Below are 269,302 nucleotides of genomic sequence, written 5' to 3' on the forward strand. Positions count from 1 at the left end.
AAATACAGTGTGTTGAGTGAGGATGGGGGATGTAGAGAGGAAGCTCTTTGGCTACTGAGCTGGGCACAAACAGTTTTTCTCTTCTCCTCCGGAGGGAAGGGACTCACGGCCCCGATTCCCCCCTCCCCTTCCTGAGATCAACAGCAACATTCCTGGGACATCACACAAGCCGTAACCTGATGGGAAACTTACCAACAAATGGAAACAGGAAACATCTGAGGATTATATGCCTTTTTTTTCAACACCTCAAGCTAATCGGTGGAAATAACAGGGTATTTTTGGACCCTTGTGCATTAATGTTGCACAACAGACTTGCACATGACAACACCAAGGCAGAAAGATTTACCATTTATTTCAAAATAACTAGAGTTTTATGATTTAGCATGTCTGGAGGTAGCTGCAAAAATTCCTTGGTTTTTTCTCCAAATTCTTTACAGTCTCAGTCTCAGTTTATACTGGACGTTTTTCCAGTAAAAGCCCTTGAAATTAAAAGTAAATTTGTTTCCCAACAGATTTTTGTCTTCAGCTTGCTCAGACACGATCCAAGAAGAGAGTGGTAAAGAATAGTATTAAAATAAAAGTGGCATTTTAGTATCAGAAGAAAAAATACAAGAGTTTGAACTGATTGTCAACACAGCACATTTCCAGGTCATTTCTTCCTTGTTTTTAAAAACTATTGACAGATAAAGAAAATGCATCTCATTCAGATTAGCTGCAAACTTCCTGAGAATAAATCTGTTGAAAATCAAGTACATCTCAGGGCAAATATTTCCCCATTACCTATCAGTGGATACGAATGCTTTACAATACGTTTTGACACATATTTTCAGATCATGACATCAAGGAGTCAACCAGCTCCTTATCTCTCTTGGCAGGACACAAGCTCTAAAGCAGGCATGTCAAACGGGCAGCCTACAGGCTGGATGCGTCACCCCAGCTCTGCAAAGGGGAAAAACATCACCATACGTGATGTGACGGAAACGTGATGCTGCATGTTTGGCACCCGTGCTCTAAAGTTACCTGAACAATTTGGACAAATTACTTCACGATCTCATTCATGAAGAACTGGAGCAAAAAAAGCACTATCTGGTTTCAGGATCTGTCCTGCTTTATCTGCTATGATCAGAAACCGTCTGTCAAGAAGTTCCAATCTTTCAGGTTATCTTCTGTGATCTTTTGTGGCTCCCACTAATAGAATGCTATGAAATTGGAGCCCTTCCCTGTGGGAGCAGAAGGTGCTCGGTCGCTCCACCTGCCACCTCCTCTTCCACAAGGGTTCTCCTTCCCCACCTGAGATGGCGGGACTGAACCAGCAAGCAGGCTGGCCAGGGGCTCCACTTGGGTCTTCTGCCAAGGAAAAAGCCGCTTCTTCTTGGCTCAGCAAGCTAGCAGAACTTTGCTTTTTTCAAGTCTCACGGCAACAGAAAGAGCCACGTGGCCACCAGAGACAGCAGCAGTCAACTGCCACCAAAATCAGCAGCCCTCCTTCCGTGAACGGGTCAGCTGGACACGAGGACGTCCTGCCTCTGCACTTGAGGCACACGCCCGCGCAGACATGCTCACAAAGCCCAGATCCAAATCCTGGGCTTCCCTCTTCCCGTTCCCTTCCTCAGTCTATGGTCTCTGCTCCTACTATGCGGCCCGTGGGATTTGTGGGTGGGAGGGAAGCCCGATGACATGACGTGTCCCATGGAGTGAATTGGCTCTAAGGCCCAAAGGATGTTGTGGAGCCAAAGCAGACCCTCCTTAAGGTTCCACTCGCAAACCCACAGAGTCCAGATGGCAAAGCTTTTCGGGAGCCTTATTTTCCCTCTCTCAAGGGACGGTGCAGCTTCCAGCATTTGTTTATGCTGGAATTTAACATCCTCAATGTGGACTCGGAAAAAAGACATCGGAGGCTAACCGGTTTCGAACTGAACTCTTTGACAAAGTTGTAGAAGAGAACAGTTGCCCAGGGCTGCTAATACTATTATTTCCTCATTAAAGGTTGTCCTAACAGAGCAAAGATTTGGTGGAAAGATAAAAACGCAGATCATAATAGAAACGTTTGCAAACACTCGTAAGTTCTCCCAGGGCATTCAAATGCCCCTTACAGGCAGCTACCATTAAAACTGGAGGACAAGAAAACAGAAATGCTTTTTCTGATGTGCTTCTCAGCCCTTTATAACCCACCAGAGGAGCAGTTATTGCCATCCGGGAAGAGCCAAGCAACTGTTCCCGCTCCAAACCCAAAGGCAGCCGTGGCTCCAGCAGGCCAGGCCAGCCCCGCTTCTCCTCTGCACCCGGGGCTGCTCCAGGTCGGAGCAAAAGTGTCTTTCCGGAAGGGTGGCAAGATCAGGAGCCAGCCGTCTCCCATCGACTGGATCCCTGGAAGCCAGAGCAAGGAAGCCGAGGCGGGGAACAGGGAACAGTTTTTCTGAGCGGAAATGGCTCCTGGTGTCCTGTTTTTTCCACCTTCCCAAGGCCACGCTGCTTTCCTTCAGCTCGTAAACACGTTTGTTTGCTGAACAAATGGAGTTTACTGCAACAGGGTTTTAAGGCTTATGCACTGTTGATGTGCGCTACAGAAGCATGGAACTACACAAAAACGTTGCAAGAGTTGCAAACAATCATGATTCAAAAATATGTACATTATTCTCACCTCCCGCTCTGTATATTCCTTCCTCTGACCTAGTAACAAACACTCTCCCTCCCCTCCTCTGAAACGGCTTCCAAGGGGAAGACCTCCAGTTGGGGGCAGTCTGGGGCCAGCCAGGTGCTCAGAGCTAGAAGCCTCCCTGAAGGTGTGAACTGGAAGGCCTTTCTGTTCACAAGAGTTTCTTTCTGAAATACACCTGAACACTTAGGCACATTTAAGAAAAAGGAGCCACGGTCACCTGACGCTACGATTCCTGCAGCCGGTGGCGCCTGGATTCCGCGGAGCCTTGACTGCCGGCCATTAAGGCTGGTTGGCATCCTTCCTGGCTTGGCCGTCGCTGTGCTTGAAGGGCTTCAACCCCAAGGGGGCATCGAGAAGGCTCTCCCCATCAGTGCTGAAGTCATCGTCCTCATAGTCCAAGTCGCTCAGCAGCTTACTGGAACTCTTCTGGCGTCTGCGGAAGGAAAGGTTCCCCCCCGACTGAGACGCGGCCGGCGACCTTCTGGGCCACGCGGGGAGTTTGGTCTAATTGGCAAAGCGGCTGCGGCCAAAGGGTGTGGTGTCTTTCAAGGCCCCGCAGAGCACACCTGCTGTGGGGCAGGTGTCTTTTCTCCTAGGGAAGAAGACGGTCCTGGCAGCCCAGCCCCATTTCTGGGCACTCAAGTGCAAACTGGCCCGCGTGTTGGGAGAATCCAGGCCGAGGGGCTCAGGGGGAGGCCGGCTGCCCAGGCAACACACTCCTTTTCAGGAGAGGAAGGCGAAGAAGAAGGGAGCAAGGGTCAGGTGGCAGCTCTCGAGGCTGCCCAGGGCTGGCCGGGCCTCCTTTCCCACCTGAGGTCCTGCCGGATGGTGGCCAGTTGTCCTTGCAGCTGGTCGTTGAGGTCCACTTGGTCTTCCAGCTCCCTCTGAAGCTTCTTCTTGGTGTTCTCCAGCCTGTCTATTTCTTCCTCTGCTTCCTCCACCTGCCGCTTCATGGCCTTCAGGCGCAGGCTGAGCTGTGGAGCGAGGAGAGGGCCCTCCTGGGATCAGGCAGAGGCTCCTTGGGGCCCCTAAGAAGCGATGCGTCCCCCGGGGCCCTTCCCTGCTTACCTGGTCCTTCTGGTCAGTCAGGGAGAGGTGCTCATCGTCCACCTGCATCAGGAGCTCCTTCACAGTCCTCTCCAGTCGGCGGTTGGTCAACTGGAGGTGAGCTCGGTCCCTAGGAAGGGGCACCAGGTGAAGACCCCTCTGGGCCCCCAGGGGCTTCCCGGCCCTCCCCCCCAAAATGGCCGCTAGCTCTCTTTGGACATGGGGGCCTCAGCACGGGGGGAAAGGAGGTTGCAGCCAAGCTGGCTGGGCTGGCTGGGAAGGGAAGGGGGAGGGGCTCAGGGTTCCATACCGCCCCGCTCACCCAGCCCCCTCCTGGCTGGGCTTTGGGGAGAGATGCTGTGACTGAACAGGGGCTGATGGGGGCAGCCACAGGCCCTCCAGGTGGCCTTTCTCACTTCCACCCGTCTCCCTCCTGAGCACTGCTGGTCATTTTTCTCAATTTAACTTGATCTCATTTAAGGGGCCCATTCCTAAAGCTCTGTTTGGCTAATGAAGCTATTTCCTGGAAGGGGGGCGGGGCGGGGGGCAAGGAAACCCCCGCATCAGCCTCCCGCCTGTGGGCAGGAATCCCGGAGTCGCCCACGGAGCAAAGCGGCAGGGCTGGATTCCAAGCCCGGGGGGTGTCATTGGGAGGGGCCTCCTCGTACCTCTCCTCACTCTCCAGCTGCTCCTCCAGCTCCAGGAGGCGGGCTTCCATCTGGGCCACAAGGCCTTCCTTGCTGGGCTTGTGAGCGGCTTCCAGGTGCAGGATCTGGCCTCTCAGCTCTTTGTTCTGGAGGAGGAATCGCCCCCGTCCGTCAGCAGAGGCACCTGGCCCCCCAGGAGGTCGGAAAACTGGCCAGCCCCACGCAGGGACCCTTGCCCCAAGCTGTGAGATGGGGTCGGAGGGCAGAGGAGCCGCCTTTCCAGTTCAGCCCGGAGGAGGAGCGGCTGCCCCAGAAGGGAGGGGAAGCCGGCTCCCTCCATGGGCAGATTCGTCCTCGGGAAGGCCTGGAGGAGGAAGGGGTGGGTGCTGGGGTGCAGGCAGCCCGCCTGGGCACAAACCCCAGGGAAACCCTCAGCGTGCTGGACTCTGGGACAGGGGACTCGGGACAAGGCTGGCCCTGGACACGGAGGGTGCTGGGCGAGGCTCGGGGCTGGGGCTGGAAGGGTGTTGCGGTCTCAGGGCAGAGCAAAGGAAAGATCAGGCTGCCTTCTGACCTGCCTTTCCAGGGTGGTCTTGTCGCCCTCCAGCTCTTGCCTGGCTGTCCTTTCCTGGAGGAGTTTGCTCCTCATTTGCTCCATCTGCAAGGGAAGAGGAAGAGAGGAGGGAGAGGGCAGAAACAGCCACCGTAAGCGAATAGTAAATCGAACCAGGGAAGAAACACGGCCACCTGCAGTCCAGGCTGAGGACCCAGGCGGTAAAATGGCACTTGGGAAGGCAAGAGAGGCAGCCTAGGCCAGGCTGCACCTGTGGCAACACCTGCAGTTACGTGAGATGGGACAAGCCTTGGGCTCCCTTCCCTGCAGCAGCCCATCCAGGCCCTGAGGGAAGCTGGGCCGGGCCGCCCTCCTTGTTCCTGGCGGGTTGGCAGCTTATTCAGCAGCGACAGTGACCAATAACAGAGCTATTATTCCACTGTGATGCGTCTTCAGGAAGCCCTGCATCCAAGCCCGGACCCAGGACAAGCCAGGCTTTGTCCCGTGTGTAGGAAATTGGGAGTGCCGGAGCCTCGGAAAGGCAGGCGTGTTTTGCCTAATGGAGGCAATTGGCTGGTTAGTCAGCTGAGGTTTATGGCGTTTCCAGCCTCCAAAGGAAGCCTCTGCCAGCCCTTGCCAGGAAGAGAAGGTCCCAGCGGGTCGCACACAGGCTGCGGGGGGGAGAGAGAGAAAGGGGCCATCTTAAGCCACAAGGGCCACTGCGGGGGCCGGACCACCTCCAGGAACCCACCTGGGCTGGCTGCTGGGGTGTGTGTGTGTGCGCGCACGAAGGCCCTGACTGTGAGGAGGGCCAAGCCTGCTTCCCAGTGCTGCTCCTGAGGCGGCCGCTGGAGGCAGATCGGGCCCGGCTGGGGCTTCCTGCTCCTTCCTTCCCCAGTCTTGCACCCGCCCCCTTAGCGAAGCCAAGGCCTACCTGCTCTCTGTCCCTGCCAATCCTCCCAGACAGGATATCGGAATTGTTCCGTTCTTCTTCCAGCTCCAGCTGCAGCTGGGATATCTTGTCCTGAGGAGAAAAACAATGTCCCCCTGCAACATCCGTGGCACGTACAGCGCAAGGAGGACCCCCTGAAGTGGGACCCGGCCGAAGGGAAGGGAGGAGAGAAGAGGAGCAGCGGCTCAGCCCGGCAGCCCCAAAGGCAGCTCGGAGCCCCCGGGAAGAGGCGCTCTCCACCTGAAACAGCCCAAGCAGCCGTCTCAGCACCCCCACTAGAGTCCCCTTCACCTAAAGGGCCGTGTGAAACCACACCTTCCACAGGTGAGCACATGGGCTCCTTTGTGTGCCAGCTGCAGACGGAGAGGGGGAGGCCTCGGTTGGCTCAGAGCCCCCCAAGCTTCATCTGCAAGCACACCGGGGGCAGCTTAGTGGCTTTTACTTCAAGGATCTTGCAAGACGAGGACCTGCCTTGCAGCCCCCAGCCACGTCGGCTGGCCGTCTGACGTGGGATCCAGGGGGGGCCCCAGAGACCAAGGAATGCTGCCCCAGGCAGGGAAATAAGCTACTCAGAAGAAGAGGCGCCTGCCTCAGAGGCCCTTCAGGATTTCGCAGGTGAAACGCTGAGTGGACGGACATCTTTGCACAGCAAAAGACGATTAATTTCTCCGCCTCCCCAAACACGGTTCATTTCTACCTCCAGTATCTTGGCCTGTCTTGCCCGATCTTCTTTCCAGTGGCTTTTAGTTTCCAGTTCATATTCCAAGTTCTTCACCGTGTCTTCCAGAAGCCGAGTCTTTGTGAGGATTTCTTTTTGGGCTTTTTTGTGACCCTGTAATTCTTCCTCCATAAAACGTACCTGAAAGTCAAAGGAATGTGTCCCATAAACCTCTCACCTGTATGCTCTGTAGACACCTGCTTGGCAGATGGATCTAGAGGCAAGGAGACATTTCTGCATTTTGCAGGCCCAGATCCTACGTTTCTTCCATCTCAGCTAGCCTCAAGGCTGTGAAGGTGCACAGGTGCCACAGGAAGCCAACACTTAATTCTGTATGCAGACTGGCTCGCTAGCCCCGACCTTAACTTTAACCCCAACCCATTTCCTGAAAGAGAAGCAAGCGATCAACGGAAACATCTCATGCCCACAGCGCAAAAGACTTTGAGGGTTCTGCAATCCTTCCCCATAGAAACACCAGGGAGACAGTCCCTTTTGCTGGCTGGGCCTGTCCAGATCCCATTCCAGATCTGCTCCAGAAAGGGTGCAACAGCTGGCAGACTGTGCAGCACATTCACTCAGTCTTCACGTGCCCCGAGATGCGGTGCTGGTTCCCAGCTTGGCTGGTTTAAAGAACGGGTTGACCCATCTAGGACAGTCCTGGGGATCGAGGGCTCTTAGCCGGGATGGCAGCATGGCTGCCTCCACAGGGCAACAGCTGGCAGACTGGGGTCTTCTGTGGGCTGTTGGTGGCCATCCTGAGGACAGACGCCTGGGCCACAAGGCCCAGAGGCCTCCTCCAGCCGGTCAGCCCATTCCTCAGAGCGCAAGTTCATTTGGGAGCACTGAACTTTGGGAGAGCACGTGTGTGCAATCTTCTTCCGGCCACAAGGGGGCAGCCATGCACCGCGAGGCTGCCGGAATCAGGATAAAGGGGCCTGAACATGGTCCTTGGCCCCTCACCCAGCTGGTGGCCAGAGGGAAGGCAGAGCCTCCTAAGAAATGGCCCCACTTTATTTGCTTTGCATAATCTGCTTCCTGATGTTTCCATTTTCAGCTGACATTTCTTAAGAGCCGCCTGTTTGCTTTAATAGCCGGCCCCTCCCTCCTCCTGGCTTGTTCCAGGCTTAGTCCCAGTGCCCGGAGAAGCTTCCTTTGCTTCTCCTGGCACTGGGAATGCAACCCAGACAGACTGTTCCCAAGCAGTGGCTGGGCTGACCTCCGGCAAGGACAGCTGGACCTTAGGCTCACAGCCCCTGGTGTGGCTTGTGCCGGTACCCTGAGCCAGGTATTGGGGCAGCCCCGACTTGGTCAAGGGTGTCCCCTCAGTGGGACAAGTGGGGCGAGGAATACTTGCTGATGTTGTAGCAACACAATTGGGAGTCAGCCTCACTTGGGTATTATTAGCTGTTTATCATCTGTTTGACCCACAACTAGTTTCTGCTGGGCTTGTTCCAGTCCCTTCTAGTTTGGGTGGAGTTTAATTGATGCTTTTGGTTCCTTGGTCCGATTGATGCTTTTGGCGGCAGGCAGGAAGGGAGGCTGTCGGTACCTGCGCTTGCATTCTGAGGATGGTCTGGGAGGCCCTTTCCAGCTCCAGGGTTTTGTCCCGCAGCTGCTGCTGCGAATCTCTCAACTGCTGCTGGTTCTTCTCCTTGTACTCCTCAAGCTGCTTCTGGAGTTTCTGGGTCGATTCCTGGGACACTTTAACGATTTCCGCCATCTACTCAAGAGAAAAGCACTGCTATGGGGGAGGATAAAAGCTTTCCAAGGAGGGAAGGGGGTCTCAACTGCCAAGTGGACTCCCACGCCTGCGGGGCAAAGGCGGGTGCCCCCAACCCCCTGGAAAACCCTCTTCCTGCGAGGTTGGGCTGCCAAGGTCTTAATGAAAAGGAACCATGGTATTTGGATCCTGCCCTGGTTCTTTCCCCTCAGGCTCTACGGACCTTGATGGGGAAGGACGTGGATCCAACAGAAAGCTTTTTTGCTGCGGAAATGCCGCACCTGGAGAGCCAGAGAGCTCACTCCGCCATTCGTCTTTTGTAAACACCTGTAAGGGATTCCTAGGCACTTCTGCAGAGACTCTGGTTGACCATTATTTGAAAAAGAGGAGAGGCTGCTTCCTTGAGATCTGGTCACCAGCTGTTTTTCTGTGCTGCCTCCTCTGAAATTTTGGTGGCTGGCAGTTGAGATGTAGGGATGCTAATCTCCCCCCAAAGCCCCAGACCCTCCGGCCAAATGGGCCATTTACCTCCTTCTGCAGCGTTTCAACAGTTCCGTCCAGCTGCTGCCGCTCTTTCTCCAGTTCGCGCTTCATCTTCTGTAGCTGATCTTTTTGGGAAGCTTCGTCTTCCAGGCAGCCCATCAGCTGCTGCTGCTCCTGGCTCAGCCGACTGATCTTCCGCTGCGGAGGGAGGGAGGGAGACGTGGCTGCGTGGGCCCCCGAGAACCCCAATGGCCAGGGGCAGAGCAGCCTCCCAGGCAGGGTCGAGGCTCAGTCCCGGGCTCTCCCCACTTAACCAGGGCACAGATCTGCCCTAGCTGTCTCCTCTCTCCGCTCTGTTCCAACTTTTGCCTTCAGCTGACAGCCCCTCTCAACACAGGGCGAGACCCCCTCAGGCCTCTCGAGGCCGTGAAATGCTACCTGCAGAGCCAGTGCAGCCTAGTGATGGAGGCCTTAGGCTAGAGACCATGAGTTCAAGTCCCAACTGGGTGACTTTGAGTCAGTCCCTCCTCCCCCTCAGCCCAGCCCATATCACAGGGGAAGAAGGGCTGCTGCTGTGGGGAAAATAGGAGCAGGAAGGGGTGCTGGAGAGATTCACGGCCGCCTTTGTAGAAATAACGAAGGAGGGAAATAAATGAGCCCAGATGTTCCACATGCATCATAAACCAAATTGCCCCAATCAGAAGAACTAAAAAAATCCACACATCTTTGAAATGAAAAGTGAGATCCAAATTCTGCAGCAGCCACCGGACGTTTGCTAGCAGGGGGAAGGCCAAAGCCCTGGGAAGCAGAATGCACTTGGGCTGCCCACCGTGGCTCCAACCGCCATGGGAGGAACCAGGAGGCAAAGGCCCAAGGAAGCGGGGAAAGAAGGGCAGGCAAGCCTCTTGGCCTCTGCTGCAGCCTACAGGAATTGAGAGGAAGAGGAGGACACTCCAGTATGCAGACCCAGCAACAATGGCCACCATCTAGAAAACTCCCCGGCATTAAAAGCTGTCGAGGTGACATGGTGCACAGCTGCTACTTCTTGTTCATACTCTCTGCTCCGTACAACTCTGGGACGCCGTTTTTATCACCCCCACCCTGCCCCTTTAAATGTTGCTTCTTTCTCACCTGGGCGTCCTCCAGCTGGGCTTCCAGGGACACCTTGGCCGAGGCCAGCTGGCGGGCTTCCTCCTTGACATGGCTCAAGGACTGCATCTCTCTCTGCCAGGATGAGAGATTGACTCATTGGCCTGCACATCTTAAGCAAATCTGGGCAGCTCACAATAACAATGAAACCAATACAGTGTCAAACAATCAAACAAAAACTCTGACTTGGCTCTGTTTGAACCTCAGCAGCTGCCGCCGCCTGCACCCACCGAACCGCACCTGTGTTTCGAGACGTCGAGCCCCCATGAAGCCCCAGCCATGGGCCCGATTTACAAAGGTTAAGAGCTGCGAAGCTGCCCAGAGGAGGCCCACCGACCCCAGGCCCTCCTCCAAGGCCCACAACGAATGCCAGGAGAAGGCGGCCCTGGAGGGTCCCTTTCAGGAATGGGCACTGGTGGGATTGGGACACTTGGCAGGTGCCTGACCTCTCTAGGAGGGAGGCGGCGGAGGAGGCAGCTCTGCCTTCTGCTGGTGACGCCTCCCAACAGGCAAAGGGACTTTTTCACTGGTTCCTGCAGTTTTCAGGTGACCCACCATCGTCGCTTGGCTAACAGTGATGCCATGAAGGCCAGGACAGCCAAGCCTCCATCCTGCCCTGCTCCCGGCTCGCCCTGAGACTCACCATGCAGCTTCTCAGCCTTTCCTCGGCTTCCTCCTTGCCTCCCCTCAAGTCCTCCAGTTCCAGCTGCAGGTCTTGCTGCTGCTTCTCCTGCTGCCCCAGGGCCCTCCTCAGCCGGCCGTTTTCCTCGGCCATCCCAGCCAGTCGGCCTTCTTGGCTCCTTTGCGCCTTCTCAGCTTCAGCCTTTGCACTGGACAGGGCACCGATTTCCTAGGGAGACAAGCCATCGTCACTCGGATCAGAGGGGGGCAGTGCTGAGACCGGTTGAGCCTCCTCCTTCCTCGCCCTGGAAGGCCAGCAAGGCTGGGGAGGGAGCAGTCCAGGGAGCCCGGTCTGCATCCCTGCCTGGGCAGCCTGTGCCTGTCAGAGGAGCCTGGAAAGACCTTCTCTGACTGCGAAGAAAGAGGCCTCTCGCCTGGAAGGGGATGGCCGCTTAAAAGCCAGTGTGGGGTCTGGAGGAGGAGGAGAGGCAGAGAGGAGGGAACCGTCCCCTCTCTCAGCTGCCTGCTTCCAGTCACCCACAAGCCTTCGGAGAAGGTCTTGCCCTTCCGTTTGAGCAGGAAGGTTTAAATCTGGTCTGCAGGCACAAGAACGGAGCAATGAAGCTAAACAGAAGCAACACCTTTTCTGGCTAGCAATAAAGCGCTCGCTGAAAATGAGAGAAGGTAGACCTGGAATTCATGAGCAAGTAATAGGGCCTTTTTCACGTGTTAATTAAGGGCTGCAGTTCTCACTGCTAAAGCACAGCAGGGCAGTTTCCCCAACCCAGGAAGCAGCCCTGGCCAGAGGGCACCAATGTCCTGGGCACATTGAAAGGCGGAGCAGAATCCAGCCGTTTTATGCACTTGTTTTCATTGAACTTGCTCACGGCAGTGCAGTTCCCTGCGACTCTTCCAAGGGTTAAGCTGCGATTCGTGTTGTCAACACACAGCCCTGCATCACAGCCACCTAACTGGCTGGGTGAGATTCCTACAAACCAAGGCCAGGATCACCTGTTCCCAGAGCCAGATATGCACAGAGAATATCAGGAACCCAGAAGACGCAAACAAGGCGCTTTGAGAGCCAGTCCAACTGGCCTTGAACTTCAGGAGTTGTGCCTCAGAGTGATTCCTTGCAAGGCTGTGCAATGAGGACAAATGGTCCTCTCAGCCTTGGCGGGGGGACGGACGGGGGACGGACAGGGACAACTAGCGCTCTTTTGTGACGACTGCTGCTGCTGCTCTAGAGTTGTGACATCTCCAACGTCAGGGAACGGGAGGTCTGGCTGAATCCCAAGAGGTCGAAATTTGGGGAAGCTTAGGAGTGAATTCCCCGCCCAAAGCCATTCACCAGGACAAGGAGCATGGTGGGCAAATCCCAGCTGCCCATTAACAGGAAAGAGCTAGTGACATTGCCCGGGTTCAAGGCCACAGCCTTGGTTCTGTGGAGCTGACAGGGCTTGCTCCTTCAGTGAGGGACCATCTGCCCCCTTTCAAACTGCCAATGCCGAAACCAAAAAATTTCCAAGCACTTTGCTGGCCCAGGAGGTACCTCCTGCATTGCTTAATCTTGAAGTTTTTTTAAAGACCTGCTTGCATGTTTATACCCTGATGATGCCTGTTTCTGAATTGTTATTTCCTGTGGCATTCTAGATTAGGACGCAGCTCCAGTGCTTTTCATGGAAAACCTAGTTGTGAACATTTAAATAAAGGATAGAAGAAAGAGCATCACACGGGAGAGACGTAGGCCCTGCTCAGAAGGCAGGCTGTTCCGGCTCCCCTTCTTCGGTGTCCAGGCAGGAAAGGGGCACTCGGGACGGCCAGCCCCCCGGGGAAAGAGCCTCCCCCCCCCTCCTCCTCCTCTTGTCCTGGCTCTCAGGTGGGCAGGAGCAGAGCTGAGCTGCTTCAACTCCTCCTTCCCCACAAGGCCAATCCCCCTCCTGCTCCCCATGGTGAATGGGCTGCATCAGTAGCAGCGGCTGCCACCTTTTCATTTTCTCCCTGTAAAGTGCCACTCAGGCAGGGGCAGGTTGGCAGCCTCTCCCTCCTTGCAGTGGAATTCCTGAAGGGAGTTCGATTTCTACCCCCGCCTCCTACTCGAGGGAGCACCACAAACAGATTTAGTGCCAGGAGAGAGAAATCGAGCTTTGCTTGCTGGCCAGAAGAGCCAAGCTCTCCAAGGAAATCTGACACCCAACCAAGTGACCGGTGGCCCTGGAAAACAGCAGCACCCCAAAACAGAGCTGCAAGAGGCGGGAGGGCCTAGCAGCTGGCTGACCTGGTGGGCGTCTCACCGCTCTTTGGGGCAACCAAGGTCAGCTGTCGGGCACCCATTAACTGCCGTTCCCAGCGAGGGCCAGGCGAATTCCCTGCCCCAGGGCCTTGGTCCGAGAGGCCTCTCAGGCCCAGTCTCCGGTGACACATTTCCTCTTCAGCTGCAGAAAGCCAAACCCAGGCGGCCCAGAACCAGAGCAAAATGTAGCAGACCTGGGGTGGGTGGCCCGGTGGAGGGGTGGGGCGTACAGGCCAAGTCCATCAGAAACTGGGCCCCAGGGCCTTTTTCTGCCTGGTCCGCTGCAACCCGACCCTCGCCAAGCGGTCTGCAAAAGGTCCCCAGATGAGGGGAGGTGAGGAGGCGCAGCCTGGTGGGCCGGCCCGACTCTCTCCCTTGCCTGGCCCCCAAGACTGGGGGGGTGGGGGGCACTGTTCCTGCTTGTACTGTGGGGCAGAGCGAGGAGACAGGAAGGCGGGCGTCCTGGGCGGGGGTCCCTGCCTTGACTGTTGACTGGCTGAAGTCAAGCGCACGTGCAACGGAGCGGATCCGAAGGAGCAACTTCAACGGTTCAGAGTGAGGATTTTTAAAAATAACAACAGGCAATTATATTTTTTTAAAGCATAACTCACCCAATTAAAAGCAATTAACAGATTGTCTCAAGGTTTACCTTCCAAACAAGCCAAAAACGGGCGGGAGAGTAACAGAGCGAGTGATGAAGAGCCCTCCTTTTATTTCCGATGGGCAACCTGAACGCGGAGCCCTCTCGGTGCCAGGACTGAGAGGGTGGCAGGAATCACCCCGGCACCAGAGAGTCTGTCTGTGCAGGAGGAGGTTCAGGCGGAGGGCGAGGGCTGGGGGAGGGGCTGGCGGGTACCAGGGCCGAGCTGCACTGCTGCTCTGAGAAGCCGCGGACTCTGCTGGGTGCCTCACTGACCTCTGTGGCTTTGGCCAGGCTGTCGCTCAGGCGCTGGAGCTCCCGGACGTGCTGCTCCTTGAGGTGGCCCATCTCCCGGTCCTGGCTGGCCATCTCTTCCTTCAAGACGCCCTTCAGGGCCGTCAGCTCCCGCTCCCGTTTCTTCAGGGTCTTTTCTTGCTGGTCGTGGAGCACCAGCAGCTCCTGCAGCTCCTGCTTCATTTGCATCAGCTCCTAAACTCAGGAACGGAGAAGGAGAAAGCGGGGCGGCCCTGTTCAGAAGGCCCCCAACTCCTGGCTTCCTGCCTGCCACGTTTCCCTGCTCCAGCTCAGGGTCCCCTCACCTCCATGAGTTGCTCCTTCTCGCTGCCCTCCGCGTGCTTCGTGCTGTCCAGTTCATCGTGCATCTCGGAGAGTTGATCCTGCAAGTCTCGGATCTCCCTCTGGTGCTGCTCCCGTTCCATTTTCATTTGGAAAAGCCTCAAAGGGGAGGGAGAAAACAGCGTTTTTGAGAGGCCTTCTTTGGCCTGCCAGCTGGAACCCAGGCCAGTCCTCAAAAGCCCTCAAAAACTTCAGGAAAGCCCAGTTGGGTGGCAAGAGCTAACAGTGGCCAAAAGGGTAAAAGGTGACTTGCAAGGGAAGTGAATGAGTGGAAAGAAAAAATAAACGGTGCAAGGTAAAAGAAAAGAGAGAAGAAAGAAAAAAAATTCAAATATAATAAAGAAAGAAAGAAAGATATACAAAGAAATAACTTTCATCACAAGTATAAACAAATTTAGTCACTCTCCAAGGTTACAAACTTCTCTCTCTTCTTCCTATCCCTGGTCCCATCTCCAGGGACAAATCCATAAATCCTCAACTTTTCAGTCCTGGAGTCAGCAGAAAGTCTTATCATGGGCTGCCAGAAATAGCAACGTATTTTAATTTTGATCAAATAAACCAATTTTTATATTCCTTCCTTTTACTTGCAACAGTCACAATCTTTAGTTCAGGGGTCCCCAACCTGCAGTCCGTGGATCAGGACCGCCTACGAGCAATCGATCTGCGCAAAGAAGTGAGGGAAGGAGGCAGCCTGTGGAACCAGGCCCCTCCGGTCCATGGAAAAAAAACCTCTACCCAAAACCGGTCCCTGGTGCCCCAAAGGTTGGGGAGGGGGTGCGGCTTTAGTTCATTCCAATATTGTTGTAGGAAGAACAATATACTTTTTTCTTTCTCTTTACTTTGTATTGGATTTGATGACTATAGTCAACACTCCTAGCGAAACTCACTCCTCCAGGTTTTCTCTCAGGTCGCTCTCACTTTCCTTCAGCTGCCTTCGGAGGGTGTCTTTCTCCTCCCTGTTTTCTTCAAGCTGTTGTCGAAGCTTCTGAAGCTCTGCTTCCATTGTCTGCCTTTCAGCTTTGAAGTTTTGCTGACTCTAAAGTAGCACATTTTGGAAAAGATAAAAGGAATCGATTAAATCTCTTTGCACCTTTCTAAAGACTCCAGTACTTCTGAGAACTGACAAATGGGCCACGCGTCTATGCAAGAGAACTCCCTTTGTTCCTTCTGAAGGCTGCAGGGTGAAGCAAAGACTAGGGAGCGCCTGGGGTGAGGAGCACAGCCCATCTTCAGCATGCAGTGGGCCTGGATCTGTCGACTGGCCCCAGCGCAACCGGCTCTAAGGGCCAGCAGTCCTCTGGAAGCTGAATTGTGCTCCTGCACCTGTGTGGCTGAGCCGCTCTTAAAAGACCCCCACTCTCTGTTCACATGTGCAGGATCAGTGACCGACAGGAAGTTGGGGGAGGGGCTACCTTGAATTCCAAGTCCAGCTTCCTCTGTAGCTCAGAAACCTCTTTTGTCAATCGCTTCTTCTCTTCCACCAACAGGTCGACTTCCACGGAAGCACCACCAGGCGTCTACAGTAAGACAAGATTCCTTTGTTCTAAACCTCTGAACTTCCTCCTAAGGCCTCCACCAGGGACCTTGGGGGACTTTTCAAAAGATAGCAGCAAAAGGGAGTTGTGTGAGAGAAGCCACAAAACACCTTTGTTGCTCGAGGGGAAGAGACTTCTGGCAAAAACAGTCCTGCCTCACACAATGGCAAAGGCACTTTGCCAGCTGTGGGCCAGGGCTGCCCTCCCAGAACGGGCAGCCACGGGAGACCGAAGGCCCTTTCCTTGGTGCCATTCACCTGGGGACTGCCAGCTGCTCTGGACTTCAGCGTCTGGATTTTCTCAAATACCAAGTTGACTTTCCTCTTGGTAGCGTCCTCGTTTTCACGAGTACTAAAATGTGAAAAGAGACCCAAAGTTTGTTCAAATGGTCAGAAAGCAAAGACCCTGGAGCCTCCAGCCACCTGCAGGATCTACCTGCCTGCAGAGGGGCATTTGCTGTAGGGAGTTCTTGGGCGAATTCATCAGAGTGGAACTTCACCCAGAAACAGAGACCCCAAGCAAGACTAGGTACAGAATACCATGCCACAGGCAAGGTGTTACGCAAGCCCACTGACCCTTCTTTGAGATAGTTGTAGAGAATCTGCTTGGCCGTCTCTTCATTGCTTTGTTGGGCAAGGTCTTGCTGGCCCTTGAGCAGGTCAGGTGTTACCTGAAACACAAAACTCAGGATGAAAAGGATGCCTCAGAAGGAAAGACTCTCGTTTCCAATTGGGCCGACACAAGTTGTGCTGCCCTTCAGTTCGGCAGTTGCTGCAAGCAGCTCTGAAGGGTCAGAAAGGCCTGGAAACTGACCCTCAAATGCAGGAGGCAACCCTGCCCCTTTGAGGCAAAAACCTGAATGGGACTACCTCCCACTTTTTGAGCTATTTCTGAGAAAACAGGCCAGGTAGTAGTTGAGAGAATGCTACCCCGTGTGAAGATCGGGGACAAAAATGATCTATTTTTAAAATTTGCAACATGGAGCTGTTCATTCCAAAATACCCAACTGCCTCAAAGGCAGAAGCCTTTCCACTCAGTCCTGCCCATTTCTCCACCCAGCAGCCACCCTTCCTCAGGCATCGCTGTCCCCTTCCGCCCCAAATGGCCTCTGACTGGCCCACACTGAAGCAGCCTCGGTTGCCAGAAGTTACCTGAGCACTTTTTGAACCAGAAGCAAACGTTTCCATCTTGGAGTGAGTCTGACTCCCGGTGCTTTCTGGGAGCAAGAGAGTGGAGGCCAGAGTTTTAGGGTCTCTTTTTTTATGCTGCCTTGGAAGAGTAGAAGACTTCAAAGGCCAACTCTCTGGGTTCATTTGATCTTGTCTCAGATACTGCAAGGAACCGAAGTGGCTGCTGGGAGACGCTCTCATTTCTGGGGTTGTCTGGAGCTTGCCTGCTGCCGGAGGGGCCACCTGCTTTCCAAGGGGGGCTGCCTTCTTCTCTGGAGACAGTGGCTTCTGCAGGCAAACTTGAGAGGACTGGACCAAATGCTCCGACGATCTTCCTAGGCTTCTGGTGAAGTCACCGATGCGCCCAGAATGCGGCCCGTGAGACCAGGCGCTGTCTACACTCTTGGATCGCTTAGGGTTCTCAGGGAGTGTTCGAGTCCTAAACCCTAACCTTCCTCTCCTTTGGGGACAAACTTTCCTGTCAAACTTTTCAATCAGCTCTTCAACTGCAGGAGTGGAGCCAGTGTCAATGTCACGACCAGTTCCAGGCAAAAATGGGATATAACGCCGGTTTTCATGCCGGTTGACGTGGTCGGCATAGATGGCGTATTCTTGGTCATCTAGGAAAAACCTGGACACAGAGGCGGCAGACGTTGGAGTAGTGGATGGAGAGAAAGATTTCTGGGAACCATTCAGGGCTGCTCCTGCTGAGTCCGGCTGGCGCAAAGGGAGGAGGTCCGGCCTGCATCTCCTAGGATCCGGGCAGGCAGAGGAACCTGCAGCAGGTGAAGGTCCTGCCCCAGAAGTGAGCCATTCAGGCCTTCCGCCAGGATGGCCAGCCTCACTGGGTCTTCCCTGCTGCTGCTGCTGCTGCTGCTGCTGCTGGTGGTTTTGGTAGGGCCTGGTCAAGTCCACCGTTTTTGGTTTTGATTTAGCCAGTTCTGCAAACTGGGGGGTGGAGTCACCTAATGCTGCCCCCCTCAAAGACTGGTTCCAGGGCCTGGAATCCGATTTCCCTTCATCCTCAAGAGACTGGGATTTGCTCAGCAGGCGAGGCTGAAGGTCCTTCAGATTCAAGATACTGTTTGCAGGATTATAGGGTTGAAGCAGCTCTGGATATTTCTGGAAGTTCAGCAAATTAGAGGCCTGGGAAATCTCAGCTTGGGAAGGAGAGGTGGCTTCCTTTCCCTCCGCCCTGCTGACTTGCTTCAGGCTTTTGATCCCACTGGGTGGCACATTATCCCAAAGCCTGCCAAAGGGCCTCCCTTCGTGGCTTTTCCGGAGGAGTTCAAGGGCAGGAAGAGCAGAATCTGGCGCCGGCTGATCAGCTGCAACCTGTTGGCCATTTTCAGGCCCCAAGAGATTTGCTGACAAGCCTCCCTCGGTGTTGTTGAGCACGAGATATGGATGGCCATCGATCCCCTGGACCCGGATGGTGACGCCGTAAGACCCGGCCTTGGCATTCGGAGGGCTCTCCCGTGTTGCCAACTCAGGGGCGCTCACACGGTCCTGCGGCCGGAAACCATTGGGAGAGGACTTCATCATCCACCCAGAGCAAAGCTGCAAAGAAAGCAGAGAAGGAGAAGTGAGGCGGAGATCTTGCCCAGGGAGAAGGAAGACTTCCTGAACTTCCTAGCTGTCCGAGGGCGCCCTGACGAATCGCCCTGCGATGCAAGTGGAGCTCAGTGGGGCCCCAGCTTTGTCAGGCCCCGTCTCCCTATAGGCCCTGGCAGCAGCGCCCTCCCTCTAGCCGGGGGCTCTCTGCTTCCTGACCCTCCGGCTACAGGAAGCCCTGGAGGAGGAGGGGCGGCCTGCTCAGCAGCCGCCCCGCTCTGGAATGCTCTCCTACAGGGTGCCTGGCTGGTACAGCCGCCTCCGCTGCCTAAGTGCTGTTTGTGCCAGCCGAGCACCAGGCAAAGCCCAGGATGTGCTGCGCTTCCTACTCTCTTCAGCTCTGGACCTGTTTTTCATGGTGTTTTGCATCAGTTACTCCACCACCTTTCATTAACATTTCAGTTCATCAGTTGGCAGTAAATACTTTGCTTTGGACGGGTCTCCCGTTGGAAGAGGCGGCAACCTTCCGGAAGCCCCCATTTTGACGAATACAATTGGTTCCTAAGTGCAGACAAACATCAGTCTGGCCTTCTTTCTGCTGTCTCAGCTTCTGGCTCAGAGCCAGGAAACTTCCCTTTGGCTCCCTTGATTTCCCAAAGGCACCCAGGTCCTAAAGCCGAAATTTGGCACCTCTAACATGCCTTTTCTGGAGAACCACTCTGGGGTGTCAGGCTGGGCCTGCCGGCCTTGCAGAAAACAGGCAAGAGATCCAGCCTAGGTCCCAGCGTTGACAGCCTGCCATTCCCTCCCAGGCCGTAAGCAGCCCAAAGAGCTAGGCCGCCTGCCCCATGCCCCTTCCCCAGCTGCTGCCTCCTTGCTAATAAACCCAGGTCAGGAATTCGGCTTTTCTGCCACACCTCAATTCCCAACAAGCAGCTCTGTTTCCTGCCCCCGTTTCCCAACCCCAAAGCCTGGTCCCCCTCCTGGAGGGCCCTGGACTGGCTGCTTCCAAGGCCAGCAATGGGCAAACCTGCCTCTGCTCAGTTTGGGGCAGAGCCCAGCTCCACTCCCCATTTCGGGGGCTTGTCACTGGGAATCCTCTCCCGCTTGTGGGGACCCCGAGCTTCAGCTGGACGAGGGAGGAGGCGGCGGCCCCGGTGGGCCCTCAGCAGGAAAGGAGGCCTTCTGGCTTGTCTCAGCCCTACGCTTCCTCCCGGACCTCCAAGCCACTCTCAGATGAATCCCCCTGGTTTATTCCACCTATTCCCACCTCACTTCAGCTTCCACAGCCAGGAAACAAGGCCTGCATCTACTCACACCAGAGCACGTCTCACACCCTCTGGAACACACAGAGGTGACACACTAAAGGTGACCGGAACAGATTTTAAAACTGGTTTGTAAGAAACAGACCGTACCTGTGACTGATGTGGACAGAGTCTAGCAAAGAGGCTGGTGGACTCACCACACAATGTGGGCCTGTAATTTAGGGATGACCATCTAAATGCAGGTTGAACAGTCTACTAATAATATCAGATGATTTAATATGTTATCATTTTTCACTGATTTGGGGGGCTTAATGCTGTTTTGATTCTAGGCTGTAATTGACATGTCCTTAAAACGGTAACAGTTCTAGCAAAACAACATCATCATATAAACCCAAATCCTTAACTCCATGTCCTGGCTGGGACACCTGGATCATTCAGGGGCAGCCTGTGACTCAACACCCCGCAAGCTCTTTACACAAGCCGGGTTTTCTCTTCCTTCAGCAACAAGGGTGCCCATCCTGCTTCTGCAGGGTGGGAAGCTTCTCCCAGGCGGGTTAGGAATCTCGCATCCCAGCCTCACGGTATTCGGTGCCCAGCTGGAAGTTACTTAGGATCACATTTTTACTGACCTGGAGCTCCTCCTATTTGGTCCCCCTAGCCAGGCCACTTTGTGGTGTCCCTAAAAAGAGGAAAGGTGCCGATTCCAGAGACCTTCCCCGCTTTCTCCCTGCAAGCTGCTGCCCTCCTAAAGAAAGCTGGGGATCGAGGAGGCGTTTCACCAAAGACACACTCCAGTTCTGAGAGTGTTTCCAAGCTCAGTGGTACTTGATCCAAGTATGTCGCTTTGAACCCTGTTCCCTAGAGGCTCAAGGCTGCTTTACAGGCTCTTCAGACGCCCGTTTGGAGCCAAAACTCAGAGCAGGATCCTCCCTTGGCCTCTCCGGTCGGCTCCGCTGCCCTCTCTGGGGCTGCTTTGCATGCCGGAGTGCGGCTACCTTGCAAAACAGAGCTGGGGCTGCAGAGGCATCCCGCTGCCGCCAGCCCTCGCCTTCCCTGGAGCAACTGGGGGTTCAGCTCTCACCCAGGAAGGAAAAAGGCACCCGCACTCCGGAGCCTCAGCCTGCCTTGCGGGGCAGCCTCCTGCGCTTGAGCCGAGCCCCGGGCATGCCAATAAGAGGCTGGAGGCAACGCTCATTCGGTGCCCGCGAGTCCCGAGGGCAACTCCTCAGTGGCCTTCCGCGTTGTCATTGGGCTGCCTCACTAGCTCTGCCGCCCGGCCGCCCAATGGCATTGCTGGGGCTGAAGCGTCTCCCCGGCTGAACCAGCGTGGCCAGCGGCCAGGCCGCCTGCTCCATTTGCCTCCAAGCTTGGACAATCGCCCTCTTTATCCTCCCTTGTGGGAAGAGACGCTCCGGACAGGCAGGCCTTGGCAGGCAGCCACCCACAAGAGGGGACAGTCGCCCGGGGGTGGGGGGGTGGGGGCAGACTGGAAGGGAAACCAAAGCAGGGGATTCTTCCTCATTCCCCTCCCGGCATTTCTTACACCCCCCCCTCCCCCGAACAGCCCTCCCATCAGCAGGGGTAAAGCTGAGAGGGCAGAGGATTCCCATTGGCTGCCAAAGGGGGGACTGGTTTTGTGAAAGAGGAGTTGGGAAATGGAAGCCCCCAATGCAAGGGGCAAAGGGCGCCGGGGCAGGGGGGCGCTTAGTGCCAAGGCTGGGCTGGGCTGGCTGGTGAGCCTCCCAGGCTGAAGCCCAGGGCAGCTTCCCTAGCACAGCCATGGGGGTGGGGGGTGGGGCTGTCCTGGGGCTGGACACGCCAGAGCCAAGGCCTGCTGGGCACAAACCTGCCTGGTCTGGGGTGGCGCTGCAGGAGCTCGATCCACCTTCTCCCAAAGAAGGGCTGGTCACAGGCTGGCCTTGTGCCGCCTGCGCAAAAGCAGCAAGCCAGAACAACTGCCCAGGCAGGGCCAGTTCTCCTCCAGGCCCCCTCGGGAGCCGGCCGTTCCAGCCCTTCCCTAAAGGAGTCCAGGAGGCAGAGGAGCTGGAGATGAAATTCACCACAAAGGGGGACCTGGACTCCTCCTCCGCTGTGGAACGGCAGGCGATGGTTTGCAGAGCTTCCTGGGCTTTGGGCCCAGCATGGAAGCTCCACCTCAGTCCAAGGCCCCACAAGCTTCACGCAGAATTCACAGCTGCATCTTCTCTTAAAGGTTTCCCCTTTAAGTCGGCTGCAAATGTGCCGAAGAGCCTCCAAACCAAACCAGTTCCCAATCCAAGTTGAACTCCTCCCCAAACCAGGAAAAGCAGGCCAGCAGCCTTCGAGAGGAGCAGTGAGCTGCAACTGGGAGCCACACAGAAATCTCCACTGGCAGCTTCGGTTTTCAAAGACAATCACTGGTTTGTGTCCAAGCCTGTGAGCTGAGCCAAGCCAAGCCTTCCTCGGCAGGGGCTCCTTTCAGCCCAGGCCCTGTTTTGCAGAGTGCCTGAAATGGATCCCTTGCAGAGAAGCTCTCCTCCGGCAGGGGAAAGGTGACCTGGCCTTCCGGGGGCTTCGGGTGCCCTTCTCCCTTGCAGCTCCTCCTGCACAGGCCTCTAGCCTGACCCCAGCTGTCGTTCCTCTTTCCTCTGCTGTTTCTCTCTCCTCTCCTCTCCTCTCCTCTCGCTGCCTCTGCACAGCTCCTGGCATTACAAAAGCCCTTCCTTCCTTCCTTCCGTTATCCTTCTGTTCTCTTGGAAGAATGAGGCAGACCTCTGTCTTTTCCCCAGCCCCTTGCTCTGGCAGTGCCCAGAGAGCCCCCCCGTTCCCCCACTTTGTGCCCTCGCAAACCAGTCTCTTCAGATGAAGTCGACCCAGAGCAAGTTCTCTTCTTTTCCTTCCCTTTCTACACTTTCCCCAATTCCCCTCAGTCTCCATCTCCTGTTCTGTCATTTCCTTCCACTGCTCTCTGGGCTGCCTTTAGGCCAGGGCCCACAGCCTGTTTCCCCACATTTATTCCACTTTCCATTTTTGCTGTCATCCTCTGTTTTATATCTTTGGAGATCCTGTTGTCTTTTCTGAATTTTATTCATACAAGTGTATATCCCCCGTAACCCTGGTTTCTGGATAGTCCCACCACAGTTCTACTCGCAGCTGGATTTGCAGGGGAAACAGACTTGCTTGTAAAGAGAGATTAGCCTGCCAGGAAATGAGTGGTGGACACTGGCCGCAGCCCCGTGCTCCACAAAGTCCACTCTGGGGATTCCATAAATGATTACCTTTTGGAATCTAACCTCCTTTTCTGAGACCGAGCAAATACTTTTCTCCAGCAGAGGCTTTTCTCGGGGTCAGAATATCTCGTCTTTTCAGACCTGGTGACAACTCGACTGGTTTCCTCAGCTGACCCTGATTCTCAGTGCCATTTTGCAGGCCTCTCTGAAGCCCATTTGCAGGCATTTTAAAAGGAGGACCCTGCCTCTGGTGGGAATGTGAGGGGCATGCCGGACTGATGTGAACAGGGGTGCCAGAAAGCGAGGACTTGGGAAGTTCAGCGCTTCCTTTGCGATTCTTCTCTCCTTGCAAGCAAATGATCTGTCGTGCGCTCCTTTTCCTTTCACACAGGCGGCTCCTCCCCTTAAAATCCCTTCCTTTCCCACCTCCCTAGCAGCAGCTCCGGGTTCTCTCCTCAATGTGCACCTCCTTTTCTGACTCCGCCGCCTGCCAGGCCTTGTCAGCTGCTTCTGCTTTTTGGTCAGCTTGCACCCTGTGGTTGCTTCTATGGATCCAGGCGTGGCCCCATCCACGCTCCTGGCAGGGAGGGCCCCTCGGACCCTTCTCTGCACTTTCACTGCCCATGCACCTAGGTCACCTGGCCTTTGGAGGAGGGCCTCCTGGGAAGGTGCCAGCACCACCTTGGATTACCTTTGGCCTCACTTTCACAAAAGGTGTGAGAAGAAAGTTCCACGAGGGACAGGGGAGACCGAGGGAACCCCAAGGCCTGCCTCCCCCTGCAGCAGCTCAGCCGCTTCCAGAAATCTCATGGCGGTGCTGGAGGTGTGCCAAAACCTACACTGGATTGGCACCCGAGGCGGAAAAGTGCTGGGATTTATAACAAAGACTTAAAACCAAAATTAAACCGGTTGATTCTCCCTTCCTACCATGGTACAGCAAACAATCCCAAACAAGTATTTCCTCCCCGAGAAATTTCTTGCTGCAGCATGCGAACCGAGCCAGCTTTGGCCTCCCTTATATTTTTGCCACACAAGATTTGGGGCCTTTAGTGCAGCAATCCCATCAAAAGCAACACCCCCATGGGCCGATGCGCCGCATGCATAGTTGGTGCTGTTGAGCCACCCGGCCCCAGAGGGCCCTTTGCCACCCCCAAAGAGGGCGGTGCTGGGCCACAAAGGAGAGAACTGGGTGGTGCAGACCCCGGGCACAGCTGGGCCTGCACTCCCAAACCCATCAATTCCAGGGCAGGTGGGACAGGAGGAGGGAAGCGGCCGGGTCGGATCCGAGGTGGCTTCCCCTACCCAGCCTGGCAGCAGAGCAGCCCTCCCTGCTGAAGGAGAAGCCCCCCCACCCCCCTTTGCCCCAGGTGGAGAGCAGAGGGCCAGGGGCTTCCCTGCTCCCACCCGGGGTATTATTGCCCCAAAAGGTGCCCAAGGCTTCTCCGGTCCATTACAGCCTGGACGGCCTTTCCCTTCCAAGGGCAGAGGGAGGAAAGGCCGCAGCCACGCAGGGCCGGCCAGGGCTCTTCCCTGCAACCGGGCCCCGCCAGAGACACTCGGCTTCCCGGCCATCGTTGGAAGGTAAAGCCGATTCTCGTCCAAACGACGCCCTACTCCGGCCAAGCCTCCCCCGCCCGAGAGGGCTGCCCAGCCCCACGTGGGGAGGCGAATCTCCCGGGGCCGCAGCGCAGGACCGGCCCACCCCGGGAGAAGCGCCCAGCCGCTGACGGACGAGCCCTCCTGCCCGGCGGCGGAGCTCCGGCCAAGGCAGCGGGCGCCTCCCCGCCGGGCCCTCCCCTCCCCTCGCCAGGGCCGCGCCCGCGGAGCCGGGTGGGCTGGGCAGAGCCGGGGCAGCGGGGCGAGAGCCGGCCCGATCCGAGCTTGGCTTTCCGAGTCCCTCCAGCCCGAGCCCGAAGGGGCCACCGCGAGAGGCCGGCCGAGGCAGCGATAGCGCCCGCCCGGCCGCCCGCCCTTTCCGCCCCTCGCCCAGCGCGTCCCTGTCCCCGCGCACCTCCGTCCGGCCCGCGCCGCGTCCTCCGCCCCGCCGAGCGAGCGCCTCTGCCCGCCGCCCGGACCGCCCGCCTCTTCCAGGCCGCCGAGGGAGGGACCTGCGGCGGGCAGCCCGACGGGCGGGGCGAACACGCCCGCCCTCTGCACGCGCTCAGGAGCCGCCGGCTTCTGCCTGACGAGGAGCCCGCACAGCCGGGAATCGGGACCGGCCCGCCTCGCCCGGCTCCCCCGCCGCCGCAACGGGGCGGCCCCGAGAGGCGTCTTGTGGGAGCAGCGATTCCTCTCCCTGGGTTTGCCCCGTTGTTGGGAACCGTGGCCCGAAGGCTCTGCCCCCCCGCCCCGTCTTCCTCTGTCCAAGGCCGGATTGCAGCGCCTGCTTCCAAGGGCCCCTCCCGCCCATTCGTGTCCCCGGGAAGGAAGCCTCCCCCCCCGCAAATCCAGGGGCTCCTCCCGCTCGGCCTCCCTTGGGCCCCACGGAGCTCTGGAGCTTAGCCAAGAGCGCCACCTGCTGGAGGAACCCAGGGCGTCTCTTGAACGAGGAGGAGGGGGGGGGGGCTCCCTTTTCTTGGCAAGGCTTCAGAAGTGGGCGGCCCCTGCCGCCGCCGCCTCCTTCCAGGGACCCCCCCCAGGCATTGTGCCTAAGGGAGGGGGGGTCCTCTCTAGCCTGCTGCCTTAACCACTCACTCAAGGGGCCACTTCTCCATTTAATCTACCGGGGCCCCACAGCTTTAGCTTCCAGGCATCTGCCTCAGTTTGAAATATTCAAAACAGAAAACCTGAGCCCAAGAGGGGAGCTCTGGGCTGGACTCTGGAATCCACCTGCTCCAGGGGAGAAGCGAACTGAAGGCTCCTGACACACCCCTGGGGCTGCTTCCCTAGGAGAGGCCCTACTGGGACCCTCCTCCTGGGATGACAGGAGACCTGGGTCTTTCAGGGCAACCTTGGGTCGTTGCTGGCTGGCATGCGCCACCCTAGGCGAGGCTCTATTTATTCCACCAATTTAACCGCTCAGGGACCCCCATTCACTGCGGCAAATGATGAAACAGACCCGTCCACCGCTTTGCAGTCTTCAAAGCAGCCCTTCCCAACCTAATTTGATGGGGGGGGGCAGCTCTTGGGGAGGAACGGAAGCAGGAGGCAGAATGGTGCCAAGCAAGGTCTGGATTATCTCAACATCGCAAAACTACTTTTGTCTTTTTAAAACTCACCTAGCTGGAGCATAAGGATTGCCGAAGCTTTAGTTGCGTGGCCCCTATGGTGTTAAGGGCTGGACAGCGTAATGAAGGCCCCATAGTAAGACAGAAAAGGGTGCTCAGTTTCACCAAATGGCATCCTTCACACAATTTGGCTCAGGGACAACCTCCTGTGGTCCTTGCTCACTGACTGACAGCAAAGACAGACATCACGGCAGCTTCTAAGCCATCGTTTGGATTCCGATGTTGCTAGGAAGAGCTCTACAATTCTATTTCAAGCTAGCTTTTTCAGTTGTGACTCGATCGGGATTCTCAGCAATTTGCTTATGTGATCAACAAACCAAGATGACAGCCAATTTTACCTTCTGTGGGAGTAACCATAAGCCCACCCCCCACCCCCGCCCCCCTGGGTGATCCATCACAAGCAGGGCATGAAGGGCGGGGTCGTTCTGAATGGGGCTCCCTGCAACTCGGGGAGATTCCATGCGGCAGCCTAAGGGCCCTGGGTAGTGGTCCGCCTACTGCAAATCTCAAGCATCCTTAGTTTGTAATATCTCCAACCTCTGTAATGCGCAGGGGTGGATCTGCCTTCATCTCTTCCAGGTCAGCCAAGGGTTGGGATGCACCTGCAAAGATGTCCAAGAGTTGCTTCCAGAACTTTGAGCTTTCTGCCACAAGGAGTCTGTGTGGCGTTGGTGCTACGTAAATATACCCCTGCTAGTAATAATTAGTGGGTGGTGCCCCTAGGAAGCCCTTGAGGGCAAGTCCCACTTCCGGAGAGGCAGGCTGGATCCCACAGCCATTGTGGCTCGCCTCCTTTGCAAATGTCTTCTGCCTCCTCCTGTAAGTTCTTTCCGTTATTTTTGTAATCTTATTTTTGAAGAATTTGTATCTTATATGGATATTGAATATATGGAGTTTTTTGGCTGCTATATACACTTATTTTTTTATATTATGTTTTATGATTGTTTGCACCTAGAAACACCTGCCTGATATGAGTGGCCATATACATTGAGTTGGGTGTGATGCCCTTGTGGCCAACCTCCCTGGTCCTTCCCATTCCTGGCCCTTCGAGTCCCTTTGCGAACGTTTCCTCTGGTCTCGGCCTGTGTATTTGTCTGAACCGGGCCGGTGCCCTGGGCATGTTCCAGATGGTTTAAATCAGCACACAGAGGAACAGTGTAAGTCTAGAGAAACAAATTCAGCCTCCTTGTTAATCTTAATTTAAATGGGGAATAGCTTTGCTTCACTTTTTAAAGACTAAAATCAATATGGCTTTAAATTACTTAGCATGTCCATTTAAACTTCATCCTTTCTATTCATGTGCAGATAAGGATTGGGCCAAAATAGACAAGAGCATAAAAACGGTTAAAGATTGCCTGAAACAATAATTACAAAAGGATGGCACATTTATTGCTACATAAATGTTATATACATAGTGTTTTCTGACAAAACAGAAAAGGTGTTGAATTTGTTGCTGGTCAAAAAGATGCATCTGTAATATCTTGAAATTTGACACAAGGTACAAATTTGCAATAAACCAACATCTGGGAATTGAGTAATAAGATGAGAAGCAATTCATCTTGGACAAATAGCTCTTACAATACTCCATAAGGTACTACACAGGATGCTAGAACCCTACTCTTACAATGTTATTGTCAATTTCTGATATTAATGAACAGGTTATGATAAACAACCCTACATTTCTTTCTACCTAATATAGTAAAATAAAGTAAGAAATTTTTACTGAAAACTTTTGATTTCAAAAATCTAGAAAGAGTAATATTTAGAATTCAAGAAACTTCTTACAAGATAATTGTATAAAAGTCTAGCTATAGTGAAAAATAAGCCAAGTGTTTTCTCTCTTGGTTTCCCAAAGGGAAACTGGGGCACACAGCACACACCCTGCACAGCCCAACGGAGCCAGGAGCCAAAGTCCACTGGCTGGGAATCCCAAGAATGGGGCAAAAAAAATCCACAGGGGCTTGCTCAGGGTCACTTTAGGACAGCCACTTAACAAACCAGCATGTGCCAAGGACCCTCAGAAAGGCACGTCCCCTTTTGCAGAAAAAGGAAGCCACTTAGAGCCACAACACTCAAAGCTGGAGGAGCAATTCAAGTCTTGTGCGAGACAGGGGTTTGCCCAGGGTGGGAGGGCCGGGCCATGGCGGGCCTTTCTCTGGGCCGCTACAATGGAAGACAGCATTCACAGTGGAAGCTCAGAGGGGGAGCAACTGCCCAGGTTGCGGAGGCCCTCAGCAAAGGCTACTGACCAGGAAGGGGGGGCAGCCAGGCACCAGGGCACCCCAGGTCGTCCCCCTGCACTGCTCCCACCCCAGGCTGTGCCGGGCTTGTTCTTACGGCTCCAGGGCAATTGTGGCCGGGCTTCCTCCTCTCAGTCCCATTACAAGGCTCCGAAGGGAGGCAGCCGCTTGAGAAGGCAAAAAAGGCAGAGGGCGGCTCAGCTCAAGGAATGCGATGGCTCTACGTGGCTTGTGCCTGTGATGCAAGAGGCCGAGGGCTGGGAGTCAGAGGGCTGCCCGCAGGCCGCTGCTTCTCAAGGTGAAGGTACCTACCCAGGAAATACATGTCCGATGGCCAGAGGAAGGGGAGTTGGGGCACACGCAGGGTGGGAATGTGAGGCCCCATGGTGGCCTTGTAGCTTCCTTCCCGGAATGCACTTCTCAAAACCAGTATCTCAACCAAGCTCTAAGCGGATCAATGTTTCCCTTCATACGGTGGACCTGGGCAGTTCCATTACAAATAAATAATGTGTTCTAGTTACAATGCATCTGCCAATTCGGTTTAGGCACAAGGCAGTTTCCCCATCGAGTGGAGAGGAGAGGCGCCACCATCTCTGGGGCAGAAGTCCTGCTGGAAGAAGAGCCTGCTGCTCTCTCGCTCTCGCAGGGGTCGGGGGTTCTCACAGGGCCACTTCTGGGTGGGTTGTTTCTCTGGTGAGATGGTCCTGCTTAATGCTATGTTGAGGGTCCGTGTGAAGAAACGATTCCCCTTCTTGGTCTCTTCCACATGGGGGTCCGGATTCCGATCTGGACACTGAAAGGCCATTGTTGAAGCGCCAACAGTTGCAGAGCACCGTGGGAAAGGGTTAGGGTTAGGGTTGGGAAAGGCCAAGCGGCCTGGCCTCTGGCCTGCTTCCGGTGGAGCCAGTTCTTAGGCGGGGGCACCAGAGCTGCGCAGCCTCACCCACCCCCAACAAAAGCCACACACTTTGTTGAGCGCGACTGTTGCTTTTCATCCATCACGCTGGTGATCTTGCAAAGGATTCCAACACACAGCCTGGGCTCTGCTATGCCGCAGTTCAACTTAACAAAGTTTAACTGACAAGTTTTTGGGTCTTGTCATACCCCACCAACCCCTGTGTCATTCCCCACCACCACCACCCAATCGCAGCAGACATAAAACAGGTCACCTCGTTGACGTTCACATGTGTCCCATTGGATTGGCCGTTTCACTAAGTGCTGGATGGCTTCCTGGATGGGGGGCTGGGGGCTCTGCTGACACAACAGACCCCTTTCCCTCTTCCCTCTGCTTAAGACAAGCTGCTTTGGGGTTCAGGTTCCTCTCTAGAAGCAATGACAGAAAGAAACAGGAAACATCTCTTTAAGCTGCAAGCACTGAGGCCCGACTGACGCCCAGCCTCCGCCTGGGAGCAGGATGGGCAGGAAAGCCCTGGCATGTTATGCCTCCCTGCCGGCGCTCTTCCCGACTGCTCCCCCACGCAGAGCTCTGTGGAGCTCCTGGCTTCCGCTCCTTGGAGTCTCTAGTGAGGTCCAACCGACTCTGGTAGTAAAAAACAAGGAGCCTCCAGGCTGGCTTAAATGCTCCTTAACAGTCCCGTGAGGGAGTCAAGCCAGGGAAGGTGATGGGTGCAAAGTCACCCAGACAGCCTCAGACTAAGCAAGGATTTGAGGGTTCAGACAGAAGCCATCACACCCAATCTGCCAAGAGAAAGGATCTGAAAAACAGGGACAATTCCCAATTCTTACGTCTTTACAAAACCTGAGGCATGCAAAGAGGGGAAAAAAAATAGGTCCATGCTGCTAGCAGGAAGGACGGAGCGTCAGTGCCTCAGACCCTTGACTACAGGTGAAACTCAAAAAATTAGAATATTGTGCAAAAGTTCATTTATTTCAGTAATGCAACTTAAAAGGTGAAACTAATATATGAAATAAGCTCATTACACGCAAAGCAAGATAGTTCAAGCCGTGATTTGTCATAATTGTGATGATTATGGCTTACAGCTCATGAAAACCCCAAAACCACAATCTCAGAAGATTAGAATATTACATGCAATCAATAAAACAAGGATTGTACATAGAACAATATCCGACCTCTGAAAAATATAAGCATGCATATGTGCTCAGTACTTGGTTTGGGCCCCTTTTGCAGCCATTACTGCCTCAATGCGGCGTGGCATGGAAGCTATCAGCCTGTGGTGCTGCTGAGGTGTTATGGAAGACCAGGATGCTTCAATAGCGGCCTTCAGCTCTTCTGCATTGTTCGGTCTCATGTCTCTCATCTTTCTCCTGGCAATGCCCCATAGATTCTCTATGGGGTTCAGGTCAGGTGAGTTTTCTGGCCAATCAAGCACAGTAATCCCATGGTCATTGAACCAGGTTTTGGTGCTTTTGGCAGTGTGGGCAGGTGCCAAGTCCTGCTGGAAAATGAAGTCAGCATCCCCATAAAGCTCCTCTGCGGAAGGAAGCATGAAGTGCTCCAAAATCTCCCGGTAGACGGTTGTGGTGAAGCACAGTGGACCAACACCAGCAGACGACATGGCTCCCCAAATCAACACAGACTGTGGAAACTTCACACTGGACGTCAAGCATCTTGCAGTGTGGGCCTCTCCATTCTTCCTCCAGACTCTGGGTCCTTGGTTTCCAAATGAGATGCAAAAGTTGCTCTCATCAGAAAAGAGGACTTTGGACCACTGAGCAACAGACCAGTTCTGTTTTTCTTTAGCTCAGGTAAGACGCTTCTGACGTTGTTTGTTGTTCAGGAGCGGCTTGACAAGAGGAATATGACATTTGAAGCCCATGTCCAGGATCCGTCTGTGTGTGGTGGCTCTTGATGCACTGACTCCAGCCTCAGTCCACTCCTTGTGAAAGTCCCCAACACTTTTGAATGGCCTTTTCCTGACAATCCTCTCCCGGCTGCGGTCATCCCTGCTGCTTGTGCACCTTCTTCTTCCACACTTTTCCCTTCCACATAACTTTCTATTAATGTGCTTTGATACAGCACTTTGGGAACATCCAACTTCGTTTGTAATTACCTTTTGAGGCTTTCCCTCCTTATGGAGGGCGTCAGTGATGGTTTTCTGCACAACTGTCAGGTCAGCGGTCTTTCCCCTGATTGTGATTCCTACTGAACCAGACTGAGAGACCATTTAAAGGCTCAGGAACCCTTTGTAGGTGTTATGGCTTCATTAGCTGATTGGAGTGGGACACTTTGAGCCTAGAATATTGAACCTTTTCCCAATATTCTATTTTTCTGAGATTGTGGATTTGGGGTTTTCATGAGCTGTCAGCCATACTCAGAGGCTGACTCTGCAAACTGCTTGGAGGGGGCTGTGAAGCAGCGTATAAGTGCTATTGCTAGAGGAAGATGGCTCTGGTTGAGCAAAGTCCTCTTTTCCTGACCACAGGCATTACTCCCAGCCTGCCTCCTCCTCCCCCCTTCAGCCTGCAAGGGAGAGCAGGCCGTGCTTGCCTCCCGGGGCAAAGGAAGCCTCCACACACACCCCCCACCCCGTGCTCCCTGCCCCAGCTTACCTCGGACCTGCTGCTCCAGACTGAGGATGACCGCCACAGCCTGGTGAAGGATCAGCAGCTTGGTCTGGGGCTTTTCGGTCTTCAGGTGCAGCTGGCACATCCGGCCCAGTTCCTTGAAGGCTTCGTTGATGTCCCGGACACGCAAGCGCTCCCGGGCATTGTTGGCCATCCGCCGCTCCCGCTCCCGCTCCAGCTTCTGCTCCGGGTTCAGCTCCTCATCTTCGTTTGTGCTACTTTTGGAACAAAAACAGGAAAGGTGTGGAGAGACTTTTATTCTTCCGCACTTGTACTGAGCATTGCCTTGCCTATAATCAGCCAGAGATCTTAAAGCAATGCCGACAGCAGGAATTCCATGCTTCGGTCTGCGGAAAAGCCACTGGGGGGGTACATTTTCTGTCACAAACACTCCCAGGGAAGAGTGGGCACAAAGCCGCGGCCTGTGTGGTTATAAGGGGCAGACAGAGGGGCGAGTTCACTGCCAAGAGGACCCTTCCTCTTTCCCCTTGCTACTTGTCCACCGTGGCAGGCAACCTTTTAAGATTTAGCCATATGCTGCTTTGTTCGAACAGCAAGTGCAGCCGGAAGCCCTTGTGACTTGGGTCAGGCGGACCAGGAGCGTTCAGAAGTGACAACAGACCGGGCAGGCCTCAGCTTCCATCGACTCAATCAGTCATGGTTCCAAGTTACAGTGGCACTAAGACAATGGATGTGCAAGCAGCCCTTGGAAGTTCTGGCCATCACAGACGTGACTGTGACCTGGGCCCTCCGTTTGCAATGCTGAAGGGAGCGGATCACCTATTACCAGCTTCCCTGCCCATTTTCTGCAAGCAAGGCAGGGAAAGTGGCAAGTAGCTCTGTGAATCTCTCCTGCTTCCCCACCCCCCGCCTTGCTCGCTACTGGAGACTCCTGCCTTTGCGCTTTTAACAACGGACACAACTTGGGGTTACAACAGTGATGCGGTCACATAAGATTAAGAAGGAAACCTGGCTGTCCAAGACATCCCCACCCCAGCCTGAGGCCCAGGCCAAGGGAACCCCGGCTGTCTCTTGTCCCAAAGGTGCTTTTTTCAGGAGGCAGCTTTTCTTTTGAAGGTGCTTTGCTTCTCATCCAAGAAGCTTCTTCAGCTCTGACAGGATAATGGGGAAGCCGAAGAAGCTTACTGGATGAGAAGTGAAATGTCTTCAAAAGAAAAAACAAGTCCAGTTGCCTCCTGAAAAAGCACCTTGGGGGCAAAGCCTGACCTGGATGACTGAGCACCTGCCTCTTCTGTTCACAGGAGGCCATGGCCAGCCCTCCACACCTGGAAACGGAGAGGATTCCTTACCAGATTCTTTCCTATTGCATGTTCTGGGAATTCAACGGGTCCTTGCAATTGGCACCTACCGAGAAACTAGTTTTATTACCCTGGAGGGATCCACTTGATTTCTGGGATAGCAGGGAAGAAGCCAACATACCTCGTCCTGCCTCCAGAGGAGATTTTGATATCTTTCTGGGAGGACTCGTCATCAGATTTCATGTCATCGGAGGACGCAGGTTCCTGTGTGTTCTCATCTTTCTCCTTGTGCTCCGATTTGATTTCTAGCGGGCCCAGAGCGGGCCCAGAGGAGGTGGGTAGCCCAGTGGGCAGCACTGCAAGGAAAGCCAATAAAGTGCAACGTGGCCTATTTTATGTGTTGGCTTGTAAGGTTTATATGGCTGCCCAGTCACTCTCAGTGACTCTGGGCCGCTTACGAACAATAAAAATACCAACATCGAAGAATAAAGAACAGTAACCCCCAGGCCCCCTTGAGGAAAGAGAAGCTGTGACCAATCCTCTTAATGGGTGGCAGGCAAAATCTAGAGCAATTCCTATGAAATAGGAATTGATCGTTCCTATGATAGTGCTAGGACGAGTTTGGAGAGTTACAATTTGAAACTCGTTGAAGAAAAAAGCAGATTATTAGAGGTGGGTGCACGCTTTCTGTGGAGCGTCCAGATGGGTGTGATTTGATGAGAAACTTCTGGAAAGCCCCCGAGGGTTCTCTAGGCACACTCCGTGCTAGGACTAAGTCGGGAAGGGGCTGGAGATAGAGATGCCCGTGCGGCAGCATCCTGCCCTCTCTTGCGCTTCTTTGCACCGCTCTGGTCTAAACACCACAGAAAAAGAACGTCACGGTGGCACAAACAGCAACCCAAACAGCTGCTGGCTACAAGACCTCTTCCACGAGGAAGATAGATTAGAAGACCAGATGGTGTGCGTGCGTGCACATGCGTGTGTTGGGGAGGCATGTAGCCGAGGAATCTGAAGTAATGCATGGTAAGTTCTTAACTCATAAGCAAGCAAAATCCATCTTTGCGGTCAAGGGGAGGAATCCTGCCGATCCATGAAAAGGGCTCACGTTCGTTACTCATTTCACAAGGATTCCCATTTAGTTTCCTGACTGAAGAAATTGAAATGTGACTCACCTCTATAGTTTTCTTGGGTTTTATGGCTTAGTTCTGTATTCTGAGCAGTACCAGCGTTGCACAGCTCTGAATGATTGCTATGGAGGCCGACGCCATCTTCCCGATGCGTGTTGACCTAGGACAAAGGCAGCACAGACACAGATCACCATTCAGCTTGGCGTGAGGTCAGCAACATCCAATCATCCTGACTCTTTTTGCAATTGTTCTGACTGCAGCCCTACAGCAGAAATAGCAAGGGTATGCCAGCCGAGAAAGTTGTGGGAACTCGGTGGGCCAGCCGAGGGGTCTTCTGAGGGTCTCTACGCCATCACACTTTCTGCAGAAGCGTCCCTCCCAGCAGAAGGAAGGCCCTGTGGCTGACTTTTGGGAAGGAAGAGAAGACAAGGCTGGTGGCAGCAGCTTGTCAGGCAGTGGAATCACAGGCTGCACCTGGAATGAGCTGGAGTGCCCTTCCTGGACGCTCGGCATGGGATGTTCTGTGGACTAGGATACCAATCTCACAACATTTATACTTCAGTGGTTGTAGAAGGCAAGCTCTTCCATTTTAGCCCTCTGAATCCATTCGTGTGTCTTTGACTGATAAGCCTCCACTTTGTTTCCTGCCTTGTGTGCATTCTTTAAGGATGGTCCTATGTGCTATCTAAGAGCTGCAGAGGTTCTGCGGTTAAGGATGTGAGTGTGTGTGTGTGTGTGTGTGTGTGTGTGAGAGAGAGAGAGAGAGAGAGATGACAGTATGAAGAACGGAGCAGGGCATGAGAAGATGTAAGAACCAAGCGGAGGTCCTAACAGTGCTTTTTCAAGAGGACTTTCTTGTTTTTCTTTGAAGACGTTTTGCTTCTCATCCAAGAAGCTTCTTCTTCTTGGATGAGAAGTGAAACATCTTCCAAAAAACAGTCCAGCTCCCTCTTGAAGAAGGCACAACCATGGGACAACCATGATCTGGACGACCAAGAATCTCCAGAGATAACCAAGTAGAGGGACCAGTCCTCTTCCAGGCGTCTCATGGGGCCCAGAGGGCCATCTGGACCAAAACCCGGGAAGAGAGGTAGGGTGTTCAGTCACAAGGCTCTGCCTAATCAAGAAAGATCAGAAGCTCACCATCCAGGCTTGTCTACTGGTTATGACCAGGCCAGGCGTGCCACAAGTGGCATTCAAAGTGCTAACCGGCCCACTGTGGGATGGCCGCAACAAGCCCTCCATCTCTCCGTGGGCCCCGGCCAGGCTCGTCGAAGGCCCCACGGCGTGGCTTCTCAGCACATTGATGGCGTCATCAAGTCTGTCCAGGCGATCTTCCATCCGGGACTGCTGTTGGGATGGAGAGGGGCAGGAAGGTCATTTATGGCACACAGCGGTTTATTCCATTCAAGTCCCAGGCGTTCTACAATGGGAAACGGGAAAGGCAGCCAGGGAACGCGGTGGTATCAAAAGGACTTCAAAAACAGCCAGAATGCAACCAGCAACTGTGTGAGAGGGTAACAACACTTCTGGCTCCAAAACAAAAGGTGAGAGGTGAACTACAAAACGAATCTTGTTTGGTGTTCTGGAATAAAGCTTAAAAGAAAGAAGCAAAACTCTAAATGGGGATTAAAAAGGAAAAATGATATTGTCATTTGACTTTGACAAGGTGACTGTTTTCCAGGCAACAAATGACACAAGCAGAAATAGCCAGTGGAGATTAGTACTAAAATCAGGTTCCAAGTTCCATCCTCACACCCTGCAAACTCTTCCTTTTTCCCTTGTCCAGTCCCAGGAGTCGGGCAGAGCCTCTGCGGCCCTGATCTGCTCCCAGCTGAAAGACACGGTGGCTGTGAACGAGCAGCCGGATCCGGTCCTTCTCTTCCCAAAGAGCTTCAATTTGACCATTATTGCCAGGATGGCAAAAGGCAGGAAAGGGGGGTTGAGAGAGTAGTTTGCTTTCAGGTTTGAACTCTCAAATCAGATTTTCCTGGTTTCATGGCCAGCATTTGTCTTGTCATATATTCACTGATTGTTCAAATAAAGTATGCAAAAGAGCATTCAAACATAAAAAGCCTGTTTGCAGTTTAAAGTTGAAGACTGATGGAAGGAAGAGATGCATCAGCTGGGCCACAGTAAATAGGGCGGGCTGTTACTTTTAAAAATCTGTAAGTAAAATTAACCACCACCACCCTAAAAACCCCCAAAAGGTACCCTCTGAAGAGAAACAGTACCTCACAGACATCTTTTAAGAAGGACATAGCATCTTGCAAATGCTCGTGAAGTTGTTGCTCCACTCGATTTTTCTGGCAAAGTCAAGACAGAACAAGAAACAAAGCACAAGTTAAGTAAGGATAAAGAGCTGAGGTAAATAGCTGGTGTGCAGGTCAGCCTCAGTGGTTCGTTAAGTTAATTCCACAAAGATTGAATGAAAATGGAAACTAAGGGGATTAAAAAAAGACTGCTTATGTACATTCGCAATGGAAGGCAACGGGCAAATTACTGTATTTGTATTACCTTGAGAGATCTTAAAATGCTTCCTCAATATTGTACACGTTTTTCTCTTCTGCTTCTGAGGCAGGACTGAGAGTTTTTGCACTAATTCCTATCACCGCCTCCCCTCCACAGAGGCCCCCAAGGGATTTAGTGGGGGGCTCCTGCCTCTTCCGCAGAACCCAGAGGCAGCGGCCAGGAGCCACCGCTCTGGATTCATACCCCAAAACGCCTTCCAAGGCCGATGGTCCCACGTCTGGATCTCATTTCACTCCACACACACTGAGGGTTTTTATCCTTAATTTTTCTGTGCCGAAGAGCCCAATGCAATATACCCCCTTTCTCGTTATACCAATTGCCTTTTGGCATATTTTCAAATTCTGCAATATCCTTTGAGACCAATGGTCCATGAACAAGAGTGATGCTGATGTAATAATGTAAGTGGCAAGCAGAATTACACTATTTTCAACTCAATGTAAGAATCTCCCAAAGATAAAACTTATTTTGATGTTAGTTTTAATTATTGCTGAATTTGCTCTAAAAAAAGGAAACATGATTTTAATGCACTGTACATTTCCCCAAGAAAATGATTTTGAAAGGCAACCTACAATAAAATAAGTATCTTGGTTCTGTTAAGAGGAAATAAACATATAAGTAAGATTTGTATCAATAAAAACAGAAAGCCATTTCTCGACCCGTCACCCAGCAATTCTTACCAATGAATGTAAAGAGTTTTCATAGCTTGGAGACGAAGGGGCTTGTCCTCCAGTTCTTGACCATTGACCAGCACCTGTCAAAATCAACACTGAAGCGTGGCACGTGCAGGAGAAACATATCCTGCTGCTGCCAACATCTTCTGATTTATAAAGAGCTTTCTATTATTTTTATACGCAATTTGGAATGGTTTTCTCTGTGGAGCCCAGCAAGGACGAAGCACAGTATGCTGACTGAAAGCTGGGGGTGGAGATCACCATCCCAGGAAAGTAGTGACTGATTCCCAAACTCCTGAATGGGAGCACCTTACATAACACATTTTGGCCAAAGGGGCATTCACAGGCTGCCTGCACATGTTCAGGAGCTCTTTGATGTTTACTGGAGAGCAGAGAGCCAACAAAACAGCAGCACAATTGTCAGAGTGCATCTCTATGATAGAAAACCAGGTCTTACAAGATTTCAAAAGAGGAGGAGGAGGAGATGGGTACTACCTGTGAGAGAGGATGGTGATCCAACAGGTGTTGAAGGATTTGAAGGGAAGCTACTACTAGTCTGGTCAGGAGAATAAATCTAGGGAAAAAAGAAATATCACAACCATTTGAACTATTTGATATACTAGAACCTACACATTAAAAAATTCAGCTGAACAACAATTGAAGAAAATGAAATGTCTAGAAATGTTCAACCTGGTAACTGAGAGCAAACCACACTTAGGACTGATGATATTAGCTAGTTTGGTATTTAAATGCCTGCAAGAAAACAGCCAGGGTCAGAGAGCACCAAGGACCCCAGGGACAAATATTCCCTTCCATCAATAACTGTAATTCCTTGCAATTCTCTCCCCAATGCAGTTCCTATAGTTCTTATATAATAGGTCCCAATGCTACTGTTTACCTTAAAGGCACATCTGACTAGGAACAAAATACGAGGAATTTAAACTCCATCAGGATTGCCAAAGGCCAAGTCACCAAGGCTGCAGCTGCAGGCTCTGAGTGGTTAACAGAGGGACTTGAAATGCCCGTGTCCTCATCCTGCTGGGCCTCAAGCAATACAAGCCATTCAAGGATCGCTTGGAAAAATCAACGTCCCAATGTTTCCCTCTCCTTGTTCAGGGACTGTGAAGCCCTGGGCTACCCAAGCTGCACAAAGGCTGCTCTCTCTGAACTGGACGTAGGAAGCAAAATGTAGATTTGGACAAAGGGGTTTGATATAACCAACAACATTAAAGAAGAACCTCTGATTTGATCTTCTTTAAATGAAAAACCAAGTGTTTTACTTTTCCATTAAACATTGACATAAGCCAGATGCTTCTCTCGCCATGTAACTCCCTATGGGCACTATCTGTGGAATTATTGTTTGGCAAATATTCAGGGAGGCACATTAGATATGGTAGACATGCCCAGTTTTTCTTTGCTTTCTATCCACACGTTCGTTATCCAAGCCCAAGTGTAATCCATTGGGCTTTCAGAGCTTTGGGTAAATACTTTCATGTACAATTCTCTTTCTTTCCAGCTTTAAGACTAAGACTGCAATTATCCAGGCTTAAATCTAAAATAAAAGGACCTTTGCAAATGTATTAACTAACCTTTCTTTTTTAACCATGGAGTATTTTGAAAGGAATTTGGTATTTAGATTTAGAAACAAATAATGTTGCATCCTGTTATTTTTTTTAAAAAGCACCACATCAGACGCAATCTTATTTCTACTATTAATGGCAACATTTAAAAAGGAGAGAAAGGCAGGAGCTTTACAATTTCAGGATGGTTTATTTATTGCTTCATCGGACAGGTTTAAAGCCGATGGACAAAGTATAGGGGTTCCTTCACCCACACACCTCCTTTCTCAAGAGTAGCAGAGGGCAATGAACACGCATCTCCGGGTGAGGGAAAACCCAGGTCTGCTCTGCTGTGCAGGCCGAGAGGCGGACAATTGGCCCCGATCTGTGAACTGATTTGCTAGCTCACGTCAAGCAGCACCAAGAAGGCGAAGGGCTTCCTTACCTTCCAATTATGCAAACTGCTTGTTTCCCTGCACACACTAAACTCCTCTCTTCTGCCTCCAACAGAACCCGTTCATACTAGGCCTTTAATAAACTGTGGCTGCATCCAATATTACTATCTCCCTCCCATTTCTAACGGAACTGACTCCTCCTCTGTGGAGGGAGCCAACCCCAGGAGGAAACTCTAGGGCAAAACTGCTCCAGGCAAGGTAGCTGCAACACGGAACCACTGCCTGTGCCATGCCGTTAATTGGAGAATGGACTTCTCACGATGAATGGACTTCTTAACCTCTGGACTATCAACAGCTTTCCTGTGTGCTATGCTATGCTACTCCATTTTATTAGCCGCCCCTGTTGTAAATCTGTAGAGGAGTATTTCAAGGGTCACAGCTTAAAATATAAATGGCATTAAAGAAACAATTCTGTCTAGGAGAGCTCTTCAGAAAGTCTTGGGAAATATAAAGCCTTCAGCAACGCAGTTTTACAGCACATAATTCTTTAATCACTTTGTCTTCTGCTTTAGGTTTTGCACGCTCCCCTCTGCCTGCCTATTGGGTGTGCGCTTGTGTGTGTGTGTGTGTGTGTGTGTGTGTGTGTGTGTGTTAGAGTTTGCTGCCATGCCTGCAGGTAATATGTGCCCGAAAGGAACTTTAGGTGTAAACGAATTTTAGAACACCAATCACAGATTCATGGGAATGCCACTCTCAAATCCAAGCCACCCTGGGATTGCCTGGCCATTGACACCTCCAGATGCATCCTGTGTTTGCTCACTGAGATCTACTTGAGGCAATCTGAAGGGCAAGAATTTGTATATGGAGTTTGGGTCCTTCACGGAATTGCTCCACATACAATTACTTACAGAGGCCAAAGCTTTTCCAAGGGCATCCCCAGTCTGTGAACTTCCAGCAGGATTCCCTCTATCAACTGTAAAGAGAAAGGCAACACAACATTTATGTGGTGCAGAGGGTGAGAACCCCTGGACTGGACTTAAGAGAGCAAAACGGGGGAAGAGGAAGGGAGAGATCAAGAAGGGAGACCGGGAATTACCTCTGAGCTGCTGTTCTCCAAGGGGAAAGCACATCCTCTTAACTACAGGCAAGCGGAGTTTGCAAAGAAGCTAAGAGAAAGACGGGGCTTCCTTCCAAGAGTGCCGGAAAGCAAACTTTCCCAACCTACAGTCAACCGCAGAGCCCCAAAGCACCCCCTGAATCGCTTCTCCCACCCCCTGGAATTCCAGAACTTGCAGCAAGGAGAGGCAATCGCCTCCCTTTGGAGCTGTGCCATGGATCATTCTCCACTTTAGGGACCTAGGTAAACGGGCTGCCCTATCCTGGTCTTATTATGGTCAAGAATTAAAACGCAAATCCAAGCATTTTTTTCCATCCGTGGTACAAAGGTAAGAAAATATTCACACTTGGCATTTAAAATACACGTCCGTACAGAATAGGCCTTACTCGTGCTCACCTGCAACCTTTTCAAAGGTAGCATTATTATGCTTTAAAAATGTATGTCAATGTGCCAAGGCCTTACCCAGCCCATTGACTGCAATACCCAATCAACGCAGGATTTCCCTGACAGAGTAACTGAGACGGTTACATGCTCTGCGGGATGGACTTGGATATCCTTTAGAGAAGGCCTTACCCCTGGCCCGGAAGGGGTAAGACCTTGAGGCCTTCTCCCTCTGAGCCCCCTGGCAATGGCAGCAGCAGAAACTCTGACCTCGGTGAGGACATCAAACTTTGCAGTTTCTCTGTGAACCTTAGTTCTGCCTGTAAAGAAGCCGAGGGCCCTTCAAACGTTGTACCCTTCAGGTGAGGGAGATTAGAAGAAGGGTAGTGGCATGCCCCAAATCTATGGAAAACAGAAGTAACTTTAGGTCTGAATGCCAGATCCAGCTGCAGCATTTCATCTTCATGAAAGAGAAGGTGGCTGATTCCCTTAGGCAAATTCAGGATCCTTCCTAACAAATGGCCACTGTGGGAGGAGAATGCTAAGCTAGGCAACTATGTTCCTATTTTCAAAAGTCTTCAGGCGAAACGTCTTGGTCTTCTAAATTGTCCGTTCAGCCACTTGGACGTAGGGATCCAATGACAAGAGACTCGTTCCACCTTGATTGCTGATGTCTTATTGAGAGAAGGTGAGCCACCACTTTCATGCTTCCTTGTGTACGTGAATTTATACTTCTCTGTCTACGGACCCAGTTTTGCTGCCTGCTAGCCTGTCAGCACCAGTCAGAATGAAAATGAAGCTGCTGGGGCGATCTGATCCTCAAGGAGTCTTGTTCAAGCTAGGAAAACTCATCTGCCTAACCAACTATTTAGTCCTGGATTACTACATTGGTCCCATCATGTTGGATAAGCATCATACAGCTTTTCAGGTTCACATCTGCACAAATAAATAATTTAGTGGTTTGGAACGCTTCAGTTAAATAGCCCCAAACACACTGCTTAAGACTGAATCCTCGTCTTCTTTTTTAAATTCATATCTTTATAAGAAATCACAGAAAGGACTTTAGAATCACCAATCAGAGTGCACAAAACACACCAAATGTATGAATAAGCTGAAATGTCACCTCAATAAGATCTATAAATCTGGGATTTGGGGGAAAACTGAAGCTCATTCGTTAGGTAAATATATGTTCTTCCTGAATAGAAGTTATAATCATATTTCAACTACCATCAAAGATAAATGATTCCTGGTCCAACCACCCTTTCAAAACAATTGCCTGTCACACATTTTGGAGCAGTGCACAAATAATACCCAGACTGACATACAATGCCATCTAAGATCCATCACACCAGCTTGGTGAATAGATCCACAAGTATGAAAAATGTTTTCTAGGCTGTGCTCTCAGAGCGGAGATCAAATGAAGAGAGATGTGAATATATTCCAACCCTGGAAATATCAACATTGTAAGTCTTGCCAGCTGACAAACCTTTTTTACAGTTTTAGCAGATAATTATACTATCAGGACTTAACTTATAACTAAATCAGCTATAATTTTTATGGATAATTTTAAGACCCAGAGATCTTACCAAGCAGACTGGTCTCTGATCTGTTGACTGGTGGAGTATGAGAGGCGGCGGCAGCATACAATGAGTTACTGCTACTGCCCCGGTGGAAGCTGGACATTGGTGGAAGGCTTCCATCTGTTGGTGAGGCTGAATGAGGAGGAAAACTCTAGGAAAAAGCAGAAAGGGAATCCCAGGGCAAGGAGGGAACAAGAGTGGCAATTATTCACTTTTTGATGTAAGCATACTGCAGATATTATGAGGCAGATTATATATATATACTGTTTTATGTTCAATCCTCGACAGTGCATTGCCTTGTAAATAATATGGAATATTGTTCAGTGTGATAAAAAGGAGTTCCTTTTTAAAATCTATTTGAATTGTGCAACTGCAGGACAATTTTTTTTCATTCTTGTGGCTATCGTGTTTCTGCAAAAATTGTTTCTGCTGCTGATTCACAATTTTAGAAAGCTCCTTATGATTGCTGTTGTTGGTCAGCTTGACTGGCATGGAAAATATAAATAGTATCAAACACCATATATACAATACATTCTAACCAGTCCATACGTTATTAAACTGACGTGCCCAGAGGCCCCATGTGTAGAGACGACAATTTTCTCCCTACAAATCTGAATTGCTGCACAGCCTGATCAGGCCGCTGCAAGGATGAGACCTGGGCCATGCCTGAAGCCCAGGGGCTCTTCCGGTTTGGAAGACGGACTTCCTGAAAACCCCCAACCTTTCCGGAGACCAGGAGTGAGTTTGCTCAGATCCAGAGTTTACTGATTTTCCCACGGCCTCTACTTTAGCTGATTATGCAGGGACACTTGGCACCCTCTTACCTGGCGCTCGTGGGGATGTTGGCTGCCGTAACTACCGGAGGGCGACAGGTGAGAAGGACTTTCCAGCATTCCAGCATGACCTGACTGTCTCACTCCATGGGAGGGGCTCCAAAGTTCAGGAGCGGCACGGGTCCCATCTTTATTGTTGGATGAAAATCAGGCACGGTTATCAATTTCTACCCTTCCGAAACTCAGCCCTGCATTTAGGAACAGGCGAAGAGCGGGGCCTGCACAGGCTTGAGAATTGGGGGGGTGGGCTCAGAAAGGACGAGCATGCAGGTGCCCCACGGATCGAGCCTTTCCTCCCGTCCTTTCAACTCAGTTAGAGATGTCTAACCATCCGAAGTTTGACTTGTTTTATAACTTTACTCCCTCGGTTTCTGAGTCTTGCCCAGCAAAATAGCATTTCCCAGAGAAAGTCAAACAGAAATCAGAAGAACAAGTATTTTCAGCGAATGGCCTATTCACTAGCCAAGGACAACGCAATCCTAAGCGCACAAAAGCTGTGCAGAACAGCAGCATATTAACTGTGAGAACCTAGTCTCTTAAAAGAGACACTGACATGTGTCCTGGCAAACATATTTTCAGAATCTTGGATTGGCCTTTTCAGCTTGGTCTGCATTGACAAACATATTTTGCATAATTAAATAACCTCCCTGCTTTAAGGTGTATAGTAGTGACCATTTTACTGCAGTAAAAGAAGCAACTGCCATTAGATCCTTTTTCTAGAGGATATGCAACTGGCACAAGAAGTCTACTTGAATCAAGGAGAACCAAGGAACCACTGTAAACCTCGTTGGTACAGATGCAATTGTTGCTTGCCAGTTTTGTTTTACCTAACAATCTCCTGTATTTTATGCTCGCCTCCTTGGGAACCTTGTGACTAAGAAGCAGGCTAAACATCTAAGAATCCAGAAAAAGTCAAGACTGCTAAGATTACCTCCTTTAGCCCCTGGGAACAATGATGCTGTTGCAGTTATTCTATAAGGGACAGAGATGTCATAAAATGAAAGCCCAACTGTCTATTTTAAATGCCCAAACCATAAGAAAAAAAATGCTAATTAGATCTACTTTAAGATATGCCCTTAAACTGCTATATTACCAATCCACATCCTATGAATATCATGATTCTCTTGACTTCAGACAGCATAAACATAATAAATTGTACTCTCATTTATTTGGTTACTAAATGCTATTTATTCCTTTTCTCTTGTATCTACTTTGAAAATGTCAGCAAAAACTTTCTTACCTTGTAACAAGAAAGTGCTAGCAAACATACTGCTAGGCGGTTTAGGAGATGAGTAACTTGGAGATTCTCTATTAAAGTCATCTGAATCGGGAGAAGGTGCATAGACCTAAATCCGTGAAGTGAAAGGGAGAAAAGGAGAAACCTACAGCAGCAGAAAAGGTCCAGTCATAATCAGGCAGAGAGCACAGTCTGAGTATGAGGCCTCAGGTCTCCAAGGGCCCTTAAGGGCTTTGCGGGGAGTTCACATCTAGTACAGATGGTTGGCTTACAACCACACCTGAGCCCAAAGCTTCTGTTGTTAAGCAAGACATTGAAATGAATTTCGCCCAGTTTTACTTTCTGGCCACAGTTACTGACTCACCGCAGGGGTTAAATAAGTAACACGGTTATTAAGTGAATCTGGCTTCCCCATTGACTTTGTCTGACAGGAGACCACAAAAGGGGATCACAAGACCATCAGTTCGAGCCAGTCGCCCAGGGTCCAAATTTTGATCACCATCATGGGGATGCTGCAACAGCCGTAAACGTGAACAAGGGTCATAAGCCGCTCTTTTCAGTGCGGTGGTATCCTCAAATGGTCACTAAATGAATGGTTCTAAGTCAAGAGCTGCCTGTGCCCACACACAGTATATCCCACTTGAGGTTTTAGCTGAAAGAAACATCCCTTCTAGTCATGGCCTGCCACTGAACGGCATAGCGGGAGAAATGGGGAGAGGGAGGGGAAGGGAGAAAGAGAGAGGACGATTCACTATTCTTAGAAATAAACCTGAGATTCCTTTGCTATGTTTTGAACAAGGAAGAGGGGAAAACTCTGCACAACAAAATTCTGACAGCTCCATGTTTTTACAGATAGAAAAGAGCAGCAGACGAGGCTCCGGTGGAACATAGAAGTTGAGAGCTGCGCCTTGTTTTTAAGCAGTTTCCAACCCTCCCCCCTCAAGCAGCAATATCAAACTGTACTTTTTTCAGTCTGGATTTTGATCAAAGAATTTTTGTAGCAAAACACAACTGATGTGGTCTCAGACTTCATTCAGTCCAGATGTTGGGAAACAGTCTGCCAATTCTAAAACAAAAAGCAAGTTTCATTTCTTACAGTGAGAACCACACAGAAATTAAAACCAGTTCTCTCAAGTCACCTGCAGACGATTGTCATTTTTTCCTCCTGCCCTGGTTAATCACAGGTTTTATTCTATTGTGTTCTTACACACAAAAATGTAAAAGAAGAAAAGGCTGACTGAGACGGTAAGATTAAGCAGTCTGTAAGCAGCCAGTTCTACGCTTAGTGCCACAAGTTGACCAAGACATTATTTTGGATTTTCAGCATGGAGATATTTGCCGGCACATTTCAGACCCAGGCTGAGCAGAAACCCAAATCCAGTACAAAGCAACCTTCCTTCTCCTCCTTACTAAACACCGAGGAATGCAACTGCCTGCTTGGTTTAGCCAGAATCTTTCAAGGAGGCCTGCAGAAAATTCCTTGGGCATCCAGATGCCATACCATTATAGACAGGCAAACACACCAGGGAAATCATGCCCTTGGTAAATGTAATGTGTTTCTACATGCATTTGTGTGTGTATCCTGCGTTCAGCAATTTAAAAAAAACCCCGATGCATATTTCTTTTCATACCTGGAACAATTCAGAGGTGTGAAGAGGTGAAGATCTGCTGGAAGAATGGGCAGGGGTGGGTCCTTTTCTGGCCTCCCCAACCCCACCAGGCTCCACATCACCCACCCGGCCCAGCTCTTCTCAGACACAGAGAGCTGTGTCCCCTTTAGCTACTGAGGGTAAAGATGAAGTCAAGGCGGGACCTCAAGCAACTGAGCCATCGCCCGGAAAATGGGCTTCTAACCAGGGGTGGGATGCTACCGGTTCTGCTCGGCTCTATAGAACCGGTAGCTCTGAAGAGCAGCAGACACCGAACCGGTTCTGTGCTTGCTGCTGTTTGGCCCACCCGCCTGACCGGACTCTTACCTGTCCTTTATTTCCTGCTTTTTCAACCTCAGCTGCTTTGCACGACACAGCTGAGGTTGAAAAGGCAGGAAAATAGAGGCAAAACGTAGTCACCGAACCGGTAATAACACCATTTTTGCTCTGTGTTGTTTAAACTTGGTAAGAAATACTTGAATTCTTATAGTTGTAGCTCTGACTTTATCTAGTTGCTCACCATATGGTCGGTTTAATTGAGATGCCATGCAATTTCTGCTACCTAGGAAACGTGGTTCTTTTTCTTTCCAAGAGGCCTGCTGTGGTGATGCTGAGCCGAAGAGCTTAAAGCCGTTACATACTTAGTTCAAAATGCATGTTACCAAGAGCCACACTTTTAAAAGGCACCATTGCGCTGTCTTGGGCTCAGCCCAGCTGGGCAGCCGGTCCCAAAGCTTCCAACCTCAGTGAGGGAGCTGCCCTGAACTGAGCCAGGAACAGGCTGCAGGGCTCTGGTATCAGTCCAAAGGATGGCAGGAAGGAAACCATCGCCCAAGGAGGCACCGAGTGATGCACTGGATGTCTGTTTACCTGAATGCCACAAAAGTGCAAGGCTTTTGACCTATTGTGCCATACACTTTAAAGACAGAAGTTTTATGAGTATGCACCCTTTAGTAAAATGTACAATACTGTTTGCATGGCGTTTAATGAAATGGGGACTTCTCATTCCATTTTCTTCCAGTTCACAAGTCACTCTTGAAAAGCAACAAGCAGATGCTTTGAAGTCTCCAGCCCTGACAGGCTTTAGGATCACTTCCCTCCTCCGCCACATGCCTGGAAATACTGAACAACAGCAAAGCCTTCCCTTCCGCCCAGAACAAAGGGGAACGGCCTGGGCTCAAGGAAGAGTAAAATCCATACTTCACTCAAGCTGTTATGTTACGACTGAGAGAAGTAAGCGTGACTACCCAGCTCAGCTTCCAAAGGATTGTAGCAGGAGGGAAGGAAACCAAATCACAACTACAGGAGTTCGCTTTTGCACTGGAGAAACCACTAAAAAGAACAAGCAATTTCTATCCAGTCCTGACACCAACCTGCATTTCTTAGTCTGAGCTGTCAGATTATTTGTCAATCCAGAACTATTCAGTGTTTGCTAAAATGGCTTCAAATAAAAAGTTAGTCACCCAACGCCAGTATCCAAGGAGATTTCACAATCCCCATCAATGAGTAGAAAAGATTCGACAATAACTATAGATTATTTGCACCGTGGATGTAACTGAGCCTCAACATAATTTATCAGGGCAGAAAGATTAAAATGTTTGTTTTATTATATGATATGCAATAATCATGCATGCAATTTACATCATACTAACTAACAAGAAATCCCTATTTTAAAGTCTTAGGTTTAATGGATAATTTTTGATATAAATGCTAACTCAAATTTTTGAACAATATTACATATTACTAACCCTCCCCCCAAATCCTTTGGTAGCCAATCCTGAGAATATCTGAAACCCCAGATTGGAAAAAGCATCTCAGCAGTCTTAGAAATCATTCAGAGGCAACTCTGACTACACTGCTCACCTCTTGAAGCTCGCAGTATTGAACTGGCCCAGAATGGCACCTCGGAATCAACGACAGACCTGTCAGAAAATCCACCCTACCCTCGAGAACAGGGCCGAAAGGGCTCCAGTTCACACCAGCAGATGCACCGCCTGGCTGGCTGAGGCGACCTTCTGAGTGACCGGGGAGACCGCGGAGACTCTCTGATCAAAAGAAAGAAAACCTCACTCTTTTACCAGAGTAGTTGTACATCCAAGTGGTGCTGCTCATTCCAGGGACTGGGTGTGCGCAGTACATGCCTGCCTGGGAAAGGGCACTGCTACAGTCCCAGGCCTGGTGCCCATCCGGGATGTCAAGTGCACCCGATGAAATACAGCGGCTCTCGGGGCCGGGGGGGGGAGGGAGGGGAGAGCAGCGAGGGAAGCACATATGGATGCACTTTGGAACAAATGTATGCAAAGCAGGACTGAACCATCTCAGGCAGCAAAACAGGGTGAGTGCATATTAAGACAGCCAGGCTCCTCTGAAATGGCCTTTCAGATTTACCCCAGGGTGGTTTTGTCATGATAACACAACAAGGAATTCATTTAAAAGGACATTAGGCTCCAGCCATTCCAATCCCCGCTGTTTTGGGGGGTTGGGTGGGGTTGGGTGTTGAACTCCAAAGCACCTCGGACACCCCTGAGCCAGCTAATCCTTTTGCTTCAATAAAAGGAGACAAGAGACCTGCTGGCTGGCTGCACTTCTCCCACCGGCTCGGCTCTCCCTATCTTGTATATGCTCATATATGTGCAGTCACACTTATCCTTGTGTGCTTGTGTACATACGTTTTGTTGTGTTTTCCAGTGACATATTCATAGATGCCTTGCCTATTTGCATACATATATTTATATTTTACTTTTGTTTTGCACTTCTGGTTGGATGCAAACTGCATTTCATTGCCTGTATCCATGGCAATGACAATAAAGTTGAATCTGATCTAATCTAATCTAAAGCTGCTGCAGCTTTTCCCAATCGGGTCCCTTTGTCCAAGACTGAATTGAGGGAGGGAGGGAGGGAGGGAGGGAGGAAGGACCGACCCAGACAGCAAGAAACGTACTCAGTTTTCTTATTTAAACTAGTCAAATATTTGAGTATTTTAAAATTCATTTAAACTCTGTTTTATACATAGTACTAATACTCTATTTACTCATGTTGGAAGGAAAATGCCTCTTGATGAGGATTCTTCCAGCCAGGAAACAACCCTTTGAAGACTAAATGGACTAGCGAAGCAGAGCTGCCGGAAAGAGGTCTTTTAATGGCAAGAAACCAAGAGGAGGGACGTTCAGCAAAGTTTCTTGGCTAGCTAGAAAGACTGATATTCAAACATGATTGTTATATACCCTTTGACTTTTTTCTAAAACTGTTCTTTGTGACATTTAATCCTGTGTTTATTGATGGGATAATTTTCCCTATTCCACTTGTCTGGAAAGGAGGAAGGTAAATCTCTGTTCCTGAAAGGAAGCTAGGTTGAGAAATTTAATTCCTGTGTCTATTTGTTCTGATAATTGGTCTAACAAGCAACAGCTACTATGTTTGCTCTTTTGCTACATTCTAGTGCTAATTGTGTTTTTTGTAGTTAGGTTTATTTCAAGTATTTAAACTTGAGCTTGCCTGGTTTCTTCTTCTATCTGGGGGGCTTCCTTCACTAATAATAAAGTCAACTTTTGAAAATCACCTCTCACTGTATATTCAGAGCATAATACTTTATTTCGTTTATAGGTTGCAGCTCAATATAAAATTCAAGAAGTTACCAGAAAGTTTTTTTTTTAATTTAACCAATGGTTTTATTTTTTATTTGTTACTTGCAACATGAACTTTCCAAAATGAAACTCTGGACATGAGGGATGCAGGGAGGCCCGGTGCTTCTGATGCCAAGCCAGGAGCGGGAGGCCCGGGCCTCAGCCTCCCCTTGACCATGGAAGACCCAGGAAGACTTTGAGCCACTCACACCCGTTCAGCCCAGCCCAGCCATTTTTTGTTTGGGAGAAAAATGGGAGGAAGAAGACAATGTTCACAGGAGGACAAGTGGAGTACAGATAAAATGAAAATGATCAGTGCCATAGAATTATGCATTCTGAACAGCTTCCTAGCAGCTAGAATCCTTAGCCACCCCCATGTTCCTGGGGGATTTTGTTGGCCCACAAAAAGAGCAGACTTAGGTGAGGGAATAGAAGGGGAACTTACCAAATTTGAAGATGATACTAAGCTGGCAGGAATAGCTAACACCCAAGAAGATAGGCTCAAGATCCAGAGGGATCTTGACAGACTAGAACCCTGGGCCGTATCTAATACAATGAAATTTAATATAGAGAAAAGTCAAGTCCTACACTTAGGCAAGAAAAACCAAAAGGACGCATATAGACTGGGTGAAACCAGGCCCAATAGCAGTAACTGTGAGAGGGATCTTGGAGTCTTAGTGGACAACCAGATAAATAGGAGCCAGCCGTGTGCAGCAGCAGCCCAAAAAGCTAATGCAATCCTAAATTGTATTAACAGAGGGATACAATCAAGATCAAGGGAAGTACTAATACCACTCTATAAAGCCTTAGTAAGACCACACCTAGAGTACTGCATCCAGTTTTGTTCACCACATTATAAAAGAGATGTTGAGACTCTAGAAAAAGTACAGAGAAGAGCAACCAGGGTGATTAGGGGACTGGAGGCTAAAACATACAACGAACGGTTGCAGGAACTGGGCTTGGCTAGTCTAGCAAAGATAAGGACCAGGGGAGACATGATAGCGGTCTTCCAATATTTGAGGGGCTGCCACAGGGAGGAGAAGGGGTCAAGCTATTTTCTAAAGCTCCTGTAGGCCAGACAAGGAATAATGGATGGAAACTGAACAAGGAGAGATTTAACCTGGAAATAAGGAGAAGCTTTCTGACAATGAGAACAATCAACCCATGGAACAGACGTTGCCCTCGGAAATTGTGGGAGCGCCATCACTTGAGACTTTCAAGAAGTGATTGGACTGCCATTTGTCAGAAATGGTGTAGGGTCTCCCGCTTGGGCGGGGGGTTGGACTAGATGGCCTACAAGGTCCCTTCCAACTCTGATTATCTGTTAAATCTGACTGCTCTGTCAAACAAGGAGAAGCTGGGCTGAGGGTAGGAAAAAGGTGAAGAAACTCCATCCTTTGTTTGTCTCCAGTGCTGCTGAAAAGAGGATGACAGAATTCTAGACCAGATTCTGCTCCGTGCAGGCATCCAAACATCCTGGAAGGTATCCATCCACCCAGGTGGAAGTACATGTCTCAAACTGCCCACTAGCAAAGTTTTCTACAGGTTGAGAAAGGGTAGCTTATGGGAAATAAACACATTCCTAAGTACAGAAGGTCTTTGAAGCCAGTGTAAGTTTTTTGTCTACTCTGTCCCGAGAAGAGCTCAAAATGTCGGGTTCACACATGCTGGAACTCCTACGGAGTATATACATACATGCTCCCCACAGATCTATTCCAATGTGCAACAGCAATTATACTCTGTCCCACAAATGTGTTGCACACCAGTAGAGGGCCATGGTTAAAGTGGGAAAGCGGACCATCGGCTAAGCAAGTTCATAGCTTTGAGCCGGTCCTTGTCACAAGAGGGTTCCAGCAATGTTGGCTCTGCAGCTCAATTCCTTTAACAAGTATTTCACCAATTCAGATTGAATTACAACTTGGCCTATCATAGGCAGATGCAGTTTTGACCGATTCCCGTAGATGGCTGTATAATCTAAACCTATTCTCTTGTGAGAATCTGTTAATGCCTAATGAAAATGTGCATGAGCAACTAGAAGCAAATTGCCACCTTCTAAGGCTAACTTCTAGGGCAAAGGGGTCTTGGCATACAGTAATACCTGAACGAATGTTAAAAAGAGTTCCTAACTACAAAGACATCTGGCAATGGAACCAATCCTGCCAAGAGAGCAGGGCTAGCTTGCTTGGATGCCTTCAAGTAGACGTTGGAACTGCCATCCGGCAGGGATCCAACTCCACCTGCTCAATGGCCCCCACCCAGCTGGATTCTCCGTTAGACACATGCCCTGCACGGAGCTTTACAGCAGGCAATGTGGACAGCCACAAATACAACTGGCTTAACTGAAGATCTCAAAAACAATAGCACCATTAACACGAATGCTTCTTAGGATTAAAGCCACCTTTAATAGATCAGCACAGAAAGTGATTCGAGGAACTGATTAAATGTCCCATAATCTATTGGATTTTCATTTATATGTCCTGGAATAAGGACATATATATATACATTGCTGCAAAACCAAGGAACCAAATGATTACTCTTATATTTTAGCACCACTTATAACAGAATAAGAACATTTGTACAGTATGAAAAGAAAGCAATCAAGCAAAATCTTTAAGAACCTCCCTTTCATCCCTATTAGCTGAATGAACTGATAAAACGCCCTAGTTCTTTTCTGAACAGTTAAGTGTTTCTCCAGTAAGGAAAGGAAAAAAGCTCCATTCGCGTTTACGCATTCGTGCAGGCACAAGCCAGCCTCTGACAAAGCAGTGAGAAGTGAGACAGCACCATTTCTCTTAACCAGCTCAGCCTCTCTGGATGATCCTGGGTCTCGCATTCTGAATGGGAACGGCGAATTCTTTCTAAGATATATATGCAGATTATTCCCCCTATCCCCGCTTGAATATCTCAGATTCACTCTTCTTGCAGCTTATCAAAAAACCCTGCATAGAATATACAGCCACAAAGCAAATATGGCCAGTTTTGGCTTTTTATTCAGTCTCCTGTGTTCTTTCAAGCACAGACTAACTACTCGGCGGAAAAGAGAACGCACAGCCTCCCTGCACTGGATAAAAAAACCCTTTCCAACAGGTAGTTCGGCAAAGGAGCAGAACACCTTTGGATGGAGCTCCAACTGCCCACCTTCCTCTACCTGCCCCTTCGCCAATCACAGGCAGGAGAGCTTGGTCCAACCAAGACATCCACATTCAACATTTCATAAAGAAGTGGGGATTATTTCCTCCAAGCTATGGAGGATGGAACTTGAAACACTTCTGCCCTGGGTTCAAATGTGCTTATGCATTAGTTTCACGTGAGCCTGAATGATTCAGAAATGGACATAGCAATAGCCCTTAGACTACTATTATACCACTTTATAATGCTTTACAGCCCTCTCAAGGTTTTTTACAGAGTCAGCCTCTTGCCCCCAAGAATTTGGGTCCTCATTTTACCCACCTCGGAAGGCTGAGTGAACCTGAGTGAGCCTGGTGGCAAATCAATCTGCCAAGTAGCTTGCAGTACCGCAGTCTAACCACTGCGCCGCCGAGGCTCCTTATGCAACAGCTTAGCATTATCTGTTGATGCAGAGATGGCCCTTACTATCTTTGTGTACATGACTATTAGTTCAGGTGTTAACTATCTATGGTAGACTTTCTTTTCCAAGTTACTACACGGTGTGTGTCATTCAAATGTAGTCGTTAAAAATATCATAAAAGTAGCTTTAAACTTCTCTTGGGAACAGAAGAGGAGGGGAAGATTCCTATATTTAGGAATAATGGCTTTGGCTCTCTGCTCCTGAGTTTATCAGGATGCTTGTCATGCCAGGTGCTTATACAGAGGAAGCTTTTCTGGCTTCCAGGTTAATTTCAGCAACTTGCATCTGGGAGGAGGAGCAGCTGATGAGGAAAAGCAGAAGGAAACTGCAGCTCCACCTTCCACTCTGGGGAGGCCCCACTGCCTTTGTTCCTGCCCTCAGCAGCAGCAGCAGCAGCAGCAGCAGCAGCAGCAGCAGCGCATCCAATTCACCCTGCACAACTCCTGAGCTGTAACACATCCAAGCACACCTGAGCCATGTGCCAAGTGCTGCTGAATAAAAGCCCAACACCTCCATTTGCACAACAAAGAAGTGACTTCTTGTGTGTTCTGAAAAGGAGGGAGGATGAAGGACCCTGCTTTTATCTGATATGGATTTTAAATGCAGATTCATTTAACAAGTTTCTTACTTTATTGAATGAAACATGGTTATTATTTCAAACTCCCAAAGCATAAGATTATCATAGTTGATAATGATTTTTCTACCAAGCCCCTCCAAACCTTTTTTCATCCGTCTTTTATTCTCAAAGGATTAAAAAACATTGTGCAAGAGGATCAACAAATCGGCTGCTTGAAAGCCTTCCTGATGCTCAGCTCAAGTTAGAAAAGGCTTAATGAAGGCTTGGAAATCCACCAGGGCTTCACAATAAGCATCAGGCTTGGTGATTTATGCATATTAATAACCTCAGTCCTATTGAAGCAAGCTGAGTGGTACGTGTCCTACCAATCAAATCTTAAGGTCTTCAAGACAACTGGGATCATCAGCAATGTACATTTTACCATTCTCTGCTATTAATCTCTGTCCTCCTGTTCAGCAACATAATGACTAATTAAACATCAACAGATGTGTGTTCCTGAGATAGATCCTGTGACACTCCTTTCCCCTTGGATTACAGGAATTAACCAGTTAAAACTGACTCCACAAATTGCTGCTGGCCACAGATTTAATGGGAGGACCAGACCAGGGATCTGCCCTCTGCTCTGTCTCAGTGTTGCCACCGCAGAACCTTTTGTTCTTAATGCGGAGTAAACTCATTGTACGTGCCCCACCCGCTCCTCTGCATACTCCAAGGTCTCTCTGGAATCCTCTTTATCTGCTCAAATCTAAGGCAAGGTATGCACAACCCTTTTTCCTTCTGCATAAAACGGCCACAAGTTTGTATTCCAATTTTATTTTTTAATTTGTCTCCTTCCTCAGTAACAAGCTTGAATCTTTATGACTAAGAAAGTTAACGAATAGCTAGATACAACAGTGTGTGCTTCTAATTAAAAGGTTAAAAACCTCCAGGACTTACAGAAGATGGCAAACCAGGAGGCACCTTCCTTACTTTTTTTGTCTGCAGAGAATCTGCACAGAAAAAAAAAACATGCTTTAATTAACAGGAAAATGTAGCGGTAAAATGAAATGAAATTCATCAAATGAAATTGAAGTAAAATGACACAACACAGCGCAAAAGGAACTCAGAAGATCAGAAGCTTATACAGTTCAACTTCTATTTGAAGCCACTGGGGGAGGTCTTTCAATAGCTATCATCAGAATAGTCCTGGATTTGTAATATGAAGGACATTCCAACTGTGCTTTCTCATTATAAATTACAACAAATTCCTTTCTTCAAAAAATAACATTGAATTATTAGATAATTAAATTGAAAAGTTAAATCTGATGAGGAAATAAGCAATTTACACTATTATCTAGACTAGAAAATACATCTGTCTCTTTTACACACACACACACACACACACACACACACACACACACAATATTCTGTGGGGGGAGGCAATGTGGGGAGGGGGCAAAGGGGGAAACTTGGAGCAATTATCACTGAATTCTACCCTCCAGGCTATTAAAGTGCAGTTCCCTTCTGCAGCCTCTTTCTCTCCCTTGCTCCCATTTCTAAGTCAAGGATTTTGTGAAATGCATCTTATCCAAGAAAGGAAGCCAATAATCCAATGTGTTCCTTGGGGGGAAAGGGGCACAACACGACTGACTCACCAAGGGCAGATGAATCACGAAGGGGCCGTCTTCGTGGATTTGCAGAGGAAAATGCATAATACGGTGTTCCAGTTTTTTCTGAGAAAGCCAGGGGGCCTGGGCTTCCAACACCCACGTTAGGCCGAAGCAGACTTGTCTGTAAACGAAACAAGTAATACCGGACTCTATTTATATAATGGGAGGTGATTATCACCATCAGTGGAAACCTAGCTGTGCACGTTGGCAGAGTTTGCCCATCTTAAGACAAAAGAAAAAAATCCTTACCAAAATTGAGAAGACTTTTTGGAAAACAAAGGTTTAATGCAAGGCACTAATCTGTAAACTATGTTTTGTAACTCATGATGGCTAAGTTCACAGAATAAAAAAGCATATGATGATTTAATGTGCTGCATTAAACCAGTTTTAGATAACTTTCTAATTTTGTAACAATAAGGAATGGTCTGGTGGTGCAAAGGTTAGAATGCAGAATTATTGCAGGCTGACTCTGCCAACTGCCAGCAGTTTGATCTTGACCAATTCACGGTTGACTCAACCTTCCATCCTTCTGAGGCCAGTAAAATGAGGACCCAGATTGTTGGGGCAAGATGCTGACTCTGAAAACTGCTTAGAGTGCTGTAGAACACTGTAGAGCAATATATAAGTCTAATTGCTCTTTCTAAAAAGGACTTTACTCAAAGAAATAAGGTTTCTTTTCTACTCCTGCTGATTCCTGGGGGGAAAAAACACCAAGTTTATATGAATTACTACTGGTTGCCAAATTTAAAATCAATATAGATGTAATTAACTCATCTTGCTTTTACTGTCTTGCAAAAAATAAAAGCAATATTAAGATCAATTCCACCTGGAGGTTATATATTCAGACAGAATACATTCCTCCTAAGAGTAGTACTGATATCAGTATAAGAAGCCTGGTGTTATCAAGATCTCACTTCCTCTTGGTCACTTGTAATTGCTGCAGCTCTCCCCATGAAGTTTGGTTCAGTGAGATGTTGTGCAGACCCACAGAAGTCCTCCAGCCAACTGAAACTCCGTTTTCCGTACTTACAACCAAATCTTGAGGGGGGAGGGGGAGGGTCCCCTTCAGAAGTTAAAAGGAGGTATTTCGCATATGCTGCTCTTCATTCCAAAGCACTTCAGGCGCTACTTCCAGCCTAGTTACCTGATGCTCCTCACAGGCCCACTTGGTCTCCAAGGCCCTCCTCCGCCCTCTTCCATGAAGCTGGGCTGGTAGGGCACGGTCAGAGGGTGGAGGGTGGTCTTCAAAGGCAAAGCCTGAGTCCAGGGTTAAGTTCTACCAGTACTGGGGGCCTCCTGATCTTTTGCTTCGGTGCATTATACACGTCCTCCTTAGGTTTCCAAGCAAGGTTCACTCTTTTTCTCTCCCTCCTCAGGAGCTTCTCCTCCTTTGCTCAAGAATTTCTGATCTTTCCCAAAGGAGCAGAAATTCTCCGATCAACCCTTTCACCGCCCTCTCCCTCCAAAGAGGATCAGAGAAGATGACTTTACTGCTCGGTCAAATGCAGGTTAGCACAAGACGCCTTCATTCTACATGCCGCTTGAAATTTCCCTCCATGTTTCCTGACAGGTTCCCATGCAATCCCTGTTCAAGCGATTACTGAGTTTTATATTTTGTTTTATAGGAAAAAAAATTGACCAAAACATAGCAGCTTCTTAATAGACTAAATTATGCAATCAATGGCAACTAAATAGTGAAATGCTGACATTTGTTGATACTTTTCTGTTTTATTTCTTTGAAAGTTGGGTAAAAAGAAGCCTAATAATCTTTGAGTAAAAACATATATCATAATATTGGGGATCTCTGGTTCCTCTGCCTCGAAAGCAGATCACAGCTACTGAGGAAAAGTAGTTTGCCTGAGGGGAGGCTCAGGTTCTGGTCATTTTCCTTCAGAGCAATCTGTTCCACAAAATCATATCTGTGAGCAAAAGCGGGAGTGCCATGTACGCGGTCTGGAGCTTCTGGAGGAAGGATAAAGCAGAAACCTAATAAATAATACAGAAAACTTTGTTCTGCCACAACTTCAACAGCCTTGAAATATAAAGATAACGTGTTAATATATAACTACTATATTATAAAAGTGTAGGAGTTTGTGTGTATGTAATTTGTATTAAGACTTTCAAAGAGGAAAAAAAAAACAACTAACGGCAAATCTTTAAATGGCAGATCTACCTGACAGCCTGAGAGCCCGGCATCTCGACCAAACATTGGAAACTGACTCCTCTCAGAGGCTTTTCCTAGAAAGCAAACAAACTTAAAAATGAATGTCCATTATAGACATACTGAGAACTTCCTAATGACAGCATTTTACATTTTAAAAAGGAATATAAATAAAAACCAACACTATGTTTCTTTTAACAAAAGCAGTAAATAATTTGGAGGAAGACAAAAGACTTAAGAATACTTCCAACTGTTTGACACACCTTGATAGCATACAAAGCACAACATGCTGAGACTTCTCAGGATTAAGGGTCTTTTCCTGTGTGAAGCAAATTCCATTTGCCTGTTGCCCCCTCCCTACATATTCAGAATGGACTGAGATTAGTGTACGTATATATATGTGTGTGTGTGTGTACACCCACACCCACACACTTTTGAGAGCAGGCATCAGAATTTCATTTTTCATGGATGCCATGTACATACACAAAGTGGTGATGAAGGTTATCTTATCTACCTTACACTTTATCATGCCATCACCTTTTACAATAATAAACAAACGGGTGCTTCCCCCCCACCCCCCAGGTACGGGGTTGGGTCTTGGTCTCACAACCCCCTGCGTCCTTTGCAACACACAATCCAAATATCTCCTGATGAGGTTCATCGAACACACTGAACGAACTGCCTTGCCAACAAAAATGTTTGTGAAGCTGCAAATTGAGGAGCCCTCAATTTCTATCATGGGTTTTGGATGCAACTAACCCAATTTCTAGCTCTACTTTCCTCATAAGAGTAAATTCATATCCCTACTTAAGAACAAACTCAGCAACAGTCGCCCAGTCAAGTAATGAAGTCCTCCAAAAACTGCCAGACACCAACCAAGGAAAATAATAGCCAGCAGGCCCTTTTTTCTCAAGCAATATTAATCCTGCTAATCCCGGTTCATGTTAACCGGTCTGAGCATTTTCTGTCCCATTAATCGAAAAGCCTGCATCAACTGATAAACAACCCTTAAGTTATGTCATATTTTAGGCAGGGTTTAAAATAACATTTTAGCAAAATAGCAAAATACTAATATTGGAAAAGTAACTGTGAGGCAGCAGGAAAACTTTAAATCTGCCTTATTGAGCTCCTGTGGGACGGGGCATGGATCCCTTTAAGAGCACTCAACAGAACCGCTGGCTGTCAATCATCTCCGCTGAGGGCCAGCAGTCAGCCTACCTACATTGACTGCAAGTCTACAATAGATCCCCTCCCGCATGGGACAGGGCTGTTGTAAAATAGGCAGGCTAGAAACCATAAAGGCTAAAATATTTTAATCAATTTTTATTTTTTATAGTTAAAATTTCAATTTTAAAAATGGTGATAAAAATATATTAATCTGCGTACTTTAAGTAAGTTTAGCTAGTTGGGGAGGGGAGAGATATCATTTCATGCCCAGCAGCTACAGAGAAACAGAAAAAAACTGACCTTTTGGGGAAGGTTGATGATTTACTTATGCCAGCAATTTTCTTACCGCAGGGAGCACAGAGATGCTTGCTCCATTAATGAAAAACAATGATTCAGATTTTTTTTTAACAAGGTACAGCCTCTCTCAAGTCAAGCTAGATTCCCAGCAGTTCACAAACTCTGCTTGGCAGTAGGGATAGGAAGGAGTTTGCCACTTAAAGCCCCACCAGGGCCTTTTTCAAAGTTAACTGAGGTTCTAGATCTGCCATCAATTAAAGAAAAATCCACAGCACAGGTGAACATATCATTAAATGTGTATTCATTACAAATAATGCTCAAGGCCCAAAAATGAAAGATAACACTGACAAAGCAAATCCATTTAGATCACTAAAAATCAATCAGTTGTTAGAAAAACAACTGCATAATTACAATTAGACTATTAGCCATCCTGGTGGCACCTCAGAGAAGCAACTCTGGCAAAGCCAAGAAGCTGATTTGGTGGTGAGATCACCACCATATTCCTCCCCACTGCCTTCGGCCAAAGGAGCACTGAATTAGTCTTGCTGGGAATGAACAACAGGGAAAACTACAAAATATTTTGCTAAACAGAAACAGTGATTTAAACAAGGAACTGTACATGCCCTAAACAGTTTAATTAGTGCATTATTTATTTCATTAATATGTTTAATTGAATTGATTTTTAATAGCAGAGATCAGTATATTTTATCTTTCCTGAAAAATTAGTCCTTGATAAACAGATCTTTGGAGTGCTGCAGCTTCTTCTGTATAAAATGCACAAAATCATGCAAATCGAATTGTATCTAAAATAAGGCAACAAATAAGCTTCACTGCCTTTTAATTTTTCACATATTACTTTACAGGATTACGTGTACTCCTTTGCCATTAACCCCTTCTGACACCATAGTTGGCAAGCGTGGATGGCTAGCTCACACCCCAAGCACCTGGGGGCGGGGGGCTAATAGTGGGGTTCCCTGAACTCCAGGCAGAAAAGCCACCCCGGCTGAACGTTCATCAAATCACTGCAATGGCACTTCTAGTCCTGCCCTTCGGATAACGTGGAATGAACTGTATTCTCACTCCCAGCTGTAACTCCTATGCAACCAAGGTAAGGTGATTAAAAACAGAAACCAAAACCAGGTTCTGCACAAATCTGAGTATTTCGTTTAGTTTTAACTGCTGGAAATCAGGCAAGGGGCACCCAAAGAACCTCATTTCTAGCTAAGCTAGACAAGAGGCTGTGCCAATGAAGCTCCACCAACTACAGTAGAGGAGCCGATCAGAAGGCAACTGTTTATTAGAGAAACACCATTCAGAATGACAGAGTTGGAAAGGACTCAGTTCCATTTACCACAAATAAAACGGATTGAGTAAAGCAATTGCTCCATGGAAGAATATTTCAAGAAACGTATCGTGCTGTTTACACTTTGAGGCTTCGGCTAACAGATATCCTTCCCTTGGGTGAGATGAGCCAAAACCGCACTTCGGGTGGCCTACTATCAGTTTAATTACATTCTCCTCCCAGGCGGTCTTCATCCTGGATTGCCAGAGTTTAGAAGCAGTTACTAAGAACACAGAGAATGTTGACTCACAACTAAGGTATAATTATTTTTCATAGTTTAATAAAAATAATTAAGCACATTGTTACTTCAATAGCCTCTTTTTGCTGACCTTTTGAGTTGCCTGCTGGTTACTTTAAAATTGATGAGTGTACAAAAGTGGAGAACTAGCATTTCACTTTGTTTACAGTTTAGAAGTCCAAATTTCACTTCCTCTTTGTATGCAGACAAACCAAGCAAATTTGCCACAAATAATTTACTGAAACAACTGAGGGGTTGTGTGTGTGTGTGTGTGTGTGTGTGTGTGTGTGTGTGTTTGTACTTGGCATTTATACAATGCTCCAGTGTGTTCTTCATTCAATTTATACAGCTGCCCACTTACCATGTGATTTGGGCACGATAGCAAAAACTCACCAAAACAAAAATGAAAGATACATCACTCACAGAGTATAGAAAAAAAAACCCAGCTCCTTGGGGCCGCTAAGGGGCCACAGGAGAGGTGCAGAGGGGCACTTCTGGGTCCCACCAGCTAATGTTGTTTTAACCAAAGGGATGTGGAACATGCCCACCCTTGCATGTGGGATCTTGTGGAAAGTGGAAGTAGCTGGAGACAGACAGCCCCACAAATAACTCAGCCTTCTGTCTTAAATTGCTTTCAAGGTGATAACCAGTATCTGAAACGGGACCTTAAATAACCATACATAAACATTTTTGAGAGAAAGCAGGGAATAGGACAGATGGAAGTAGCTCGTGAACCGGGATATTTTGCAGAAAATAGAAGAGACAGGCGCTAGTCTTGCTTTCTCCAAAGTCTATCACAGAACTTAAAGCGTGGGGAGGTTCAGGACTGGTTAATGGAAGGGCTTCTTGCGCAAGAGAGAAGAGTCAGGATGGTTTTAAGAAGTTGTTCAAGGGGCCCACAGAGATGGATGCCAGGGCAGCTCATTCCGACGCTCGTTCCCCACCACCAGGGCCAGAAAGCCCTGGATCTAAGAGACCCATGAGTGACAGGGAAAAGGGGCCACTGCTTGCTTGCCCAGGTTCCACTCTGAGTTTCCACCCAGCATGTTGTGCTCGAGGGGCCGCTACCTTCTATCAGTGCTCTTTATTATGACCTTGTGTTGTGAACTGATTACACTTTTCATAAAAATATTCACTCAAAATAAACTGAAAGCACCAATACTGATTTCTCTCTCTCTCTCTCCCCCTCCCTCACACACACACACACACACACACACACACACACACAACTTCTCTACAGCTTGATGGAGTGCTTGAAAATAAAACCGCTACATTACTGTAATGTGATTCACAGAAGAACGCTGATAAAAATGAATATTCTTCTATTCTCATATTCATGTCTTTAATATAGGTGTTGCATAACTCAGAAATACAACAGTGTATCATTAGAGTTAAATTTATTTAAGGCAAGTATTTTTATAGGCCTATTTGGGAAGTCACATATAAACCTTCCAAGCCTCCAGTTCTTGGCATGACCTGGTGACCCAGGCAGAGAAGATGCTCAAAGAGCAGAACTCCAATTCTGGCCTCCAGAGGAACAACAATAAATCGCTAAGAAAATACACCATCAAATCCTAAACATAGCATCAGTTTCGTTTAATTACAGCCTTGTCACCGATGCAATTATTCAAACAGCTCATGCAAATGTTAATGAGTCTTATTTGCATATTTATTTTTTTGCTTTGTTGAAATGTCATTATTACATTCTACAGTGATGAATAGTGCTGATGAAGTAGCCTGATATGTAATTAGTCATAAGGTGGAATGAATGGGTCAATTATGGAAAAAATGAGATTAAGAAATAATCAAACAAGAACACTCAATTTAAAAAATTAAAATGTCCAGATAATGATTTATCATTTTGATTTCAAAACTCGTTCACAATAAAGCACTTTTTAAATAAGTGTGATTGTAAGAATAATCAGCTATCCAAAACAATAAATATGTTCTGCAAAAGCAGAGCTGGATCAATATTTTTCAGACATTACCAAAAGTCTATTTCACAGAGATTTTCATGAAGGATTTGTCATCGTTCTATAGTTGAAACATGCGCATTTTTAGCTTTGTAAAACATATGGAAATGGGGGAAAGCATGGCTTAAAATACTGCTTTATTTTTGAAAGGAACATTTACTTTAGTCTTTTCTATTGCTTGTTTGTTATTTGCTGGGGAACACCTTACTGAAGACCAGGTGGGGACATTCCACACGACCAAACCAATCCATCAACGCTGTGGGGCGCAGGTGCAACACAGCCGTGCAGCAACACCCCATTTCACAGTCTATCGGACACAAACACATGATCGCCAATCAATGGCACCCCAAGGACTTCAGGTGGGGGAAGGCTCTCCCGAGTCTTCCTGGTCCCCGCCTGATGACTTCATAATCACACATCATTACATTCACTGGAGGATACAAGCTTGCGTTTTAATAACCTCCACCGGAAGTGCTTCACAGCTACTTGTTAATAAGAGCATTCTTTGCAACAAAGCCGCTGATTTGAAGTGGCATAAGGCTGAATTATACAAAGTTGGAAACTTCTATCTTAAAAGTGTTTCTGTTCAGCCCAAGAGACCTAAAACTCCATTCATTTTGACTAAAAGACTACATATTTAACCTTCACAGAGAAATAATGATGTATCAAGCTAACATAGGTAGAAATTTTAAATAATGTAAACATTTGCTACAGAAAACTACACTGCAGTCAATAGGGTCCCTTCACATTTTATTCAGAACTATTTTCTGAGGTGATGGCTATTTAATATAATCGTTAGCCTGTCCATTTCAGCGCATTCGAGAATTTTTTTTTTATTATTGCTGTCTCGGAGGGGATAGTGTCCTTTTTCTAATTTTGAGCAAATGAGATTCTGGCAGCAGTTACTATATGGAGTATAATATATTGGAAGTTCCTACTAACTTTTGATCCTATTATACCTAATAAAAACAATCCAGGTCTTAATTCAATTCTTTGTCTTGTTATTTCTTCCAACCCTGTTTAAATTTTGAGCCAATACTTCTGGGCTTGGGGACAGGTCCCCCACATTTGAATAGACGTTCCTTGGCTGTAACTACACCTCCAACACTCTGCTGATACATTGGGAAACCTCTTGGATTTAGCACCTGCTTTCTAAAGCCCAAGAAGAGAATGTGTGGCAGAAGCAAGAGCAACACCTGGGTTGGTAGAGCTTTCTGTCGTGGTTGAAGGTTTCTGAAGGGGCCAGCAAATTCAAAAGCAGAGGAAATGGACAGGAAACCCCCCCCCCCCGTGCTCCGTGACTTGGGACGGCCCCTGTTCCCAGCTTCAGGACCTCTGTGTCTGGACCACATCAACCAGGACCCGTAAGGTCTCCGTTAAACTATTCAATATTTCCCTTTGTGAAGCAGGAGTTCACACTCACTTTCTTTTATTTCCTAAAGCCTGAGCATAACTGTACGGACAGTAAACTTTATGAATCAACATTACTCCTGATTGTTCACTGACTGGTTTCATGGACCAAATATAATTTCTTCCTCAGTTATTTCTCCTCTGCATAAACCCTAATTTGAAAACCTGCATAATTAAAATAAAATAAAAACTGCAGAAAGCTGCACATATTATTAGTATCTAAAAATGCCTGGACAAAGTGAATTGTTTCTGAAACCATCATCTATATTTCACATGATTCTGAAAAAGAAAGTAAGCCAAAAGCAAATTTTTACTTGTAACTTAAATCATTAATATAAAAATATCTTCAAGGCACAGTAATTAGAACACTTAGAGAGGATAATTTGCTTCCCCAGAGAGAGAGGCACATATACAACACCTCTTTTAAGTTGCATCATGAACGCATTAACCAAGAAGCATTCTGTATTTTCCTTCTTTCCTCAATTTATTTATAATTGAAATCTATGAATATTGATAGTTACTATTGTTCCATTGCAACTATGTACCACATTAACAATATACAGCCAGAAAATGCAGATACACATGAATGATTCAGACTTTTCTTTAATAACCAGTTACAGTTACTGTCAAAGTAAAATGTATAATTCTTTACATGTTGTCTTCCTAACAAAATTAGAATTAGGAAGAAACAAATCAGTTCAACATAATAATTTCCTCTGTCAAAAAACACTATAGAATGTCTAAGCCAATTTTAAAATTCATCATCTAAAGCATAATGTTCATTGCTGAATAATTATCCTTTCCTATTCTTCAGCATTTTTGGCTCCTGTAATGTAGTATTGTAGAAGATCATTAAGGTGTTTAAAACCTCCATTGGTCAAGCCACTAGCAATTAATATTTCACTATCTTTCCTGGCAAACATGCCTGTGACTGAACATAATTTAATATAAAATAATAAAATAAAATACCATTCTGCCGACAAATAACTATTTTTAATGATGCATTGACAGGACTTTTGAAAAGCTTATGAAATTACACCGTTTTAAATACTCTGAAGATTAATCTGCTAGACAACCAACAGGGGAAGCTTGAGTAAGCCAGTCTGAAGCAGGTACACAGGGGTCAGCTTCTCCCTCTCTCAAAAAGCGACACACCTTGGTAAAGAAACACACTGAGTTTCAAAATCTGCTTTTATGAATGACATCCGACATCACCCAAGGCCTAATGGGGTTTAACACATGTTGTTAAATCAGTCACTGTAGTTTGTAAGTCACAAGTTGTATTGCCAACTGTGGCTTCCTCAAAAACCTAACTGGTTAAATAAGCCATGTTGAGGTAACGTAAAGCACAACTCCCTGCAACCTGCGGCCGTCTCCTATGGCCTCAAGGCACACAACACTGTTGCTGAAAGAGAGCTAATATACACTTACACAGGCAGCTGCAGACTCAAAGAATTAAGAAATTAGCATGAAATTTGATATCACTGTAGTGGCAGTCCGTCTCTTCCATGGAATTGCAAGCACCCATCATGGCAGTGATTTTTTTCCAAATATACTTGAGTAAAATACTGCAACCTCTGTCTTTATTTAGCAAGTCCAAACACTGAAAACTAAAACCAGACATTAAAGCAACCAAAAGCCAATGGTGGCGGTCCTTGCAGACCCCTCCTTTGCCTTGCCAGCAGCACTGACCCAAACCACAGCCCCACAACTCCTCTATTCTGTGGATCTATTCTATTCTGCTTTCCTTGGTTCTCTGCTATCCCCAATCATTGAATTATTCACAAAACTTCTCGATTTGGACCTCACTTCCTTCTTTATTGTCATTTGACAGCTCCTCGCCCTCCCCCCCACCTGCTTCCCTTTTCTCTGGTGACTCCCACATTGAATGGCTTCTGCCAAAAATAACAGAATAAGACAATAACAGGATTGGAAGGGACCGTGGAGGTCTTCTAGTCCAACCCTCTTCTCTTGTACTTTTTCTAGAGTCTCAACAACTTTTTTATATCGTGGATGCAAAATTCCAAGGGTGGCCTTATACCAAGGCCTTATAAAGTGATTCTAACATTCGTGATTCGATCCCTCTGCTAATGCAGCCTGGAACTGTGTTGGCTTTGGGGGCAACATAATCAAGCGATTGTCCATTACGACTCCAAGATCCCTCTTGGAAACCCAAGAAATAGATGCTTAGGGTCCTGGTACAGATCAACTTCTAATGCCCCTGTCTTGGCACTGACTGCTTGCTCTTGCCTGATCATACCAATGGCATTAATCTAGAAAAAAGGGAGAAAAAAACCATTTTGTAGGGAGCCACACAGAAATCAATATCAACTTACCTATCAGATTTGAATTCAGGAAAGGAGCTGGAGATAATCTTTCACTGGGTCCTAATCGTTCATCACTCAACTGATCACCATAGGAAGGAATATCTATAAAACCCTGTGCATAAAGAACAGTATTTAAGGAGTTATTATTTTGCAGCTCCACTTACTAAGTTCAAGTAAACTGAAAACATGGATGTACAGTGGGTCATTTTTCATGAAACTGGATTTTAAATGTTGGTGTCACATAATATATGTAAGCTGACCATTTTAAAACTTCCATCATACTATAAATACTATACTACCTTTCTCATAAATGAATATCAAGAGATGAGACTTCAATATCAATATGATTTTTAATTACACCATTGAGAATTTGCCGCCCCTTATGCTGAATGTCAATTCTTGGGGGTGGAGTCTAGATTGGTGGAAGCATACATGCAGAAGCAGTTCAAAGATTTCTGGTTATGGCCACAATGATACTAAGCTACAGTGTATAACATCCTCCCCAGTCCTTCTAACAGCAATTCCAGGAAGACAATAGCACTTTGACACAATCGAAGCCTTTGTCACAATATATGTAACCTATTTTTCACAATCATTTGTTAACTATACCCTTCTTTTATTCTTTCCCCTTCCAATACAGCAAAAACCCACATACACAATCCAATATGTTCCATGCAATGATGCCTGGGAACCCAGGAGCCTTTGACTAAGACTCTGTGGTCCACCATAGTTTATGAAATTAGGGCTCCCTGCTGTAAAACTGGGTCACAAGGTCATTTGTTGGTTCTTGTCCACTTGAGACAGACTCAAGCAATATGTCTGAGAAATGTTTAATTAAAGGTTCTTGTGACTATGGTGACAATATTTTTAAAAATCGTTTTAGTTTGCTGTGAGTTCTCACTGGAATACCAGCAAGTAAGGATAAATGCCCATGAACAAGTGCACAACTTCCTTCTTCATTTACCTTTTCGGGGGCATGAAGATTCTTCCATTTTTTCACTTCAAAATCATCAATATACACATGACAGGCACTCAGGAATAATCTTAATGACACTGATAACTTGCTTAGGATCATATGGGTGTCCTCTAGCGACTCTGACCTGTTCTCATTTGACAGGCAGCATGGAGTAACAGCTGCCCCAAAAATATGATGTTGCTAACCAAGATCAAAATAGTCTCTTTTATATTCAAACCCAACATAAGGTTTTAAGAAAATATTTTGCACAGAACACATCTATAATTTGCAGTCTTTCAGCGGCTTCCTATAATGTGGCAGTTTTGAGTAACAGAGCACATCCCTGATTGGATGATAGATTTTGGAGGTTTGGTAGTATTATGTTACCACTTTTATTAGTAGTAATCCTTAGTTAGTAACATTATCAGTAATTAATAGCACTAGAAGTATGCATGCTTATGTAAATTGGTTAAGTTTACTCCATCTGATATCTATACTGCATTTTTATGTTGGAAGTTTGTAGAGATTCTCAGTCATCCAGGTCCTGGCTGTCCCAAAGGTGCTTTTTCAGGAGGCAACTGGACTTTCTTATTTTTTCTTTTGAAGACATTTTGCTTCTCATCCAAGAAGCTTCTTCAGCTCTGACCATTCCCCACCATCCTGTCAGAGCTGAAGAAGCTTCTTGGGTAATTAGGATTGTCCCATCTCTAAAAGCAGACATTTCTGGAATCTGACTGTTACCTCTTCCCTCCTCAGCCAGCAAGATTTCCCCAGATTTATGTTGGTCACCCAAATACTGCAAGGCCAGATGGTCTGCATGCCAAGTGAATGCACCACTTCTGAATTGTAGCCTTTCCCCTGTGTTTACCCTATCTGAGTCTATCCATCCCTTGACATAGTTTTCTCTGTAATCTGGTCCAGCTGGTCAATGGAAGGCAGAAAGGGAAGTCAGGGCTGTGGCCACAATGTGTTTCTTTTCTGCCAGGGTTAGTTCCCCCCCACCCCGCAAAAACCACCATGATTCCCTCACATGCAGACTATTCCTGGAATGTTATTTCTTCATTCTGTGATTTATTGGGCAAACTGTAGAATCAGGAAAGTTTCCTGTTTGGCATTGCAGGGAGACTGTGTGTAAAAATCTAAGAGATAAAAAGAGAAATTCTACAAAGAGTGTCAATACATACAAGAAGTGAATCCTACCTCCTCATGTTTCAGCTTCTCCAGAGCTGTTGAAATATCTGAGCTTTTTCCAAGAAGGCTGCCATTTTCCTATAAGAGAAAAAAACATTTAGCATAATCTACCAAACTTTTCTAAATAAACAAACTATAATCATAAGAAAACTTATGATTTCAGTATTGATGAAATTGATGAGGCTGATCAGTGGTCTATTTGGACAATAGTTTATATCATGATTAGTAACCTGAAGCACACATGCCACATAAAAACCATGCTGTCTTGGTATACTTATAGTTCCTTATAGAACTAAGGAGATGGTCACATGCTTATAACCCACTTATCTCCAAGAGCACTTGCCAACCTTTAGGAAAAGAGTTTATGAATTCTCATAAAAAATAAAAGAGCTATAATCAGGGTTTGATGCTGTAGTGTTGGCCACAATGACCTAAGTGCTACTGGGATTGTGTTAGCTAGCTAGGGAGACATTACAATTCTAGTTATCAAACTACTCTTCAAGTAACTTATGGTTGTTGTTTTTTGCTGGAACATTCTATATTCTACTAGAGGGGTGAACCTCTAGTCCAAAACATGTCATTAAATTAAATAATATTCATGGTAATTACTGTAATCAAAACAATCGAACTGACTGGGGATTGTAATTAAACAACATCTGGAGGCAAACAGATTTTTTTTTTTTAAATCCCACCTTTATTATTTTATAAGTAACTCAAGGTGGAAAACATACACAATACTCCTTCTTTCCCTCAACAATCATCTTGTGAGGTGGGTTTAGGCTGAATGTGACTGACTGGCCCAAAGTCACCCAGCCGGCTTTCAGACCTAAGCAAGATTAGAACTTGAGTCTTCTGGTTTCTAGGCCATAGGCTGGTGCTTCAACTAACAATTTAAAACCATTGAATTCTAGTAGTAAAAAATATTTTCTTCAAGATGACCCAAACTATTTCAAACAAGCATACTATATTACCAATTCTATAGGTAAGAATTACTTCAATTGCTTTACTAGACATGCATCAATAGAACAAATTTATAATGAAACCTAACATCCACATTTTGGCTAGGGGTACCAATGTTTGCTGGAAGGCTTTCATGAGAAAACTGCAGTCAGGAAAACTGTGGGAAACATGAGGCCCTCTCCGGACAGTAATGAACTTGATTCAAATCTCGCGCGCCCAAACCTGGACAGCTGCTGTAACACGTGTTCAGATATGTTCACAATTCTCCCTAGCTTGCATCTCATCTTTTGACTAGTTATTTGTGTTGGGAAATAATTCAGAGTTGCTCATTAAAAGCACCCCAAGGCAAATACATGTTCAGGAAAGTGCTCAGATATTGGATATTTCTGTCATCAGCTTTAACTACAGTTAAGTTATACTCTTACCTTTGTAGGTTCGTAGGAAGGACTTGACTGACCACTTGCTTCCCAAGGTATCGTCCCTGCTTGTTCCTCCATACCTACCAATAGAAAGAAAATGCATGCTTTGTAATAAACTGCAAAGACTCAGAGAAATCATGAGTTTAAATTATGCTCAACTTTCAATCTCCTGAAAGCATTCGCCCCAGGGTAGCCTTCTCCTGATTCCTCACACCCAAATTAGATGACAGCTTATGTTAAGTGAAGATATATTCTGAAAAATGCTTTAAGCTTAGTTACACTGAATCACATTTTCCTGTTGAAGATAATTAAGGCAATTCAGGAAAGTCTTTGATTTCCTTTCAATCTTTTTGCCACGTAATATTAATCTATGACCTTACATACTGCAGAGTCAAGCTTGACTGCAAGTCATTCAAAAAAGTTATGAAACTAGGTGTTTCCTTGCTCTCTTCTCTACCAAATGCTTTTTGGAAATTCACAAAGTTTGGCAAGGGAAACAGTTTAACGGTGTGACCCCGCTGATTCGTCTCTAGCTGGTTGTTTTGCGTGCCTCCTGGGGCTCTGGATCAACGCTGAACTCAATTCCAAAGGGATGGGACTGACGGTCCTCCAGTTGGGGTATTCTTTCTAGGATGCCAGGCAGTTGCAGAAACCTGGGAAAAGGCGTGGTTTCTTTCAAAAGCTGGAGGCAAGGGCTCTATTGTGAGCTCGGATGCACCATCCCGCAAAAATACCCCAAGTGCCACCTAGTTCTACAAGATGCCAAGAAGAAAAGCATCAAGACAGTAATTCTCTGGATCTACACCCATAATTTATTTTAAATCCGTGTTGAATTGTTTTACTTTTAAGCTCCATAAAGGAGGTTGCTTTTACTACTGGTAGTAAATTTTAATAACTTTTATTTTTCCTCTTAACTTCTTGGGTACACAATTGAAGACTTGTGAGTAAAAAGGATGTAACTACTGTGCTAAACTTAATGCAAAATGGCACAAAATCTTACATGAATACATTGCATGGACAAATGATTTGTTTTTGAGAATAATCTTTAAAACAGCAATGCTATTTGAGGACTAACCCAAAAAGCACAAAGAAATAACATTTGTTAAATGTTAAAACTTACAAAAGCAATAAATCTCATCATGATAGGTACATTATCATTATACAATGGTAATTTTCTAGAGCATTTCCCAGAGCAACAGCCCACTATGTCTTTGCCACATTTTACAGCTGACAATGATGTAATAAATTTTACAGTACTTGGTCCAAGGACTGAGGAAGTGTGGTGGCTGGCACCAACAAAGGCAGAAATCACCCTTGGCATATCATTTGTTTCTCCATAAGAGAAGGCAAAATGACCACCACAGCAAATGGAAACATAAAGATCTTTCGTATTCCGATGCAAAAAAAGAAAAAAATATGGAGATTCTCAGTCAGCCAAGACACGGTTGTCCCAAAGGTGCTTTTTTAGGAGAAAACACCTTTGGGGCAAAGAACACAATACATTTAAAAAACTTGCAAAATCTACAGTACACGTAGACTCAAATATACTGTATACAGCTTACATAGATGCAACTAAGATTCCACTCCCATTAAAAATTCTGTCAAACTCGCTTCTAATATCAAATTAGTAGGACTGTCTTTCTTCCTCTTGTGATCAAAATGCCAAACAGAAAATACCAAGTTCTTGGATAGGGAGATCACCAGAGAAAAAGATTTATAAGGACAGCAATCAGATAGTCAGATGTTCCCTGGTTTACTTAACAACTTTCACAAACAGGAGGAAATAAGCCAAAGAAATCAGTTCACACTCACACAATTCTCATAATCACATTTAAAGATTCAAACGGGGTCAGTAAATACTGTAGTTTTCTCCCTAAACCCAATAGCTGGTTTATTAAGTGATCATCACTTAATATCAGACTATGGAAAACATCACTTAAACATCAAACTATGGAAAAATGAAAAACACTGTCTATACATTTTTGTTGCAAAGAATGAAACATTATTTTACTGTAAAAATTTTCAGGTGATTTGTTCTTTTTTATATCTTTAAATATATTATGATTATGCAATCTGTTGAGAATAATTTGAAACTAGTTTTTCAGTATCATGCAAATGATGATAATGTCAAAGTAACACTTTTATTGAGTTGTTTTCTTATTGTATAGCAAACCAGGCTCAAGGTGTAATGCCAAAAAAGTCCCTGGCTTGGCTATCCAATCAACTGCACTGGACTTAATGCTTCCCAAAGAACATTCCATCAAGACCCCCAAAGATTTTCTAGGAAAGCTATGAAATCCCACTGACTTCCTTATTATTTTGCATTTTCATTGGACTGTTCCTGGGTTTTGTCTTTACAATAAATCAGATTTACTCCTGCAAGCTACCTAGGTTTTTTTTTTTTTTGCCTTTGTAAGCAAGCCAGGGGTCGTCAACCTTTTGAATCTCAGGGACCACCAAACTCCTAATTTTAAATCCCGCAGACCACTAATATGATTTTTGACTGACGGTGGCTTGCTGACGTTTTCCCAGGGTCTTAGCAGAAAGCAGCAGAGACCCTGGAAAAATCCCCCAAAAAGTCTGCAGGTAAAGTCTCCACCCCGTTCTCCTACCGATCAATTATTCTGTATTTGGGATCACAGGATACCATCTCCAGCTCCGTTCTCAGAGGAGGAGAGAGAGAGAGAGACTTTTGGCTTCATGCAAGGAAAGCAGCAGAAGTCTTTCTTTCTCTCCCCCAAACTCCGCCAGAAATGAGTCTTTGTGAGACTTGTTGTGTGGGCACAGCCTCTTGGAGCAGGATGCCTTGCAGGATCCGAAAGACTCATTTCTGGTGGAGTTTGGGGGAGAAAAAGAAATCCTTTTGCTGCTTTCCTTGCATGCAGCCTAAAGCAGAAGAAGCAGAAGAAGCAGAAGAAGCAGAAGCAGAAGCAGAAGCAGAAGCAGAAGCAGAAGCAGAAGCAGAAGAAGAAGAAGAAGAAGAAGAAGAAGAAGAAGAAGAAGAAGAAGAAGAAAGAAGCAGCCCGGTGGCCAGGCAAGGCATTTGGGATGAGTAGGGCAAGTTCCCCCACTCCGCCCTTTCCCCCTCCCCTCACAACCTTGTAGTGTTCACATTGCAAGCGATGCACGCCTTGTGTTCCCGTGCAGCCTGGATTAATTGCTTGGGGTGACATTTCTCTGCGGACCACCAAAATTTTCTCATGGACCACCAATGGTCCCCGGCCCACTGGTTGGTGAGCACTGCCTTAAATGGAAGCTTGTAACAGAAAATGGGAAAAAAGGCTATGCAAAATTATTTCATAAACAAAACATTCCCCAAAACTGACCCAAAGGCTCACATCCTCGTTCCTGGGCCACCCACTCCAAACAAGACTCCAGCCAGTGACAACGACCGCCTATCAGGAATCCTCTGCTGCAAGTCAGGTACAGATTTATCCATCCAATGTTCATTGCTTTATCAACCCTATGAATGAAACTCTTCGGTCTTCAAGGGTTTTCAATGTTAAGGATGTAATATTTGAACTTCTTTATTCCCAACCTTCAATTCAAAATCTTTTTAGCAATTCTTTTGAGTTTTAGCTCAAAATACAATAACACCAAGTTAGGATTGTAATGCCTGGACTTTATTTTTATTGAACATTCTTTGAAGTGTCAGATATACCCAAAACAGAATTTTCCATTGTACTGATTATAAAATCAAAAATTTCTATTGTTCAAGGCCGACCAACTTCCATTGCTTTACAAAAGCACAACATCCATGCTCATCATCCCAAAGCTTATATGAAATTCATGTTAATTATGTTATCAACTTTCTTCAATTTCTTATAAAAATAATTTGCATAGGAGTGTCAATTATTTCAAAGCTTTTAGCAACTGCAGAATTTCAAAATAGCAATTGAACTGATTCCTAATCACCAAATAGTCCAAAGAAGCTGAATGAACTGCTGAAATAATAAACCAAAGCCATTAAAAAAAAGCAACCCTTCACATGAATTTTATCTGAAGTAATGTAAAACATTTAGCAGCAATTTAATTTTCCCATTGGTTCTATGTGGCTAAAATGGTCAACATTCTACCTGCAACCTATTATTGTCCAGATGATCTTGCCAAATTAATTCCAGTCCAAGTTAAGGGAAATGTGCAGGGGTTGAGACCAGCATTCCTTGTTTGATCCCAAGATCTTAATGAAGCATCTGAGTTCCTATGGAGGAAATCCTCAACTTATGAACATGAGTCTGGAATTTTGGTCATACATTGTTGCAGTAAGTTGAGTCATGTGACTGGACTCGATGTTACAAATGTTTACATGACAATCACTAAGTAAGTCACCATGATTAAGTGAATCACCTGGTTTTTAAGTCTGAATCCAGGTTCTCCAATGGGCATTTTTGGCTGGAAAACGGCAAAAAGCCTTGCAAAATGTGATCTTGTGGCCACAGGACCTCTGCAACCGACTGTAAATGCGAGCCATTTGCCAAGTGCCCAAAATGCCATTGCAGGACTGTAGAAGTAGTGAGGCAGATGTATCATCAAGGATGAATCGTGATTTTTTTTTGAGTCCTTCCTAACTGAATGGTTAACTAACGTTTGCAAGTCTAGGACTAATTGTATGTTACAAGTGTTTTATAGATGCCATTACCCACCATGCTGACAGGCTTCCTTGAAGAATGTAAAACTATCTCACACCAAGGTAGAGCCAGGAGACAAACACATACAGTAGAAATACAAAAGACTGTGATTTGAGCAAAAGTCAAAACATTTTTAATTTTCTTTTTCTTGCTAGTCATCGGACTTTGTTTTTTGACATTCTCTCCAATTTCAAATGTAGTTTGTTACATTCGAGGGCGAGAAGGTAACGAAACTAAGGCCACAGGTAGTTTCCCTTGCCTTTGATTTTTTTAATCCGGATCTTACTCCCAACACTAATGAAACATTTTAAGATCATAAGATCCAATGTTAAATTTTCTATTCTTTTTCACAAGTCTATCTCCTTAGAAGCCATTCTGCACTTTCCAGTTCTACTGCTTCTATATTAGAGGTGAGGTGGGTTATATCTTACTTGCTTATTCTGTTTCATGGAGTTCTTCTATATCCTCCAAGACGCTTGGGTACAGTTGTTCCCTGCAAGCAGATGGAGACAGCAACAAATACAATTTTTTAATGGCAACATCCCCACATGAGGGGAATTTACAGGCTCAAAATCCTAAATCTTCCAAGAAAAGCAAACAAACCCACTATCAGACATGATGTTAGCTGTTAAGAGCTTAAATCTCAGGTGATATCAAAATAATTGGGTTGATGTTAAAATTACAATTTAGGTCAGCCCTACACTAGATCATATATTCATTACTAAATGTATACGAACCTCTGAAGGAAGGAGGGAGCACTGGGCAATTCTCACAAAACTCAGCTCAAAGGACTCTTTCTCCACAACCTGTTTCCCAACAGGTCTTAAGCTTCCTAGGCAGTCTGGCTAAAAAGCCCAGCAGGTGAGAATCAAGGAAAGACCACTCCCAAATATCCAATGAGCGCCAGGCCAGGGAAGGCTGCATTAAAGTCCCCTCTCAGAAAACAATACACCTTGGCAACCACACTTAATTCCATATGAAATACTCAGAGCAAATAATGGGGCTCGGGTTATATTCTTAAATAAAGTTCCTTTTAAGCAACTGGTTTCCACCTGGTATGTTAATTACTGTTAGTCTTAAGCATGTTAATGTCTGTGTTTCTTTGGAATACAGTATTTCCGTTCTAGTGTAAATGAGAGAAGCAGCCATCAGTTAATTACAGTGTACTTCCAATATTAAAAGTGCCACCAAAATCAATACCGTAAGATATTCTCAACGCACTCTTTGTCAAATAGTCAAAGACTACTGTGATTGTTTTAAAAACTAAAATTATACCCATATCATCCACTCACACTGAATCTCACGTTAAAATCTGAATGACAGAAAACAAGGAATTAACTTTGGTTGCTAATGAATCCACACTTGCCTTTATTTGGAGGTTTGTAATAGAAAAAGCAGAACACTGTTCTTACAAGGGCAGGCCTATGCCAGATCTTTAGCATCACTAAACAAAAAAGGCTGTAAGCATGCTCTATTTATAGCAACTTTTCCAATTTAATATAATATCCAATCAAAGTTCAATGGATTCAACACAACTACATCAGTTATATCTCAAGGCAATACATTTACAAGAGAAACTCAGAAGCTGCCTGGTGGATCATTACTCATTAGCAACTATGCTGGCTGCAGAAGTGGATTTACTATCAATTCTGCTTTCATCTACCCAACAAGTTATCCAGACAGATTGATCCTTGCTATCAGTTCAGACAAGACTGATCAACGGCTTTATCCAAAACTGCTTCAATGTGCATCATTGAATTTTAACAGATCAACCTGAACAGTCAAACTTCAACGTTCAGTAAAATCCCATAGTACCATCAAAGCTAACACAAATTTTGTATACCATAATTTACTTTGGTAAGTATTTATTTGCAGATGTAAAACTAATTAAAAATGTTTTCATATTTTAATAGTTGGAATTTGCAGCAAACACTGATAAATCTGACTTAGTTCTCAGTTATCAAGATACCTGAAAATGTTTTCTTTCATTTCATTTTAATGTCAAAACTTTTAAAGCAAAGGAACATTTCCCCTTTTAATTGCTTTTTTAATTAAATATTTTCCAATAACAAAAACTGGGATATACACACATATCTTTCCTATCTTGATGTAGAAAAGATCTCCACTTATGTACACTAAATTTAACTAAATTTTTTTTTCTAAAATTAGCAGCATCAAATAACTAGATAACCAACTATGTAGCATCATAAAGTAGTTCTGCTAAGGAAAATTCCTAGGGGAACAAAAAACAATCAAGAAGCTTAAAATAAAGTAAATTTGGTTCACTTAGTCATTTTTCAGTCTGGTTTAGCTGGGATGGCTGACAAGGTCACAATTCAAATAAATAAAAAATTATCCTGAGAAAAAATTCATTAAGCATTTGTTCGTTGCAGGTACTGCTGCTAGAGAAAAAAAATCATACTGTTTTTTTCTGTGTTTTTTATAGTTAAAAAAAAACCTGCCAGCAGCAACTAACATGGCCTTCCTCACATCCCTGTTGAGAAGCAGGTTATTCCCCAGCCCACCAAGTTTATTATTTTTATTGCGTAAATATGCTAGATTTGTTTTAAAATGGTGCATAACATTTTGAGGGACAATACCTAATTTTATGATGTAAGTTATATGCAAACATAATATAAATCATAGCAAGATTATATACACACACATACACACACACGTACTTGTGCCTTAATTTCTTTGGCTTATCATATCTTGCTCCCTTTTTGCACTTTAAATGATATATATCTATATACGAGGGCAATGCTAATACTTCATTTTTAGTTTCTTATTTCATTGTTCATCAGAGTAAAACTGTTTTTTCAGGAAACTATAATCCATTGCTTGAAGTGGCATTTCTGGCTTCCACAATAATATATTCAAAAATTTCATTTAATTTTTTTAAAAAGTCTGCTAACTTACGTGAAAAAAAATACATTGCACAATGGGAAGATAATTCTTTGATCACCATTTCACTGCATGAGAAACCAAGTCATACACATAAGGCTGAAAACTATCTAAATGCAACAAGCCATATATAGAAACCATATACAAAATTTCTGAATTATTTTTAGTCACTCTATGAGTAGGAAAACCAGGAATGTTAAGTGTTATACAACACTACACAGACAAATATATTACAGTTTTAATAACATGGAAGGAATTAATCTAGAAGTCTAAGAATCCTAATTTGAAATTTTACCAGTATAATTCAACATGTAGCCTTCACGATTTTGTTTACCCAACTGCAATACAGGGGTGATTGGTAATATTTTCAAGGAAGGATTGAAAATTGATGCAATTTTTCCCAAGGAATTGCTGACAAATACATCTTACATAATTGATATGAGCAGCTTTAGTATAGAAATTAGCATCATAAGGTACAAAGAGCTAACAGATCTCTGAGCCTGGATTCCTTGAAAGAGGGCAGGAGTGTTCACTGGATTAAATACACATAGTCTAAGACCTAACTAACCTTATTATCCTTCCCTTTTCACTCCTACTAGCTCATATCATCATCTTCTTGCCTTCTCTTTATCCAGGTTTGTCCATCATCTCACTAGTTGCAACAGCTTCCATTTCTTGAAAGTGGCTGATTTGTTTTTGAAAGAGGCTGACTGAAACTTGCAGATGGGGGTCAACTGATTTTGTAGACGGGTATGCTTTGAGAGGCAAATCATTTTATTTAATTGGTTATTATTAATTGATAGCATTTCAAGTGAAATACAAGTGAAATAACATACTAAGCATATTATATGTGGAAATAAAAATCCACTGTTCATTTTATTTTCAAGCTTTTTAAAAAACATATTTCCCCACAATATCACAGTCAGTAGGCAAATACTAGTGATTATTTTGCTATGTTTAATTGAAAGGAATTAAGCCATTAAGAAAACAATTTCACAAATCTATGGCTGCTTAAATTTTTGACACAGTAACTTCTGTGAACATAACTTTAGTATTTAGCGAACTAAAACACTGCTTATGCTGTAAATGTAGCTTTAATAAATCCAATTTCCCCATCTTCAGATGATCAAACTTTCTGCATTTTTCCACAATTACAATCAAAGAAAAAAACATGGAAGTCAGTAGCTGTTGTCATCAAATTTTCAGAGGCACTTGCCTTTTTGTTTTAAAATTAAAAGTTGAAGTTAAAATTACAAAGATTCTGCAAGGGAGTGGATCAGTAGTGGGATTCAAAAAAATTTTACTACCTGTTTTATGGCATGGCATTGGTGGGTGTGGCATGGCAGGGGAAGGATACTGTAAAATCTCTATTCCCTCCTCACTCCTAGGGGAGGGTTATTGCAAAATCCCATTCCCTCCCCACCCCACTAACCTCCTTTCCAGCTCCGTTCTCCTCTGCAGGGCAACCAAAGAAGACCCAGCCAATCAGCTGGGACTCAATGGGAGGCGGAGAAGAGATGGGGTTGGCGGGGCCAGTCAGAGGTGGAATTTGCCAGTTCTCCGAACTACTCAAAATTTCTGCTACTGGTTCTCCTGAACCAGTCAGAACCTGCTGAATCCCACCTCTGGAGTGGATATGACAAAATACAAGTAAAGTTCTCAGGGAGATTAAGGGTATCCAACTTTATCCAGGACCACACCACTATCCTACAGTGCTCTCCATTGTAAGAAATCGGGAGAGGATCGAAAGTGCCTGTCATAGGTAACAGAAAGCTAATGTGGTTAATTCTATTGGATAAGAAATAAAAACTGCAGGGTTCTGTAACAAAACATAACACATGCAAAACATAACACTTGCTTAAGAACAGACTCATCCAACTCTTTTAAAATTTCAATTATCTGTTCTTCTCTGGGAACATTTTCATCTCCTCAAGTTCTGATTTGTTAAAATGCACTTCATACACTAACTTTAGAAGATTAATTCCAGACAGAACTGTTTTTCACATAAAATTGATTTGGGAATATTTTCCCCATCTGACAGAAGTAGTTTGTTGTACCTACTTAGTCGCAAAGAATTTAACATGTCAAATACAGGTGGCTCCATTTTGGCTGTTATCTTCTTAGGGTAAGTGAAGCAAGAATGCCCCACACAAATGAATTGGTCCAGCGATTGTGGTAAATGAATGCAGCTACTGTATATTGGACAGACTCCACAATCTAAACCAGGGGTCTTCAAACTTGACAGCTTTAAAACTTGTGGACTTCAACTCCCAGAATTCCTCCTCCAGTCATGTTAGCTCTGGAATTCTGGGAGTTGAAGTCCACAAGTCTTAAGCTTGCCAAGTTTGAAGACCCTTGGTCTAAACACTTCCAACAGACCCAAGGGATTGTTATTTATAACTTCATTATCTACGGGTTTACACTGGCACAGCACTCCTGCAACTAATGCTGCTGGTAGTGAAATGAGTTTATAAGCTCTAATTGAGACTTTACTTTTGGGATGTTATAGCCTGATAAGAATTTCTCTGGACATAAGAATTATGTGTAAGACTACTTAATTGCTTTTCTGATCTGTTTTCTAGTGCAAACTGACTATAGTTCTTGACTTACAACAGTTTGTTTAGTGACCATCTGAAATTTCCATGGCACTGAAAAAAGTATGACTTTTTCACACTTACGACCATTGCAGGATATGCCCAACACAGACTGAATACTCTGCAGAGTTAAATGTAAATCTATGGTAAGATGGGTGGCCAATTAATTTTACAAATAAAAATTATTGCACTGTCTAGGGGAGATCGGATATAGGCCAATCAATTTCCAACACACTATTGAGGCCTTCTTGTCCATTCAATTTTATCTGAAGGGGCAAAAAAAAAAAAGAAATACAGTCCAAGAAATACAGATTATAGTATGAAAGTATAAGAAATTTTGAAGTTTTCTCCAAGGAATGTCTTTCGGAATCTGTTTTACGCTCCCCACTTATGAGGAAAAGATAGCTCATCGTATAGACTGAGTGATACAGGATGCGTGTTAATATTAAGCGTAATATAATAAAAATGTAGACATTAAATTAAGTATCACTTAACACTCAAATTGTAATAAGACTAATAATATTGAAACCATTAAGAGATAAACACATTTTATGTCAAAGCTGGCAAATCCCAAACACAAGATATTCAAATCATACCTAAAAATGCAATTGCAAAGTGCTGTCAGAACCATAATATGTTAAAAGGAAACAATTTGGCCAGCCAAATTTGCAATATCCTTTATAGAATATCTCCCTTAAAAATTGGCCATGAAGCACCTGCCACAAAAAACTGAAGCATGCTCTTCAATGAGCAGAAAACTCACTTTTCTAATTTTGCTAAATAACAAAGACATCCTAATATTACAAAGATAAGAAACAGAGAAACAACTTGATTCAGCAAAAATACATCTTCTCCCTTCAGAAGCAAAGAATCTTTGAACTACAAATCAGTTGGCAATTAATTACCTGACATAAACTAGATTTCAGGACCCAAACTAAGCCAATTGAGTTCTATAGCTATATACCCAATTGCAAATAAAATTATTTAATTTTCAGGAAATAATTACAATAATTCATTCATGATATCAAAGACGCTGGAGACAATGACCTGAAAAAATAAAGATAAGAGGGATAGAAAAAAGTTGTGCTATAATTTTAAAATTACACAAATACAATTAAAAGCTTAATGGGGCAAATTACACTGTATAGATGCACTGCATAGCATAGCAAGTTAAAGTGCTGAATTTTTTTCGTTTAAAAATAGAAATGAGTTTTTGATTCCATGTAAGCATTGTATTAATATTTAACATGTGCTCCTAAAACTGAGTACTGATATTTGATTTTGTCAAGTACAGTTTTCAGATTATAAAATTTTTGAAGTCACAAAATCCATCAATTATCCAAAATGTTAAAAAGAATTTGTATGTAGTAGGGCAGGAAAAATTGACATGCAACTTTTAAAGTTAATATTCAGCATACAAAACATATGTGCAAAGTTTACCATAAGAAAAATTAAGATTTGGCAAGGAAGTCACTAAATCAACTCCAACAAGGTATGCTGTATTACAATTAGATCAGAAACGTAATTTCTTGAAATAAAGTCCCTCCTATAGTTATATAAAAGGATGATTATGAACTTTAATAAATTAAATGTTAAAATTTATGCACATATTGATTTAACAGAAGCATTTGCTCTTTTATAGAAAGTAAATGGAAGGATTGAAAGAGAAAACTAAGGATATCACTCAACCAACACATGCAAGTTTGCAGCTTTGTTAATTTTCACTGCAATTTCTAGACAGATAATTCTTTCTGTGTCAAGAAAAACCGAAAACCCTAATTATCAATTATTTCTGCTTCTGACGCTAACGATTAAATTTACCTCAACATATCACCAAGTAGATAAAGCAGCAGCACATTTAGCAACCATCACTTGACTTGGGCTAAGATGGTGAGCTTTACTAAGGCTACAATGCGAAGACCGTTTGTGCACCCCAGGACCAACCTTTTCCGCTTCGTTTGTCCTGGGCTGCACACCTAGGCAGGGTCCCCTCCCTCCCCGCTGGGTCCCCAGCAAGTGGGGGGAGGGCCCCCCTTCGAGAGAGAGAGAGAGAGGGAGAGAGGGAGGCGCTGGGCTGGGCTGCCCCTGCGGCCCGCGTGCCGAGGGAGCAAGTGCCGACAGCAGCACCGCCGGCCCTCCCTCGGCTTACGGCTCTCCTTCTGCCGGCAGTTCCACGTCCCGCGCTCGCTCGCTCGCTCTCTGCTGGCCCAGCCCAAGCGGCGCTTTTCTCCTTGGGAAAGCGCCCGGAAGCCTTCCCGCCATCTCGGGGGTTGTGCTACTGCCAAGCCGGGGAGTCCTGGGCTAAGCCCCCGGGCCGCCGCATCCTTGCAGCGCCGGAAAGCGAAGGCCGCCTCGGGAAGGCCGCCGCACGCCCAGCGCCTCGCGGGGCCGTGAGGAGGAGCGGAGCGCTGAGAAGGCTCTCCCCGAGGCCGACGGCCAGGAGGCAGCTGGGAAGCTCCGCTCAGCCGTTGAACCGCCTGTTGGTGGAATCGGGGCCCCAGAAGACGGTCGCCCGAAGGCAAGGCCCGGCGGAAAACCCGAGCGGAGCCACCGGAGCAGCTCTCCGAAAAGACGCGCCGAGGCTCTTCCCGCCCCGCTCGCCTCCTGTGCCCGCACCCCCGGGGCCTCGGCGCAGAGCCGCCCTGGCCCCTCCGCCAACGCCCCACCCTCCGCCCGCAGGCGCCTTCCCGCACGGCCTCACCTGCCCCGCCGAACCGGCTGCTCCCCAGCGTGGTGGGCCGGGCCTTCCCGCTGTTCACGGGGGGCGAGAACATCTGCAGGGGAGACAGAGAGAGAGGGAGAGAGAGAGAGACGCGGCTCCTCAGCGGGGGCGCGGCGGGCTTCGAGGGGAGCCGCCCCCGCCGCCCGCGCCGGGCCTACCGCGCTGAAGTCCAGCAGGTCGCTCAGCTCCTTGTCGGTGCCGATGGCGGCCAGGCGCTGCTGCTGCTGCGGGTTCATCTTGGCCTCCGCCACCTGCGGGACGGGTACCGGCCGTCAGCGGAGAGGCCGCCCTCGCCCCGCCGCCCGCTCCGAGGGCCCCGGCGGCCGCGAGAGGCCGGCGACGTGGCCTGTCTCTCCCAACCGGGCCGCCGCCCCCCCCCGGTGGAAAGCGCCGCCTCCCCCGGGCGAGTTCTGGGGAGCCGCAGCACGTCGCGCCGCCTTCCCGGGATCCCTCCGCACGGGGTGGGGTTTGGCCTTGCCCCGCCCACCCGAACCCGGCCCGCCGCGGCAACAGCGCCGGAGAAAGGCCCGAGGGCCGCTGCCCGGGTGGAGGCGTAGACGCCGCGGCCGAAAGGCGGCGCCACCACCGAGGTCGTGGTGGGCGGGGACCCATTCGGCCGGAGCCGAGGTCACACCTTCGGACGCTTCGGCGGTGCAGCCGTGACCACCCACGCTCTCCCCCTCCTCCCCCACAGGCCACCCGGCACCCGGCTCGCATTACGCTCTGATCCCGGCGCTGAGTGACGGGGGCCGTCGGACGGGACGGACGTCTTGGGCGCCCGATAGAGGCCCCGCCCCCTCCCTGACGCGCCTGCGTCGCCCGCCCCGAGCGTCACGGCGCTGATTGCGGACAGCGTCTCGCAGGCCAAGCCAGCCGGGGGACGGAGGGGGGGCGGCGCTGTTTCCAGGGATGCCCCGCGACCGCGCGCGGGAAACAAAGGGCGGCGCACAGCGGTTCCCCTCCGGACCTCCTGGGAGCCTCGCGGGTTTGACGCGCGGGGAGTTGCCGGCCGCGTCGCTTTTCCCCGCCGGACCGGCTGGCGTCTCCGCCGCGATCTAACGCGGGACGGGCGGGCAGAGCGGCCGGGCGCCGCTACCGCCGGCCACGTGGGGCGCTCGAGGGGAGGGGCCTCCGCGCGTCCCGCCCCCCCCACCGCGCGTGGACCGGCCGCCGCCCTCGCTCCACCGCCCGACCGCCGTCCCCGCCACCCCCCGGTAAGCCCGCCGCCGCCCGGCGTAGTCCGGCAGGGGAGGCGCCCGGCGGCCCCGCCATCTTGGATGGAGCGCGGCCTTCGAGCGGGCCTGGCGGGCGGGGGCGGTGAGGGTCGGGCGGGGGAGGCGGGAGGCCCGGGGAGTGGCGGTGGGGGCGAGAACTTTTCCCCGGCGGGCTCGCTGCCGGCGTAGACGGGCCTGGGGCGGGAGATCGGCGGGCTCCCGAGGCGGGGAAAGCGAGGGTGGCGGGAGGGTCGCCAGGCGGGTCACGCGGGGCCCGGCGGCTCCGTCTCGTCCAGGCCGGAGTCTGGCTGGGAAGCCCCAGAGAGGGAAGCGGAGAGCGGGGACCTCGGGCGGGCGGGAAGGGCTCGCTAGGCCGTGGAGGCCCCTCTGCGCGTGGCTCTCCCAGGAGATGCTGGGCCAAAGGAGCAGGAAAGGCCGAGGCTTCGGGACCCGGAGGCCGAATCGGGAGCCCCCCACCTGCTTCGCCTTCCCGGAAGGGCTTTCCTGGGAGAGGCTTTTGCCCTGGACGTGCTCCGCGCTGCCTCTCCTAGTCCGAAAGCCGCCGGTGCCGGTGCCGCCTTTCGCCTTGCCGAGGGTGGCGTTATCCAAGGCCGCCTTCTGGGAAGGAGGTTCCCGGCGGGACCGCAGAGCTGCCTGAGTTCTAGGCAATTCTTTGTGCGGGGCCGGCCTGAGATACCGAGGAAAGCCGCGTTTGCCCCCGACTTCCCTTCAGGGGAAGCTTTGTTCGGCTGCCGGGCGAGAGGGGCTGGGCTGGGCCCGGGGAGAAGGCGGGGGCTGCCTCAAGTGTCGACGTGGGGTGGTCAGCCTGCCTTAATAAATGAAGCTCGGTGTAAGCCCTGGCTGGCTTTCATGATTCGGAGGAACCTCTGAAGCTGCCCCGTCTGCTGGGTGGAAGGAGAGAAAATGGCCCGGGGGGGTCAGGGCTCCTGAGGCCTCGCTGGGCCGGCCCTGCAGCTGGGCCAAGCGCGGCTTTAAAGCAAGGAGCGCAGCCATGTCAGAACCAGGCCGCTTTCCAGACTAGAAGAGCTGGGCACCCGTAACAGCCGCCTGTTCCACCTGCTGCTGTTTTCACCCTCCAGTTCCACAATGGCGGAGCTTTTCATGGAATGCGAGGAGGAAGAGCTTGAACCCTGGCAACAGAAAGCGAAGCCCATTGTTGTTGATGACGACGACGACGAGGATGACGATGACGAGCCTATCTTTGTTGGGGAGTTCTTGAGCTCCAAACCAACCAATACCTGTAAGGGGCTGTTTTGAATGGGGTGCACAAAAGGGAAAGAAGAACAAAAGTTTAGTTGCCGCAGCCCACCAGGCAGTTGCTGATAGGCTAGTCGAGGTTAACTTGCATGTCTGTCCCAGGTGGGTTCACTTAAAAACCTTCTTGAACTGGTAGGAATCATAGCATAAATGTAGTTTAATTAAACTGGGATAATTGATTATGATGCTCTTGGATCCATTCTTGGAACAATTGCAACTTCTTTCAGGAATGAGGAGACTGTAAACACTTTAAGAATTAGTGCAACTTCACAGTGAGATGTTACTTTCCTTCTTTAGGTACATACTGATAAATTCCCTTGAGCATATTTTCTTTCTCCTTTGTTTTCTGAAAGCAGTAATGATCATTTTTAACAGATATATTGAACAGAGTTAATCCGAATTCAACACGAATTGGAGTGCAGAATGGTGCCCCCAAAAGAGGTATGATGTCCTCCAGCGATGCCAAACGTTGAAGTCCCCGAATGCCTCTGAGTCTAACAGTGTGTCATCTTCTGTTTCCTGGTTCTCATGGCAGGTGCTGTGGCTGTTTCGCCGGGGTTTCTCTCTTCGGGCAGACCTGCAACAAGCACCCTAGCTGTTCAGCCACAGCCACGCGTCAGCAGCATCTCAGGATCATCTCAGGTCTTGCAGAAGCCACTTTCAGGATGTTCGTCACCGCAGGAAGGAGCTAAGTCTAGTGCTGGGATCTCCCAGCCCGTCAGTATATCTGCCCCTCCCCAGTCCTTGTCACGGAATCTCCATATTCCTGCGTCAACCCAGTCTACGTCCAGGCCAGTGGCCACCGTAACGGCACAGCCTGTTGCACTGAACCGGGTAGGTTTGGAGTTTCCCCACAATGCCAGCAGCGAGAGTCCCCTGAGCAGTGAGGGCTGCTGCTTACCATGTCGTGGAAATAATCATGTTCTGAGCACATGGGGCAGTTGACAGAGGGGGGCAGCAGCACTGAGGACCCTGGGCCAGTCGGAGCTTTGGAAATGGGGAAGGGCCTGGCAGAAAGTGCCTCTTGCCAGAATGGAACCCTTAAAAGGGTAAACCTGGGGGCTCTGTGTGGATCTTTTGAGAGTCCCGTGGCTGAGCTATTGAACACATCCTTCGCAGGTGACCCCAGATAGAACTTCAGGCCTGACCTTTGGCGTAAGGCAGAATTCAGGAGGGTCCCAATACCAGAGCGGATCACCCATGAACACTGCAGGTATGCCTAAGTCAGGTTTTTCCTTTAGCATTTTGATTTATGCAAAAACGGGGTTTATAAAAAGGGGTGGCCAGGCTCATAATATTTAGTTGGGGATTGAGGGGTCCCTGCTGTTTTCTGAGCATCGTGTTTTCTTGGAGATGTTTCCTTACACAACTAGGTAACTTCCACACATGGGGTTTACTCACAGTCAGGGACCATCAAATATTGTGCAAACTTCTGAGGAAAGCTGAGGGTGTACCTCAGGAATGCTCTTCTTTGATATCAATAACTTTGAAATCAGGCATGGAGGGCCTTCCTAGCATGGCAGTCCTGCTGAACAAGGTAATAGGTGTGGCTTCTGAGAAAAATGACTTTGATTGCAGTGTGAGCTGTGTCTGGACTAATTTTATGCCTTTAGGGTCACCTGGCCTGCAATTTGAGAGACTGAGGAGTAATTGGCTATGAAAAGCTACCTAAATTTAAATTTTAAAACATTTCTAGGGTTGTCCAAGCGTCCCTCCACTTCTGAAGCCAGTAGTATCACTCCCAAAAAGGCCAAGGCTAGCGAAACAGGCTCTGAGAGTGAGTCACCTCTCCTGTCCTCTGTTAAACGTCCAGATGACCTGGTCCTACTTGAAAAAGGTAAGACTACCAAGAACCTGCTGGAATGTCTTGTTTGGGGGGAATCTTGTCCGAAGGTATTTGAAAAACTATTCGGAAATACTTAACAAGAAGGGGAGGGCATCATAGCTTGTGATCCGAAGGAATCCATGTAAGGGATTCATTCACCTCCAGAGAATGGTCAGATGGATTAAAGAATGCTTTTGGATAATGAATTTAATGTATCTGCCCGATGTACTCAAACACACATTAAATAATAACATATCCCTTTCTTTTTTTTCCATAGATGTTGCTTCAAGTAATATTAAGAATGGAGCCCCTTTTCCACAGGCGTGCCCAAAATGTAATATTCATTTTAACCTTTTGGAGCCTTTAAAAAATCATATAAAGGTAAATATCTTTGGGATGGAAGTAAAATACAATTATAGATGTAACATCGAGTCACTTGGCATTTCTAAACAAAATCTGGGACTGTTTTATTCTATTTTGTATTCTTAGTATAGATTGGACCTAGATAAAAGTATATTAATTTGCTAACAATTTGGGATTATCAGTACTTACAATTGATATTGATAATATGTTTTAATAGTCTTCTGAACTCGAGATACCTTGTTTTGCTAAAAGCCTGCAAAGACATCTTGATTAGCTTCTCAGCATTTTCCTAACAATTCAGCACTTTTGTTCAAAATTTATGGTAGTTGTTGATCTTTTCAGTATTGCTGTCCTGATATGGTGCACACCTTTTCGGGAATAACCAAAGCAGACTGCTCAGGTATATCACCTAAAATTGCTGAAGCAGAAACAGGAAAATTGATCATGTTGGTTAATGACTTCTATTACGGCAAGCACGAGGGGAACCTCCAGCAGGTGCGTCAGGAGCAGAAGACTCACACCACTTTCAAGTGTTCCAGCTGCATGAAAGTCCTCAAAAGCAACATCAGGTATTTATAGACTGGAAGAGGCACAGCTCCGACCTGGAGCTTAGGGAGCAGCTGGAGTGGAGGGTTGCAGGCCTGAGCAGTGCCTTGCTTAAGATGTCATTCTTGTTTATTTTTAGTTTTAGCAGAACTGATTTTGCATTCCTTCAAAGAGTTCTGCTAAATAAACCCAAAAGAATCACAGCCAATAATTGAACAGATCTAAATATTAAAAAGTTGTGTTTGGAGAATCAAAAGGCCGATAGCCAGGTCCCAAAGAAAATGGAATCTTCCATAATTGGGGTGCCAGAACTCCTTCAGCTGTCCAGCCTTGGGGCCTCCTGATCTTTTCGCTTCATACCTGGAAGTCCCCCCAGTTTTCATCAATTTCAAATGGATGAGCGATTGTGCCAACATGCTTTAATGTACTACTTTTCTGGTCCTTTGGGTTCTTCTCACCTGGCAGAAGAATTCACCATTTACTATGGTAAAGGTTTTCCCTGGAGCCAGCAGCCAGAGGGGTATCCATTGACAACATGTGCCAAACGGAAGGGTCCCTCTATCCCTCGGTGCGTGGAATTAAAGGTTTCCCTTTAAAAGCGGCTGCTTGAACTGTGAACTGTTCCTCTCAGATTTATGAACCACATGAAGCACCATTTGGAACTTGAGAAACAGAACAGCGAGAGCTGGGAAAGCCACACCACCTGCCAGCACTGCTACCGCCAGTTTCCTACCCCGTTCCAGCTGCAGTGCCACATTGAAAGCACCCACACGCCTCACGAGTCCTCCAGTGAGTTCTTCAGGGGGGGAAGGGGAGGGGGGAGGGAGAAGGCAAAACAATCCACAGACAAGGACCTTGGTAGACTTTGGGTTCCTGGGGCTGAACCGAATTTAGAAGTTCTCAGCCGTCTGTCCATTGGGGGAGAAAGCAATAATATCAACCTCACCCCGCCCCCCCAGACTTAGCTTTTAAAGTAAATACAGTTCAATCAATTAAAATAATTACCCTGTCACATCTATGTCATGAATAATATTCATTTGTTTGCTTTCATTTAGAAGCCAAATTATAGATAGTAATTTGATTTACGGCCACAATTGGGACCTGAACCTGGGCTTCCCAGGGCCTCCCACCTCGCTGCTGGTCTGACTGTGCAGCTTCTCCATTGCCTCCCATCTCTGGGGCTGGTTGAAGGAATCCAGCTGCCCTCCGTGTGTGGAAGGGAGCTTCTTTGGTGGGATGCAGGGATGTACCTGCAAACAGATTGCCAAGCACCCAAATTGCCCTCCTGTGACCAGAGGGGCCCTATGGGCTATAGAGCACCCTTGGAGACTCCTAGCAGAATTACAGGTCTCGGTATGGTGTCTCAGACTTCATTTGCTGCTTATTTTCCTTTTTTAGCTATTTGCAAAATCTGTGAACTCTCTTTTGAAACTGAGCAAGTTCTGCTGCAGCACATGAAAGACAATCACAAGCCTGGGGAAATGCCTTATGTCTGCCAGGTACTCCCAACTCCCCTCCCCCCTTTCTTTTTTTGCTTGCACATGTTTGTCTACGTTTCCTTGTTCATAAGAACAGATGTTAGAAGTAAATATTCCCCTCTTCTTCTTTATATTGATATTTAGGTTTGCAATTACAGATCATCAGCATTTTCGGATGTGGAAAAACACTTCAGATCCGTTCATGAAAACACAAAAAACCTGCTTTGCCCATTTTGTCTAAAAGTTATTAAAATTGGGGCACCTTACATGCACCATTTCATGAGGCATCAGGTAATATTCGTAACCTTTAAGGAAGGCAAACGGGGACCAAAGAATAGTTAATCCCCACATCCACCTCATAGTTCTTGTCCCCAGAAGGTGGTCGCCATGCTTCTTCCCCCAGGCTGCCTCTGTAGCTGTTGCCCGTCTTGCCCAAGACCTGCCCCAGAGACCTTAGGCACAGCTAATGCCGGGCAAAGCGCCGACTGGCCGAAGCAGGGAAGGCACGGCTAAAGCAAACCATGGGATGAGAGGCTGTTGAGCTTTGCAGCTTAGTGTGAATGTTTTTGAGATGGAATGCTGAATGTCCATAAATCCCCTTGCAGGCATTGTTGCAAGTGGCCACAATTTTTATATTTTCAGATCCTCTTGCAATGTTGCATTGTGAATTCAGTTCAGTGATCTGTCTTATTATTCTGGGATGAGCATCCAAATGCCCTCCTTTTGTTTTCTTTTCCTGAAGAAAAAAGGAATACATCGTTGTACCAAATGTAGACTACAGTTCTTGACCTGCAAAGAAAAACTGGACCACAAATCTCAGCATCATCGGACATTCAAAAAACCTGTGCAGTTGGAGGGCTTGCCTCCAGGAACCAAAGTAAGTGGGGTGGGGTCTTTCCTCTGCCTGCCCAGGAAGTCGGTGGGGCCTTGTCTGGCCGCTCCCCTTGGGGAAGCTCTGCTCTAAGGACTTGCTTCCCGCAGCTCTTCCAGGGGAATGCCTGCTGCTTTCGCTTTTGCTTCTTCTTTGGGGGTGTCCCATGGAAGGAATAGGCCCATTACTTTGCTTTTCACTTGTCATGATACCAAAAATCTCTGGATTCTTTTGGCCACATCCACCCTTCCCTTTTTGGAGGCTCCGGCGGAACGGAGACTTTTTGAGATGGTGTCTTGCTCCTGGTAGATGAAGGGAGGCGTTGCTTCTCGTGTAGCAGACCAATGATCGGATTCTAGCTCCTGTTTGGTTTGACAGGGAGATCCAACCCCAGAATGTGGCTCTTCTGTGGGTGATGCATGAGGATGCTGAGGCCCTCGAAAAAAGCCGGGTTGGGGTGGGGGGAGGGGAGAAAGGAATGGTTTGCTTTGATTCTTGCTCTGCTGAAATTGGATGGAGAGCCTTTGGCCACCTGGCTCTCTTGCGGCATCCGGAGAACATCGCGGTCTTGTGCTGTGGCTACTTTTTACTTTGCGTATTTAAAAAAAAGGATTGCCCAAATTCCTTTTGAAATCCGAGCAGGCAGTTCAGTGCTGGCTTTTGTGAGGCAGAGAAAACTGAAAGAGTCTCACATTCTAGGTTACAATTAGAGCCTCATCTGGGTCTCTTCAACCTGCCTCTGTGATGGCGTCTCCTGTGAGCACAAACACGTCCACCTTGCTGTTGTCTCCTGGAACAAAAGCAGCGAACAGCAAAGCTCAGAACAAGCCGACTGCCAGTTGCAAAGGAAAGGCCAAGCTGAAGCCGCTGAGCGTGCAGAAGAAGCAGGTCCTGGGGATGAGCAGCAGCGGGGGAAGCAAGAGCCACAGCAGTAGCAGCAGCAGCAGCAGCGGCGGTGGCAGCGGTGGCGGCAAGAAAACCAATAAGGTTGCAAATACAGCGCTAAATAACCTAAGGTAACTCTTTTCAGGGGTTGCTAGAAGCTATTTAGAAGCCTTACAGCACCTGGGGCTTCTGCAGGTCCAAATGGCCACTGCATCTGGCTCCCCAGTTTAAGCCAAGCAAGTCTTGCCTAACAGACAGTGGCTTGACCTGTGAATTAGCTTACTCTTTGATAATTAATTGTGATGTTGATTGATCGTAGGTGTCTCAATATTCAGAAATGCATTGAATGTTGCTCAGACATCCGGACTTTTGCAAGTCACTTCCCGGCGTATGTGCGCTGCAGTTTGTGCAGATATGCCACCAGTTGCAGTAAAGCTTATGTGAACCACATGATGAGGTAAGAAACCTTAAGATCTAGTCTGGGTAAGAGGGACAGAAAGCCTTGAGATGGCAAAGCAAGGAGGCTCTGTGCTGCCAACTTCACTGCTTAGCCTTCCAGCTAGCAGCTTCTGCCTGGATTGAGTTCAGTTGTTTAGATACACGATCAGCTGCTGCTCACAGTAAAGTAAACTACCTTAATCCCCAAGTACAAACATTGACAAAGTAAAACCCCTCGTTTCCCTAACCTGATTCCCTGTTTGGCTGCTTCTGACTGAATTGCACCATTTGCCCTGAAGGCTGGTGTGGAAAAACACAGCTGGGACTGTATCAGAATGCCAGGGCTGCTAGAATCTCTTCTCAGGTGAACCTGGGTTTTGGGTTTTTTTTTTACATTTCTTGTTAATTGTGTCAGCACAGAATGTGCTTCAAGATGCAATACGCAAACCACGTGACTGTAGCTTTTTTAATGTAGTATATTATATGGTAGAAACAAGTCATTTCTTTCAGGAATTCAATTTAAGGTACTCTGTTTCTTTGTAGCTTTCATAGCACTCGCCAAACTAAAAGATTTTGGATTTATAAAACACATTCAGATGAACTGAGGTAACCATCTTTTAATTTTTCTTTTTTAAGCTGTGTACTTTTGATAGTGTGCAGTGCCATTCTAGCTACTTCCACGGAAGTACAGCATCAGGTCCTCACTGGCACTGCTTCAGCATTGCAAGACTATTGGCCCCGGGGCCCCTGTGGGGTTGTGAGGCAAGTAGGGGCCAACAGCAGTGTAGACCTCCATGGTAGGTATTTGTAGAGCTCAAGTCTCTCCAATGGCTTTCTCCCCAGGGGCACCACTGTGGTTTGTCTTAACTGTGATTTCTTGACGGAGGATTCTGGCTTGGACAAGATGGCCACCCACCTTAATGAAAGCCAGACTCACACTTGCCAAGTGATTGTAGAACAAGGTAGGTGTTTCTGGGGCCTTGGCTCAAGATCTTGCAATGAAACACTGGTGTTACCTTGAATATTGAATTCTCTTTTTCACTTTTAGTTCCAGTGGATGGCTTCACTGCTGCTGCTGTTTCAGGGTGAGTTTTTGTGATATGTAATTGTTTGGTCTGCTGGATGGAATTGAAGGCTTGCTACTTCCTTATGTAGACAAAGGCTGTGGAAAAAGCAAGTTTGGCTGTGCTGGTTAGATAGAAACATCTCTTTTTTCATGTTCTGTTAACAAGCGTGGAACCTCCCCTCTTTAATGGTGCTTAGGATCCCTCCCTCTAATCTGGAGGTTTTGAAAATAGCTGAACCCGGGCCAAAGGTATTTGCCCTCTGAAAGATGGCGCAAATGATGAGCAACTTCAGGGCTGGCAAATGCTTTGCATCCCGAGGGCTCACTGGTGAAGCCTTTGCTGGCCCACAAGTTGCACTGAAAATTAATGATGTGGTGGGTGCTATGCCAATCGTCAGGGAAATAGGTTTCACTTTTCACTGCATCAGCCAAGAAGATACCAGGTACCAGCAATTTCTTTGAGCAAAAAGCCTTTGAAAAGTTAAATTGGATTACAGAAACTGATGAATGCATCTGGTTTTATAAAAGACGCATCTTTCTCACTATCCACTGAAAGGAATTTCCTAAACAGTAGAAATGAATCTTGGTGATGTGATAAGCTATTTAGAAGTCAATGCACCTGAATAATATATCCTCGGGTATAGGCTGGGCTTGAAAATTACTGCAGAAAAAATCTATGCTGTGAGTGACAGATAGAGGTCTTGCCTTTTGGGCCCAGAGCGTTCCAGAATGGCCTCCTTGTTTGGTCAAGATACACTGATGGAGCTGAAGGCTTCCTCACTCCTCTTGGTTGACCTGTTACAACCACAAAGGTGTGGTGAGGTGGAGGCAGTCATTCCTTTCCACTTCCCTCCCCAACTCTTCTTGTTTCTTCGCAGGAGTTCTAGAATAAGCAGATGAACATAAAAGCAGCCCTTGCCTGATGTAGCAAAGAAGAACCTGAGATTGGCAAAAGCAGCCGCGTGGCCCAACTGAGGCACTCTAGGCTGTCCCTTCCCTTGCCTTTCTTTGCTTCTGTGCTTTGTGGGAGCAGGTGTCCTTGCAACTCTGTTCCGCTGCAAGAGAACCTGCCCCTGAGAGACAAGGTGGAGGTGTTGTAAGCCCCTCTCCTCAAAGGGGCAACTTTAGCAGGTCCTGCTTCTTGGGGAAAGGGTGGGCAGAGAAGCAGGTGTGGCTGGACATCTTTTCTGGCTTGAGCTTGCAATGGAGTTGGACACCTTTTAGGTGGGGTTACCAGGAAACGTAGCTTGCATTCTTCCATTCCAAGTGTAAAAGAGTACAGAGAGGTTGTACAAAAAGGTTACAAACCGTTGGGATCCATTCCCAAAGCCATGGGTTTTGTGCATGCCATCTACTTAATGCACCAAGACAAATATCCCAGGTCTTCACACCCTTTCGCCACTTCCTGAGGGTACATGGCAGCCCCAAAGAGCATAAGCAGTGGGCTTTTTTCGGTAGGGAGAATCACACCACTCGGGGTCACCTTGACCAAACCACGGACCAGAGACAAATAACAGGCAGCTCCATGGCGGTTGTTTTGTAGGAAGTGAAAGAATCAAACAACTCTTTGTGAAGATCTTCCAAATTTAAAAGTACATGCTAGTGTGTTTTCATTTTAGTTTTAGACAGCATATTATCAACAGTAAAGCTAACCAGTGTTGTTTTGTCCTTTAGCCTAGCAAAGGATGCATTATTGAACAATGAAATCGAAGAAAAATCAGAGGTAGTCCCTTTTTTTGTCTTAAAACTTTTATATAGCCATATATATTGAAAGTGTTTAGTAGATGATGTGTATTTTCAGCCATAATAGTTAACTCTTAAATAACCCACAGGGCACTAATACACAGCTTTCAAACACAGTACCCACTTTTAAATATTTAGACGATAGGTTTTAAAAATGGTAATCATATTCTTAATAAGGAATTTTTAAACAACAGCCTTTTCCCTCTCTGTGTCAGTAGCACAGTGTTCTAATTACATCTTTTAGTGTGGAGGAAGAAAAACCTCAGACCTGGCTGCAAATTGGCCCAGGCCTTGAAGGTTGCTGGAATCCATTCGTGTCTTGCAGAGAGGAAGGTGCAGGAGGGAGGGGGGGGATTTCACCTCAGAAGGAAGCAGGAAGAAAACAGCAGTGCTGAATGTAAACATCTGGGGCAGGATTTGGTACCACCTGTTGCTTAACCTGCTTGGGAGTGCGTCCCATCCCCCAGCCGCACACCATTTCTGCCTGTCCCAGTGCACGCTTGCTCTTTTCCCTCCCTCACCAGTCTAGTCCATTTGCTTTGTCTCCATCTACCCTGGAGCAGTTACTTCCATCTGGCTTACTTTTTATCATGTTGCTGATCTCAATCTTGGGTGCCTCCACACCTGCATGTTTCCTTCTTGTGTTTCTGTGGCAGTGCTGGTCTTTGGTCCGTCAGGGATCCAGCTTCTGTGGGCTGCATTTATTCGTGGATTAAATGTGAACCTTGAGGGAAAATACGACAATGCTATGTAATATATTGTGCTCTTTTCTTTTAGACGCGTTTGGTGCCCACTGTGTGTGAAGAGCAAGGAGCAGCAGGCATTTCAGAAAGGTAAAGTTCGATCTTTCACAAACTAAAGTGTGAATGAATGAGTTTGTGCCTATTGAAATCCTATGCAGTGAATGCAAGTGAACCTCTAGATTTTTGCAAGTCTTGGGGCGGGGTGAAGCATAGGGCCATCGGTTCTTTGGACTGGGAGGCAGCCAAGTGCCTCTCTTCTCTGGACCATGCAACCGGTGGCAACCCCAGAGAAATGGACGGCTGCTCTAAGGGTTGGAAGCAGTATCCTGCTCTTGGTGCCATGTGCTCCAGACCTGTGCAGAGATCCCCTCCCCAGCAGAGTTGTCACCTGATCCTTAAGCAGGAACTGCAGGCCCAGGAGGATCCCCCGATTGTGCCACAGCTCCACCCAGAGCAGAGCTGCCCTGCCGAGAAGAGAGAGAGAGAGAGAGAGCAGGTCCCCCGACTCCTTGTTGAGATTGGGTCAGAGCCGTCAAGCGCACAAAACCAGGAGTCCAGGCGGTTCAAGGGAACATATAGGCTTATTGCAAGCTTAAGCTCTCTACAAGAATCTGAACCACTAACGGTCAAAGCAGGTTGGGGGAGATAAGAGCCAATGGAGTTCAAAGGTGGCTGGACTTGGATCGCTTGTGAGTGGAAAGGGTCCAGTGACCCCCCTTGTTTGACCCCTTTCTCTCTCAGGCTCAGCCTGGTCACCCCCTACACCTCCCAGAGCCTCCAGGCACTGAGCCAGCAGGGCAGAAGCATCCCCTGCCTGGCCAAGGTGACAATGTCAAAGAGAGGAAGAGCCCTCCAACCCTCTGTGCTACAGGCGTGGGGGTATAGGACCTTCCCCCCCCCCCGCAAAAAAACAACCCATAGGCTGCAGCAATTAACAGTCAGGTAATTAAAGTGCTTTTATTGCTTTTCAGCCTGCAGATGAAAGGCTTTGTGAGAGAAACAAATGCTGATCTTCCTGGAAAGCAGGACACTGACGCTGCTTTAGCTGCAGACAGTGAAGGAACTAAAAGGCCAGTTCCAGAAAAAAGGTTTAGTTCAGAGCTTGAAGCCTGCTCTAGGAGCCCGGCCCCGGTGGGGATTGGAAATCAGCAGGAGGAAAGTGTGCCGGTGGCCAGCTGCGAAGGACAACCATCGCCTCTTGAAGAAGACAACCCAGTTTCTGGCCTAGAACCTGAAGCCTGCCCAGGAGGAAGCGGCTCTGCCAGCCTTGGGAAGCCGGCGGATGGATACCTTTCCAATGCACAAGAGGAAGGCCCTGCATTGCTGTTGGCTGCAGCCCCTTCAGAACTCTATAGCTCCAAAGATAGTAGCATAAAGGGTTCTGCACATCCAGAAAACCCCCGTTTTGTAGCTGCTGAAAGCAAAGCCGGTTTGCCAGTCCCAGAAGATGCTTGTGCTGAGCATGACGGGAGCACCGCTGGGTGGGAACTCCCAGTCAGTTCAAGCGATTCCACAGTGCTGGAAGCAGCAAGGGATGCAGGTGCTCTGAGAAACAAAAGTGATGTTGGACTTTTAGTTTGCAGGTGTGAAAGAACCGAAGATGCCTTTGCTTTAGGAGCGTCAGCTCCTTCAGTCAGTTCTGCAGATCTTGCAGGTGAAGGAGGTGAGGACAGAATTGAAGATTCTGGGGACAAAGCGATGTCTTTAACTGCACAATGTGGAGGAAGTATCTCTGAATTGGTTGGTGATGAATCCTCCATTGCTGAGCTTTGCACCTTTTCAAAAAACTCTCCGACTGGAATGGTGAGGTATCCTCTTGGAAATCCAGCTGCAGATGAGCATGAAGGAAGTCCTTCTTCATCAGCTGTGCAAAACTGTATGACTCCAGGTTTGCAAGAAAATTTGTTGGAGAGCTCTTGTGAAAAGGCAGTTTTTGACAAGCAAGAGGCAGAACCCACCCAGCTTGGAAGCAATAAAAGCAGTGCTTGTCCAGAGTGGACTGGCTCTGATGTCCAGGCAAAGGTGGCCAGTTTAGAGGAAGCTCAACTGGCAGATGTGAACACGGATTCTACTCTGCTGGCATCCAATGAGGAAGAGGTCAGCTTTGAACAGTTCTTGCGAAGAAGGGGAGAGCCCGACTCCGCCCATTCCGATGCAAGCGAGCAAGGCAGCATTCACCTGGAGCCGCTGACTCCCTCCGAGGTGCTCGAGCACGAGGCCACTGAGATCTTGCAGCAGAAGGGAGGCGTCCCAGCCTCGGCCAAGAAAACCGGGCTCCCTTCTGAGCCAGCTGACCTTTCTTCTGGAAGCAGCAGCCCGAACCAAGAGGACCTACCCAGTAATCAGGACGAAGCCAGTGATGAAACCAGCTGAAGGAGGAACACTTTGCCTTGCCAACGCAGACGGTGAAAGATAAAACAAGCAAGGAAGGGGGGTGCAGCTCGTCCATTGCAAATTAGGTAGGGAGGGAGCCCAGAAGAAGCCCGTGACGGTTTACAATATGTGGACCCAGAGGAAAAGATGTTACTGGATTCAAAGGAAGGGCTCTTACAGAAGCCACATATTTTTTTATTTTTTTTTGAAAAACGACTATGTACCAGAAGAACACTCAAAAGGGCTGAGGGTTGCATTCCCGTCCCATCAATGGCAACAGTCTGGATACCTCTGGATCAGTGTGATCTTACAAGAGGCCGAGTTCAACTTAAAACTTTCAGTGAAAGTGGATGGTTATAAATATACTTGTGAGTTTCCCTGTGTGCAAGCAGAACAAAATTGTACATACCTGTTTGTAGGAAAGGTGAGCCCTGGCTCTTCCTTTGGGGCAGTCACGCTTTTCTTCTTTCTGTTAACGGCAGGCCCAGAAAATACAAAGTGGCTTGAAAGAAACACAAAGTTGAAAAGATGTAATCTGTCACCAAAAGGAGGAGGAAGAAATTTGGAAGCATTTGAGTCAGATACTGAAGGGGGATTTTAGATCTAAATTTATGTCAAATAAATGGGTGGGGTGGGGTGGGGTGGCATGAAAATCCTTTTGAAATACTGTAGCTAGTGAAGGAATGTATAACATGGTTTAATAGTTTGCATTTTCAATATTAACACTTAACTAAAATGCCCTTTAAATCTTGTAGAAAGTGATTATGAACTGGAGGTTTGTTTTTATGAACTTAAATGTTTTGAATTTCCGTTAAGACACCAATGTACATATTTTGGAGTAAATATTTGCAAGAAACTATTACAGGTTTTGTTCCTTTTCATGAGTATGTTTTTGAAATGGTTTGTGGAGTGGTCACCCTCAGCAGGCCTCCAGGCTTTCTCTCCCCCCCCCCCCCAAAAGGAAGGCATTTAGAACCTGCCTTAAGATGGGTTCATGGGTTAAGGCACCGCACATTCTGAGGCAAGGCTGCAAGGCTGCGCAGCTGCTTTCGTTGGCCCTCAGGCCCCCCAGCTATTGAGGAAATAGGAAGGCGGCCACGCGGGCTGGTCAGCGGTGAAAAGAGAACCCCATTGCTGGGAAGAGTCGGTTGGTGCCGCTGAGGGGAACCTTTGCACCTGACTGTTGCGGAGCAGCAGTGCGGCTGTGGGTGTGTGCACTGGAAGGACGAATAAGCTACCCAACCTACAAATTCTGACTGGCTACAAATAAAGCCAATAGGACAAGAAAACCCCACAACATAAACATGGAGCCCCTACAGGCCACGGACGGAGGGCTACAAAGGAGGGAGGGCGGCCTGATCCCGGCCTTGCAGCCGCCCCCGCCCCCCGGGCTTCATCGGAGCCTGCAGCCGCCCACTTGCGGGCAAGCGTGCCTGGTATCGCCGGAGCCAAGAGTCCCAGCGCCTCGGATCCCCCGCAGCTTTGCCGAGGGCGGACGGGCAACCGCGCTCCCTTCCCGGCGCCCCGCCGCATCTACAGGGGGTTTCCGGGAGCGTCGGCGAGCACAAGGACCCGGTCGGGGGGGAACTGGAGCAGCCGAGGCGCAGTTGCCCAGAGACGCAGCGCGCTCCCCTCCGTGGTTTCCGCCGGAAGCGCCCGTTGCTAGGCAGCGCGGCGCCCGCTCTCTGTCCTCGGCCGCCGCCCGGCCGCCCTCTCCGCGCCTGCAGCCCGGGACGGGCGGCTTTCCGCGGCCATGGCGCAGAAGCCGAGCCGGCGGCAGCCCACCGCGGCGCAGCTGATGGACCGCAAGCAGCACGAACTCTACTTCCAGCAGATGCGGGAGCTGGAGCACCGCAAGAAGCTGGATCGCGTCCACCAGCTGGAGGTGATGTGGGAGGCCGAGGACCGCGTGCAGCAGAAGCGCGTCACGCGGCTGCTGCGGGAGGAGGAGCACGAGCAGCGCTTGGAGGAGGCCGTACGCAAGGTGGGCGCGGACGGAGAGCGCCGGGGAGGCGGCTGGCAGGAGGGCGAGCCTTCCCTGGTCAGCGGCGGGAGTTGAAGCCGGCTCTCCTCGCGGTCCTTGCCCCCCCATTGCTCCTCAAAGAGAAGGAGCGAAAACCCACCCGCCCAGCCCCGCAAAGGAAGGCATACTAGTCAAATATTAAGGTAATTATTAATGTTAAAGCGTCGCCTGACCAATTATCCGCTCTTGCGCTGCACATTTGATCAAGTAGTTCCATTTCCTGGGCGGTTTTGTAGGCGTCCTTATCGACCAAAGCCCAGATCATTCATCCTGTAGGCTTCTTGAACCATCAGACAATTGCGGACAAACACACTGAAATGTATGTGATTCTATGTTTTGTCAGGCGGAAGAAAGTAAAAGGCTAAAAGACCTGGAATTGCAGCAGGAAGAAAAACTGGCAACTGAATTAGCAAGATTAAACCATGACAAACTTAAAGATGAAAAAATGAGGCAACAAATCAAAGAAAATAGGTATTTCCTTTAATGATCATTTTGTGGCTGTGTTGTTTGAGGGTCGTCCTGATGGTTGACTGAGGCAGAAAAAAGCCCGCAGCATATGGAAGAGCTGGAAGTTGTTGCTGGCGCCCATCCAAGCATCTTTGGGAGCAGAGGGGATCAGTCCTTGCATATACAGAAAGTCCCCAACTTACAGTCTTAATGGCCATTCAAAGAAACAGTAGACTCTGAAATGGTGTTTTATGGCTTGTAAAGCACTGTTGTGAAATGTGACACACACACACACTCTCAGACAGACGGACAGCTTCATTTACAAACACAATTGCAGTGTCCCATGGTCATGACTGGAATTTGCAAATTTCTTTGTTGGTTTTTGGCAACAACTGCCCATTTGGAAGACTACATAGAAACATTGGATTCAGTCACACACGTGCCTCAACTTAACAACCAAAGTTCCAGCCTGTTGTGGTCATAAATCAAGGACTGTAACTTTCCTTAATTAGCTCACACTCCAGGCGCTTCCTACTGTCACCCAACCAGTGCCTTTCATGCTAATTCTTTAGAGAGCTCTTGAATCAATCATCATTTTCATGGTTTTTTTTGTCTGTTTGTTTCTAGTATTGAACTGCGTGAATTGGAGAGGAAATTGAAATCTGCATATATGAATAAAGAGAGGGCTGTTCAGATTGCTGAGAAAGATGCTCTGAAATATGAAAAAATGGTAACTAGTTTTATGGAATAATTTTTGGATGCTGATGAAATAAATGTGAGAATGTTGGAAAATGGCAGAAAATGTAACTGAAGAAATATTTATGGGCCAATACATAAAGAACGCTGGTGTTGACTGGGGATATAAGTGTAGATGTCTTTCATACGCAGATGATGCTGTGATGTGAGAACCTAAATGATTTGTAACAAACCTTAGATTTTGTGATACAGTAGAGAGAACGGATCTGGAAGCTATCTTCTCAGAGAAAAGTGAGGTACCTGACAAGGAAGATGAAGTGAATGATTGTTAAGTTATAAGTAAATAGGAGGAAAACAGTGTAAGTAGATGGATTTGTGCCAACAGAAGGAGGATGCAGAGATCTACCAAGCAATGAAGGAAGAGCAAGAAAGAGCAGCCAAGGCAGAGAATGCTGTTGAAACAAGACGCAACCAGGAGAAGTTGCTCTATCAGCAAGAACTGGAGAAACAGCTGGAGGAAGAGGAGAGGCGGAAGCAGGCGGCTTATAAGGAGTTCCTTAGAGAGAAACTCTTGATTGATGAAATTGTGAGGAAGATCTATGAGGAAGATGAAAAGTTAGTTTATATTATATTAAACTTTCTTGACTGAACTACTTGTACTTTCTTTAGGATGAATTGGCCTGACAATTACAGGTAGTCCTTGACTTACAACCATTCAATAAGTTGGAAGTTATGACAGCACTGAAAAAAAGGACTGATCCCCACACTTACAACCATCACAATGTCCCTGTAACTTGCGATCAAAATTTGGGTGTTTGGCAACTGGTGTGTGTTTCTAGTTGCAATATGCTCAGTGGGGTGGGGGTGGGGGTGGGAGTTGAACAAGCAAAGTTGGTGGAGGAAACCAGATTTGCTTAACAACTCTGTGATTTTCTTAATGACTGGCAAAAAAGGTTGTGATTCACTTTAGCAGCCACATCTCTTAGTGACAAAAGTTCCAGCCTCAATTTTCATAAGTCAAAGACTACCTGTACCACCCTGCTGTGGGTTGGGACTGGCGCTTTTTGCTTTTGTATCATAGATGCATCTGCTGAGACCGTGGAGTCTCTGCTTAAGCTCCCATCCCTGAGGAGCAGTCGTAACAGGCTGCTTATCCACACCCAGCGCCTGCAGCTAAGAAACTTCCAAGCACTCACTGAAAGGGGGGAGGCAATTCAGAGAGAGAGCAGCAAAGCTCCCCGTAGAGGTTGCCAGGCTCCTCCAGGTGCATTACTGAAGCTCTGCACGTTTCCCATAGGGCAAGACAAGAGAGACTGGAGAAAAAGAGAACAACGCAGAAATTCATTGAAGAATTCAAAAAAGACCAGGCCCTGCGGAGGAGACGACAGCGTGAAGAGATGGAAGAGGAAAACCAAAAGATCATGGAATTTGCTAACATGTGGCAGGAGAGAGAAGACAACCGAATGGCAAAGATTCATGAAAATGAGGAGAAAAAAAGAAAACTCCAGCAAATGGTATTGACATTGCTATTCTGCCCCCCAGATCTGGTTGGGCGGGAGCTGCCTAAACTTGTCTTTCCTCTTGCTTGTAGCTTGCAGAAGTTCTGAAAAAAGAGCAGCAGGAGCGAGAGGAACTTGAGCAAATCCAAGCTGAGTTGCACTTTGAAGAACAGGCGGAGGCAGAGAGGAAGAAGGAGATGGTAAATACCTTTGCCTCGAGTCCCAGGTTGGCATGGGGGGCCAGGGGGCAGCAAGGAAAGGGGGATGCCCGAGTCCTGCTCTTCTGGCGGAGAGCATAAAAGGCGTTTGGAGCCAAGCTTTTGTTCCGTGTGCAGGAAGAGCTGGAGAAGAAGATCAGGCAGCGCCTAGAGCTCCGGAACTCCTATGAAGAACAGCTGGCTTCAAGGAAGATGCTGCTGCAGGCCTTGAAGGAAGAGGAGGTGGCCTTTGGCCAGGCCATGTTAGCCAAATTTGCAGAAGATGACCGTATTGAGCAGATGAACGCTCAGAAACGAAGAATGAAGCAACTGGAACATAGGAGAGAGGTGGAGAAGCTGATCCAAGAACGACGCAAACAGGTCATCGCAGACAAGGTAAAGTGAATTCCAAAACCGAAGAGGCTGGGGAGGTCATCCACTCCAACCTCCTTCCTAGTATGCAGGTTCTATAACTGATAAGCATCCAAACTCTGTTTGAAGAGCTTGGGGAGTAAACACAAATTTAGCCATTGCGGTTAGTAGTGGCTACTTTATGCCTCAGCATGCTGAAAGAGATCTGTTGACCTGAAAGAAAGCAGTAACAACAAACCCAGCCTTCTCCAAACCAGGGGTGGGATGCTACCGGTTCTGCCTGGCTCTATAGAACCGGTAGCTCTGAAGAGCAGCAGACACCGAACCGTTTCTGTGCTTGCTGCTGTTTGGCCCACCCGCCTGACCGGACTCTTACCTGTCCTTTATTTCCTGCTTTTTCAACCTCAGCTGCTTTGCACGACACAGCTGAGGTTGAAAAGGCAGGAAAAAAGTGGCTTTTCAAACGCTGCGCAGCTGCACGCAGCGCTTTTCAGCTGTCCGGGTGGCCCAGCTTAAGGATTTTTATGCACGTGCACAGCATGCCTCAGGCACCAAACATAGTCACCGAAACGGTAGTAACACCGGTTGAATCCTACCCCTGCTCCAAACCAGTATTTTGAGTAGAACACAAGCTTATTTACACCCGCTGGGCGCTCCAGAAAGACCCGGCTGTGGCATTTGAGTACAGATTGCAGCCTGTATTAAGAACAGCAGCTGATAATTTGTCAGCATGAAACTGCTTTTGAATTGAAAAGGTTACACGCTTCAATTTTACTACCATAGGAACGTGAACTAGAAGAAAGACAAATAGAAGAAAGGAGGAGAGGAACCATTGCTGACATTATTGAGGAAGAGCGGCAGAAGCTTCTTAAAGAGCATGCAGTTCAACTGCTGGGGTATCTTCCACGGGTAAGTCGAGGCAGCCTAATGACCAAGTGGGAGGCTTGCTGGGGGCTGGGATGGCTGGGACCAGAGCTGTCGCAGGCTGGGCATCAGGCCCCAGCAGGAAGAGTGTGGGGGCGAGCTCTCTTGTGCCTAGTCTACCTTTTCCTCTCCTCATAGGGAGAAAATTATCTTTTCTCCAGCTGGGACTGCATTCTTACATGGGCAATTAGACGACCCAAAGATTTTAAATGTCGTGGTGTCACCCAAATCCTGCAGTCCTGCACCCACACTGGGCTCAGGTGCCCTGAAGTGACTGAATGGTTAGAGTATTTTCAGCAGTCTTTCAGTGGGTTTCCAAGTGTACTTGCACTGAATCTGTAGAGCAGATCCTACAGGAGGGCCTGCGGAGCTGAAACCAGAAGTGGCTGGACTGCTTTGCACTTGACTGCAGTTGACTTTTGACGGGATTTGTGATAAAGTGGCAGAATCTTTTAGTTCTCATTTTTCAAAAAGTCGGACATTTACTGTGCCAGGATGAACTGTTGCTTTGAACGGAGGGTTTTACATTTAAAATGAAAGAAAAAGGGGGCTATTTTGTCTGTATAATTTTAAAAAGCTGTGCAGTTAAGTAGCGGTTTTGAAAATAGCTCTGATGATGTTCCATTGAACTTTTTTCTTCTGGGGTGTTCAGGGAATCCTTAAAGATGAGCAAGACGTTGATATGCTTGGAGAAGAGTTCCGGCAAGCTTACCAAAAGAGGCCCCGGGATGGGCTGTCAGAAGTCAACTGAGTTTTCATGGCTTCACCTGAAGAGCCCACCTAGCAGTCACCCCAGCCTACAGATTGCATTCACTGCTACACAGACTTTTAAAAAAATGACTTTTATATTGATAAACTACTACTTTGACTAGTGTTCCCAGTTTCTTTGCAATATTCTTTTATTTTTTTTATTATACGGTTGACCTTTCTTAAGCTCTAAACAGCATAAGTGCCTCCTCCCTGTTCTTCCCCACAACCCTGTGAGGGAGGATAGGGCTAAAAAAAACCCATAAGCCCCAAGTCATCTAGCAAGTTTCCATGGCTAAGAGTGGATCTGAATTTGGATCTCTCCAATGCCATTCCAGCATGTCAGCTCTGTGCCATACTGGCTGTCTTTTGAGACTCTGTATCTGGATTTAATTTTAGTTGAGAGAACTTGATCTCTCTTTGAAGGCAGATGGATAATTTTGAAAAACAAATCCTTTATAAAGCTACTTCCAATAATAAGGGTGAGCATCCAAATTACTTTTATGGTCTAGAAGTTTAATGACAGCTGTCAAAAGAATTGACAAAGGGTTAGTTTAACCCTGCTTAGTGATGGAGAATGAGAAAAAGAGCTTATTAGCAAAAACATTGATGGGAAGAAGCAAACAGTGTAAAGCTTATACTCTGCCTTTTCTCCACAGAAAAAAGTGTGGTTCAATTTCTATCTTCTGAAAATACCCCACATGTTCTGTAGGGGTGATGCTGTGTGTTGAATTACGGGTTGCCCCACTCCAGAGCCTTAATGAATTCCTCTTCAGTAAAAGAAAGCATCTTGGCAGATTCAATGTGCATCTAGGGAGAAAGATTATTTTTACTTGAGTAAGAAAAGTTTCTTCCACCCCTCTGACAGAGGTTTTGCTCACTCTATTTGAAAAATAATGAGAAATACATTGTTTTTTGCAATGTAACACCCCCCCCCCCACCCCGTGTATTTTTGACTGACTGAGAACCCTTGTTGAATGGTCATCCAAAGACAGAAACCAGTTTCCACCTCTCAGCAATATCTTAAGATGGCCCGAACATGAAGGGTTGCCAACAAGGAACCATTTGAAACTCTGGTATGTCCCCTTTGGGATCTGAGATGGGAATTAAAACTGATTTTGGGGAGCTTAACATCCTTCATTTCTTCCCCACCTGTCACCTCCCCGCAAAAACCCTAGCTACAGAGATTCCTTACACTTACTGTGGATTTACTCGTATGTCCAAGTTCATTATTGCTTTTTACCCATAGACTGGATTTCAGTCAAAACAAATAATGAATTATGCTGCACCTTTAATTTTAATTCAATTAAAGTTACTAATAGCATAAGATAGCTTGCCTTTTGTCTTTTTAAAATGTCAATAAGTTTTAATTGCTTCTTGAAACCTGCCACTAGTTCTTCTTTTTGTTTCTCCAGTCTCTTATTTTCAATTTTTAGTTCTTCAAGTTTTTTATGCTCTTGGTTGACCACATCCTAGCAATGAAAGTAAGGATATAGAAACTGTTACATCATTATGAATACAGTCCTTGGATACTTCTGAAGGAGAGGGCAAATGCCATCCACAAATGACAAGGCTCAGCAGTGCTGGACAAACATAAGCTCCTATAACTTCCTAACAAAATACCCCATGTGCAATTCATATACAGCCATGCTGTCATGACCTGTTGGAATCTGATTCGGAGGGGGAGGCCGAGCAGCTGAGGGAGTGTGGCTCCATTGGCTGTGGAAGAAACTGGGGAAGGGCAAAGTCAGGCTGGGCAGAGGAAGGGAGTAGGGCAAGAGAGGGTTCAGAGGAGAACCCAGGTCCACTCCCTCTTCATCCTAGGGCGCGCAGGGAGGAATGGAGAAGGGAGCAACGTGAGTTGCGTGGCTTACAGGGGAGGAAAGGGCCCCGATTCCCTTCATTAGCTGCAGCTGGGAACAGAGTGTTTAAAAAGGGAAGCTGTACATAGCAAGTTGTTGGGAGCAAATTGTGAATTATCTGGTTTCGCTGAGGCTTATCTGTGTTCCTCGCGTCTTCCCAACTGTGTGTGTTTTGCTGTGCTTTCAAGTCTGCAATTCCTTCTCCTGCCCTGTCAAATTAATTACTGCAGCGTGGTTTATTTGGATTTTTAGTTAACAGTTTGTATGTACTTTGTTTTCGGACTGAATTTTCTCCACTTAAAAGACTGTTCCTGGGAGAGGTTTTCTCCAGCCAAAAGTAACCTGGACATTGGGGGCAAAGTTGGAGCTAATAAAGGGACTCTTCTTGCTTATTTGACACTGTTGCCTTTGTGCCACGCCCCTTTGGGTCATCACACATGCCTTGAAAGATCTGTGATTCTGTCACCAGGAGAAAGACAGTGTGATGACTCAGGGCGTGGCACAAAGCCAACACAGTCAAATAAGCAAGACTCTGACGGGCATGACAGACAAACTACAATGCATGTGCTTGCAGAATTATTTCATTTTATAACTGATATTGAATACATTGTTTGGAACAGACAGGAAAAGGCCATGCAACAAATTAGAAAGAAAAGAAAGGAAGCTGTAATCATGAAGCTTCCTGGGTGACTTTAGCTTTATCCCATTTGATAGCTGACATGAGGAAAAATTGGAACGATGTTTCCCGAGCAGTTAATAGAAAAAAACAGATGGGTAAGGGGGAGGGGCGCTATCCTAGGCTGATAGGATTTCTTGCTAACACATATCCCCTACCTTGTTAATTTGCTTCAGTTTATTCAGCTCCATTTTGTATTTCTCAGCTTCCTCAAGAGCTCGGTTCAAGCGAATGTCTGTCGTGCTCTGGGTTGCCACAGCTTGCTTTTGTGCTCGCTTCAGGTTCTCCAGTTCCTGTTGTGTCAAGTTAAAACATGGCCAGGCCTCCCTTGGCTTCAGAGGAGGAGCCCTTTGGTGCAGCAGCAGGAAGGAGAGCCTCAACATCCAGCCCTGTCTGCCGGCCAGAGACAAAGGTGGTGGTGGCAGCAGCAGTGGCACCTCCCCTGCCGCCTTTTGAGGGAGAACTTCCCACAAACGTCAACACCACTTTTTTATAAACAAGGTAGAGGAGCTTTCCACGGTGTGGATGCTTGCTCGCTCTACAGCTATTTATTTCCATTTTTTCCTTACCTGCTTCAGTTCTGGGACATTCATACGGGGTAATTTATGTGTCTTTGGATTAACTTCTTGTGAGCCATTAGAACTTCACATCATGATTAAACAAATCAAAGCTTAGCATGATGTGCAAGTCTAGCCCCTCTGAGCAATGTCACACTTATCCTCCTACGGAAGGCAAGAGATGAAAATGGCTTTGTTACCTTTTCTAGCATGGAGAGTTTCTGCTGCAGACCCTCACTTTTTCGGGTGGCTTCCTCTGACAGCAGTTTGTACTTTTCTGCCTGAGACTGGTGTAGGCTGGCTGCGCGTTGCAGCCGGCCACGTTCTTCTTCAACCTCCTTAAGACGGCTGCTGAAATTTTCATTCTCCTCATCCTGCAGGCCCAAAATTAAGAGCCACAAAAGTTGGAGCCTGTTGGGTTAATGCTGTGATTCTTCTCTGCAACTCTGACATCTTTCTTTCCCCAGAATCCCCACTTTAGATCAAAACTTAAAAAAACAAGCCCACAGTCTGTTTGGGTAGTGGTCCTCGGGGCTCAGAGACATTCTCCTCCCTGGAGACACATTTGCTGTTTTCCTTGGGAGGCCTCAGTTCTTTTTCTTCTGGGACGTCCCCTCCAACTTCCCTACCAGGCCTTTCCTCACTCTCCTATGTTCTGCAAGGGAAAGCTGCCTTTCATGAGGAAGAGTTGTGAATGTGAACGTGCAGAGGAACGTGTGAAACATAGACGACCACCATAAAGTACAATCCATAACTTAACACAAGCAAGTCAGCATCTGCTCTTACCTTCTTGCTACATTCTTGCCCAATGGCATCCAGCTCCTCCTGCATCACACGCAGCTTTGCCTTCAGGAACCGGATCTGGGCCTCTGCAAGTTGGCAACAACTCCATATAACAATCCAGCTTATGTAGAATCTACAATTCTAGAGCCCATGTTACAGCAACCCTGTTTAAACCACCCCCCAAAAAATATTTTTGGGGTAGATTACATAGGCATATTTTGAAACGTGGCAATTTCTGGAAAACCATTTTCCCATTATAAAAAGAAAGGGATAATTTGTGAAAAGCAAATTAGCGCTCAGCAAACAGCCGCACTCGCCTGCTCCAAGTTCACATCCTGTACTTGGGATAAGATTATCTTCCAGATCAGGCAGGTTTCCTTCTTCCAGCTGCCCTTCAATTCTCCCAATTAGTTTTGTCAGGGAGCACCCTGAAGCAGCAACATCAGTATTGCTTGGGTCAACCTGTAATCTTGATTTTGTACTGGAAAGTTGAAAGTAATATGAAGAGGAATACGGATGACTAGGAAACTGTAAAAACAACACTGCATGCTTGTGCATATTTGATCCATTATAAGTAACCTTCCCTACTCCTAGAACAGCATTTGTACAAAACAGTACAACAAAACATAAATGCATATTAAAATAGTAACATGGGGCTAATCTGTGTGATGTGGTTTGATCCTTTTTAAATCTGAATCATCTAACAAGAAGATTGAAGAATGTTTTGCAAGTTTTATAGATGTTTCTACAGAACTATCTGTCAACAAAAAGAACACACCAGCAGTCCAACAAGTATGAACAAGCGAGGAGATTCAGGGACAGAGACAATCTAGAAAAGGGTACACACATCCCTCCCCTCCAGCATTTAAAGCTCTTTCCTCCCTGTATAAAAGGGGAATTTGGCAAGATATGGAATGGACACAGCCCTTTGACCAAACTGCCTGGGTACAGCTTGGCTGACCTGGGTCCTTTTCAGATTGCTGGATACAAGTAACACTTCATCTACAACCATCATATCATGAAAGCTGCAAGATCCCAAAAGCTGCCAATGCCGATCCTGTTTTATATCCTATACCCGTGAGGGCGAACCTGGGGGGCACGGGTTCCCGAAGTGGAACGTAGAGCCACTCCTGCCGGCACGTGAGGGGTTGCCTGAGAGAGCCTCACGGCGCATGTGTGCACACTGCCTGCCTGACAGCTGATTGTCGGGTATCTGGCGTGCATGCGCGGGGGCGGGGGATGCACAGGAGACACACACGCACGCACAGACACGCAGTGTCCGCACGCATGCACAAAGATGCGTGGCTCATGGACGATCATGCACGCATGTGCAGAAGTGCGCACAGGTAGCACATGCATATGTGCGGGGCGCATGGGGGGGTCATGCGTGCATGTGCAGGGGGCACCGTGCACATTGCCTTCTGGGTGCTGGCATTCGAGCACGTGCACGCAAACAGGTACACAATTATCAGCCCGGGAGCCCAAAAAGGTGAGCCCCCACTGTCCTATACCTTAAGAGAGGTCTTTTCCCCTTTCTTCCGGTCAGTGGCCGACTTCGAATTGTAGGGGCCGCGCTGGCTTTCTTCTTGGGTAGCTGCTAAAGAGAAGCCAGACAAACTGTTTTAGATCCTTGGTAGGCCGGGTGCTGCTTAAAGCGTCCTTTATTTAAAAATGGCTATTTAGAGCAGCTGTTAAAAGCAGGAGTTGGTTTCCTTCACCCTCTGGGGCCCAGGCTCAGCCTTAGTGGCAGAAAGCGCAGTTTGCTGCCCAGATAGTTCACTGTGGGAGAAACACCCAAGATGAGGCTGGCCTAGAAACCCGTCAGCTTCCCCCCACAAGGGAACTGGCCCACACTGGAAACTCTGCTCCGGTAGTACCTTGTTCTGGGCAACAGGAACTGGCGGCTCGGGAGAACTGACGTCCCTGGAAAGAAGCAGCGGAGAGGAGCAAGGCCGGCCTTCGCTCACCTCCAGGAAGGGACGGAAGGGCCCCCCTCCTTGCCGTCTGAAGTACCGGAGGGCCCCCTACAAACACGCCGGCTCCGGGTGAAGAGTGGGCAGCGCGGGGCCTCCCCCGATGCCCTCTGCCTGCGCCCGGGAGGGAAACGGGGGCGGGGAAATCAAGGGGCGATGCGGAGCCCGCGGGGCGACCTTGCTGAAGCGAAGCTGGAGCGCCCCCTCCCCACGCGGGGCTCAGCCGGCCTACCTCTCCTTGGCCGCCGCCGCCTCCAGCGCGTCCCCGCGGGCAGAGACGGGCCTGGCCAGGGCTTCCCGTCGGTCCCTCTGCAGAAAGGAGGTCGGCCGTCAGAAGCGCCCCTCCGGCCGCCAGAGCGGGCCCCCGACGCTCCCGCCCCGCGCTCACCATCAGCTCCTCCGCTTGGCGCATCACCGCCGCCGCCTCCGCCTCCAGGGCCGCGTTCAGGCGCCTGCAACGAGACGGGGCGGTCAGGGCGGAGGGGGCCGGGCGCCCCCCACGCCCCGACCCCGACCTACCTGTACTCCTCCTCGCGGGCCAGGAGGGGGCGGCGCTACGAGGCCGAGGCGGCCGCTCCCCCGACGACTGCCCGGCCGCCGCCATGGCCCACCGTCGCTAGGCAACCGCGCCGCTCCCGGCGTGCTCGCGCTTGCTTGACGCGGAGCACGCTGGGAGTCGCAGTCCGCCAGGTCGCCCCTCCCTGTCCTCGGGCTCTGCTCTCCTTCCCCCCCCCCCGATGCCCGGGCGGAGAGCTCCGGCTGCAATCGGAATCGAGCCGGAAGGAACCGCGGAGATCCGCTAGTCCAGCCCGCTGCTCACACCGGGGACCCCATGGCCTCCTTGAAAGCACCCACGACTCCGGACGGAAGCCGCTCCACTGGTCGACAGGGCGCACTGAGGATATTCTCCGCTGGGAAGGGCGCCGGCGCTCGTCCCTGCCTCGGCCTGGCGGCGCTCCGAAGCCCTCGGCCAGGGGCCGCCGCTGCCGTTCCGTCTCGGAAAGACGGAGACGCCGCCCTCGCCCCGCCTCCCGCGCCGCCTCCTCGACGGCCTAGCGCGGCCCGGGCGGCGGCGGGGGCGCGCGCTCGCGCGCGGCTCTCCCTGCCGCTCCGGGCTCAGCCAGCGGGCGGCGCTGCGGCGGCGGCGGCTGCGCGGGAGAGGCGGCGGCGGGGGTGCTGGTGCTGCGGCGGCGGCTGAGCTGTGGTGCCCGGCGGCGCCGGAGACGAGCTGCTGCATCGCGGCGCTGATCCGAGCGGAGGGCCGGCCGCCATGCGCCGCCCTCGCCCCGCTGCCTGCGGCGCGGCGGCCGTGCTGGGGATGCGCGGCGGCGCCGGGCGGGCGGGCAGCGGCTCCCTGCTGCGCTGCGGCTGAGGCGGGGGCCGCTCGCCGGGAAGGCCCAGCATGGCGGAGGAGGCGCCGCCCGCGCCCGACGGACCCAGCGGAGCCCCCTGCCCGCCCTGGTGCCCGGCCTGCAGGGCGCGGAGGCCGGGGCGCTGCAGCACAAGATCCGCGGCTCCATCTGGTGAGTGCCGGGCGGGGGGCAGCGGCGGCGGCGGGCGGGGGGCGCCCTCCGGGACCAGGCCGGGGACGCGGCCATTGTCTCCGCGGCGCCGGGGACGGGCCGGATCCAAGATGGAAGACAAAATGGCCACGAGGCCCCCCCGCCACCGCCGTGCCTTTGTCTGCCCGGCCGCCGCGCGGGCCCCGCGGAGGAGGGATCGGTCCCGGCGTCCCCAGCGGCGTCCCGGAGCAGCCCCGCCCCGCCCGAGCCCTGACCGGGGGCGGGGGCGACGGGCCTGCCTGGCCGGGCTGTCGTGCCTGCGCCGAAGGGCCCGGCCGCCGCCCACCCCGGCCTCGTCCCCGGGAGCGCCGGGCGCCCCTCCGCGGAGGGCAGTGCGGGGGGGGGCGCCCTCGTCCCCCGGGCAGCGGCGTTGGGCGGGCTGAGCGGCCGGCCGGGGAGATGCCCGTCGGGGTCCCGCGGCGTCTTCTGGAGGGGCCCCGGGAAGCTGTTTCCCCGCCCCCCCCGCCCCCCGAGGGCCTGGGCGGGCTCCTTAAGGCCAACGAGCGAGCCCCGGTGAGCCGCTTGTCTGCCGCTTTCTGGCGGACGATTATAAATGTTGAGCGGGCGGCTCGCGTGGGCCGGTCGTCTCTCCGGATTCGGGGGTTTTCCTGGCTTATGGCTTGGTGCCCATGAGGGTCATCGATACGGCAGCGCTTGAAGGGCTGGGGAGGCTGAGGCCGCCATGAGGCTCTTCGCTCCTCAGCTGAGCCGCGGGTTGGCGTGGGGGAGATGTCATCCGTGTGTCGAGTGCGTTGCATTGTTGCTTTTTGCTGCAAGCTGCTTTAGAGCCGGGAAGATCGGAACACCAGGAAAGCCTTTTAAACAGTAAATTAGCCAAACGTATTTGGAAAGACTTGGTGGTGGCTGTGCCATATCTGGACTGGGTGGCTTTATGTACCTGGATGGAGGGAAAAGACCAGGGACCTCAACAGCAGCACATGTGCCATAAAATGAGTTTTTCAACCCAAGGTGGTCCATGAGCAAAAACAATAATGCCGCTGACACCTGCTGGGTCCCTCTGTGACTCACAAGTGACACACTACCTCCAGGTAGGCCCACCAGAAGAGTCCACCTGCCTACCAAAAGCCCGTGGGGTGGGATTGGTGATCCTACAGGGGGTTATCACACATAATAATAAAAAAATAATCTGAACAGAAATGCTGATGATAAATTGGAGCCATTTATTTAGCTATTGTGGGCAGCCGACAGGACGAATGGCATTCTTTTACAAGGGGCTTGCTTTTAAATGTTTTCGTAGAAGTCCACAGGATCACGTTAGCTAATGGCGTCACTTTTTCTTATAGTTGATAATAGCTGTTTATCAATTTCTACACAGCTCATTTCAGCTGTGACTTTGAATGGTTTACAAATAACATTTGTGACCTTAAGCCAGTCCTTCTCTCTTAGCGCAGCCTACCTCTCAGACTTGTTGTGGGGAAAATAGGAAGCTGTGTGGGATCTGTTCACCGCCTTCGGTTATTTGTAAAAATAATAAAGGCAGGTTACAAGTAAACAGTGTTACAGCGACGATAAATCTTCATCTACAATACTCTTGGGGCCATACATCCCAACAAAGTACCATAGAAAATTAAAGCAAACGTTCAAATGGATTAAGGCAAAAAAAAAAAAAGTAATGTGCAAAATAATTTATATCAAGTCGGAGACCAGTCAATTGATGTCATAGAACGCCTGCATATTCTCAGATGCTGATTGAATAAAAGAAAAAGCCCTCAGAAACACAAAGCACATCAAATTGCTTCAAAGAAGGGGGCATTCCGGGGGGGCCTCCCCCCACCCCCACATAGAACTGGCCTGTCCAAGAATGTCCCAGTGGGTGGTGGCACTGGCAGCCGGGGAGAGAAGGGAGAAGGTGGCATCAAAGGCAGAAAAACAGCCATCCCACAGCAGAGCTAAGCAACAGCCATCCGCCCTGCCTCTTGCAGTCCTTGGCATTGTGGAGCTTGCATTAAGCACCTCACCCCGCCCCGCTGTATTTGCACAACACCCTAATCCCTGTTTATTTGTCATTTCACCTTGCTCTGTTTTTCCTCCGGGAGATCGTTTCAGCCCTTTTGTTCCATCTCAGTGACATGCTGCCCCTCCGCCCCCCAAATGGGCATCACGTGGCTAAGGTGTTTTTTTGGTTGGGGGGAGTCATGTAGAGAGTGGTGACCGAGACAGGGAGGGGCACCTTTCCTCCAAGCCCCCTGTGACAGCCGATGCAGACCCTTCTCTTCTTGCTCCGCAGTGGCGGAGGAGGTGTCCGTGGCCGCTGCTTCTCCCTCTCTCGAAATGGTGCCATTTTTCCTCCAACAGATTCTTTGCGTGAAAGGAGGCGCAGCCAAGCCCACCACTGCAAGGCCATGTGGTGGCTTTGTTTTGTCTGGCTGCCTGGCGCTGCATTTTTCCTCCGGTTGGATGAAAAGGCTGGAGATTCTCCTTTTCTCCTTCACGGATGGAACGGAAGATTGTCCGGGCTTCTGCTGCCTTTGGAGATTTAATCTCTGGGCTTCTGCTTTATTTTCGCTTTGTTAAAGCTTTTACGCTAATCGTTTTTGTGTCCGCATGGAAGATTCGCCTCTCTGGATGTGGGAGTTTAGGTGAATTTTGGGAGGATAGCAGGAGGGGCGTGGCCCAGAGATGGGAGAAGACACCTGGGACCCTCATGGCCCAGAGAGTCGGCCAGGCATTGTGTGGGGGTTGCTGGAACCTGTCCTGCTTTTCATACAGCACAAATCGGGTGTGGGGAGGAAAACCCGAAAGAGTTTGAGAATTCATGACCCAACAGCAGAGAACAGGAGGGAGGCATTGAGTTGGGGGGAGGCAAGTTGACCCCACGGATACAGAAGGCAGGCAGAAAACGATGGCTTGCAAGCTGTGGGGCCAGGTGGGGGTGGGGTGGGGGCTTTTACAGAGGCAGAGCATCAGGACTCGGGGGAGCTCAGCCTGACCTGTTTCCATGGCTGCCTCGGTTATCTCGGGCATGCCCCTGCCCTGCACAACAGCACTGCTCTGCATGACTGACGGCCACGGGGAGCTCCTGCTGAAGGTGCCACTCGCAAGTCTGTCGCTCTTGGTATGGGTGTGACCTGCGCCCCCCGCCCCCGCTGCTTTGGAATGGCCCCTGAACTTACCAAGTAGCCCTGAGGACAACTGGGGTCCCTTTGGGCTGGGTTGGGGAGCTGCAAGCAACCCAGGCAGGCACTTGCCCTTGGCCACAAGTAAAGGAGCCGGGGCCTGGTGGGTTGGGGGCCTTTCCTAGACATTGTAGAGCCGCATTTTCCTGGGCAGTGGGCTCTTCTGCCCCGCTGCTGCTGCTCCTGTGTGGCCGATGCTGGGCGTCGGATCCCAGCCCAGCATCAGCTGCGCTGGGCAGGGCAGGGCAGGGCAGGGCAGGCTGCCTCCCTTGCAGAGCAGGATGGGGTGTGGGGTGCAGCCGCTGAAGGCAGATGCTGGCAGACTCCGCCCAGGGTGGAAATGCCGCTGCTGCGCCCCCTTGTTTCGGCTTTGCTCCTCCCACGTCCTGGTGGCTTTCTCTTGCCATGGCACTGGTGGGGGGGGGGGCAGGCTAGATCCTGCCCACAGCCCGGCCTTTCCCTGCACCTCCTGGGTGCTGGTGAGAGTCCGGGGGGGGGGGGCAGCATCAGGCTGCTGTGCCTGAAGCCTGAGGGCTGGACTAGCATGAAATTGGGGGCTCAGGAGAGCCGGGAGACGAAGTGTGTGAGGCCGAACCAGCAAAACAGAGAGTGCACCGTTATGGCGGGTAGGACTCATTGCCACAAGACAAGGCAATGGTCAGGGGGCGGGCTGGCTTTGAATGGGCTTCAGTTGACTGAGGAGAGGAAGCTGAGTGGGCAGCGGCCTTGCAGTGGCCTTCCTCGTGGAGGGAATTTAGATGCCCCCCCCTCCCCCGGGGTGAGAATTACAGGGGCAGAATCGGATCAGAGGTACTTTCTGCTTTCTGTGGTTGAGCCAGAGAAGGTGCATTCAGGGGTGGATTGTGGATTGTCCCATCTCAGCTGGGACATTCCTGGCCAGGCTGCTTCTCCACAAAGAGGGAGTGGCCACTCCTGACGGTCATCTTGCCTCTCTTCTCTGGACCGGAGGCTTCCCGAGGAGCTGAGCTGTCCGGAGTTTGGCAGCATTCTTCCTCTTCTGGTCTCCTACACGCTTGGAAAAGCACCGGTCAGCGGGTCTAACATTATATGCTCCCCACACACACTGAAAGTGACCTCCCGGCCTGGAGGTGTCCACTCCTTAAATAAAGGCATTCAAAGATGAAAGGATGCAGAGAGAACATTCCTTAAGGTTCTGATCGATTGAAGCAGGGGATTCCAGGTCCCTCTTGTCAGTCTTCAGGTGCCTCTTGCTTTTCTGCCAAAATGGAAGGCGGCTGACAGTCCTCCAGGCCCTTTTCCCATGAGAGCAGTTGGGGAGCCTGCGGTGCTGCACAGAAACTTTAGGATGTGCGCTTGTTTATAACGACCCTGCCTGTTAACTTTTGGGTTTTTGTTTTTCCTTCCCCCCCCTCCCTTTTTAGCAAAGCTGTACAATCTAAAGTGGACTGCATTTTGGTGAGTAAAAGCTGGAAATGGGGCCAGGCGCTGGGACTTCCAAAGAGAGGGTCCTTAGGCTTCTTGGGGGAAGGCCCTGTCCCAAAAAACTCTGAGCTGCTGGCTGAGAGCTTCCAGACAGCAAAGGCCCACACCTCTCTGGGGCAGGAGGAACAGCGGGGCAGGGAAGGAGGCGGCCAGCTTTTCTAGGCTGCCCTGAGATTTCCCAGGAAAGAGGTTGTGGGAACAGGAGCTCCGAGGTGCTGGCCTCACGGTGGTGACCTCCCTCCCTCTGTGTTTAGCAAGAAGTTGAGAAGTTTACAGATTTACAGAAACTCTACCTCTACCTTCAACTGCCTTCTGGTCCCAGCAATGGCGAGAAAAGGTAAGGGGGGGGGTATCCCAGGACCTGAAGAGCATCTGCCCCTCCCTTAACTCTACCCAGTCACCCAGCCGTGCCGGGAGGGCTTCCTCTGGGGTGGCCTGGCGTGGTGCCTTTGGCTCTGGGGAAAGAGTGAGAAGCCTTTCCCAAGGAAGGGCCGGTTCTGCAATACCTTGAACCCTTCAGGGTTAATGGAAAGGGAGTTTTCTGGGAAGGGCCTGGGGAGTGTCTGAGCTCTGCTGCCCCTGCTGGAAGGAGGCCTTCTCCGTGACCTCCAGCCCTCTCCCCGCACCCCTTTCACTGCCCCCCTGGCCGCCGCCTCTGCGAACTGCCTTGGCTTGTGCAGTGCCTCCCTTGTGAGAGAGAGCACCACAGCCTTCCGCGGGGAGCTTGCCTCAGACCCTCCGGGCCACTGCTTCCCACGTGGGCAGAGGTCTCACTGCTTCGTGGGGCACGTGCTCTCCTTACTCCGGGCCAGCTCTGTATGGCGACACTCGAGGCCCTCAGCCCCAGGGAGGCCGATTGGAAAGCAGCTCCTGTGGTGGGTCTTCCCCAGGGACAAGGGCCTTCGCGGACTGAGGCCGCCTCCTCCTGAGCCCAGGCAGGGGGGCATCTGGTGGGGATGATGCTAACGCCCGATGTCCCCTCTTCCTGCTGCAGCGACCAGCTGTCTGTCTCCTCCAGCCGCGCTCAGCAGGTGCACGCCCTTTCCTGGATCCGGAGCACCTTGGAGGAACACCCGGAGACCTCCCTCCCCAAGCAGGAGGTGTACGATGAGTACAAGTGAGTCTCCCGTCCGGGGCCAGGGAGGGCGCCTGCAAAGGGCCGGCGGGCTGCTTTCCGCCCTCTCCCTCTCCAGCAGCCTCTGGCCCTGGTGCCCCTCGGCTCTGCCTGCTGGGCTGCTCCCCTCTCTGGATCTCAGGGAGGCGGTTGCCGGACCTCTGCTCGCCTTGTGCTCCGTAGGGTGCTTGGAGGAGACTCCCCTCCAAATTGAGGCGGCAGCTCTTCAGCCCCACTGACCTGGAGGGAGGTCCTGGGCAAGTCTCCCCTTGGAGTCTCAGAGACCTCGGGGAGGAGGAGCGGTCAGTCTTCCACAGCTGGGCTCGCCTGCCACCTGGCGAGAGAGGCCATTCCCACCATCTGGGCCGAGATGCCGGCATGCCAGCGCTCTCCCTCCAGCCACCGTTAGCCTGCTCTCCGATGCTGGGGCTTTGCTGTGCCACGGCCCAGATTGGGCAGCCAGGCTCCCCGGGGAAGAGCTGGGGGAGTGCTGAGATGGGTTTTGTGGTACCAGTTCCCTCCCCTCACCCAGAGGGCTGGTGGGAGGCTCTCTAGGGCTGCCCTTCCACCTTCCCCTCTTTCCTCCTCCTCCTCCTCCTCCTCCTCCTCCTGAGGTTTCTGGGCTCTCCCTGCTGGTCAGGCGGAAGGAAGCGGGTGGCGGGACAGGGAATGGGGTTCCCTCTGATCCCAGGAGCGTCTTCAGTGGCAGGGACTGCAGGGTTAGGGTTAGAAGCCGTGGGGCTGGCTGGACGAAGCAGGCCCCTCCCTTCTGGTGGGCAATCTCTGGGAGGGCCGGCTGCCCTTTTCTCCGCGGAGCCTCCAGGTCTCCCTGCCACTCGGTCGGCTTGCTCTTGGACACTCTTCTCCCGTCCTCGGCCGAGCCAGGCCCCGGGCCCGGGGCCTCTCCCGTGACCCTCCTTTCGTTTCAGGAGCTACTGTGACAATCTTGGCTACCACCCGCTCAGTGCCGCAGACTTTGGCAAGATCATGAAGAACGTGTTTCCCAACATGAAGGCCCGGCGCCTAGGCACGCGAGGCAAATCAAAATATCCTTTGGGAAGGGCTTCGGGCGTCTCTGGGCTGTGGCCACATAGCAGGCAGTGCTTGGAAGCAGATAATAGCCCCTTAATGTTTGAAATCACATATTGCTACAGTGGACTTCGGAAGAAAGCACTCGTGCAGATGCCGTCGCTCCCCAATCTGGACTTCCCCAAAACTGGAGACGGGGTAAGTTGCTGCCCTCCAGGTCTCCTCCGGGCGGGCAGGCGGGTGGGCGGCCACCTCCGGGGCGTTGACTGCGGGGAAGGGCTCCAGGAGCCGGAGGACGAAAGGGATTTGACACCCGAAATCGAGTTTCACGCCCCTGCTCTAGAAAGAGAAGGCCGGCCTTCAATTGGCGAAGAATCCTCCTCGTCGGGCTGCATCCTGGACTCCTTCCTGCACAGAGATGCTTTGAATGAGGAGGAGGTGCCTTTGGAGGCCTGGGGCTGTGAAACTCTGCAGCAGGGCAAGGCGCACTGTGGCAGCGTGTGCGTGTGCCTTAGCCAGACACCCACCACTGTGCCCCGTCTACCGACAGCAGCCTTAATTGCGGGTAGTGATGTTTTAAAGAGAGAAGTTGACTTTCCATAAAACTTGGGTTGAAATAATCCTCCTGACCAAAACTGAGGTTGCTATAGGAGTTTTCACAGCAGCCTCTGGAGCTGTTGGTTCCCAGGCCCCGTTTCCCTGGATGAGAGGTGGAGCCCTCCGGGCCGGGGGGGCTCCTTCCGTCCTCCAAGGGGCGGTTTCCCAGAGACGGGGGCAAGGCAACCCCAAGCACACCTGTCAGTCCTTCTTCCTTGTGCTTCGCTCTCAGCTGGACGGAGCAGAGCCTGCTGGGCGCTTGCCGAGTGCCGATGAGGAGATTGTGTCTGCTGCCTGCCAGCTGGTCTGCGAGTGGGCTCAGAAAGTGCTCAGCCAGCCCTTTGATTCTGTCCTGGACTTGGCCCGCTTCCTGGTGAAAAGCCACTACACGGGCACCAAGTCCATGGCAGCTTTGGCAGTGATGGCAGGTGCCCCCGCAGGTAAGAAGGGAGGAAGCAGTTTCCCTCTCACCCGGGCACCCCTGAGGGGCATCAGGAAGGCACCTAGCCTTGCAAGAGCTGCCTCCCTGGGTCAAGATGAATGCCCAGGGTGTGGTTTCACTCCGGACATTGAGAAAGGCACTTCGGCTGTGGACGACGCTGGGCCGGTAGGGGGTCCGCCAGGCGTCTATGGCAGCTAGTCCGCTGGACTGGGCAATGGTGAGGAGAGGGAGGGGGGCTGCCCAGTTTTCTTTTGCCCGTGTAAAAGAGCACCCTGGGCCTCCCTGCTCCCTCCGGGGTGGCGGAGAAGGGGGCTTCCTGGGAGGGCCGAGCTGAGCCTTCCCCTGGTCAAGGCCCTGCCTGCCCCTTCCAGGACTCAAGGGGATCCCGCAGCCGTCATCGGCTTTTGTCCCGACGGCAGAGAGCAACTCCTTCCAGCCCCAGGTGAAGACGCTGCCGTTGCCCGTGGATGCCAAGCAGCAGCTGCAGCGCAAGATCCAGAAGAAGCAGCAGGAGCAGAAACTGCAGTCTCCCCTGCCAGGCGAGTCCCCCGCCAAGAAGGCCGAGGGCACAGCCAGCAACGGGGTCGCCAGTCTTCCGAATGGGAGCCCGGCCATCCTGTCCCCTCAGTCCATTGGCATTGTGGTGGCTGCCGTGCCAAGCCCCATCACGGTAAGTCTCCCGGGGGGGCAGCGAGGGGCGGGCAGGGCTGCCACCAGCAGCGTTGAACGCTGGGACGGGACCAGGCAGAGACCCACGGAGGGGGCCCCGGGCTCCTTCCACGATTTGGAGAGGCGGTTAGCAGGAGCGACTCCAGGAGGGGCAGAGGTCGGTTGAGGCCCTGAGTCAAGACTTGGGAGGGCAAAGAGAGGGGGCGGGGGAGGGATGGGAAGGAGAGTCCTGCATGGCTGTGGGTGGGAAGGTGCATGGAGTCCCCGCTGGCCAGAAAGCAAACTGGGCAGCTCAGAGCGCAGCCTTGGTGTCCCCTTTCCTCCCCTGCAGGTGCCAAGGTCCCGGCAGTTGGTAACGTCTCCTAGCCCGATGGGCTCGGCCGAGGGCAAAGTCCTTCCACTCAACGTCCAGGTGGTCACTCAGCCCATGCAGCCCGTCAAGCAGTCTCCAAAGACTCCTCAGAATGTACCGGCCAGTCCCGTGGGAGATCGCTCTGCCCGTCATCGCTATGCCCAGATCCTGCCAAAGCCAGCCAACACCAACGCACTCACCATTCGTTCCCCAACCACAGTGCTCTTCACGAGCAGCCCAATCAAGACGGTGGTTCCTGCTCAGCACATGAACGTGGTCAAAATGACTGCCATCTCGCTTGCCCCGAGCGGTGCCAGTGGCACGCCCGTCAAGCACACAGCCTCCGCTGTTGGCGCAGGAGCTGCAGACGAGCCCAGGGGCATCCCTCAGATCAAGAACGGGTCTGTGATTTCACTCCAGTCCCCGGGAACCAAAGGTGGTAGCGGAGGCCTAGCTTCTGCCTCGTCTTCGGTCGAGGTCAAGCTGGAGCCAGAACTGGTGCTAGATGAGAGCTTGCAGCAGAACCAGGAGAATGCAAACCCTGCTCCAGCGGTCAGAGTCACCCTGCTAACACCTGTGGACCAGTTGAGAACTGGGGAAGCCGAGGCCTGGAAAGGCCAGGCGGAGGAGCGTCTTGGAGCAGCAAGCGGTGACCCCCGGGGGGCGCATTCAGAGAGAAAATCCCTTTCCCAAGCGCATGAAGGCCCCCCAGGCCCCCCGGAGGCGGCTCAGCATGTCTCCAGCGCCAGCATCGCCCCCTCGCCTACTGCAGGCGACCAAGGGTGCCCGAAAGGCCTGCGGAAGAGGCTGCCTTCTGCCTTTGTGGATGCTCAGGGCCCCCCTGTCAAGAAGCTTTCTGTGGGGCAAGCCTCTGCAGAAGCCCCCAAGGCCAGCGGTGCGAAGAAAGCCCAGCAGACGGGCGTCCTGCCTCTCCCTAACAGGGACAGTCCGGCTGCCCTTCTCCAGGGTCCCGGCCAGGCGGCCCTCCAAATCCAGTCCGCAGGCTCAGGGATCAGCCTGGAGGCCTCCTGCCCCCTGGATGCTGACCTCATCATTGCCCCCAGCGACTCCCTGCTGGAGCCGCCCCCAGCAGCCTCCTCGGCAGGTGTGGAAATGAAGTTGGAAGGAGACATTTTTGTCCTAGGAAACGGCTCGAAGTCCGAGGGCAGCCTGAACCCCAGTGTGTGGCAGCAGCTGGCCAAGGGGTCCCCCTTCGCCCAGGAGGCCTGCAAGCCCCCCATCAGTGTTATGGCGCTGGCTGGACCATGCGATGCTGAGGACCTGGCCAAGTCCGCCTGGGAACCGGTGCACTTGGAAGGGTTCCAGCCAGCCGGGGCAGCCTTTGGGCAGCCGTTGCCAGATCAGGTCCCGCCACCCCCTCTTGACCAGCCCCTGCCTGGCCAGAGCTCCGGCCAGCTGCCCCTGCAGCAGGAGCTGAAGGACTTTGAGGACGCCGCTTCCCAGTCCCACGAGAACTTCTTCTCCTTTGACGATGACCTGACCCAGGACAGCATCGTGGAGGAGTTGGTGCTGATGGAGGAGCAGATGTCCCTGAGCACCTCACACCTCTACGGCGCCTCCCTGGGGATGGCTCTCCAGAACCAGGGGGAAGCTCAGGGGGGACCCTTGGCTCCTCACCCCAGCAGTGCCCACTTCTACCACTCGATCCACAGCAGCGGCACTCCTGTTCATACGCCCACGCCCACCCCGACACCCACGCCCACGCCCACACCCACCTCTGAAATCATGGCAGGATCGCAAGGTGTGTCACGGGAGAGTCCGTGCTCCAGGATGGCCCAGACCACGCCTGTTGACAGCGCCCTGGGAAGCAGCCGGCACACGCCTGTCGGCACCCCCCACTCTAACTGCAGCAGCAGCGTGCCCCCAAGCCCCGTAGAGTGTAGAAACCCCTTTGCTTTCACCCCCATTAGCTCCAGCATGGCCTACCACGATGCCAGCGTGGTTTCCAGCAGTCCTGTGAAGCCCATGCAGCGGCCCATGGCCACCCACCCCGATAAAACCAAACTGGAATGGATGAATGCCGGCTACGGGAGCGTGGGGGGCTCCTCTGTCACCAGCCAGGGGATTCTGCCTGGCTACCAGGAGTCGGTGGAGGACCGTTTCAGGAAGCCTCATGCCTTTGCTGTCCCTGGCCAGTCCTACCAGTCTCAGTCACGGCACCACGATCCCCATTTTGGGAGAGTGACCCCCGTCTCCCCCGTTGGCAACAAGCAGGAAGGTTTTGCCGTCCCTGCTCCTCTCGATAACAAAGGGACCGGCTCCTCTCATGGCGGCCATTTCAGATGCCGGAGCGTCAGTCCCGCCGTGCACCGCCAGCGGAATCTTAGCGGAAGCACGGTCTGTCCTGTCACAGCCGTGCTTCGCTCTGGAACGATGGTGGGCTCTTTTGGGAGTCCGGTCGCCCCGGAAGTTCACACCTCCTTGGTGAACGTCCATGCAGACCCAAGTGCCAGTAACCTCGCCCAGCGCAGCCAGTCGGTGCCCCTGACGGTGATGATGGAAACGGCCTTTCCGCAGCCTCAGAAGCAGCCAAGCTCCAAGAAGATCACCAACGTCTTGCTCAGCAAGCTGGACTCAGAGAACGACGATGCCATGCGCGGCCTGGGCATCAACAACCTCCCCTCTAATTACACCGCCAGGATGAACCTGACTCAGATTTTGGAGACTTCTGCTGCCTTTCCAAGTGCCAATGCCCAGAACATGCCCCCGTGCAGCCCGTCCGTTTTTGAATTCCAAACACCAGGTTACCTCGCTAAGAACAGCAGCCCCGACCCGGCAGACTTTGCTTCTGGGGACACCGCAGCCTCTTCGGAAGCTGGGGAGCAGCAGCTGGATTTCAGCGGCACCGTGAAGGAGCTTTTGGAGGAGAGCAGCCTGCAGGGCACCCAGGTGCCTCCTGACTTGACCAACGTGACCTCAGTCTTCTCCAGCGACATGAGGCTGACCTCGGAGCTCTCTGGGAGCATGAACGACCTGAACGCCCTGGACCCCAACCTGCTCTTTGACCCAGCCCACCCGCAGGGCCAAGACGACGAGGCCACACTGGAAGAATTGAAGAACGACCCCCTGTTCCAGCAGATCTGCAACGAGTCCATCAGCTCTATGACTTCTGCAGGTTTCGACTGGATGGAGAGTAAGGACCATCCCGCTGTGGAAATGTTGGGTTAAGGTGTGCGTGCACGTGTGTGTGTATGTATACACACATATACATGTTTGTGAGTGAGTGCGTATATATATATATATATATATATATATGTATATGTATATGTATATGTATATGTATATGTATGTATATATACGTGTGTATATATACGTGTGTATATATACGTGTGTGTGTAAATATATATATACACGCACACACGTGTGTGTGTATGTGTGTATAAAATCTATGTAGCACACTGTATTTAAGAAAACCTAAAGACAAGACATGCTGTATTTGTCTTAATGGAAGTGCCTCCTGCAGCAGAAACAAAATTTGTGACATTTTTTTTAAAAAAAGAACTGCTCTACCAGCTGCTTTATTCTTCAGCAGGGTGTATACAATCTTAACCGATTTTTAAGGCATTTCTGAAGGATGCAGCCTGCTCCAGAGCCAGTATTAGGTTTAAAAATGTTGCTTACCGAAAAAACATGGCTTGCTGCCTCTGGAGGAGAAAGAGTTTTTGCGGGAGGGAGGGAGGGAGCTCTCCCCACCAGCCTTCCCTCCGCCTGCTCTGCAGGGCCTTCCATTGGCCTCGGGGTTCAGAGAGGCAATGCTGAAACTGGGAGGGTGCATGGATGGGTTGCATGGTGCATCGGATCGGGAAGTGCTTCTGTGCCCTGGGTGCATAAAGAGCCTGCGCCACTGCTGGCACGCTTGGCACACCAGAGAGAACAAACACCCTGGTCACAAACAAACTCTGTGTGCCCGCAGAGTGGGAAAGGCAGCCGGGCCAGCGCTCCCAGGTCACTTGGTCGGAGATGATCCCCGGGGGGCCTTTCCCAAAGGATGGTGGACTTGCCCCCCCCCCCCCGCTCCATGGGAGGGCCCTGGGGGGGTGCTCATTGGCCAGTTGCCAGGGAAGGCCAGCGATAGACAGCACAACTCCGAGTCAGGTGGATGTTAACTCCTTATCAAGGGCTAATTTGTGGCTGGGAGCAGGAGAGGCTCCCAAGAAAGGAGACGCAGCCCAAAACCTTTTATCGCAGGGTGGATCATATTAAGAAAACACCAGAATGTTTTAAAAGCAAACAAACAGTTTAATGCTGCTTTTAATGTCCTTGAGTAGAGAAGATTAGTTCCAACCCCTGCAATTAATAAATCTCTTCCTTCCATGGCAACTCTACCCTAAAATGTTTGTCAGGATTTATAGTTCTTTTTGTTCACATGAAAAACTAGAATGCAAGAATGACCATGATTCGGGTTTCCCTAACTCACAGGCTTTTGAGAAAGAAAGAAAGAAAAAAAAAGAAACATTTTTCTGCAGAAACTAGTTAGTGTTTCGATGATTGACACAATTGGTCAGTTCTTCCTTAACGAAGTCATGCCCAGTTGGAGGAATCTTGTTAACGCTGGAGGGTGAATTTCCGAGGCCTTCCATGGTAGAAACTAAGGGGAGCCTGCCGTGGCTGAGCCCATCCTTGGAAGTGTTCCTCCCAGCACCCCCTGGAAGTAGGAGGGGCGCTGGGGCAGGGTCCCAGGGATTGGCACTTCAACACCAGCAGATGAGCAGCTGTCCCAAGGGCACCGCTCTTGCCTGGCGTCCCCGTCTCACCAGCTCTGAGCCTCTTACCAGCACAACTCCAGGGAAGGTGGGGTGGTCCTGCCTGTTGGAGGAGAAAGTGCCCTGAGGCAGCTGACTGGGCAGAACCAGCCCAAGGAGCCCCTTGTGGTTCAAGGTGCGTTAATTCCCTTCTGGGCTGGGATGCCTTACGAGGAAGCGCCCAGGAGGCAGCGCCCTTGCCTTACGCCAGGTCAGCAGTGGGAAGAGGGGGAGGGGGCAAAGTCAGGCCTCTTTTGCTTCCCCTCTGGGGCCTGGGAGCCGTCACCCCTCTACCCGATCCCTGACTTAGGAGGAGGTCTGTCTCCACAAGCTTTTGCGGGTTTTATTCCCACGTAAAGGTGTGTCTTGTGAAGCCTGTGCAGCTATGAGAATCTGCTCCTGTACAAGCACATGAAGGGCCCTGGGGCCACTTGTTTCTGTGTGGTCCTCAGCCAGGGAGGAAGCCTTGGCTTTTTCCAGGGTGGCCCAGGCCTAGTGACCCACCCCACACTGCTGGCTGTATGGTTCACACACACACACACACACATACCCCACTCAAGTAGTATTGGTGGGGCTGTCCTATGGGATAATACAGAGAGGTGGGGCGCTGGGCGTAAAGGAGTGGGCTTCCAGTGCCCAATCCAGGTGTGCCCCTGGGCAGAGTGCAGACTTAGATAGAAACACCCACTTCCGTTTTCTTTCCAGCAATAGTGTCGCTGGTGCTTGGAAGCGGGGGGGACAGGGGAGCTGCAGGGCCCAGGCGCAAACCCCAGTGTGAAGGGGCTCCCCCCCCCCATCCCAGCTGTAATGGTGCTAGGGGGCCGTCCCCTCACTCTCCCTTGCCTGCCCTTCCTGGGGGTCTAAGCACTGCCACAGCCCAGGCCTCCCTGTTGCCCTTCCTCGTGGCCCACCCCTTCCCCGGGATCAGGGCAGTTTGGAGGAGGAGGAGGAGGAGGAGGTTCTGGGCTGTTCCTCTACCAGGAAAGGCCGGGTGTCCCCGAAGGAAAGGTTGCTTGTTTTATGTAGCAAAATTATCTCAGTGAGATACATCTCCTCTTATTCTCTTACCTGAGAATCTTACAGCAGGAACAGTCTGTGTTTGCCTCACCCCTTGGTGCATCCTCACCCATGTGCATGCGGTGTTCTCTCGGCTTGCCTCGTTCGTGCTAGTTAGACTCCTGTCAGCCGCCCCATCTCTCCCTCCCCCCCCCGTGCTGGATCGGGGCCAGTTCTGCACAACCAGATTGGCATGGGGAGTTGCCCGCTCGCTTCACAATCCTGCCAGGCTTAAAGGCCGCCCTTGGTCAGACGCTGCTGCTTCCCCAAGTGGGTGAAGAAGCCACTCCTGGCGCACCTGGACCCTCCGTGAACTCCCCCTCCCAAACCCAGCCACCTAGCTTTCGAGGAGCGTTTCGTTGTCTGTTGGACCGCTAAAGGACAGTGGGTAGGTCTTGCCGCGTAGCATTTCAGTTCATTTTTTTATTGGAAGTGCTCAACATTTGTTTTTTAATGTTTTCAGGAACAATAAAACATTTTCTATGAAGTTTGACTCCAGAAGCAAGTTCTTGGGAATTCAAGGGTCTCCATTCTTTCTTGGCCTGAGGAGGGAGGGGGGACTCGGGGGGCTTTCCTGGACTGGACACAGGCTCACGGACGCTGTCCCTTTGGCACTCGCTTTCCTCCAGGCCCAGCGCTCCTCTTTGGGAAAAAGCGAGGACCCTGGGCCGCACCTTCCCGCTCCCTGGCCCCCCAGGAAAGCGGCATTGGAGTTAGAGGTGAGCTAGGCTGGATGGGGAGATCTGGTGGCCGCAGGACTCAAGTGGGGTCCTGGGTTCAGCAAAGTGGCCAGGAGGGAGGGGGGCCCTTAATGGTAACAACCCCAACCCAGTAATGCCGCTGCCATGGGAGAGTGGGGCAAAGTGGGTGGGAGGACAGCCGTGGTAGGCTTGTGGGGGGGCCAGCTCGAGGGAAGCTTATGGTCCCAATTCCTGTAGCCTCCCAGCTGTGAGCCTGACTGGGCAGCCCTCAAAAAAGTGCCCGAGGGAGGCCCCCAAAGCAGCAGCTCTGGAAGGCTCCCACAGGCCTGGGGAGATCCTCTGGCTCCCAAGGGGAGAGACCACCGTGGCCAAGCAAAGCTTGGATGGGATACTGGGGGAGGGGGGGGGCAGGCCGGGGTTTCTATTTGCTGCAGAGAAGAAATGGTTTCCAAGTGGAAATGCAGACAAAAGTGGGCATTGTTCACTATGTTCTTCTAGTTTTGTGCATTATATCCACCAAGAGCCCAGGCAGCACAGTGGTTAAAGTGCAGTATTGCAGGAAAACTGCCCACAGCCTGGAGTTTGATCCCGACAGGGCACAAGGTTAGCTCAGTCTTCCATCCTTCTGAGGTTGGTCAAGGTGGGTAAAATGAGGACCCAGATTGTTGGGGGCAATATGCAAATAACGCTGACATTGTAAGCACTACGGAGCCCCAGTGCTATTGCTGTCTAATGATGAGGCTTAATTGCAACGTTGTCTTGGCCTCTTCCTTCCCGGTTCTGCTTTGGAGCCCCCAACCCGCCTCCAAGGGCAGCCCTCCTGCTTCCCCAAGTAGAGGGCGCTGGCGTGAAACGCTCCCTTGGGGCAACCGTGCCCAGGGTGACTGAGAATCCCCAGGGCCTTGCCTTCCAGGCGCTTTCCCCACTCCAAGGGCGACGCTGGGCTTCCCCAAGGCAGGCTCTGGGCGATCCCTCCCTTTGCCACAAGAGGGCAGAGGCCCCTCGCTCTTCTGCTCCGTCCAGCCCAGAAGGGGGCGCCTGAAACCCAGGGAGCCACGCCGGTTCCCCGCGCGACACGTTCCGTGTCTGTCGGGGAGTTTGACGCTCGCTCGACCCGCCAATCCTGCCCTAGTCGACGGCACCGAGGCCAGCGGAAATTCCAAGGGGGCTTTTCAAGGGGCACCTGGGCTCCCTCGGGTTTCTCCTTTGGAAGCAGTTCGCTTCTCCTCCAAGAAGAGCCGAAGCGGCTGCTTGAAGGAGAAGCGAAAGGAAAGGCGGCCGTTTGGAAAAGCGTCTTTGGGACGACCGTGAGCTGCAGGATGGAGACTCTCCGCGGAAGGTTCTGGGTCCCTGGGAGCCGCTTCCAGGACTAAAGGCTGCGAAGGACGCAGGGGAGGAGAGCACGGAAACCGGGCCCGGCTTGCAAGCACAGCCGCGCCGGGAGAGCTGTGGCTCCAGGGCGTTGTGCGAAACGCTGCCGCCCACCAAGGCGCGAAGGACGCGCCGGGGGCCTTCCGACCGCCTGCCCTGAATTACCGGCGGACAACGCCGCAACCTGTAGCTCTTACTTGGGCTGAGGCCGCTCACCGCCTTTGCCGCCCCCCGCGCCCCGCATTCAGGCGGGGGGTTGGAGGCGGCGGACGGTCTCAGCCCAGGCGCGGCCTCTCCCCCTCCGGCCTCGCTCGCTCGCTGGCTTCGGGCCGGGGAAGAGCCGCTCCAATGCGGGGCGGGACGAAGGCCAAGCTGCGGGCCCGCAGACTCCTCGGGGAGGGTTAGGCTCAGCCGTGGCCGGTTGCGAGCTGGGAAAGGAACAAACCGGGCGGCTAGCGGAGCTCTCGGGGTCCGCGAAGCGACGCTGGGAGGCGTCGAGCGTGGAAGGACCGAGCGGCCGTCGCGCCCCCTCTCGCCCTTTGCGCGCCTTGCCGCCCGCCGCCCTCCAAGCAAAGCGCCGCCGGACAGGGAAAGGCGGCCAATGCGCGCGCCCGACCGCGGGGACCCGCCTCCTGCCCGGCGCCTCTGACCTCAGGTGCCGGCTCCGGCCTCGCGGGGAGGGGCGAGCCAGGGGTCGCTCGCCCCTCCCCGGCCGCGCCGACGGCCAATAGCGGGCGGCGCAAAAGTCGCGCCCGACCCGCGGCGCGTCCGGGGAGCCTCGAGCCCACCGCTCGGCCCGGCCTGCCCTGCCCCGGCGGCCCCGCAGCACCCCTCCCCGCTTTTGTGTGGCGGTCTGTCCGCGCGCGCCAGCCTCCGCTCTGTATCCGGGCGCGGCCGGAGGGGAACAAGAGGCCGGCCGCGCCAACGAAGCCATTCGGCCCGGGGAGCGAGGGGCGCGCGCGGCTGGCCGGCCGGGAAGGGCGATGCCCGGAGAGCCCGCGGTTGCTCGCTGCTAAATGGCGCCCCGCCGGAGCCCTGACCTCGCCGCCGCCGCCCTCCTCCTGCTCGCCGCCCTCCCAGGTGAGTCCCTTCTCGACCAGGCGCCGCGCTTCTGACCCGGTTCGCCCGGCCCAGACAGCCGCCCACGAGACGAGAAGACGCGGCCGCTACTGTGGAGCCGGCTCGCTGGGCGCACGTGCGGAGGGGCGGCCCTTGGCGAGCCCCGACGGGCAGGGCGCGCTCCTGCTGGAAGCCCGGCCGGGCTGGGGCAGCCCAGAGTCCGGCCGGGCTGGGGCAGCCCGCCCGCCGCTGCCCGGTCCCGGCCGTGCGCTGCTTTCGGCCGGCTGCCCGCTCCGTCCGCAAAGCCTCCCCGACGGGTCCCTTCGCGTGCCTCCCCACGGACAACGCGCGGCCCACCCTCCCCTGCCACAAAGGAGCTCGGCCAGGCCCCTCCGCCGGGCGGCCCTACTTGAGGCCAGGGCTTGCAGGCCCAGAGGTGCCCCGCTTTTCCGAGCTGCCGCGTTCAAGCGCCGGTCCTGCAGCTGGCTGGTGCCGAGAGCCGGTGGAGGAGGAGGAGGAGGAGGAGAGGCTTTGGGGGCCAGCAGAAGGCCCAGCCCTTCTCCCCTGCCTGCCTGCCTGCCTGCCTGCCTGCCTGCCTGCCTGCCCCAGAGGGTTGAAGGCTCCTGGCCAGAGTGAGGCCCCTGGGGATCTGTGGCTGAAAAGCGGGTAAAAGGCCTTTTCCCGCTCACTTTTCCCTCTTCTTGCTCTCTAGGGATAAGGAGCTTTAGTGAACTGTTTTTCGTGAAAGAGCCTCAAGATGTGACTGTGGCCAGAAAGCAAGCGGTGGTTTTAGACTGCCTGGCACGGGGTGAGGGCCCCATCAGCATCACCTGGCTCAGAAATGGCGTGAAAGTCTCTGAAAGCGAGCAGATGCATTCTCTGTCCAATGGCTCCTTATACATACGCGAGCTGGAGAGCGGCAAGCCTGGCGAAAGGCTGGATGAAGGAGTCTACCAGTGCTTGGCCCTGAATAAACACGGCGCTGTTCTCAGCCAGAAAGCACACCTCACGTTTGCAAGTAAGTTCCCGTGACTTCCTTGGAGGGCCAGTGGCAGCACATCATGGAGGTGGTGCCTCTGGTTTGGGGCAGGTTGACCTATCCTGGGGTGCTTTGAAGAAGCAGGTGTGTTCCATGCTCTGAAAGCGGCTGGGCCTTCTCTGCGCATCTGCCTCTGCGCACCCGTCAGCAGCTGTTTCCCCTCTGAGGCAGCAAGGTTGGTGCTCCAATCCATACAGTTGATGACACAGGAGGCTGCTTAGTTTTTAAGCACCTGGAAAATTATGCTGTGCTACCACAGCTGGCTTTTTGTGGCTAGATAAGTTGTGTGAACCCTGGCTTGTCATCTCTGAATCATGGCTTGTGGCTGATTCCCCAAATCAATTTTTTAAAAACTCAAAAGGATTGCGTTCAGTTGGTATTTGTGGATTTATTGCTGTCCTGTGGCCCTTTCAAAGCATGTGAGCCTCTGCCTGCACTGCTGAGCTGTTGAGGAGCAGAGAGCTGGCTGGCTGACCCTAGGTTAGAAAAGAGGCCCCTGCTGATTTTCGGGAAGAAACTGCTTGGCCACAAAATGTTTCTCTGCCCCTTCCCCCATTCTCTAAAAAGCAGAATGGTCCTTTGAGATGCTACTTTGCTGGTTAACCAGCTTGGTGCTTCCAAAAGAGAGTGGCTGTGAGATCTTGTGATTCTCAGTTTTCCTGCATTTTCTCTGCTTGCCTGTAAGACAGATGAGGTGGGTGGGCCAAAGGTGCCTTCAGGGTCTCTGGGTAAAATCTGCCTGTCAGTTGTTGCAAGAAATGCTGTATTGGGCCTGCAACCCCATCATTGCAGGACAGTTTTTACACGCTTGTTTTAATAGATACTTGTCTTTATTCTAATTACATGTTCAGCTTAAAGGTATTCCCCTCTTCCAAGTGGCGGTACAGAATAATTCAAGAAATAAACTAGGTGTGGAAGTTGCACGCGTTTCCGTAGAAGAGTCCTAAAGGACTATTTTGTGGTTGTGTCTCAAAAGGAGCTGCAGGAAATGATCTTGGGAAGAATCCCTTTGTGCCCCCCGGCAGATCCTTTCCCCCAGCTGCTCCATGGCCAGGGAGCTCTTGGCCCTAAAGGCACCCAGGGGTGGACATGCCAGTGCCTGCAGAAAGGACCCGTCGCCCAGCACCCCTCCTTTCGAGCAATGCAGCAGGCTCCAGCCGTGGGGTGCAGGGAGCTCTCCTTCCTGCCATCAGCACTGCAGTGTCAGGCCGGAAAGAGGGAAGGTGTTGAGGAAGGGAAGGGCCAGCAGCAAGAGCTCCCTCTTTGATCTGACCACAGAGCTGGCCTTTCTGTGGAGGGGGTGTCTCTTCTGCAGCAGGGTCTTCCCCTTCCCTGGGGGCTGTGCTTGTTTGGTGGAAACTGGGGCAAAAGGACATTTATACCATGCCTTCACAAACTTATTGGGGTGACTATGCGGTGTGCAGTGTTGAAGAGCAGCAAAGCAGCAGCACTGTGCTCTCAAGACAGCATAAAGGACACCCCTCCCAACTTTTGCCTCAGAGAAGGGCAAGGGTTTTTGCAGGTGCACAATAAGGCCCACTTGGGGTGTCAGTTGGCCTCCACAAATCCTCCAACTGTGCTTGGCAGCCTTGCTCCCTAAAGTCTTCTGTCTTGGACTTCATTGATGTCCTGCAACGGTAGAACTCCTCCTCCTAGACGTGTCTGGAAGACATCAAGCAAGGGGTCCTACGTTGTTGTGATTCCTCATTATGTCCAACAATTTGGAGCTCTGCATTGATGATCAAAACACTTTTCCTGCAGATGGGAAGGCTGATAGTGTATGAATTTTTAGAGTGGTCTTTCCCTTGTATGCTTAAAATACTGCATGTCCAAACTGATGTCTATAACTTCTGCAATTAACGTCAGAAGGCTGAAACTCTTTTAAGTAGATGGGAATTAAGCTACGCTGCCTGTTGTCTGCTGCAAGGGTGTTTGGTGGCCGGGTGGGTGGATTTCCAGCATTTTGTGCTGAGAGGAAAGAGTTTCTCCTGGTCTGTGATGGCTTTACAGCCTTGAAGAACAAAACAACTTTCTTCTTAGTAGCTAAGCTGAACCCCCGTGGTCTCAGCAGGAGGATGGGCCTTCCCATTCTTCCCTTCCTCTGAAGAAGCCTGGGGGGGTCCCTGTCCTCCCCGCCCTGGATCTTTGTTCAGGCCTTTCAGCACCTTCCTGCACCTTGAGTTTCAGAGTGCAACTCTGGAAATCTAACACTTTCATCTGCCATGGAGTTTAAGGCCCCAACACAGGAGCAGCTGAGAAAGTAAGCCAGGAAGTGGAGTCTTGTTGCACTTTCTGCAACCATTCCATTATTTGTGTGCAAATTAAAGATTCACTGGGTTAAAAGGTTAGGAAATGGCCAGGATGAGGTTTAAAAGAGCAGATGACCCCCTTCACAGGGTGGAGATTTCCATGTCAACTCCTCTGCAAAGTCAGTGATTGCCCTGAATTGTTCCTGAGGAATGCAGCCTCCCAATGGGCGCAATAGCCTCCCCCTCCCTTATCTTGAGAGCCCATCAAAGCTGATGGCATAGTTCCGCCCGAGGCCCAGGGGCTGGCTTGGCCCTCCCTGCATCCCTGGGGGCAGGAAACTGCTTCTTCCTCACCTTCCCCCTTTACAGGGGACCCCAAAGATAAGATAGTGCAAAGTCAATAGCATGGCTTCTAATACACAGCAGGATAATTGGGGGGGGGGGGGAGGTTCCTTCTCTACATTTTCTTTGTGAGGCACCAAGTGAGGGTAAAATGCTAATATCATTGGAAGAAGGTTAAGCATTTGAAGTTGGGGCCAGCCCTGGCCCTGCCCTGCCGGCCCTATTAAGTAACAGGAGCCGAGTGGGACCAGTATCAGCAGCCAGGACAAAATTAGAGGTTATCTTCTTTAATTCTTTAAAGAAGTTTTGGTTCAGCTTTATAGGTATGTTTTGAAATAAAAATAACAATTTTGGGAGTGCATTCATTTTAACTACTGAAATCCTTCCTAATAATGATAGTCTTAGGTTATTCCATCTTTCCAAATTTTCTTTAATTTGTTGGTATAATTTATCATAATTTTCTTCTTTGAATGTGGTGCATTTTGATGAAATAATAATTCCTAAATATTTAACTTTTTTGACTATCTGTATATCCATTTTTTGGCCAGATTCTCTTTTTGCTTCTCTGTCATGTTTTTACGTAGTATTTTTGTTTTAGCCTTATTAATTTTTAGCCTTGCAACTTTACCATATTCTTCTAATATCTCAATAAGTTTTGGTCCTGATTGTTCTGGATCCTCCAAAATGAATATCAAATCATCCACAAATGCTTGTAATTTAAATGTCTCTTTTTTAATCTCTAGACCTTTTATCTGTGTTTCCTTCCTAACAATTCTGGTCAATACTTCCAGGGTAAGTATAAAAAGTAATGGCGATAATGGGCAGCCTTGTCTAGTTCCTTTTTGGATCTTAAAATCCTTTGTTGCCTCTCCATTTACGATTATTTTAGCCTTCTGTTCCGAATAAATTGTACTAATAATATTAGAGAATTTCTCACCCAAACCCATAGGTTTAATTTGTTATAAAAGGAATGACCAGTTAACATTGTCGAAAGCCTTTTGCGCATCGAGGAAGAGTAATGCCATTTGTTGACCACTATGAATGTCATAATACTCTAAAACGTCCAATATGATTTTCATATTCTGTTTTATTTGCCGATTGGGTAGAAAGCCATTTTGGTCTTTAGGGATAAATTTGTTTAAGAATTTTTTAAAATCTACCTGCTACTATTGTCATGAAGAACTTATAATCCACATTTAGGAGTGATATAGGTCTATAGTTTTTGATTAGAGTTTGGTCCGCCTCTTCTTTCGGTATCGATGTTATGGATGCCTCCTGCCAAGATTGTGGTGTTTTTGCCTCTTCTAGAACCACGTTGAATACATCTAATTAGAAAGGTGCTAGAGTATTTTGATGTTCTCTGTTCGTTGTCCAGGCCTGGTGACTTGTTGATCTTTTGCTTATTTATTGCCTTGAATACCTGAGACATTCTGATCTCTTCACTGAGCATCGTTTTTTGTCTCCTCTGGAATTCTTGACAGTTCCGCCCTGTTTAGCAATTCCATTCTGTCCTGGAAGAGTCCTATTGAAGCCACCTGAGCCCATGACCAAGACCAGCTTGGTGGCAGCATCAGAAACACAATGCAAACAAGGCAAAATAGATCAAGGCAAGCAAGGAGGGTTTCCCGTTGACTGGTTTGGCTTTGGCTATGGAGGCACAGGAGAACTGCAGTTCTAGAGAATTCCTTTTCCTCCAAGAGTTGCCCTCTGAAGTTCAAGGAAGGACCAACAAGCTGGCTTCTTCCTGTTTTTTGAGCAGCAGACCTTGCTCTGGGCAAGGAAGGAAAATCCTTTCTTATCTGTTTTAGCCTACAGGTGAGACTTCCAGGGTTTTTTGGAATAAAAACCTTTGCTATTCAAGCCCTCCTGGAGTGCCAGTAATTAGAGGGCATCCCCTCTTTGCCCCTCTCCCCCCCGCCCCCAAAGATCCCAGGCTGTGGTTTAGCTTTCTGGGTTAGAGCAGGAAGGACGTTGCATCAGCTTTAATTCTAATGCAAACTATTAAACAGGCTTTCAGGCCCATAGGTGATTTTACAGGATGTGGAGAATAAGGGAAGGGTAATGGAAACGGTTTTGTTCCTCAACAGTCAAGTCCAGAAAAGGAAAACCAGTTTTTCCCCCCTTAATAACTATTTCTGTGGCTGGTTGCCCACAGGCACTTTAACTTCTCCCAGATAGTCAGGGGATAAGTTTGCCTAGTTAACCATTCCTCTAATGCACATGTTAACTGCAGAAGACTAACCCAGGTTTTGTCCCTGGCCTCTGGTTTGCATAAACAGATCCTGGTTTGTCTGGGTGGTGGAAGAATTTAAGGCTGAAAGACAAAAGGATGCTCCTGTGGGTTTGTTGGCTTCCTGCAGTGGCCAAAAGGACCCCCGGCCGCATTCCCCTGCTTCTCAGCTGAACAGCTGGGCCTTTTGGTCTCCCATGGGACCCGGGCCAGGGCTTCAGTCGTCAAGGGGCATGTCTGAAGGCAAGCCAGGGGTCGGGTGGACAATTCCTGCCCACAGGTGCAAAGCCCCCCAGCAGCCACCTTGGCTTCAATTTGGCACTGTTTTCCTTGGGAGTCTTTGTTGGCGCAGCTTTAAACTGGTGTTACTTCCAGGCTCATAGCTAGTCGCCTCCACCTGAGTGAAGACCCAGGTTGCCTCTTTTGGGTGCTCAGCCACACTCCTGGCTGCAATCCACAGAGGGATGGGAAGGTGCAGAGGCTTTCTGGCTGCAACCTGTGCCCATTGGACAGCGACCCCCAATGCTAAGCTTTTGCCTTGATGCCCAGCCACCCATCCGGGAAAGCTTTTGTCTGGGCCAAGAAAGAACAAGAAGCAGAAGGAAGGAAGGACCAACCCAACGCTGGGGAGAGGAGGTGAAGCAGCTGCCAATACAAGGCGGTAAGGGGGATGCTGGGCTCGATGGCCAGGAGAGAGCAGCATCCTATCCTCCACTTTAATTTGAGCTCCTGCCTCTCCTCCCTCCCTCCCTCCCTCGCCCCACCCAGCTCTTGTGAAGGGGCTCCTTGCCATAGCAGGCAGCTCCTAAGACCCAGGCAAAATAAGGAACAAATGTTCCTCATTAACCCCTTCAGAGCCATGCGTTGCACTTCTGGGTCAATATGCAAACAGTGCTAGAAAGCGGCATCTCTGCAGGCTCGGCTGCTGGAAGGAAACTGCGTCTGAAGAGCGTTCCTTGAGTGCAGAAGGTGGATCTGCTGGTCCTCAGGATCTCCTCTGAACCCAAAGAAAGTGATTCTCTGGCTACCATGGGGGCAAAGCTGGCAGAAGCGAGAAGCGGACCAGAAGCCTTCAGGACCAAGCAGGGTGTTCTGGCTGCTGTTCCTGGTGTTCTTCAGAAAGAAGCAGCCTTCAAGGGAGCAGAAAATCCTGCCTGATTGGAATTACAGTAGACTTGACTTGTGTCGTCGTCCCCCTGCCCCCCCGCCCCATATGGCCAGCAGGACCTTCTGGCTGGTTTTCCTAATCATTCTCTTGCCTGCAACATGATGGAGGCTGCTGGGAATCACCTCTCTCGTCCGGCGTGACCCACTTGGAGGCTGCCGGCATTTTCTACCCCAAGCAAGAACTTCCACTCTGTGGTTGCTTGGTGACAATCTGCTGTCCCGCGCTTTGTGCTGGGCTCAGGTCATTGTGTGCAACCAGCTGTGGTGGCTGGTGAGCCATAGTGGAGCAGCACGGGAGAGGAGCTCTGGTGGTTGTGGGAGGTGCCAGCTCAGCAGTTGGGTTGCCATGCTTTGTGTCGATTACTGTGCGCAGGGGGTTGTCTTGGTAGGCAGAGCATTGGACAGGGAGCAGTGAGTGGCCTTGGCTGCCTTGCTGGAGGAGGAGAGCAAATGGACCCACATCTGGGGAGCCTGAGCTGCTGCAGGCGGATGGGCTGTTCCCAGGTGGAAAGGCTCATCTGGGCATCGTGTCCAGGGCTGGTGTTGAGCTGTTAACCAGGGAGCGGCTCTTTGCCTCCGGATGGTCCCCTTCGGGAGAGCAGCAGAGAGTCTTGGACTGGGTGACAGCTGGTGTTTACTTTGTGCTAAGATGTGTTAAAAAACATTTTAGTCGGTAGCTGCATTGAGCTCCCTTGCAAGACAAGGGAAGGGCAGCTGCTGTGAGTTTCCTCCTTTCTGCGGGAGGGGGGGAGGCAAAATGCAGCAGGGAGGGTTACAAAATACAGAGCTGGGCTCCCCCGTGAAGCCTGGCCCAGGGAAAGGCCCACCAGGCTCCCGTAGCAGAGCTGCCTTTGAAGCATTTTCGTCTGCTCTCCCGCTGGCTGCTGGGGGGGTGTCCTGTGTGTGTCTGCATTCCTGCTTCCCTCCCACTCGGTGGAGAGAGACGTGGGATCCTTCCTCTGGGTTTGGTGCTGGGGAATCTTTCAAAGGCCTCTCCTTCATTGTAAACCTGGGCACTGTCTATAGAAGACGGGGAGAGCAGTTGGGGGAAGCCCCCCCCGCAAAGACCCTCCACATCCGGGGTCCTTATTGCCCATGGCATCCTCCATACCTCCAACTCTGTAGTTTTCCAGAGAAGCCTGGAATGGTCTTTCAGTTTCCTTATTATAAATCCCAACATTCACCTGACAGGAAAACCTGAAGGAAGGAAGGACCAAACATCCCTGATTTGCTTAGAGGGGTTTGAGTCTGTGGATATCGCGAACCTGCAATTCAAAACCTGCTGGAAGCAAAAGGCAGAAATGAGCAACACTGCAGGGGTGGTAGCTGTGTGTGTGGCTTAGCACACACACACACACACACACACACACGCACGCGCACACACCCCGATGCTAAGAGAGCAGTGGAGGCCTGGCGTGTTGCTTAGCCTGTTGGCTCATAGGTGCTCTGGACAGGAGTGGCTCCCAAGGCAGGAAGGCAGGAACTTTCTCCACGGCGGCTTCAGAACGTTGCAAAGAAGTTGCTTCTTCATCCCCATTCATGCTTACCTTGGTTTACTCTCCAGCCCCCGCAATATCAACCCAAACCCGGTTCCTTCGCAGGTCAAAGGAAAGGCCAGTTTTAATGGGGCCCCAACGCAGGCACAGGCAAAGCGAGTGGGCTTGCAACTGAAACTGCCTCCTTTGAGGAGGGTCTCTTGGCTCAAAGCCCCCCCACCCCATCCCCGACTGCTGGCCTGGCTGCGGGAGACAAAAGCTGCCTGGCCACACAGAGCCCACTGGGACGTGAATGTGCCCAGCGTTCCCCTGGGCCAGCGGGAGCGTTGCCAGGGTTCCCGGCTGACCTCTGGAGGGCCAGGCCACACTTGGAAGCGCCAGGCAGCCGCTCCGGCCAGCACAGCTGACCTGGCTTCCCTCCAGTGTCCAGATTCACATTCTTTTGTTGAGGGGGGGGGCAGGCATTGCTGAGGAAGGCTATTCATCTGCTCGGAAGAGGAGGGGGATGCTTGGGGTCGCCAGGGCCCTGCCCAGCCTGGCCGGCCCTCAAAGAAGAGGCGGGGGGGGGGGCTCTTTTTCTGCAGCTCTACAAAGAGATGGACGTCTCCGGTTTCAAGAGGGCAGCTTTCCCCCTCCTCTGGAGGCCAACCCTGCAGAAAGGCTGCCCCCTGAACCTGCCCACCCGCTCCCCAGGCCCCCCGCACAGGTTGCCCTGCTTGGCTTGCGTGGTCTGGTCACCCAGGAGATTTCCCCCTTTGGATGCCTACCCACCTGCCTAGTCTGGCGGGCGCTGGACCCTCCCTGCCCTGCCCTTCCAAAGGAGGGTACAGGCTTCGGGATCCCCTCCGCTTTTACACATTGCTGTTGGAGCCAGAGTTTGCCACACAGCTCTCCTGGCACAGCAGTTTGCCATCCTGCCTCCTTTCTTTTGCTGGGGAGAAAATTCTGTGCAAAGGGAGGAGGCGGATGTGGCCGCTGCCCATTGCAAGGGAAGAGAGTCAGGGGGCTGGCATGCCCTGAAGCCCTCACTTCTCCATAAGTCTCAGCTACAGTCCAGCTACTCTCCGAGGCCACCCTCTTGCCAAGCGGCAGGAGACGAGGTGACTCAGGGCCACACTGAGAAGCACCTGGGAAGGGGGGCTGTGGGGACTGGGCCGAGGAACCTCCCACCCCCTCCATTGGTCTCCCTTAGGCACAACTGGGTTTCCTTCCTCTATTTAATTTGGGGCGGGGGGCACCCCAGAGCTCACCCTGCTACTTGTGGGTCAGCCCTCTTGTGACTGCCAGACCTGCGAGGAGCAGCCCCGGCTGAGATATCCTGGCAGAGGTGATGAATAGGGCCTGGTAGGAGAGACAGATGGCTGGGACCCTCCCCCATGACTGCATCTGGAATGCCCCTTCCTCTTTATCCACGAAAGCTTTTGTTCTGTCTCTCCAGCAGGACGGATTTATTAGGCCTCTACACCTCTCCAAGGGAAACACAATGCTGAAAAACCAGTCCTTCATGCTTTGATCCATGTGTTTTTCAGCTCACACACACACACACCCCATTCACACTTCTGGCAATTCTGTTGCAGCAGAGCAGGCTGGGCGAAAGGTGGGGGGGTGTCCCTGCAGAGCCCTTGCTCCCCAGGATGCTCTTCTGGCCAGGGTCCCCCCACTCCCCCCCCCCAACTCCCACAGGAGAGCCACAGCCCTTAGACTCACCTACTGCCCCACAAGGCTTCTAAACTACCTTCCTTTCAGGTGGCTGGTTCTAGCTGTGTGCCTGTGTGTGTAGGTATGTGTGTAAGAGAGAGAGAGGAAAGCAACAGAGGTGCTGCACAGCCTCCTTCCATTGACAATTTCTGCAGTGTCCAGAGCCCCAAGGAGATGCTGCTGATGCAGTTCTACAGAGGGATTGTTGAGTCTGTCATCTGCACCTCTAGAACTGTCTGGTTTGGTTCTGCAACCCAACAGGACAGACACAGACTTCAGAGAGTAATTAGGACTGCAGAAAAAACAATTACTACCCACCTGCCTTCCATCGAGGACCTGTATACTGCACAGCTCAATATTTACAGACCCCTCACATCCCGGACATAAACTGTTTCAACTCCAACTCTCAAAACAATGCTATAGAGCCCTGCACACCAGAACTACTAGACACAAGGACAGTTTTTCCCCGAAAGCCATCACTCTGCTAAACAAATAATTCCCTCAACACTGTTCAACTATTTACAAAGTGTGCACTACTATTACTGTTAATCTTCTCATCACTCCTTATCACCCATCCCCTCCCACTTGTGATTGTAGGACTGTAACTTTGTTGCTTGTATCCTTACAATTTATATTGACTGTTTCCTAGTATGATTTGATTGTTGATTGTACCCTATGGCCATCATTAAGTGTTGTACGCTATGATTCTTGAGCCTTAATGAATGTACCTTTATGTATACTAAGAGTATTTACACCAAGACAAATTCTTTGTGTGTCGAATCCCACTTGGCCAATAAAGAATTCTGTTCTGTTCTGTTCTGTTCTGGACCGGAGCCCCCTTGGGTTTTTGCACTGCTGGGTGGGGAGCAGGGTCCCAAGGCAAATGCCCTTCCTTCCTCCTTTGCTGTGTCGCAGGAAATGTTCTTCCTTTGGGGCACTCTTGATCCTCCATGAGGGTAATGGGATGCATGTGTGGCGGTAATGACAGAAAGGGAGGGGGGACTTGCAGCCCTTTCCTGAAGGCAAACGGGGGTCTCTTCTGTCTGGTTCTGTGAACAGAGCAGAGCCCAGAATTTCCAGGGGGGCATTGGGGTTTCTCTGTAATTGACTGGCACTGGAACCGTACTTTTGTGCTTCTTCCTTGTGGAGCACTGGTGCATTTCTTCACCAAGAGGGCAAACAGGTTGGTTATCCAGCAAAGAAGCCAGAGAGACTCCAGGCAGGCAAAGTGGCTCCTGCCTGCTCAGTTGACCCCAGGAAGACCTTGCTGATAAGGCTCCCTCTTATCAGCAGCATTGGAGTTTATTGAGGCGCAACTTAGCAGTGCTGATAAGGCCCCTGGGAGGGCAGGGGAAGGCACCGCCAGGGAGGCTGCCTTTCACAGAGGGGCCCCAGTGTCCCGCTGATTCCCAGAGGGGCTCCTAGCCGCCTTCTCAAAGACCTCCTGGGACTCCTCAGAATGAGCCTGTCACTGCAAGATAACGGGGTACATTGCGCTGCTGGCCTTTCTTAAATGCAGCCCTTCTTCCCCACTGGGGTTCGTTCAGCCTCTCCTCTTCCCCCTCTTCCTTTCAGCCCTCTCTGCCTTTGAAGTCCAGCCTCTCCCCACAGAGGTCCATGAAGGGGGTGTGGCTAGATTTGCCTGCAAAATCCCGGCCCACCCTCCAGCCATCATCACCTGGGAGGTAAATGGGACAGCACTGCTAATGGAGACGGAGAGGTAAGTTTTGGGGGGTTCTCCTGGGCCCCTCTAAACCTCAGGAGGTGGGACATGGGGCATCTCCCTTTCAGCCTGCCCCATAGCCCCGTGAGGGGAGGGGGGAGGATGCAGGGGGCCCGAGTCTGCCACCCGCCTTGGCTGTGGGTTGAAATGGATGCCGAGATGCAAAAGCAGCACCACTCACAAGGTGCAGTTGCCAGCTTCAGGCAGGCATTTCCCGTTTTGATTTTGGGAAAGCGAAAGGGTGGCATTTGAAGCCAGAACATGATTCTGCCTTCCAAAATGCCGATTCCTTGTTGCGTCCTCCTGCAATCTGGACTATTCCAGCAGGGAGGGTTGTGGAGGGTCCCTGGGGTCCCCTTCCTACTCTGGCCCAAAGCAGCCCAATCGGCTTGCAGGCGGCCTGGCGGGGAGGGGAAGGCAGACACACACACACACACACACACACACGGGAAGCGCAGGTGGGCTTTCTCTCCTACCGCCATTCTGTCCTTCCAGGATAACGGTGCTGCCATCTGGAGTACTACAGATTTATAGCGTTGAGCCAAAAGATGCAGGGAGTTACCGTTGTATTGCTACAACAGTTGTTGGCCGGCGGAGGAGTGGCGAGGCTAAACTCACTGTTGCTCCAGGTATCCAGAAAATCTTGCTCCTTTTCAAACATTACTGGTGGCAAACAATCGTGTTCAGAATCTTCACCAAAGTGATGAATTCCATTTCTGAGGCTTGAAATTGTTCGCCTTGGATGTATGTGGACAACACGTTTCTGTTGTATGCATTTTGTTTTCAACAGCTACCAATATGAAACTCTTCCATAAGCCATCCATTATAGCTGGCCCCCAAAATACGACGGCCTCTCTCCACCAAACGGTCATCTTTGAGTGTGTGGCCATCGGGAATCCAAAACCAATTGTGTCCTGGAGTCGCCTTGGTGAGTGGCAGATGGTCCACAGTGGCTCTTTGCCTTCCAGCTGTGGGGAAATGAAAGGTACCACCAATTGCAGGTTGCATGAGGGAGAATAAGTGGGAAACCCTTTTGAGTGTGCCACATTCATTGTTGCTGCCCACAAAAGGTTGCCACGCAAAAAGGGAAATTGTCCCTTTGAAGTTCTCAGTCAGTGCCCCCAGAGTTGGGAAGGAAAACTTGCACTGGAGAGAACGGTCATATATGGCAGATGGTAGGCTTGGCCAGCTTTTCCCGGCTGATGGGCATCTGACTGTGACTTGTGGCAGAAGCTCCTGCACCATCCGTGCCAGCTGAAAAGAGTCCATTCGGGGCAGAAAGCTAAAAACTGCTTGCCTTTTGCTAAATGCTTCTCGACATCGCAAGATCAGCTGGTTGTGCAATCCTTGTATATCCTGATGCACAGCATCAGAAGCGGGGAAGTGGCCAGCCTTTGCTATCAGGGGCACTAGAGGGGTCTGCTGGCATTTCTCCAGAGGTCTGACATTTGGGTGAATGTCTGAGATTCTACTTCGCGGAGATTTTAGAGGGGACGAGGCAGGCCAGGGTAGGAACCACCACAAACCAAGGCAGATGGTTGAAATGTCCCTCTCAAAACAGACCACAAGTCCATCGATGTTTTCAACACACGGGTGCTTGGAAATGGGAACCTCATGATCTCGGATGTGAAGATACAACATTCTGGCGTGTACGTTTGCCGTGCTACAATCCCTGGCACACGCAACTTCACCACGGCAATGGCAACACTGCTGGTGCTAGGTGAGGAGCGAGTTGGAGGAGGTTTAGTTGTGGCCAGGGCGGGACCTCACTGCTTGCATGGGGCTCTTCTGCTGGAGGCCAGGCGGGGAGATCCGAGGTGGCCTTTCAAGCCAAGTCCCGTGGCACAGAGGGGCCTTTGATAAGCTGCACAGGCTGCCTTGGACCGAGGTGGGCCAGGCTTTCTGAGGAGCCTCTGTCAGAAATGGGCCTGGGTCCCCGGGATGGACACTTGAGACAGTTGAGGGAGAAGGCGAAATGGGTCCCGCCTCCTGTTTCTTGCAGCCCCCCCTGCTTTTCTGGAGTGGCCAGAGAGTTTGACCAGGCCACGGGCTGGCACAGCCCGTTTTGCCTGCCAGGCAGAAGGCGTCCCAACCCCCAAGATAGCCTGGCTGAAGAATGGCCGGAAGATCCATTCCAATGGCAGAATCAAGACCTACAGCAGGTAGGGAAGCCGGCTGCTTGGCCCTCGGATCTCTAAGAAGGAGCGGTCCTGCCCAGGTGAGGGGCAGACATGTAGCCCAGGGGGAGGACTGGGCCTGCTCTTGGGAAAACTGGGACAGTGCCCTTCCCTCAGGTCAGGTTCTGTTGAAGAGATGCTTGAGAAACGCTGCTCCTCCATGGAATCTGATGGGCAGAATAGTGGCACGACGGAGGCACTCAGCCCCCCTTCCCAGCACTGCTCTGTGGGCAAGGCTTAAAGGCTGGTGGAGTCACATGGTTATGGACTGGCTGGCTGGCGCATCCTTCACTTCTCACCTGCCTGCTTTGGCTCCCTTCTAATGCCTTCCCTCTTCACTTTTTCAGTAAATTGGTGATCAACCAGATCATCCCTGAAGACGATGCCATCTACCAGTGTGTGGCTGAGAACAGTCAGGGGTCTGTCCTTGCCAGGGCACGCCTAACAGTGGTTCTCTCTGAAGACCGGCCCAGCGCACCTTGCAATGTCCATGCAGAAACCATGTCAAGCTCAGCCATTCTCTTGGCGTGGGAGAGGCCGCTGTATAATTCAGACAAAGTGATTGCCTACTCGGTGCACTATATGAAGGCGGAAGGTGAGTTGAGCAGGGCTGCTGTGCGCCTCTTGAGCCATGGAAAGAGAGCGTCCGCACTGGAGCCGCCACTGCTGCTGCTGCTGCTGCTGCTGCTGTGGAGGGAGGGGTGAAAAACTCTTGGTGCCAGGAGCCTTCTGGGCCCATGTGGGACCGACCGTGGAGCTGCTTCTGTGGGTGAAGGACCTTCAGGGTTTTCAGCAGCAGAGGCAGCCGTATCTTCCTTCTCATCATATTGTACATTTTGGCATTTATTAAATACTTCTTTAAAAGATCACCAGATATTTGGAAAATAGTGCATAAATTAGTTGGACTGAAAAGCTGATATTGATTCATTCCAGCAAATATTTCACTAGTCTTGAAAAAGACCCATTTGAGGGTGCAAGAATCGCTGGCAAACAGCTCTGGTGGGAGTAACGGTGGGCTTCCAGCCTATCCCGGAAGGGGGACCAATCTCAACGCTGGAGCAGAAACAGCCCCTCCTGCTTGGCCCTTGTGAGAGCAGAAGGCTGGCTTTGAGAGGCCTTCAGCTGGGCCCCAGGGTGGGGCTCCCGAGGGCCCTAATTGGTGGGAGGGGTAGGCAGGGCTCCCCATTTTCTGTTCCCTAAATGGGCTGGGATGCTTCTCACAAGCCAGATCATCTGGCGTGGATCAGAGGCACCTCAGCAGCAGCTCCCCAACGTGTGTGTGTCAAAGAAATGAGGGGACCTGCTCTGGAAATGGGTTTCTTCTTCGAAGATGGGGGGAAGGGTGATCGCGGGGCTGGGAAGAGCAGGGCTGTGGCTGATGCCTTGTTAGTGATTAGGAAGGAAGAAGATGCGGGGAGCAGCTTTCTCCTCCCTTGTGTCTGAGCCGGGAGCCGTTCACTGCATACAGGTTCCCTCTGTGGCAAGCCAGGAGTCGTGCCTAATTAACAGTCCTTTAACTGGAGGCCTGCGAGGTGCTGACGAACTTGCCTAATTAAAATGCTATCAATTTAAGTCAAAACTATGGGGAAAATCCACTGGTGGACTGTCAGCCCGTGGCCTTCATTCTGAAGTGGAGGAGCCGATGCAGCTTCCGCTGGGTGGGCGGGGGTACCTTTTCCGCAGCGGATGGGCCACTGACAGGCTTCAGTGGCTAAGGAGGGCCCAGAGCTCTTTTCTGCTTCAGAGGCCTTGGATAGGCTGAGCCGGACGTCCAGCATTTGGACCAAAATGGCCACGGACATAAATTCCCCAGAGTACCGCTAAGGAACAAAAAATGCTTGGCTCCGTTTTAGATCAAAACCCATTTTTGACCTAGTGTGCTCTTGCTGCCGCCATTGGCCCGTTCCTTTTGTGTTCCAGGCTTAAACAACGAAGAATACCAAGTGGTGATTGGCAATGACACCACCCATTATATTATTGATGACTTGGACCCGGCCAGCAACTACACCTTCTACGTCGTGGCCTATATGCCCCTGGGGGCCAGCCAGATGTCTGACCACGTCAGTCAGCATACACTGGAAGATGGTAACTGACTTCCTTGCTGAAAAAACAGTCACAGAAGACCCAGAACCCCGAGGGTTGGGCAGCGGGGGAACGGCAGCTGGCAACAGTTTAGTCCATAGAGGAGGATCCACCCTCCTGGGTTTGGTCAGACTCCGTAAGGGAGCGATCTTGGGCCACCAAGCTGCCATCGGCCAAGAGAGTCCCGGTGGGCCTTGAGTCCTTTGTGGGAACATTCTTTGCTTCGGCAGCAGAGTCCGGTGCCTGGCAGGTTCCAGCGCTTTGACCAGAGAGAGAACTGGGTCTTTCCATATGGATTATAAACCAATGGAAACAAAACATGAGGAACAGGAGAAGCGGGAGAAGCCGCAGCCCCAGGAGGGAAGTACCTCTTGACAAGGCCTCTCTCCCTTAACGCTCCGTTTCCAATCTGGCCCACAGCCTCCCTCAGGCCCTTGAAAGGGCTGACTCGGTCTTCCATCTTTCCTCCTCCTCCTTAGTCCCGCTGAGGGCTCCTGAGCTCAGCCTGACCAGCAGAACCCCTTCTGACGTCCTCATCTCTTGGCTGCCCATCCCGGTCAAGTACCGTCGCGGGGAGGTGGTGGCTTTCCGCCTCTCCTTCCGTCTCAGCACAGAGAGCAGCATCCAGGGGCTGGAGCTCCCAGGCACCACCTATCAGCACCTGCTCCGGGGGCTGAAGCCCGACAGCATCTACTTGGTTCGCATTTCTGCTGCCACAAAAGTCGGCTGGGGCGAGGCCTCTCTGTGGACATCCCATCGCACCCCAAAAGCCAGCAGTGTCAAAGGTGCCCCCTCTTTTTCCTCCAAACGAGTAGCGGAGCTATTCTGCCTAGATAGAGCTCTCCCCCACCTGAGGAAGAGTCAGGGGTTGGTTTGGAAGGTCACAGGCGTTGTCCAGTTGGGTGTAGACTGGGGGCTTTAGATGGGATGCTCCCCAGCACTGTGGCTCTTCCTTCCTTAATGACTTTGTTTGTAACAAGCAAAAAAACAAATAAAGCCAGAGGAAAAGGGAGGTTACAGGGAGAAAACGCGGCTGCTAAGATTGACGGAGAGTCCAGGGTGACTTGGCTTTCTTCTCTAGCCTTGGGGCCAGAATGTGGTGGGACCGTTTGTTTTTTGGTGATCTATGAGATGGTCAGCCATATAATTTCAGCCAATCAATCAACATGTCTAATTTTGGCAGGATTGCCTCCCATGCCCTTTATCAAATCAAAGGGTGGCAAACCACAAAAGTGGCCGAAGTTGACAGGCTGTAAGACTGGCTATCAAATCAAGGTGTAAGTTCTCCCCTGATGCTCTTAAGTAGACCCTCTCGTATCCATTCTTTCCCAGCACCAAAGTCTCCCGAATTACGCCTCGAACCCCTGAACTGCACAACAATCGCCGTGAAGTGGCAGCAAGAGCTTGCAGACATGGCTGCCATCCAAGGCTACAAGCTGTACTATAAGGAAGAAGGCCAGCAAGAGAGTGGGCCAATTCTGCTCAGGGACAGGGATTCCTCCTACACCATCGGCGGCCTGGGTGAGCAGGACCTGATGACCCTCTTGGCTCAGGGGCAGGTTTTCCTTTACCGCCATCGGGGGCAACAGAGAACAAGAAGGGTGGTCCGGGAAGGTAGGTTGTAGCCCTCACGAGGTAGCCCAGACAGGGCCCAACTTATTCGTGGGGATCGAGGGACCAGGGAGGAGGCCATGGTTGCTGCTAATGCTGGAATATTGTTGGTGTTGAAAAGGAAAAGAGGCAGCCGAATGCTCAGAGGATTGTGGCTAAGCTAAGTTAACGCTGCAGGTTGTCCACTGGCTAGAAGCAGCCAAACCATCTGTCTGGCGAGGGCGTCTGACTGGGCTGAGCCTGACCAGGAGGCATATTAGAAATGTGCTGAGCATCTCCATGGACAAGCGAGAGCGGGGTGGGATGGCAGAATCCCAATCAAGCTTGTGTCAAGCTTCCACTGGCAACATCCATTGCAGAGATGGTGCTCAGTTGGGCTCCCAGACATTCGGGTGGGAGCTTTTGAGGGGGGATTATGGGCATCGGATAGCCTCCTTGGCACAGTCCACAGTCATTTTTCAGGTTCTCCTGTCAAGCTGGCACCTGCAGAGTAGCTGCCGCTGAAGAACAGCCCTTTCCTCACCCTCCTTGCCCCAGGAAGGCTGCCTCCCCACCTGCCTTGGCTGCCCTGAAGATCCAAGGGCAGGACTACCCGCTTCCTTTTCTGGCAGGCTCTTTGTCCTTGGAAGCTGAGGCTTTTGCCTAGACACCCATGTCCCCCTGAGGCTCTGCCTGCTTCATGTCCCCTGTTTATTTTTGAATGTTCCGCATTACGTGCTTGAATTCTGGGCTGCCCCCTTACAAACAAACAACTCAGCTCCCCTGGTGATTGTGCCAAAAGTCCCAGATGCTAATTATGATTGTGGTTCTTTGAACTCATATTGCTTTCTATATTATTGCTTGGAACCTGGGCTGGTATCTTAGCCACTCTTCATTTGATCCTTCTGACATTTTCCTGGCATTGAAGTTCCCTGAGGGGGCCTTTGCAGATTTCTTTTGTTTGAGGAATAAACATAGACTTTCTTGCTTTGTGGAAGATCCTAGCCCTGCAGGAAAGGGTGGAAAGAAGGGAGATTAAAGAGGACTACAAGAACCAGGCTTATGGGTGGCCTTGTGTCCTCTTCCCTGCGCCTGGCTGGGCGAGGCTATGCTTGGGAATTGAAAGGTTCTAGTGTGTTTGGGAGAGGAAAGATGTGATTTCAGCAGGTGATAAACGCCTCGTGGAGATGGCTTTCCCAGGGGGCTTCTGCTGACCTCCCACCCTCAGAGTATCTTCTGGGGGAGCGGGGTGAAGAGGAAAGTTTATTTGACTCGGAGGCATGACCAAGGAGCCACCCTGGGAAAGCCTTGCCACTGGGAAAGCCCACGGCTTCTGCAGAAGTCTGACGTTGGGTCAGTCCTGATGCTTCAGTTGCATAGGCTCCGTTTGCCTCGGGTTACGAAGGCTCCACTCCCTCCACAAGTTGACTCAGCTGGCCATGAGTCCGTTCCCAGGGGCCTCTGTTGAAGAATCCTTTCCACCACATCCTCCGCCGCCTTCCTATAACTTCCCTGGCTCTGCTGCCAGGTCCCTCACGATTGTTCTCTTAAGCTTGGTGCTAACTAGTGAAAAAAGAGAGGAGCCTTGAGGCCTGTAGCAGGGAACCACCTCCAGATGGCAAGAAAGCCACTTCTAGGACCCCTGATGGAGGTTGAGGTTCTGGACTCCCAAGAGGAAGGACAATCTCTGCCATTTTTTTAAAAATGAAAATTCTAAGGCTGAAAGCGGAGTTGCCAAGTGGAAGGTCGCCTCAGTCCTTATGGGAATTCCCTGGATGAGGCAGTTTAGCCAGGAGGCCAAAGGACAGTCTTAAGAGCCGTCTAACTCTGAAATTGGAGGGCAAGTCTAATGTGTCAGTAGCCGCCAGTAGCCAAATCAACTCTCCTTCCCCGGCCACGCAGCCTAGGGGAAGGTGGGCTGTCTCTAGGGGCTGAGCAGTTTGTGTCCCAATTCTGCCAAGGAGATGCTGGCCCATGAAAAGCAAAGGCTTGGCAAGCGGTGAGTCTGGAGGATCTGCCTGATTGTGGCTGTAGGTCATTGGAGGTATCACCCAAGGCAAGCCGTTGACCACCCAAGGTGGGATGGTGGTTCTGGAACAGAGCATTCCCCTGTGGTGTGAAATAAGATGTTTTCCCTTCAGTTTCTGCCCGAGGAGAGAAGGTGTGTACTCTGTATATTCTCCTGGTGAATATTCCATCTTGAATTAATCTCAGGAAATATCTGAAATGAAAGGCGTTTAAAGGATATGGAAGAGACATAAGGTGATCCATCCATCTCCCTTCTCTGCTCTGGGCCTTTTCGTCTCAGGAAAACACAGACACAACCAAAGGGTGGCCTTGTTTTTATTAAGAGACGTCACTGGGAATCAGGAGGTGTGACCCAGCTGGAGTTGCAGGAAATCCATGTTTGTTCTGGACCTCTATGCCCAGAGCTGCTTCTGGAGACCCTCGGACAACCTGCTGTCTTCTGTAATTTTCTCACTCTACAAGCTATGCTACAACTGACAGTCGTGCCAGCTGAGATGATGGCGTTTTCACTCTCTTCCATGGGAGGGAAGAGTTTTTGAAGACCCCGAAGGCTTTACGGGAAGAACGCGTGAGCTTCCCCTTCTGTGCAAGAGTCTTGCCTTGCATTAGGCTCGACAAACTACTCCTGGTGAAAAGATTGCCTCAGGCCCTTATTGTACTTCGAAGGCATCGTAGCCTCCGGCAGTCAGCAAGGGAAGGTGGCAGCATCTGGGGGAGTCAGAGAGGGTGAAGCAGGTGGGCTCCGCCTTTGGCTCCTCAAGAATCAGCAGCCCTAAAGAGCTCCACAGCCAATCGCATGCCACAGCATGGATCATCATCAGGCTGTCTGAAATTCAAACCATTTGGGGTTGGCTAAAGTGGTTCCTGCCTCTTAATTAAAAGATTGATGTGCAGGTCAAGCTTAACAAGAATTTTGCTGCCATGTGCCTTCTAAGGCAGATGTGCTCACCATGAGTGTGTCATGGAAAATGTGGCCCAATTGTTTTTAGGACTGATTTGCCTCCTTTCTTGAGGTGTGGCTGGAAGCAGAGCTAAAGGTCCCTCAAGGCTTTGTCCATCTATCTATGTGGGGGCCCTTTGCGAGGGTGGGAGCTCTTCCATCCTGAGGATGTTTGTGCTTTTATTCTGACATTTTTCCACTGTTTTCACTCCTGGGAGAAAACACGAATGTAATTCTCCTTTCTCTGTGAAGAATCTTTAGAATGCAGTTGTACATACTTGTTCTTGGGTGTTTACAATTTGGGAATTACACTATATTTCCTTGAGATAAACCCTGCTCTTTTCAATCCCAACTGAAAAAGCAGAGGCTTTTGAAGAGACCGAAAGCCTGAGGAAATGAAGTCAACATTCTCCATTGATCATTTGGGGGATCAATCAACCCACCAGCCCAGATGCTCCTCTGGTGAGGTCACTAAAGGTCTGGCCAAGTCGGATGAGAGGGAGAGCTTGTTAAGTGCCATTAGCACATGAAAGGGGTTCCGGAGTTAGAAGACCTGGGTTGGTGGATGCCTGTTCTGTCTGCCTGTGTCTAAAACCAAAAAGGACCATTTGAACATGGATTAAAAGCTTTAGTGGTCTTTGCTCATAGGTTTTGTTGCCATCCAGAGCTTAAGATTTTGAAAAGGGGGTTCATACAAATTCAAGGACTGTAGAGAGATTTTCTGCTTTAGGCAAGAGTTGATAGACCCAGCAAAGGATCCTTTGGCCTCAGAACGAAAAGAATCTCACTTCCCACCAGGATCCCCTTCCCTTCCTGGGTGGAACTGGAGATTCCAAGCTCTTCTATACAGCCCTCCTAACTCTCTGCAAACATGGGCCTGGTAGTCTTAGCACATCTGGAGATGCTGAGTTGGGAAAGGCGCCCTTGAGATTGGCCAGGCAAGTGAGGGAGCTATGTGGGAAAGGGATCTTGCGCAGATGGAATGGAATAGAATAGAGAATAGAGAATAGAATAGAATAGAATAGAATAGAATAGAATAGAATAGAATAGAATAGAATAGAATAGAATAGAATAGAATTCTTTATTGGCCAAATGTGATTGGACACACAAGGAATTTGTCTTGGTGTAAATACTCTCAGTATACATAAAAGCAAAGATACATTCACCAGGAGTCGAGAATCTTGCACAGATAATGGTCTTCTTCTCTGGGCACTTCTTGAGGATATTTGACCAGCGGGCATTGAGCCACCCCGAGTCACACAGGGCAAGGACTATGGATGTGGCTTTTATTTTGCCTCTCCAGAGGACCCAGCACAACCCACAGAGTTAGTTTTAATGGCAGAACTATTATTATTATTATTAGTAGTAGTAGTAGTAGTATTTAGGTGGTAGGTGGTTACTATTAGCTGATGATTAGAGCATTGTGAATGGACTCTCTTTGTCCTGCAATTGGCTGCACCGCCGATGTGGGACGTTTCTTGGTTTGTCTAGAAAGCTTTTAGAGGAAGGGCTTGGTCTGCAGACAAAAGAGTTGTGGGATTATCTGGCCTCTTTCCTTTTCTGTTCCCCCACACCCTTGTGTTCCCCTGGTGTGTGTGTGTGTGTGTGTGTGTGTGTGTGTGTGTGTGTGTGTGTGTGTGTGCTGCACACTTCTTGCCTTCTCCTTTCAATGACAGTTTGCAGAGCTCACCTGAACCTCTGTGCTTTGCAGGAATCCCCCACCCCAGTGCTGGTTTATGCAGCTGGGTGTTGAAACAAGGGCTTCCGTTTTAGTGGGCAGCCAGTGAGGGCTGTTCCCCCTCCTGTGGGGCCCTTCCTGGGAGATGGTTAGAGGTGGGCAACACAGCAGATTCTTAGCTGTATGTAGCCTCAGGCATTCTGGAACTGTTTTGGGGTCACTTTCCTATATTTCTATATAGTTATTGCAACTAAGCTGCGAAAATGGTCAGCCTTCCCCTCCTCCACCAGGTGCTTTAAGATGACCGTGCCCCCTCCGGTCAGCCTGGGGGGCTGGTGCTCCTTCCCCCTGTCCCACTCCTCTCACTGTGTAATTTCATCTGAATGGTGTTGGGAGAGGTGAGCTGTAGGAGGCCCTGGTCTCATCTTACAAAGCGGGGGATGAACACCAACAAAAGGGAGGAAGGGGCCGTGGCAGAGCAGGGGAGGGGAGGCGGACGTGAGGCCCAGGCTGCTTTGGGGAAGTCTGGCTTGTCTCTTTTCTTCTCCTCCTCCTCCTCCTCCAGCCTCTAAGGAGGCTTGGGGTTGTGCGCTACTTTTCTTCAGTGTTCACCCAAGCTGATCCCCATGGTGGGAACTTCCAATTCTCTGGAGCTGCTGGGCACTGGAGGAGGGGCAGTCTAGCATTTCCCAGTTTGGACATCCTATCAAACTGGTTTGCTGAAATAACTGTTGGCTAGCCTGCTACAGGCCATGATTTCGCCTCTCGGGGCATGTTGGGCATTTGAGGGCAGCCAGAAGGACTCCGTGCTGCTTTGTTTAGTGTTTCTGTACCACCCATTTCACAAGTGTAACACAATCAATTTCCTAGGGAAAGTGCTCACCAGATCAGAGTGATCTCTGGAAGGGGGGAGGCTCTCTTCTGTTCAGCACATTTTTATTGTTGTGGGACTGAAAGCCATCCTTCCCATGGGGAGCATTTGATCCAGGGAAGATGGAGGCACTGTCGTGCCCCTGTGCGAATCTGATTCGGAGGGGGAGGCTGAGCAGCTGACAGGGAGCGGGAGTGTGGCTCCAGTGGCTGTGGAGGAAACTGGGGAAGGGCAAAGGCCAGCTGGGCGGAGCAGGAGAGAGGTAGAGCAAGGGAGACGGGGTGTGGCGTGGTGGGGACCAGAGCCTCCCTTCTGCTTTTGGGAGACAAGAGGAACCTCTTTGCATGGGCGGAGCATCGGTTGGCCATCACACTGGAAGCTCTTGGCTGCCCAGAGTGAGGGACGCATTGCATGGCTAGGGCGCCCTGTGTGGCCAGGGCTGATCCCACCAAGGGGAACGAGGAGGCCCTCGGTTGCCCTGGCGTGAGAAGCAAAGCTTGGGGAAGGAAACCATGGCATTGGAGCCCAGAAACAGGGGCGCCCTTCTCTTCTGCCCCTTCCTGTGGAAGAACCCAGCCCAGCACGGGGAGGGAGGGGCAGCAGCAAGAATCCAGCCTTCCCTGGGCCAGATCCTATCCTCCTAGGAAGCTCAGAGATCGGTCCTGGAGGTGGGGAAGGCAGGCGAGGGAGGAGGCACTGCCAGCTCAGCGGGGGGGATGGGGGGGATCCTTTATGCTTTGTCATCTTATTTTACATCCGTCCATGTTCTCTCTGTGTGTGTCTGTAAAATGTCTTTTTCTGTTGGAGTCAGCAGTGCCTGCAGAGCTCTTCTCCCCTCCTGCCCCCCTCCGTAGCTGGACCCTGTTGGGGTGGGGTGGGTCCTGTTTTCCCTTCCCCCCCCCCCGCACCCCCTCGGAGAGTCAGGTTTCCCTCTGCCGGGCTGTTCCCACCCTTCCCCCTCCCCAGGCAACGGTTGCTGGGAGCAGGCTTGGGGGAGCCCCAGGACCCGGGTCAGAGGCCACGACCCAGATGTCAGAGCAGCCTGCCTGCCGGCCTCTCCTTGAATGATTATCTGGAGTTTATTGTGCGGTTGGAGGAGGGGATTGTCTTGGGGGCTCAACAATGGCTGACAGAAAGACAAAAGTCTAAAGTGGACATTGGGTGGGGGCCCCTGGGCCTCTTACCCTGAAAGGCTCAGCAGCTCTCAAATCCCAGCAAGAACGTTGGCCATTTTCCTTGGCTGAACTTTGTCATTTGTCCCAAAGACCGGCCGGGGGGCGGGGGGGCAGAAGCAGGGCTGCTCCTGAGGCTGATTCTTACCCAGGGACAAAAGGGTCTGGGCTGTCCTATGGAGCCCTGCGAATTTTGGCCCAGCCTCTTTGCTAACTGCCCTCACCCCCATGGGCATAGCTTTGACAATTGCCTTCCAATAGTTTTTAAAAAGATCCAGCTAATAAAACATGGCCTCCTGCCCATCCTTTGCAGAAGGAGGCAGAGACAGCAAAAGAACTGGAAAAGGGGAATGAAATCTCAGGCGGGAGGGGGGGAGGACCCCTCCCCGTCTCTGCACGGAGAAAACTCTGGTGGGCCTTGAATTGCCTCTTGCTGGACAGCCTAATCGGGCAGCAGCTCTGCAGTCCTTGCCCCATCTGACCTGCCTACCTCAAAGGGTTGCTTAGGTTGACCTCGGATTCCTCCTTTGTTTTATCTAGTCCTAACCTCTGGCCTCATTCCGGGCCTCTTTGGAGGCTCTCAGAACAGCAGCTGAAAGAAAGAGGGGGCTTTGGGGAGGGGGGTCTGGGGTGCTTCCCTTCAAAGGAAGAGTCTCTGAAGACACACACACACACACACCCCAGGCAAACGGTCTTGTTCCCCTGTTTCTACCAAGGGAGCCAAACTGGTGCTGAACAGAGACGCTCCTGCCTTGGTTGGCTGGACAGTCTTGATGGCCACGTTGTGCCACCCCTTCTTCAGAGCAGGGGAAGGGCCCCCTCTGGTGTCCTGCTGTGGGAAGAGGCTGGCTGGAGATTAGTAGATAGATGGGGGTGGGGGGTGGGGGGTGGGGAGGTGGACTCAGTTTCCTTGACAGCTTGCCCATAGCCCAGGGGTTCAGTGATGGGGCTTCTGAAGGAGGGGTGGTAACCGCAGGGCTGTGGAGCATCAAAGCTCCACCTCTTGTAAGGCTGCAGCTAAGTCCTCCTGGTTAGGAGATTCAGGGGAGGGAGAGTTTGGGCCCTCAGCTATGTTCCAGGGGGTGGGAACATCCGGCTCCCTCCCAGTTGGGTGGATGCATTGCTGTAGCTTGTGCGGTCCTCGTGCAGGGCCTCTGGAGCAGCCAGACATGATCAAGAGCAGGAATGAGTCCAAGGGGCAAATTTGGGGCTGTGGCTGGAGGAAGGGGGGGGGGGGGGAGGACTCTCTAATCAGGCCATGCCGGCTGCAATTCTGGGGTGCCAAGAGCACCAGGTGGGAGGAGGCCACGCTGGACGCTGGCTGAGGATCAGGATGTGGCTGGGTCCCGCTGTGTTAAGCAACTGTTCTCCAACCTTGTCCAGACCCCAGGAGGAAGTACCACGTCAGGCTGCTGGCCTACAACAGCCTGGAGGAAGGCTACGAGGCAGACCAGACTGTCAGCACCCCCGGCTGCGTGTGTGAGTCTCCCGCTTGTTTTTCTGCTGTAATTGTGGCACGTCCAGAAGCTCTTTGAATTATGTGAATAATGTAAAGTCCCCGAAAAGGACAATGTGGGTTCAGAACAATGGAGGTTGGTTTGAAGCTTTTCCCTCCTGATCCTTAGCTCCAAGTCCCTGGTATAATTTACAGGGGCCTAAAGAAAAGGCAGTTGGGGGGAGGAAAGCCATTTATGGCAGGGGGTCTTGGCTGCTTAGAGCCGGAGAAAGTGCCGCTTGACTTGAGGTCCTCTTGGCCGATTAGACTTCTGATGCTAGGCCTTCGGTCACTGTTGCCCCTCAAAAGCGGTTCCCTCACGCTTAGGCCGCCTCCTCTCTTTGCAGCTGTTCGGGACCGCCTGGTGCCACCCCCTCCACCCCCCCACCATCTTTACGCCAAGGCAAACTCTTCCTCCTCGGTCTTCTTGCACTGGGGCCGGCCGGCCTTCACGTCAGCCCAGGCCATCAACTACACTCTCCGCTGTCACCCTGTGGGGCTGCAGAATGCTTCTTTGGTGCTCTACCTTCAAACGTACGTGGCCTTCTTCACCTGCTCCACCTGCTCCCCTGGGAGGCCAGGACCTCTCCCATCCACACAAGGCAGAATCGGCCTTTGCGGTGGCTCCTGCACTAGGCAGGCCTTTTCCGTGTCTGCTTTTGAGGCCTGGGGGCTGGCTGTTTTTCTCCTGGTGATCCTGTATTGAAGTTGGAAGATCTCCTGCTTGGCCTTCTCTCAGTGGGGAGACTGGAATCGGGCCAAGGCCTTTTGTGGGGATTGGAGGCTTTGTGCGAGGGAAGTGCCGCCGGCCAGGCCCTACCGCCTCAATCCAGGCAGAGAGGCAACCCTGGGTCCTGACTGGGAAGAAGGGCGAGTCCAGTGCTGCCTCCTCTCTGCTGCAGGGGTTGCAAAAGGCAGCAGGCAGGGATCTCCTGCTAACCGGTTCCTTCTGTCCAGGTCAGAGACTCACCTGATGGTCCAAGGACTGGAGCCAAACACCAAGTACGAGTTTGCCGTTCGGCTGCATGTGGATCAGCTCTCCAGCCCATGGAGTCCAGTGCTTTACCACACCACCCTCCCCGAAGGTGAGGAGGAGACGGCTGCCTGGTGCTCATTGACTGAGAATCTACTTCCGCCCCTGGGGAGCCTCTCGGACTCCACCAGGCGAGGCCTCTGGAGCTCCAGAGGCCTCCACTGACAGCCTACTTGTGCCCACAGCCCCAGCTGGTCCACCCCTGGAAGTGAAGGCAACACTGATTGAGGAAGACACAGCCTTGGTCTCCTGGAAGCCACCAGCTGGCATCAGAACCCTTGTCTCCCGTTACACCATTCTGTACACCTCCAGGAAAGCTTGGGTCGCGGGCGAGTGGCATGTCCTGCATCGGGAAGGTGAGTGGGAGCCTGCAGGCTCTGGGTGCCAAGATTGGTGCCCTTCCACTTTCCCCCAACCTGTGTTGCCCTGGAGGCAGCAACCCTGATCTGCTGGGCCAGTGGCTTCAAGGGATGATCTGAAGCACAAGGAAAACCTTGGCATTTGTTTGCAGAGCTTGCAAGGCCCTCCTCCTAAGAGGAGTCAGGCTGTGCTAATAAGGGTGGTTTAGCTGCCACTCCGTAACGTGATGTCATCTTGGCCAGTCATAGATCTCACAGGGAGGCCGCAAGATGCAAAATCTCAGGAAGAGCCTCAGGAGCAGAATTGGGCGGGGTGGTGGTGGTGGTGGTGGTGCCAGGCAACAGGCAGTTTGACCCTGGCTATCCAAGGAGACGGAAAGGGTTGGCGCCTCCTCTTCTCTCTTCCCTCCCTGCAGGAACAATCACCATGGCTTTACTAGAGAACCTCAGGGTGGGAAGTGTCTACCTCATCAAACTTGCTGCGTCCAACGAAGTGGGCGAAGGGCCTTTTTCTAGCGCTGTGGAACTTGCGGTCCTGCCAAAGGAGCCCTCGGAGGCAAACCCAAGACCCAAACGCCTGGATTCCGCAGAGGCTGGCACAAGTGAGCCCCTGGCCCAGCCTGCATGCATCGCACAGACCCTCTGCTCCCTGGCTACCAGGGCCCTCCTCTCTCTGGGGTGGGCTTTCTTGCGGTGGGTGTCCCACCGAGGCCCCTGGGATAGAAAGGCCTGTTTCCTTGTTGCAGCTCGTTCTGGCTCTTACCAGTTGGACCAGAGGTCAATGACGGGCATCATTGCAGGTGTCTCCATTGCCCTGGTGTGCATCTTAGTCTGCATCCTTATCCTGATCTACCGTGGCAAAGCAAGGTAAATTTGTTGCACTTGTGTGGGTGAAAGGCTGGGTGGGGCCCACCTTGCCAAGGTGGGGTGTGCAGGTGCATCAGAGTCTGTACGGAGACCAGTAGCGAATCCTTACTGGTAGAAGCTCAGGTTGTGATCGCCTGGCCTCAGGGACAAAGTGACCAAGTGGCTCCTGGCCAGGCTTTTGCTTGGCTGACCACCAAAGGAGGCTGCTTGTGCTCCTGTTCTGTCTCATAACACCCTGCCGCCATTAACTTTGTACGTTCCCAAGGAGCGGCGGATGGAGGAGGCCAAGGTTAGAGGCGCCATTGCAATATTGGGGGGCGGGGCGGATTCTTGCCTCTTTCTTCCTGCCCCTCCGCCCATTATCAGCCTTCCCCTGCCCTCTTCCTTCAGAATGGGGTTGCTGTGGGTTGGTGCTTATCAACGGCCAGCCTTCAGCTAGAAGGGCAGTTTAACCACTGGTTTCCTCTTGCCCAGGAAAGCAACCCCTTCCAAAAGCAGCCAGCCCAGCCCTGACCCGCTCCCTCGCAGTGGCAGCCACTCTTCCACAAGGAACCATGGGGGAGCCAAAACTCTGCAAAGCCTGGCAGAGAATGAGCAATCGCTCTTGCCCAGGATTACAGGGGGCAGCTTTCTGGATGCCAAGGTACCAAGGATACGTTTGCTTGCTTTTCTGGCTCGGTTGCCATTCTCGAGGTGGTTTATAGCAAACCAACTAGCTGGCCCCATTGCAGAATCCAAGGAGGGAAGATCTGGGAGAGATCTCAGGGACAAGCCATTGCAGGGTCTGGAGCCCCAACACCCTGCCTGTGAGCTTGACCACCAAGGAGAAGGCCCCTCTGGGGGCTCTTCAAAGGGAGTGAGCAGGCTGCCTCAAGTGGAGGGGCCCTGGAACTACATTTCCCAGGGCTTTGGGGGAAGGAAATAAACGCTGGGCCCTGAGTAGGAGTTTGTCTCTTGATAGGAGATCCAGTCAGTGTGACTTTCCAGTCCAGCTCTGTATACAGCAAGTTTTATTCATGCATGGTTGTAAATAGGAATACCCTTCCACGTGGGATATCCCGGTCCAATCTCCCCAGCTTTCTAAGATCTTGAGGAAGGATCCTCATGCGGGACAGCAGCCAAATCCTTCAGGGGTCATCGTCTAGGAATACACTGACAGGCTGCTAAAGCTGCTGCTTTTGCCTTTGGCTCTGCCCTCACTTGTGCCGCATTTGGTGGTTTACCTGCATTTTTTAATACCAGAGCAACAGGTGGAATAAATATCCAAGAAATACCCTCGGCCTCACAGAAGGACTGTGGCTATCTCTTCCCTCCCTGGTCTGGGGGACAGTTCCAAGGGCCTTTCTGTCTCTGGCAGGAACTCAGGCTGACTGGCCAAGGGGACTGGCATTAGGGGGATTGGCAGGTGGGCTCTGTCCCAGGTGTGAGTCCCCGAATGTGCAGCAGGGGCCGGGCCAGGGAGAGGACTCAGAGTGCTGGCTCTTGGGGAGTGGATCTGGGAGCCAGTCTACCGGCAGGCCGGCGTTGGGCCCTTCTCCTTTTCCCTGCGGGTAACGGAAGACTCTCCCCCCCTTCAGGGTGGAACTGACCTTGTTATAAACCGCTTTGGTCCAGTCATGCAAAAGAGACCCCAGAAGAAACGGCTCTTCCTGCGTGGCTCTTGGAAGGAGAAAGCAGAGGAGGTGAGAGCTGCAGCTCCCTTCACCAGGGCAGCAGAAGGTCCACCTCCTGGGGAGATCATGGCCTCTGCTGTGGCCCAGGGCCTCCCTCTACTCTTTGCTGGCTCCTCTCCTGATACACTAAGTGCCTGGGAAAGGGGAGGGGGCTCCTGCATGTCCTTCTCCAGATGCGGCAACCGCCCAAAAATATCCATCTGGCAGAGATCTCACCTCCCTCTGAATTTAGCTATCGCCCTGGACATTCACCCCTCCCTCAGCCTGGCAATACCTGGGTAAGAAGTCCATTGTGAGGTTGCCCCTAGGCTGCCCCTGCGCATGACGTTTGTGCTCCTGGACTGCTTATCAAGCAATGGGGAGGCCCTTGGAGGCATCCTGTGAGCCCAGTAGGCTTTGCCAGAGCAGAGGGCAGGGCAGGCCCCTGAGAAGTTGGAACTGGCTTGGCAAGGGACCTTTAAGGCACCTGGGCTTGTGCTGGGACAGGCCACTCCAGCTGGCATCCCGGGGCTCTCTGCACCCTCAGCAACGCTGCCAGAACTTCCTTCTTTGACTTCTCCTGCTTCTTTGGAGAAATCTTATTCGCTTCAGCTCCTCCGTCACAGGTGCCGGTAATGTGCAAGAACCAGTCCCTGCCCAGCAAGGCCAGGTGTCTCAGCAGGCCAGCCCACGAATAGCCGGGCCCTTCCTCCCAAGGCGCTACTTGCTAGTGAGGCAGGTTCCATTCACAAAGCTGAACTCCACGCTCAGTGGGAGTGGCGTCAACCAACCAGCTCTTGTTCTTCCCGCAGGCCCCGAGGCAGCTGGCCTCGGCAGCCTTCCTGTGCCGGTCGAGGGCAGCCATGCTGGTTGGCGAAGAGCAGCAGCCAAGTACCCAAAGGATCTGCAGCCTGGGAACCGACACAGAGCATTCAGCCCATAGCCAAGGCAGCCACGAGACGGGGGATTCGGGAAGGTTCTCCCACGCGTCCAACGAGGAACTGCACCCCCATCCCGGCCTTGGTGCTTCAGATTCCTTCCCAGGCAGCGACTCACACTTGGCAGCCAGCTGTCCTGTCCCTAGGCCTCTCCAGCCACCGGTGACTGGCAGTAGCAATGGGACATCATGCAGGGAGCCATGAACTGGGGGGGTCAAGGTTTCCGTGGGATGCCCGAGAACCCTCAGGCAGCCCGTGTTTCCACCGCCTCCTTGTGTTTTCTTTCCCTCCTGAATGTCCAGTGCGCAAAAATGCGGAAGGAGAGCAGGGCAGCCCTCCTCCCTGTCACTGGAGCAAAGGTGCCCCCTTTGCTTGAGCATCTACCTCAGCTTACCAAGGCAGACGCCAAAGGAAGCAACCCCACTACCTCATTTGCTCGTGGCTGAAAGTCCGGTGATCCCTTCCTGGCAGCCCCGAGTCCTTTCCCTGAATGTATGGAGAGTGAGCCAAGGTGTTGTGTTGGGAAGCAGAGGGGGCTGCCCCATTGGCCTCGGGCACAACGATCCCCAAAGGTGGTCTCTCCAGGGGCCGGCAGGGCAGAGGCTGCGGGTAGCTCTGGGGCCCCAGGGTCCCACCTGCCTTGTCAGTGCCTTCCTCTGGAGACCACAGCTGGGGAGATGGGAGGGGTGGGCTTTCCGCCTCTGCTGTGCTCCCTTGGCCAGATGATTCCCCCAAATGTTCTGGCAGTAACGGTGCCTTCCATTAGATAGTTATGAACTCACTGCTTGCCTTACTTGTGAAGTTCCTTTGGAGTCCAGAACGAGGCCTTACATGGGCTCTGCTAGTCAGGATGCGGATCCCCCATTAGTTTCCCTGGCTGGTCCTGAGCACGGGAGCCCATTAGCCTGGGACACAGCCCCCAGGCCAGTGCTCGGACAGAGCCCCTCTCGCCTAAAGGCACAGTGGAGCATCCTCTTGGTTCCCACACAGCTCTTGTTTTATATACTACCTCTTTTTTAAAGTTATTCTAGTGTTATTGTTTTCCTGCTCAGGGTTCAGTTTATTCCTTTTAAGCTGTCTTGCGTGTTGTAAGGCAAACTGACAGGGTATCTCATGTTTTGTTTTGTTCTAAAGTTAGCGAGTGAATGAGATGGTGAGCAAAAGAGAGGTCATATTCACCCCAATTGTAAGCTAGCTGGTACAGTTCCCTCCTGTTTCCATTGAGAAAAGATCTGGCAAACTTTCCAGATGTGACTCCCAGGTGGGTCTCTTGCAGGCGACAAGAAATGTCCATTTAGGACACGAGGCTGGTTGTGGACCCGAAGGGTGGGAGGGGGTCCCCCTCCCAGCCCTCCCTGCTCCACTTTGGGGCTGGCCTGTGGCCTTGCAAGAGCCCAGAGGCTGCTGTGGCAGCTGAGAGTGTTGGCTAGGCCAGCACTGTCTTTTCCACCATTTTTGATGCAAAGCCTTTAAAGAAAATACTAATCTTGTACCAAAGAACGTTTTGTGGAAAGGAGAAGCAAGCTTCATATTTTCTGCAAAAGATAATTGAGATAGTTAAAATCTGCAGAATCAAATAATTTTAATGCCTAAGTAGATACGAACCCAAGGGAGCTGAAAACCAAATGGAGATGAGGAGTGGACTAGGTGGTTTTACAAAGTGATCTTTAGTGTTGTTGCTGCCAGAACGGTTTTATAACAGTTGGAATAAGACCCTCTCAGCTCCAAAGACTTTAAGTGTAATTTTGTTTTCCTTTTCTTTGGCAGTTCTATTAAGTAGCAGAGAGAATATTTCTGAATGTTCATTTATACTTGTTGAAGAAAAGGAAATTCTTTGCCAAAGATTGATCGGGAGGTTTTGTTGGCCAAAGCTGAGCCTGCCACACCATCAACGACGTCTGCTCAGGTGGACAGCTTGCTGAGTTTCAAGGCCCGCTGTGCTGAGTGGGCCCCCTTTTTCTCCAAAGACTTGTTTGCTGTGAATATTGACACTTTTGGACCACCTCTGGGGACGATGAGGCAGTGCCAGGGCATTCTTGTTTCTGGTGGTTGGCAGCGGAAGATGTACCCTGTCCCTTGAGCCCTTTGGCGGAGCCTGGCCTCACGCAGAGGTGGGGCTGGAGCAGAGGCATCCTGGCCCAGGAGGGGGGGCGGGGGGGCGGTGGCCTTATTGGGTCTTCCCCTTTTCCCGTAGAGGGTCCTTTTCTCCCGATGGCCAGAGCAGCAGCTCAAGAGAGGGAGGGAGATTTGCAAGTTGGAAATCATTTGTGTCCAAGGTTGCAGAGCAGCAAATGAAGAAAACCAAAGATATTTAAGGCTACCTCGATGTAGAGGCCTATGCTAGGTGACCTTTCTTTACTTTTGTTGTTTTTGTTGTTTTGTTTTGAATTGACATTATCTTTTCAGATGCCCACCACCACCCATATACGAGGCTCTGTGTGTGTGTGTGTGAATGATCTTTCCCTCATCATAGGGAAAACCTAGGTTAGTGTGGGGTGGAGGTTGAGGGTGACTCTCACCAGAAGGACCTGTGGATGCTTCCTAGCAAAATGGTTTCTTTCCTTCCATCTTCTTTTGAATGCAGGGGGACCTATGGGGCAATCTACCCCCATCAGTTCCCTGGGACATCCAAGAAAGCATTTGGAAGTATGACCTGAATTGCAGCCCTCCCCCCCTCCAAGTGCATATTCTGAGCTTGTGCCATCAGCAACCTGCACAGGTGGAGAAGTTGGTTCTCATGGAAACATCTGTAACCAGGTCCTCTCTATTCTGAAGAGGAGTAAAATGCCCCTTGAGTGAAGGATAGGGCATAAATGTCCATGCAGTGCCGAAAAAAGAGCCAGGTCAGGTGCACAAGGTGTCTCTGTGTGCAGTTTGCAGTTGAATGTGGCTCTCCCCCTACCCCAGGCACCGGGGAAGGGGGAAACCTGACCTGTATTGGGGGGGCGCAACTGAGCTAGGTGGGCTCGGCCACAGTGATGTGCAAGCATTGTGTATGAAGCATGCATTTTGTGAATCTCACCAATCATGGCAGGTTTGGCAAATCTTGTTTCCGTTTGTTTGGGAGACCTTTATCCCAAGTTTCAGGTTTAAGACAGCTGTCTTAATTTTGTTCTATTTTAAAAGAGTTTTATGTTTTTCCATCTCAACCTCGGGGTGTTTCAGAATCCTAGCTGGCATCATTACCACAAGAGTTGCTCTGTTTTTTCTGTGACACATTTGCTGCTGCTGCTTTTACTCTTCTTGTTCTCAAGTGACACCTCACCCCAAAAGTAGGGCAGTGAAGCCCTCAGGAAAAGGGAGTTACAATGGCACCACCAGGGCATCCTCTCACCCACCCTGGCTGCCTTGCCTTGCATCTCAAAATGGGTGGCAACACCTTGGGGTTCATTTTCCATCGATTTGGAAGAGGGAAAAGGTAGTCCCTGAAGTATCTGAAATGAATCACATCTGGATTCCAGTTGTGCATTGGAGTAAGTGTGAACCTCATCACTGGTGTGTACTTTGCTGACTCCTAACTTTTTGAGCAACTTGGCACATGAAGCTTCCACCAGCTAGTAATCCCCCCCCGCCCCCAAGTCCTCTTACACTGCACACACAGAGCCCCTCCTTATCAGGCCTGGCACTTTGCTAAATGGCCGTTTAAAACAAATTAGCTTCCTTGTATTCTTGAAGATGTGAATGAATTGCCAGTGTGGGAGTCCAGCGAGGCCTTTTGGCCAAGGGTGTTCTGGCTCTTGCCACTCCTGCTATTTTCTTGCAGGGTCGTCCGCAGCTGGCCGGCCAATGGGGGGAAATGGAGCTGAATTATATTAATTTTATATTTGACTCAGGGGATCAGCTCTGTGACCTCCATTGCGTGAGGACAGTTGGTGATGGTCTGATAATGAATGTACCTTTTAAGATGTCTTTTTTATAAACATTTTGCTTAATGTGCTTTTTTTAAAAAAAAAACACCTTTTGATAGCATAGTGAATGTTTACCTGTGTCCTTCCTCTTTCCCTTCATCCTTTCCCAGGCTTGTCCTGATGCTAGCACAAACTTCATGCCAAAAATGAGTAGAAATTTAAATGCCAAAATGTTTATGAAACTCCTGTCTTACACAGATGGATTGCACAGTTGAAATAAAAGTTTCCTGTAGTAACCGGCGGCCTGTTTCCTTTGGAAAGCTCCGTTGTCCTTTTCCAAACTCTTCGCGGCAGGGCCCCGGGCGGCTGGGGGAAACAAACAACCAGGGCAGGACGCCACCGACCACCGATTCCGCCCGTTGCCGGGAACCGCCTCGTACGCAGGCCCCTTCTGAAGCGGCGGGCGGGCAGGAGATCTCGGGGGTCGGCCAACGGAGCGCTTCCTTGGGTGGGGAGCTCAGGAGGAGCAGCGTCCCCGAAGCTCCAACCCGCGAGCGGCTGCAGGCGAGGGCAGGGTCCGCGCCGCTGGCGGAGGGGCCGGGCTGCGCATCGCGGTCGCCGGGTCGGGGCTGCCGGGGTGCTGCGTCTGCCCGGCGGGGCGGCTCGCCATGCTACGCCGGCGATGTCCGCGGAACAAGAGCCCGGCGCGCCGCTCAAGAGGCCCCGAGGTGGGTGCCGTGGCCTGGGCGGGGAGGGGGGAAGGGGCGTCCCCAGAGCGGCGATACGGAGCTTGCGCTCGGCTCTTGCAGGGGTGGACGGCGGCCTGGAGGGTTTGGCGGGCGCCGGGCTGCAGTTGGGCAGCCCCGAGAAGAAGCGCAAGGGCGGCGCACAGGTAAGCCGGGGCGCCGGCCCGCTTTCCTGCTGGCCCGGGCCGGCGCTGGGGGGGCGGGAGGCGGGTGCTGGGCCTCGGTGCGGGGGCCGCCCTCCCGCAGGGCTCAGGGGTCTGCTCTCGCCCCCCGCAGGGCGCCCCCTTCCCCGCACCTCCCTCCGAGTACGCCCCGCCGCCCAACCCGAGCGCCGAATACCTGATCGCCGTCAACCCCTTCGACGACCGCTACGCCGCCGCCGCCTACAAGCCCGTGAGGGGCCCCTACTTCGCCGGCCCCGTGTATCCTGCCTTCGGGGGCTACAACGCCTTCAGGATGCCGCCTCATCTGCTGCCCCGAGTGGCTTCTCCGTACGGGGCTCCCGCCTTCCCGCTCCGCCACCAGCCGCCACCCTTTGGCCAGAGCCCGGCGGGGGCGGCCTTCAGCAGGGCTCCGGCCGTAACCTTCGGGCCGCCCGAAAACGCTGCGGCCTTCGGCCACCAGCTCTATGGCGCCAGCCAAGCCCTGCCCGGGCCCGGCCCGCCTTTCCGTCCCAACCCGGGAGAAAACTTCGGCCACATGCCCTCGCAGAACGCTGGCCCCAGGCCTCCCTCCACCGGGCATTTGGGGCTCGGCCCCAACCCGGCCTTTGGCAGCTCCCTGACAGAGCCCAATCGCTCTTACACTCCCGGCCCACCCACCTACTACAAGCAGGTGAAAGCTTTCACGAAGCTGGAGGTTAACAAGCACCAACCCCCGTCCCAGCAGCACCACCTTACCTTGCTCAGGTCAGAGGACCCGCTGAGCTCAGGAAGCAGGGATGTAAAGGCCAGTGGGCACAGGCACGCCCCAGCGGGCACTCCCGAGGGGGTCCTGCCAAAGCGCATGGAAAACCTGAAGAGTGCCCATGCGAATGGGACCCCCGTTAAACCCTGCCTGCCCTGTGGACGTCCCGAGGGAAGCAGCTCCGAGAAGGCTGGGGGTGGCGGCAGCGGCAGCAAAACCCCACTGCACCCCCCTCAGCACGGCCACATGCCCTCTGAGCCACTTTATCCATGTGGGATTTGTACCCACGAGGTGAATGACGATCAGGACGCCATCCTCTGCGAAGCCTCCTGTCAGAAATGGTTCCACCGGATCTGCACAGGCATGACAGAGTCGGCGTATGGTCTGCTGACCGCAGAGGCTTCGGCAGTCTGGGGCTGTGATACTTGCATGGCAGACAAGGAAGTGCAGCTGATGCGCACCAGGGAAATGGCAGGACTACCGGCCCTGAACACCGATGCCTGAGCAAATCCACTCCCCCCATGGTTTATGAAACTCCCATCTTTCCACACATTTTGTTATCTGCCCAAGTGCATTCAGTTTTCATCAGAAGAACTTGAGGAAAAGCTTTCTTCTTGATGGTGAGGTTTAGGCCTACAAAAGGGCTGCTTTTGCAAAACTCTTCACTCTGCTGATAGAATGCAGTGGACGAACCATAATATTGCAATATATTATTAGTACCTGTCATTCTCTTACTCTGTTTCTGCGCTTTCTCCAGTTGAAAAAGTAGACTGTCCATCCCAGAAGGAAAACAAAGCAGTTATTCTTCTACAGGTATCCCTGGGAAATGATTTGTATGCGAGCTGGAATTTATCTAGTGAGGGTAATCTGGCTAGTGTTTTTGAATTCTGCTATTTTTATAGTGCCTATTTCTGATCACATTAGAATTATGTGCAGGGCCTTTACAATAAACAGATCCAGATCCAAAAGTTATCTCTCACTCTCACTTTCTCTTTCTTTCTGTCAGTTTCAAGCAGCCTGTTTTTAAACAAGGGTCCTCAAGAACCAGGTTTTCAGTGCCTGATAGCATACATGCAGGCCTTCTCCCTGAAATGCCAGGTACAGAGTTGGCCACTGGTGATTTGCTGACCCCCTGGCAGGTAATAATTGAGTGTAAGATCCCAATCAACATGGCTACCAGCCATTGGGGGGGGAGTGTTTACCAGCATGATTGCAGAGTTTTATCCTGGAGATTAGGATGAGGAGGGACAATCCTATAGAAGCATCTTGAGAGGAGTAGCAGCAACCACATGGTCACCATTCATGGGAGAGGGGCTACATGTCCCAACCTTCCCTGCAGCCCAGTGGCCATTTTTTGAAACCATCTTGAGCGCTCAGAGGGGACTTGGATTTCCAGGTACTTGCCTAAAAACAGGAGAAGTTGGTGGAAAACTGGCACACATTGCCAGTTCCTTTCTGGATGGGAACATAACTCATACCGTTTCCCTCCTTCTTGAGGAAATCTGGTGGGCCATCCCAGGCAGTGGGAAAGTCTCCCAGATAATAACCACCACAGTAATACAGCTATGTAGATGAATCCAAAATTTGATTGTGACCATACAATCTGGGAATTCTAGAATCTCCATTGAACAAATGGCAAATGCCTTCATGGCTATGAAAATAAATCCAATAAAAAAATGAAATGAACAAATAAACATCACACTAAGCTCTTTTTTTCATTCCTTGTTTTGGAGATAAATCAGAATGGATCTATATTTCTGGTCTGGAAACAATTGGAGCAAAAATAATAATTTGGACAACTTAATCCAGAATTAAGTGATGGAAGTCTATCTAGAAATCTAGTAGGTAGCTCGAGGCCTTCTGTTACCAATTCTAGCTTCCATGCTCCTGGAATTTGGGGAAGGACAAGCACTACCCCTGTTGTGACTAGTTCTCCCCCATTCAGGTATACCGTCCAGGTATCTCTATGGCTTTAAAACACTTGGCCATCTATTAGCTGGTCCAAAGTAGTCCTGGAGCAGGCAGGGGTTTTGCTGCTGCTGCTGCTGCTCGTTCTATAGATCCTGCCCTGTGCTGGGGGAGGCCACTGCTCAACCCTCCCCCCCCCAATGGACACAGAAGCCACCCAAGTTGAAAGAACATAACTTGTGAACTCCATCCCTTTTTCTCATCTGTTTGTGCCCTAGTTATGTGTGGAATAACATTTCACACTTACAAATTGTGGGGATGTTTAAATAACCTAATGTGGATGTTCAGTTCTGAGATATAAAAAAAAAAATCAGTGACTTGTTTTTCATGTTATTTTTGAAATGTTGCTATTCATGTTTAAATATGTGAACCTCATATATAGAGCCTTGCTTGCTAGTAATGTGTAACATACATACTTGGCAATGTGTCTTTTGGGTTGTGATTTAATTACTGTTTCATATTAAAACATGTCTTTTCTTATGTATGCTTACCTATACCTGTTTTGGGGATATCAGTTGAGTAATTTTTATACAACCTCAAATGTGTTCCACATTGGTGACGTTTATTTTTCCAGCAACTTTTAAAATAATAGTCGGGCATGTCTGAAATAACACATGCAACAGGACTGTGACGCGTGGCAAAGTTGATGTAATTCAAATTGGAATCAATCTCCCAAACTTTGTCCGTTATTGTTCCTCTAGTAAGAAATGAAATTACTATGTAATACAAATGATTTCATATCATGGTGCCTGTGTGAGCTACTCTAGGAAGTATAGGAATGACATTTTTGTTTCGCTGTGGATGGATGGCGAGCTGAAAGGATCTGACGCCAGTGATTAAACCGGTTTTTGATGTATTTTGTCGTTCGTGGAATTCATGTCCTGTTCTGGGAAATGGGTGGCGGGACACAGTCTGTTTCGCTTCAGCGGCGTCGAACGAACAACAGCCCGGGCAGTACAGACTTACCGCGGTGAGCCGTAGCCGGCGCAAGCGGCTAGAGTGGCTTCCGGCGGAAGTCTGCGGGAGGGGCGGCGCTTCTGGCTCCCAGCGTCCGGGCAACGGCCGCCATGCCCGTCTGGGTGCACGACTTCAGCTGGGAGCAGACGTCCGAGGCCGTGCGCCTGACCGTGCCGCTGCGGGCCGGCCGCCTCCGCCCCCACGGCCTCTTCTGCACGGAGCGGTACCTCAAGGTGGGCTCGAGGGGCGGCCCGGAGGGCGCTGCCCGGAAGGCCCGGCGGACGCCAGGTAACCCGCTGCTGCCCGCCTCCCGCAGGTGAACGCGCCGCCGTTGCTCTTCGAAGCCGCGCTCTTCGCCCCTATCGACGCCGAGCGCAGCCGCGCCGAGATCCGGGATGGCTGCGTCGTCTTCACCCTGCTCAAGAAGGAGGCGGTCCCGTGGGCGTCGCTGCGGGCGGAGGACGGTGAGGGGCGGCGGCGGGGGGCTCGGCTGCGGGGGGTGGGGTCCTACCCAAATACCCCCGTGCGGCCGGTTTCTGTCTCCTGCCCCTTTCCCAGCCGAAACGGCTTTTTCAGGGAACGAAGCAAAGATGCGGGAAATTCGCGAAGAGGCCGTCCTCCAAGCTCAGGAGGAGGCCCGAGCGAAAGCAGCGGCGAAGTCTGCAGAGAAACGGGAACGCGGCAGATTTGCTCTGGATGCCACCATCAAGGTAAATGGCCCTCTTCCCAGGAGGTGAAAGCTTAGTTTGCTTTCTAGCCTTAGGATTCTGACCCATCATCAGCCTCTTCTTGGCGGTCTTTCTCTTTCCTCCTTCCTTTTCTGTCCTCTCCCCTCCCCCCCAATTATAAACCCATGTCTGGCCTTTCTACTTTATGGGCCGTGGAACCATTCCTCAAATAAGGGTCTTTTAATTACAGACCACGATAATGCTTTACCATGCCATTGTGTCCAAGCTCTACGTCTTGTTGGCCTTGTATTTTCACATCTGGACCCCCATAGCCGATTCTTTATTCTTCTTTCTCAAGCCATGGCAGCTTCATTCCCTGGCACACCTTTTGGTCCTCATTATAACTCTTCTTGAGTTTGGGCCAACTGGGCCTCTATTCTTTCTGCAACAGTTGAACTCTAATTTCTTTTGTCCCATTACACTTGTTTCCCCACAGCTGTTCATAGTCCTCAGGCTCTTCACTCAACTTGCGTCCTCCATTTTTTTTCTACCTTCTCACCTCCTTTTCATTGGAGTGCAATCTTGCTTTTCCTAGCACCCATTGGATGGGTTATCAATTCTGGTGAACATCCACTCTCCACCTACTTCACTCTTAAGTGCTAGTGATATCTGTGTATATTGTACATGCAGCTCAGTCATTTGTGATTGGAGCAACTCATAAGCTTATTAAAATTAATAAGTACAAGGCTAATACTGAAATGCTTCTGGAAATGAGGTATTATACTATCGGTAGGTGGATGAAGAATTAAACTAGCAGTTCATCTTTTGCTGTGAGAAATCAGATGCATTTCTGCAAATCCTCATTTTGCTCAGATGATACTGTAGAGAAGAGATGCGGGTGCCTTTGAGTTTTATGGAGCAGGCTGCTCCTCTACTTCTAGATTCTGCCTTGTATTTAACTTCCCTGTGGCCTTCTGAAAACTGTGCCTCTGAAAGGGGGAATCTTAATTACCTGCCTGATAAGTTGTTAATGAGGAAACTTGCCCCTTAACAGAAAAATAATTTCAGAATGCATGTCCTATAATTCAAACAGCTAGAAGAAGCAGAAAGAAAAAGAATAGAAGAGCTAAAAGAACAAGAACGGAAAAAAAGCACTGAGGAGATTGAAGCATGGAAAAGGCAGAATGAGATGCAAAAGAAAGTATGTACTAAATTCCAGTTGCCAAACAGAAATACAGAAGTTCTCCGAGAAATAAAAGAATGCCAGAACTTGGGATCTTTTGCTGGAAAGGGAGTGTCCACATCAGGAGCATTAGCTAAAGGTATTAACATTCTCATGGCACTTCCTTTCATGGGACACTGCTGTCTTTTTGCTCTAGTCTGGCTGTTTAAAATATTTAAAAAAAAAAAATCAAAAGCTTTCCATGTTGAATTTCAGTGTGTAGATTCACAACATATAATGTGAACTAAAAATACAGTCCTTTCAAAAATGCACAAATAACTATCCCAAAGCATTTTTCAAAAAAATTTGTAGCGATGTTCTGCAGTAATTTCACCTTGGGGAAACCAGACCAAGTCTGTGATGGTTGCATATTCAAAAGCATGCTTTAAGCCCCAGCAGGAGCAAAAATGTGGCAAAGCATCTCAGTCTGTCCTCCCTGACTCACTATAGTGTTAAAAGGGAAACTCAAGTGGGGGGCTTTCAAGATTCTGTTTCTGTGGCCTAGTTCAATGAAATAAATTTCCATTCAGATTTCTGGAATATGCCTCAAAAGGCTGGCATGATACAAGTGTACAGCCCTGTATTCTTTTTGTGTGTCCCGTTCTCCCCTCCCCCCCCCAAAAAAAAAAAAAAATCTATGGAGGACGTAACTCATAGTAGCACATTCCAGGAATGTGTCGTAGGGATATATTCAGTATTTGGTTTTGTTTCAATCTTCTTGCATTTGTCATCTGCAGACATTTGCTTTATAAATATCAGAAATAAGAAACATCTGTGGCTGGACTCCTTTTTCTCCCTTATTGCTACTATTAACCATGAACAGGAATATAGCATTAAACAGCTTTTGTGTTTGACTATTACAGGTGGAAATTATGGAAATATGTTTTCAGAAAAGATAAAGGAAGATTCAATTCCTTCTCCACGTCCTCCTGGTAGCATTATGATACATTTTACACCTCGTGTCTTTCCAACAGCCCTTAGAGAATCACGAATCCCAGAGGAGGAAGAGGTAGGGGGCTTGACTGCTTTGTGCCATGTGGTGCTGGCAGGCAGAGGAGTTCTAGCATGTTATTGGAAAAGAGATGGTGCTTGCTTCCTCTACTACTTTTCAACACCAAGGTTGAAAAAATATTCAGTGTCCTTGCGTGGAAAGGCACCAGGAATTTGTCTTGGGTCATGCCCCATAAAATAGTGAGGAATTGTAATGGCTTGTGAAGAGTAAGATTTTCCCAGTTGATACTCTCCTTTCTTTACCCTGCAGATCTGGAATAAATGCTCCACAATATTTCATGAGGCATGGCTTGAAGTCATAGCCCCAGGGAAAGGGGATGGTCTTATTAAATGCTCTGGCAAAGAAAATTAGTATCAGGAATGCATCTTCAACACCACTGCACTACCTGTAGAGAGCCACAGAGCCTTGAAGACACCCTATAGGAACAGTTACAGAAGCATAAGTATTTGTTCATACAAACATGTAGAATATATTTCCTGACTAGGCCTATGTAGAGGGACTGGCATCGCCTCAGTAGCAATACAGTCTTGGAGACAAAATGCTAGAAAATAAAAAGCTATACCTGAAGAAAAAATGTTTGAGACCAGTTAGAGAGATTTTATGATGTCTATGTGAGCAGTGCTTTACTGTGCTAATTGTAGATCACAAAAATAAACATTGTAACTGCAAACTTTGACATAAAGTAGGGAAAATACAACATATGGAGAAATGTTGTCATTTCTCTTCAGGGATTTTTTTTCTGTTAACAGAAATCCCAGGAGAAGAGGCAGCCTCTGCAAGAGCAGGATGTCAACAGCAACGAGTTTTACTAGTTGGATGAAATCTGTTGAGCCTCTGAGTAGAATCCTAGGCAGGAAGAGCTTGTTTTGAAGCCATGCTTCTCTGATAGTTTACCTAGGAGCATCTAGCTGATGTTGTGTGTGTGTCTTTTATTTGCAGTGGCTATGTAAACAAGCAGAGGCTCGCAGGATAATAAATGCAGATATTGCTGAGATCGAGGATTTAAAAGAAGAGGAAAAGAACCCAGAGTGGTTGAAAGACAAGGGAAAGTGAGTTTGGAATGGACTTCCCAAAGGTGGTCTCCAAAACCCACTATGGTTTAGAGCAGCAGCCCCAAACCGTTTGGGCACCAGGGACTGGTTCCGTGGAGGGAGGCTTCTCCACGGACTGAAGGGGGTGGGGTTTTGTGTGTTGCCTGCATCCTGCAGATGGGACTTTGTTTGCACGGACCGGTTTCTGGCATGACATGGACCAGTGCCAAGTCCACAGCCTGGGGGTTGGGGATCCCTGGCTTAGAGTTGGAGGAGAAGAGGGCCAGTTTGTTGGGCTTCAATATTCATTAGTATACAGCTTTCTCTCTCCTGCATTCTTCTTCCTTAAGCAACCAGAATAGCAGTTCCTGAGTGCTCCCCTATGCCACAGCATTTTCAAGGCAGTCATTGTGTAGCTGGGCTTTTCGTTAATTATAACGAAATGGGGTGTGCCATATATACATACCAAGATAGGGTATCGTTTGGTTGTAAGTCTTCTATTTCAGTGTCTTGTAAACCTTATAGAGTCACCAGTGTAATTTATGTGTGTGTGCTGTCAATAAGTAGAAAAATACCGTATTTCCCCATGTATAAGCCACCCCTTTTTTCCAAAATTTTCAAGCCCAAAAAGTAGGGGGGTGGCATATACAAAGCAGGTACACTTTTTATACGTGAAAAATGCATAAAATAATAAAGTAGGAATAAACTGGTTTTCCAGCAGTATGCTATACTTTTTGTAAAATTGTACGTGATGATACGATTACGAGTGCGAGTACGCGATAGAAATGCATACGCTAGGCATCGGCCTGAATGCTTCGTTCCTACTCTCGTTCCGATGCGTAGATTGCTAGCGTCGCCGCACCGCTTTCGGCGTCATGACCGAAGTTGTAGATCTAGACGTCGAATTTTGTTTCTTTGTAAATTTTCTTTCTTCATAACTTGTTTCTCTAATAAAATATTTTTTTCAAAACTTCACAGTCCAAAAATTGGGGGGGTGGCTTATACAAAGGGGGTGCTTATACATGGGGAAATACGGTACATTTACTGAGTCACAAAGCCCTGTAAATATGTTCAGCTCTTACTAAATAAGTGGGTGGTTGACACAATCAGTTTATGGTTCTTTAGTCAAGATGTCAAAGTTTGAAGCCCTGTTGGAAATGCAGTAGCTATTCCTTTGTTCACATAGGTTATTTTTTTTTTTTTAGCAAAATGTTTGAAACCGGTAACTATCTGGCTGCCGTCAATGCTTACAACTTGGCAATTCGTATTAATAACCAGATACCAACCTTATATTTGAATCGAGCTGCTTGCCACCTGAGGCTGAGAAATCTACATAAAGTAATTGAGGATGCCTCTCAGGTATTTGACCTTTATAGCCCTTTATAGTATGGGACCATGCTATCTGAGGGATTCCACTCAAATTTAGAGGGCACCTTTTGTATCAAGTGATCCACTTATGAAGCTTCCGCTACAGGTTGCCTTTAAAGAGGATATATTTGTGCTCTTGAACTGATAGCAAGGACCTAAATGATGTACTTAGAAATAAAGATGGGTTAGTTCACACTCCATCTGTACATTTTATTTGGCCAGGCCTTGGAGTTGCTCACCCCTCCGGTTTCCAACAATGCCAAGGCAAGATTAAAAGCTCACCTGAGGCGTGGGACAGCATTCTGTGAACTGGAATTGTATACAGAAGGTAAGGAAGGGGAGTCTTTGAAAGGTAAAATGCCTCTACTTTTATTTTTGTTTCATTATATTGCTGTCATTTTCTCCTTACAAAAAGGTTTAATGTAGGTTTAAATGTAGGTTTAATCTCAGTGCTTCTTGAAACCAGTAGAAATGAGCTAATATTAAAATTATTATTTATGTAAAATATTTCAGTTTATGGGAAATTGGGAGGAGAGAATCTTATTTTCTAGACTCAGAACATCTGTTCCTCTGCCAAACTCCAAATCCTTTCTTTTTCCAAGCTTAGTCCTGTGTGAATCTGTTGCCTGCAAAGCTTCATTAAGAACTTAAGAATCAGCTGCTTTCTTGCATCAGTCTTTTATGAGGTGGCCATTCTTTTCTTCTCCTGTCTCTTCTCAGGCTCTTCCTGTCAGTTGTATTGTTCTAATTTAGTGTCTCTCCCAGAGAAAAATGTACATAAGTTCCATATGGTGTATGCCAAAAAATATATTAATCTGTTATTTTGTTTAAAAAAACCATCACCACCAATATAGCTTGGCCCATTTACATTCTTCATTGTTATTTGTGAAATGTGATTTGGGAATCTAGCTTATAATTTTGGAATTATTTATAAAATGCTAATTGTGGAGATGGGGTTGGTATTTTGTATTTAGATTAAATTAATTGTATTCTACTAAACTTCACATATTCTTCTCGTCATATTAAGAGGCTGGGAAGCCCCAGTGCTGGGTGTCTGAGGAGTTGACCCTGATCCTAGGCTTACCTGGGTGTAAAGCTATTTTCAGGAAGGCTGTTAATACTCTTGACGCAGGTGGTGTGGCTTCCAAGCTAAATTATGGGTGCTAAAATTATTCTAGGCCTTCAAGATTATCTGGCTGCTCTCAAGATCGAGCCTACAGATAAAAATATAGGACAGGATGTGGAGAAGATTCGGCGCATAATTCAAGGCAACGAGTAGAAAAATTCTTCTGGCAAGTTTAGAAGATGTTTTTGGACTGGGCGTCCTCCGCTCCCTCTGGAGCCTCCTCACTCCCGACAAGCCCAATAAAGGCGCTTCTCCTCCTCCTGCCGCCTTCGCCTCTCCACCGCTCTTCTCCCTGCGGGGGCGGGCGGGCGGGCGACGGAGGGGGGGCTACACCGGCGAGCGGTCGGCGCCCGTGTTGATCCCGTTGTGCTGCGGCGGCCCGGCGGCGGCCAGGTGGGCGGTGAAGGCGCTCTCCAGTGGGCAGAAGCGGCAGGGCGCCGTGGCCGAGGTGGGGCGCAGGGCGCCGTAATCGCCGGCGGTGGTCTTGTAGAGCAGCGGTACCGGCGCGCTCAGGGGCGTGCCTGTCACCAGCGCCCGCGCGTCCGCCAGGCACGTGAAGACAGGGTTGCCCGGGTTGGCTCCGGAGATACTCCGCGGCCAGGCTCCCCCGGCGGCCATCCGGCCCGGCAGAAGCAGCAGAGGAGGAGGAGGCCTTTGCGGCGAGCTGCCCTCCGCGTCGCCCGGGCAACGGCCCGGCCCCGCCCTTTGTTGATGCGCGACGCCGCCCCCGGCCGCGCTCCCCCCTGGGGCGTGTAGTTCCGCAGCGGCCAGCCTACCGCAGCGCCGGGCGGAGGCGGACTACGCTTCCCGGCAGACGCCCCACGGGAGGCGCAGGCGCAACGGCGTCGCCTTTCCGGTCCCCGGTTGTTGTTCTGGCGAAGCAGGGGAGGCCGGCGGTCGCTGCGCCGCTGCAGCAGGTAGGCCGCCCGCGGCCTCCTGGCCGGTCTGCCCCGCCGAGCGCCCTCTTCGCACGGGAGGAAAGGCGGGGCGGAGGGCCGTTGCTCCCCGCGGCCCTTGGGGGGGGGCGTGCAGGGCCCGCAGAGCCCAGGGCTTTGCGCGGGGGAGGCGAAGGGTGGAGAGCCCAGTCCTCCCCCTGTGCCCCGGCGCTGCTCGGCCTGCGTCCCCTCCCGCGGCGGCGGCGGCCGCTCCGGACAGGCAGCCTTAGGGGGTGGCGGGGTGTCAGCGTCGGAAGGCCGCCCAGGTCCTGTTCCTGGCAGAGAGGGAGAAGGCCGCCCGCTGAAGAGTCTCTTTTCCTTCCAGCTGCTTCAAAATGTCCGAAATTTCCAGCGACAGCGACTCGTCGTGTGGCTGGACGGTCATCAACCACGAGGTACCGGGCAGACTTCGGGGCCTGGCTGCCTGCAGTGCAGGAGCGCCTCGGAGGAACGGCAGAGGCACCTCTTGGGCCAGGCAGGGCAGGAAATGTTGGCGGAGCCCTGGAAGGGCTACTGCAAAGGAGGGCGATGCGGGGCCGCCTGTTCTTCCTCCCTTGATTGGGCGTTGCTGGCTTGGCCTTTCCTAGCGACGCTCAAGCCTTCACTGGGTTTGTTAACACCTTCTCCCGCCCCCCAGATCTGTTAAGAACTTGCCAGTCACGTTGGTGGCCCTTTGCCTTTCAGCCCCCAGACCTCAAGCACAGCTGGCGTGGAAGCAACCCCATCCTGCAAGAGGCCACCGTTAAAGTCAACTTAAAATCCCTGATATCTTTGCGGGTTTTGACAGAAGCACCTCACTGGAGAAACCCTTCTTTGGGACCCAGGAGCTGCTTGCATCAAAGCTTCTGAAGTGGGGAAGTCTTTGGGAGGGCCCCCGGGATGTCTGCCACAAAAAAACAAAGTTTTGACTTGATTTCAGGAACCAAAGCAAGCCAGACCTTAAGCAGTGGGGCTGTGGGAAGCTAATTGCACTCCCTAGCATAAGATAAAAGAGAGGAAGAACAGGTCCTTTGAGTTCTGGCACCAGATGTGTTCTCTGGTTTTCAGATGGAGCAGGAAAGCCATATGGAGTTCATTTCCCCAGATTCCTGATGGTGAAAAGGTCCCTGTAGCCCAGGGTCTCAAGGTGCTTGAAGGTGGTATGACTATCTTGGCTTAGAGCAGTCTGTCTCCTCCTTTTTTAGAGCGTGAGGATAACTGAAGAAGCCCAACGAGAGCCACAATAGCATTTGCGTAGCACTCTGTCCTTTTCTGCAGTCTACTTCCGGGCCCTAGGAGGCTCTGCTGCTATGTCAGGCAGAGTTTGGGAGGCTGGAAAATATTTCTGTCTTTTGCATTGTTTCTGAGAGGCCTCCCACCTTCCCACATTTATTTGGGGAGCAAATAAAGGAGAAATAAAAGATATTTGGGGAGCAAATGCTTGTGGACTGCTAGTTGCCCATCCCTGTTCTTAGGTTCCAATGACATGTTGATATTATCAGGGGACTCTTTGTGGAGCTTCCAACTCAATCTCCAGTGAGCGTGTTTGTGTTTTTAGGGCTCCGACGTTGAAGCAGCAGCACCAGACTCTGATAGCATAAGTGGCCACGAGGAACTGGCTTCGGAGGAATTTCTGTCTCCAACACAAGAGGAAGAGCAGCAGCGGCAGGCTGCCACTTTGCCAGGTGAGTCTGGACACAGAGCCTTGGCAGCATTCTCATTTGGGCCAAAGAGCTTCTGGGAATTGCAGGTGAGGATTGCTGAGCCAACAGAGAGATGTCTGGCTGCATGGAAGAGGAAGAGATCTGAGATTTGGATGGCCAGGGATGAAATGGGAAGCTTTGTTCTGACTTAGGTATTTGGGGATAAGCTCTGTAATGATCTTCCCTGTGTGGGGCATAAATAGGCTGGTAGTTGCTAGTGGGATGGCAATGGGGCGCATTAGGAGCACCAAAGCAGGGCAGTCACTGGTTTGTGACTGAAACTATATCAGCCTTGGAGATAAAGTCTCATTTGTAGTAGAATCATTCCCAAGTTGTTGTAGGCAGATTCCTGTGCAATGGGTACAGTAGACATTCATGCTATATACTTGATGCTGTCCGGTCCAGGTTCTCGAGGGGAAAGCTCGATACGCCCACTTAGATTGGCCTGAGCAGTATGAGTGTGTGCAAGAGCAGAGACGTGCATAAAGAGGGGTCATTTCTGGAGCTCTGGGCAACCTTGTATGTCTTCATCCTTCCTTCTGTAGTTGACTTCGGCCAGGGTGATGGGGCACCAGGGAGCGCTACAAGCCAGCCCCCCATGGAGCCTAGCAAGCTGGTTCCTGGGGTAAGTCATGATTCAACAAAAGGCTTGGAAGATCACCTGTAGGGACAAAAGCCTCTCACATCTGTAGCTGTCAGGAGAAAGGTGAAACATTGCAAGTGTCCTTTCTGGCAGAGTTTGTGCCAAAAGAGGAGGCCCAGCTGATCTTTCCCTCCCTGCTCCGTTGCCTGTTCTGATGCTAGCAGGCTCTGACCTTGTTACAAGAGTCCCTAGGAGCGTGCTCTAAATGAAGGAGGGAGGGGTTGGGTGTCAACCTTCCACCTTATTCTCTGCTGGGTTTTCTTTGCAAGATGCTGGTCAACATTTCTGGAGGCTTCCAACTAGGAGAAAGCCACAGTCCTGGGGCCATAGGAGATAAGGGCAAGTCGGGAAGTTACTGCCTCTGGAAACACTGTGCAGGAAAGCTGTGCTGCCCTTCCTCAGAACAGGCCTTACCCAATCCGGATATGAGCTTGTTGGGCCCCGGAAGCCCTGTGCTCAGAGCTTTCTCTCCCAACTGATAAAGACTGTTGTACATCAGTGAGCAGGCTATAGAAGCCAGGCCATCTGTGTGTAAAATCTGAGTTAACAGTTTGATAATGCACTTGCAAAGAGTTATAAATTTATTTTTTCATGTTGATAATAAAAAGCTGCTCATTTAACATTATATCCAAGGATGAAAAAGAAAAATTGCTGGATGAGACTTCCTGCGTGGGAGCAGTAAGTGATGATTCAGATATTGTGACTCTGGAGGTGCCAAAGGTGGAAGAAGTTGGAAGCCAGGAAGAAGCTGCCTCAGGAGAGGAGGAAGGTCAGGCCTTGGAAAATTTCAACATGGGTTCCTCTTCCAGCAGCCAGTATACCTTTTGCCAGCCAGAAACAGGTATGTAGAGTTCTTCAATCTCTTAAAAGCAAGGCAGCATTCTGTGGAAACAGAGAACATTCTGAGGGCAACAGTCCTCAAACATTTCCCCAAACTTTATGTCCTTGAGTTGTTTCCTTGAATAGGAAACCGGTTTTTGCCCTAAGTCTATTGGCTCTCCATTGTTAGGACTCTTTTTTGAAAAAAAACCTTATCTCTCTTTGTAACATTGTATTGTTGAGTGTGAGCTTCATCTGGCGCTCTGTGTAATCACTTGAACACCGTGAAAGATATGCCATAAATTAGAAGCTCTCCTCTCCAATGAAGTAGGGCTAGGTATCCTTCAGGGTTGCTTAGTGGTCTTCATCTGGTTTGGAGAGGCCTTCTGAAGAATCGGTCCCCTGCTCCTTGCCGCCTCTGGCCAAGAATGTTACTCTGTGCACAGGACAACCAGAGGCGAGTCTTTGTTACGGGACTTGGGACTCCACCACTCACCATTTCATTGGAAATAGAGGTTATTGGGGATTTTTAAAACCTCGATTAGGAAACAAGATGGAGCATGCAAGAGTATTTCTAAGCTCTTACTTAGAGCTGTTATGTAGAGTTAGTATTTAACCCCAGATTAAGCTTGATTCTCTTGAGTTTAGATGTGCTTTCTGGCTTCTTTTAATCACAGTCTTTCTGGAAAGTGAGTGTTTTAAATCAAGTCATCTCTTGCATTAGAATTACTTTTCCTTCTCTTCAACCTCTTCTTGGGAGAAGATGCAGACTAACTGCCAGTCATTTAGGTTAATTGAAAACGGTGATGAGAGTCGTAGTCTGGCACCTCTGGGGTCCTACAAACAAGCAGCTGCTGCTTCTTTCTCAGCCAGGCCTAAGTCAAGGCACATGAGCTGTAGCCCTGTGGCAATGTCTGGAGTCTGCACAGGGAGGGCTCGAAGGAGGCAGGGCTCTGGGATTGGCTTTTGGCTGCACCCTCTTGGTTGGAGGTTAAAAATCTTTTCCTTCTGTTTTGTATACGAAAGCCGGTTGGTTGGAGCAGCTTTGGACGGTGGTCCTGCGGTGGGTGAGTGGATGGGGTAAGCAGCCGATGTCCGGCCTGTCTCCTCAACTGGCATGATGGCCCTGGAGCGGGGCCGTGCTTTCATGCTTTGGAAGCAGAGAGGATGCATTTCCCCACCACTCCCCCGCAGGAGAGAATTCTTGGGGGAGATGTTTGTGGGGTGTGGGGTGGAAGAGAAGGCCTCCCAGAAGAGAAACCAGGGCTCTTTGAGCAGTCTTACCTTAAAGATGAGTGTAAAAGCAGTTGAGGGTCTCGGGCAAATTAAAAGACTTAACACAAACCCCAATCCAGAAATCTCAAATCCGTGTAAGAATTCCTGTTACAAGACTGAGACAATTGTACCATTCCAAAGTCTTAAGTTTAGTCAGCTTCATGCTTTTGGTTTCTGACTTGCTGTTTATTGTGTGCTTGTGTGTTTCCATGCATGCAATTTTCCAAGTGTGATCTGCATAATGAAATCCTTTGCATAATGTGAAGACTTACCTAGATAACGTGCTGGCCTGCTGATGAAGCCCCCTTTTCTTGGCGGAAGACAGAGGCGTCCTTTCCAGACCCTAATCAAAGGGGGCCCTTGGTGGCCTTTTGCCCACAGGCAGAGAGAACGGAGCCAGGACGCAAATTCAAGGGCTTTCAGGGTTTCCCCACACCTGACCACGCATGCAAGAGGGAGAAGCTTCTCTGACCAGATTAAGGCTTGGCATAAGCTTTGGTCCTGTTGCTTTGGCCCCAATCAGTTTCCAGTGGGCTCTGGAAGTTATGGGACCCAAAGACTGGTTGATTCCTGAACTATATTTCCCCTGCATCTGGCACAGGAACAACTTTTTGAAAATGAGCTGCATTCAAAGGGTTCAAAAGCTTTCCCCTTCTGTGGAAAGCCAAGGTTTTGTTTATAAAATGGCTCCAATGGGATGTGACTGGCCATTATGGGACTTGCCAAGGATTCAGCTCCAGAAAGCCTGGATGGAGGACAGCCCCCCAAGCAGAGCAGGCACAGAGAGTTTCAGGTGTCTGCTTGACAGTTGGTCCCAGCAAGCATAGAGGGAAGCCTCTGCGGCATGCTCTGACATACAAGGGCAGGAAGGCGCCGGGCTGCGTGTGTGTGTGTGTGGGTGGGTGGAAGGGCCTGGCCTGAGCAGGCCCCCTTTCAGGCCTGCTGCTGCTGCTGCTGCTGCTGCTTGGGAATCCCACAGTCTTTGTGTTCACTGCTTGAATTTGCTGCCCAGTTTTTCCACTGCAGCCAAGTGGAGAGGAATCCAGCAGTGATGAAACCAGCCATGGCTCCAGCCCTGCCCTGAGGCGCCGGAGGGCAAAAAAGAGGCTTCTCTCCAGCTCAGAGTCTGAGGAAGGCCTGCCGCCTCATGACCCAGAAGTCAAGCAGCCCAAGCACCTGCTGAGCAGTGGCCTGAACCGATGCATTATCCTCGCCTTGGTGATTGCGGTCAGCATGGGCTTTGGACACTTCTATGGTGAGTGCAGCGGAGTATTTCAAGGGGCAAAACAGGAGCCTGGGGCTTTGGAAATGCTTTTTTTTTTTTGGTAAAAAGTTTTTTATTTTTTAAATTTTACACATCTTTTCACGTGAGCAACATGTTTCCAGGTTATAACACTTGTACATAGTCATACTTTCATTTCCATTAATCTTATATAATGTTAGCTAATGTTATTATCCATTTCATCTTTAAATAAATTTGCATTTCATATTTCAGGTCATTAATTCAATAATCCATACATAAGTTTTCAATTCTTTATTCCCCTATTTCCATTTTCAGCTTACCACTTATTTTATTTTGCATTACACATCATTATTGTCCTTAATTTTCTCAAAGCCAACATATAATAAACAATCTGAGAAGAGTAAAATTACAGTAAAGCCAATATATTTAGGATCCACATGGTATTTCCCATTCCCTACTTTAATCATAATAAAATATTCTCGTTATACGCATCTAATATCCATTAAATAATCAACTGTATATATAGTCAACTCCATATATCCCCTCCAGCAAATCACTAAAATAACTTCTTAGTATATCTCATTTTATCTTCACTTTACTTATAAAATCATATTTTTAATTCATTTCCATTCCCTTGTTTTAATCCTTCAAAAAAGAAAAGGGTTCATAACAACACATTTTATATACAGTTCATGTTTTTATATATATATATATATAAATAAATAATTATGCATTCTTAGGAATATATATATATATGTAATTATGCATTCCTAAGATATTTCCCAGCAGGTTTTAAACTAAATACCAATATACCATGTGGTATCCTCCTTATAGAATCCCTAACCCTTATCTCTGATAATAATTTTTCAGCTTTATTATTTCTTTTAATTTTAGCCAAGTTTCCCTTTTCTAAATTTCCCTGGTCTTCCTTCTTTTTTCCTTCTAATATTTCGCCCATCTTCTTCCCCCACCCCCTCTTTCCTGTTCTCTTTTTTGAAGTTCCTTCTTGTATAATTTCTTCTTTTGTTTAGTCCTGGGCACATTTTCTCTTTTATTTATTGACTCTGTCATCAATGTCATAGTTTTAATTCCTTTAGTGTCTTCTGGCAGTATCTCTTGTTCTCCATGTCTGTCTGAGCCACTTTCTTCTTCCTTTAACTTTGCCTCACTGGAATTTCTTCATTCTTCTTCCATCACAATCATTTTGTTTTCCAATATGTCCAATAATTCCCTTCTTTCTTTCAGCATTTCTCTTACAATTTGCAATTCTTTGCTTATTTCTTCCATTTTTTTATAATCAGTTAAGTTATTGATATTCAAAGTCTTTTATTGCAATCCTTGCCAAAAGTCTCCTTTTATCTTTGTTTCTCTTATTAATCCTTCTGTCTCTTTGTCACAATCAACATCCAACAGTCCCAGGGAATTGCATTTGTATATCCTCTTAGTAGAATTTATCTTCCTTTTTAAAGTTCCTGGGGTTCTTATTATTTTATTTGTCTTTAAGTTATGAGACCAGTAAATTTCCATAAGATTTTGTAGGGGAAAAAAATCTTTGACATTAGATGGCGCTCTGTATCACTTTCCATTGTTCAAACTTCTTTTCTTTTCTCTCTTAGTTATATTAAACATTAATTTCCAACCATTTCCACAATTAGTTTTCTTAATAATAACCAATTCCAGGCAAGTCCAGCATTTTGTCCAATGCCTAATTAATGTCAATTTATATTATTCAAAATTTAGTCTCTAATTTCATTGTAGTTTTTTATTCTCCAATTTTGTTTACCTTGTATTTTCCTCTTATTTTCTGTTTGCTGTGGTGATACTCTTTCTTTCTACTTCTCGGGGTTGTTAAGAAAAAATCAAATTCTTTTATCTGGTTACATGTCGCTCACCACTTCACCGCTCCAGCTTTCCATCTTCAGGGCAGCCATTTTAGACTGCCGTTTCTCCCTGTCTTTCAGGGGAGTAATACCTGGCTAGGGAGGGGAGATGCGGCTCCCCTCGACCCAGCTGGCAGTCCCCCCCCCCTTCCCCCATCCCTTTGAGGTGGGTCAGATGGCTAGTGTGACTCGCTGTCATCGTGGGGGGTGGAAGTTTGTTTTTGTTTTTCGTTTTCCCAAATTTTGTTCTATTGTACTTTACTAATTTATTTGATTCTTTTTGTTAGTTCTTATTGTTCTTATTTTTATTTATAAAAATAAATTTCAAGATCAGAATTGCTGGGAAAGCTTTTTCTCCTAACCGAGCAAAGGACTAAAGAGGGGAGTTGTAGGTAGTGATTAGCACACGGAGAGTCCAAACTCCAGTTCTCCATGTCCAAGTCGTGGGCTCGAGCCAAGCACTGCCCCTTATGGGATAATCCCTTCAGAGAGAACGTTGAGATCCATTGGCAAAAGTAGGTGATTTCTGCAGTGACCCATCAGGTGATGGTTCCACTCGTCAGACATGCAGAATCTAACATTTCTAACCACTTACCCCATCCCCAAAAACAAAATAAGGATTAGATATGGAACTCCCTTTATAGCTAGCTGTAGTCCACTTCCAGTCCCAGCCCAGAGTTCGTGGGAAAGGCCTTCTCCAGAGAAAAACTACGCAACAGGAGCCTGCGCTCCTCAGATGTCGCCTTTTGTGTTGCAGAAAAATCCTTTTGTAAATCCGCCATGGACCACATGTGGGCACTCCATGCCCAGTCACATAATGTAAACAAACCAGCTGAGAAACATATCTCAGCATCCTCCAGAATTTTCTTTAGATGGGAAACAAATTATGGGCAAAATTCTGGTTTTGTAATGAAGTGGTCAATCAAGTGTTTATCGGTTTCTGGTAGTCCCAGATTCTGGTTTGGAGGTAGAAAACATTACACTTACCATCAGAAAAATGCTGATATCTATCTGCTTTTGTCCCTAGGAAAATTTGAAGGTAAGAGACATGATTGAAGTGGGCTGCTGTTAAACGGAGTTTAGCCATCTTTGCTTTGTTTTTGTTGTGGGCCCTTTCTCCTGGAACTAGGTATCTGGCCTGAGGTCAGTGCTGCTCTCCCGAGTGCCTTTGGCCGTGGCTGCTGTTCCTTTGACACCAGGAGGTCTTTTCGGTTTGTTGGGGCGTTGCTGCATATGTTCTTGTAATACAAGTGGCTGCTGGTGCAGGCTTCGGTCACTGACATTTCCCCGTTCCATTCCAAGCTGCTGCAGTTTGGTGCAACCATTGTTTCAAAGAAGGCTGGTGTAGGCTTGCCTCTTCCCCTCCCCTCCCCTCCCCTCCCCTGCCCAGTTCACTCTTTCCAAAATAGGTGTTAAGGTGAGGCTGGCTGTGAGGTAGATGCTCCCATGGCATCTGTGCCCCCATGCAATACAATCTGCTGCTTTAACAGTATCAACTTTCATTTTTATTAAAGCTGAGCATTTCAATCTGCTTTATCAGGTAATGGTTCACTTTATAAAACTAAAGAAAGAAAACTTGTCTCTGTAATAAGCTGTGTCTCTAAGCTGTGTCTCAGATGTGCCTAACTTCCCATTTTTCTTGTCAGATAAAAAAGAAAATTTTATGTTTCAAGGTACAGTTCAGATCCAAAAACGACAGGAACTAGCGGAGAAGATTCACGAAGACAAACTGAATGATATGAAGGGGGATCTTTCGCAGTGCCAACAAGGAAGTAAAACGCCATGTGGGGTAAGGAGAACGCTTCCATTCCCTACAGACTCTTCCCTACAGGTTTTGCAGCTTTGTCACTTCAAGCAGGCAAAAAACAAGTTGAGGCAACACATTGTATTTGTTGTCCTTCAAGCTTTAGCGAGCTGCAAAGCCATCAGTCACTAAGTCTGAGGCAAAGGTGAAGGAGCCAAGGGCTTGTCCCACATCAAAACACAAAGTGCGGAATAGAACTTCTTTGCACCTCAATGCCCTTTCTCTGTAGGGGGAGGGAGGGAGGCGTTCTGCTCTCATAATTCTGCTGGTGCTAAATTTGTTGGCTAGGAGCAGTCTATTTTTCCTTCTGTGCAACTTGTGTGCTTTCTTTTTCCACCCAGTCGCTGAAGGAGGGCCTTGCAAAATGCTGGCTTGCAATGCAGATGGAAAAGAAATCCTTCGAATCTCAGAAACATCACCTTGCTTCAGAAAACCAGCATTTGAGGGAATCTTTACAGAGAGAGGAAAAAGCCTTGGCACTGCTACAGGAAGAGCTGAGGAAGCTGAGGGAACAAGTAAGACACTTGGAGAACAAAGACCCTGGCCCAGAGTCACTGGTTGTGACTGAAAACCAAAGACTCAGAGCGCATTTGGAGGAGGAAAAATACAGAATGCAGAGCTTTGTGAAACAAAAGGAGACCCTACTGGCTGAAGCTCAGATGCTGAGAAGAGAGCTCGATAAAGAACGTCAAGTGACCATAGCACTTCGGGAAACTTTGGAAAAGCTGAGCTCTCAGCATGTGCCACTGGTGGCAGAGTCCGGTTCACACAAGAGCCAAGAGATAGAAACCCTGCGAGGAATGTTGACTGAACTGGAGAAGAAGCTCAGCTTTGAACAGCAGCGGTCAGATTTGTGGGAGAAGCTGTACGTTGAAGTTAAAGATCGTGCAGAGAAGCAAGAGAGAGCAGAAAAAGCCCAGAAACCGGCAGGGAAAGGAGGAAGCCAAAGTAAAGCCAAGCCAAAAGGAACTTTTTTTGGTTCTGTAAAAGAAACTTTTGATGCAATGAAGAATTCTACCAAGGAATTTGTACGCCACCATAAAGAGAAAATCAAGCAGGCCAAAGAAGCCGTGAAAGAGAACCTGAGAAAATTCTCAGATTCTGTAAAGTCCACTTTTAGACATTTTAAGGATACAACAAAAAATATCTTTGATGGAAGAGAGAAGAAAAGGTATGGCGACAGAAGACATGAGACTAACAGAAAAGGGAGGACAATGCATCCGACGGACAGTTCTCGTGAAGGTCCTGCAAAGCCGGCCCAGCACCGGGCGCCAGGAAGCCAAAGGCAGTTTGGCCACAGGAGACCTCGGGCAGAGGACACCCAGCCCCTCTCGCCATTATCCACAGATGCTGCTTCCGGACAGTGTCCCAAGGGCCCCACAGGTAATCCAAAGCACCACACCATCCTAAAAGGCTGTTCTGGCATTTTTGATTGTGCCCACCAAGAATTTATTAGCCTCTTCAACGAAGTCCTGGATCCTATTCGGGCTGATGAATTTAATCAATTAATGCACAAATATTTGCAGCAAGAAGTAAAGAACTTTCATCATTGGCAAGAACTGGAAATTTTCATCAGCAACTTTTTCTGCAACGGTGTCTTTATTCATGACCAGATGCTGTTCTCAGACTTTGTTAACGATGTCAAAAACTATCTTGAAGACATGGAAGAATACCAGAGAGCCAGTGACAGAGCCTTCGAAAGCCTGGACAAGTATATATACCAGTACTACTTTCATCATTATAACCAGATACCTCCGTGTGGATCCAGGTGAGTGCAAAGCATGAGGGAAGGAGGGGGGCTGCACATTGGGGTGGGGATCATAGGGATACCTCTGCAAGGAAGGCTTCTCTCCAGCCGAGAAGTGAAAAGGCAGTCCCTGCTCATGTTAAGGGTACAAGTTACAAGGACTACTGGTCTGTTGGCCAATTCCTTTGCCCCCATGAAACACTAGTATCGGGAATATTGAAAGACTAGGGACCTCCACAGCATGCTCCTTTGACGAGGAGTCGGAATACCTGGACCTGAGGCTTCCAAGGGCACTGCTTGCTTCCCCTCCTTTCTACACACCACCCCAGTAAGCCCCCCCCCCTTTCATGTTCTCCTACAGCCCTCAGCAGGAAAGACACCTTCCAAAGCACCAGCAGCGTTCTAAGAGGGAAAGCCGATGGCAAAAGCAAGGCCGCAGCAATGGGAGGCACACAGCAAACCTGGAGATTGAAGTGGGGCGGCTCCCTTTTGACACTAAGTACTGAAGGGGTGTGGGAGCCCTGCAGGCTGGCAAAAACCCTCCACGATTGGCCCCCCTGACAGCTTTCACCAGGGCCCAAAGATCCACTGGCTTCGTCTCCATCCTTCTTCCTGCCTTGCAGTCTTCTTGGGAAGCATTAATTGGGCTGCTTTCTACTATTACAATAAATCAACAGGGTAAGCAGTAGCTTTAGACAAGTTGTAAAATAAGCTTTTTTTTGCACATGTTGGTACTTGGTTCTACTAAAAGATATGGTACAGATTTCATCTCATGCTCCAGAAGCACATCTTGATAGCTGTTTAATTACTCTGATCACAATGGGATTTGTTGTGTGTCCTCTTTCTGATCATCTTGCTTTTAAATTTCCTTGCACATCTGTACGTTGTAAAAAAAACCAAATAAAGTGGTTCCAAACTCTTTTCTTAGAGGTTTGCCTAGCTGCGTATAGTCTGAGCAGGCCACCTTTGCAAAAACAAAAAGTGGCACCTTCCATCTCTCCAGAGCCACTCTTCGGACTTACTTAGCCACATACTTCAGGTTAGGGGTTGCTGCTTTCTCGTTTCTCTTGCACCAGCCCCATCCCCCCCCCAATCCCTTAAACAATTTCCGTCAATCTTCAAAATATTTTTTTGAACACATAAATATGGCTTCCAACTCGTCCTTGAGGCAGATGGGTGTGAAAGAATCTGGCAGCTTTTACATATCTGTTTGAAATCAGAAATGATGATATTTCCTATAATACAGGGAAAAAAACAGTTAAGGATTACATAGATGGCATCTACTTTGAAAAATGTTTGTTCAATAAACAACTCGCTTGGAAAGCTGCAACAAGACTAGTAGATTGCCTCCTCTCCCCAAATCTTAGTTACACCAATGAAAAGAGCAAACTGATTTTGAAAAGAAAATACACTATGAAGCATCCAGAATGTTGTTGATGAACCACTAAGTAAAAACAGCCAGTTCTGATTAGCAATAGCCATAGCGCTTAGACTTAGGACTACTACTTCACAGTGCTTTTACAAGCCCTCTCTATGCGGTTTACAGAGTCAGCCTCTTGCCCCCAGCAGTCTGAGTCCTCATTTTACCCACCTCAGAAGGATGGAAGGCTGAGTCAACCTTGAGCCTGGTGGGATTCGATCTGCCAAATTGCAGGCTAATCTGCTAAATTGCAGAGATATCCAGCAGTACTCCATTCTAACTACTGCGCCACTGTTACCTTGAGCTAGCAAGATTCATTCTGCCTTACCCTAAAGGAGACTAACATTTACTATGTGCTACTATCGGGACATGCAATGCAGCTTGTGAAGGAGGCACGGGGTGGTGGTGACAGTGGTGATATTCTACCGGTTCTTCTGAGCCGGTAGCAGCGATGAGCAGCGGAGACCAAACCGGTTCTCTCTGCCGCTATGCTGTTGGGCCGACCCACCCACCTGGGCACCCATACACCTTTATCCTCTGAATTTGAAGCACAGCTGCTTTGCACGGCATAGAAGAGTGCTGTGCGGCAGCTGCTGAAGCAACTTGGATCGTGAAGACTTGCAGGAGGGGAGTTAGAATGCCTCTGCACCTGTGCAAAGTGCGCATTTGGTGCACATGCAAAATGTGCACGTGCACAAAGTGCGCCCACTGAACCAGTGGTAAAAATATTTGAATCCCACCACTGGGTGGTGGGCTCCGCCACCAGCATGCAGTTCTTTAGGCGTGTCAGAACACACAGGCCCCCTTTGGCGGTGAGGCTCCCGGCTGAAGGAGCCCTGCCAAGGAGGCTCTGCTGATCAGGAGGCTTGGGCTTCCCTACCTGCTCAAGTCCACTGAAGAAGACCAAATGGGAGGGTAGTTGCGTAGTGTTAGGAAACTCTTTGTTGAGCCACGGGAGAGGGTGAGAGTAAAATAAGTCAGCTTCATCCAGATAGTTGCTTCTTCCCATCAAATTTGGAGGGCACTGAAGATATCTCATTTGCAGTGGGCAGTGAATGTGGCTAGGAGCAAAAGAAACCCACAACAGTTGAAAAGGGGAGCTGACTGGGCTGATATTCCTCCACCGTTCCTGCCCTTTTTTTTTGGTTTGGTTTGGTTTGGTTTGGTGATAAAAAAGCATCAAAAGGAGGGTGAGAGAGATTGGAGGCTTGCCAGAGGTCTCTACGAGGCAACAGAGATTCACCCACCTTGAAGTAAAAATGCAAGGCAGACTACTTCCTGAACACGCCCCTTTATCAACTCTCGGTCTTTGGGAAATACCATTCCAGGGTAGGAGACGACAAGCTGCCTGCTAGACAAGAACCTCGGCCTTACCTGTATAAAGGAGTTGAATGACAGGGCATTAGCAGGAGAATGGATGTCTGTCCTTGGGTCAAAGGACTGCAGAGCTCCCGGAGGTAGACCATCACATCAAGAGTGCCACGTTGATGGACCAAACCAGTGTAGAGGGCAAGGAGCAGGTTGGAGCTCAGCAAGAAGGAGACAGCAGCCCTTCTCCACCTCTTCAGTTGAACCAGAGAATGCCCTACGGAAATGAGCTAGTCTGAAAGGGCCAGGCTGGAGGCACCATCCAAAGGGCTGCTCAAGAGAATCTGCTGGATGGTGCTCGGCCGGGGAAGGACACCAGGTGTGTGCTCACTTCTAAAATGGCAAATAATTACCTGAAGGAATAAGGACCACACACAATGCAAACCCCGGAAGTTATTGTCACTTCAGGAGGTGAATTACAGGTAGTCCTCAACTTAGGAACCACAATTGAGCCCAAAATTTATGTTGCTAAGTGAGAAATGTGTTGAGGTTTCACAACTTTTCTTACCCCGTTTGTCAAGTGAATCATTACAGTTGTTAAACTAAGTAACACCATTGTTAAATGTATCTGGTCCCCTCCCCCATTGACTTGGCTTGTCAGTGACCCCGGGGCACTGCAACCGCCATAAATGTGAGTCAGCTGCCAAGCACCTGAACGTAAATCACATGACCCTGGGGATGCTGCAACAGTCCTAAGTGTGCAAAATGGTCATAAGTCACTTTTTTCAGTGCCCATTGTAACTTTGAAGTCACTAAGCAAACTCTCGTAAGTTGAGGACCACCAGTTCAAGGACCACAATATTAAGAAAATAAATAAAAGAATCTCCGTATGGTAGAAAACTGAAGTAGGGGGAAGTGGCTGTTGGATAGATGGCCATGGCTGCCACGATGTTTGGGACGGGCGTGGGCCATTTTTACAAAACTTACCAGGACTGGCGCTGCACAACAGCTGGCCCTTCTTTGGAAAAGGGGAGAGGGATCCCACAAAAGACGATATCCATCAAGCCAAAGTGCTTACCGCAGAAGAGCATACAGATGGGCAGGATGGAGTAGATAAATCGGAATTCTTTGTGATGAAGAACACTGGAAGAAATGGACAGGGCAAGGCCGTCATGGCCGCCACCCCCACCCACCCCACCCCCAGGCTTCTACCTGAATAAGACCAAGGCTTTTCTCTTCCTCAGAAAACCTGGAAGGCTCCATTCTGTGCAGAACGCCACCAGCCCATGTGCCAGGGGGCTCCCTTTTGCTAGGCTGATTACGGGCAAGCTGATTAAGGCACCTCTGGCTGGACAGGACAGGGCATGGAACAAGCCTTAATCTCAGAACTGGAACATGGGGTACCTGTAGACTGTCACGGTCCAAAGCACAACAACCAAGAACACACGATGTTTCCTTGGGGCACTGAAACAGCCATGGAGGAAGAAAGGCAGGTGGGGACCAAGGATCACCGGCAAGCCCTGGGTGAAATACCAGTGCCAGGAGTGGGATCCATAGAAGGTGGCCAGGTCGTGCAGAACATTGAATTTCAGAAAGTTGAGGGGAACCACGACCCACTGCAGGAACGAGAAAAAGAATAGCCGGGTTGCCCTATGACAGAAACGCCTGCAATTTTCCTCTGCACCCCTTGGGGGAGGACGGGACACATTCAGGAGCCACATTGGTCCAGTTCCCCCAGTTCCAGAGCAAGAAAAGCAGGGTCAGGTCTGCTTGAGGCTCCCATGGGAGATGGCCAGCTTGTCAGCGCTCTAAGGTGGGCTGGGAAATTGGACAAAGGTAAAGAAACTCCAGCAACTGAGCTCAGCCTAAAGGTATGTTTCACAGTCTCAAGCCCGCGCTGGGGGAGAATTTGCTTTGCTTGGCAAGGACTGGCATCACCCTGATGCAACCCATTTTCCTACACCATCACCATCTCCAGCACAGAGTTACACCATTGGAAAAAAGGAGCTAGGAATCACATGAAGGGGAGGGCCTACGACCTCCACCCTGCATTGGTCTGATCCTCAAAAAAAGGCCTGGGCTCAATCTTTCACCAGTTTCTCTTGCAAGCCAAGTGTCTTGCCCTTTTGAAAATGGGGACAGGTAAAAGCGGGGAGAGAAGTTGGGACAAGCATAGAAAGGTAAGGCGGGACTGGTGGCCCACACAGGCTGTAGGAAGAGCAGACCTCAGAGAAAGACGGTGAGGGGCCAGCAGCCCTTCCCAGGCATTTGGGTTCAAGGCTCAGCTTGGAGGATTTGACACCAGCTTACCTTGCCAAAAAAGATCCTGTCAACTACTAACGAACCTCCCAAAGCAATTAGTCTGTTAAAAGAGAAAAGCAAAATGACAGGTTCTCTCCTGCCTGGGGTCTTCCCCCCTCCTGAGGCCCTGGATGGCCCAGGCCTTGTTTCCCACACCTGTCCGCAACCAACTCCACTTTGCTCTGCTCTTTCCCATTCATGCCATGCCAAGCACAGCATTTCCTGGAGTCCAATAATGCTTCCTGTCATTTCTGTATTGTTGAGTACTGTTTAAAAGGTGAGATGTTCACTGTGGTGATTTTGACAAAGCACAAGTTCAAGACCTACTTACCCAACTGGAAGGCAAGCACCCCAGAGGAACCGCCTCTTGTTGGACGCTTTTCCAAAGTGCCAAAGCAGCAGCGGAGCCCACGGAATGGCAGCTGTCGGGCGGATGATGCATGCCAGTGCAACCAGGGCTAAGTAGCAGCGGCTGGAAAGGCAGCAGGTGGGAAACTTCAGAACAGCTACAGGAAAGCCACTGAGATGGGCTCCCAACCATCATACAGCCCTAACGTTTATTCAAATGTAAAGGTACATGGAGCTGTAGCATCCATGCATTTTACAAAAGAGAGGAGTCCCTGAGCTCAAGGCTAAAAAAAGTAGGGAAAAGCTGTTCTGAAGAAAACATGTTGGGAAACCAGCCAAGCACAAGAAAACTGCCTGAGAATAATTTGTCTGACACTGCCCCCACATCCCATGATACAAAGTTTTTAACCTGCTCTCCATTTTGGTGCCTTCCATGGGATAGTAGCAAAGAGCAAAGATGGTGAGAACTGCTTCCATGGTGTTGGTGAGGGTCCTGGTACAGCAATACCACGTGAACCAAGAACACAACTGGCAAAAGTACTGGGAACAAAACCAAGGAACAGTAGTGGTGTGATGGAGGGGCCCAGCCACAGCAAATTCCTTGGTCTGAAGTCTGTCAGGTCTCAGACCACTAGGTAGCTGGCAGACTGAGGGGAGAGGCTGAGACTCACCACCCATTGGGCCGTCTCAAAGTTATCCAGTCGCTTGGCCAAGGAATATAACTTCACATCTGCAAATGCTGCCAGAACTGCCTGGAAAACCCTAGGGAGCCAAATCTGTTAGAAGATGAGACACAATAAGAACGTGGAAGTAATTTTTGCTTTTTTCCAAAGAGAAATCTGATCTTTCACTAAAATGCAAGCATACATTAAAACAGAAAGCCTCCAAAACCACATTTAAAGCAGGAAAACTAACACCCCAAATATTGTACTGACACAGAAGTTTTCAGTATCGCTGCTTGGATTTTTCAGACTGGCCTTGTGCTTTCAAGTCAAAACAGCTTTGTTAGACTGCGTCTGACTTAGCCAAAGGTCTCTGCTAAAAGTCTTCGCCCTTCCACCAAACATGGGTGCCACTCGGCAATTTCTAATGCTTCCCTCGGACAGCTTTTGAAATGGCGGGCAGCTTCCCTTGGCAACAAGGGCCAGTCAAGTGCAGGGGGGCTGACCTGACTTGGCTCTGGTTATCATGATGGGGAAGCCAACTCCCAAAGGGCAAGAGCCTGGCAGCTGACTCCGGGCAGGGCCTGAGGGATGGGCGGCATTTCCATTTGTCACTCGGGCTAGAACTGGTTCAGGGCAGCTTCTTCGAAAGGCAGCCGGCCATCTTCCTCCTCCGGGGGAAAACGGGCCTTTTTTTCTCCCAGAAAGCGCCACTTCCTCACGTGCCCCGCCCGCCCAGGGCCGGCCCTCACCAGCAGCGGCACCTCGTCCTTGGCCAGCAGCTGCAGCGCCTTGAAGAGGCCGGCGAAGAGCAGCGGGTACAGGGGGCTGCGCAGGCCCTCGGACCACTCCCAGGTCAGGCTCCCATATCTGGCGCGCCGTTAAGGACTCCACTGGAGGGACGGGCAGAGGCGCCCTCCCGCCGCCCGCCCCCCACTCCCGCCGCTGACCCGGATACCCGAAGGCCGCCCGGTGCGCCACCTCCAGCGACTGCCAGTACTCGTCCGGGACGAAGCTGGTCCGCACCGAGAGGCAGCAGGCCAGCCGCAGCGCCAGGCTTAGCGCGAGGAGTCCTCGGGGGGACGCGGCACCAGCCACCTGCCGCTCCGGCCCCTCCGGCCGCCGCACCGGCTTCCGCCTGCGAGGCCTTCCGGCAGACGCCTCCACGGCCGCCTCCATAGCGACTGCCATCTGAGGGAGGGCGCAGGCGCAGAAGCCGAAACTGCACCAATTCCCCGCGCGTGCGCCGCAGCAGGAGGGCGGCAGCAACGGCAGCAACGGCAGCCATGCGCGGGAGGGAGCGGCTGGTGCGCCTGGTGACTGTGATAGTGCTGGGCGTGGGCGGCGGCATCTACGGCGCCGAGCCGCTCCGGAAGGAGGCTGCCCGCCTGCGCGCCCTCTCCGACTGCGAGCCGCCGCCGCCGCCGCCGCCGCCCGGGAAGGCGTCGCCGCCGCCTGCCTAGGGGTGCCCCGCCGAAGCTGTGCGAACAGGCCGCTCCTGGAGGAGAAGCGAGGCCCCCTGGGACTTGTAGTCCGGCGCTGCTTGCTCCTGGTCAGGGGGCCTTTCGGGGGATGCCGTGATGTCAGCCGGTGAGCCGAACCGGAGCGCCCATCGTTCCCAAGTGCCGGGATGCTCCTGAAACCGAGACGCCTTTTCTCCTGGTGGACGCGGAGTAAATGGCTGGGAAATTGACGTGTTAGGCTCGGGGCCTTCCTTCCCTTCCCTTGGCTCTGCCACGCTCCCTTTTCCTTCTCCTTGCTTATTATGCGGGACTCGTGACGGGAGCAGAATTCGTAGGATTTCCTGCTCGGGCAGCCGGGTGCCGTTTATTTGTTATCCCGCATGCATTACCTTATAAATAAATTGTCCCTTGAAATTGCATGAAACCGCTCCTGGGTATCCAATCCTGTTCCCTGTCAGTAGCCCTAAAGATGCTACCCACAAGGAAGGTGTAGGTAACACCTGCCCAGCCACATCTAGAGGCAACCGGAGTGGAGATGCTCTTGTGCAAACTGCGTTTTGCACAGGGGTCCAAACTGGTCCTGAAGAAGCTGGTATCTCTGGCCTTGGAGGGGGGAAGCAGGGTCCAGGGCTGGTGGCTCTCTTCTTTTTCTCTCTTCTCTTTGGAGTTCTGGATCTGGAATGGGCTGAGGAACAATCATCTGGGGCAAAGCACACAAAAGGGCCCAGGTTTGGCTGCCAGCCAGCCCTCTAAAAGTCTCCTACTGAACCCCTGGTCAGCAGCTGCAGGCCCCTGCAAAATATTCCCCTCTGAATGGAGCAAAAGGGGCTTCTGCTTCTGGAGAGACAATTGTTCCAGCTGTGATGGGATTCAGGGATATCGCTGGTTCCTGCCCTCTTCCAGGCTGGAATCACTGCTGGCTAGCAAGGCCAACTTCTCCAGCCTGGTTGGGGCAAAAGTTAGCCTTTTCTTAGACCATACTTAATACTTCCACTAGTATAAAGAAGAGCTAGGCATGGCAAGGAAGACTCCCACCCTTTGCTAGAGAGCCCAACAGATGTTGCTTCAAGGGGCTCCAAGCAGGGGCTGCGCCTTGCCCCAGATTTGTCCTGAGTGTCATCACTCAATCTGCCAGCCATATGACTGTCAGTTGAGGATCACCGAAGGACAAGAGCCAGCCCAGCTGACTGGTTGGGCTTGGAGCCGCTCTCCTGGCTGGCCTATTGCCTGACCCCTTGAGCATCCAGTTTTTGTTTCTAGAGCCTCTGGCCATTTCAACTCCCATCCCCAGACTGCCAGGACCTCTTTCCAAGCAGGTATGTGCCACTGAGGTTCTCTGATACTGTGGCAGCTCTTTAGCTCAGGATGGACTTCCTGGAAAATCTCTTGGTTTCCTGCTGCTCCAAAATAAATGCAATGGTTATAGGTCAGCAGCCCCCAACCTTCTGGGCACCAGGGACTGGTTCACGAAGATTTTTTTTCCACGGACCGGAGGGGGCATGGTTTCATATGCTGCCTGTATCCCGCAGATAAGGCTTCACTTCTTTGTGCAGCCTGTTATAGGTTGACAAGCTGCAGGAAATATTCCCTTCCAGAGGTTAACTTTCAGCCAATCTCCAATTCTGTACCCATCTGAGAAGGGATGCAGACAGCAGGAGTCCCCTTGAAGCAAACCTGGTAAGACTGGCACAGCAGAGAGAGGCACTGGTGGCTTGAATAGCAGAAGGGGGCAGAGTCTTCCACGCTTTGATGGTTTTTAAAGCACCTTCGCTTTATAAAGTGGTTTGGCTCCAGTTGCCTTGACTCAGAAATACACGCCTCTTTAAGAGAAAATGGTTTATGTGTCCAGAGTGGAGAGGCTTGGCTGCCCTGAGCCCACTGGTGAACCTCTAATATCCATCTATGCCAATTCATAACAGGGAGTCTGTTTCCATAATGTCTGTCAATTGCCCAAGAAAGCCCATTATTCTCCCACCAGATGCCCCACAGAAGCAGCCTTACTAAGAGCTATCGGTCCCCCAGGCTTCCTCAAATTGGTCCCACTAATTTTTGACACCAACGCCGGATCTTGTAGCAGATTCCAAATTTCATTCTGCAGACAGTACGCAAACAGGATGGCAAAGGAGTTGACCTCCACTGAAATAACCCATCTGGGCAGACTGCAGGTCCCCCATCCACAAAGATTTCCTTCAAATACTAGCCCTGCCCATGTGAATGCAGTCATATTTTAAAGCACTTTCTGCTGAATTAGGCCCCGGGACCGATCTTTCCCATTGTTTCTCCTTGTTTCTGTCCTCAATCTAAGGGAGTAGATCCTCTCCTTGCATTGCAAACGAAGTTGGGGGAGGGGGGGTGTCTCACTGCAAGGCAGAAATTGCAGGCGAGATTCTTCCTTCTAGTGCTCTGTTTGGGTCCAGACATGAGTCTTTGAGTCTTGGGATTCTTCTGAAAAAGATGTGAACTCTTTGCATTTTGAGGGGCTTCGCATATGTTCTGCTCTAATGAGGTATGAAAGATAACACCTCAGATACGCAATCAAGCCGATTTAGCAAGAGAAATGGCCTTTTCAGCAACAGACTGATAAGCCCTTGACCACACTATTTCATACAGAGCCAGCCAGCCACGCTACAATGCTTTTGCTTTCATTTTTGGAGGCTCCAGGTCCCTCCTGCGCTATAGGGTGATGGCGTGAGAGCCTCTGGGATCAGCGCATTTTACCTCTGTAGCTGTCAGACTATGGAAGCCCTTCAGCTGAAGACGAGAGCTTGCCAGGTCTGCCAATGTTCCCCCTCCCCTTTTGATCTTCAGCCAGACTCTCCTGTCCGGTTCCCCTCCTCCTGCTCCACAGAGGAAATCCTGCAGGGCTGGCGGCTTCTTGCTCTGGGGAAGTGGGAGAGGCATCCTGGGAGGGCTTTGTAGCCTGCAGGAAGGCGGCTGCGGAGAGTCTGACTGAGGGAGGGCCACCATTGTATGGAGGCTGTGCGTGGCAAAAGATGAGAGACAGAACCGATCTAGCGCTTTCATAGTCTGTCTTGATGAAATTTGAGCTGCTGAAGCCTTTAGAGTAAATGCCCACATTTGCACATGCGCGCACACGCCTCTCTAGCATATGGGAGAGGTCTTGCTAAAAGGTAAGTGGGGAGCACCCTGCTAAACTGTGAAGCCGCCTCCTCCCACAAGCAGCAGGGCTGTCTGATCACATTCCTCAGGACACCCCTCCTTGGCCCCTCTGAACTTACCTAGCAGAAGATGCCATTCTCTTGCATTTGCCCCCTTTCCATGCCACTCCCAGGTCTGAATCCTTCAGTCACAATCCCTTCCTAGAGTAGCTTTTCTGTTTGCTCAGCTTTGGTGGCGGCAGCTCCCTCTGCAGGGACTGGGAAGCCTGGGCACAAGGCTGCCCTGTGAATTGTCCAGCCAAATCCGCTTGCTTGGCAAAAGGAAGCCCACGAGGCAGAGAAGGCAGCCTCAGCTCCTGCAAATGAGGAGGGGTGATGGCACAGCCCCTTCCCATCCCTGGTGCCCTTGGCTGGCCTCAGCAAGCACACCTTCCACCCATCCCAGTCTCCAGGTGACACGTAAGCTGCTTCAGCTGCCATTCCTGGCTCTCTGAGAAGCAGGTGGGGCTCGGGAGGCCAGCCCAAGGCACCTCTAGCAGCAGCAGCAGCAGGGTGAGTGGTCAGCCTCTTTTGGGTGCTTTGTTGCAGGGTGGGATGGGGGGGGGCACATAGGGAGAAGACTTCCCTCCACCAGGAGAGTTTCAGCCTGACTGCTTGTTGCAAAGCAGCAGCTCAGGAGCAGGGGTATGTGTGTGGCAAAAGCAGCGTCCTGGGCCTGGGGTCTCTCCAGGGTGGTGGAATAACCTGGGAAGACTGAGGCAGGTGCCAAGCAGCGGAAGCAGGCATTGCCCTATGGCTTCCATACAGCCCCTTTTCCTCTTTTAACCCTCTTCCAGCATTCTCATTCGGCATGGAGGCGCCTTCTGTGGGTGATGCAGCCAAAACCAACCAGGGAATGCAGGAGGCTAATGCAAAAAGGAGGTGGGGAGGCAGAGATCAGCCCAGGCCAATGGGGCTTACAGAACAGCACAGCAGCTGTGCCCAGATGCCCTGGACAGAGAAGAAACCCCACATCTGTCTACTCACAGAGATCTGGGGGAGATTGTTTGCAATAGATCCTGGGGCAGCCTTGCAGGGTGCCAATTCCAAGATTAGCCCCTGGCACTGCCCTCCATTTGGTATAGTAGAAGACTCATCCCTGCCTCCCACAAGTCAAACTGGGGGTCTGGTGCTGCATGGCAGGGTAGCTGAGGTTGTCTAGGGATCCCCTGCAAGGTTAATTTGGCCGGGGGGGGGGGGATTTCCTGCAGTCTGGACTCCTGAAGAGGAAGGCTCCCTTTCCATCATGAGCACTGCACTACTGACCTTCCTGCCCCATCTGTTTGTCTGCCAGGCGTTCTGGGAAGGAGCCCCATGGCATTAGCCAAAAAGCTCCCAGGCTTCCTCCAGGCAACACAGTGGAAGGCGGCTGCTGATTCAGTATTTGCGGAGGGAGGAGGCACCTCACCTCTTGGCCAATTTCATGATAAGAAGCCAGCTGTCTTCCTTGGGAGCACCCGTCTTCCTCTGCTCACGTCCCAACTGTCAAACGCCCAAGACTGATCAGAAACCAAGCTTGCACTCTATTAGGGGACCCGTGTGGAAGGAATAAAATGGCTTTTTTCCAGTAATGAAAACATGCAACCAGATTGGTAGGCAAAATCTAACTGCAGGCAGCCATGGGCTTCCAGGAGGCAGCAGGCCAAGGGAAAACATGCCTTGGGTCTGTTGGCCAAATCCCAATGATTTGTCTGTCCTTGTCATGGAGGAGGAAGAAAGAGATGGCTAGGCCGTGTTTGTGCTGGGCTTAGGGACAAATGAGGAAGCATTTATAGACTCTTGGAGACAGCCTGAAGGCAACCGGTGGGAATCTGGGGCTAACCCAGGAGGCAGTGGGAGTCTGCTGAAAGTACATGGCTCCCCTTTTCCACTGAGAGGAACGCCAAAGGCGAGCATCTCCCTAGTATTATCTGTGTGGGAAGTAGAACTTTTAAAAGACTACCAGGAAGGGCAGGAGATCCCCACCTGCAGCAGAATCTCCTCGAATGAGTGCTGGGCCCCAGAGAAATCTTGACCCATTTAGGTTTCACAGTCCTATCTGTTGCCCTCACCTCCATGCAGTTCTATACCACAATATCCAGTCCAAATGGCAGAGGTCCAAAGAGCCTTTTGATGCCCATAGTGCATCAAAGCCACCTGCCAACACAGTTGTGCTACCTGTGGACAAGATGTGCCCACAGTGTCTTTTTGAGCCTCTTACTTGATAGGCTCCTCTTGAGACCCTGGACTCAAAAAACTTTTTTTTTTCTTCCTACCCTCCCCTTCAGGCTGAAGATCACTCACTATGTCTGACGGGGACTATGATTACCTTATCAAGTTCCTAGCCCTTGGTGATTCTGGGGTTGGAAAGACCAGTTTCCTTTACCAGTACACAGATGGAAAGTTCAATTCCAAATTCATCACAACCGTAGGCATTGATTTTCGGGAAAAGAGGCTGGTAAGTCCCGGCACAGTCTGCTTTCCCCCTTCCTACTCCATTCCTCCTTTTTGGGAGAAATCACACTTGAAGTTGGGCCAGGTGAAGGAAGGAGGGGAGAGGCAGAGAGGCTTTTCCTTTGAGATTCCCCCCCCCCCATCCCCATACCCTGCACCTCTGTCCCCTGGGTCCATTTTCAGCAACGCCTTTGGCCTGAACTCCTGCTACATTCCCATCCACCAGCTTGACTTTCACAGCCACCGACCATTACAGCTTAGGACTATGCAGATACTGCATGGGCACCAGTGACAAAAGCCACCAGGCCCAGCTGCAAGGGAGGGAGGCAGAGAAAGTGCTGATTGGTTACCTTGTTCTCACATACTGGCAGTCATTACACAAGGACTAGCACCCACCCTTTCTCAACTGCCTTCCAGCCAGCCATCCTTCCAAGAGTGGAAACCGTGGGGCACGATGCCCTCCAATCTTGTAGTATCTAGCAGAAGGCAGCCGGCAGCCTTTCTGCTTGTCCAAGCAGGGGTCATCTGCAAAATCCCTGCACCTGGGTCTTTACTTTCCTGTGCAAAGTTGTGGGTTGCCCTTTTGAACTGCTCTAAGTGACGATGCCTTTCTAGTGACAACTTTGCCTAGTGACAATATGCTCCTGATTGTCCACCTCTCGCCTTCCTCAGGCTGATGAACTTGAGACTTTTGTCAGTGGCTGAAACTTTCTTTCCTCCCGTAAATAAGATTTCTATAAAGCAGTCTCACTTTCAAATCAGTCCAAGGGGAGCAAAACTTTCCAGAGAGCAGGTTCAATCCACCCCTTTCTACAGTGTAGAAGACAATCCTCCTCCTAATGCAACGAACCCTGGGCCCTTCCCTGGCATTTTCCCAAACAAAGAAACATCTGTCTTCCATTCCAAGCTCTCTGGCGTACTCTGGGGGGAATTAAATTTTTCCTGTGTGGGGCTGACCTTGTCCATCCAGTGTTTTTGTGCACAACAAAAGACACAATGCTGCCAAGTTTGCAGCTCTTCAATATGGTTTATGCAGGCAAGTTTGAAATTTGCTGCTTCCTCCCTGCGGATATGAGGCTGCTGGGTCCAGGGACATTCCTGCACATTAAAAACAAATAAATATATTTAATCATGGTTCAGCCTGAAGGGTATTTTGCAGATTCACAGTTGCCCAAGTTCAGACCTATCAGAGTGCATGGGTGCAAGGAACATGGGTGCTACTGCTGGGAGGAGGGCAAATGGCAAACACCAGCTTGAAGCTCTGTGCAAATTGTAGATGCATTATATAGTAATGTACTACAAACACCAATAATAGGAAAAGGGGAAACCAACCTGAAAGCATCCACACTTTTTTTTTTACAGGAGCAGCATAATGGGTTGGAAGGCAGAAACACTGAGATTCTGGAAAACTATGAGATGGGAGGGCATAGGTAGCAAACATGGACTGCAGGAAAATATTGCAACAGGCTTGCATGGGAAAGAGCCCACCTATACAAACATTAGTCAAACACGAATTTGCTTACTTTTCTAGAAGCTCCACAAATGAAGAAAGCAAAGGATCTATTGCCTTTCTCAAAGTATTGGGGGAGCGGGGTTGGAAGAGAGAAAGATCCCTGTTTTGTCAGCTGATGGCTGGAGACATTCACAAATCCTTTTGGAATCAGGTGTACCGACCCAACAGACCAGATGGGGTCAGCTGCCGAGGACAGAGGATACATCTTCAGTTGTGGGACACAGCAGGGCAGGAAAGGTGAGCATGTTTGAAAAATGGACTGAACCACCCACCTCCACTACCCAGCCAATTTGGCTCCTGACTGAACCAGCAGCCTTGATGCCTGAGTGCAACCAGAGGTTGGAAATCCCCCGGTATCACTTGACCTATGGCATCAAGTGTTTTCTATGGCTGAAGAATGTAAGGAGTCCCTGTGGTTCTTTAGAAATGGCCCTTGGTAATGAAGAACTTTATTCTTTCACTTTTAAAACTTCAGAGCAATATAAGGAGGGCTCTGGGCTCAGGGGACATACGTGGATATGCCGCCTTGGACTAAGACACTGTTAGCCTGAGAGGAGAGAGCAGAAGGGTAACATTTGGCCCTTCCTCCTGACAGGTTCCGTAGCCTGACCACAGCCTTCTTCAGAGATGCCATGGGCTTTCTCCTGCTCTTTGATCTAACCAGCGAGCAAAGTTTCCTCAACGTCCGCAACTGGATGAGTAAGTCTCACCCCACTTCCAGCCACGGGGAAAGCAGGCAGCAGGAGCCAGCCGAGCTTCCAGGGAGCCCGACGGGAACCCTGTTACTCGCTGCCGGAATGCCGGCGGAAGCCCAGAGGGCTATGGAAAGCACCGTGGCCTCCGCCCCAGGGAGCTTAAAGTCAGCCGGCTGGGCCTTTCCAAAGGGGCCGGTTGGCGCAGCCACGTCAGGGGCTCCAGCTCCCTTCCCGTCCCCGGCAGGCCAGCTGCAGACCCACGCCTACTGCGAGAGCCCCGACGTCGTGCTGTGCGGAAACAAGAGCGACCTGGAGGGGCAGCGCGTGGTCCAGGAAGACGATGCCAAGCAGCTGGCAGGCAAATACGGGCAAGTGGCTTCCTCCCCGGGCGGCCGCGGGGCTCCGGGCGGCGGCGGGGGGGCGGCGGCAGAGGCGCCCCGTTCCTCTGCGGGGCCCGCGGGCGGAGGGCGCGGCCTGACGCTGCCGCTGTGCTTGCAGGGCGCCCTACTTCGAGACCAGCGCCGTCAACGGCGCCAACGTCGGCCCGGCCGTGGAGTCGCTGCTGGGGCTGCTCATGAAGCGCATGGAGCGATGCGTGGACGGGCCCCACGCCTGCACCCCCGACGGCCCCGTCGAGACGCCCCCGCAGCCCGCTGGCCGCTGCGGCTGCTGAAGGCCCACCCGCGCCCGGCAGACGTGCAATAAACCGGTTCGTGGCCAAATTCCGCGTCTTCTTGGGCCGCCGTTTCGCCGCCGCCTGACGGGGGCGGGGGACGACTTCTCCTGGATGACTAGCGCTCCGAGATCACGGCACGAGGAGGGCGGGGCAACAGCTCTCCCGTCGTGGCTCCTCCCACCTAGGGGCTTCTCTCGGATGATGGAACGGAAGCCGAGAGGGCCGCCTGACGCAGCGGGCGAGTCTGGCGCATGCGCAGTGGGGCTGCCGCGGCCTCCGGCCGGCAAGGGACGCAGTGAGACGCGCCGCTCTAGCCAGGCCACCGAGGCGCTCTTCTTCCTTCGCCGCCGCCGCCATGCGCGTGGAGAAGTGCTACTTCTGCTCCGGGCCGGTGTACCCGGGCCACGGGATGCTCTTCGTCCGCAACGACTGCAAGGTGAGCCGCGGCCCCGTTCCCTCCCCTCCTCCCCCCCGTCCGTCCCCCCGCTGAGCTCGGCTGTTTCCCGCAGGCGTTCCGGTTCTGCCGCTCCAAGTGCCACCGGGGCTTCCAGAAGAAGCGCAACCCGCGGAAGGTGCGCTGGACCAAGGCCTTCCGCCGGGCGGCGGGCAAGGAGCTGGCGGTGGTGAGTGGGCGGCGGCGGCGGGAGGGAGCGGCTGGGACCGAGCGGAGAGAACCGCCCCTCACCCCGCCCGGCCCCTCTTCTCTCGTGTCCCCACGCAGGACCGGTCCTTCGAGTTCGAGAAGCGGCGCCACGAGCCCGTGAAGTACCGGCGGGAGCTGTGGAGCCAGAGCGGTAGGGCCCGGAGGAGGGCGGGGGTGGGGGGCCGCGGCCGCCGGGCGCCTTTCTTCCATTGACGCGCGGCTGTTTTTCCCTTGCAGTGGAAGCCATGAAGCGAGTGGAAGGGATCAAGCGGAGGCGCCAGGCCAAGTTCATCTGGAACAGGTACGCGCTTTCCCTCCCCGCCGGGTGAGCTCGGCTGCCTGAGGGGATAAGAAGGCCGGCGGTTCAGATGTTTCCTGCGCTAAAATCTCATTTCTGGGGATCGGCTGCAGTTGGCCTTTGCTGGCATGCAGGAGCGCAATGGAAAAGAATGCAGGAACGTTCATGTCATGGACTTTGAAAAGATTTTTAGATCGCTTGAAATGCCAAATATTGGAAGGAGCTTTCCTGGGTTTGATTGAAATGGCCCATCGGCATAGCTGTGGGTTCTTAAAGTAAAGTGTTTCTGCTATGCTTGTTAGCTTTTCCTTTTCTCTCTCCAAGATTGAAGAAGGGGAAAGAGTTGCAGAAAGCACAGGACATCAAAGAAGTCAAACAAAGCATCCACCTCATCCAGACCCCTCATGCAGGTGAGCAATGGAAACCAGGATGGCTGGAAAGTGGAGATTCCTAGAGGCTAATCCCCCAAAGCTGTTTTGGCCTAATGGCTTGATGTTTTCTCCTCACTGACTGGTTCAGAAGGTGCACCTGAACTCTGCATTCTGCTAGGAATCCACTGTAATGTTTTCTGAGACGCCTGAACCATTTGCTTACCTGTGATTGGTTTTTTTCAGGCAAAGCCAAATTGATGGAAGAGAAGATGGTCCAGGTGCTACAGGATACAGTGCCCATGGAAGACTCTTGAAGAGTTATACTCTTTGGGTATTTAATTTGGGGAGGGGACAGGGACTAAAGTTTATATTTTGTGAGCTGCAGCTTCAAGGGGAATATCTGTAAACCAAGTATAAAAATTAGAAATAAAATAGTGGCCAAAAATGATGATTCATTCAAAGATTTTTCAACTATTTAAGGCCAATTAGAGCTGCTGTCCGCATAGGAATTAGCCTAGTGGATAGTTACTACTTCAAGAAGCAGGAAATGAAGTACTGAGGCGTGGCTGGACCATCTCAGGTATCTGGACTTTTACTTGGCTTTTAAGAAAGCAGATGGATTTCCATTGAAGCTGCACAAGGGAGTGCAAAGCCATGGGCTCCTTTATGCTCCAAGCTGCACTCTTGATGGGGTGCTGTGATTTCTGACGTGTGGCAAAAACCGCCAAACAGCTCCTGGAATTCAAAACAAGCCCATCTGGAAGGGCAGATCTTGGTCAGAACTCCATGTCGGCTGCCTGCCAACTGAGTCACCCAGCAGCCCTGGCAATCCCCAGCTGTAGTGGGACTTCACTGTAGGAAGCACATATGGTGATAGCCAGGGAATAGGCACACACTTAGGTAAGTGGGAACCTTCTGTCCAGTTTAGAAACTTTAGAAACTTCACTCTTAAAAACAATTCTCAACCTGGACAACTTTATTATTTCAACTTTATTATTTTGGGTTATTTTGAGAGACTATGGGTCATCACAGTTCCTGCTTTGGGCTGGTCTTTGTTCTTGGTGGTGAGAGCAGTAGACAATCAGCATGAAGCAAAGCAAACTGTTCTGCTTTAGCTCTCGGTTATTCTCAAAACCCAAACCCAAAACGAGAAAAAGGGATCAGGAGGCATCTGTTAAGGATCCACTTTTGTACCGGTAATCCTCAACAGTTCACTTGGTGACGATGAAGTTACAATAGCACTGAAAAAAGTGACATATCTGTTTTTTACATGAGCACTGCAGCATCCTCATGGTCATCTGATCAAAATTCAGACGCTTGGCAACTGGTTCATATTTATGATCGTTTCAGTGTCTTGGGGTCACATGATCACCTTTTGTAACTTTCTGACAAGCAAAGTCAATGGGGCATCCAGATTTACTTAACAACCATGTTAGTAACAAATGCAACGATTCACTTAACTGGGGTAAGAAAAGTTGTAAAATGGAGCCAAACTCACTTCACAAATGCTTCACGTAGCAACACAAACGTTTGATTCAATTGTGGTTGTAATTTGAGGACTAACTTTATAGGTAGGAACAAATACCCAAAGCAGTGACAAAATATAGCCCGCTTCTCCAAATTAGGATTTAATGTCCAAGTTGCTCAAAACTCAGGACAACAGTGCTCATGTCATGGCAAATCCTAATTAATTATTTTTATTCATTCATGCATTTATATCTGTCCATCTATTATATCTCTCACATCAAATTTATATTTAAAATATTCTTATTTGAAAACATCAGAAATTGCTTTGCAGAAAAACGTGCTGTGAATCATGGTGTAATCCTTTCTTCTCCCTGGGAAGGCCTGTTTTTTCAACCTGGCCTTTCTGTTCTGTCTTGTCTTTCTTCTTGATAGACCTGCTTGTTTCATAAAGGTAATGAATACTGAGATATGAGACCTTTAGGAGAATCTTAAAGCCGTCATGCTCAAGATGCATTGCAGATGTCCACGCAGTATCTGCACAAATGTTAGTGCACTTTGGTTGGGATACCATCTGGATGGCACCCTCAGGGCTGGAGGCTTCCTAGCAACCGCCCGCAGAAGAGACATTATTTGCAGCAGTATTAGATCTCCTGAGAGTTGAAGAGATCAGCTGTGCCTCCACTTCAGCTCCTTTTAGTCATGAGGGTCTGAGGGTTTCCCCCAGCAATTATGCTGATCAGAAACTTTTGGAGCCAGCTAGAGAGCATCCCTCCGAGCTGTATCCACTACAATCAGCTGGCTAACCAGGATGACACAGAGTGCTTTCTCAAAGGCTTCGCAGGTATCTACTAAGAAAGCTACTTGACCAAATGAGGTAAAGTTACTTGGGCAACACTTGCTTGATTCCTGATTATTTCTACTTCAGAATCTTCCCAGGTATAAATTACTGAGTTCCCAGGTTCTGCTTGTCCCATTTTTAAAAATAGGAGCCATTTCCTTGAACCATCAGTGTCTTCAGGTTCTCCAGAAATTCTCCAAAATGATATATAAAATATGGCCAGTTCATGAGCAAAGGAGTGGATGAAATTTGCGGCATCCTGGAGAGATAAACTCCAGGCTCCCAAACTGTAAGTCTAGTCTCAGCCTGCGATACTTTGGTGCTGCTGGGTGTAGTGCAATGGTGTAGATCTGCTTCTTCTGTTTGCTTGTTTCTTGTGGTTCTTTCCTTTTTAGTCAGCTGCAGGACTGCATTGTTCCCCACCAGGATTCTGGGTGGTTGAATCATCCTTTTGGACCTTTTATTCTGGCACATAAGCCCCCTTCCATTACTTTTGCACACTTTGAAAAATAGTCTCCCAACTTACATCTGGTTGATGTAACCAGAACAGATGAATAGCTAGTGATTTAACCATCTTTTCTCACTGTCCTTAAGAGATTATATGGTTGGTGGGGATGGTGCAATTTTCCTTTCCATTTTTCCTTTCATTTATCAAGTGAGAAGAAACTTCATAATTAAAGAATTCCTGTAAGCAATAAATCTGAAAGAATAATACACTATTATCAATCACTGCAAATTGCTATGGGGCTGCTGCTGACTATTTCTTTTTGTTCGGTGTGGCCTGAACAGCCAGAGAGACACTGAATGACAGGTCTGGTTTAAAATTCAGCCGAGCCCATTTACCTTGGGGTGGGGTGGGGTGGAAGGTCGAAACAAAAGGTTAGACAACTCAGACAGCCCTATGGTACACCCTGTGCAAGAGCCCCTCCCTTGGCTGATGTCCACGTCTCTCTCCCTGTCCATCACATGTCTATAATCAGCCTCCCACCCCCACCAGGAACATTCTCCGGAATACAAAAAGTTTGCCAAATCCTTCTCTCTTCTTTCCTCCTCCTCCCCGAAGCAACTGTGTGTAAGGAAAGGCTGGTCTCTCCACCAAGACTTGGTACAATTTTCCCCGCACCCAAAAGGCTTGAGAGCCCTTTCTGCATGGAGCCTGTTGTGGCTAGCCCCTGGTTGTGACTCCAAGGCTCTTCTGGTCTTGGGGAAGGGAAGAAGACCTAAAGCAGCTTCATTAGGTCACTCCAGGACCTTTAGGGAGAAGTTGATGGGCCAATAAGGAACAAGGAGGAGCAGTTTCTTCTGCCTTTATTTTACAATTTCTCATGAAATATATTTACATCACATGGATGTTTGCCTCCATGCAGGATATAGGCATGTTGCATAAGTAGAAACTTTTATGAAAATAAAAACAAGAAAGCACTTAACTGAGATTTCAGCTAAGAATCGAAAACAAAATCTCTAATAGCCAGAGTGAGAAATGTTAACAGCAAAACTGCTTCTTGATGGAAACCATTCACCAGCAGGCTCCACCTAATTAACCCTGTATAGTCCAACACCATTTCACACAACACAACCCTGGGAAACTATACACCCTATTGAAGTTCATTCACTGGGAATCTTCTGGTACTACAGGGTACCGGCATCCTTTTGAGGCACATCCTCATTCTTCTCTGCCCTAGCCAGAGAATGATGATGTCACTTGGGACCCATCCAGACCCAAAAAGCACTAAACCCAGAGACAGAATTATTCCTTAATAAAAGTATGGAATTACTTTGATAGCTTTGGAGAACAAACGTACCTCAAGATATTAAAGAATTGGTAACAGACGTGACTAGACATCTTGAGAACTTGCTCTGCCAGCTCTTCCTCACAGTGATAAGTATGAAAGACTGGGAAAGAAAGGTCAGCATAAAACATTTCCACTTTTTAAAAGTTTGTATGCAAAAATCATTTCTTTAAATCAGCAACTATAAAATTACAAACACTTTCTTGAAGTAACTGCACCTGTAGATGGTAGAAAAAGGATTTCAAAAGCAAGACTTTGCATAAAATGGGAGGGAAATAAGGCCAAGTGTCCAAAATGATGCAGGAGAAATGGGTCTGCAGTAACATGAGGTTGCATGGGCTGTAGAACAGTTAAACAGGAAGTCACCATGAGGAAATGGCTGTCATGAGACAAAATCAGTTCATAATTTTGCTCTTTGCTGCAGTTTTGGCACTTCATTGGAACAGTTCCATTTTTTCCCTCAAGAATCTGAACATACAGAAAAGATTAACAGCTCTTGGACGTACCTTGCAAATACAGGAATTTATGTTCTGGCAAACACAGAAACAGAGTCAAACATTCCCACAGACTTGCACACACATGCATGAGTCAGACATCGAAAAGACAGATCAAGGTTCTTGAGACTGGAAGTTTGCATTTCCCTGCTGGAATTTCAGGCTGTTTCTTCCGTGGACCGTGTTTCTAACTTGAGACGGACAAACTCCTTGGCAACTTCGTCGCTGGTCCTCTGAGAAAGGATCTGCAGGATTGTCAGCCCAGCCTCATCCACAGAGATGCTTCTTAGCAGGGGGTGCCAGGCAGGGCTGCAGCCGCCGCCCACCAGGAGGGTCCGCAGCTGGACCACGGCCACCCCGATGAGCCGGTCTTCCCTCGCAAAGCAGTAATCCTTCACGGAGAGGTGCAGCTCATAAGCACTGGGCCGCTCTTCACTGCTAAGGAGACTAGGAAAAGGAGAGAGAGGGGGATTCAGAAAGAGGACCCCCCCCCAGCCCCTCCGCCACACAGGCAGCAAAAGCCACTTACAACTGGAATGTCTCGTTATACTTCGGGGACCAGGTGTTGCTCTTGCTTTTGGTGCCGTGCTTCCTCCGCTTGTTGCTCAGGCTGGGCCCCAGAATGCAGACCTCCACAAAGGGGCGGAAGGTGGCGCTGGTTTGCCAGACGAGGTCCTCGATGGCTACAACTGCACACAGCAATGGAGATCACAGGCAGACACGGCTCACCTTGTGGCAGCCTTATGGACCCACCTGCTCAACCTCTCCGCCTCATCTGACTCCATGTACTGGTCCAGAAAGGAGGGGCAGAGAGGACGAGCTGCCAGTGGTTCAAAATGACGCCGGCCCTAAACTAATTGCTTCATTCAAACAATATGACTGACCAAGCAGCTTGTCTTGAGACATGGACCCTTCTGTGCTGGCAGCAAATGACCAGCAGCCATTTTTAAAGGCCTTCCCAGCCACCAGGTCCTGGCTTTGAACAATCAGAAAACAAAAACTGAGTTCCAGTAAAGGAACAGGGAAGTCCCACCTTCCTTCCCCATCCCTCTTGAGCCCTTTTCAACTGCCTAACGGAGCCTGCTTCTCCACAGAGGTGGGCTGGATTTGGGACAAGGAGGCATTGCCAACCATACCTTTGACAGTGACTTTATGCTCGCCAGTTGCAGGGTGCGTCGCCAGATCCACCTGGAGATTAATCTTCCCCACTGTGTTATCTGTTGTTTGACCTGCATCAGAAAGAAGATGGTGACCTGCAGACAGTGCCAGAAGTGTGGCTTAGGTTACAACCAAAGTTGGCATTGTGTGAAGTAAGTTCCACAGAGGCTCCTGAAAAAGTAAGAGCTTGGAGCCGAGAACAAATGAACTGAGATGGAAAAGACTGAGGAAGACACAAGTAATATGGAAAATGTCAAGGGGGAAGCCAGAGCAACTTAACAATTGCCTGAGTCATGTAACAACTGCAGTGATTTGCTTAACAACTGTGGCAAAGAGGTCATAAAATGGGGCACAACTCAGTTAGCAACTGGCTTGCTTAGCAATGGAAATTTGGGGCACCATTGTGTTTGTAAGTGAAAGACTACCTCTATTCTCCCACATCTCCCAACTTAATGCAAGTGGAAAACAGGGACTTTGTTTCTTGGCAGTAACCTAAGTGGATGAATGTGTCCTTAGAGGGGGCAGATGGGTCCTGGGGAAAAGGCATTCACAGATGAAACCACATCCCACAACAGCGGGAGCTTTGCATCTAACCTGCTAACATTGCAGCCATCCGTTTAACCAACGGAGGGGAAGCATAAGCAATTTGGCCCTGGAGCAACCGAAAACTTTACCACAGCATCCCCGATCCTTCTTGTTGGACTGGACAGGACAGATCAGACGAAGCCAAACTCTCCAGGCTGAGTCTGCACCCAACGGTGAGCAGGAAGAACCCAGGCACTCCATAGCACTCTCATGCCCCCCCCACCCCCTCACCTCCCAAGCTCAAAGCCTTGGGCTGCCGGCCACGAAACTCGAAGGAGGGGCTTGTGCAGCCACCAACACACTTACTTTGAGAAGCCTGGCTGTTGATGAATTTCTTGACCAGAACATCTGTCGGTTGTGTGTACAAATTCAGGGCATACTTGAGAGACTGCAAGTTTGGACTTTTCTCCAGGAAGCTCTTTTTCAGCCCGTTTCCTCCAGCATGAAAATATTGCTAAACAAAGGCAAAGAGATAAGAATTCATCCACTTGCTTTTGGGCCCTCCCAAGATGATTTGAGTGGCTCAAGGGTCAGAGGAATAAGCACTAGGCATACGAAGCTAGTTTTCCTCAGTTATCACCTTAACCTGAGGTAAGCCAAAAGGTTACTTCGGAAGACGATAGACCCCTGCAGCCAGAAGCACCTGGCTGACATGCCATGCCTGACTCAGCCAGGTGTTGTCTGGTCAAACTGAAAGATGTGAAAAAGATGGAAAAGCCCATTTTTGCAGGACTCTATCTGAGGGAGTTTCACTGAAGCAGTCAGCGTGATCTTAAATGGACTCCAGAGGATGGTAGAGGACAGGAAGGCCTGGAGGAATGTTGTCCATGGGGTAGCAATGTGTTGGACATAACTTCGCAACTAACAACAACAATCTGAGGGAGGCTCATCTCTCCATTAAAGCTTTTGTCCCTGTTTGTATGAAACAGCTGACCAAGGAATGATGGTTCAGCCATAAGCAATCCCCGGATGTTTTGTATTAAGCACAACTTCCTACAACTAGGACTGGCTGGATTCAGCCTTTTGCTCCACACATTAGCCCAACTGCCCCTCCCCCCCTCCCCCAGGCCACATGGCCTGTGGACCGGGTCCCTTTGTGCTTGACTGAGCCGTGTCAAACATGGACCCATCAAAGCCACAAAGGGCACACAATGAAAAGCATAAATGCAGAAGGCCATGACAAGGAGAAGCTGTTATGCAAGCTGCCTTGTAACCCTCTGAAATTGCTGTCAATTTGTCGTATTTCTCTGCTAAAGAAAAGAACCGGCACTGAATTTTCCCTACCCTTCTCACTGCTATTCCTGCTCCATCTTCAAACTCCTGTGGCAATTCTATGTTCTCCCACTTAATGGATTACATAATGCAAAATGAAGGGTTAGAACAGCTTTTAAAATCTTGAGGAAAACTGGGTAACCTAAAAGAGATTCTCCTTCACTGAAGACTTCGTCTCTTTCCCTTTTAACCACAGGAGGAGGGGGGGCTCTTTTTATTCTGCCAGGCTTCTCAATTGTCCTGACCTTCTCACCTCCAGCTGGGGCTGGAGTATACTTAAACTGACCAAGTTAGTTTAGTCTCCACTTGCTACTAAAGGAGAAGTCTAACTAATTCATGGCATTTTTAAATGGTTAACTATTTTCTAAGCCTTTCCAAATCCCTGTCAACCCATGTTCCAGGTCCAAGGGATGGTAGCCTGCTGGGCTGGGCTTGAAAGGGCCGGGCTCAGGAGGTTCAAGGAGGCTGGAGAGATGGAGGGACAGACTCCCTTCTCCCCCCCGCCCACTGCTGCTCTGCCCCGAACCCCAACCCACTGGGCACACCCTCCTGCCACTCTACCTTGATGGTGGCCAGAACCACTTCCATTACTGCACACTGCCTCGGGGTCAGGCTTTTGGCTTCTTCTCGGATGACGTGGTCCTGCAAAAAAAAATAGCAACTGAGGAACTGGAGGTGAGACGTCTTCCTGCAACGACCATACCCTCCGCCTCATGCCTGCAACAAGCCCTCTTGCCACTGGAATATTCCAAGGGGATGGTCACTTCCCTCTTTCGCCAAAGGCTTCTCCAGAGAGATCACCATTCCCTCTCTGAGTCTCTGAGGAAAAGCTCCCCAGGCTAAGATGGGGGAGGGGAAGCTGTGCCAGGGCCATCAGCCCCCCGAGATCAGGTGCAAGCTATCTCTGAACTACAGTTATTGGGGAACAGGGTCAAAGGAGGCCATTGTCTCCTGTTGCGTTTTGGGGTTCCCCAGGGCATCTGGCCAGACTGGCTCTTGCCCCTCTCTTCCATCCAGCCCAGCTTACCTTCAGCTTCGACAGCTGGCTGAAATCTTTGGCTGCACTGAGAATCATTGGAGGGCCCTGAGGAGAAGCCAAAGGGGGGAAGGTGAGGCACAATTCCCAAGCCATCCTCACCTCCAGGCATAGGGCAGGGGAGGCCTCTGGACCCTCAGGCTCTGTGTTCAAGGAAAGGATGCCGTGTGCAAATACAAAGACCACCAGCTGAGCACTCCAGGAGGGAACTGCCAGCCCATTAAGACAGGCCAAACAAGGAATCTTTTTCTTTTCTTGAGCCATGTTCAAGTCCCTCAAATCCGACTGTTTCCTCAGTAGCGGTTCCCCCTCCACATCAAATGGCCAAAAGAAGGGAGTAGCCCCACAGGAGCCAGCTCTGCACCCCCACCCCCACTACCAACCCTGGTCTTTAAATGCCAAAGAGAGAACAAGAAGGGTACCCTCCGCTTCTCCTTGCCAAAGGAGCTTCACCTTTGGAACATCTGCCCTCCAAATGAGTGAAGGGCTGAACACCTGAGCACCTCCCTTGTATGTAAGGCCAGTTTTTTACAGCTGGATTTAGGAGGAGCTGCCCATGGGTTGGGTTGGAGACTCACCGTTTGGTCTGCCAGAGGTGGGAGCACAATCTGCCTTTCTATTCTGCTCAAAACCAACTTCCAGAGCTCTTTCAAAAGCCGCTTCAGAACAGTCTTCTCACAGATTTTTGCTGAGGTACTTAAGCTGCAAAGAAACAAATGGTTCCTGGGCTTGTGTCCTAATGCCTATTTTGCCCATGTCAGCCGGGGGGATCTGCCGGCCCGTGAGCCCCAGATGCAGCACACTAGATGAGGCCTTCTCAGGGAAAGCACAGATGTGTTCTGACCCAGGCTTCATCAAACATAATTAAACACTTATTTTAAAAGCAAAACCTATTTTAATGCAATGCTGGGAATTATTTCCATTCACAGCCAAAACGAAACTTAAACAGTTCCCCAAGATAAGCACACGCATGTCAGTGCTATGGAATGCTGCCAAAAACAGGAATATCCAAATTAATTATAACAGTACCAGAAAAAACCAACCAGAATATGCAGAGCTTCAAGGACTCAGAATCTATTGAACTGCTTTGCTTCCTGCAAAGCTTTCGTCGTCTTAGCCTGACTTTTATCCCTTATGGGAGGGGCAGTCACTTCCTAGCCTTACTCCTGAGTCGCCCCTTCTGCTTCAGCTGCTCTTGCCTTCTAGCAGCTCTGCACACACGCGCACTAGGAACAGGCTCCCCTGGGTCCTCTGCCTCGCTGCTGCCAAACTCCAGAGGCTCCAGAGTCAGCACCCCACTCCCAGATGGTCCTGACCCCATCTCTGCATCAGACGCAGGATCCTCGTCCGAGTCCACTCCAGACTCCCTGACTGGTCCCCCTTTCTTCCTCACTGTCTGCACCGGCTGCCGGCAAACCACAACAAGATGGCTCCCCAGCCCCCTCCCCAAGAACTGTGAAGGACAGAGACTTGGGGTCCAATCCTCTGCCCCAGAGAGAGGGAGGGAGGGCCATTTTTCCCAGCAGGAGAGCCTGGGTCTCCCTCTACCCCGAGGACCCTTCTCTTCGTAGGAAGGCTAAGGGAGCAGGGACAGCCAGGAGGAGCTCCCACCCAAACTGAGCCAGAGGGAGTTGGGGAGAGGGAGCGATGAAGGGCGGGTTGGAAGAGCAGGAAGGTCTCGTCCAGAAGGCTTCAGCATTAGAAGGCTGCTGGGCAGAGGCTTATTGCTCAGCGTTGGTGCCCCCCCTCTCCCCCCCCCCCATTCTCCCCAGCTGTGACACCATCTGTCAAATGTGCCCGTTCCCTGGCACCGGCCTCCTGTGCTTACGTTTTGTCAAGGAAATCCATCAAGGGGCGCAGCACAATCTCAGCCTGCACGGCGCTGTTGCTGCCTGCTGTTCCTCCGTCTCCTCTCATCCGATTTAACTCCAGGCTCATTTGGGTCACACATTCCTCAATGAGAAGCTGGAAACTAGGAGAGGAGAGGAGAGGAGAGGAGAGGAGAGGAGAGGAGAGGGGAGGGGAGGGGATCCAGATGCCCCCTGCTGCCGCCCACCACCCTCCCTGTCGTGCTGGGGTCCCTGCTGCTGCTTCCCTCCCCCTCCCCCCCTCTGGCTGCACCAAGTAAGCCAGGTGATCTCATCAGGGTCACCCTGGGACAGAGGTGGGGGGCGGGGGTGCAGAGGGAGCGAGGAAGCTGCCTCGGTCCTGGTCTCCTAGGGCCACTTGGACTGAAAGCCCTTTGACAAACAGACACACCTTTTCCTCCCATTACTACTACTACTATTAATACTGCTGCTACTGCTATTACTATAACCAGCGCCACCTATTTCATTCCCCCCTTCCCTTCCCATGGATGCCAAAGAAACGGTTGTGTATCTGGAAATCTATTATTGTCCATGGAATATATTAGTAATCTGACTTTTAAGAAAATCCCTTACCAATCAAGTTACTAAAACTGGAAACAGGGCCACATAAACACATAACAACTGATTTTGTTGTTATGTATTCTGCAAACCACAGAATGCGAAAAGCTGCTTATAAATCATCTAAAATTTATCCAGACTGAAGCTCATCGTACAGCCAGCACCAAATAGAAGCTGTTTTCAACTCCAAGCTCCACCTGCCTTAGAGAAGCCCTCGGCCCCTTAGGGGCACACAAACCCAGCCATGGTTCCCCAATGGAGCCCCTCTGCCGCCCTTTCCTGGGCTCAAGGAACAGGCGTGGTGGCTGGGGATCAGGAGGAGGAGGAGGAGGGCCCCGTGGACAGGAACCTGTCCTTACCTGGTGCTGTAAGCCAGGCCGAGCTCATCCAGGACAATGCTGAGCTTGGTCTGCAGCTCTTTCAAGGTCTCACTGGCCTCGGGGTCCAGCTGAAAAGAAGGCAGGGGTGAGATTAGCCGCTCCTCCTCCCCTCTTGGCTCCACGCTCTGACATAACAGGCAGGGGGGAAAGAGGTAAAATCTCCATCCATTGGGTGGCATTAATGGAAAACGAGTGTGGAACCCAGCACTTTATGGGCTAGAAGGGGACTATCCCAAGGCCTCTCCCCTTCTGTGGGGCCACCTGGGAGCTGAAGCAGAGCCGTTGGGGTCACCCCTCGGCTGAGTCAGGGCTCCCTCACCCAAGGGCTCCACAGAGCAGCCCACATCTCCCCATCCCACCCTTTGGAGCTGGTTGGATTACAAGAGGGAGTTTCCACGCTGTTTTGCATTAATGGTGGACAGAAGCCAAGCACCCAGCAATGAAACATGTGCAAGAACCCTTGGAGGCCATGCCAGTTCTTGAGGAAGGACTGCAGAGAGGAAGCTATGGGTGACAGTCCAGAAAGGCTGTGGCTGTGCCGGTTTTGTCCCCAACAGAGCTTGACAGCACCTGGAGTGCCTCAGGCACACCAGGTGCCACCCTCCTCCTCCTCCCCATCTCTTGGGCACAAGGCACGCCACAGAGGCAGCACCTCTCGGCAAGCGTAGAGAGCCCTCGGGAAGGGGAGGGGACACCATGCAAGCCCCCTGGAGCCGTCACAGAGATTGGGGGGTGGGGGTGTCGAGAGAGTGGCTCAGGGACCTCACCCTCTGCCTCACCAAATTCACTGATACACAGCAGTTGGGGGTGGGGGTGCCAACAACTTCCTGGAGAGCCCCCCGTTTTGTCCCGGATGCTGGTGTTCCCCTTCAGGTGCGCCCCCTTTGTGTGCCATGGGACACCGGAGGACACTGCCTAGAGCTACATGGGGTGGGGTAGGCGGAGCACAAGGAACTGGATTCACCATACTGAAATGGTGGAGGCCCTTTAGTCCCTTGTTTCAGCCCAGACGGGCAAACAGGCTCCTCACAGCCCCACTAAACCCCGAAACGGACGTGGCCCAGCCAGCTATCAGGCAGCTCCACCCCCCACCCCCCCACCCCCCCAGCACCCGTGGCTGCAGGAGAACGGCTTCTTGCCCCAGGCTCTCCCAGGAAGCTCCTGCTGCTTGGGCTGAGGGCCCCTCCTCCGTCTCCTAAGCCTGAGTGGAGGGAGAAGGGGTGCTGTGTTCGGCAGTCCTTTAGTGAGGCTGGGGGAGACTGGGGAGCTGATCCTCTCTCGCCTGGACACAGTAGAGGGGAGAAGGTCAAATGTAGCCCCCCGGAAACGTTGCAAACCACGCTGGAGGCCACTCCGTGTGTGTTTGTGTGGAAGGGAATGGAGGGGAGCCTGTGCACGTGTACGTCTGCTGCTGTTCCCCATGCCCTCGTTGTGGGCCTTAGTCTGCACCGTCTGAAGCCGCTCTTTCCTCCTTGCCTGTCAGTTCCAGAAGGAGTCAGTCCATTGAAGTCCAAGAGCTTCCAATTAACCGGCAGCTTCTAATTCCACCAGATCGTTTTGAAAGCCAACTGCCTCACCCTCTGCACCCAGACCCCCTTTTTCTGCCCACGGGAAAATAAGCACACAGACTGGGCAGCCAGGAGTGTCTTTCTGATGACTGCACATCTCTGCAGGCACCCCTTCCACACAGAGACCCACAGACCGCCCCGCGCAACTCTTCTGCACCCCAAACCAGTGGCTGGAAACAGGACACATGACAACATCACAAACCTCATAGGAAAAGTGTTTGCCTTCTTGCTTCTTCTCAAGGATGGCAAATTAAAGGCAGTAAGTAGACAAAGACAGGATGACACATTACAGACAAACATGGGCACGCCCGCTCCCCTGCCCCGAGCTATGACTGGCAAGACTGGGAACAAATCAATTCCATGCAAGGTGCCCAGAGAAGGCTAACCTAGACAGGTGGGTGAACTTGCTTACTGGTTGGATCTCCCTCGTTTGCCCCACGGTGAGGTGTGGCGGAAGAAGGATCAGGGAATGGGGCGCAGGTCTGGGCTGGCATCGTATCTTTCTGTCAGCTTTTGCCCAGGAAAGAGGACCCTGGGGGGGCAGGGAGCGCTTGTGGCATCGTTGCAGTACTCTACACCTGTCCTTCTCTGCATTTGGGGGACTTGAAAAGGCAAAATGGCGCCACTTTGCTCCTCATTCCTCAAAATAGAAACACTAACAATGAGGGCGCCCTCAAACTGCCTAGCCCGCATGACAAAGAAGCCTGACATCTTTCCAGAAGAAACCAATGGGGAGAAGCTGCCTGTGGCCTCCTACGGCTGCTGAGCCAAAATTAAATAAGGTGACAGGCTCCCCTCCTGTTGGAGGAAGAGAAAAAGACCCTGGCCTCAGCCCAGCCAAGGCGGGTGCTCTCCCCAGGCCTACAGATCCACAGGTGTGGAACCCAAAAAGACTTAGGGCCACCGTCACTGGCCAGTCCCAAGGCCCTTTCTATGGCCGAGCTGCCCCCCTTTCTCTTCTAAGCCATCCAAGGCTTAGAAGGTTGAAGGTGGCAGACGACACTCACCTCTTTCCCACCCATGGCTTCAAACATCTTCTCAAGTTGCACTCTCAGCTGCTGAATGTTGTTCATCAAGATGCAGGGCTGGAGACCACAAGGACGAAAGTTGTCTTAGCTGCTGGGAGAGAACTGACTGGGCAAGAGATCACAAAAGGTGGTGAAAGGGGTAAAACATCTGGTTGATAGTGTTAGTCCTCAAAGACAACCTGGACGTTTGTAAGCCACCCGGCTGAATGAGCCGCTGGAAAGAAGAGGTGTGTGGTGGCAAGGAGCTCACCTGTTCTTCGCACCTTATTCGGCCAAGCCATTCCCAGCAGCAAAGCCTCCCCCCCGTTTCCCCTCCCAAGTGATCAGCTCGGCTTCAGTGCCATCTTTCTCTCACTAGCGATTTCCACCACCAGACACATAATGCTGGTCCCATGCCGCTGAGCTTGCCTCTTTGACTGTGAGCTAAGAAGTATCATTATGGTTATTTTTCTATGCTGGAGGGTAGGTATCCTGAAAGCTAGGTCTCTGCCCTTGTCCCTTCCTTCCAGGGATGGGGCTGAAAAGCAGAAGGACCTCCAAAATGAAACTCAAGAGGAAAAACAGAGAGGAAGATGATCAAAGGGATGATCTCCATCACCATGACAAAACCAGTATTGCACCTGGGAAGAAGGGATGCTCTCTACTTTTCTAGGGATTATTCTGCCAATCATGGCAACCACGTTGATGCCTTCTGTCCACTGTAGGAAAACAAGTTTGGGTACTGAAAAACAACCCATCCTTTCTCTGGACCCGTCATACTGCTGCACGTCATGGATTCCCCAGAATCAGAAGACTGATAGGGAAGACCATCTGGCTCTCCACCCACCAGGCAGCTGTGTCTGCTGAGGTAGCCAGTGACAAATGCTGTGTTGGAGAAAAAGTGAGAATGTGCAGGTCTTGGCCAAGTGCCCAGTCCTAAAATTAGGAGACTGCCATGAAACATCAGGCCAAGAAAGGAAGAGTCAGGAATCAAGACTTCCTGGGACATGGCTGGAGGATGGGCTGTACCACTCGCTAATTCCTTGTCAGTCTTTTGGAAAACCTGGGTCCTTCGGCCTCCTTCACATCCATTGGACCTTGCTTTTCTGGCAACGGCATCTCCCCTCCTACAATTGGCCTCAGATTCATCTCAGTTGGCTTCTCCAGACTCAAATTGTTTACTGCTGCTTTTGTATTTAGCGTCACTTCTGTCTTGATGAGGACTTCATGGTAGTGTTTCAACTAAGCTTTGGGAGGAGGTGCCTTCAACAGATTGGCTAACTTTTATTTTGGGGAGAAAGGATTCCCATGCCCAGGAGTTTTGGACTCCTCATCAGCTGATCAGCAGCCTCCAGCTGCACAGTGCCTGGACAATACCTTTGGTCAGCCAGTTGCCAAAGGCTCTGGAAAGGAAGGAGATGGCATCTTCCGCAGGATGATCATTGCTATGGCAAGGCTAGGTCTGGCTTAGGCTGGGTGTTGTAAAGGGCCCCTGGTTGCTCCCTTAGCCAGCAAAACTGCTCTTACTGATCAGTAAAACAAAAGAAAACTCAAAATACCAAGGAAGTGATCTGCAGAGCACTTCCTATAGGATCACCATGCCACAAAGGAGAGCAGAGAATTTACCTCCACCCATTCCCCTTGTGCTCTTCAGTTCCCTATTGATCGTACAATGGTTACAAAACAGTATTAAATTTGAAAAAGTAGTAATCAAATTTTTCTCACCACATTTTCCTTATCACAGTAAGAACTGAAATCCTTTGTTATAACTGCAGCATACTGAGTAAGCACTTTGTGGATTATCTAGAACAAAAGAAACAAGTTACTGCAGTACAGCGCTACTATTCTAAAATACGTCGCCATCTGGCCCACTCTTGGAGTTGGAGGGAACAAAGCTAAGTCTTCGCCCTCAGAAGAGCCCCGAGATCCTTGCATCCTTCATGCCAGAAGCTCTGTGACAGGCCTTCCTATGCAGCTGGCAGGCACCTCCACATTCTTAGAGCTTAACATAGCCTAAAGAGCAGTTTCTGGAAAATGGCTTATAAAGAAGGGTCCAAGAAGATTCCCAAAAGTATCTCTTTTCTGGGAGGTCATTTACTAAAACTAAGGAGAGGTGGGGGAGAGTTGTTGGAAAAAAGGTGCATCACAAGAGCCCCTTCCTAGGCAGACAAGGGAGTGTCTTCAGTCCAATAAATGGAAACAGGCCCCTCCTGGGAGCTTCCTTGAAAAGTTGGCCTGGCACCTCTCTGGTCATCAGGTGAAGAGGCTTCTGTTCGTTTAGGCCTGTTGATAACTTCTCATCCTGACCTCTCCTTTTAAAATGCATATGTTTGCATTTGGTTTTTTTCTTCTGAGTGGTAATGTTCCATTTTATATTGATTTATCTTTGTTACATTTAAACTCTTATTGCTTTTATTTCATTTGGTTCTCATAACCTGCCCAGACAAACCTGTTATGGGGCAGGTGGCTTCAGAGGAGAGGAAACATGAGAAATGGCATATGGCTGAATAAGAAGTCTAAAATGCCTCCCAGAGGCCACCTCCTCACGTGAATTGGGTGGAGGAGTGGGACCCAGAGCAGAAAAGTTGGTTTCAGTAGCATAGCAATAGCAACTGCACTTAGACTCATATACTGTTTCACAGTGCTTTACAGCCCAAGTGGTTTACAGAGTCAGCCTCTTGTCCCCAGCAATTTGGGTCCACATTTTACCCCCCTCAGAAGGATGTAAGGCTGAGTCAACCTTGAGCCTGGTGGGATTTGAACTGCCAAATTGTAGGCAGCTGGTTGAAGCAGAAGTAGCTTGCAGTACTGCACTCTAACCACTGCGCCACAGAGGCTCCTGGATTCCTGACCCTGTTTGCTCTTGTATTCTGGTTATCTTATTTCTCTTCCAATGGAATAACTTGGATTCAATGGAAACCACATTAAAAAGACAATGGTGTTCTGTGCCTGGACGGATCCAGAGAAATTACCCTGCCGCTGAATCTTAATGGGAGTTCTATCTAGCTGGTATCTTTGACTTCTTCTCTGGAATTCCCCAAGCACCCTTTATGTAACGGGTGAATGCCTAGTTTTCTGGACAGATCACAGTTAGCTTAGAGAACATTCTTTTTCCTTGAGATTTATTTTGCTATGCCACAGAGCTAGAAAGAAGAGGTGCCCTTTGATGGGAGAAAAGCAAAAAAGTCTCAAGGCAGGACATCCATTTGATTCTGTTGTGATCAGCTCTCACATGTAGCTCAGGCTCCCCCACAAGGCAACAATAGAACACAAGAACACCCACCTTTGCAAATTTTCTCATGAGATGAGAAAGTGCTGCAGGATTAGGACATTCCAGCTTCTTTATGATCTCAAAGCTCTGGTTGAGTTGTGTGAAGACATCTACCACTGAGCAAGAGAAGAGAGCGTGGTCTGATGTGGGCTGGAACTGCAGGGACAAGAAGAAACAACACATGCTGTGCAGAAGCCCGGGGTAAGCAGCGTCTTCTCAAGGATATGGCTGCACTGTCGCACTGTCACAACCCTGCAGGACTGGATCTGAAGAAAGAGGGCCTTGGGAATCCCCAAAGTCTATCGCTTAGAGAGGCTGCAATGCGGTGACCACTCAAGGGATCCTCCTGTACAGGGACATTGGCTGATACGACAGCATCTCCCTTCCCTCTTTTGGGGATCAGGCCACGGTTCCTGATGGTTCTAGCTCCCTGCTCTTGTTTTTTATGGAATAGGGGCTGGCGACCTCTAGCAGGGGTTAGGGTGGTGGGGGTTTTGGCCTTCACTTCTTCATGCTGCTCACCCCATCTTTCTTGTCTCTTTCCAATGCGCCGTGGAGGAATTCCATGGAGACATCCTCATTTTCGTCAAGCCACTGCATGACAAATGGCTCAAACCACCTAGGAGTGGACACACACGTGGGGTGGGTTTTCCAGACAGTCTTTGGTCTTAAAACCAGATTCCACTAAATTCACATTAAGACTGTACATTCAGAGTAAAATGGATAGTGCCAATGTAAATGGGTGCACTTTATCTCTTTTCCCTTTCCACCATGATGGCACCTAGATAAGAAACCTGTCTTTTGCAAATATGGGTACAAATCAGGTTAGTTTAGTGGCCATTTCACTTTTTCTATAAATGGTTGTAGCAAGAAACTGCACCTTGCATTTTGGGGGGAAATGGTCTGAAAAAGGAAATGCTGTGCAGAAGTGAAGGCCAGGAATCTCCCTTCTGTCTCCTACAACAATGAGAACTGGATTGATCATCCGGTCTGCTGCCCTCTTCCCTTGGAGAATCTCTCTAAACTACCTTCTCTTCTGAGCAATGATGGAAAAATCAACCATGATTTCTCCATGGCATCTTTGTGGGAAGAAAGGAGTCAAGGAAAGGGGTTGGGCTTCTTTGAGTTTTAAACGCACACCAGCTTTTAGGGGTTCCAGATTCAAGGCTGAGCTGGACAAAGATTGAAAGTAGTCTGCATTCAATTTGGAAATGAAAGCTCAGTCCAGCCCTCCCTTTCCCCGTGCAACCCCCATCCCCACCTCACTTACAGAGAGTATTCAGGCACCGTGTCTCTGAATGAGGGGAGCTCTTGCACATATTCATTATAAAACCATTTCACTTTGAAGTGTAAATTCATATAGTCTGTGCTCTTGCATAACCTGTGCTTTTCATGCTCTGTAATGGACACAAGACAATATAAAGATTTAATAAAGCTGCAGCCATAAATAAGATTATGGTCTCCTGGCACACATTTTGGCTCCAGAAAAATAAGTCATACTGGACTTTCACAACTGGCAACTGCTTAATTTAATAGCCTGAGTAAGCGAGACACTGCCCAAGGCAACAGAATGTTCACGGTATTCCTCTTCCCCAAGGGTGTCCATTGGCTCGCCAGGAGCGGCACTTGATGAAGACCGAGAGCTAGCCAAGGATTCTACATTTTGCTTTCAGAAGTGCTCGATGCAACCTCCTTTTGAGTAGACTGTGACCAAGCTGCCCTTCATCTCTCTGCTGTCCAGAGTTCTTGTCAAGTACGGCAAATAAACTTGAATACAAATTCTATCTGGTTTTTGGAAACCCAAGTTGAGTTCAACCTCTCTTCTCCTAACCAGATCTATTGCTAGCCATGGACGATACATTTCTTAGGTGGGCATTTTGCTTCACCTGAAACCTAATACTGACCACACTGTCTGGTTTCCTATCATCTCCTTCCACCTCCTGTTACATCTATTGTTTTTGGAGACAAGCATCTTCAAAGACTCTCTCCAGAAATGGAAGTAATTGGGGCTGAGTGGAATTGCCTCTGCTCCTGCCCCAACATGCCCACCCTGAAGTTGCAACCTGCCTGATCACCGCTGCTTCCCTTACCTTCCAGAGCAAACTTCATATCCTGTGCAAAGAGGACCCACATGACCTCTGTGCTGATTTTGCCCATGTTCAGCTCCTGAGGGAACCTGCAAAAAGCCAAGCAGGGCGCAATCAGCAGAGCAGCCTTTTCTGACTCCTCGATGCTTAAGTCAACCCAGGCAGAGAGGAAGAACCAGGGATGTGTGGCGGTGCCAAAGGGGCGGGGGGTGCCTAAAAGTGACTCCAAGGCCCCTCTGGCAACCATGAAGGAGGCAATCACGTAACAATAAAGGAGCAGAACTGTTGCCAAGGGAACTGATGCAATCCGCCCCTTGGGAGGATGCAAGGGTAGGTATTCTGAGGGACCTCCATTACACTGTTCCAATACACTGGAAACGCCTCGCTTACAACATGAAGTCGGAGGCAATTGGAAGGGAGTTCAGGGATCTTAGCTGAAGGATGTTGGCCTTTCTCGCCTTACTGGTTCAGGACAGGAGTATAGGTAGCTCCGTCTTCATCAATGATGGTGATCATCAGGGTAATGAGCTGCGTCCAGAAATCCAAATTCTTAATCGTTGGACCCTGTTCCTCCCGAGGAATATCTTGCTTCTTCCCCTGTTGGCCAAAATGAGGAAAATGCTACACTGGAACAAAAGGCCTGCAGGGAAAGACTTTCTAGGATTGCTATTCTTGGCAACTCTTCCTCTTCCTCCTCCTCCTCTTCCTCCACCTCGACACCCCAAAAGAAGATCTCTAAAAGAATTTCTGCAGAAGCACTTTGTGTCGGCTCGGAAAGGGGGAGGCAGAGTTCTTGTCACCCAGCTGGCCTCTGGGCTTGTTGCAGGGCCGTTCCTGGCTAGTTACGTACCATCTTGCCTCTTAGCAAGCACACCGATAGAATTCCTCCAAGATGGCCTTTCCCCAACCTGATTCTTCAGGGCGCCTAATGGCGCACACCCCCTGCCACCATCCACCCACCTTGCTTCGCTTTCTATGTGCCTTCCCCAGCACTTCTCAAGGGCTTGTTGGCGCTTTCTGAGCTTGTGGTTTTCTTGCAGATGTTTCACAACCCACACTACGAAACATCATCAGTGCTGGTAGGCTCTCAGTGTATATTGTAGTGGCTTGTGCTGTTTGTGTTGGTGGTTCTTTAGTTGGGCTTTTAACTTAATTGGGGTTTTGTTTATTTCTTGACTACTGGTCTGAAGTGAATCTTGGTGTTAAGCTATGCTCATCTAGGTATTGAAGGTTTGAGGGGTTTTGTTCATTTTTGGCTTCTTAGTTGTCTCTTTTGTACAGCATGTATTCATATTTCTTGACCGCCCATCTCCCTTGCATGTAGATTTTATGTCTATGTGTTTAATTGATGCCAGAGTGTTTGTCAGAGTGCCAGGCTGAAAGTTGCCAAACAAGCTAATAATAGTAAACAGCCCAACCAAAGAACCACCAAGTCTATTAGAATTCAATGGACTAAGCAGGACCCTAGGAGAAACACTGCCCCCCACTCTTTGGTCTTTCAGTATGGACAATTTAGTTGCCAATCTCCTGTTTTTCATGGCCTTCAAAGCTGCTGTAAAGGTAGGACAGGACTCACCCTCCCTTTAAGTGCATCTGAGACTCCTTGAGCAGAAGCAGTGAAGAGAAGGCACTCACCTGGTCCATTAACTGAGCATACAGCTCATGGCAGTTATCAAAAATATATCGGTACGTGGAATCCAAGCAGGCCCGGACACAGTCCTTCACAACGGTGCTTGCTCGAGGGGGACTTGGCAGCTCTAGAACCTGGGCAGGGAGGCAAGAATGGACTTACAGGCTTCTGCACTCTTGGCAGCCATTACAGTTTGGGCAACTTGCCAGATGGGGAGGTCTCTAGCTGCAAGGGTATGGTTCCCTTCCCTTCCACTGGCTTTATTCAAAGTTTAAAGCCAACAGAAACAAAATTCTGGAAAAATCCCGGATTTAGATTCTGATATGTAAGCATCTGGGAGGGAGCTGAACTTACTTTCAGGCGAAAAAATGCAATGCTTGTTAGGAGATCGACGGTTGATTTTAGATCCTGAAGCCTCTCCGGACTGCTGGCAGGAAAATTGTCCTGTAGGTGAGCAGAATCAAGAAAGACACAAGTCTGCATGGCCGGCAGCTGAGGAGGGGTCCAGGCAGGCGGACAGACCCTTTCGCCAGCAGGAGAAGCCCACCTTGCCTATCTACAGTGGGATGGAAGAACTGCCCTAGGTTCCACCCACACCAGAGACATCCCAATCCAGTGCCCCAGAGTTCCCCTCCTTCTCAGCTGGCAGAGCCAACCAAGGCTTTAGCCCAACACTGCAACCTTCCCATGAAAGGAGGGGCATAGCTTCCAGGGCCCCCATACGTCCCACCTGAGTGAGTCAGGCTGAGCTGAATTAGACTGCCCCCCAAATCCCCTTCCTCCCCTCGTAACTAACTGTCTGCTTTCTCCCTGAAGAGAGGGAAACGAAGAGCTAAGAGTTCAAGGCTGGTGCTTTCCAGCAGCTGCAGAGTGGAGGACGGGCTGCTGACAGCCAGTGTGACTTGGCCCACCAGCTACTCCATCGCGGTGCTGCCAGAGCTCTGCCTGAGTTGGGCTTCGATCGAAACGGCTGGTTCTCCAGATAGTTGGAAGAGGCTGCAGCCCTCTAGGCAGAAACACCCACATGCTTTGGGAGAAGGAAAGAGTACCTACCCTGTATTTAGAGAGATCAATCCTCAAGGAATTGTGCAGCTGATCCAGGAGTTTGATGAACTTTTCTCTCTGCATGGTAAACACACGGAGCTGTCAGGACCAGCTGGAGAGAGGGCTGTAGTGGTGGTCCACTGATTAGGAGCCCCCAGGAGGGCGTGCTCTATCCTGCTAACCCCAAGAGGAGCCGCCCTGGGAAACAATAGATGTGACCACCTGCCCGAATTCCCCTGGCAAGTGCCATCTTCCTTGCTATGCCAGCCTCTTTTGTGGAAACTAAGTCTGCTGGCTGTAGTTGGTTAAGACCATGGTTAGAGAAACAAAATCCTGAGTCAGTAGTCAAGGTCGGGAGTAGCAGCAGGTCTCCAGGAAAGCTCAGAGGGATGCATCATATTTCCCCCACCCAATGGTGAGGCTGAAGTAAGTGTTTCCTAAAGTCACAGCTGCCTTTGGGCTTTGGTTAGAAGGTTGCCTCTTCAGCACTCAGCACCCCCCGGTCTACTGCCATGCTAGAGAAGGTAAGAAGCCGAGAGAATGCATTCCTGGTCAGGGGATCTCAATAGAGGGACAGCCTATGAGCAGGACTCGGCCTGGGGGTCCTGGGCAGGCACAACAATCACACGCCTACGCACAACCTCCCGTCAGGTAGGCTGGAACAATCAGAAGATGCTCTCCTTGCCCCATGAACAGATCAGCGTCTGGTGACTGCTGAGCTCCCAAAGCCACGTCTTTCCCTAATCTTGCCTGACTGGGGAGGTGTGTGTTCTCACTCTGCCCTCATCTTGCTGGAAAGGCAGGCTTCTGTCATATTCAGCAGGGGCGAAAGAAGAGAAAGTCACATTGCAAAAAGAAAAATTCTTTCTAAAATACATAAATGCCACCAAAGGAAAAGCATTTGTCCCTCAAAGAGACGATACATAAAATTATAGCTTTATCATAGCACTTCTACAAGGCACTAGAAGGAGCATTCCTAAGACCAGGACAAACTCTTTCAGGAAACAGGACTGAATCTTTTAGGGCTAACTGAATTGACCCTAAAATGATGTATTTTAATGGATTTGTTTTATTCTCATGGATGAAAAACTTATGACTGTTTTCTATGAGTTTTTAACTCCTCTTAGAGCAGGCTTGTCCAACCTGCGGCCCAAGGGCCACATGCGGCCCAGGTCACCTTGTAATGCGGCCCAGTGCCCACCCCAACCTTCGTGCCAGAGCCAGCGAGGAGGAGGAGGAGAAGCAGGTGCGAGGCAGGGCGAGGCGAGCGTCAGGCCAAGCAGCAACAGAAAAAGCAGGCGCCGTCAGAGTGCCACCTCCTGCTGTTGCCACTACCGCCATCGCCGCCGCTTCTGCCCCCGCCGCTTCTGCCCCCACTGCCACTTCTGCCCCTGCCGTCGCTGCCGCTTCTGCCCCCGCCGCCTCCGCTTCTGCCCCCGCCACCGCTGCTGCTTCTGCCCCCGCCGCCACTGCCCCCGCTGCCACTGCCCTCGCCCCCACCTCTGCTGCTGCTTCTGCCTTCCAGTCCTGCCTCATCCAGCCGGGCCATTTGCAGGAGGAGAGGTAGGCGCGAGGCGGGCGAGCTTTCTCCCCCGCCCCTCCCCCCGCAAAATTTGGCCGGAAAATAAACCATGATAAAAAATAAATAATTTTAAATTAATAATTAATAATAAAAACATCTCACTAACTTCATTTCCAAATAAATTTAATATGTTAACTATGTTTTCTATGGTTTTTTTGGATGATCAGGTATCGTTACTGTTATTTTATTTTATGTGCGGCCCAAACCAAATTTTCATCTTCTAATGTGGCCCAGGGAAGGTGAAAGGTTGGACACCCCTGTCTTAGAGCTTAGGGAATAAAGAAACTTTCCTGTATTCATAAACTGAAATATTGAATGTGAGGAGCAGTAGAGGAAAGTCACACTTACCCCAAAGTTAGTGGCAGCAAATCGATCAGAAGCAGAGACACTGGTGGTGGCTGTGGTGTGAGCATAAAAGGCATTGATGTTGGCTAGCAAAGTGCTCATAGCAGCTGGAACCCCAGGGCACATGTATTTGGAAGACAGGCAGGAGAAGTGCCTGAAAGACAAACCCAAGAGAGGGCTGCTATCCAGAGGTGCCAGCCAGGGATCTCTTAGCAGCCAGGCCAAAGGGCTTAAGCACCCTAGGCCTGCGAAGCACAGCTTTCTGTTGGAGCTGTCCGGTTTTGTTCTTTCTCCTGGCTCTTGGAAATCCTCCCCCGCAGGGCTTTGGACCAAGGCCTATTATTCTCTGAGTAGAACTTGCCAGAGGGTCTTTGAGCAGGCTGCCCGCAGGCTGCAGACCCACACTGTGCTCCGTGCCAGCTCAGCCATATCCCCCAGAGCAGCAGGTCTGCCTAAGGCTGCCTTTCAGTCACAGAGCATCCAAGAGAAATCCATTCACAAGCACAGCAGGGGCCAGGGTGTGTGTCTCTTTCTCATCTCGGTTGAATGAGGCCCCGGCACCAACATCCTAAACTCTGTTCTGCCTCCTGCAGGTAGCCAATGCCCTTGGTGGAAGTGCTGATTTAGAAGGGTTTGGCTACATTGTAGAAATTCATTAGTATAATAAATAAAATGGATTTTAAGAGATAAAACCTTTAAAAAGAGCTTTATCTTTCTCCTGGGCACAGCTAAATAGGTGTCATTCAGAAGCAGTGCTTCAGCACTGAAATAAAATAATTTAGTGTGTCAAGACTCAAAACACATTTCTCAAAAGGGAGGCAGGCAGACAGATTTCTTTGCCTTGCTGGTCTCCCTGAAATTCCAACAATGTGTGGACATCATGAATACCTACATGTTGAGAACCATCAAGAAACCTCAACTGTTTCCATTTCATTTTCTTGAAGAACATGAGAATGATGAACTAGAATTTCAATGCTGCCTTCTTGTTTGCTTCTAAATGTGAACAGCCTCATTCACTCCATAAAAGTACAGAGAGCTCTGTAAATGGTCTTGCTCAAGCTAGGGAACATTGGCCAATACACATGAAGGAGGAGCAGGATATCTTCCCTGAGAGATTTTTCTAGGCTTGGAAGGGTTAGTGGATGCCCACTTCCCTCTCTGAACATCTGTCTCCCTGTCAAGTGGATGTTCTCAGCACAAGCTTCCTCCTGATCTCTCCAGCTGACAGCATTACGGCCTTGCCACAAGGAGCAGCTGACAAGGCTTGCCCTACTCCTGCAGACTCTATCAGATACACACACACACACACACACACACACACACACACACACACACACACACCCCGACACCTTCACACTTTGAATGCTGCCTCGTGCCCTAGCTTGGATAGCATTGTCCTCTGGACTGGGCGACTGGGGATCTGGGAAGAGAGGATACCAAACAGTTTGGCCTAAAGGGAGCGGCTGAAGACCACGGGAAAAAGTAATCTGCATTTCCACATCTACACTGTCCCACTGTGACTGGGCAGGCTATGCACTTTTCTGGCAGGGGTTTCCAAACCAGGATCTGCTCCCTAAGGCAGACTGTCAGCAGCTCTCACTAAAGAGAAGCCTTAGGAAAAACCTGGGGACAATCCACTAAGCCACTGACTGAAGATGGGATGCTACTTGCGTCATCGCTTGGTAGATGTTTTCAACTCCATAGCGCATTGCAAATTCATCAAGAATCTCTTGTGCAGCATCATCATCGAAGTACACCTTCCAGGCATCCTCCCCTGTGACTGCTGGGATCTGAACAGCTCCACCTGCTTTCACCTCAGTCAAGTAGTGGAAGAGGCTCTGAAAGAAGCACATTTTTCATTTCAACCAGAAATGTCAATTTCTGGCTACTATCAGAGGAGATAGAACTACACTATGCCTAAATTTTCATTAATCTCTTCTTTTGTTGCTGGGCTAGAAGGGTGATTGGAGCCCTCGATCCTTATCCCAGGCCAGGCCCTTGGGGGAAAGCACTCCAGTTTTCCAACCATCCATGGGACTCCTGCCCTATGGTGGCAATAGCACCGCGATTCCAGACCAGGGACAGCCAAGAATGGCTACAAGGGGCCCTCCTTTAACAGAGAGCCCTCTCCTCTGCTCACCCCGGGCTTTGCTGGGGTGCTGCGAGGAGACGGGAAGGGAAGCCTTTGGCCCCTTGGCCTTGCAGTGAGACTTAGCCATGCCACCTTCGGCCATTCTCTACCCCAGCAGTTCTTCATACTTAGCTGGGATGCTTCTTCCTGCGCCCCCACCTACCTGGCGGAGGCTATGATCCACAGAAGATCAACCCAGCTCATTTCCACCCACTTCCTCTTCTCAGACACAGGGAAACCCTAATGGAACATGACTGCAAGGGCTCTCTAGGGAGAGGTGCTGAAAGGAAAGCCATTTCTACCACGTACCTCATGTAAGCAGGTGTACTGCGTGTGATATGGTGCGACCGTCTCTTCCCCTTTGATTTCAACATTGAGTTTCAGTCGAACGGCCCCAGAAACAGCAGATTTATCAGTGCGCTTATCTAGCAAACAAGAAGAAAGGGGACATGTTGGCTGATGCAAAGACTAGGAGGGGAAGAAAAAAGAAGGGTGCCCTGAGGCAAACTCCAGGTTCTGGAGACAGAGGAAAGCACGTCTCTCTAGGATTCCAGGAAAAATGTCTGCCTGGATGTTATGGGTGCTGTGGGAAAAGGGCTAGACTCCTTTCAGAGACAGGAATCACCTACCCAGGTTGTACCAGACATCCATTTCCCCACTCAGAGTTCTCACATCGATGATAGTTTGTCCCAAAAAGTCATCCGATTCTTTTTTGAAATGCTGCTTCACTCGTGACTTAATATCATCGTCTTCATCCCAAACTCTGACCTTTATTCTGTCTGTGGAATTGTGGCATTCGCTGCAAAGGAAAGGCAGGGAAAGCTCAGGGCCTGGCCAAGAAGCGTCCCCTTCCCCTGCTTCCTGGGAGTCTGAACCCCACCACTTCTTTGCTCCCTTTGTTAAGAAATCTCCCTGGAGAGCCAGCACAACGCTAAACCCAGGCTGATGAAAACACCAACTAGGGCCAGGACAGACAGGTGCTGGGTTTCCAGACTCAGTGGGCCAACAGCCCCCCAGCTCCCTTTCTCCTGGCGTCAGGGAGGGTCCTGCAGAATCTCAGCCAAGAAGTCACATCACCCCAGGGAGGGCCTGTCTTGGCAACTCGTTGAATCCAAGCTTTCGAGACACTCAACCCATCTCACACAGTATGAGAGGGGAGGTATCAAAGGCCTACCCTGACTGGGCGTTGACAAGCAACTACTACATTTGGAGGCTCCTGAACACAGGAAGATTTGGGGGACACATGGCCAGAGAAAACCAGAGCCGCCTACGACTGGAATCCTGAGGAGAGAGTGTGGCTCGGCTGGGCTGACAGAAAGCAGCAAAAAACAAAAACAAAAAATCTCTTCTCCCAATGCCCCCCAGTCAGTCAGAAAGTTTCCTTCCATTTTCTGACTCAGATCTGGAGCAATAAATCCAGAAAAGCTAATTGGAGCAAAATGCAAGTGTGTTTGGATTTAACTCTTGATCTCTTAGGGGAAAGAATTTGCCTTTGCTTATTTGTGGAAACTAATGTATGTCCTGTCTTACCAAAAGCATTCAGAGGACAAATCTAGGTCACTGCATAAATAACTCCATTACTGTGGTTCTTTCCAGCCAGTTATCATTAATTAGACCCCTGGTCTTCCAACAATCACATGTCTTCTTTAGCCCCAAGCATGGCTCTCAAGAGGAGGAGGTGGAATTCTCAAGGCTTGAGAAGGAAAAATGCAAGCAACTAACAACCCCCCCCCACACACACACACACACTCACACACACAAAGGAGTCCTGGTGTCCCTCTGCTGCCTGGACCCTCAGATTTCTGTGTTCCAATGCTGGCCGGACATCAGCCTTGAGTCCTTCTTGACCAACTGCTGTCATGTCCTGAATCCTTTTGCCTCAGGGGCTCTTTGGGCCGTACCTGCCTCACAGATGCTATCCAAGGGCCAAGCTCCTAAATGGACTTATCCCAGAGGGTGCTGGTGCTGCTCCCTTCTCCCAGGATTGGCAGCATTTTTGCACAGTCAATTGTTCCTCACAATGAATAATTGAAGAAGAAAATACTGCATTTCTACCGTGTCTGGCTGAATAATGTAATCCAGGGGGAGCTACAGCCAAATGGGGAGGAGTCTCTCCCTCTGCTAAGCACACTAGGCAGCATCCTTACTGTTTTAATTCAACACCTGAACAGGAACCAAATTTATTTACCAATTTTTGAGACGACATTGGCGGGGGGCTCCCTTCCTGAAAGAAGCAACATGCTCATTTGAGACTCCCCCTCCCACATGGCTCAAGGCACCAAACCAACAGCTGCCAAAATGAACCACTCCAATTTTCCGGGAAGCCCAGTTTGCCACATGTCTGGTGAGATCCCTGCAATGCCCAGGGACGCTTGGCTCTCTCCAGCGTGCTGACCAGAACCATCAGGATCTTCTGCTTCTTTCTTGATCCAGCTGCCAACCGTTCAAAATCCAGGATATGGCCATCGCCTCAGGTCCAGGCTCTGTTTGGAGACTGCGCTGGAGGTAAGTGAGTCCAGGGCTTTTTATGAAAAGGGGCATTTCCTGCCCTCCAGCCTTGAGAATTTCAGTGTTTAAACCCTTTCACCTCCTTGCCCGAGCAACCTGTTCGCAGAAGGCAGTCTGTTTTGTATTCCTGGCATTAAATTTCAACATACTATACTATACTATACTATACGGACTGAGTTAGATTTAATTTTGCTGCATGCAAAGTTGTGTTACCCTGAAATCTCAACCTTCCCACCCGTCTCCTTCTTCAAACAAGGAACTCTTCAGCTCAACCTGCCCTGCATTTCCTCAAGACTTTCTCTGCTTCTCTTTCCTGTCTACCATCATCTACTCTGCCAACCCTGGGTTAGCATCAACACTAGGCTGAATAGTTCTGAAGTAGCCGTTCCCGGGGTTTAAAAAGAGGTCCGCCCCATCATGAATGAGAAGGAGCACAGCAAGGAGGGTTCTGAACCCATTTTCTTTCACTTAGCTGGACGTGGAACAGAAAAGAATCAACATCTTCAGTGGGATGCTTTTCTTGCGGGTAACATTTGCCTTTTCCACCAAACCAGAACTCCCTGACTGTGCTGAGCTGTCAACCAGTTGAACACCTGCCGTGTGAAGTGATAACTTTGCCCTTGAGAACTTCAAGCACAGGGCAGGCGCTCGTCTGTTAGAGATGCTATTATGGCTCCTACACTGAATATGGGGTAAGCTGGACTGCCTCTAAGATCCATCCCAACTCCATGATTCCATGGATTGCATATTCAAGCACACAGGCCATTAGATTTTAAAAAAGGATAAAATGGGGATGAGAGACAGATCAAAGGTTAAAAAGCTAGATTGACAGAATATTTTTCTCAATACAATAGCCACATTTTCTTTCAAAGCAAACATGGGATTATTTGAAGACCAAGCAGGATCAAAGATACAATTTGCATAATGTAAAATAAATCCATACTTGTTATCAGAAAGCTGTAGATTCTAAATCCTTGACCATTTTTTTTAATCTCTCATACGTCATGAATACACTGAGAGATGTTACAGTTGAACAACATCACCATTCCAAATATAAAGCCCACAGCAATAGCAGGAATTATTATTTTAGAACCAGCATCTTTTCTCCCACAGCAATCACACTTGTCATGTTTTCAGCACGTCTGAAAAGGAATTCTTGGTGGTTTGTAGAGAACCTGGCTTTAAACCCTGAAAGTTGAAGCCATTGACTTTCCTGCAGTCAACAGACTTCCCCAAGGAACAAAAGTGCCCACAGAGGATCGGTTTCATCGTTTCTATGCTCTTCTACCAGCCTGGCAAGAATCTTAGCCCAGGAGGGAAAGGAATCCCTGCCCCACCATACTCTGGTGACAAGGCACCGTCTAAGCGACAGGCGGCACACATCATCTGTCACACCTGCCAGGGCCCAGGCAAGCCACAAGGACGCAACATGCTTCAGCTGATTTGGGAGGGAAAAAGCAGCTCCTACCCTCTCAGGAGAGAGATTGGCTGAAGATGTTCACCTTTCCTTAATTTGCACAACTCCTTCTTGAACCGATTCAGGGAATGCCCATTCAGAATTCCCCCAAAGCCGGGATTCGTACCTGCAACCTCACCCCTTTCAATAATAGGCAACCTTCAAGGTGATTCTCAAGTGTCAAGAGGCCACATAGAAGACCACCAGTAAGCCCCCGTCTTCTTTTGCCCCCTGTCTTCCAGAAAAGAAATGAAACAAAAGCTCCCCCTCTCCTCTCCTCTCTTCCACCCCGTGTGTGTGTGTGTGTGTGTGTGTGTGTGTGTGTGTGAGAGAGAGAGAGAGAGAGAGAGAGAGAGAGAGAGAGAGAGAGAGAGAGAGGGAGGGAGGGAGGGAGGGAGGGAGGAAGGAGCCCTTGGACTGTTCTTAGAAATCCTGTTTTTAGAAACAGTTGATGCCCAGGACAGCCACTGATGGATGGCAAGCATCATTTGGGAGGCAGGGAGGAAAAAAGGAGCGACTGAGCTCCAGATGATGTGTGTACACAACATTGCTCAAAGCAAATTTAGAGAGTTGGGATTCTCCTTCTTGAGCACTACAGGACAGGTCTCTGCCATGCAGAAAGAAAGGAAGGCTTCTGGGTTTATGCTGCAGGCAGATAGGAACACCAGGACGGTCTTTCGAGTGCAGCACTGGTTCCTCTCCGGATTCTTCAGCAACATTTCAGGGGGGAAACTACCCTGTCGCCCTGTCTCTGACTCCACCGTGAATAGGCCCTAATTCTTCTGCATTTCCTGAGGGACTATAATGAGGTTTCAAATTCCTTCTGCAGAAATCATCATTCGTATATTTTATAATTAAAGAGCAACAATTTGGGCAGGGAGTTCTCAACATCTTCCCTTCATCTCAAGATGATATGATGGATGTTTATATAGAACAAGCAAGTTTCCCAATATTTACTGGAGCTTATTCTCAATTAAATTCTCAAAGATGAGCTCACTCTTCCATTATTCAACAGTGTACCTTCAGGATGAATACCCCTTTTTTTCTTCCATGACTGGAAGAAGTCTACCTTCCTCTCCAACGAGGAGAACTGCATTCTGAATACCCTCTTTGTGTCTGTCCACCCGTCCCCCGTCACCATGCTCAAAATTTTAGCTGGATTATTTGGCTGCTTTTAATCTTTGTTTATGAATGGGTGCATGCATGTTAATGAAATCAACCAAATGCTGTCACTTTGTTTTTAAAAGCTGAAAACATGCTGCTACAGGGCTGGCATGGTGCACTGCCAATTTCTGCTGTAACACACAGAAAGGGTTGTTGTTGTTTTTCCAAAAAATGAAGTTGTTTATGTGAAGCGGAATGCAGCATATGTCCCCTCAAAGCTGGGCTTCTCAACTCTCCTGCTTTCCCCAATTTCATAACGGAGGGTGGGAGGGCAAGCTAACAAAATTAGCTCAGAATGACTGTATTGGTGGAAAGAGCAATCCATGGACTTCAAAAGCACTACTGCTCGTGTTATTTGAGAGAACTAACAATTATTTGTCTATTTTAGAGTGAACAGCCAGTGGGGTGGAAACTCTTACTGGTGCCAGATGGGGGCTCAGGGACAGCTAGCCAGCCGAAACTCACCCAGAGACAGTAAAATACCACCACCACCTGAGACAGGAGCAGATTTCAGGGGATCTAACCGTTGCTCTGAAGCACCTGCAATGGGGGGATCATAATGGGTTGCTGCCCCAGCTGATCTTGAGGCCACCCAGAGTGATTGCAGGACAAAACCTCCACCTGCTTCCTAAGGCTTGTCCTCAAGCCATGGAAAAATCAGGCTGCAGCAGGTCTCCTCCAAGAGCAGCAGGGAGACACACACACACACACACACACACACACACACACCGCCACTCTGCCCTCTGTCGAACTGAGACCAAGATGGCCGGCAGTTTCACGAAGGCTTCCTGCAGAAACATTCCATGGTCCATTCAGAGAAAAAGCAATCTAAAACACAAATTATCTATACACAGCCATCCTTGATAACCACCATACTATTGTGAGATTGTCCTCCTCCATAGAGTAAACTAAAATTGTAGAGATGCTCAGTGGCTGGTAGAGCTATCAATGTTGCAAATGACGCTATATATATAATCACAATTGCATTTTATGTCTAAGAAAGAAGAAAATAATCAGCTTCAAATGAACTGTGTTTCTAGGCTATCAAAAGTTGACCATTTCCCTGGCCAGAAAATGAAAAGATGGAAGAGGCAGAAGAATCTACCTTCCCATCCTCCAAAATTAGAATGTGCACAGCTCCTTGATTATTCTAAAATGCAAATGCCTGAACTTTAAGAAACAATATTTTGGCTGTACGTCAGCTGAATGAGAAAGTCCAAGGCTTTTTGTACAGCCCAAGTGATAAACATGCAAATATGTATCATGAATAATGGTAACGAACAAGAATGCAAACCCCGTATTTTTAGTACTTACAAATAAAACTTTTCATCCCATGTTGGATTCAAGTTTCCGTAGATAGTCCTTGTTCTCCTTTTTGTTTTACCAATTTGCACAGTAACGTATGGATCACTGGAGCCAGTTTTGTCCTTTGCTTGCAAGCCTTGGGCACAAAGCACTGTAAGAACAAGACAGGGAAATGGCTGAATCCAACTGGTACATCACGATTGGCCCCTACCTATGACGCTCTTGCATGCAATAGGGGGAGCACAAGCTTTGCATCCCAAAGCTCTCAGACCCTCTGCCTGGTCAATCTCACTAGGGAAAAGTCAAGCAATAGACAGAGACCTTTTGATGGAGACCCTGGAGCAGCTACCTGGTCAAAGAGATCAGCTGAAAGTCAGTGAGAGCAGGCAGAGGTCAGAACAAGAGAAGAGGGCAAGTACAGAGCCTGGTTTCAGCCCCACTGCTATACCTCTGTCTTGCCCACCTAGAAGACAAATGGCAGAGACTGATAGATGTTCTGGAGAAAGAAGAGGGGAGGAAGGAAGCCCCCTCCTCCAAGCCAGTGATAAACCAGCTTGGTAAACCACTTGGTAGCTGCAGCAAAGGAGGAGGCTCTGAGTCCCATAACATTTGAAGACTGCTGGTCTCCTTCCTCCTCTTCCTTTTTTGTGTCTTTGGACCCCTGAGCCCAAGGAGGGCAGAGCCCCTCTCTTCTCACTGAGGGAAGGCAAGGAGATTCGATTCAGATCTACACTAAGAGCTGGGAAGATCCTAACGGAGCCAGAGGAGACCAAAGGCTGGGTTCCAAAAAAGGGAGCTGCTCTTTTGACTTGGAGATGCTTATTTGTTGTGGTCTCAGGGATAGATCTACATCACCTGGATTTCTATGAACACATTGGCTTGGTTTTCTTTTTGTCCTTGGTGGAAACTGTCCGTGCAGGAAGACATATATCTGGTATGCATCAAGCATATGATAGAAATAAATATGGCCCTGGCTAAAAAAAACAATTTAGAAAACTCAGAGAAGCAGATAAGTTTTAGACTCAAAATGGACAATATAGCCTGAAACCAGCAAAGCAGATACTGAAGCTCGAGGGGGTTTCTGGTAGAAGAAAAGGAATTGTGCCTCTCCACTCACATCCCACCAGTCCAGCTCCCTCCAGCTGGGTGGGGGGCGATTATTACGAACAGAAAGCCTTGAGTTGGAAAATGCTCCCTTGCCCTAAGGAAGGTGGGATAAGTCAAAGCTTGTTTTCTGCCTCTCATTTCCCAGTAAATCTTTCAAATATCTCACTCTCAGGAGGAAATGGCATGTTTTGTCCAGGGGCAAGGCACAAATTCCAGATCCCGTTTCTCCAATTTGCAAGCCCCGTTGAAAACTCTCCCATTGCAGATATTAGAATTTATGCTAGCTGCTGTGTGCTTATGCTGCTATAAATATAAATACTTGTCAGCTGCTTCTTCCATCACAATTCATAACAAAGCAAATTGCTCAGCCAGCAGCAAGCTGAGGCCACTGGAAGCTAGAGCTGCATCCCAGCCACACCTGTCTCTCCCTTCTTCTCAATTCCTAATATTAATTTTGCCTGTATTATTTACAGCATCCAGACAGCTGCAGGGTAGCCACATTTGAAGAGTCCCTGGTAGGACAGTGGGCTGATCTGATGCCTGCTCAGAAAAGTGTTGGCTCACCATGTCCCACTTCCCCAAGCTCTGCTTGAACTTGGAAGATCGGGACAGGTTCAAACTGTTCAACAAACAGTCATCCCGGCGCAGGAAGGAAGCCCGGTGAAGAGCCTCTGAAAGAGACTCCCCAGCCCAGGAGAGGAGACCAGCCGGGCAGGTTTTTTATTTTTTATTTTGCTGGCTCAAGGTCTGCTCTTTCCCGTTATGCCCTGGAGGGAGAAAAAGAGCCACTTCCTATCAATATCACAATTTCATCCAAGCAGATGAGCCAAGACCCTGCAGCCGAAACAGTCTGTGATGGAGTGGAATGCTGCAATGACCTTGGCAGAGGTGGCACCAAGTGGCCAGATAAGCGGGAGAGCAGCCCAAGGGACTCTCTCTTGCGTTCTCAGGCTCTAAAGGCTGAAGACAAGAGAATGGTACTTCCAGACTTGCAAAATTCTGTCAATGTAGATTTACAACAGAGTAGAGTTCACTTATCTGGCAGTGTTTCCGGTAAGGCTGACAGCTGGTTTCTCTTTCCAGGGCCTGTTCCTTCTTACCTAGTTGTGTAGCTTGGCCAGAATAAGGGACAGGTCATCTCGAGGATTCCTCTCCTGCCTACCAAATTCTTGAGCCCCACCCAGATGAAGGGCTCCATGGCAATTAGCTGACCGCTGGTTTGGGCGGAGCATCTCTTCTCTGCTGGATGCTTTGGGGTTACTACTGAAAAGTTATCCCTGGTTGGGCAGCCGATGCTGTAGGATGGGCCTCTGAGCTAGATCCCTTCCAATGCTAGGATTCCATGGACCAAAAGAAGCAAAATCTTCTGTAAATTCAAGAAAGAGACAGCTTTTGGCTGTGAGACGCTCCTGGGCCTTGCCCTTCTTCCTGCCACATTCACTCATCCCACAAACAAAATTCATTCCACCACCAAGGGTGTCAAACTTGTGGCCCACGGGCCAGATGCATCATGTGCTGGCCCTGCCCCAAGGGGGGAAAAGTCCCAATATGTCATGTGACAATGCCATGGCAACACCAGTTTGACAATCCTGCATTACACTTTACTCAAGCCTCTGCCTATAGTTGTCATTACTATGGCATCAGAACAGAATATGTCCATTTCCACAGTATGCTTTTGCGTAAAGTTCTGGATACATTCCTGCTGTCGGTTCCTTATATGCTTAACCAGCTCGATACCTGTGCTTCGCTTTGAAACTATGTGGTCGGGCATAGTTTTGGGGGAGGAAAATAAGGGAGGGGGAAATCTGCCTCTGCCCACCAGCATCCATTGGTATTCATCTGGGTAGCGTCCTGTCAGTGTGTGAGAGTTGAAGGCTGTTTGGAAACTGAAACAGTATTTGCTGTGTGAGCAAGAAGGAGACAGCAAGGAGCCTGGACATGGCTTAGCTCAACTGTTCTGTACTAAAGCTGCTTGATGCTGTGAAACTAAAACTAAAACTGAAACTCCTCTCCTCTGGTTGTGCTTTGCCTTTAGAAGAGATTTCTTTTCAGGTGGGAACTCCTTAGCATCAGGGCGTGTTAATAATATACAAAATATCAATGCTCTGATGGTCATTTCAAAAAATCCTTTCTGAGTGAGCCCCTAGAAGCCAAGAGGAACATACGTGCCAAATTTCAAGTTTGTAGGTTTTACAGTTCTGGAGATTTTGTGATGATGCATGAATGGAATTTCTCCTTTATATATATAAAGGACTGGATTCGTATAGTTTCACGACTGAGCAATAAAACTAGTTTGCATAAATAAGTAAATAAATAAATCAACCAGCTATTAACTGTCAGTTAATATGGTTATGCCGAATGATAAGAACCATAAGGTCTGCAGAAGAGACATATTCCTCATACCTTACATTCAGTTTGAGACAATAGAGCATTTCTTCCCATAAAGTAAAATTACAGATAATATCATGAAAGGTAGCATAATGAAAAGAAAAGATAATTTGATTTAGCAGAAATTTCCCTGCCAGAGGTGGTGGAAAACTTGCATTATGGGATGTCAGAGCAGGGCACTGACAGCAAGGGGAGATTCATGTCAAAGTCCCTCGAGTATTTCCATTCTCCCCTGTAAGCCTGGGGCTGCATAAAGGAATTGATTTTTACCTGCTAGAAAGGGATGAAAGTTGTTATTTCACCATGAATGCAGCACACAGGTGAGCTGGAAAGGACCAAGGAGGACATCTGATCCATTAAACTCTGACCAATTGGGGGCAGGGGTGGTGCTTCCAGTCTAAGTGAGCACCTGAAGGGAAGGGAATCTCTCTCTGCTCTGGGCAGAGTGACCCACTACTCAACCCCATCAGACGACTCTTTTTAGGCTCAGCCCGAGTCACAAAAGGTAAGCTCAGCCTGAGCCAATTCAACCTCCTCATGGAATCTAGCAGAAGAGCCTTTTCTCATAATGCCACACTGTTTTGTTTTCATTCACAGGCCACAAGGTAGTTTGCTGGACAAAAACACAAAAGGAGATAAAAGCTGGGGAACTATCACACCTGTGATTGTTATTTTTGCTGACCACTTGGAGGTGCCATCCAGGACACTCTGTTTGGCCGTCTTTGTGTGCTTTGAGAATTCCTCCTCTGAAACCTGGAACACCTCCTGGATCAGGTGAAAGATCTCGGGTCTGTTTTTCTGCCGAATTGTCATCTGCTCCTTCATGGCTGTAATGATGCTTTGGGTTTTATCTTCGGCCCCGTGCTTTGAGCTCTTCTCTGCTGCCCCTGAGGGAATGCCAAAATGATCGTATTACATGTCAGAATTCATTGGTCCAGTCATGAGGAAGGATTCCTGAAACCTCAGAAACAGGCCCTCTGATCCACCCCCCACCCCCCTGGGATTTTAAAGGGCTGGTTCCTTGGGCACCAAGTACAGCAAATGTCCCTGGGAAATGCCACTACTGCATGCTGCTGCCAAGGCGCCCCAACAGAAACCCAGATGGAAGAGCTTTAAAGCCCCTGTTTTGGCTTGACCACACATGGGTTGGGGGGAGCACTGAGGCCTGCCTTTGCTGAGGCAGAGGAGCCCATGACATCTACAGGGCTTTGGCTTGACCTAAGCTGACCCTGCGGGAAGCGATGGCCATAAACATGGGGGGGGAGGGGGGGGCAATTCAAGGCAGAGGGTGCCTAACCCACCAAACCACAAAGGAGGTGGCCACCCTTTAGTGACTTTCTTGGGCTAACCCAGCTGATGGGTCAATTGTTTCATGAACCGGACAATCAGCAAAGTGAGTAAGCCCTGGAGCTGGTAGAGGCAGCAGAGAAGGGTCAGTGGCCCACAGTACCAGTCAATCCTAACACAGGCTGTCTGTGGCCTCTTTTCCCACTCCAGGATGCCCACAGAAGCAGGCCCCCATGCTAGAAAGAAAGAGGGGGCACCCAAGACTCACTCTGAAGGCAGTCGGCATTGAGGAGGTCTTGGCACTTCTCGTGGCATTTCACTCCACACTCACTGCATCTCATTCCCTGACGGGCAATGCCCCAGAGCAGCCCTTCGCACTCGTAGCAATAGGTGGGGGCTGTGGCTGTCCACACTTCAAAGTAGTGTGGAGTGGTCAAGGACATGGGGTAGATGAGTGCCTGCAGAGTCTTTCTGAAAACGTGCAGCTTCTGTAGGAAGAACACAACCATCAGGGGAGGCAAGAGAGGACAGGCGTGCCTCGTCTCCGTAGGAGAGAAAACGGCCACTGGGTGCAGAGGCAGCCATTCTCCATTGGTTGTTACCGACTTAATTAATTTGCCCTGCCCTTACCCAGTCTTTTGAGTGTGGTGGCTTCAGCCAGCTGTACATAAATGTAAGGGCAAGCACCCACTCACCCCACATACAGATACCCATGTTACAATTCTTTCTTCTTTAGTGGCCAAGTGTAATTGGATACACAAGAAATTTGTCCCCAGTGCATAAGCACACTTTTATAGCAGAAAGGGGAATCTAGGATTCATTTCAGCCCAAAGTGGATTCCATATGGTGGCAGGGCATGGAAGCTGGGCACAGCACTGGTACTGCTGGGTTGATTTTCTACCTACCCTTCCTTTTGGGGAGGGGGGGAATTTCCTTCAGTTCAAGGCGAGCTTCTTTTCCTTACCACTATGCGGTAAGGCAGGTCTGCCGCCCAAAGCACGGCACTGGGGGAGGCCTCAGGAAGAGGCTCCTTTCTTGCTCTTACCATCTCGTTATTCAGGGATGTCCGGACAAGCATGGCCAGCGAGACCCCCGGCTTTCGGGCAGCCAGCGTCTGTCAAAGGCAAGAGAAATAGGCAGTAAAAAGTGGCAGGGCAAGAAGGAAACAACAGCCTAGAACAAAAGCTGGTAGCTGCTCCCCAAATCCTGCCCAGAGTTTGTTATGAGCTTTGGATCAAGCAGAAGGTTCCACCAGGAACATTGGGCAAGGGGCCTCATAAAGGCTGCCTCGCGCCCCTCTCCTTACCACCTCAAAATCCCCGGACAAGTCTAAAAAAATTTGCAGCCAAAGTGTGGTGGAAACCCGGTCAGTCCTATGAACCCAGGCAGAAGTGGTTGTTTTAGCCGACTTGGGACTGGCAGTTTCCACACCTAGATGGGATGCTTAGCCTAGGTCCAGCTAGCAATCAGAGCCAAAGGCCTGCTATCCGGTCCTCTCTAGCCTTGGCCTGGGATGGCATCACCCTGGAGGGCTGGTGCCCTGCTCAGCTGCTCCTCCCCTGAAGAAGCTTTCCAGCAACCAGGGTAATGGTGGAAAAGGACCAAAGAGACACTCCCAGACTTCCTGGAACCATGAAACATAATCACTAATACAGAAACAAAACTGTAAAGCAGCAGGAAAACCACCGTACCATTTTTGAGAAACATTTGACATTGAATCTTTTAAATATTATTTTAGCATCTTTCACAGATATTAAGTCACTTCACATCTTCATAAAATCTGTGATGTATAATTTGAATACTGGAGCTCAAAGTATGATGAATACTGGAGTATGTTTAGTCCAAAAGATTGAAAATATATTTTATTTGAACAATAGTTATAAATATATTAAATCAATTTTATTTGAAATGTTCAGGTTTTATTACAAATGGATAACAAGATGCTGACAAAACGTATCAGATAGCATCTGTTTTGCTTTTATTATTGACAGAAGGAAAAACTAGAAAAGTTAATACTGGAAACAAATAATAGTGTTAAAACAATAAAAATTACACATTCTCCACCTTATTGATTCAGAAAGGATCGATTTGCAGGAAAGGCTTTGGGAAATGCAAGAGAGGGCGAGGCAAGACTAACAAGGCTCTTGACTCTGTCTGATGGCGGAGGCTGCTCCCTAGCACCTGTTTCTGCTTCACACCTTCAAGAACAGCCATATTACCCTTGACACTGACAACAGGAGTGTACACACCTCTCCTTTTCAAATTGCAGTGCAGGGTCAGACTATGAGAATAACAATCAATTTGACAGCATTCATGAATCTCCACACCCTGAAAGCTCTCCAGTGTAAAACAATTCTTGCCAATGACCAAACGGATAGCAGGTTCACCTTCCATCTTTGTAACCTTATCTTAAACCTTGGATGACCAGTCTCTGAATTCTTCAGCATTAACCACAGAAGAGCAGTGACTCACTGTCAACTTGCCAGCTTTAATAAATTATTGTGTTCTTAGCTGAGTTTTCTATCACACATGATTAACTCCACACATAATTATGAGGTGAAGTAAGAACAAATCACTGGCATGTTGTTATTTGATTTACTTTATTATTGCAGCAATATGGTTAATAAATTAATCTCACAAGCTTTTCTTTAAAAATTCTTGGCAATTTAGCTAGTTTGTGGTGCTAACTCATAATGAATTCCCCTTGCTAACGATTAATTATGAATATTTCTCTTTGCTTGTCACCTTCCATTTTTCAGCCAAGGACCAGAGCCAAGACAGCAGAAGACAAAGATGGGGAAATGACTCCAAAAGATGACTGAAAACCACAACAGAGGCCAGGAGGGGTTAGGTGATGTGTAAATCAGTGCACACTGGAAAGAAAATGAAGGAAACACTTCCCCTCAGGAAGACAAATGTGACATGGCAGGCGGTGCTGGAACTCAGTGGGATGATGTGTGTGACTGGCACAGAGCACAGAAAGTCCCCAGTTTATTCAAAAGGAACAGAAGAAAAACGGAGAGATTGCAAAATATATACTTGCATAGAATTACAGAACTCATGTTGAAAGTATTTGGGCAAGAATAAAAGGAGAGAAAAAAAGTGACATTGTTGTGAGAATTTATTGATGATCATCTGTGCATCTTTCTGCCTCAGAAAATCTGACCAGGTTTCAGATTTTCAATTGGAGCACTTCAAATTATCTTGATATCTGCTGGGAATTTTACTCTACCAAGAGTCAAGGATCCAACAAATCCTTATCTTCTCTCACTGGCAACTTAATTTATCAGAAGATGTGTCAATCTCTTAAGATTTAACTCATTCCAACAGCTATATTCGAGTCTCTCTGCAAAGACTCTGCAAAAAGCCATATAAGGGGAGGCACCCCACCCTGCTCAAGCATGCATATAAATTAAATAAACTGTTTCCAAAGCCAACCATTTATGTGCTTGGATTATGATTAATAATAATTGCCTCTCTGACAAGGGAAATTGTGGCTCCCAATCCTCCTTCTCCACTTTGAATTTTGCACCAAGTTGACCCCACTTTACTGCTGCTTATCTGGCCACTGCAAGGAGTACACAGGAAAGGCGTGGGTCTTGGTAAACGTGCCAAGGTCTCGTGGTGAAGGAGACCCCACTTTTGCCCAAGCACAGACAAGCTAAGAACTGAGGCTGGCCATCCTTGTCCATGGGGACTGAAATACAAAGGCCATCCCCCAAAGGTGTCTAAGCACATTTTCCCCAGCCTTTCTGCAAACGGCTGTGCCCAGGAGGGATGGCAAAAGGTTGGCAGCCTGCCCCCCTCTCCAAGCGAAAGGGCTTCCTCCTCCTCCTCCTCCAGGGAGCTACCCAGGGAAGTTCTGAATCCCTCTGGCTGCAGGGGGCTGTGGAGGGGAGGAAAGGCAAGCCGGGCAGCAAACCCTGCCACCACAGCTGCCTCCAAGGCAGCTCCACTGCCCGCTCTGGCTGGCCAGGTTTCCCATCCTCCCCAAGTACCATTAGTGGGAAATGGGGAACTCGAGCTCTGGCTTTCTACGGCCTCCCGTCTCCCAGGGGAGCGTCAGCTGATCTTCCAAGAACGTCTTACACAGGCACCAGTTGCTCAGAATTGAAAGTAGCATCTCTGAAGATGTGTGGGAAAGCCATTTATCTTCTACTTTAATGATAAATAATAAATATTTCTCCTCATAACACACCCATCTCCTTACATCAGAAAACCTCATAGACCATAAAACGGTTCCCTGTCACGGCAAGGAGTAAATATAACAAGATGGCCTGGAAAACGTAGAAAGATGACATTTTCTCCAGCAGCATTAACTTCATGGGAAACTTGCTAACCTTCAGCAAAATGTTTGGAGTCCACCAGCAGCCCCACTCCCTGTTGAAGGGAATGCTCTTGGTCGTCCCCCACACCTTGCAAAATTAATTTTTTATAACTCTGTCTGCTGTCCCCCTCTTCCCCCCATGTTTGGAAAACCTTGAAAGGATCAGGCGAAAAATCCCTTGCAATTTCTGGGGAAACTCAGGCCGATAAATTCATCCAACATGACTCCAGCAAGCAAGGCTGATACCAACAAGAAGCAAGTGTTTGTCAATTGCAACTGGCTATTTCTTTCTTTGAAGTCACACATCGTATTCTGTCACCCTGAGCATTGGTCAGACCCCCCTCCCCCATTTAATGTCATCCACAGCTCTGATGAGCAGCTGATCAGTCCCTGCTTCAAATGAACCTGCCCCTAAAACAGGTCCCTGCAGAGTCCCGTGGTCACTGCTGTGTCCGCTTTAGCTGCAGCTAATTCAGCGGGAGAGAAGCCCAGCCTGATCCAGGGGGCCAGGACTCCACATGGACCCCTGCAAGAATGAAGGCCAATCTCTGAGGTGCAGCCAGCGGGCTTCTGGGTGGACTTGGGAGCTGTTCTTAGGACTGAGACAAATCATTTTTAAGACAGATTTTAACATCTTAAAATCAATTTGACATCAAAGCATTATCACGGAAATGTCTCTGCCTTGGGATAGAACCTTTGAAACATGTCATACATGAATATATCAAGCAATAAAACCACTTACCATTGCCTGGAAAATCCAGCATGGATGAGAAAGAATTAGGAAAAGCATTAATGGTCAGATGTTGTAAGGACAATGGCGTGCAATGATTAATATTTCCACACTGCAGAGATACCACAGTTAAATCCTGCCTTATTTTCGCACCTTGAAAACATTTAAATGGGTAACTAAACTGATCCACAATGTATAAGAATCTCTTATATATCTCATATTTTTCCCTGTGAGCACCACTTAAATTCACTGAACATAATATTTTAGGCTAAAATAGTCTCCACCCGAAAAAGATGGATAGTATTTTTTAAAAAAATAGGACATATTGATCAAGAAGGTAAAAATCCAATTTTTTCAAAAAATGAAATAAATTACTGGTAGGCCTTGACTGACATCCATTTAATGATAGATCAAAATTCACGATAGCCTCCGAAAAATGTCTTACAACTTACATCTGCACTTACGACTGTCACAAACTGATTACAATTTGGGTGCTTGGCAACAGCTTGAAGTTACACTAAGTTCTGCAGGCACAGGATCACAATTTGCAATATTTTTGCTGGTTTCTGGCAAAAAAAAAATGCCATCAGGGAAGCTGGATCTGCTTTATGAATGCAGCATCGACTTACAACTATTGTAAAAATGGCCATACAATTCAGGTCCTGCCATGCAGTGACTTATGAGCAGAATGACTTATTTCCGTCTCCATGTGGTCCTTAGTCAAGCGCTACCTGTACTTCTGCAGCCACCTCTCCTAACCAACCACAAAACCCAGAGGTCTGGGCGTGTCTTTAACCAAACGTGGCAAGAATAACCAATTTCATTTTTCTACGGGCGCCTTGATTGTAATCTGCCAGTCCCGGCCTGGCTGGGACTGCAGCTCTTGCCAGCGACTCTTCCCAAGGAATCAGCGGGACAGAGCCGAGGCCGAGGCCGAGGCCGAGGCCGGCTGGCCCTGCTGCTAGAGGCAGGCTCCCTCTTCCCAGAGCCCAGCTCCTCTGGGCTCTGGTTGGGTTCCATGATGAACAGAGCAGCAGCCACACTTAGCTGAAGCAGGGCAGACGAGGCATCAGTACCCACAGCATTAGTGCTGCATTAGTGCTGCCAGTAACTCACCACATCTCGGATGACAGGGAATGTGTTCTTCCGTCGCAGGTCTGGCATGCTGTCGATCCCGTAAAGAGCACTCCCAGGGCTGAAAAGGTGAGAGAGTGGGGTGGGTGCATGGAGAGCGTACCAAGGTGCATGGCTCATATGGAAGAAAACCATATCAATGTTAAAAGTCACAGGCTCCTGCCGTCCCCTGAAACCTTTTGGGAAACCTTTTAAAAAACCCAGAACTTTCGGAATGAGAACACCTTGGCCTTTTGAGCTCAAGAGGACCACAATAAAAGTTCATACACTGCTATCGGTTTTATGCTTCTTCCAAAGTGGTTCTGCCAATGAGCTATTCAGCCTCTTCCAGATCTTTCCCAGGAAAACTGTGGGGTGCTTTTTCTTGCACCCAATTATAGGCTGAAGGAGAGACATTGCTGTAGATTAGACATTGCTCTGCACAGTGTAATGGAAAATAAAAATGATAATAAAAGTACAGCTTCTATCCTGCAGTGATACTTGTAACATTGTCAGACATCCAGATTTGCCTCTCCCAGGTCCTTCCTTGGTAAGGACTTGACAGGTAGACAAAAACGCCAAAACCAGTCTGAACATCTGTTTGGGTTCAAATACAGCAAAACTTACTGGGAATACCAAGTTGACAAAGATCTTGAAAATGAGTATGTCAAGATCTTGTGGAACTTTCAGATCCAAACAGACAGACGTCAGTCCCGCACTAAACCTGACCTCACTATTGCAGAAAAGAAAGAAGCCTGGTTCATTGATATTGCAATACCGGGTGATGCATGAATTGAAGAGAAATTCAAGAGATGCATGAATTGAAGAGAAATTGAAGAGAAATAGAAAAAATAATGAAATTCTGCAAGCTGCAAATTGAAGTTAAGCAATTGTAGAAGAAGAAATCAATGGTTATACAAATAATAATAGGAGCCCTAGGAGCAAAGGGTTGCCTGGATACAGGAAAATTCTGAACTTATCAGACTTGAATATCCTGACTTGAAAAACCACCCTACTTAGAATTGCCTATATACTCAACTTTAACAAGACAGTGCCTAGAGACAGTAGAAGAGAAGAGGAAGAATTGGAGAAAGTAAGAAAATACAAAGACATACAAATAGAACAACTGTGGCAAAGGCAAGCAAGGGTAGTACCAATAGTAATAGGTGCCTTGGGTGCAGTGCTAAAACAACTGGAGCACCACTTGAACACCACAGGCATTGACAAATCTGCCATCAGCCAATCGCAGAAGGCAGCTTTACTTGGATCAGTTTCCATCCTGACAATATCTGTAACACCGTCAAACATCCAGATTTGCCTATCCCAGGTCCTTGGTAAGGATTCGATAGGTAGACAAAAATGCCAAACCCAGTCTGAACATCTGGCTGACTATGCTATGATTAATAATAATAATAATAATAATAATAATAATAATAATAATAATAATAATAATAATAATAATAATAATAATAATATCAGCATCTGCCTATCCCAAGTCCTTGGGAAGGAGTTGATAATGCGAAATCCCAACTAAACAACTGGCTGATTGCATGATGAGAAATAATAATAAAAGCCTCCATAAACAGAAATTGACCGGCACACAGATATCAGAGAGGAGCAATGGAATGATCACACACACACACACACACACACACCCCGTGCATATCATAAAACTCTTCCAAAATTTTGAAATCAATGGAGGACCTCAAAGCTGATGAGAATTCAACTGATTAAAAACATATTGGGCTAAGTCAGAGAACAGCCTGAATAGTAAGAGAAGGTTCTGTTGTCATCAGCAGGGCCAGCAGGCAATGGGTCTCTTCTGGCAGTTAAGTTGGAGATGTTGTGGCGAAGAAAAACTGAAAATGGAGTCTAGTTAACTTCTGGCAACTCTGACCATATTTCAGACAATTGAGAGCGTAGCTGGAGCAAGGAGATTCAGAGGAATGGTCAGATCTCCAGCGGGATACATGTAGGATAAAGATTGAGGGCGACAAAGTAGTCCTTGCAAAACAAGGCAATTCCCTGGCTTCGTCCCTCCATGCCTCCCCTTTGTGTTTGTCCTGAGCTTCTTTTCAAATATCCTCAACTTTAATCCAGTCTCTCCTAAGTCACCTGAGCCTCCCCTCTCCTGCTTCCCTTCTCCTCCCACCTTGTCGAGATGCCTGTAGGGTACACCTGCTACTGGTGTTTCCTCCAAAGAACGTGAACACCCTCAGGGGCAGTTTTTCAGGCAGGGAGGTGCAGGTACTTACCCAGCAAAAGCTTGGATGGCAAGTCTGGAAGCCTCCAAAGAACATCCACTGACAGGAAGAGCCTTGAAAGAAAAGAAGGGACAGCTCAACTTCTCAGCGAGGGCTGGCAGGTAGCAAGCAGAGAGGGGCCAAATACAGAAAACAACACTGAGGACGGAAACACCAATGCGAAGCAGGGCCAGCTCCACCACGCCAAAGCTTGTTTGAAAAGACAACAGAGCAACATTCAGCCTTGAGGGGGGAATCTGGCTTGTGCACCCCACCCCTGCAGGCGGTTTCCCTTTAAACCCTGGCGTACAAGCGGCAGTTGGTCAGTGGGCGTGCCGGTCCCAGGGTGCAAAACGGGAAACCTGGGTTTGGCAGTAGCAGATCCCTAACCCTAGCCCTAAGCTGGCACAACTTATGAGTCAGAAAACCACAACAGTGAGGACTCGATCTGCATATCAGTGGGAGGCATCTGGACACATCAACGGAGAAAAAGGAAGACAGAAGCACGGAAAGCTTGGGGGGGGGCATGCGCATCTCACAACTCAAATTAAAAGACCAAACAGGTCCACTGAGCCACAACCACACGCCCACAAAAGACAGAACCCTTTAAGGAAAGATGCAAATTTGGAACCTTTTCATCCACAGAACTGCTCTCTGAAAAAGAATTGGGAAGAGGGGAATAAAAATTAGTCTCCAAGAAATGCGCATAGTGAATATTGCAATCCTACCAGGAGGATCCTGAGCTTTATACTCAGATGCTAAACCAGGTTGGGATCTCCCTTCCCCCTCCCTTCTGCCTGGCAGAGAAAGTTACAGCTGGCACCTGAAGACCTAGCATATTAGACCTCTTTCTCGTGCTGGCTCCATCCTTTAGGAAGCCCGATAAGAAAATGTTGGGTGTGCACTTTCAGGCCATGAAGCAACTCGTCCTTAGGAAGGGATCCCACAAAGCCTTGCTCAGAAGCAGGAGCCCTTCTGCTTACTTGGATGCCAGCCTGGCAAACTGGCTCGCAGTCCAGAAAGCTCCTTCTCAGTGCAGCCTCATGGGCCACCTAACCAGAGCAAGAAGCTGTGGATTAAGGCAGTAAAAGCCCCTCCTGGACAGCAGAGCCTGAGGGAAAGCAACCTCCCTGACCCACAGGCTGAAGGAGGCATGCTGGGAAACCCTTGCCCACTTCCCATAGTCCAGGGAAACCACCATCAAGCCACAATTTCCTTCTCGGGTGCCCCTGACATCCCTCCTGCAGTCCTGGCTCCGGATGGACAGCCTTCCAAACACCTTGCCCCCGTGCACTCAGTGGTGTTCAGAGGGTGAACGGAGAGCCATCCTTTTCGAAGGGGGCATAGAGGGGAGGATGGCCCTTTATTTCAATCCCAAAGAAAAGGAGTCCCTCTCCCGCCACCCCCACCATGCTAAGAAGGAATTACGGACCTGGAAGGGAAACATAAAAATAAAAAATGGTTGATCTCTGTGACTAACAGTAAAAGCAGAAAGGCTTTGGCATGACTCTGCCTTGAGACCATACAGTCTAGTGAAGGACAGTAATTAATATAGGAGCCTTCCTTTTCTTGTAAATCAGAAACAAGTATTGTGTCTTTTTCTTGGCCACAAAAACAAATCTACTCAATTTTGATTGCTCAATTAAACAGAGGAAGCCAGAATGAAATGAGACAGAATGTGATCATTTTTCCTCTGCAAAGAGAGGAAAATATTCAGCAAATATCTTGTTATGAATGATGCTGCATTTATTGAATCTTTTGCGGCCACAGGAATTAATGCTTCCTGTATCCAGACATCTAGTGAGCTATAAATTATGCATTTTAACCAAGGATGTGTCCCAAAAAGACACAGACCACCAACCAGGAAGACTTATTTGAAAAGAGCTAGTAGCTTGGAACGGGGTGGGGGGGGGGGGGGCTGAAATCAGCTGCTCTCGTCCCAGCCTGTTTGTCCTCCCCAGCCAGCTCTCCACGCGGCCCTTGTCTCATGCATTCGGGGCTAGGAAACATTTCGTGTCCACCTTGTAAGTAAAGGACCTTCTCAGTCAGAAGACGCAGCAAGCATTGCAGTGGACTAGACTAATATTGAATCTTCTCCAGAAAATTCCTCTGTGACTTCAGGAACTCAAGCAGGGAGAAGGAAGGAATCCCTCGCTGACTCCCTGGATTTGTCTGCCCGGACAGCTGTTGCCCCAGCCCCAGGATGGTGGCACTAAATTATTCTAAAGTCATTACACCGTTGCAGAGTTTGCCGGGAGGATATTATCTTACTAGCAGCAGGCAAAAGCATCTAATGTTCTGTGCCCAATTGAGAGGATTATGGCGCATAGCAAATGAATAGCGGTGGTCTGATCCAGAGAAGGCCAAAGCAAAATCATAGCTGGTTGACATTAGAGAGGAGAAATTGCAATCAGTGGGTCACAAGTTGGGGGACAAGAAAAGGAGCCCTGGCAGATTACACTGTGCACTGAGGCAAAGGGCTACAGGTTCCCCCAAGACTGGGGATTTCCTGGCCTGTCGACAAACCCCCCTGTTCTAAGGCAACGTCTGTCAGGCTTGGTCCAGCTCTCAACCACAGCAGAAAGAAATAAGCCAGGGAAGAAGCTCCAGTTCCTGCACACTGAACTATGTGAGGTTTCATGTAGAGTTTTAAACACTGAGGATTAGTCAGCACTATCTGTCCCAGGGGCTGAGATCACATTGTTGGGTCCTCATCTCAGTTTCTAGGCATCCTATCAGAGACCATCCTAGATGTTTCTTTGACAGAAAAGTCTTTGTTGACCGCTGGCTCCCCAGGGCAAAAGCCACATGCCAAGAAGACCCTCTGCTGCCCATGGCAGAGATGGCCCAACCCTTACCAGGAGCTGCTGGGGCGGGGATTGGAAACGGGCCATCGGGGAAAACAATAAACCAAACACATCCATGGTAGCGGAAAATCCTTAGGAATTTCCAAACTCACTAGATTTTACATACTTTTTGCCTAAGAACCAACCAAGAGCCTCGATGGCGAAGTACTGCAAGGTACTTCTGCTGCCTGCCGGCTGCCTGCAATTTGGCAGATCAAATCTCACCAGGCTCAAGATTGACTCAGCCTTCCGTCCCTCCGAGGTAGGTACAATGAGGACCCAGATTGTGGGGGGCAACAGGCTGACTCTGTAAACTGCTTAGAGAGGGTTGTGAAGCACTGTGAAATGGTGTATAAGTCTAAGGGCTGCACCTCTGCCTGCTGCTTGCCTGTCAATTTTTCATTGGACTTTGCCAGCTAAACACTGCACTGTATTATTCTATGCATTTGAACCACCATTTTTCTGTGGAACCGTGCTCTACCTCACCCCACTCCTTGTCCTAGACCTAAGAATAAATAAATAAATGCATACTACATTACTATTGCTACATCCCTTTCTCTCAGCCCACTTTGCAAGTCTCTAGCCCTTGTAGTGTTTCAGTTCTTTGGCTCCTGGGCACAGGGCATTGTCCTCTGCATAATGCTCTGGCTTTCCCTCTAGACAAATCAGTGCTACTGTTATTGGGTAGCCATGATTTCAAAAATACTTTTTACACTTGGGGGCAGTTCCCTTTGTTACCTATCCATCTCCAATTACCTACTCAGGCCATCCTGGGGTGAACAGAAGTGGCCTCATAAGAAATTTGTCAATTTGATGACACATGGCAAGGGAGAAAATCCAAAAACCTTCCTAGCCAGAATTTAAAGACAGCAATTTCATTCAAAACAAATATTCTCAGGTGCATACCAGGCAGGGCTACTTGGGGAGAGCTGCAAGACAGAGAAAACCACTCCTCGTTGCTTGTACACTAGGGGCATAAAAGGTCTCATGGCAGCCGACCTTTGCAAAAAAGCTTTGGCCTTTAGCTTTTCCACAAGGGGCTAAGTAGAGAGCACCCTCTTTCCAGAAGATCTCTGGTATTTTGCAACTAACACAGGAAGAGTTTTTCAACTAAGCGCGGCAAATTCATTTATTCCCAGAATGAACTACCCTTCAGTTTATTCCATCCCAGATTTGTTCAGATCAGAGGGATTTCCTCCAAATGGGGGGAGAAGCCTGGACATGGGACAGGCAACGCTTGTTCAATGGCACACCATTCCAGGTTTAGGATCTAGGCATGCAGCCTGACTCTGAACACTCGCAAGCCCACATCCTTTACCTTGTGGAACTCTAAAAGTTCCATCCTGAAGGATGCCTCCTATGATGCCCTTTTGCCACCGAGCTCTCCTCACCGTTAGCCTCGCCACCCAGGTATGAACCTAACCTTAACCCAAGTTACAGTGGAGTCTCTTCCTGCTTTGGGTCACCCACAGGAAACTTCTTCTCTACTGGAACTGGAACCAGTTTAGTCTATGGTGAAGATGCTGGCCTAGAGACCACCAGAGGGTTTCGCCTACTTTCGCATGAAAGTAGAGGCTGGGTGACTTTGGGTAAGTCCCTCTCTCTCGGCCCAACCTATCTTACAGGACTGTTGTTGCTGAGGGGAAAATAGGAGGAACAAGGAGCATTATGTATGGTCGCTGCCTTGAGTTACTCATAAAGTCACTTATAAAGCCAGGATAGAAAACCAAATCAATTAATCCACAAAAAGCTATGCTCCAGAGCACAGTCAGTTTCTAAAGGAAGCAGATGGGGCTAGACAAAGTGAGCAAATCCCACTAAACTGGGCACAAGGAAATCCTTGGACACAAGATGGGGAGGGGGCTGCTGCATTTCTCTAAAAGCTTCAGATCCACCATGAAGTGTGCTGGGCCAGAGCTTCCAGTCAGAAATCACGATTACACCTGGGCGTACTGTGCAGAAACACACGGGCCTGGGGAAGGTGCTTTTGGGATGTGATATGAGTGCAGACCTCTTGTTTTGTGAGGAGCTAGGTCTAAGTAGGAAAGCTCCTCCATAGCTCCAGGCTGGGATCCAGCCAGCCCCATCCAGCGCACATGGCTAGGGAGGCAGCCATTCTCTTATGGTCTTTCTTGAATTGTGTTATCAGCAAAACTTGACAACTTGATCCAGAGGGTGAGACCCTTGGCATGGAGGATCTCGCCCACTACATAGAGGCAGCATCTTTAAAGCCAGCAAAGAGTGTGATGGGTGGGTGGGGGAGCAGAGGATTGACTGGAGCAATGATACTTTATTGATATAGGCTGGACCCGAGCAGACTTTGAGGACCGGGCTGTCCCTCCCTCTTATACCCCAGTGAATTAATCCGAGCTGATTTCTCAGTTCCCCTAGCTCAATGGATGTGTTTGCTTCTGTAACTGTTTCTGCATAGGTTCTCCAAGGTCATTTCTGAGGCTATTTCCTGGTTGTTCAGTTTACAGTTATCAGCCGTGAATTCTTCAAATCAAAATGGTCAAAAAAGATTCCTTGGGTAATCTGCTCTCTGACACCACAAGAAGGACTAGCTAACGAGGCACTTCCTAACCGGCCCAAGGGAGCCCTTTGCCTCCACGGTGGCCTTGGTGGTTATCAATCCTTGGCTGCTCTTACTTCGGTATCGAAAGCCCCCCACTCAGCTTATCTTTGGGCATCCGTCCTTCAGCACTCTTCACCCATCCTTCATGCAGATTCAGCCAGGGGAATGAAGCAAGGTGGGCCTGACCCCGGCGATGTATAAACCTTCAACTGAAAGTGGCCTCTACCTACCTGGCCGCCATCCAGGTGATCTCTCTGGAGGGGAGCAGATGAGCCCACGTAATTATTATAATGCCTACCGCTCCTAATTTTAATCATGGTTTCTTCTCTAGACCCTCTCCACAACCCTGACCACCACTCCAGTCCAAAACACTTTAAACATCACCATGCAAACATTTCATGGCCAATTGTACTAAACTCTTTTGAGACCATCAGGCAGCATTATTTAGGCAGGCTGTCAATCTAACCCAAAACAATTAGGAGTTTTAGGAGGTGACCCAATATTCACATTAAAGGTAGATATCAGCATCACAGCAGGTTTGGGAAAATAAGAGGCCTCACCTCAGATACTCCAGGGAATCAACCACTTCCCATAGAATTTTCCAGGTGGTCTCTCACAAGTGGCACTGGAGGACTTAACAGAGATTTGCACCCATGAAACGTAATTTTTAACATAAGATGCTAGCTGCATCGATACATAATAATACACATCATCAAGATTTCTAAACCACGATCTATTGCCTGCCATATCATACTCAGCCGTAATCAAACATTACTTCACCCTCAAAACAAAGAACACACTCTGTAGCCTCAAGGAAATGTGGTGAATTTATCCTCCATCATGGAGTTGATCACAAACTAAGAGTTTTAGTCTGCTCTGCCCCAAAGCCATAATAATTGTATTGTATTTAAACTGATTCTTTCTAATTAGTTCAGTGGGACAAAACATGCCAAACCTCCGACAGAAACTCAGATCATGAGGCACAGTTTGTAACAATGTTGGACACTGATGCTACAGCAGAATTCAGCAGAATTTCTATTGGAGATAAACTGGTTCTCTGACACACTGAATTCCAACTGAAAAAAGGGACTCTTATAATTCAATATTTTTTCTTTCTTTTTTTGATTTGTTGCTGTTTGTAACTAAAATGTAAATCCACCCTACCTCCAGCAAGAACCTTTTCCTCCAGCTCGCTCATCTGCTTCTTGTACGCCCTCAGAGCAGCTTCTTTAAAAGACGGGGTGCCTTTTTTTTGAATGGGCGCTTTAGCAGGGACTACTGGAATATTCTTATTTTCATCTTCACATGCATCTAGTCCACCTCCAACCACCATGCCTTGCCCGGCAACTTCCCACGTAGGCTGGTCGGCCACCTGGTTCTCCAAACTGCCACCAGGAGAGCCTTCTCGCGAAACAGCTGCTGCCTCCACTTCCCCTTCCTGCACCTGTTTTTCCAGCTCAGTTGCGCTCCTTCTGCTCTCCAGCTTAGCCAGGACTTGCTCCATGACTTCCACATAATCTGTTTCAAGATCGCCCGTGGATTCGCTGGGATCTTCTTCCCCATCTTCAGCTCGGTAATAGGATGCCTCTGTGTAAATGTCAGAGTCCAAGGTGGTGCTTGACTCATTAGCAGTGGACTGAGAGAGTGTCCGAAATCTCCCCATAAAAGATGACCCGCTGTCCTCACAGACACTTAAACTCTGGGTGCTCTTATTCCATACCACTTCCAAGGCTGACCTTGCCCGTTGCAGGGTGTTTCCGAATTTGGGGAAGAGGGGGGTTTTGTCTGAAAGGTCAATGCTCAGCCAGCTGTGCCAAGACTTGGGAGGCCCTTCCTCAGCATCCGTGCTGGGCAATTCACTTTGGCTTCGATACATCACAGGCTTCCTGTTTTGGGTCGGAAAGAGGGCATCGGCTCTAGCCTCCTGCCGCTCAGTGAGCTGGTCGGACCACTGCATTTCAGCAGTGGAGACTCCCCCAGAGAGGCAGTGACTGTCTAGGGTGTAATCATAATTTTCTGTCTCATACGGCGCATCTGAGAACTGGCCGAGGTCTACCTGTTGATGGGAAAAATCATTTAAGTTATAACCCAAATGTTTGTAGCTTGAGGCATCTACTCCCATGTCTCTATTCTGGTCTAGCTGATTCCAATCTTTCCATGGCGAAAGCACGTCTTCTAAAGAAATCTGAGAGTTACTATAGTGGCTCCGGTCTCCTGAGGCACACGCCATCCCGTTGCTGACCCCACTGTCGATGGTTTCTGTATTCTCAATTTCACTCTCAAGTCTTTGAGGGAGCCCTTCTGGATTAAGCCCCTGCTCCTGCAGATCACCACTCCACTCGGCGGGGTCACCCTGTGTTCTCTGCCAAAGTTCCCGGTCGGAAAAAGATAAAAGCGAGCTCCCATTCGTTTTGATGAAGTGTTGGTTCTCTGAAAAGTCTTCAGAAAAAGATTGGCAGAGTTTAGAAAAATCAGACTCCGAATGACTGAGCTTCAGTGCTGCCAAATCGTCCTGTGATGGCCAGAGAGAGGTCATGTTGGAAGAGCTGCTGGCTTTGATCTCCTTCAGTGGGCTGCCTTGATTTGGGAAAGCGTTGCTGCCTGGAGCCCCTTTAAGAATATCTCCCTTGTCTTTTGCAGAACTTTTTATTTGTGGTGCAGATTTGGATATTTTTGTATACCTGTTCCGACTTATATCAGATTCCAGTTCTTTGCCATGGTTATCAAGCAACTCCCAATCCTGTTCTCTGGCTCTGAGATCAGCAGCTAGGCATTTCAGATCCATGCTCTCATACGTCTGAGACGAAGGGAGACGTCTCTGCTTCCGCTCTTTTGAATCTCGAGGGAGAATTTCAGCTGAAACCCCAATCCCAGTCCCCTTAAGCTTGTAAGACTTTTTCAGAACCAAGTCTCTGTGCTGGGATGCTTCAAAATAAACAAGGATGGCTCGTGGCTTGGTATTAGGACAGTCTCTCTGTTGCCCCAGTCGCTGTGCAAATTCTATTCTGACAGAATTTTGAGCCTCTGAGAATCCCATTTTCTCTATTAATATTCTGTGCACTACATGTTCAACATTCTCAAACTTCTCCTCTGGCACGTTTAAAAATCTAAGACTAGTTTTGTTTCCTGCATGTCCAAGTTGCTTGATATAGTCATATATATCACGTGTCTCCCTTCGTGATTGTACAAACCCAGTCCTCAACTGTTCAATTTCATTCTGCACGACTTCCACGTTGCTGGAGATCTCATCAATGGACTCTCTGAGAGCATTGACGTGTCCCCGCAATTCAGAGAGCTCCGTTTCTATTTGACTGATCCCCTGAAGCTCTTTGAATATCATTTCCATCACATCGTGGGTCTGACTGATGCAACCCGTGGAACTCAAGCTTGCTTCCAAGGTGCTGGACTTTGGCGGGCGAGCAGCTCTGTCCAAAGACTTACTTCTCAGGCCCCAGGTTTTTTTCCACATGCTGAGCTCGGAGTCTGAGGAGACATACTCCTGGCTCTTCTTCCATTTCCTCAACTTCCGTAAAGCACCAAGTTTGAGGTTGTGCAGTGTGCGGTCCCCTTCGGAACTGCCATCTGAAGGGGCAAGGCTACTCACACTCTTCCGGTTGCGTCTCATGGGCATCATGTGCAATGAATATTCTTTGCTCCTGTTTTGGTCTTTGGCTTCACTTAAAGATTCTGAGAGGGAACTCTCGTTGGAAGATGCGTCTTGAAAAGGATCTTCATTCTTATTTAAGAAAACTCTCTGTTGCAATCCGTTTGCAATAGCTGCCCGATAGCTGAAAGTTGGAGACAAAGAAAATTCATGGTTATTTCTCTCCTCTTTAGCTGACCAACTGTGAACAGAAGTATGCTTAGCTATTTTTTTTACTGTGCTTTTTAAACTAATTGAGAATAGCTTTACTTGGCCAATTTGGGAAATATTTAGTTCCTTTTTGCTTTGAGAGCTGTCTTGTTTATTCTTTGTATTGTTTTCCAACTTCTTTGTAAACATTCCTTTGTAAATCCTGGATATGTAAAAAAGGTTTGGGTTCTGGAGGAGAGCAGAAACCATGGAAGGCAAGCTCAGTTATCCTTCCCCACAAAGACAGCAGTTCCTTCTTGAGGCAACCATTTGTGTGCTTCCAATGAAAGATGGGGCAGGGCTCTCTTAACGAGCCACAACAATATATACTGGTATGTGTTAACCATGGTTGGCAAGTCAAAAGGCAGGAACAGATTCAGGAAGGAGCTCACAGGTCTGAAAACTCCTGGTTCTCTTTTCCGTTGCTCCCTGCAGCATCTAAAAAGCAAAGAACACTCTTACTATGACTTCCAAACTAAATTCATAATGTTATACATCTCAAAAATACTGCTCATCTGACATTTTGATACATAGAATTTTTTAACAAGTAATTTATGACAGTTGGAGAAACTGCATTTCCTATTTACAGAAGAAAAACTGATCAAGAGAGAAAGTAAGGTAAGTTGTTTTCATCCACATTTAAGAAAACATGTCAGTTTTAGGGTTAGAAAAATGTTTTTTAAAAAATAAGTGATGTATCAGATCAGAACTCCTCAACAGAACCTTTACAGTTGTGTTCTTAAGATAGGTTTCCTTGGTAAAAAGAAACATTAAAGTCAGCAGGTCTCAAGTATGCAAAATGTTTTGCTCAAAGCCATTTGCAGTCAGGGAGTTAAATGTAGTCTATATAGAGGCTGCTTGCTAGTAATTATTTTCACCACACATAGGCAGTTTTGCACTTCATACTTGTGTGTTTTTTTATTGTATCACTCAGAAATCAGGAAAACTTTACACATATTCAGAGATTACCCAGATCTGATTAGGCCTTCTTCTTTACATCCACCTATTTATTCTTTCTTAGTATTGCTAAAACAAGTACAACATAAGAACATTTCCTATAGCAACCCTCTAAGTGTGCGATGCAAAAGACTGTTATGCAATATGTACTCGCAGAGATAATTTGAAAGAAAATCTCTAGATGTCAAGGGAAAAGAAAAAGAAAAAATAAGGAAAGAGGAGAAGGAAATTTGTTCTCCTCAACACTTCTACCTAAGAAGAAAAGTTTTTGGTTTTTGGTTTTGGATAGGGGGAAGAATAGAGTAAAAAAAACCTGCATTTTTAAAAAATAATAGTGAATATAAAAAAAAAACACAGGATACAAATAATTAAAAGATTTTACAGTATCAAAACACCACAATTTTCTCTGTACACAGGATTACTATATAAAAAAACAGAAAGTGTATCTTAAATAAATAAGACTTTTCTTAGAATCAAAAATCTATCAAGATATTAAAAATGAAGTGCTAATAATAGCTATAACTCAGAGCAGGGGTGGGATTCTACCAATTTGCACCTATTCGCTAGAACCAGTTGTTAACATTCTAAGCAGTTCGGAGAACCGGTTGTTAGAAGAAAGGAAGGCAGGAAGGAAACATTCTGGTGTTGCTTATAGAAACTGCCTCTCCGTTGACCCTTATTACATTCTTGGCAGGACTAGACTTTCTCTCTCAGGAAGAGCAACCAGGATGTTTAGGGGCCTGGAGGCTAAAACATACAACTAATGGTTGCAGGAACTGGGCTTGGCTAGTCTAGTAAAGAGAAGAACCAGGGGAGACATGATAGTGGTCTTCCAATATTTGAGGGGCTGCCATAGGGAGGAAGGGGTCAAGCTATTTGCTAAAGCGCCTGTAGGCCAGACAAGGAATAATAGATGGAAACTGAACAAGGAGAGATTTAATCTGGAAACAAGGAGAAACTTTCTGACAGTAAGAACAATCAACCAATGGAACAGCTTGCCCTCGGAAGTTGTAGGAGCGCCATCAGTTGAGACTCTCAAGAAGAGATTGGACTGCCATTTGTCAGAAATGGGGTAGGGTCTCCCGTTTGGGTGGGGGGTTGGACTAGATGACCTACAAGGTCCCTTCCAACTCTGATTATCTGTACCTGTATCTATATCTGAATGTCTCTGGAGTTTTTTTTCCCCCTCCTTTGCTTGTACTTTGCTTGTGTGGAGTGACCATTTAAAGTTACAATGGCACGGGAAAAAGTGGCTTATGACCATTTTTCACACTTAACGACTGTTGCAGCATCCCCACAGTCATGAGAACCCAGGCGAGGAGATGCGAGCCTCCATGTGAGTGATATTGAGTTGGCCACACCCAGCCAATAACATGACCAAGCCATGTCCACGCAGTCACATGACCACACCCAGCCAATAACATGACCAAGCCATGCCCACTACCTAAGCCATGCCCACAGAACTGGTTGTTAAAAGTTTTGAATTCCACTCCTGACTCAGAGACCAAAATTCAATAAACAGTATGGTAATTTTTGTACAATTAGTCTGTTTATTTTCCATTCTAAAAATATGATTATAAGGAGGAGCATAAGAGCACAATAAATTATTATTTTCTTATTATATTACTTACATCTAATTTCCGTTTTATTTTTTTGCCAATATAGCAAATCAACTATATGAAGAGATGTTGATTCCTTAGGAAATCCTCAGATTATAGTTACATTTCTAAAATCTTAAACATATTTAAATTAAGTTAGTTCAAAGTTAATTAAGTTCAAATTCCCAGTGTATTCCATAGTCTGGAATCTTTCTCCCTCCTGTCAGAAAGAAGGCTCTCTGAGCTCTCTCAGCTCAGAATTGCACAATGCTAGGTCCCTAGAGATCCTCTAGTCCAGCCTGTAGCCAATTGCAAGGCTGCACTACTAAAGTGTCTTCAAAAGATCTTCTGCAGATCTTAACACCAGCACTGTAAACAGGGTGGTCCTTTCAGCGCAGCCATTGTGTAATCTTTGTCTCCTGTGCTGCTTACCCACATTTTGGACCAGCTCTGATTTTAAAGGGCTTTTAGCCCACAAAGCATGTTGTGATCATCAAGACAGGATGGCCCTACACCAGCCAAGTTCACTTCAGTCCTTGCAGGGCGTTTGTGAAGTTTAAACAAGCTGCAATGCAAATAAAAAAAGAACCAAACTGGGCTTTTGAGGTCAGCAAACACGTGAAAAGGCACTGTGACTAGGCTGCTGGAAGACAGCATGTGATCAGGTGTCCATTTTGACTAATGCCGCTCAGAAGCGAGAGACTACCAAGCCTCCCTTGGGAGACCCCAAGTCCAAGGCGACACCAGGGGACAGCCAGGCATCCTGAAGCCACCTCCTTTCCCAATTTAAAGAATGTGTTCATGGAACCTCAAGCATTCACACCCTGCAGCCCCAAGTGCCTTGCCTGCTGCTCTGCCAAGGAAGGAGGAAGAAAGAGGAACCGGGAAGAAGAGAGATTGGCCTGAGACCAGCAGCTGCATCACAGGAGTTGTTGTTATCTGCCTCCCTTTGCAGCATGCTTGGCCTCAACAGAATTTCCTAGGCACAGCAGCCTTGTGCTCCCCTGTCCGGCCTTGGGTCCTTCTCTGGAGTGTGGAGAAGGACCAGGAACAAGGGGAAAGACCCTCCGGGAAGGAAAGGGACAGGCTCCCCATGAGGGCCGCAGCTTTGGACTGCAGGGAAAGGAGCCCAGGACGGTGTACAAAGTAAACATTGCAGCAAATCCGTGAGGAAACGCTTCGCGCTGGGATGCCTTCGGGTCGCATTAATCCTGCCTTGTTTTTGCGGGCTGGACACTAACAACAACTAAAAGGAGTAGAGCGAAATATTTCTTCCCTCTTCTTCGCCACCAGCTGCGCTTCCTTCCAGTCCTCAGACCGAATCTGAACCTGAGGCCGCCAGGCCGCTTCTGCCCTTCCCGCGTCAGCCCCACCGCTCCCCACATTTGGCGCCACCGTCTGCCGCAGGAGAGACGGCCTCCGGGAAGAGCTTCGCGCTCTCGGAAAAGCGGCCCCGCCGACCACCCCGCTCGGGCTTCCTTCCTGCGGCGGGACGAGAGCCGCAGCTTGGAAGCTTTGTCTCGGCCGCAAAGGGGCCGCGCCTCTGGGTCCGCCTCCTTCGGCCAGCAACCGCGGACGGCCTGCGAGCGACCATTCCCGCCGCCCTCGTCCCGCCCTCAGGGGTCCCGCGGGGCGAGGCGCGGCGCCAGCGATGTCCCGAGGGAGGCAGGGAGCTCCGAAGGAGGAGCCAGCGCCTCAGCGGCCGGTCGCTCGCCGCCCTCCCTCAGGATCCCGAGAGATGCCGAGCGCGCCCAAACCTCGAGCGCGGGGCGGGGTCGCTCGCACCGAGAGGCCTCCTTGCTCGGCCCGCAGCCACTGGCCTCCCGCCCCCAAAGAGGCTCCGCGTCTCGCCAGCTTCCCGGAGCGTCCGCGGCGAGGCCACCGGCCGGAGGAATCCGCGGCGCCTCTCCGGTGTGAGGAGGCAGCCGCCCGATCGGCCTCGCACCGGCAGGCAGCACCTGTTCCAGGCAGACCGGGCACCGGGAAAGTGAACCTCGCCCGGCCTCCCGCGCGTGCCCCGCGGCAGCCCCATGGGAACTTACCGGGCAAACTTGGGCGGTTGCGAGCCTGCAAATGAAGCGCCTCGGCCCGGCTGGCATAAGCGGCTGGGCTCGGTTGCGGGCCAGAGCCTCGGCGAGGAGAGGCGCCGGCGGTGTCCCTCCTGGGCCCGCAGAGCTAGCGAGCGAGTACCGACTCAAGTGCAGCGCCAAAGCTGCCTCCGCCGGCGGGCGGTTCCTCGACGCGAGCTGAGAGTGCAGCCAGCTGACTCCAGCCGCTGCTGGTGCTGAGGCTGAGGCTGCTCGGAAGGCGAAGCCTGGCGCGGGCGGAGCGCTTCTCTCCGGCACCGCCCCCGCTCCTCGGGTCCTCGTCTCCGCCCGCGCCAGGGGAAGCGCGCCCGCAGCTCCTGAGGAAAGCGCGCCAGGTCAGGGCGGCGTCCGGCCTCACGCGACCCTTCTCCTCCGGCGCTCGCGGGAAGGCTCGGCTGAGGCCCGCTGCTTCGGCTGCGATCGAGCCTCCAGCGCCGACGGCACTGCACCTCTGCAAAGCGCGGGACACGGTCAGAGCGACGCCGCTGGCGAGAGAGCCCGGGAGGCGCGGCCACCTGATCGACCGAGGAAGGGCTCCTTCCCGCGCGGCAAAGGCTCGCCTCAGCGGCAGCCCGGGTGCTCTCCCGCCAACACGGTCGGGAAGGGGCCAGAGGCTAAATCCCCGCTCCCCGCCAGGCTTGCCGCATGTGCAGTGGAGCCTCTCCGCTCTTCCCAGGTGTTGCAGTTAAGTGACGGGGGGGAGGGGGACAACCGCCTGGCCCCCCTTCAGTTACTGCAGGGCCTGCGCGGTGCGGAGGTCGCCTCGCGGGGGAGCCTGGCGGAGTTGGTGCCCCGGTCAGCCGCAAAGGAACCTTGGGCGAGTCTGCCGGTTTAGGCGCCTTCGAAAGGAGACCAACGCTTGGCTGAGAGGCTTTCGGCTCGACTCCGGGGGAGCGCGGGTCTTCGACGGCCAGCTGTTGCTGGGTCCCCGTTGGGTCGCTGTTCTTGGGGCCAGTTTTGGTAGGCGGGGAAACCTTCCCAGCCCCTTCCCCTCTTAAGGAAAGCGGCTGGTTGTGGTCTTTTTGACAAGGGGTGGCCTGAGGGTGAGAGTGGGTAGCATAAACCAATGCCAGGGCCGCCCACTCATTGAAGGCAGCTCCCAACACATCCAGAACCCCTCCTGAAAGCAGGACAGTCCCAGCCCTGAGATGAAGGCCACCCCTGCCTGGTTGCAGAGCTGGCTGGGCACCAATGGTCACGGCCTCTCTGGCTTGGCAAGCACCTGCCTTCGTGCCTCTGTGTGTGTCCTTGCCCCTTTGGGGAGTCCCCAGGCCCACTGCAAGCAAGGTTTCTGTGCAGTGAGACTAAGCCCTGTGAAGGGGTTGCCTAACACTTGTCAAAAGTGTAAACGCGAATAGAGCCATTTAGTAACCTACATTTTTGAACAAGGTCACCACCAATAAGGGAAAGAACTGCAGGTCCGTTCAAGCAGGATTTGCACTCGGTCTTCTCCCAATGGGGCCAGTTTGCTTTGGGACTCTTCTGGCTTCTTTGGCTGATGGGCCCTCAGAGGCCTGCCCCGGGGACCTGTTCTGCTGTCACTTGCTGATGGCATTGCAGCAGCTTGTGTTTTAGAATGTGGCTCCAGAGAGCATCTGTTAAAGTCAATTACAAGATTATTGATCTACAGTGGAATTAAAAGACCATTGAGGTCTAGTCCTGCCAACAAACTGTCTGGGGATTTTTATGGATTAGCATGTAATAAAATAAGGCACACTTTCCCTGCTTTCTGACAAAGTGAACGGGGAAGATAAATAATTTGTGCCAGCAACTGACAAGTGCAGAGGACCAAGGGGTTCATCAACCTCTAGAAAGCTTCTCCCCACTCCCAGGTCACATCTTCTGTCCTGCACAGGAACTTCTCTTTCCGATATCCGTGCCATCCCTCTCCCCACCGGTCATCTCCAAAGAGCTAGGTGCACGTCCTTCAGGATCAAAATGACCTGACCTGGATGACTGTGCATCTGCACCAGTTGTTCACTTGCAAGGGCTTTGGAGGGAAAACAATGGCTTTGAAGCAGAGCAAAATAGATCTTCCTACGCTACTAGTGAGGGGTACATTTGCAATGGGAGGGGGTGGAGGATGACATCACCCAGTCTTGCATTTAAGAAGAGGCTGGGGGTGCTGGTGTAGGGGACGATGAGTGTCCTGATGATGGGGCAAGCAGAGGTATAGTTTTGTCTCAGGTCTGGGAACAGAGCAGTCACATCTCAGAGTCTTGAGGAGCTTGCGAATGCCATCTGAGCCCCTTTCGGCAATTTTTGCAACATCTTCACGGAGCACTGGAGTTGTATCAGTGGACTGGAAAAGGGGAAATCCTCTCCCTCTGTACAAAAAGCAGGAAAAGGATAGAACTATGGGCTCGTCAGCATGGGATTGACCCTCACAAAATTCTGGAACAAATGATTAAGCAGTTGTCTGTGAGCATTTTGAAAATAATTTACTGCTTGTCAGGAACCAGCATAGATTTATCAAGAATAAATTGTGGCCAAACAACCTGATCTTCTTTTTTGACAGGGACCGATTTAGTTGTCAGCAGGAATGTGATGGATATCGTGACTTCAGCAAAGCAGTCAACAAGACCTCCCATGGTACCTGACAAAGTGGGGCTTGAATCCTGCTGCTGTTAGAAGGACATGGATGGTTGAAGAACCATAGCCAGCAAGAGTATGTCCAGGCTGGAGGGAAATGTTAAGTAGCAGAGTGCAGGACTCTGCTCTAGGCCCTGTGCTGTTCAATATATTTGCATATCACTTGGATGAGGATTAGGAAATATAATTGAACTTTGGATAAAATTTAGCTACACAAATTTCAAAAGAATCATCTGCAACCTTCTGAGTAAGGAAAATGGCATGAATATTGGATGGAGAAGAGTCATAGATCAACTTTTCCTTGATCCTTCAGTAGCCTTCCATGCCATCAGTCATCACAGCCTTTGGAGCAGCTTAAAGAAGTAGAGATGTACTTTCCTTAGCCTTTTTCCTTTGGTTCTAATCAGTATTGGTAGAGAGATCTGGCCCCAAACTTCTGCTTTGTAGGATCTGGAGGACTCAACTCTTTCCCTGATCCTATTTAACTTCTATATGAAGCCACTGGGCAAGAGAACTTGTTGGTACGGAGTACCAACAAGTAAGAGAATCTCTGTGGCTCAACTATGGAATACTTGGTGCTCTCTGAGCTTGGTTGTTTGCTTGCAGATATTTCATTACTCAACACCATCAGTGCTAGTGAGTTTGGGGCTTGCTCCCTGTTTATAATGTGGCTTGACCTGCCAGTGTTGGTAGCAGTGTGGTTTTCTCCTTGGTAGTTCCTTGATTAGGATATCTTTTACTGTTTAATGTTTGTGGGGTGTTAACCCCTGCTTATCTGCATGTTAGCAGCTGGAGAGGATGTCTTCTGGTCTTTTGGTTGTCTTCTTATTGTCTCTTTTCAATGGTGTAAAAATGTGATTTATTTCTATGTGAATGCTGATGGCTGATTTGTCTGAATGCCAAGCTTCTAGGAATTCCTGAGCATTTGGGGGATTTAGCTTGGTCTAGCTTTAGGTATAGGATGCTCACACTTTCCCAATCAAAGCTGTGGCGTTCTCAAATTAAGGAATTTTTGTCCTGTCTTCTGGGTGTTCATGGGTACCCTCTGCTAGTCTTCTGCCAATGTGTCCTGAAGACTGGCAGTTACAGGGCTTTACTGCTAGCAGAGGCACAAGTAAGGATTCAAAAGCAGCAGCTACAAATGACATTTCATTCTCCACTATCTGAAATTAAGCCCAATTGTAAAGCTAAGTGCCTGAGCGTCCTCTTGTGGATTTGTGGAGAATTGTGATTTCAGCAAGATACCTTTTTAAAAAACTTTCATTTTTGGTTTTTCCCTCCCTCTTCTTTCAAATTGTTTTATCTTGGTTATTTTTAATATATTTTTCTTTTCTAAAAATGAGTTAATTTAGATTTTTATTTTTACATATATTGTTATTTTATATTAGTTTTATAGTTTACCTTTAGTAAAATTGAATTGAATTTTCAGATTAAGAAACTGTTTTATGAAACATTTTGAGATAATTTAACTGAAAGTTTGTAAAATTCAAAAAAATTTAAGATCAAGCCCCTAACCTCCAACACCCCCCACACCCCCAATAACTGAGCATTGCAAAGGTTGAAAGTTTGGCAGATTTCAAACCAAAAGGCAGAGGTCTCCAAACTTGGCAACTTTAAGACGTGTGGACTTCAACTTCCAGAATTCTCCAGCCAGCAGGCTAGAGAATTCTGGGAGTTGAAGTCCACACGTCTTTAAAGGTGCCGAGTTTGGGGACCCTGCCCTAAGGGAACTCTAAATACTTAGTCAATTTTTGTCTGCACCAGATCAAGTCCTCTATTTTGTATTTCCATTCATTTTTTATGTACACGTTAGTATACACAAATGTTGACCCAAAATTCCATCAACTATTGGCTGCTCTACAAAACTGATCAGTTGGGCAAAGGGCCACTGGAGTTCCCAGTCTTGGCTCAGGCAGAGACCCTGGAGGGAGTCTCAATGGCTGGAAGGTGGTGGCTAGAGAAATATTTGATTCTCAGACATCTTGGTCCCAGGTTCCCTTTACCTTACACTCTTAAAATGACTGAGGACCCCAAACAGATTTGCTTTATATGGGTTATACTTATAGCTATTGATATTTGCTGTGTTAGAAATTAAAGCTAAGGAATGTTAAAATGTTTAGTTATTTAACATACACACACACACACACACACACACACACACACACACACACACACTGGAAGGTCTGAGGAGGACTCGGTGGTTGTCTGGCTCCTTTGGGGCACTTCATTTGGCAGCCTG

The 269,302-nt window shown here is 49.6% G+C and overlaps 15 protein-coding genes across 75 annotated transcripts; 9 read left to right on the plus strand and 6 right to left on the minus strand.

The window, feature by feature from the left end:
* Positions 1-332: 332 nt before the first annotated feature.
* Positions 333-18,364, minus strand: CGNL1 (cingulin like 1). 3 transcript variants are annotated; one of them, XR_015745136.1, is made up of 19 exons: positions 16,802-18,364; positions 16,226-16,320; positions 15,908-16,001; positions 15,528-15,632; positions 15,003-15,151; positions 14,079-14,214; positions 13,756-13,968; positions 10,572-10,778; positions 9,911-10,003; positions 8,825-8,977; positions 8,126-8,296; positions 6,556-6,717; positions 5,841-5,930; positions 4,928-5,011; positions 4,375-4,499; positions 3,728-3,836; positions 3,470-3,633; positions 2,877-3,092; positions 570-2,577 (listed from the first exon to the last, which is right to left on the minus strand). XR_015745136.1 is itself a non-coding variant. In XM_026709492.2 (18 exons), the coding sequence occupies exons 1-18, from the start codon at positions 18,362-18,364 to the stop codon at positions 2,939-2,941; spliced, it is 3,867 nt and encodes a 1,288-aa protein (XP_026565277.2). In that variant the 3' UTR covers positions 333-2,938. The 3 variants fall into 3 exon arrangements, 1 of the variants encoding a protein (XP_026565277.2); XR_015745137.1 differs by having other exon boundaries at positions 2,237-2,367; XM_026709492.2 differs by having other exon boundaries at positions 333-3,092.
* A 9,077-nt stretch (positions 18,365-27,441) lies between these two features.
* Positions 27,442-83,718, minus strand: TCF12 (transcription factor 12). Of its 24 annotated transcripts, none has more exons than XR_015745139.1 (22): positions 83,085-83,303; positions 82,906-82,978; positions 70,085-70,158; positions 68,709-68,777; positions 66,563-66,665; positions 57,812-57,876; positions 55,624-55,759; positions 54,926-54,978; positions 44,555-44,660; positions 43,306-43,442; positions 42,488-42,632; positions 40,312-40,376; positions 37,945-38,023; positions 37,456-37,529; positions 36,481-36,552; positions 35,390-35,596; positions 34,292-34,406; positions 33,301-33,475; positions 33,171-33,225; positions 31,846-32,075; positions 29,484-29,637; positions 27,442-29,107 (listed from the first exon to the last, which is right to left on the minus strand). XR_015745139.1 is itself a non-coding variant. In XM_087941716.1 (22 exons), the coding sequence occupies exons 2-21, from the start codon at positions 83,160-83,162 to the stop codon at positions 29,495-29,497; spliced, it is 2,202 nt and encodes a 733-aa protein (XP_087797842.1). In that variant the 5' UTR covers positions 83,163-83,177; positions 83,647-83,718; the 3' UTR covers positions 27,442-29,107; positions 29,484-29,494. The 24 variants fall into 24 exon arrangements, 19 of the variants coding, with proteins under 19 accessions (XP_087797842.1, XP_087797843.1, XP_026565279.1 ...); XR_015745141.1 differs by having other exon boundaries at positions 31,846-32,078; XM_087941716.1 differs by lacking the exon at positions 33,171-33,225 and adding an exon at positions 83,647-83,718 and having other exon boundaries at positions 31,846-32,078; positions 83,085-83,177.
* A 34-nt stretch (positions 83,719-83,752) lies between these two features.
* Positions 83,753-98,609, plus strand: ZNF280D (zinc finger protein 280D). Of its 11 annotated transcripts, none has more exons than XM_026709480.2 (20): positions 83,753-84,140; positions 85,241-85,401; positions 85,794-85,859; positions 85,954-86,252; positions 86,538-86,631; positions 87,115-87,255; positions 87,521-87,624; positions 87,949-88,175; positions 88,784-88,941; positions 89,551-89,651; positions 89,775-89,921; positions 90,373-90,507; positions 91,201-91,517; positions 91,706-91,843; positions 92,368-92,430; positions 92,668-92,786; positions 92,873-92,909; positions 94,565-94,613; positions 95,411-95,466; positions 96,348-98,609. In XM_026709480.2, the coding sequence occupies exons 2-20, from the start codon at positions 85,248-85,250 to the stop codon at positions 97,747-97,749; spliced, it is 3,807 nt and encodes a 1,268-aa protein (XP_026565265.1). In that variant the 5' UTR covers positions 83,753-84,140; positions 85,241-85,247; the 3' UTR covers positions 97,750-98,609. The 11 variants fall into 11 exon arrangements, with proteins under 11 accessions (XP_026565265.1, XP_087797832.1, XP_087797838.1 ...); XM_087941706.1 differs by having other exon boundaries at positions 83,759-84,140; positions 92,879-92,909; XM_087941710.1 differs by lacking the exon at positions 83,753-84,140 and adding an exon at positions 84,229-84,243.
* A 785-nt stretch (positions 98,610-99,394) lies between these two features.
* On the plus strand, positions 99,395-105,981 carry MNS1 (meiosis specific nuclear structural 1). The gene is made up of 9 exons (XM_026709482.2): positions 99,395-99,733; positions 100,116-100,243; positions 100,847-100,949; positions 101,301-101,530; positions 102,213-102,429; positions 102,507-102,614; positions 102,750-103,007; positions 103,767-103,892; positions 104,560-105,981. Exons 1-9 carry the CDS (start codon positions 99,503-99,505, stop codon positions 104,656-104,658), a joined length of 1,500 nt encoding a protein of 499 aa, XP_026565267.1. The 5' UTR covers positions 99,395-99,502; the 3' UTR covers positions 104,659-105,981.
* Positions 105,150-111,531, minus strand: TEX9 (testis expressed 9). Of its 10 annotated transcripts, none has more exons than XM_087941734.1 (11): positions 111,361-111,531; positions 110,894-110,957; positions 110,738-110,814; positions 110,410-110,455; positions 110,044-110,126; positions 108,850-109,013; positions 108,536-108,618; positions 107,950-108,123; positions 107,351-107,485; positions 105,992-106,126; positions 105,150-105,464 (listed from the first exon to the last, which is right to left on the minus strand). In XM_087941734.1, the coding sequence occupies exons 2-11, from the start codon at positions 110,915-110,917 to the stop codon at positions 105,387-105,389; spliced, it is 999 nt and encodes a 332-aa protein (XP_087797860.1). In that variant the 5' UTR covers positions 110,918-110,957; positions 111,361-111,531; the 3' UTR covers positions 105,150-105,386. The 10 variants fall into 10 exon arrangements, with proteins under 10 accessions (XP_087797860.1, XP_087797858.1, XP_087797859.1 ...); XM_087941732.1 differs by having other exon boundaries at positions 110,044-110,129; XM_087941733.1 differs by having other exon boundaries at positions 111,025-111,531.
* Positions 111,532-111,587: 56 nt separating this feature from the next.
* RFX7 (regulatory factor X7) lies at positions 111,588-127,177 on the plus strand. The gene is given in 9 exon segments (XM_087941730.1): positions 111,588-111,953; positions 111,956-112,028; positions 116,608-116,641; positions 116,923-117,005; positions 117,663-117,785; positions 118,712-119,009; positions 119,641-119,848; positions 120,222-120,520; positions 120,851-127,177. Coding segments are annotated over 9 exon segments (4,374 nt in total). The 5' UTR covers positions 111,588-111,907; the 3' UTR covers positions 124,061-127,177.
* Positions 127,178-129,146: 1,969 nt separating this feature from the next.
* Positions 129,147-160,976, plus strand: PRTG (protogenin). The gene is made up of 20 exons (XM_026709597.2): positions 129,147-129,842; positions 130,534-130,839; positions 141,618-141,762; positions 142,261-142,394; positions 142,556-142,693; positions 143,327-143,485; positions 143,768-143,927; positions 144,290-144,537; positions 145,863-146,027; positions 146,504-146,809; positions 147,357-147,545; positions 155,687-155,782; positions 156,146-156,332; positions 156,756-156,883; positions 157,017-157,187; positions 157,607-157,792; positions 157,937-158,057; positions 158,532-158,700; positions 159,635-159,739; positions 160,522-160,976. The coding sequence occupies exons 1-20, from the start codon at positions 129,779-129,781 to the stop codon at positions 160,849-160,851; spliced, it is 3,507 nt and encodes a 1,168-aa protein (XP_026565382.2). The 5' UTR covers positions 129,147-129,778; the 3' UTR covers positions 160,852-160,976.
* A 1,243-nt stretch (positions 160,977-162,219) lies between these two features.
* On the plus strand, positions 162,220-167,841 carry PYGO1 (pygopus family PHD finger 1). The gene is made up of 3 exons (XM_026709756.2): positions 162,220-165,223; positions 165,305-165,387; positions 165,518-167,841. The coding sequence occupies exons 1-3, from the start codon at positions 165,178-165,180 to the stop codon at positions 166,649-166,651; spliced, it is 1,263 nt and encodes a 420-aa protein (XP_026565541.1). The 5' UTR covers positions 162,220-165,177; the 3' UTR covers positions 166,652-167,841.
* A 1,304-nt stretch (positions 167,842-169,145) lies between these two features.
* On the plus strand, positions 169,146-175,755 carry DNAAF4 (dynein axonemal assembly factor 4). Of its 2 annotated transcripts, XM_026709755.2 has the most exons (9): positions 169,146-169,305; positions 169,389-169,536; positions 169,649-169,782; positions 170,834-171,062; positions 171,826-171,971; positions 172,914-173,023; positions 174,211-174,364; positions 174,596-174,701; positions 175,552-175,755. In XM_026709755.2, the coding sequence occupies exons 1-9, from the start codon at positions 169,183-169,185 to the stop codon at positions 175,650-175,652; spliced, it is 1,251 nt and encodes a 416-aa protein (XP_026565540.1). In that variant the 5' UTR covers positions 169,146-169,182; the 3' UTR covers positions 175,653-175,755. The 2 variants fall into 2 exon arrangements, with proteins under 2 accessions (XP_026565540.1, XP_087797873.1); XM_087941747.1 differs by lacking the exon at positions 169,389-169,536 and having other exon boundaries at positions 169,146-169,360.
* Positions 175,752-176,189, minus strand: PIERCE2 (piercer of microtubule wall 2). Its single transcript, XM_026709757.2, has one exon. The coding sequence runs from the start codon at positions 176,115-176,117 to the stop codon at positions 175,827-175,829; it is 291 nt and encodes a 96-aa protein (XP_026565542.1). The 5' UTR covers positions 176,118-176,189; the 3' UTR covers positions 175,752-175,826.
* A 172-nt stretch (positions 176,190-176,361) lies between these two features.
* On the plus strand, positions 176,362-188,448 carry CCPG1 (cell cycle progression 1). Of its 6 annotated transcripts, none has more exons than XM_087941742.1 (10): positions 176,362-176,416; positions 176,760-176,829; positions 177,972-178,098; positions 178,662-178,741; positions 179,393-179,600; positions 180,605-180,658; positions 181,866-182,108; positions 185,623-185,765; positions 186,122-187,548; positions 187,889-188,448. In XM_087941742.1, the coding sequence occupies exons 2-10, from the start codon at positions 176,770-176,772 to the stop codon at positions 188,031-188,033; spliced, it is 2,487 nt and encodes an 828-aa protein (XP_087797868.1). In that variant the 5' UTR covers positions 176,362-176,416; positions 176,760-176,769; the 3' UTR covers positions 188,034-188,448. The 6 variants fall into 6 exon arrangements, with proteins under 6 accessions (XP_087797868.1, XP_087797869.1, XP_087797870.1 ...); XM_087941743.1 differs by having other exon boundaries at positions 185,650-185,765; XM_087941744.1 differs by having other exon boundaries at positions 185,656-185,765.
* Positions 188,218-194,764, minus strand: PIGB (phosphatidylinositol glycan anchor biosynthesis class B). Of its 2 annotated transcripts, XM_087941746.1 has the most exons (12): positions 194,525-194,764; positions 194,319-194,436; positions 193,576-193,680; positions 193,314-193,444; positions 192,888-193,028; positions 192,566-192,617; positions 191,660-191,871; positions 191,334-191,398; positions 190,322-190,532; positions 189,828-190,008; positions 189,460-189,596; positions 188,218-188,762 (listed from the first exon to the last, which is right to left on the minus strand). In XM_087941746.1, exons 1-12 carry the CDS (start codon positions 194,755-194,757, stop codon positions 188,744-188,746), a joined length of 1,605 nt encoding a protein of 534 aa, XP_087797872.1. In that variant the 5' UTR covers positions 194,758-194,764; the 3' UTR covers positions 188,218-188,743. The 2 variants fall into 2 exon arrangements, with proteins under 2 accessions (XP_087797872.1, XP_026565537.1); XM_026709752.2 differs by lacking the exon at positions 189,460-189,596 and having other exon boundaries at positions 188,312-188,762.
* A 3,142-nt stretch (positions 194,765-197,906) lies between these two features.
* RAB27A (RAB27A, member RAS oncogene family) lies at positions 197,907-203,813 on the plus strand. Of its 9 annotated transcripts, none has more exons than XM_087941750.1 (7): positions 198,124-198,160; positions 198,594-198,700; positions 200,455-200,624; positions 202,285-202,370; positions 202,729-202,832; positions 203,018-203,196; positions 203,327-203,550. In XM_087941750.1, the coding sequence occupies exons 3-7, from the start codon at positions 200,472-200,474 to the stop codon at positions 203,531-203,533; spliced, it is 729 nt and encodes a 242-aa protein (XP_087797876.1). In that variant the 5' UTR covers positions 198,124-198,160; positions 198,594-198,700; positions 200,455-200,471; the 3' UTR covers positions 203,534-203,550. The 9 variants fall into 9 exon arrangements, with proteins under 9 accessions (XP_026565270.1, XP_087797878.1, XP_087797876.1 ...); XM_087941751.1 differs by lacking the exon at positions 198,124-198,160 and adding an exon at positions 203,690-203,813 and having other exon boundaries at positions 198,167-198,700; positions 203,327-203,537; XM_087941753.1 differs by lacking the exon at positions 198,124-198,160 and adding an exon at positions 199,482-199,779 and having other exon boundaries at positions 198,189-198,700.
* Positions 203,741-205,264, plus strand: RSL24D1 (ribosomal L24 domain containing 1). Its single transcript, XM_026709488.2, has 6 exons — positions 203,741-203,940; positions 204,014-204,127; positions 204,226-204,298; positions 204,385-204,448; positions 204,770-204,855; positions 205,060-205,264. Exons 1-6 carry the CDS (start codon positions 203,860-203,862, stop codon positions 205,128-205,130), a joined length of 489 nt encoding a protein of 162 aa, XP_026565273.1. The 5' UTR covers positions 203,741-203,859; the 3' UTR covers positions 205,131-205,264.
* A 3,794-nt stretch (positions 205,265-209,058) lies between these two features.
* Positions 209,059-260,174, minus strand: UNC13C (unc-13 homolog C). Of its 2 annotated transcripts, XM_087941757.1 has the most exons (32): positions 257,141-260,174; positions 251,187-251,209; positions 250,568-250,629; positions 248,316-248,394; positions 243,188-243,256; positions 242,411-242,630; positions 241,515-241,742; positions 237,370-237,511; positions 231,557-231,726; positions 231,237-231,352; positions 230,468-230,634; positions 228,800-228,950; positions 226,879-226,947; positions 226,180-226,269; positions 225,831-225,959; positions 224,659-224,792; positions 224,199-224,284; positions 223,379-223,505; positions 222,631-222,727; positions 222,121-222,264; positions 220,563-220,640; positions 218,838-218,915; positions 218,033-218,062; positions 216,242-216,330; positions 215,285-215,428; positions 214,035-214,158; positions 213,448-213,504; positions 212,982-213,062; positions 211,455-211,602; positions 210,542-210,634; positions 209,935-210,094; positions 209,059-209,852 (listed from the first exon to the last, which is right to left on the minus strand). In XM_087941757.1, exons 1-32 carry the CDS (start codon positions 260,037-260,039, stop codon positions 209,564-209,566), a joined length of 6,573 nt encoding a protein of 2,190 aa, XP_087797883.1. In that variant the 5' UTR covers positions 260,040-260,174; the 3' UTR covers positions 209,059-209,563. The 2 variants fall into 2 exon arrangements, with proteins under 2 accessions (XP_087797883.1, XP_026565269.1); XM_026709484.2 differs by lacking the exon at positions 218,033-218,062.
* Between the last annotated feature and the right edge of the window lie 9,128 nt (positions 260,175-269,302).

Source organism: Pseudonaja textilis, chromosome 13 (genome assembly GCF_049901715.1).
Source record: "Pseudonaja textilis isolate UNSWEBS1 chromosome 13, rPseTex1.2, whole genome shotgun sequence".
In the NCBI taxonomy this organism is placed as follows: Eukaryota; Metazoa; Chordata; class Lepidosauria; order Squamata; family Elapidae; genus Pseudonaja; species Pseudonaja textilis.

What these genes read in the sequence shown, in the direction of transcription:
- UNC13C (XM_087941757.1), bottom strand. Translation starts at nt 260,039, where the DNA reads ATGGTTTCTGCTCTCCTCCAGAACCCAAACCTTTTTTACATATCCAGG. An exon ending in AGTACACCTGCTTACATGAG is followed by an intron (nt 230,635 to 231,236) that starts GTACGTGGTAGA and finishes TGCTTCTTTCAG; the next exon opens with AGCCTCTTCCACTACTTGAC. An exon ending in CACCTCTGGCAGACCAAACG is followed by an intron (nt 213,505 to 214,034) that starts GTGAGTCTCCAA and finishes GCTTCTCCTCAG; the next exon opens with GGCCCTCCAATGATTCTCAG.
- CGNL1 (XM_026709492.2), bottom strand. Translation starts at nt 18,364, where the DNA reads ATGATGAAGTCCTCTCCCAATGGTTTCCGGCCGCAGGACCGTGTGAGC. An exon ending in AGACCACCCTGGAAAGGCAG is followed by an intron (nt 4,500 to 4,927) that starts GTCAGAAGGCAG and finishes TTCCTCCTCCAG; the next exon opens with AACAAAGAGCTGAGAGGCCA. An exon ending in TGACTGACCAGAAGGACCAG is followed by an intron (nt 3,634 to 3,727) that starts GTAAGCAGGGAA and finishes CTCGCTCCACAG; the next exon opens with CTCAGCCTGCGCCTGAAGGC.
- TEX9 (XM_087941732.1), bottom strand. Translation starts at nt 110,917, where the DNA reads ATGCGCCAAGCGGAGGAGCTGATG. An exon ending in GGGAAAAGACCTCTCTTAAG is followed by an intron (nt 109,014 to 110,043) that starts GTATAGGACAGT and finishes TCAACTTTCCAG; the next exon opens with TACAAAATCAAGATTACAGG. An exon ending in AGGATGTGAACTTGGAGCAG is followed by an intron (nt 108,619 to 108,849) that starts GCGAGTGCGGCT and finishes GCCAACTTGCAG; the next exon opens with AGGCCCAGATCCGGTTCCTG.
- RAB27A (XM_087941752.1), top strand. Translation starts at nt 200,472, where the DNA reads ATGTCTGACGGGGACTATGATTACCTTATCAAGTTCCTAGCCCTTGGT. An exon ending in CAACGTCCGCAACTGGATGA is followed by an intron (nt 202,833 to 203,017) that starts GTAAGTCTCACC and finishes GCCTTTCCAAAG; the next exon opens with GGGCCGGTTGGCGCAGCCAC. An exon ending in CAGCTGGCAGGCAAATACGG is followed by an intron (nt 203,197 to 203,326) that starts GCAAGTGGCTTC and finishes CTGTGCTTGCAG; the next exon opens with GGCGCCCTACTTCGAGACCA.
- PIGB (XM_087941746.1), bottom strand. Translation starts at nt 194,757, where the DNA reads ATGGCAGTCGCTATGGAGGCGGCCGTGGAGGCGTCTGCCGGAAGGCCT. An exon ending in GCGCACCGGGCGGCCTTCGG is followed by an intron (nt 194,437 to 194,524) that starts GTATCCGGGTCA and finishes ACGGCGCGCCAG; the next exon opens with ATATGGGAGCCTGACCTGGG. An exon ending in ACAGGATCTTTTTTGGCAAG is followed by an intron (nt 191,872 to 192,565) that starts GTAAGCTGGTGT and finishes TCGTTCCTGCAG; the next exon opens with TGGGTCGTGGTTCCCCTCAA.
- PRTG (XM_026709597.2), top strand. Translation starts at nt 129,779, where the DNA reads ATGGCGCCCCGCCGGAGCCCTGACCTCGCCGCCGCCGCCCTCCTCCTG. An exon ending in TAAACTCACTGTTGCTCCAG is followed by an intron (nt 142,395 to 142,555) that starts GTATCCAGAAAA and finishes TGTTTTCAACAG; the next exon opens with CTACCAATATGAAACTCTTC. An exon ending in GCATGTCCTGCATCGGGAAG is followed by an intron (nt 157,188 to 157,606) that starts GTGAGTGGGAGC and finishes CCCTCCCTGCAG; the next exon opens with GAACAATCACCATGGCTTTA.
- DNAAF4 (XM_026709755.2), top strand. Translation starts at nt 169,183, where the DNA reads ATGCCCGTCTGGGTGCACGACTTCAGCTGGGAGCAGACGTCCGAGGCC. An exon ending in TAATTGAGGATGCCTCTCAG is followed by an intron (nt 174,365 to 174,595) that starts GTATTTGACCTT and finishes TTATTTGGCCAG; the next exon opens with GCCTTGGAGTTGCTCACCCC. An exon ending in ACTGGAATTGTATACAGAAG is followed by an intron (nt 174,702 to 175,551) that starts GTAAGGAAGGGG and finishes AAATTATTCTAG; the next exon opens with GCCTTCAAGATTATCTGGCT.
- RSL24D1 (XM_026709488.2), top strand. Translation starts at nt 203,860, where the DNA reads ATGCGCGTGGAGAAGTGCTACTTCTGCTCCGGGCCGGTGTACCCGGGC. An exon ending in GGAGCTGTGGAGCCAGAGCG is followed by an intron (nt 204,299 to 204,384) that starts GTAGGGCCCGGA and finishes TTTCCCTTGCAG; the next exon opens with TGGAAGCCATGAAGCGAGTG. An exon ending in CATCCAGACCCCTCATGCAG is followed by an intron (nt 204,856 to 205,059) that starts GTGAGCAATGGA and finishes GGTTTTTTTCAG; the next exon opens with GCAAAGCCAAATTGATGGAA.
- ZNF280D (XM_026709480.2), top strand. Translation starts at nt 85,248, where the DNA reads ATGGCGGAGCTTTTCATGGAATGCGAGGAGGAAGAGCTTGAACCCTGG. An exon ending in CTCCAAACCAACCAATACCT is followed by an intron (nt 85,402 to 85,793) that starts GTAAGGGGCTGT and finishes CATTTTTAACAG; the next exon opens with ATATATTGAACAGAGTTAAT. An exon ending in GAATGGTGCCCCCAAAAGAG is followed by an intron (nt 85,860 to 85,953) that starts GTATGATGTCCT and finishes TTCTCATGGCAG; the next exon opens with GTGCTGTGGCTGTTTCGCCG.
- PIERCE2 (XM_026709757.2), bottom strand. Translation starts at nt 176,117, where the DNA reads ATGGCCGCCGGGGGAGCCTGGCCGCGGAGTATCTCCGGAGCCAACCCG.
- MNS1 (XM_026709482.2), top strand. Translation starts at nt 99,503, where the DNA reads ATGGCGCAGAAGCCGAGCCGGCGGCAGCCCACCGCGGCGCAGCTGATG. An exon ending in CAACAAATCAAAGAAAATAG is followed by an intron (nt 100,244 to 100,846) that starts GTATTTCCTTTA and finishes GTTTGTTTCTAG; the next exon opens with TATTGAACTGCGTGAATTGG. An exon ending in AACAGGTCATCGCAGACAAG is followed by an intron (nt 103,008 to 103,766) that starts GTAAAGTGAATT and finishes TTACTACCATAG; the next exon opens with GAACGTGAACTAGAAGAAAG.
- PYGO1 (XM_026709756.2), top strand. Translation starts at nt 165,178, where the DNA reads ATGTCCGCGGAACAAGAGCCCGGCGCGCCGCTCAAGAGGCCCCGAG. An exon ending in GCCGCTCAAGAGGCCCCGAG is followed by an intron (nt 165,224 to 165,304) that starts GTGGGTGCCGTG and finishes CGGCTCTTGCAG; the next exon opens with GGGTGGACGGCGGCCTGGAG. An exon ending in AGCGCAAGGGCGGCGCACAG is followed by an intron (nt 165,388 to 165,517) that starts GTAAGCCGGGGC and finishes CGCCCCCCGCAG; the next exon opens with GGCGCCCCCTTCCCCGCACC.
- CCPG1 (XM_087941742.1), top strand. Translation starts at nt 176,770, where the DNA reads ATGTCCGAAATTTCCAGCGACAGCGACTCGTCGTGTGGCTGGACGGTC. An exon ending in CTTTTGCCAGCCAGAAACAG is followed by an intron (nt 179,601 to 180,604) that starts GTATGTAGAGTT and finishes TGTATACGAAAG; the next exon opens with CCGGTTGGTTGGAGCAGCTT. An exon ending in GCGGTGGGTGAGTGGATGGG is followed by an intron (nt 180,659 to 181,865) that starts GTAAGCAGCCGA and finishes TTTGCTGCCCAG; the next exon opens with TTTTTCCACTGCAGCCAAGT.
- TCF12 (XM_087941716.1), bottom strand. Translation starts at nt 83,162, where the DNA reads ATGAACCCGCAGCAGCAGCAGCGCCTGGCCGCCATCGGCACCGACAAG. An exon ending in ACCTGCTGGACTTCAGCGCG is followed by an intron (nt 82,979 to 83,084) that starts GTAGGCCCGGCG and finishes TCTCCCCTGCAG; the next exon opens with ATGTTCTCGCCCCCCGTGAA. An exon ending in CCTGAATTCAAATCTGATAG is followed by an intron (nt 57,877 to 66,562) that starts GTAAGTTGATAT and finishes TTTGCTTTCTAG; the next exon opens with GAAAAGCCTCTGAGAGGAGT.